Source organism: Cygnus atratus, chromosome 28, assembly GCF_013377495.2.
Source record: "Cygnus atratus isolate AKBS03 ecotype Queensland, Australia chromosome 28, CAtr_DNAZoo_HiC_assembly, whole genome shotgun sequence".
NCBI classification, from domain to species: domain Eukaryota; kingdom Metazoa; phylum Chordata; class Aves; order Anseriformes; family Anatidae; genus Cygnus; species Cygnus atratus.
This window is the reverse complement of record NC_066389.1, coordinates 1,577,150-1,782,301: the sequence shown is the minus strand read 5'-3', so window position 1 is coordinate 1,782,301 and position 205,152 is coordinate 1,577,150. Positions and strand designations below refer to the sequence as shown.

At 57.6% G+C, this 205,152-nt stretch overlaps 16 protein-coding genes and 1 long non-coding RNA gene across 21 annotated transcripts; 7 read left to right on the top strand and 10 right to left on the bottom strand.

Annotated features, from left to right (window-relative positions):
- PRPF3 (pre-mRNA processing factor 3) lies at window positions 1–12,656 on the top strand. Its single transcript, XM_035571139.1, has 16 exons — window positions 1–82; window positions 2,070–2,247; window positions 2,503–2,633; window positions 5,756–5,902; window positions 6,408–6,491; window positions 6,573–6,793; window positions 7,163–7,469; window positions 8,171–8,337; window positions 8,498–8,580; window positions 9,206–9,349; window positions 9,493–9,592; window positions 10,099–10,212; window positions 10,809–10,927; window positions 11,462–11,545; window positions 11,965–12,026; window positions 12,381–12,656. Exons 2-16 carry the CDS (start codon window positions 2,226–2,228, stop codon window positions 12,525–12,527), a joined length of 1,932 nt encoding a protein of 643 aa, XP_035427032.1. The 5' UTR covers window positions 1–82; window positions 2,070–2,225; the 3' UTR covers window positions 12,528–12,656.
- A 1,355-nt stretch (window positions 12,657–14,011) lies between these two features.
- RPRD2 (regulation of nuclear pre-mRNA domain containing 2) lies at window positions 14,012–28,756 on the top strand. The gene is given in 13 exon segments (XM_035571116.2): window positions 14,012–14,294; window positions 16,831–16,960; window positions 18,430–18,530; window positions 19,825–19,902; window positions 21,203–21,255; window positions 21,847–21,973; window positions 23,080–23,255; window positions 23,867–24,152; window positions 24,510–24,785; window positions 25,068–25,271; window positions 25,953–28,586; window positions 28,589–28,660; window positions 28,663–28,756. Coding segments are annotated over 13 exon segments (4,392 nt in total). The 5' UTR covers window positions 14,012–14,068; the 3' UTR covers window positions 28,692–28,756.
- A 4,273-nt stretch (window positions 28,757–33,029) lies between these two features.
- Window positions 33,030–39,185, top strand: TARS2 (threonyl-tRNA synthetase 2, mitochondrial). The gene is made up of 18 exons (XM_035571115.2): window positions 33,030–33,124; window positions 33,230–33,417; window positions 33,521–33,644; window positions 34,036–34,157; window positions 34,246–34,363; window positions 34,484–34,548; window positions 34,648–34,726; window positions 34,822–34,968; window positions 35,051–35,149; window positions 35,444–35,610; window positions 35,708–35,870; window positions 35,967–36,104; window positions 36,588–36,665; window positions 36,807–36,907; window positions 37,334–37,435; window positions 37,836–37,908; window positions 38,005–38,119; window positions 38,957–39,185. Exons 1-18 carry the CDS (start codon window positions 33,065–33,067, stop codon window positions 39,103–39,105), a joined length of 2,088 nt encoding a protein of 695 aa, XP_035427008.1. The 5' UTR covers window positions 33,030–33,064; the 3' UTR covers window positions 39,106–39,185.
- Window positions 39,186–40,383: 1,198 nt separating this feature from the next.
- Window positions 40,384–44,782, top strand: ECM1 (extracellular matrix protein 1). Its single transcript, XM_035571113.2, has 7 exons — window positions 40,384–40,525; window positions 41,345–41,413; window positions 41,941–42,281; window positions 42,399–42,749; window positions 43,679–43,899; window positions 44,391–44,478; window positions 44,582–44,782. Exons 1-7 carry the CDS (start codon window positions 40,480–40,482, stop codon window positions 44,741–44,743), a joined length of 1,278 nt encoding a protein of 425 aa, XP_035427006.1. The 5' UTR covers window positions 40,384–40,479; the 3' UTR covers window positions 44,744–44,782.
- A 3,468-nt stretch (window positions 44,783–48,250) lies between these two features.
- Window positions 48,251–53,084, bottom strand: MCL1 (MCL1 apoptosis regulator, BCL2 family member). Its single transcript, XM_035571112.1, has 3 exons — window positions 52,525–53,084; window positions 50,195–50,442; window positions 48,251–49,814 (listed from the first exon to the last, which is right to left on the bottom strand). The coding sequence occupies exons 1-3, from the start codon at window positions 53,060–53,062 to the stop codon at window positions 49,698–49,700; spliced, it is 903 nt and encodes a 300-aa protein (XP_035427005.1). The 5' UTR covers window positions 53,063–53,084; the 3' UTR covers window positions 48,251–49,697.
- A 3,236-nt stretch (window positions 53,085–56,320) lies between these two features.
- On the bottom strand, window positions 56,321–59,276 carry ENSA (endosulfine alpha). The gene is made up of 3 exons (XM_035571111.2): window positions 59,104–59,276; window positions 58,215–58,340; window positions 56,321–57,454 (listed from the first exon to the last, which is right to left on the bottom strand). Exons 1-3 carry the CDS (start codon window positions 59,158–59,160, stop codon window positions 57,284–57,286), a joined length of 354 nt encoding a protein of 117 aa, XP_035427004.1. The 5' UTR covers window positions 59,161–59,276; the 3' UTR covers window positions 56,321–57,283.
- A 1,061-nt stretch (window positions 59,277–60,337) lies between these two features.
- Window positions 60,338–65,293, bottom strand: GOLPH3L (golgi phosphoprotein 3 like). Its single transcript, XM_035571110.1, has 4 exons — window positions 64,551–65,293; window positions 61,827–61,958; window positions 61,548–61,662; window positions 60,338–61,316 (listed from the first exon to the last, which is right to left on the bottom strand). The coding sequence occupies exons 1-4, from the start codon at window positions 64,722–64,724 to the stop codon at window positions 60,889–60,891; spliced, it is 849 nt and encodes a 282-aa protein (XP_035427003.1). The 5' UTR covers window positions 64,725–65,293; the 3' UTR covers window positions 60,338–60,888.
- A 1,360-nt stretch (window positions 65,294–66,653) lies between these two features.
- On the bottom strand, window positions 66,654–79,395 carry HORMAD1 (HORMA domain containing 1). Of its 2 annotated transcripts, XM_035571109.2 has the most exons (14): window positions 79,348–79,395; window positions 78,850–78,994; window positions 78,480–78,543; window positions 76,684–76,720; window positions 76,279–76,299; window positions 76,161–76,187; window positions 75,465–75,532; window positions 74,054–74,205; window positions 73,205–73,458; window positions 72,100–72,163; window positions 68,941–69,017; window positions 68,091–68,174; window positions 67,443–67,544; window positions 66,654–66,887 (listed from the first exon to the last, which is right to left on the bottom strand). In XM_035571109.2, the coding sequence occupies exons 1-13, from the start codon at window positions 79,378–79,380 to the stop codon at window positions 67,473–67,475; spliced, it is 1,098 nt and encodes a 365-aa protein (XP_035427002.1). In that variant the 5' UTR covers window positions 79,381–79,395; the 3' UTR covers window positions 66,654–66,887; window positions 67,443–67,472. The 2 variants fall into 2 exon arrangements, with proteins under 2 accessions (XP_035427002.1, XP_035427001.1); XM_035571108.2 differs by having other exon boundaries at window positions 66,654–67,544.
- Window positions 79,396–86,934: 7,539 nt separating this feature from the next.
- Window positions 86,935–88,771, bottom strand: LOC118260686 (HCLS1-associated protein X-1-like). 3 transcript variants are annotated; one of them, XM_035571106.2, is made up of 8 exons: window positions 88,657–88,771; window positions 88,345–88,538; window positions 88,124–88,239; window positions 87,962–88,007; window positions 87,763–87,878; window positions 87,378–87,528; window positions 87,149–87,292; window positions 86,935–87,057 (listed from the first exon to the last, which is right to left on the bottom strand). In XM_035571106.2, exons 1-7 carry the CDS (start codon window positions 88,707–88,709, stop codon window positions 87,174–87,176), a joined length of 795 nt encoding a protein of 264 aa, XP_035426999.1. In that variant the 5' UTR covers window positions 88,710–88,771; the 3' UTR covers window positions 86,935–87,057; window positions 87,149–87,173. The 3 variants fall into 3 exon arrangements, with proteins under 3 accessions (XP_035426999.1, XP_035426998.1, XP_035427000.1); XM_035571105.2 differs by having other exon boundaries at window positions 88,124–88,538; XM_035571107.2 differs by lacking the exon at window positions 87,149–87,292.
- A 2,381-nt stretch (window positions 88,772–91,152) lies between these two features.
- Window positions 91,153–121,498, top strand: SMG5 (SMG5 nonsense mediated mRNA decay factor). The gene is made up of 22 exons (XM_035571104.2): window positions 91,153–91,346; window positions 97,901–97,999; window positions 98,625–98,748; window positions 99,416–99,572; window positions 102,399–102,488; window positions 103,810–103,899; window positions 104,817–104,895; window positions 105,450–105,575; window positions 106,032–106,100; window positions 107,801–108,009; window positions 108,153–108,290; window positions 109,394–110,095; window positions 111,619–111,788; window positions 112,078–112,153; window positions 112,833–113,008; window positions 113,990–114,148; window positions 114,377–114,436; window positions 114,748–114,907; window positions 115,289–115,379; window positions 115,976–116,050; window positions 116,385–116,523; window positions 116,900–121,498. Exons 1-22 carry the CDS (start codon window positions 91,270–91,272, stop codon window positions 116,981–116,983), a joined length of 3,150 nt encoding a protein of 1,049 aa, XP_035426997.1. The 5' UTR covers window positions 91,153–91,269; the 3' UTR covers window positions 116,984–121,498.
- On the top strand, window positions 92,825–94,082 carry LOC118260685 (uncharacterized). Its single transcript, XR_004782288.2, has 3 exons — window positions 92,825–92,974; window positions 93,040–93,192; window positions 93,956–94,082. It is a non-coding gene; the product is annotated as an uncharacterized LOC118260685 (long non-coding RNA).
- A 3,108-nt stretch (window positions 121,499–124,606) lies between the features above and the next one.
- On the bottom strand, window positions 124,607–125,711 carry BGLAP (bone gamma-carboxyglutamate protein). 2 transcript variants are annotated; one of them, XM_035571102.2, is made up of 4 exons: window positions 125,512–125,711; window positions 125,171–125,215; window positions 125,010–125,076; window positions 124,607–124,858 (listed from the first exon to the last, which is right to left on the bottom strand). In XM_035571102.2, exons 1-4 carry the CDS (start codon window positions 125,570–125,572, stop codon window positions 124,723–124,725), a joined length of 309 nt encoding a protein of 102 aa, XP_035426995.1. In that variant the 5' UTR covers window positions 125,573–125,711; the 3' UTR covers window positions 124,607–124,722. The 2 variants fall into 2 exon arrangements, with proteins under 2 accessions (XP_035426995.1, XP_035426994.1); XM_035571101.2 differs by having other exon boundaries at window positions 124,607–124,861; window positions 125,512–125,687.
- Window positions 125,712–126,612: 901 nt separating this feature from the next.
- Window positions 126,613–130,154, bottom strand: PMF1 (polyamine modulated factor 1). Its single transcript, XM_035571100.2, has 5 exons — window positions 129,974–130,154; window positions 129,760–129,865; window positions 129,390–129,490; window positions 128,428–128,623; window positions 126,613–128,036 (listed from the first exon to the last, which is right to left on the bottom strand). Exons 1-5 carry the CDS (start codon window positions 130,117–130,119, stop codon window positions 127,983–127,985), a joined length of 603 nt encoding a protein of 200 aa, XP_035426993.1. The 5' UTR covers window positions 130,120–130,154; the 3' UTR covers window positions 126,613–127,982.
- A 1,521-nt stretch (window positions 130,155–131,675) lies between these two features.
- On the bottom strand, window positions 131,676–141,731 carry SLC25A44 (solute carrier family 25 member 44). The gene is made up of 5 exons (XM_035571098.2): window positions 141,622–141,731; window positions 137,842–137,952; window positions 136,777–137,516; window positions 134,858–134,985; window positions 131,676–134,309 (listed from the first exon to the last, which is right to left on the bottom strand). The coding sequence occupies exons 3-5, from the start codon at window positions 137,396–137,398 to the stop codon at window positions 134,118–134,120; spliced, it is 942 nt and encodes a 313-aa protein (XP_035426991.1). The 5' UTR covers window positions 137,399–137,516; window positions 137,842–137,952; window positions 141,622–141,731; the 3' UTR covers window positions 131,676–134,117.
- SEMA4A (semaphorin 4A) lies at window positions 137,453–147,815 on the bottom strand. The gene is given in 18 exon segments (XM_035571148.2): window positions 137,453–137,516; window positions 138,646–138,754; window positions 139,210–139,277; window positions 142,991–143,594; window positions 143,675–143,787; window positions 143,873–144,036; window positions 144,270–144,385; window positions 144,488–144,677; window positions 144,797–144,947; window positions 145,031–145,200; window positions 145,278–145,340; window positions 145,342–145,409; window positions 145,532–145,648; window positions 145,751–145,859; window positions 146,158–146,256; window positions 146,361–146,423; window positions 146,552–146,712; window positions 147,722–147,815. Coding segments are annotated over 18 exon segments (2,523 nt in total).
- A 5,502-nt stretch (window positions 147,816–153,317) lies between these two features.
- Window positions 153,318–170,770, bottom strand: LMNA (lamin A/C). The gene is made up of 10 exons (XM_050715852.1): window positions 170,272–170,770; window positions 158,860–159,016; window positions 158,584–158,709; window positions 158,212–158,381; window positions 157,953–158,079; window positions 157,627–157,844; window positions 156,869–156,902; window positions 156,009–156,098; window positions 154,793–155,050; window positions 153,318–154,638 (listed from the first exon to the last, which is right to left on the bottom strand). The coding sequence occupies exons 1-10, from the start codon at window positions 170,619–170,621 to the stop codon at window positions 154,606–154,608; spliced, it is 1,563 nt and encodes a 520-aa protein (XP_050571809.1). The 5' UTR covers window positions 170,622–170,770; the 3' UTR covers window positions 153,318–154,605.
- Window positions 170,771–187,551: 16,781 nt separating this feature from the next.
- On the top strand, window positions 187,552–202,083 carry MEX3A (mex-3 RNA binding family member A). The gene is made up of 2 exons (XM_035571135.2): window positions 187,552–188,035; window positions 198,873–202,083. Exons 1-2 carry the CDS (start codon window positions 187,552–187,554, stop codon window positions 199,976–199,978), a joined length of 1,590 nt encoding a protein of 529 aa, XP_035427028.1. The 3' UTR covers window positions 199,979–202,083.
- Window positions 202,084–205,152: the final 3,069 nt, after the last annotated feature.

The window sequence follows — 205,152 nt, the reverse complement described above, 5'->3', positions numbered from 1 at the left end:
TTTCCGCTTCCGGCCCCGCCGTGCAGACGCCGTCAGGGCCGCCGCCGCCGCTCGGGGCCTGCCGGGGCCGAGCCCCGCCGCGGTGAGGGGGCCGCGGGGCGCCGGGAGGAGCCGGGGGGCGCCGGGAGGAGCCCGGGGGCGGCGGCGGGAAACCGGGCGGAGGGGCGGGGAGGGAGCGGGGACCGTTAGGCCCTGAGGGGCTGCGACGGGCCGGGGAGCGGCGGCGGGCGGGCGGCGCTGACGGGGCGGGTGCGGGCGGGAGGTGCGCGGGGAGGGAGGGCGGCGGGCAGCCGGAGGGTGAAACACGTTATATGTGAGCGAGAGGGGGGCACCCCTACGTAAATACCCACGTATGTGTGCGTTTGGGGGGTAGCCATATATAAAATAGCCAAATATATGGGCGGTTAGGGGACACCCGAGTGTAAATACCGCTTATGTGTACGTTTAGGGGCACCCGCACATAAATACACGGGTATATATACCTTTAGGGGCACCCCCTATGTAAATACCCTAGGTATATGGGCGTTGAGGGGGCGCCCATGTATAGACTACCCACGTATGTGGGCGTTTAGGGTGCACCTGTATGTAAATACACGCACATGCATACGTTTAGGGGACACCCGTGCATAAATACCTGTGCATATACACATTTAGGGGGCACCCCTACGTAAATACCCACGTATATGGACCTTAGGGGGCACCCATGTGTAAATACCCACGTATATGGGCATTTAGAGGGCACGCATATGTAAATACCCATATATAACGGCGTTTAGGGGGCCCCAATATATAAATACTCACGTGATACGGGCATTTAGGGGGCACCTGTCTGTAAATACCCACATATGTGCATGTTTAGGGGACAACCCGTACATAAATACGCGTGTATATATACATTTAGAGGGCACCCATATATAAATACCACATATATGGGTGTTTAAGGGGCACCCTATGTAAAATACCTGCATATATGGCCATTTAGGGGGCACCCATACACAGGTACATGGGTTTATGTACATTTAAGGGGCATCCCTACGTAAATAGACGTGCGTATATACGTTTAGAGGGCATCCCTACATAAATACCCACACGTACGGGCATTTAGGGGGCACCCACACATAAATACACGTGTATGTAGACGTGTTTATGGGGGCATCCATACGTAAATACAGGCGTATATGAGTATTTAGGGGGCACCCATCCACAAAGGACGTCTTATACGTGTATGTTCAGGGGCACCCACTTGTAAATATACGTTTAGGGGGCACCCGCGTGTAAATGCACACACGCCTGGAGCATTCCCTGCTTCAAAGGCTGGACTTCGAGACCAAACCTTGCGGCAGCGTTCCCTTGGGCTGCCGCTTGGTGTTATTTTGAATCTGTCCCCACGAAAGCCGCTGCGGGCAGCGCGCAGCTGCGAAGGTTTTCCCGTCTTCGCAGGGAGTTCCGAGCTCCCCAGGGAAAGCCTGGCCCCCTCGCTGCTGTCTCAGACCCGTGGGTTTACTTTTTCTGCCCGTTTTTTTCCCAGCCCCTCCGATGAGGAGCGCTTCGGTAGCGCTAACGCCCAGGATTTTAATTCTCCCTGAAACGACGGCCGCATTTCGAGCTTTGTCTGCTTTCCGTTCAGACAGAGCCACATCAGCATCGAGGCTCGGCGAGCCTGTGCTTTGGGGAGAGGAATGCCGAGGTCAAACACGTTCCCTTAAGAAGATTTTCTCTCGGTTCCAGAGAAAGGAGACTTGGGTTCCAAATCAGATTAGTGCCCGGCCGCGTAATTAAACATTATTGCTTCGGCATAGCGAACGTTAACGAGGCGAGAGCGGTTAATTGAGATTGCTGGATTGGCATCTGTGGGACTGCTGCGCCTGGGCACGAGCGACAGAAACCAAGGGCTCGTGTAAATTTCAGCTCGTGGCTTAAAAACAAGGGAGCAAAAGCGATCTCCGGGAGCTTTCACCAGCCGTCAGCTTTCTCTTTCACGAGAAAAGGCACCAAACCAAGGGTAAAATGATCCTTTTTTTTTTTTTTTTGTTATTAATCTGTGGTTTTCTTGCCTGCCTTCTCTGCAGGTGCGAGCAGAGTAACCTGGGCCGCCAGCCGCGATTGTCGCTCTCCAAAAGGGAGCTGGACGAGCTGAAGCCATGGATCGAGAAGACGGTGAAGCGAGTGCTGGGCTTCTCTGAGCCCACCGTGGTTACCGCAGCGCTCAACTGCGTGGGAAGGGCATGGACAAAAAGAAAGCGGCCGGTACGTCCCCCGCCCTGCCCCCGCAGCTGCCTGTAGGAACGCTCGGGCCCCCCCGGCAGACCGAGAACAGAGCAGGAGCCTGCACCTGCACATCCCAGAGGCTCCTGGAGCCCGGGGCGCTGCGCTGGTTGGGTCGAAGCCCCCTTTGACTCGGAGTTTTATGGCTTCGCAGACGTCTCTGTGAGCTCTCCGCTCTCCCGCTCAGGCCCTGCGCAGGGAATTCTGCCGTTCACGCAACTCCTCTTTCTTTTCCAGACCACCTCAAGCCTTTTCTCGACGACTCCACCCTGAGGTTTGTGGACAAGCTCTTTGAAGCGGTGGAAGAAGGCCGGAGCTCCAGGCACTCCAAATCCAACAGCGACCGGAATCGGAAGCGAGAGCTGAAGGTGAGCCGAGGCCTGGTTACTGATGGTTGGTTTTTCTGTTGGTTGGCGGCCGTGGAGGCAGCACTGGTACTCTGCCGCACTTCCCTCTTCCAGAGAGGTACATCTTACACCGCTTAAAGTTCAAGAGAAAAGCCCCTTCTCCGTGACGAAGTGTGTGAGCCTTTACCTTTCAGTTCTCTTTACCTCCTGGCGAGGGAGCGCAGCGCTCTCCTTGGTGGTGTCCGCGGTGGAAGCCTCAGCTTTTGGTTTCTTTAACAACCCCCACGAGGCTCGTGCAGCGAAGGGACTTAAATAACAGGGCTCCATCTCTCTCTTTCCTTTCGTGCTCGATGCTAGCACGTGTGGCAGCGCTGAGTCTTCGCCGCCCTGCAAGCCGGCAGCCTGGGCAGGGCGTCCCACCTCCAAATAACTTCCTCTTGCTCTTCCTCGCTCAAACGTGCTGCGTGTCGGTCTGTCAGCTCGTGCTGCCCGGCCCCGAGTGAGCGGGTCTTTCTGAGGTGGGTTTTCCTTCTCTTTTTTCCACCTGGAATCCACGGAGGGTGATTTTTGGCAACCTTTCCCCCGCCGCAGCACGAGGTGGGTTACAGCGGGGATTTCCTAGCCCGGCGGCGTTTCTCCCACCTAACGCTTGCCTGGGTGGTGGAAGTCTCGTGCATCCAAACCTGTTTTCGCCTCCTGGCTTCTCTTGAAGACTTCACTCGCCACCTTCTGGAAATGCATTTTTTCCGTCACTCGCGTACTGAGTTTAAAAGCGGCTGTTCCCTGCTGTTCCCTGCTCACAACGTAAGTTTCCTTTCGCTTTTTCCGAGGTTCCTATTTTATGGCGAGCTTGTGTTTCCCTGTAACCGTTCAGTCAGCGGCTAACCTCAGGTATCCAGAACGATCCTTCGCAGGTTTGGAGCCTTCGCTCCCTGTTTTCTTGGAGAAACTTGCTGCTTCTCCCACCCTCTGGCGGGGGTTTTAACGCCAGCCAGAGAAGGGCCTCCTCCAGTTAAGGAGGAGTATTTAAACAGGTTCCACCCTGCCCTTTCAGCGCAGCCCGAGGAGCAGCAGGGTTTTAAAACCCAGCCTAGTTTACTGCTCTGGGTTTGGGTGTCCCAGCGAACGACGGAGCTTGAAGGACTTGAGGCTTTTGCAGCGGTCTCGGTCGGAACAAGGGTGCCAGCAAGCATCTGTCGAGTATTTCCGTGCTGTGGTTCCTCTTGAATTCGGGTATTCGCCCGGCACACGTGCACGTTAGCTGCCACGGGGTCATTAGAAGGCGAGATTTTGGCCAGGATGTTCTCTCCGAGCTGTGCCCTTCAACACCCTCCCTTTTGCCCTCTTGGGGAGATGGCGGAGAGACAGGAACATCGCGAATCGCGGCGCTGCTCGGCAGCTCGTGGTCACGGGCCGCAGCTTTGTGGGGAGACTTTCACAGTCTCCGCGGCGCTGCTGGCTTGCGTGGATCCCCCCCGTTTCTTCAGAGCGTGAATTCAGACCCGCCTGGCTTCCAACTGTCTCGTCCTCTCGTCTCTCATCTTCCTCGTGGCACCGGCCGGCGCGCCTCAGGCCAGAGGGAGGGGAGGGCGCAGCAGCCTGGCGGCGCATCTCACGCTGGCAAACCGCAGCAGGGATGGGGCTGGGTGCGGGGAAGGCGCCGCTTCTCCAGGGAAACGTCTGCTCGGGTGTCTCACGTGGGTGGCGGTGCTCTCGGCGTCCAAGCTGACCCGAAAGCAGGTCCGGGGAGCAGCGTAGCAGCCCCGTCCTCATCTCTTGGCTACCGGAACGGAGCCGGGCACCCGGCCTGCCTCCTCGTCGGCCTCTGCCCCTGGAATTGCCTTTCTCGGAGGCCCTTCGTCGGGATCCAGACCTGGCCTCGCGCCGCCGCGAAGCGAGGTGGTGTAGTGAGGGGGTCAGATCGTGGGCGTGTGTGGAATGGCTGCCCCCCGCCACCGCTGCGGGTTTTAGGGTTGAATTCATACTCGTGTGCTTAGGTCCGTAGCGTCGAGCAGCGGATTAATTCGGAGTGCCGCTTGTCGTGTTAGCTGGCTCCAGCGTTCTGTCTGGTCTTCCTTCTCTCTCCTTGGTTAATTCCTGTGGGGTAGGTCATTGCTCGGGAAGTTTCAGGAACTAAAACGTAATGGTTTACACACTTTATACTATGGGCAAGTCCTTTCTCTTGAACTTGTAGGTTTTCCAAGAAGTACCTGTGTCTGGATGAGGATGTGTCCCTGTAGAATATGAGCCATTATAGTGAAGAAGGGATTTCAACTAACGCTTACAACCGGTGTGTATATTTTCATTTCAAATAACACCCTCACACACTCCAGTAACACGGTTGCATGGACAAATCCAGCTTACCGTGCGCAAAACCGGCACTGACAAAAGGAAATCCGTGGCCGCAAGCACACAAAGGGTGCTCGAAGGGCACCCTTCCCCGGTTCCCCCAGCGCAGAGCTCTGCGGAACGCGCGCTTTTCCTTTTGTTCCGTGCGACGGCCGCTTCACGCGAGTCCGTCCGTGTGGTCGCTGCTCCCCTCGCTCTCCGAGAAGAGGGAGAAGAGAGGCTCGGTTTGAGCGCAGCGTCTCTGGCTCCAGGCTGGAGTCTCGTGGGTTAGAAGCGTGAGGAAACGCTGCGGGTATCCCGCCCTGCCCTAGGACTGCGTTCTCCCTTTGGTGACAGCGTGGCGGGACAGCAGCCTCCTGTACCGACCCCTGCGAAGTTGGCTGAAGACACGGACACCGTTTCGGCCCGCTCAGGGTAGCTCGCGTGCAGGCTTCTTCCGTCTCGCTGGGGAGTTGAGCGAGACCTCGGATCCCAGTGCCAAAAATCCCTTCGCCACCTGAGAGAGCGGCGGTGCCTCTTACACGGGGGTATCCCCGTGTGGCCTGCTGTGCTTTAAGCTGCCGGGTGGATCATCGGCGATGCTTCTCTGGTGGGGAACCAGGGCACAGGCTTCGCGTGGGACTCACGGTTAGGTCAGGCTGTGAGTGCCGCCCTGGAAACTCTCAACCACGACGCGGTGCTGACCTTTCGGTGCTGGATTTCCTTCTCATGGTGCTTTCTCGTCCTAAAACTGGCCCTGAGGGGAGTTCGTAGCTTTTAACCAGTCTGCTCTTTCTTTCCTTTTGCTGCTTCAGGATGTGTTTGGTGATGACTCTGAGGTATCCAAGGAATCTTCTGGCGTCAAGAAGCGGCGCATCCCGCGGTTTGAGGAGGTTGAGGATGAGCCTGAGGTTATTCCAGGCCCGCCGTCGGAGAGCCCTGGGATGCTGACCAAGCTACAGGTCAGTCCAACTGCTCTGTGTGACGCCAGCTCTGCCCCCAGAACCAGCGCTGCCCATCTTGGAGATCTCGAATCCTGATACAGTTTAATGCTTTCTTTGTTATCTTGGTTGGTATCGCAAGCTGAGGAAGCAAACGGCGAGTTGCTTTTGCCTGTCCTTTGGTTGCTGCAGTTGCTGCCTGTGCTCTCTTCGCAGAGCTCACTGCCGCTTGTGCACGGGGCTAATGATAACGCGAAGTCTTCGAGTGGGGAAAGTTTGGATGTTCTCTTCGCACAAGCTGGAGTGAACGGGAAGGGGAAAGGGTCTTTGTAGGCAGTGCCGGCACTGTAAGATTCCTTTCCTAGAGCTGGAGGCCATCAGTTAAAGCAGTTTGATACGGCTCCGTTCTCGCTAAGCTGGTCTGCACGCGTTTGCGTCTGTCAGCGGGTGTAAAAAGGTGCTGGTGACCCCTTCGCTCCTTCCGATAGAGCGAAGAAAAATTCACCGTCCGATTTTCTTTCCACAGATCAAACAGATGATGGAGGCAGCCACTCGACAGATCGAAGAGAGGAAAAAGCAGCTGAGTTTCATCAGTCCTCCGACGCCACAGGTACCTGCTGGAAGTAACGCGTTGGCGTGACCTGGATGTGCCAGCGCAGCTCTGTAACAAAATTTATTTCTCTGTCAACAGCCAAAAATTTCTTCTTCATCCCAGTCGGAACGTCTCCCCATCGGCAACACGATCCAGCCCTCCCAGGCAGCGACGTTCATGAACGACGCCATCGAGAAGGCGAGGAAAGCCGCCGAGCTGCAGGCCCGAATTCAGGCCCAGCTGGCTTTGAAACCGGGGCTCATCGGCAACGCCAACATGGTGGGGCTGGCCAACCTGCACGCCATGGGGATCGCGCCTCCGTGAGTAGCCGCTGTTCTTCCGAGCTCCGTAACCCTGACGGTCGTAGTGCCGGTGGAGGGTCTGCCCCAAGGTTTCTTCAGTGCTCCGTCGGTTCCCAGCAGTGCTTTAATGGTTGCTGAAGGAACAAATCTGTTAGAGAGGCGAAACGGAGGTTGCTCCGTCCCAGGGCAACGCTCTCCCAACTTCTGCGCACCAGATTTGAGTCCTTTCTGGCCGTATAGATGAGTCTTAACAGTAGAAAGAAGCCTTTCGCAAAACTTTCACAAAGTATAGGCTGGTCTGGTGCTTGCTGTGGAAATGTGGCTCTCGCTTCCTTCGAATTACTGCTGTCGTCACGTTTTAATGTGGTGTCTCTGTCTCGCCATCAGGAAAGTGGAATTGAAGGATCAGACAAAGCCTACGCCACTGATCTTGGATGAGCAAGGCCGAACTGTTGATGCAACTGGTAAAGAGATTGAATTGACTCACCGCATGCCAACCCTAAAAGCAAACATCAGAGCTGTGAAGAGAGAGCAGTTCAAACAGCAGCTTAAAGAAAAGCCCTCGGAAGACATGGAGTCGAACACTTACTTTGACCCCCGGGTCTCCATAACCCCAGCCCAGCGTCAGAAACGCACCTTTAAGTTCCATGAAAAAGGCAAATTTGAGAAAATTGCCCAGAGGTTGCGAACGAAGGTATTTGGGGTCTTGCCATGCTAACTGACAGCACAGAAACGAGGGTTTGGTTTAGGAGGGGCGTTGACTCTCCTCTCCTGGGTTGTGAAAGGGAGCTCTGTTCACTTGAGTAAGAAGCTTTTGAGCAAAATCACCTGCAGCTTTTCTGTCAACGTCATTCCTGTTGAAAAGGTAGACATCCAAATAAGAACATGCTTAAAAAGCATTTTCGGATACCTCTCCTCACTTGGTGAAAGACAAAAATCTGGTGTTTTATTGAGTTTGTTTTTGACAAAAGACTGAAAATTTCCAAAGAGAATAGATCGTTTTCTGGCCAAGTCTTCTTTCTACAGAAGCGGTCACCTTAGAGGTGCAGATTTTAAAGGATCTTGGTAAACTGCCCGAGTTCCTGGGGAGAATGGGGAGAAGAGCTTAATTAGACAGAAAAGCCCAGGGACGTGCATCACAGGGATGATGATGTGCAACCCAGGGAGATGTTATTTTGGGATCGTTCCATGCTCCTATTAGGCTTGGTAATAAGACCAGTTTTTTGGCAAGTCTGTGAGCAGAAGCACTCCATCATCATCTTTTGTGTGGTTTCTTCTGTGGTCTACTTCAGCTTGCGTGCACCTGCTCTTTTATTGTTATTTTTTTAAGCATACCGTGCTTATAAATGAATGCTGAATGACCTTTATGTGCCACTTTCCTCTCCTTTTTCTCAGGCTCAACTAGAAAAGCTGCAGGCAGAGATATCTCAGGCTGCCCGAAAGACAGGGATACACACTTCTACCAAGTTGGCTCTTATTACCCCTAAAAAGGAGCTGAAGGAGGGGGAGATCCCAGAGATAGAGTGGTGGGACTCGTACATCATCCCGAACGGCCTTGACTTGTAAGTAATTGACGTGCCAGGCTTTGTTCTGCTGCAGGAGGAAACTTGGGGGAGGTTTGGGGGGGTAACGTGGCGGTCTCTTGAGCACTTGGGCACGTCAGGCTGGACGAATCTGCTTGAGCTACTGAATTTCAACGACGCCCAACTCTCTCCTCTCTAGAAAAGGCGGAACGTCTTCAAAGAGAGATGAGTACTTCGGAATCACAAACCTCGTGGAGCACCCAGCGCAGCTCAACCCACCAGGTACTGCCCTGTAGCAGCCTCTCAGATTTAGCCAGTTCTGGTCAATTTTGCTGTTAAGCTAGACAAAAAATACTCCAAAAGGTTGATGTTAGGTGGGGCGAACCAGCATGCAAGCTCTCAGTTGTAATACTGCTGGCCCGCGTGTGTCTTATCCCTGTAAGGAAAGAAGCCGTGTGAAGATAAATCTGAAAATTCTGTAAAAGTAGTCAAAATTGAGAGGGGAAAGTCTCCGTCTTGTTTTTTGGAAAGTTGTTATAAAACCTGTAGCGGTTACCAGTAGCTCGCATACCTTTTGGTAGCCTTCCCCTTGCTAGCTGGGTAGTGGTGCAGCTGCAAGATCTTCGTCTCTGGCAGGTCAGTTTTGACATCCTTGCTCTGAGGAAGGGACGTAAAACAATAACAGAGAATTTTACTTTTCCATATAAATGTGTGAATAGCAAAACTGTTTTCCTAGCTCAGTAGTCGGTGCAAACAACCTCTGCAATGCTACAGGCTGGTTTGTCAATGAAGTGTGGATATAACAGAGCATGTTACGAGTGTATCCCCCAGTAATGGATGCAGGTGATATTTTATGTTGCTTCTTCAAAGCAGATTCACGTTTATGTTGCCTTGTTTCTCTTCCCAGTGGACAGTGACACGCCGGTGACCCTGGGTGTTTATTTAACTAAGAAAGAGCAGAAGAAGTTACGGCGACAGACTCGGAGAGAAGCCCAGAAGGAGCTACAAGAGAAGGTCAGGCTGGGCCTGATGCCACCGCCAGAGCCCAAAGGTAAGGCTGCAGCAGGCAGGCTGCGTGCCAAGAGCCGGGCTAACGCAGGCCCTTAGCTCTTAAACCAGCAGCCTGGGCCAAGCACGAATGGCAGACTGGTCTGATGGGAACCTCTCACAGCTCCTCTCTCATTTTCCTCGCAGTAAGAATTTCAAACTTGATGCGAGTGCTGGGGACGGAAGCTGTTCAGGACCCAACAAAAGTTGAAGCTCATGTCAGAGCGCAGATGGCAAAGAGACAGAAGTAGGTGGCACGTTGTGCATTTTTGTCCTTTTTAGGTGGAATTAGTGGTGGTGCAGCATTCGTTCCTAGGGAATGAAATCCCTGAACAAAGAGCCGTGGGATTATGTGTGTGTGTTGCTCTTGCAGCCTGTTTCAGCTGTCCTGAATGAGCTTCCCAAAGCCCTGCGCAGGGAGAATGGTCTGAGTGATCAATTCTTGGCACTAAAGAGTGACTTTGTGCCCCGTATTAAATGAGTTTCCTACCATGATGATGATTGGCATCCCAGTTGTTACTAATGAATGTGTTTAGGGAAGTGACCGGGGGAGAATTGGACTGGTGACTGGATTGAAAAAGCCTGTGTCCTTTTAATTCAGGCAGGTTAAGGCAGAATCTGAGTGGAAGTTGAAGCTGTTTTGGGATCCGTGGAACATATCCTTTGTTTAGGAATTGAAGGGTCCGTTTTGATGCTGTAACAGGTATGTTGTAGGCTGCGTTTCTGCTTATCGCTGTGTCTCTTTGTACCCAGAGCTCACGAAGAAGCAAACGCTGCAAGAAAACTAACAGCAGAACAACGGAAAGCGAAGAAGATTAAAAAGCTCAAAGAAGATGTCTCACAGGGAGTTCACATAGCTGTGTACAGGTGAGTGCCGGGCTGCGTGCTCTTGATAGATGTTCGTGCACGTCTCTGTTTTGTAAATAAAGCTGAGAAACGCCCTATAGAAACGTGCTACTGAAGAGGAGTGTCCTTCAGGAGCAGTACTGTGTACCTGATCGGCAGATTTCCATTGAGCATTAAAGAATCTCAGTCTGTAACAGTTGGATGCTCTCCATTCACGCTGTCCCAAATAAATGTCAGCTAACCCTGTCCTTCCTTCATCCTGTTACAGCCGAGTAGTAAAAATGCATGTCAGGGTTGGAGAACTTCAGCTGGGATTGAAGTTTCTGATGAGGAGACTGTTTTACTGGGATATCAGAGGTAACTTGATCCGTTGCTGTTCAGAAATGTTAGGAAATTTTCAAGATCTAAATGCAGCTTGAATAGGAAAGGATAGACGCAGCCTCTCTGAGCAGTCTGATTACAAGCATATATGATTTGGAAGTGGAAGTAAAGCCCTACATCTCCGAGGAGCTGGAGGCAGGAAACATTGGACCCAGTTGAGGAAGGGTAGGGAGTGCTTGGACCGATGGTAATAGCTCTGTTTTTCCACAACCTGTTGTTCTTTATCCCGTTTTCAGGGTCCGAAACTTGAGCAATCCAGCAAAAAAATTCAAAATTGAGGCGAACGCTGGCCAGCTGTACTTAACAGGCGTGGTGGTTCTACACAAAGATGTCAACGTGGTCGTAGTAGAAGGAGGTGAGGGCTTGGGAGGCAGGCTTTTCGTCGCAGCGTGATGTTCGAAAGCTTGCCTCTAGCGACAATTACACCTGCATGTGAAAATAGCTGACTGAGGGTTATGGAAAAACGAGGAAGTAAGGAGGCACTTTGAAACTCCCTTAATTACTGTTATAATGGGGTTAGCGCTGACTGCAGAGAGCGCTGTAATCCAGTTAGAAAATCCAGTACATTCAATACATTTGATGCTGAAGGAAAAATGCACCTTAGATTTAGATCCTTGCATCCGCTCAGAGCAAGGAGGGCCCCGGCTCAAAGCCTGGTGCGTTTTCTCACAGTTTGCACAGTCCTAAGCATTTTTGCAAGGTGTTGAAGAGCCTGTTTGGTAGCAGGAAATCCTGAGACGGCCAAGAGCTAAGTGCTGTGCCAACGGCCTTGAGAAGGCCAGTGGGCACTGCTGTGTTTGTGGGGGCCGTTGGTTTCTGCTGCTTTTTAGAATCTCCTAAAAACTGAAGGTTAAGGAACGATGTGAATGTGATTCTGACTTTTCCCCAGGCCCGAAAGCACAGAAGAAATTCAAACGTCTTATGCTTCATCGAATAAAATGGGATGAGCAAACATCAAACACAAAGGGAGAGGGTAAGTTTAAAGGTCTGTGGGGAAGGGGGTGGCAGGAGATCATCTCGTAGCCATCGGGAGGAAAAGCTTTTCTGGAGTTTTGCTAAGGAGACCGGTTTTAACTGAAATGCAGCACTCTGTAACGAACACACCAGTGCTGGAGGGGGGAAAAAAAAATGTCGGGGTGTGCATTTGTGGAGAATATCTTGCAATTCCCGAGTGTTCCTGGTGTGTTGTATAGAAGCTGGGGGGGCGGATGGTCACTGGGAGCAGGCCTGGGGTACCAGGTAACCATCAGACTTTTGGGGTTTGACGAGGCAGACGCTCAAGACGGCAGCTGTAAATGCCGCCATCGTGCAGCAGAGGGGGGTGGAAGGGGCCGGTGAAGCAGCAGCGGGGGGTCTGCAGGACTAGAATTTGCTTTTTTTTTCTTTTTCCAGATGACGATGAGTCTGATGAGGAGTCTGTTAAGAAAACAAACAAATGCTCTCTGGTTTGGGAGGTGAGTAGCAGTTCTGTTCTAATCTGATTTCTTGGGGATTTGAGCGGGGCGGAAGCTAACCCTGTCTGAGAGAGCAGCTGAGGTTGAAACGATCAAATCGTTCTGCAGCTTTGTATCAAACGACAATCTACAGAAGTAAACAAAAACATCTACAGGTTCTTTCTGTATGCATTTCTTGAACTGTAGTAGAATTATGAGTATCTCCCCTGCAGTGTAACCTGTGCTCATGCAAGAAGCTTATCACTTGTTAACCTGGGAGAACATTTATTCCCAGGTTCCCCAAGGGGTTCGGAGCGTTATTTCAGTTACTTTCCCCCAAAGATGTATTGAGAAGTGTCCCGTTTCTCCTTCCAGGGCACAGCAAAGGATCGCAGCTTTGGCGAAATGAAATTTAAGCAGTGCCCCACTGAAAACATGGCACGGGAGCACTTTAAAAAACACGGCGCAGAGCACTACTGGGACCTGGCTCTGAGCGAGTCCGTGCTGGAATCCACAGACTGAGGGTGCTGCTGCCCCGGCACCCCTCTTTGTTTGAGAACAATACCTCGTGGGAACTTGGACAAACCCCTTCCTCCCCTCCGGTCTCCACAGTACAGCGCATACGATTAAAGAAATATTTTTTAAAACAAATCAGTTACATGTTTCCTGGATAAATTCAGCTCTTGGAGATTGCAGTGCAAACCTGCCGGGCGGTGGCACCCAGCAGCCACACCGGCTGCGCTTTAGTGTCTCTTACCTTCTCTGGAAAGAATTGTTTGGGGGTTAGAGGGGAGAAACAGTTTTCAAAGATGTCTTTAGTCCTTAGGGAACGAGCCTGCGGTCTCAGAGTGAGGTACGAGTGCCTCTGCACGGGGCTGGGAGGTGCGAGGGCACCGGGCAGGGTACGTGGTGCCATGGGGAGACGCGCGGCACAGCCCACGGGCTGAGGGCGCAGGGGAAGGAGCACTTGGCGTTTGTAAAGCAGAGTAGGAGACGGGGACTTAGCCCACATCCTATATTTCAATAATAAACTTGGTTTTTTTTAAAAGCTGAAGCTGTGGCAGTTGATGTGAATTTCTGGCAGGGCGGGGAGCAGCGGGGCTGGGGCTTTTTGCCCTGGTGTTTTAACCAAAGCCTGACCCTGTGAGGGACCTGAGGCGATTCAGCCCCCGGGGCTGGGGCTGGGCAATGCGTTGTGGAGACCGGTAAGGCTCCCGGTAGGGCACGGCTCCCCGGTAAGGCAAGGCTCCTCGGTAACCCGGTAAGGCACGGCTTCCTAGTAAAGCCCCCCGGTAAGGTAAAGCTTCCTAATAAGGCTCTCCGGTAAAGCTCCCCGGTAAGGCACGGCCCCCCGGTAAGACTCCCCGGTACGGCTTGGCTCCCCGGTAAGGCACGGCTCCCCGATAAAGCTCCCCGATAGATAAGGCTTGGCTTCCCGGTAGGGCTAGGCTCCCCGGTAAGGCTTCCCAGTAAGTCTCCGTTTCCCGGTAAGGCTCCCCGGTACGGCTCAAATCCCCGGTCCAGCTTCCCCCAGCGCCCTCCCCCCGCCCCCCTCCTCCCCTCCCGCCCCGGCGGCGGCCATTTTGTGCCGCGGGGCAGGCCGGGAGCCCCGCGTAGGAGGCGGGCGGGCAGGGGTGCGCAGAGCGCATGCGCAGCGCGTGAGGGGACGGAGCAGGGGGGCGGGGGGGGGGCGCCGTGTGAGGGAGCCTGGCACAAAATGGCGGCGGGGGGGCGGGCGCTGCGCTCGGGGGGGGCCGCGGCCGAGTGACCGGGTCCGCCGCCTCCTCACCGCATCCGCGGCCGGGGGGGCTGCGGGGGGCCGGGGCCGGGCCCCCTCCGGCCGCCGAACCCCTTCGTTGAGGCGGCTTCGTTATCCGCTGCCTCTCCCCGCCGCGTCGGTGCGGGCCCCGGCGGTGTTTTTGCCCCCTTTCCCCCCCCCTCCCCCTCCCCCCGGGGCCTGAGGGGGTAAAAGGGGCGGCTGCGGCCCCCCCCTCACGGCGGGCAGCGGCCGTTGAGGCTCCGCCGAGCGGCCGAGGCCCCGCCTGGGCGAGGAGGGCAGGAAGATGGCGGCGGGCGGCGGCGGCAGGGCCTCGTCGTCTTCCTCCTCCTCTTCCTCGGCCGCCTCCTCGTCGTCGTCGTCGGCCGGCGCCCTGGAGGCCTCGCTCGACAGAAAGCTGCAGGCGGTGACCAACACCATGGAGTCCATCCAGGGCCTCTCCTCCTGGTGCCTGGAGAACAAGCGGCACCACAGCACCATCGTCTACCACTGGATGAAGTGGCTGCGGCGCTGTGAGTGCGGCCCGGGGGCGGGGGACGCCCCTTCCCCTCCCTCTTTCCTCTCCTGGGGGCTCCCACCCTAAAAAAAATCCCGAGGGTTGGGGGTCCTGAGGGGATGGGGGGAGCCCTGGGGGTACCGGGGCCTCGCTGCGGGCTTGGCGTTCGTGTCCTTGGGCGGGCTCAAGGGGGTCCCCGTGCTGATGGGGGTCCCCAAATTGGCGGGGTCCCCAAGGTGCCGGGGTCCCCACGTGAACACGAACGCAGATCGGGGTCCCCAGCCCCATGTTCCAGCCCCGGCGGCTCGCCCCGTGGTCTCCTCGGGCCGGTCGGGGCGTGCAGGTGCGCCTGGGCAGGGGGCAGCTCGGCGGTGGCACCGCTTTGCCAAAGTCCAGGGCCTCCTGCGGGGCTCGGTCGCGTCCAGCTGGGGGAAGAAGGAGGAGGTCTTGGAGCCGTGGGGTCGTGCCCCAGGTTTCCGACCTAATCCAGGGAGCGAGCTGCAATCTGGCGTTCTCTGAGGCGTGATTGCCCAGAAATATTCCGGCATCGCGTAGCTCCTGGGTAAGCTTTCTGCTTAGAATCACGTATCTGTGCTTTTTTTTTTTTTTTTTTAAAAAAAAAAAAAGTGTTGTTGTACCTGCTGTACCTTGGGCCTCCGGAATCCTGCCCGCGCTCGCTTCGGTTGTTCCGGTGCGTTGTTTTGAGAGGTGCGTGGGGAGATGTGCTCAGCGCGGGGCTAAGGCATCGCCACCGTCCTGATCCCTGGGACGAGCAGTCTGCCAGAGGCATAAATAAGAAATAAAAGTGCTGGGGGTCAAAGCTCCCCTTTGGCAAACACCAGCAGCAGGCACGGCGCTGACCCGGGGGAGGGCAATGTTTTCCCAAGCCTAAATAAGGCTGAGTTCTCTCTCCCGCTTCGCCGCTGCGTGAATGTTTGGTGCGTTGAGGGAGCCGAGGCGAGCTTTGTAGGGACGTGGAGGTGATGGTACCGAGGGCTGAGCGCAGCTGAACAACCTCCAGCTCCTGCTCCGTGCTCGGGGACGTGCGGAGCGGCTTCTCCTCCTGCCACCGCGAGCCTTTTGGCTCCTCGTCCTGGGATCCCCGAGCATCTCGCCGTGGGTCAGGCTCAGCGTGACCCGGCTCCGAATTTCCTGCCTGCATCTCAGGGCAGGCTTTCGCTTGGCCTGGGCCCTCGCTTCCAGCGCTTGCCAGGCACAGCCCTGCTCTTTTTTCTTCTTCAGAGCTTCCATCGCGCTCGCTCGCGGCGTTGAGACCCTTCCCCAGACCCCATGGCCACGGTGTTCGTCTTTCCGCACCCGGCGACGTCCTTCTGCACAGCTTCTCCGCTCCAGAGAGCTTCCAAAGCCCCTTTTCTTCCTGACGCGGCCCCTTCCTCTCATTTGTACTCCTTTATTAGCCTTTATCTCGTCCCCAGGTTCATCAAAAGTCATTTAATTGCTCTCTTTTGGAGGCTGGTGCTCTGCTCCTGCTCTGCCAGCTCCTGGTCGCCGCCAAGCTGTTGGCTCCCCCCGACCCGTCGGGACCGACGTGGGCTTTTCTTTGTTATTCTTATTTTTTTTGTTTTATTTTCATACCGGCGACTTCAAGGCTGCCCTCGTGCAGCCGTGGCGGTGCTTGAGCTGCTCGGGTCCGTCTCCCCCCCGCCGTGGGCAGACCCCCTGAAGGCATTTCGGTTCTTTCGTGCGGCTTTTCTGTGACAGCAGCCACCAGCCCGCGCTGCTGGGCCTTGCTCGGGGGGTGGTTTCTTCCTCCTGGGGGGATTTTTGGTAGGAAAACGGAGCGCCGTGGGCAGGACGAAGAGGGGACGAAATGGGGGAAACGAAGCGTTCAGCCTGTGAGGCTGCGTGCCTCTTCGGGGGGCACGGATCCATCGTGGGTTGTCCCCCTTCCTGGGTTCAAATCCCCGCGTTGTGTCGTTCGGTGAAGAAGTTTCTTAGCACGTGGACCGGGCTCCCTGCGCTACGACAAAAGGTTGGGTGAAATAATTGACTTTGGAACTGAACGTGGGCAAGATAAAAGTGGCCTGGTAAAAGCCATGACTCCTGGGGACTGTTACAAGCCCTTGCAGCTCTAACAGAACGAAAGGGAAGGGGTTAAATGTGATTATTCTTAGAAAATCGTGCAATTCCAGAGCTTCAGGGGCCGTACGAGCCCCGCGCTCCAGCATTTGACCTCCTAGCGCTGGCTGCTGCCGCTCCTTCTGGTGCTGCCTTCCTCTTGTGGAGGGGATGGCATAGAAATTAGGTGGTTTTTTGTGTGTTTTTCTGTGTTCTTGCTGTGCCCGAGTCAGGACAGGGGCCTGATGTTACTGGGAACGGCATTTACTTCTGGGGAGACGTGGAAGTGACGGCGCTGGGAGCTGTCCCCTCTAGCTCCTGGCTTCTCCCGTTAGTTTGAGCTTGCTGCTAGGCAGCAATGCTGCAAAAATAAAAGCAGGCACTTAAATTATATTAAAAGTGCTGTGGACACGGCTGCTCTTACCTGGTGATGAATCTGAATTGTTGTTTGTTTGTTTTTTTTTTGTCTTTAGCTGCCTTTCCTCATCGATTGAACCTTTTTTACTTGGCCAATGATGTGATACAGAACTGCAAGAGAAAAAACGCGATCGTGTTCCGCGATACGTTTGCAGAAGTGCTCCCTGAAGCGGCTTCGTTAGTGAAGTAAGTAGCGGCGTGCTGGAAGGCTTGGTGTCTCCAAAAATGCGCTTTGTTTTTTTTTTTTTTAACTCTGTGCCTTTAACATCTCAAGCTCTAGAAACATCAGCAAAACGTCAAGGATTTTTTCCTGTTGGGTTCCTGAATTCGGCCTTTTAAAACCCCTCGTTTTCGAGGCGTTAGCTCGTGCAGTTGTGCTTGCAGACACCAGTCCCGCTTTCACGAGGCCACTCGGTGTGCTGAAAATGCTCCGGGGCTGCGGTGTGAAGCCCAGTGCTGTGCCACCGAGCGCTGTGCCCGTCCCGGGCTCTGCAAGGAGGGCGTGCGGCTGCCTTTTGGCCCCAGGGGGATCTCGTTCACCGTCAGGTTCTCACATATCTACATCTACAGGTTCTCAGAGTCAGTCTCTAGCCCAAATTTTGGGTTAGAAATGATTACGTGGGAGAAATCGCAGTGAACTTGCTGCGTCTGTCTGCCAGCGTTCGCGTATCGCGGGGACGTGATTTGGCCGCCCCTCGTTGCGAAGCCCCTCGAAGGCTTTTCTCACTCCCGTGAGCACCTCGGGGGCTCCAAGCCCAGGCGTTCCCGTCCTCTCTTCTTCCCGATCAGAGCTCGTTATTCCCCGCTCAGGTCCTCCAGGGCAGCTGCTTCTGGATCTTCGCAGGGTTCAGGCTTGTGCGCCGCTTCCTCGCGGTGCCCCTGGTAGCTGGCGAGCTGCTTGTTTGGCTCCGCGTCCTCACCCGAACTCCAGGAGAGCAGCCGGGGAGGGCGGCTGTTGGCAGGTGCTTTATTGTCACTTTTTTTCCTCGGAACAGGCCCTGGGCAAGGTGGCTGGGTTGTCAGGCAGCACGTCTCGTTCTTGGTCTTTGAAATGTCCCCCAGATGATGCTGCTTAACTCCCAAAGCTGAGTTTGCTAGGCGCAGAAAGGATCCGTGAGCGGAGATCAGTGGGCGAGCGTGTCTTCTGGAGGAAGTCCCCCACCACTGATAATCTATTGCGCAGTCACTTCTGGCTGAAGCAGCTGCTCTTCCCCGGGAAGAAACCCATCCTGCCTCCCACCCCTGAGCAACCACGTTTTTCCAGAGCATCCGTATAGAAAGCTGCTTTGGAAGAGTAACAAATTTATTTTTCCCCTGAAGAAAGGCTTTAGAGGAGCCTTATTGCTGCTCTTACTGCTCTGAAACCACCTAGTTTTACCCCAAAAGGCATTTCCGTGGCCCTGATCCGCTGCAATACTGGCGTGTTTGTGTGTCTAACTTCAAGCGGGTGGGCTGCAGCCGGGATTTCACTAGGACACCTTGCAGCAGCGTGTCTTCACCTGGATAGGCAACTTCCTGGTCTGAAGGGTCTTGGAAACTTCTGATTTTAACCTAGAATTACTTTACTCGTTTTAGAATCATGAGAAATTGGTCTGTGTGTGTGTGGAGAAAAAAAAAAAAACAACAAGAAAACCCAATCTGCTCTTCTCTTTCAGGGATCCGTCAGTTTCCAAATCTATAGAAAGAATCTTCAAAATCTGGGAGGACAGAAACGTGTACCCTGAGGAAACTATTTTGGCACTAAAAGAAGCTCTGAGTAAGTCATTTGCCCTTTATGGTTCTTAACTCACCGACACGCATGCAAGTTCGATAAGGTTAAAGAATATTTCTGATACCAGAGTGAAATGCATTTGTCGTGCGTATGTGCTCTTCCTGCACTTGCACGGAGCAAAAAGCGAAGGTAGTGAGGTGTGAGGGGCACCGAATTTGTCCGCTTCGTGCTTCTTGTACCTTCCTAAAGACGGCTCTGAATCCTTTAAGGGAAGCTGGAGTTGTTCCAGCTGAGAGTGAAGTCCGCATGGATGTGAAGTGGTCTTGGAAGTCCCGAGCGTTGTGCCCCGGGAGGGGCTGTGTCTCGGCCTCTTCCTGTGAGTGGAAGCGCTCTTACGCCTGAGCGGAGTCTCAGTTGTGATGGAGGGGTGAACAATGAAGGTGGCTTTGTTCCTTTCTACTCAGTTTTAGTAATAAGTTGTTCTTACTAATATTTGTCGTGTAGGAAACAGGCTGAGAGCAAAGCTGGAGGCTGAGGTGGCCCGTTTGTCGTCGAGTACTTATCGAAACACTCTGCTTAAAAACTGAAATCACTAATACTGGCTTGGAAGCATGTGTAGTCAGTTAAAACCAGCCATTAGCCAACGCAGTTAGCCGAAGCTAAGTATTTGAACTTCTCTTGAAGGAAATTAGACCCCGTTTGTGCCTTATTTGGTTACATCATTAACAGCCGAAGGAGCTGCAGGAAATCCTTGCCTGTGGTTTCGAAGGGCCAGTTGTAGTTGTTGCAGAGAGATCCGGCATCTTGGGCTCAGATTTTGGCACACGGAGAGTCTGTAGTTGAGCACTGCATGTTGAGAAGTGAAGTTTACGTACACCTTAGGAAGCCTGGAGCTGCTGTAACTTTAAATGTATTTCTGATCACTTGCAAACTAGGTATTATGTCTGTTTTTTCAGCTTGCATTACTTGACTGTCGAATGCTAATTTCCTAAAAGCCTGCCTAAAGAGCGGTTTAAAAAAAAAAAGGCGGTTTAGTTTTATTTTTAGATGCGTTGTGTTTTTTCTTTTATTTTGGTCGTTACTGTGATTTTTGAACTGTCGTAGTGCAAGGGCAAACAGAAACTTGATTTAAAAATGGAAGACCATCCCGCAGGTTGCTGTATCCCTGAGTAAACTTAGGTTCTCTTGGGCATCCAGCAGCTCACCGAAGGAAGTTGGTCTAGGTATTTTAAAACAAATTTCTGTTCACTCTTCTTACCATACAACCATATGGCACCAAAAACCAGATTCTTAAAGGAATCCCATAATGCCAGACTGCAAAAAATGAAATGTTTTCCAGGTACCACTTTCAAAACTCAGAAGCAGCTGAAAGAAACTCTGAACAAACAACCGAATAAGCCGTGGAAGAAATCTCAAAGTAAGGAAACAATGTGAACTCTCTGAACTAATATAAAAATTGCCTTCTTGAGGAACAGAAGAAAGGCTAGCCCTAAACGGGCAAAGTACCTGGACTAAAATACGAGCCAGCATGCACCTTCCAGGCTTGTAAAGCTCCTTACAGACTAATATGTAAAGTGCCAAGGAGTTGTTGCTAGAGAACCACTTTTTTAAAGGAATGAAGTATGGAGAAAAAAAAAAGTCTTGAGAGCAGAGAGTAGAGGAAAGATCGGGTGAAACCTCTTGGAAACTGGCGTTAGACTATGCAGAGATGGAGAGAAGACAGACAGAACCCTGCGCTTTGGCGGCAGGAAGGCATGGTGGACAGGACCTTCATGTTCAGGAACACATCTTCACCAGCAAACTAGATGATAGAATAAAAGCAACCTGGAAGCTGTCAGTGCAGCTAATGAACTTTTCCATCCAACATTCCCAGGAGTGCAGTCTAGCTGGAAATGCGTTTTTAATACACTAATCTCACTGTACACTAAAGCCCTCAATGCAAGATGATGGAACAGTAGGGGTAAGATGCAGCACACGCCTGCCGGTACCAGTGCTGCGAGCAGAAGGTTAACAAAAGAGCTTGGAAGCTTTTATTACTTGGCTAACATCACAAGCTGCTTTCCCCAACCAAAGTACATTCAGCATGGACGAAGGATGTAGCGTTTCACCTCATATCACACGTTTCTGCTCTTTTGTCCAGACACAAATGGATTTAGCATCTCCTGATGGTGGGATTCCATCCATCCCGTTAGGGAGATGTCAGAATAGGGGTGTAGGATTTTTTTTTTTAAGGTTGAGAGCTTGGTTAAGGCCCGTAAGTAGGAAAGAGAGACCACACCTGAAGGAAATAATGAGCTGTGTGGTAGCTCTCAGTCTGGCATTTAGGAAATAATAGTACCTCGTAGAGAGGTATAAGCTGTCATCTGATAAAACTCTTAGGTCAACCTTTGCAGGGACTTGTCTTCCCAACAGCAGAGCTGAAAAAGGTACGCACACTAAACTTGTGTAGCACATAAAAATGCGAAGTGCTAGTCTGATTTGTTGGCCACCATCACAGACAACCTAGCTGTACGCGACCGTGTCCGGTTTAGCTAACGGAAAGCCAGAGCACTGAGGGACATCCGCGTGGAGGGAAAGCTGCGGTGAATAACAGCAGCCTGCGAGTCTTCTGTTGAGTTGCGTTGGAATGCTTTTAATTAGAGCTGCGTTTTGTGACTTTTGATTAGCATCAACCTGTAATTGCTCGGTTTCTTTATCCTTTTTCTTTCTTCCAACAGCATCCACAAACCCAAAAGCTGCTTTGAAGTCCAAGATTGTTGCTGAATTCAGAGTAAGTCTGCAAGTGGAAATGTTCTGTTGCACTAACCTCTGTCCTTGGGCTGTCGCTTTTGTGTGGCTTACGTCCACCGGCAGCGTAAGCTTGATCAGAAGCTCTAGTATCCAGCGTCTTTTTTTACTGGCGATATTGGCTGCTAGGCATTTCAGTTGTGAGGCTTTTTAGGGCTAGTAGTGAAAAGTGCAGCTTGGGGTGGCGGAGGAGTTGGTGGCAATAAATTCTTCTAAAATACTCCCCCGAAGGAGCAAGGTATGTTGCTGAAATGCATGCTCCCTGGTGAATGTAATGATTTAAAAAAAAGTCCTGTCCCGATTCTTAATCATCACAGCTGAGCCAGGAGACTTGTGGAATTGCCAGCGCTGCCTAAACCTGTGTCAGCTGATCTGTTGGACTTCAGGTTCAAAATCCAGAGGTTCACCTAGTCTGTTTCTGCAGTAGCTTTAACTCAGGAATGAATTAAATTAATTGCAAAAGAAGCATTGTTTGTTGCTGAAGTAGATCTGCGGCGTTAGCTTTGCGAAGCAGGGGGGTTCTGTTCCGCAGAACGTGATGAGGATGCTTTTCTTGTTTGATTTTTTTTTTCAGCCCCAGTCTCTCATTGATGAATTGCTATTGTATAAGCGCTCGGAAGACCAGATCGAACTGAAAGAGAAGCAGCTTTCCACTATGCGAGTGGATGTGTGCAGCACTGAAACGCTGAAGTGCTTAAAAGGTAAAGACAGTGTCCAATGTATAAAAACTGATGTCATTGAAGGAGGCACGAGTACATGCTCCGAGATGTCGGAACTCGTACTTTCTGTTGAGCCTTAAACCAGAAATTGGACTCTGTGCAGTTCAGAGTCACTGAACAGGTGCCTAAAATATTTAATTTGGGCCCGTATGTAGAAACGAGCTGGTACAGAGCTCAAAGAAGGCAGAAGGGATGGAGCTTTACTTTGTACCATTAAAACACGCCTTCATACGCAGTTAAAGCATGCGTTCTTCTTAACGTATTCAGTGCACCTTAAAGAATTTCAGATTTAGTGTTTTAAGGTAAGACTTCATTGCTACGGTTTGAGAATGCCAACTGCGAGTCTGATAGCAAGCCGCGTGTATGAGAAGTAACTGAGCAGAGTGCTGGTAAATCACGTTAGCAGGAAATTTCATTGTCGAACTGCAGCCAGCCCAAGGTATGCTCCGTGACTGCAGTCTTTGAAAATTGTTGTTGGCAGTTGTAGTACCTCGTAGATGTTGTGAACCCTGATGATGCGATAACACTTCAGATGTTACGAACGCTTTGTGGTAATGAAGGAAGGACAGAACTCCGTTTTTTTGCCTCTTCCCAAACAAAAGGGGGCTCTCTGGTTAATTGCGAGAGTAAAATTTTACACTTCTGTCTTAATTGATCATTAACCACAAATGAATTGAAAAACAACAAAGACTGCTTGCAGCTTGGCCTCCTGCAGTGCCTTTCGTTGACTGATGATAGCCTGTTTCTCATGCGATCGAACTCCTCACGCACCAGAGGGATGATGTGTGTCACTTTACACTTCCAGGATACTGCAGTGGTTTCGATGCCGCGGTATCGCCCCACGCGCAGTGCGCAGCCTGTTCGGCGTGGTGCGTGAATGCTGCTCGCTGCCACGCTTTGCATGCACAGGGCAGGGCTTTGTCGCTGCTAATCGATGAGCGGAGCAGTTTGGGGAGCAAACGGTGGTGCGGTGCGCAGGGTCTCTTGTCTCAGCTCCCCAGTCGCTGCTGTTTAGGGGACGCTTCTGAGAGCTGATGTCCCCGTCTGGTGGACGACGGCTTATCTGCGCGATGTTGATCCCCTTCTAGACAAAACGGGAGGAAAGAAGTTCTCCAAGGAGTTTGAAGAAGCAAGTTCAAAGCTCGAAGAGTTTGTAAACGGCCTGGACAAGCAAGTGAAAAACGGCCCCTCGCTAACCGAAGCCCTCGAGAACGCTGGTATATTTTATGAAGCGCAGTACAAGGAAGTCAAAGTCGTAGCGAATGTAAGTGTGATTTTCCTCAGACTTCTTCGTGTGGACTGACGTTTGCCTGTGTTTTGCTGGGTATATTGGAGGCTGAAAAATGCATCCTCTCTCTGTTCGTGAGAAGGAGACGCTACCAAATTCCTGGGTCAGAAGCTGAGTTTGCAGAACCTTGCATGTTGCTGCAATTTTAGCGCCTCTGCATTTTTAAAAGGGGAGATAATTGCACTTAGTCTAACAGATCGTAAATTCTGGAAACCACACTAGGTGTGGTCAGTATGAGAACTAGGTGAACAAACGGAGAGAATTCAGTACAGCATTGTATAAACAGAACAAACAAACAACCCTCCCCCGAAAGAAAGAACAACAAAAACAGTAGCTGATTTCTTAGAAAGTGTTTTGTATGAAAATTGTTTTAAGTCACAGGAAACAGCTTTTATCTTCCCCTTCTTATGTGTTCCTTGCTCTGCAAGTCAAAGCTGAGATCCTACTGCAAGGTTCTCAGAGTAGGGTACAGATAATTGGAAATTGAGATGGTTTTCTAAGGATGTGTTCTACTTTTGTTATAGGAGTAATTGCGGTATGTTGTCTTCCCGTAAAAGAGACTCAGTTCAATGTTTGTTCCTTCTCAGGCTTACAAAACATTTGCTAACAGAGTGAGCAATCTAAAGAAAAAGCTAGATCAGCTGAAAGCAACGCTTCCTGATCCAGAGGAGTCTCCCGTCCCCTCCCCGAGTATGGACGCCCCATCTCCAACGGGCTCCGAGTCCCCCTTTCAGGGAATGGGGGAGGAGGACAGCTCACGTTCTCCAGCAGTTGGCAACCGCAAGGCGGTGTCTCCAGAGCCTGTGACAGATAATCGGGATGTGGAGGACATGGAACTCTCTGACGTGGAAGACGATACATCTAAAATTATTGGTATGTTCTGCGTGAGCAGCAGCGGGATCGCGCAGAAATTGTATCTGCACAAAATACCCTTTGCAAACCTCATTTGGGATGTAGAGCATGTGCAAAACCCTCGCTGGGCTGCGGATGGTGCACTTGAGTTGCAGTCTCCTGCACCAGTCCTCCAACCCCGGCAGGGAAGTTAGGAGCTGACTGTGATGATTCCCCTCTCCCAAACCACTCACCAGAATGCTTTTTAGATAACCTAAGGGAGTCAGACTCAAATTCCCTGCCCGGTGTTAAATGAAGATGGCATTGAAAAATCTCATACCCTAAGTAACCCTTAAAGGACAGAGAGATAATTCTGGGCTTGTTCTCCCCCTCCTGCAGTGGAAGAGAGGAAGGAGAAGCAGGCTGCTCCACCTTCAGCACCTGCGAAGACTGAAAATGCCCCTAAAGCGGCGCCGTCCACCGCTGCCGTCAGCACCACCTCGGTGACGGTGACGACACCCGCCCAGACTCCTCCGACTCCTCCGGCTCCCAAGGTGGTGAGCGCGGCGCCCGTCCCTCCATCGCCAGCGCTCGCGTTGCCTAACCTTGCTAACGTTGACCTGGCAAAGATCAGCTCCATTCTTAGCAGTTTAACTTCTGTAATGAAAAACACAGGTGAGTGCTGAAGTGCTCCTGGCGCAGGTGTTTGCTTTTGAAGAGCTCACAGTGGAGTTTTCCTTTGTAATCTTTTAAAGCTCAGTTGTCGCAAAATAAACATGAATGAGTTATTACGTAAAGATTGGCTCGGTCTCTCTGACACACGACTCTTGGCTCCGTGAGCCTCTCCTTGCTCACGCTCGCTGGAACTCTGCTGCGGTTGTATCTGTGGGAAACGTGAGCCAAAAAAGCTCTTGTTAACGAATCAACATAGGTGAGCGGTGTGTGCTTCCATCCTAGGTGTCAGCCCTGCGTCAAGACCTTCTCCAGGAACCCCGACGAGCCCAACAGCTCTTACTGGTGGCCTGAAGACGCCTGTCCTGGGGACTCCGTCTGCTCCTTCAAACCCGTTAGCAAATATTCTCTCCAAAGTGGAAATAACTCCTGAAAGCATTCTGTCTGCCCTCTCCAAAACCCAGACTCAGACTGCGCCAGCACTGCAAGGTACCGGAGTGGATTTTGAGTGAATGTCTAACGATGCGTTTGGCGTCGGCGCTGACACGTGCTGCTGTGCAGCCCCACAGCGAAAGTGAAGGGAGAAAAACTTAATTGAAACGGGTTACGTTTTTTGGCAAAGCGTAGATGACCTTCTCAGGTAACACAGGTGTTGTGGACCAGTGTTTTATTACCTTCCTGTACATCTTCATGTTTCTGACGTGACCTTTGGGCATTTTTCCCGGAGCACTTCACGGAAGAACGGTGAATGTGACGGGAGGGCAAATGAGGTCACCGTGGTTTCTTTGTGCTTCTGAGAGAGCTTTTCTAGCGGTTAGAGCAGAAAACTTCTCAAAGGCGCTCTTCGTGCTTCTGCGGCTCTGGTCAGCAGTGCAGCGCGTGCGCCTTTCCTACTTGGCAACAAAGCCAGGATGAGTTATTACTGAACTCACTCAGACGTATGTTGTAACTTATATTTATAGGTTAATCTGAGCCTCTGGCAAAAGTTTGTACCTCTGTGGGTACTAACATTAATATTAAATGCAGCGAAACCCAGCCATTTTCCTGGCTAAAACATGAAGTAGTTTTAAGGAACATCTGTAGTATAAATGCAGGAGTCTTTCCCTTGACAGCGGTTCAAGTTTTCTTGCCTCTTACCTGAGTATCTGAACGCAGTGTTCTTTTTTCCAGGTTTGTCATCCTTACTTCAGAGTGTTGCTGGAAATACCATTCAGTCGAGCGAAACCGCATCACAGAGCACTTCAGCATCACCAGCCAACACAACTGTACCTTGCGTGAAGGGAAGGAATATTCCTTCCAACACTCAGTCCTTTATATCCAAAACTTTTGGTTATTCTCCAAATTCGTCAACCTCTGAGGTTTCCTCGACTTCAGTTACTAAGGCTCCCATTGGACATGCCGCGGGGCTTTCAAGTTCTGGTTTTAAGCCGCCAACCAATTCCCTGGGGTTCTCCAGTTCCCACCCTCCCAGTCCTTCCTCCCTTTTACCGACAGACACCTCAATGAGTCAATCCTCTGAAATTTCAAAGGCGAAGCTGGAATCGGAACCCCCTTCTCCAAGCCTGGAGATGAAGATACACAATTTCCTGAAGGGAAATCCTGGCTTCAGCGGTCTGAACTTGAATATTCCGATTTTAAGCAGCTTAGGGTCCAACATCGCAACAGAAAGTCACTCGGCTGACTTTCAGCGTGGTCCTACCAGCACTTCCATGGACAATGTGGACGGAACGCCGGTGCGCGATGAGCGAAGTGGGACGCCCACCCAGGACGAGATGATGGATAAGCCAACGTCGAGCAACGTCGACACCATCTCCTTGCTGTCAAAAATCATGAGCCCTGGTTCCTCTACTCCCAGCAGCACGAGGTCGCCTCTTCAGAGCAGGGACGATGGCTATCCCCAGGAACTTTCCAATTCTGTGCACACCTACCGGCCCTTCAGCCTCGGCAGAGATTCTCCGGTCGGCATGTACAAGCAGCCTGCAGACAGCATGGAAATCCCCTCCTCTTTAATGGACTCCTCGCAGGAGAAGTTTTATCCGGACACGTCTTTTCAAGAAGATGAAGATTACCGTGACTTTGACTACTCCGGGCCCCCCCCATCTGCCATGTTAAACCTGGAGAAAAAGCCCGCAAAGTCGATTTTGAAGTCAAGTAAATTATCCGAAGCTGCGGAGTACCAGCCGGTCCTGTCCAGTTACGGTCAAAGATCGCAGGATTTTAGCGTGAAGTCGTCGTTCCCTCAGTCGATGAGGTCTATTCTCGATCAGAGCGAGAGCTGTGACCCGCTGTCGACATCTCCAGGGATGTACGGGAGCTACGGCCTGCGGGGAAACGACTCCACCTCGGATGGTTCCCCTTCGCCCAGTAAGAACGACGTTTTTTTCGCACCAGACTCCAACCACAACAACTTACCAAAATCCGTGGTGCACTCTGGCCTCTCGCAGAAGCAGTACCCGGACTCGCCCCACTCCATTCCCCACCGGTCGCTTTTCTCCTCCCAAAGCCCCGCGGGCAGACCACCCACGACGGGCGTGGACAAGTCGTTGGGATCTTCCATCTCCGCCACGTCGACGATGGAGTTCAAGAACATGCTCAAGAACGCGTCTCGTAAGCCCTCCGAGGAGAAGCATTTCGGCCAGATTTCTAAAAGCGGCTCGAGCGAAGGGGTTGGCTTGTCCAGCCACGGCCAGGCTGGAGCGCCCAAAGGCGAGCAGCAGCAGCAAGAGGAGCACTACCGCATAGAGACGAGGGTGTCGTCGTCCTGCTTGGATTTGCCCGACAGCACCGAGGAGAAGGGAGCCCCCATCGAAACGCTGGGCTACCACAACGCCTCGAGCAGGGGCATGTCCGGAGAGCCCATCCAGACCGTCGAGTCCATCCGAGTTCTGGGGAAAGGAAGCAGAGGACATGGGCGAGAGGCGAGCAGGTCAGGGTGGTTCGAGATAAGCAACACGGGGAGCGCGTTCGATAACGGGCCCTCGAGCGCCTCGGAGCTGCCCGGCATGGGCGGCTTTCAGGCGCAGTACAAGGAGCACGTGCCGCCGTTTCAGGAGAGCGTGAACAATTTCCGAACGAATAACTTCAGCCCTGCTTTCGACCACCACATGCCACCTCCCATCGCGCCTCCTCCCCTGGAGCACGGGACTCCTTTCCAGAGGGATCCGGTCGGTCCGCCCCCGGGGCCCCCGGCCGCTCCCCCCAAGGATCACGGCAGCCTCTTCCCGAGGGATCACTCAGTCCCCCCGCACATGCCGCCCGTGGATCACACTAACCCCTTCTCGAAAGAAACCTCCTCTCCGCTCTCGCTGCCCCACGGCGTGCCCCCGCCTCCTTCCGTGGAGCACACCGGGGTCCCCTTCCCCACTCCCCCGCCGCCCCCCGTCCCCGGGGAGCACGCCGGCGTCCCCTTCCCCGCGCAGCCGCCGCCGGCCGGGGAGCACGGCGGCGTGCCCTTCCCCGCGCCTCCCATCGCCGTGGAGCACGGCGGCGGCGCCTTCTCCAAGGAGCACGGTACCGTTCACCAAGGGACGATGAAAGAGCATTTTAACGTGCACGCGGGACCCAGGGAGGCGGCGGCCCAGCCCCAGCGGGACCACGCCGGCGGCGGCAGCGGCGCGCCCCTGGGCCGCGCGCGCGAAGGCGTGGGTCTGGGCTCCCTCTCCAGAGAGCAGCTGGGGCCGACCCGCAGCGTCACCCCCATCGGCCCCGCTCACAGAGACAGTGCGAACCGCGGCGGGATGATGGTCAGGAACCCGCGGGCAGACTTCAGGCCCAGGGAGCCCTTCATAAACAGAGACCCCTTTCACAGCCTGAAGAGGCCTCGGCCGCCTTTCGGGAGGGGATCCCCCTTCTTTGCACCAAAACGCCCGTTCTTCCCCCCAGGTACTGAAGCAGACGCCCATCTCTTGAGCGAAGGTATTCGGACGTTGTAGAGAGCAGGGGAGTAGCGCTTTCACTTGGTTTTCCTTTTTTTTTTTTTTTTTTTCCCCCCCTCTTTCTTTTCTCCCCCCTCCCCTCCTTAAGAGCCCCATAACACTTTCCTAAATTAAATGTTCTGTATTTTTTTGGTTGTTTATTTCCTAAGCCACCCAGTTGGTGCGAGACTAGAAAAATGTTTTAACGAAAAGAAGTATTGCTGTTGTAATAAAACTTCCAGTAGTAGTTTAAACAAAAAAAAAAAAAAAAGAGATGAAATGCGCGATGTTGGGATGTTATTTTAGCTGATTACCAAATTGCTTTGCCTCCCGAGCCCTCGGAGCCCGTGTCAGACCACAAGGAAAGGTTGGGGGCAGGAGCTCTGCTGCTGGTAGGGAAGAATAAAGGGTCCAAGCGCTTTCTGTGGTGATGGAAACACCAACCAACCCTTCCTGTGCCTTTCCTGGGGGCGAGTCACCTTCTCCGCCGACGCCTGCAGGGTCTGCGCGGGGCGTCCTCCCCCCGACTGCTTCTCTGGCTGGCAAAAAAAAAAAAAAAAAAAAACAGCAAGCCCCAGCTCCGTGGCTGCACGCGTACGGCGATCGCCCCAGGAACCTTGAACTTGGTCTGCTTTCAGGCAGCGGGCTCTGGCCTGCGCGCTCCCCAGCATCTCCTGCGCAGGTTTCGGCCCCCCCAAAAAAAAAAAAAAACAGGGAACTCTCCAGCGGCCGGCGGGGGCACGGAGCCGGGTCTGGCAGACCCGGCGTGGTCGCGGCCGTGCGTTCCCTACGCCCACCTGGTCGCAGCGTCCTCCGCACGGCGCGGCTCGCAGCAGCCCCCGCGCTCGCGGCCCCTTCCGTAGAGCTTAACCCCGTTCGGAAAAACCTGTCTCTTGTTTTTGTTTTTTGTCGTTGTGGGTTTTTTTTGTTGTTTTTTTGTTTTTTTTTTTCCCCCCCCTGGGAACACTGTTTGACTTTATATGTGTGTATATATAATCGCTTTTTAATTACATCTCTGACTGTTTGAAACTCACAGACTGTAAGACGAGAGAGAGAACCTGCATGCGGAGAAATGGGGACGATGCCTGGCTCCCTGCTCCCTGCGTGCTTTCCGTAGGGACGGCCCTGCTGCCGTGTGCGCAGGGGGCTTTTATATGAAGTTGGAATTTTACTTGATTTTTTTTTTTTTTTTTTTTTTAGTTGGTAGAATTCATTATATATATGTTTGATAAAGGTGTAGGGTTAAATATCTACATAAAAATTACAAAATGAGAAAATGGCAGAGCATTTCTTTGTTGCGTGTGCTCGGGCTGTGCTTTATTTAATACAGAGGGCGTGCGGCGCGGGTGCCCGCGAGGAAGCGGAGGCAGGCTGCGAGGTTTTGCCCCTCTCCCCGTGGCGGATGCTGGTTTCGGACGGGGCGCTGGGCCCGTTGGCGGCCCAACCGCGAAGCGCGGCGGGGAAGAAGCCAGCGAGGGGTGGAGAGGAGAGGAGCGCGGGGCTGCTCGCCCTTTCCCTGTGCCCCAAACCCTTCAACGCCCCGGCTCCGGCCACTGCAGGTCGGGTTTGGGTTCGGGTTCGGGGTCTGGCCTCAGAACCGCGGCCCCGGCTCGCACAGGAGCTGTCGCGGTGTCGCGAGGCGGCGTTCAGGCCCCGTTCCCCGGCGGCTCTTCCCGTCCCGCTGCGGGGCTGGCTCAAGCACGCGGGTGGCTCCGGCGCGGGGACAGAGCCAGCGCTAACTCCAACCACCTTTTCCCTCTAGATACGAGAATGTGAATGATTTTTCTGCTGCTCTTGCTTAAAGTGGTGATTTCCAAGTCCAGCTGTGTTCGGATGGGAGGTAAGGGGGGGCCGCTCGCCGGCTGGCGTCCTGGCACTCCGCGGTGGCTTTTGAGGTCAGTTGAAGTGAAAGGACTCGCGATAAGGGAACCCTTACCGTAAAGAAAAGGCAAAAAAAAAAAAAAAAAAAAAAAAAACATTTTAACAGTGGAAGCTGCGCGTTTTTCTGTTTGGAGGTTTTTCATTTTACTCTGTGCTGTTACTTTAAAATAGCGGCGGTAACGAAGGCACCACTGTACATATGTAAAAACCACCTGGTGATGTTGGGACATGAAGGCGTTTGTTTTTCCTCCCGTGTCTGTGATTTCAATCCCCTTAACCATGCTTTAACTTTTGTATTTCACCTGATACGGAAAACAAACGAAATAAACGTGTATTTTTTAAATAAAAGCATGAAGCGGTGTGTCTCATCATGGACATGGCTCACCGGCACGCCTGCGGGACCGAGAGGACGGACACACGGACACCCGCCAGGGAGCTCTTTGCCACCCCATAGTGCTGCCCACTGAGATTTGTGCAGGCTTGAGAGGCCTGTTGGATAATGTGAATAATGTACGTCGTTTGGTTTTTTTTTTTGGTGTTCTTTTTTGTTTGTTTTTTGTTTGTTTGTTTGTTTTTTAAACCCTGCGGAATAACCAAGTGTGCTCTGAGGCCGTGGGAGGGTGAGCTGCTCTTGTTCCCAAACCGCTGTAAATACCGGCTGCTTTTTTCTTTCCCTGTGCCTGTAAAGATGAATCGGGTGCGTGGGGTCGATATTCTCAAGTGTTGGTGTGGAGAGGGCAACGCGGGTGAGAGGAGGCGACGATGAAACCGCAGATCATTTTGAAAATGTGTATTAATACATTTAATAAAACACCAAGTTCGGCTGGTTTCATACTCTTCTTTAATGGGGCCTTCTGCTTGCCTGCGGGGGCTGCTGGGATGCTGGTGGCTGCTCCCAGGCCTCTGCTCTCCGCTGCTGCTCTTCCTCCTCCTCCTCCTCCTCCTGGGTTTCCCCTTCCCAGGAGCCGAGGGCACCGGGAGAGGATCGGAGCCTCACCGGACACCTCCGTGGAGCCAAACTGCTGCTGCACGTGCTGCTCTCCCCTCCGGAAAGGAGCAACGGCTTCTCCCTGCTCCGCCTCCCAGGGTTTTTCTTTCACACGGGACTTTAATTTTTGGCTCTTTGTGCTGTTTTGGCTGCTTTTTCCTTGTGTTTTGCTTTAATTGAATAAGGGCAAGGACCTGTTGGGGGCTGGCTGTGTTCCGGCACTGGGTATTTCCCTGCGGTGCCCCCACTTTCCCTACACCCCGTGGGCTGGAGACGAAGCATGGCCACGCTGAGGATGAGGGGAGTGAGCATCAACGTGGGCTTGTACCCCCAAATGGAGACTGCTGCTACGGCTTCTTCCCCACAGCACCCAAGAGCAGGATCCTTGGACCTCAGCCTACAGAAGAGTGAAGCCTTTGGACAAAGAAGGGGCTCCCAGACCCTATAACAAGAAGCCCCCAAAGGTTTTGGGGTCCCAGCATGGGGGTGCCAAGGCCAGGAGCTGGGACTGCTGCTGGGTGGGCTACGGGGGCCTGGGGGGCTTCTGGTGGCTGGATGGGATTTGGGCTGCAGGAGTGCAAAACGGCGGTGTTTTGGGGTCTGGAGAACTTGGGGCGTTTTGAGGGATCTGGCCACATGAATGTGAAATGACAGTAGTTGGTGGCTGGAGGATTCAGGGCGTTTCTGAGGTGGAGCTGGATGCAGGAGTGCAAAATGACAATGTTCTGGGCTGTGGAGAATTTGGGGCACTTTTGAGGTGGCAGCAGGAGTGCAAAATGGTGCCGTTGGGGGTCAGGAGAATTTGGGTGTTTTAAGGGGTCTGGCCACATGAGTGCAGAACGGCAGCATTTGGGGGTCTGGAGAATTTGGGGCGCTTTTGAGGTGGCCGCAAGAAGCATAAAATGGCATTGTGGGGTCTGGAGAATTCGGGGTGTTTTGACGGGGGGCTGGCCACGGGAGAGCTAAATGGCATCACTTTGGGGTCTGGAAAATTTGGGGCACTTCTGAGGTGGCTGCAGGAGCACAAAATGGCAGCGTTTAGGGGTCTGGAGAATTAGGGGTGTTTTGAGGGGTCTGGTCACATAATGGGAGCATTTTGGGGCCTGGAGAATTTGGGGCACTTTTGAGGCTGTAGGAGCGTAAAATTGTGATGTTCTGGGGGCTGGAAAACTCGGGGCACTCGAGGCAGCCGCAGGAGCACAAAACAGTGGCGTTTGAGGGGGGTCTGGTGAAATTTGGGGCGGTTTTGAGGTAGAGCTGGAGGCAGGGACGCAAAATGGCGGCGTTTTGGGGTCTGGCTCCTGCGGGCCTAAGGCCTTTGGGGACCCCCCCAAAAGGGGTCCAGCCCCCGGTCGCGACCGGGGTCGGGGCCTGAACCGGGGCCTAGGCCGGGGCCGGGGCCGGGGCCTGGGCTGGGAGCGGAGCCGGGGAACCTGAGCCCGCCCCGGGGAGGTCCCCGGCGTCCGCCCGCTGCCGGAAGGGGCGGCCCAGGCCCCGCCATGCCGCCAGCCCTCACCGGGGGGCGGCTGCTCCTGGGGGCAGCCCCTCGCCGTTACCGGGTGCGCCGAGCCCCCGGTCCCCGGGTTTCGGGGGTGCGGAGCGGGGGCTCCCCAATTGCCCTGACACCCCCCGCCACCCCCCCCCATCCCCATATCTCCCCGCAGCCCCACGTCGCCGAGCGGCTGCGACTTTTCCAACGGCTCCAAGCGGCCCGGGAGAGGAGGGCTGGGGGTGATGATGGTGGGGGGAGCCCCCCAGCGGGGACCCCCATCCGCATCGCCCTGCCCGGGGGGCGCTGCCTGCACGGCCGTGCCCTGCAGACCACCCCGCGGCAGGTGGCCGAGCAGTTGGGGTACGGCCAGGGGGGGTCCCCCCCGCTTCCCCCGTCCCGCTGCCGGGCTCCTTCCCCCTCCTTCCCCCCCCCAGCTCACGTTGTCCCCGCGTTGTCCCCGCAGGTCGGGCCTGGCCGCCTCGGTGCTGGTGGCCCGGGTGAACGGGGCCCTGCGGGACCTGGAGCAGCCCCTGGAGAACGACGCCGACCTGGAGCTGCTCGACTTCTCCGCGCCGGAGGGGCGGGCGGTGAGTGGGAGCTGGGACGTGGCCCCCCCACAATGTCCCCCAGTGCCCCCACGTCCCCTCTGTGCCGCCCCGATCCCCCCCATTGTCCCCCAGTGCCCTCACGCATCCCCCATTTCCCCCACCATGTCCCTCATGTCCGCCCCCATTGCTCCCCGTGCCCCCGCCCCACGATCCCACATTCCCCCGTATCCCTCACGACCTCCATGTCCCCTGTGCCCTCTGTGCTTCCCCCAATAACCCCCGTGCCCCCCACGCTCCCTTTGTCCCCCACATTCTCCATGCCCTTGGCGTTCCCCATGCTCTCCATCCTTCCCGTGTCCCCCACCACACACCCTGTGTCCCTCGTGCTTCCTGGGTCCTCCACATCTCCTGTGTCCCCTCATGTCCCCAGGCTTTCTGGCAGTCCAGCGCCTTTGTCTTGGGAGCAGTGCTGGAGCAGTTCTACGGAGCCACGCTCTGCAGCACCGTGGCCACTGAGGATGGCTTCTTCTGTGATGCCCACATGGGGGACAGGTACAGGGGCTTCGGGACATGGGGGCGATGGGGACGGTGCCCTGTAGGGTCCCTCGCTCACATCCCTAGTGCATCCCCGTGCCCGCAGGACGGTGCAGCGCAGCGAGCTGCCGGCGCTGGAGGACGCCTGCATGGCCTTTGCCCGTGCCCAGCATCGCTTCGAGCGCCTGGAGGCCACCCGCGAGCAGCTGGCGGAGCTCTTCAAGGTGAGGCCCCTGGGTGTCCCCTCCCCGAGCACATCCCGGTTGGAGTTGTTGGACACTGGAGGCTGGTGTCACCATGCTGGTGTCACCTCTGCCACCACCGCCTGCCTTGCTCCCCCTCAGCACAACAGCTTCCAGCTGCAGCGGATCGAGGAGGAGGTGACGTCCCCCACGGCCACTGTCTATAGGTGAGCGCGAGTGTCCCGGGTGACATCCGTGGGCTGCTTCGGGCAGGGCGGTGACATGTCCGTCTCCTGTGTCCGTTTGTCTGTCTGCCACCTTCACAGGTGCGGCCCACTGCTGCAGCTCTGCCCCGGCCCTCTCGTTGGGCACACGGGGCTGATCGGGGCCCTCCGTGTCCTGACGGTAGGCTCAGCAGGATGGAGGGCACGGGGCTGGTGGGGGACCCAGCCACCTGGGTTCCCCTGACGCCCCCCCTTTGCTCCCGTCTCTCCCCACAGAGTTCGGCCGCATTTTGGGGGGACCCTGCGGAGCGCCGGTCGCTGCAGCGCGTCGCTGCCGTCGCCTTCCCCAGCACCCAGGACCTGGAGGCCTGGCAGCAGGCGCAGGATGCGGCTGCTCTCCGCGACCACCGCCGCATCGGCCGGGTGAGCCCTGGCAAAGGGCAAGTTTTGGGGATCGGATGCCGGCGTCCCCCACGGTGACATTTTCCCTGCCCCGGCCCCGCAGGAGCAGGAGCTCTTCTTCTTCCACAAGCTCAGCCCCGGCAGCTGCTTCTTCCTGCCCCGCGGCGCCCACGTCTACAACGCCCTCGTCGACTTCATCAGGGTATGGCCACAAAGCCTCCCCCGAGGCCTCGGGCTGTCCCCTTACACCGGTGCCGTCACTGTCACCTCCTCTGGGAGCCACTGGGGACGGGGCTCTGCCTCTGCCCAGCGGCACCCTGACCCTATGAAACCCCAAATCACGGTTTTGTGGTGGACTCGGTAGTGTTAGGTGCACGTCTGGATGATCTCAGGGCTCTTTTCCAACCTAAATGATTCTGTGAACAACCTCGCCTTGCCGTGGGGGGACGTGCAGCTCCGCCAGGGCTGGGCTGACGTCCCCGCCACGTCCCCACAGAGCGAGTACCAGGCGAGGGGCTTCTGTGAGGTGGTGACCCCCAACGTCTTCAGCCCGCGCCTCTGGGAGCTCTCGGGGCACTGGCAGCACTACAGCGCCCACATGTTCTCCTTCACCGCCGGCACCGAGACCCTCTCGCTCAAACCCATGAACTGCCCGGCCCACTGGTGAGCCGAGCGCGCCGGGCTCAGCGCGGGGCGGCGGGATGGGGCTCAGCGGGGCTGACGCTGCATCTGTCTGTCTGTCCGTCCGTCCGTCCGCCAGCCTGATGTTCGCTCACCGGCCGCGGTCGTGGCGGGAGCTGCCGCTGCGCTTGGCCGACTTCGGGGTCCTGCACCGCAACGAGCCCCCCGGCTCCCTGACGGGGCTGACGCGGGTGCGGCGCTTCCAGCAGGACGATGCGCACATCTTCTGCACGCTGGAGCAGGTGGGTGCCCCCCGAGTCCCCCCACAGACTCGCTGTTCCCTCCCCCCCCCCCCCCCCCCCCCAAATATTTTCCTGCTCACAGCTCGCTCCCCCCAGCTGGAGGACGAGATCGGTGGCTGCCTGGACTTCGTGCGTTCGGTCTACGCCGTGCTGGGCTTCTCCTTCCGCCTGGCGCTGGCCACGCGCCCCGACGGCTTCCTGGGGGACGCCGCGACCTGGGACCGCGCAGAGCAGGTGGGGACAGGGGCCGCGTGCCACCAGGAGCTGGCCCAGCCGCTGTGTCCCCCCCTCCTGGCATTGCCGTCGCATCTCCTGCGACATCTCAGCCACCTCGTCCCCGAGCCCTGCGTGCTGCGTGCGTCACCTCCGTGTCCCAAACGCCTCCTGGCTCTGCCCCCGTGTTGTGTCCTGTCCGTTGTGTCCCCCTGTCCTGTGCATCGCGGCGGAGTTCTGCTGTCGCCTCCTCTGCGTCAGGTCCCCTGCGTCACCTCCAGCCCTGCCGCTGTGCCCCGTCCATCCCTGCACCGCGTCCCACGTGTCCTCCCTCTGCATCGCATCCCGGGCGTTGTGTCCCGGTCGTGTCCACAGCTTCACCGGTGCCCCCCGTCCCACCTTCGCCCCCCAGTCCTGTGTGTCACGTCCCGGCGTTCCCAGCGCCCACCCCACCCCCCCCCACCACGTCGTGCCCCTTCCCCACCTCCCCGTTTGCCCCCGCAGATCCTGGAGCGAAGCCTCCAGGATTTTGGGGAGCCCTGGGAGCTGAGTCCGGGTGACGGCGCCTTTTACGGCCCCAAGGTGAGCTTCGCATCGCATTGCAGGGGACGGGGGGGTCCCAAAGGAGCCCGTAGGACACGAAGGGGCCCTTTGGGACCGCCAAATTCTGCATGTGGGGGCGGAAAGAGCTTCACTTGCTGCCCCCCCCCCTGCTTTTTGCAGATCGATATCCGGATCCAGGATGCGCTGGGGCGGCATCACCAGTGCGGCACCATCCAGCTGGATTTCCAGATGCCCGAGAGGTTTGGGCTGGAGTACGCCAGGTGAGGGGGGGGGGCAGGATTGGGGATTTGGGGGGGGCAGGATTGGGGATTTGGGGGCGCAGGATTGGGGATTTGGGGGGGGATAGGGGTTGGGATTGTGGGGGATAAGGGTTGGGGATAAAGGTTGGGGATGTGTTTGGGAATGGGGACAGGATTGGGGACGGGGGGTCAGGGTGGTTTTGAGGGTGGAGGGGGCAGGATTGGGGATGGGGGTGCTCAGGGTTGGGCATGGGGGGGGGGGGCGGCTCAGGATTGGGGTGGGGATGATGGAACCGGGGCCGTCAGAGGGATCAGGACTGGGGCAGGGAGGGGATTGGGGCCGTTTGTGGGGTGGGGGAGCTCAGGGCTGGTGCTGCGCCGGGCACTCAGTGCCCGCCTGCAGCCCCCCCGGTGCTGTCCCCCCCCAATAACGCTGCGCCCCCGCAGTGCCGCCGGCGGGGCAGTGCGGCCGGTGATGATCCACCGCGCGGTGCTGGGCTCGGTCGAGCGCATGGTGGCCGTGCTGGCCGAGAGCTGCGGGGGCAAATGGTGAGGGGCCGAGGACCCCCAAAGTCCCGGGGCATCCCAACCCCCTTGGGCACCCCAAAACTTTAGGGGCACCCCCAAATCTCTGCGATACCCTAATCCCCGGGACACCCTAATCCACAGAGGCACCCTCAACCCCCTGGGACATCCCAACCCCCTTGGACACCCCCAAACCTTAGGAGCACCCCCAACCCCCTGGACCACCCCCGACCCTTGGGCCACCCCCATCCACCAGGGCACCCCTCGTCCCCGGGCCACCCCCCCCCAATCCCCAGGGGACCCCAAACCATCCCCAATTCCCGCAGCACCCCCTCTGCCGCCTCCCCCCCACCCCCCCCCCCCCCATCCCCACCAGCACCCCAATCCCGGGGGCCCCCCCTCACCCCCGTCTGCCCCCCCGCAGGCCGCTCTGGCTCTCCCCACTGCAGGCGATGGTGATCCCGCAGGCGCCCGACACCGAGGGCTATGCCCGCGAGGTGAGCACGTCCCCGCACGTGTCCCCCCCCGCCCCCCCCGGCCTTCCTGTGTCCCCCGGTGTCCCCCGGTGTCCCCGCTGACCCGGTGCCCGGCAGGTCCACGCTGCGCTGCGTCGGGACGGCGTGGCGGCCGACCTGGACGCCAACGCGGGCTCCACGTTGAGCAGGAAGATCCGCCGGGCGCAGCTCGCCCATTACAACTTCCAGCTGGGTAAGGGGGCGCAGGGATCCCCCCACCCCTGTTCTAACGGCACCCCTGGTGTCCCCCGTCCCCCCCCTCCGTCCCCCCCAGCCTCGCTCCGGGTACCCCCCCAGCGTGGGAGTGGCTGCGCTGAGTCAGTGGTTCCCGGCCGCCCGCCCGCCCCCGCATCCTCCACCCGACCTGGAAGCTGGGATTTGGGGATTTGCGGGATGGGAGGGCCAGGAAGCCGCGGGGACCCCCCCCCTCCCCCCCCCCCCCGGGATTCCTCCGGGAATCCTCCAGGATTCCCTACGGGGATCGAGGCGGGGGGAGGCACGCGTGCGCGGGGCTGCGGGCGCGCAGCCGGCGGAGGGCTCTGGGGGCTGACATGGGGGGCACGCACACGGGGGAGGGGGGGCCCCCACCCGTGGGTGGGCTTGGGGGTGGCAGCGGGGGGGTGCCCACGCGTGGGTGCGTGCACTCTGGGGGGGGGGGGTGCCCGCGGGTAGGTGCGCGAGCACGAGGAGGGGCCCCGTAAGCGTGCCCCGGGTGGGTGGGTGGGTGCGCACGGGGGCGCCCCCGGTGTGCAACGTGTTTTGGGGGGGGGGGGTTGGGGCAGGCACGGCGTGGGTGCGGGCGCGCACACGGGGCGTGGGCGCGCGCGGCCTGGGCGTGAGCGTGTGTGCGCACGGGGGCGTGGGTGTGCACAGCGCGGGCGTGTGTGCATGCCGCGCGGGGCCGCGCACCCCGCCGCCGCAGGGCGCCGGGGGCCGCCGTGCCCCGAAACCGACCCGTGCCCCGAAACCAACCTCTAATTCACCTCCCCCCCCCCAAATTTTTGTGTCCCCCCCCCCGCCCCTCGAACAGTGGTGGGCCGGCGGGAGCAGGCGCGCGGCACCGTCAACGTCCGCACGCGGGACAACCGGCGGCTGGGGGAGCGCGACCTGCGCCAGGTGCTGCAGCGGCTGCGGGAGCTGCGGGACGCCCGCGTCCCCAACGCCGAGGAGCAGTTCTGACCCCCCCCCCCCACACACACACACACCCCCCCGCCAAAAATCGAAAAAAAAAAAATAAAGTGCTGGAAAACGGTGCTGGGCTGGGTGCGTGCTGCGAGCTCAGACCTTCTCCGGACCCTCCCTGGTGCCACGAGCAGAGCCCGGTGTCCCGGGGTTGGGGGGGACGCCTGCGTCACCCCCCCCATTTGCACACTCGTGTCCCCCCCCCCCAGTTTGCACACCTGCGTCCCCCCCATCTGTAAACCTGCATCCCCTCCCTTTGCACGCCTGTGCCCCCCACCTGCACACCACCATCCTTTCCCCCCCCCACCCCTTCCCCAAGTCCCCCAAAGTCCCCCCCTCCCCACAAACCGCCCCCCCCCCCCCCAAACAACGTCTGGGTCCCCCCACCCTGACGCCTGTTGCCCCCCCCAACCCGGACGCCCGGCGTCGCCTGGGTTTTCCCCTACCCGGGGGGGGGCGAGGGGGGGGTTGCGCAAACCCGCGTCAGCCGGCACCCGTTGGGCAATCGCTGGGGGGGGGGGCCCCCACTGCCCCCGCGGGCACCGACCCAAAATTATGGGTGTCCCCCCCCCCCTCCTTGTCCCCCCCCGCCGCTGGGAGAGGGGCTCAGCACCCCAGCAGGGTGCAGCTGAGCTGGGGGAGCCCCTCTGCCCCCCAGCCATGTCCAAATGGGGGGGGGAATTTTGTGCCCCCCCCGTTCCTGGGGTTAAGGGACGTGACCGAGGTCGTGTCACCCTCGTGCCAACGCCTGCGCCCCGTGACCCAGGCGGGGTCACCTCCTTTGTCCCCAAGGGTTGTTTTTTTTGGGGGGGGACGGGGGTGAGGCCACCCCTGGGGGGGGGTGGGGGGGTCCTGCTGCAGGTGCCCCCCCCCCCCCCCCTCCATGTCCCAATCCCCGTGCCAGCGCCGGGGGGGGGGGTGACTCACCGGGCGGGGCATGCCCGAAACGGGGCAAAAACCGCAAAAATCCACCCCGCTTTCTCTCGCCGTGACGCAGGGGTCCGAAAGGCGAGGGGGGGGGGGGTGAGAATGGGGGGGGGGGGGGGATATTTGGGGCAACTGGCGGGGACGAGGGGGGGGCCACCGCGCTGTCCCCCAGTGCCACCAGTGCCACCGGTAAGTACCGGCCAGGCCGGTTGTGCCGGTGGCCCCCGGGGCCCGCGGGTTGACCCCACAAGGCCGCAGCCGGGCCCTGCCCAGGGGTGCAGGATGAGGCCGGGCACCCACAGCCCCCCGGGGGGGGGGGGGGGGCCCCCCCGGGCCCCCGCTGCGACGTCAGGGCCGTGACTCAGCCCGCGGGATGAGGCCCCGCGCCGCCCCGGCCCTACATAAGGCGGAGGAGCCGTCAGCGGCCCCACAGCGCCCGACGCCATGGCCGCCCTCGGCCTCCTCTTCCTCCTCCTCCTCGGCACCGCCGGTGAGTCCTGCGGCCACCGGGGCTGGGGGGACCCTCACGGTCACCCGGGAGGGGGCGGGGGGGGGGGGGGCCCTCCTCATGCCCGGGTCCCCTCCTGGTACCTGGGGCACTGCTGGGCCACCTGGGACCCTTCCCTGGCCACCTGGGACCCTTCCCTGGCCACCTGGGTCCCCTCCCAGCCTCCTGGTGTCCCCTCCTGGCCACCTGGGTCCCCTCACCAGCCACTTTCTGTCCCCAGTTTGGCCACCCCCCGGTCCCCTCCCAGCCTCCTTGTGTCCCCTCCTGGCCACCCAGGTCCCCGCTTGGCCACCTGGGGCCCTTCCCTGGCCACCTGGGACCCTTCCCTGGCCACCTGGGTCCCCTCCCAGCCTCCTGGTGTCCCCTCCTGGCCACCTGGGTCCCCTCACCAGCCACTTTCTGTCCCCAGTTTGGCCACCCCCCGGTCCCCTCCCAGCCTCCTTGTGTCCCCTCCTGGCCACCCAGGTCCCCGCTTGGCCACCTGGGGCCCTTCTCTGGCCACCTGGGGCCCTTCTCTGGCCACCTGGGGCCCCTCCCAGCCACCTGGGGCCTCTTGTAGCCGACTTCGGGTCCTCTCCCCAGCCCGTTTGTGTCCCTGCCCGGCCACCCAGGTCCCCTCCCTGGTGTTAGGGTCACTTCCCCTTTTCGTACCCAAGTCCCCAGGGGAGTGGCTCCTGCTTGCCCCCGCCCTACCCCCAGCTGTGGGATTTGGGGGGGGGGGGGGGGGGTGAGTTTGTGGGGTCTCTGCTGGGGGGGGGGGGTTTGCGAGGGCTGTGCTCACTGTCCCCGTGTCCCCAAAAGTGGCCGTGAAGCCCCGCCACCCTGTGGCACAGGAGCAGCTGAACCAGCAGCCCTATGACATCCAGCAGGGTGAGAGTGGGGACGGGGGCACTGGGAGGGGGGGGGACGGGGGGGGGGGGCCACATGGGGACACCCACCAAGGAGTGGGGATGGGGACAGGAGTGGGAAGGAGACGCGGGGGTGGGGGACACAGGAGGGGTTCCCAGCGATGGGGACATGGATGGGGGGGGGGGGGTTGTGACATGGGGACAGGGGGAGGACACAGGGATTGGAGGAGGCGGAGGGGACAAGGGGACAGCTGGGGATGGGGACAGGAGGGGACAGGAGGGGGCAGGATGACATGGGGCCAGGGATGCAGGGAGCACGCAGGGCCAGGGGAAAAAATGGGGGGGGGGGGGGGACGGACACAGGACGGGACATCTGGGAACACAGGGACACCCAGGACCGGGATTGGGGGGGGGGGGGGGGGTGTCACCCCCTTAGCACCGTGCCCCTCCATTTTGGGGAGGGTGATGCATGTGCGCAGCAGGACCACATGCCCACGCTCCCCCCCCCCCCCCCCCCCTCACCCCGTACCCCCCCCCCCGTCCCCCCAGTGATGCAGGAGGAGCAGGACATCGAGCTGCCCCGCGATGTCGTGGAGGCGGCCAAGAACCCCCCTCAGCCCCGGGCGCCTTCGTCCCCGGACTCCCCCGACGCCATCGACGCCTCCTCGTGGGGCAGCACCCTGGAGGGCTTCCCCCCGGCCTGGCCCCTGCCCGACGCCTTGGACCGCTACTGCCGCAGCCCCACCCTGATCCCCCGAGCCCCCCGGCCCTCGCTGCCCCCCGCCGCCTTCGCCCACCTCCGCAGGCAGGTGGACGCGCTCGACGCCTTCTGGCCTCGCCTCGACGGCTGCTGCCGCCGCCCGTCCCCGCTGCCCTGCGCCCGCCGCGCCGTGAGTCCGGACCACCCCCCCCCCCCAAACCCTCCTTGTCCCTACACAGCTCGGGGTGGGGACACGCGGCCTGACCCCGTCCCCTTTGTGTCCCCCCCCCCCCGCCCCCTCCGGCAGTGGACCGATGTCCTGGACGGCTTCTGCGATGACGAGTTTGGGGTGAAGACGCGCCAGTTCCACTGCTGCCGCCGGCACGGGGCCGCGCGGCGCCGCTGCTTCGCCGACGCCACCGCCGCGGCCACCGCCGCCACCCAGATCACCGAGGTGACCGTGTGGGACGTCTCCAGCGAGCCGTCCTTCCCCCCCGGCGAGCCCACGGCCACCAACATGGACAACATCTGCCGCCTGCGGGGGCTGCGGCCCGGCCCCCGCGGCCTCCCCGGGCCTCGCGCGCGCTTCCACACCCGCCTGGAGCGCGACTTCGGCCGCTGCTGCCACAACGCCAGCCTCGAGTGCGCCCACGCCGCCGTGAGTGTCGGGGGACGGGGGCGCGGGGCTCCTGGGGAGTGACGCGGGTGCCCTAGGGGGTGACATGGGTGTCCTGGGGGGGGGGTCTTGGTGTCCTGGGGGTGACGCGGGTGCCCTAGGGGGTGACATGGGTGTCCTGGGGGGTGTCTTGGTGCCCTAGGGGGTGACACAGGTGCCCTAGGGGGTGACATGGGTGTCCTGGGGGGGGTCTTGGTGTCCTGGGGGTGACGCGGGTGCCCTAGGGGGTGACATGGGTGTCCTGGGGGGGGGGTCTTGGTGTCCTGGGGGTGACATGGGTGTCCTGGGGGGGGGGGTCTTGGTGCACTAGGGGGTGACACAGGTGCCCTAGGGGGTGGCATGGGTGTCATTGGTGTCCCAAGGGGGTGTCATGGGTGTCCTAGGGAGTGACGTGGGTGTCCCCAGGGGTGGCACGGCTGTCTTGGGGGTAGCACAGGTGTCCGGGGGGGGGGGGGGGCTTAACATGGGTGTCTCAAGGGGTGTCCCAAGTGTCCTGGGGAGGTGGCACAGGTGTCCCAAGGGGTGACACACGCGTCTTAGGGGTGGCACCAAAGGCCGGGGGGAGGGGGGGGGGAACACAGATGTCCCGGGGGGGGTGCCACAGCTGTCTTGGGAGTGTCACAGGTGTCCCAAGGGGTGGCACTGGTGTCCCGGGGGGTGACACAGGTGTCCCGGGGGGGTGACGCATGTGTCTGGAGAAGACCCAAGGTGTCCCAAGGGGGGGGGGGTGACACTGGTGTCTTGATGGTGTTGGGGCGGGGGTGGGGGTGATGTGATGTTGTCCTGAGGGGGCACCGGGTGTCCCAGGAGGGTCCTGGGGTATCTGGGGAGGGGGACACGGAGGGCAGGGGGGGGGTGTTTGTGGTTGGGGTGGGGCCGGGCAAGGACGCGACTCCTCCATGGCCCCACAGTGGCAGAAGGGCCTGGATCGCTACTGCCGGGAGGAAGGGGTGGTGAAGACGGGCCAGCACCGCTGCTGCCAGCGGGGAGGGGGCCGTGCCCGCGGCCGCTGCTTCGCCGCCGCCGCCCCCCACCCTGCCTACGACCGCGAGCTGCACAACGTCAGCCTGGCCCGGCTGGGCCCCGCCATGCTCCGCACCCTCTGCGGCCCCATGCGGCTGCTCAGCAAGAAGTGGGTGATGGGGGGGGGGTGCACCCCATAACCCCGGGACCCCCTCCGACATCTCCCTGACCCTCCCCATAGCCCCGGGACCCCCTCCCCATAAGCCCTGGGACACCCTCCCCCATCTCTCTGTCCCCCCCTCCCCATCTCTCTGTCCCCCTCCCCTAAATGTCCCTGGGTCACCCCCCCCCCCCCATTTCCTCAGCCCCCCCCCCCCCAAAACTTCCCAGGGACCCCCCCCCACCCCCCCCCCATCTCCCTGCCTTCCCATTGCCCTCAGGACCCTCCCATGACCCCCCCCCCCCGCCCCCAACCCCCCCCCAACCCCCCATTCCCCATCCACTGGATGGACACCGGGGGGAGCCAGACACGGGACGCGGGAGCTCCCCCCCCCCCCCCCCCAGTCACTGGATGGGCACCGGGGGGGGGGGAGGGACGGACGGACAGACACAGGACACGGGAGCCCCCCCGCAGTCACTGACCCGTGCCCCCCTCCCCAGGCGTCCGGTACCGGAGCTGCTGGAGGCTGTGACCTCCGCGTGCTGCGCGTTGCCCCCCGAGGAGCAAAGCCCCTGTGCTGAGGAACAGGTGAGTATATTGGGGGGGGGGGGGGATATTCATGGTGTTAACCCCCCCCCCCCTCGCCTTGATGACCGTCCCCCTAATTAATCAATTAATTATTTCCCCGCAGCTTTCCCAAAGCATCGACGACATCTGCACCTCCTGGCGGGACCCCCGGGCCTGCTGCTTGCGGGGGGGCCCCGAGCGGCACCGCTGCTTCACCGAGCGCTACCTGGGGGGGGTCCCGCTGGCCGCCGCCGTGCCCCCCCCGGCCCCCGGCCACCCCCAGTAGGGGCCACCAGGCAATAAAGGACGCGAGGCCTCAACCTGCTCCCGGGGGGAGTCGTGTTTTGTTTGGGGGAACGGCGTGGCTGTTGGATTTGGGGGGGGGGATTTGGGGGAGTTTTGGGGTTGGGGGGGGTGTTTTGGGGTGTTTTTGGGGTTGGGGGGGGTGTTTTGGGGTGTTTTGGGGTGTGCCGGGCGTGTGCGTGTTTGCGGGGTGTCGCACCGGGGCTGGGTCCCGGCGTGTTTGTGGAGCGGGGTGCGCCCAGGCCCGCACCCACGCGTGTCCGGGGCGGGCCCGTGGGGCCCCCCCCCCCCCTCATGGCGCCGCCGACCCCAACTGGACCCCTCCCAGTCCTCCCAGTATCTCCAGTGCCGTCCTCCCAGTAGCCCCAGTACCTCTCCCAACCCCATCCCATGTGCATTGAGATCTCGGGGGGGGGGGCACAGGGGTGAGTGGCCCCAGTCCCACGGCTGCACCCATCCATTTACCTCCCACCCCCCAATTCCCCCCCCCATTTGACACCCCCCCCCCCATTTTACACCCCCATTCCCCCCCCCATTTTACCCCCCCCCCCTTTTCACACCCCCTTTCTGCCCCTCCCCCCGAAGGCTGCATGGGGTTTGGGGGGGATTTGGGGGATTTTGGGGGGGTTTAGGGGGATTTGGGGAGTTTTGGGGGGGGGTTGGGGGGGCTGAGGGCACTTTGGGGAGTTTCAACCCCCCCCAGGGCCAAAATCTGGCTTTGCAGAACACTGGAAAAGGTGTTCTAGGGCACCAGTGTTCCCAGTGCTCCCAGTGACCTACCAACCCCCCCCCTCCAGTGCCCCCCAGTGCCCTGCAGCCCCTCCCAGTGCTCCCAGTAGGCTGCCTGGAGCACAGCACCCTCTGCTGGAGGGAGCTGGGGGGCGTGGGGGGGTTGTCAGGGGGCTATCCTGCAGCCCCCCCATTGTGGCCCATGTGTCCCAGTATGGGACACCGGTATGGGACACCAGTACGGGACACCAGGATGGGACACCAGTAAGGGACACCAGGCTGGGATACCAGTACGGGACACCAGTACGGGACACCAGTATGGGATACCAGTACAGAACACCAGTACAGGACACCAGTACGGGAAACCAGTACGGGAAACCAGTACGGGATACCAGTACGGGACACCAGTACAGGACATGGGACACCAGTACGGGAAACCAGTACAGAACACCAGTACAGGACATGGGACACCAGTACGGGACACCCGTATGGGACACCAGTATGGGATACCAGTACGGGACACCAGTACAGGACGTGGGATACCAGTACAGGACACCAGTACGGGAAACCAGTATGGGACACCAGTACGGGACACCAGTACGGGACACCAGTACAGGACACCAGTACAGGACATGGGACACCAGTACGGGAAACCAGTACGGGAAACCAGTACGGGACATCAGTACGGGACACCAGTACGGGAAACCAGTACAGGACACCAGTACAGGACATGGGACACCAGTACGGGACACCAGTATGGGACACCAGTACGGGAAACCAGTACAGGACACCAGTACAGGACATGGGAAACCAGTACGGGACACCAGTACGGGACACCAGTACGGGACACCAGTACAGGACATGGGACACCAGTACGGGACACCAGTATGGGACACCAGTACGGGACACCAGTACGGGAAACCAGTACGGGACACCAGTACAGGACACCAGTACAGGACATGGGAAACCAGTACGGGAAACCAGTAAGGGACACCAGTACGGGACACCAGTACGGGACACCAGTACAGGACATGGGACACCAGTACGGGAAACCAGTTACGGGACACCAGTACGGGAAACCAGTACGGGACACCAGTACAGGACACCAGTACAGGACATGGGAAACCAGTACGGGAAACCAGTACGGGACACCAGTACGGGAAACCAGTACGGGACACCAGTACAGGACACCAGTACAGGACATGGGACACCAGTACGGGACACCAGTATGGGACACCAGTACGGGACACCAGTACAGGACATGGGACACCAGTACGGGAAACCAGTACGGGAAACCAGCACGGGACACCAGTACAGGACATGGGACACCAGTACGGGACACCAGTATGGGACACCAGTACGGGACACCAGTACAGGACATGGGAAACCAGTACGGGAAACCAGTACGGGAAACCAGCACGGGACACCAGTACAGGACATGGGACACCAGTACGGGACACCAGTATGGGACACCAGTACGGGACACCAGTACAGGACATGGGAAACCAGTACGGGACACCAGTACGGGACACCAGTACAGGACATGGGAAACCAGTACGGGACACCAGTACGGGACACCAGTACGGGACACCAGTACAGGACATGGGACACCAGTACGGGAAACCAGTACGGGACGTGGGGCACCAGCTGGGGACCCCAGTACGGACACGGGTTCCCCGAGCTGGGGAAGGGGCCGTGCCCCCCCCCCCGCCCCCCCCGCCCGGAGCCGCAGGGCCCCGCCCCCCGACGCCCCCCGTCACGTGACCCCTCCCCACGGAGCCCCGCGGTCTCGCGCGGGTTGGGGGGGGGGAGGGGAAGGGCGGCGGCGCCACGCGGGGGATGGGGAGGGGGGGAATGGGCGCGGGTTCCTGGAAGCGGTCACGTGAGCGCGCGCCATTGGCTGGCGCTGTTGCTGGGCGGGGCCGGGGCAGAAATAGCAAAGGCGGGCGGGAGGGGGGGCGTGGCCACGCCCCTTCCCGGAAGTGCCGCGTCTCCATGGCAACGGGGGGGAGGCCGCGGCCTAGCGGGGCCTGCACCGGGCCCGGAGCCTGCACAGGGCCGGGCCCCGCCGCCCCCCCGCGCCAACCGGGGCCCGTGAGCGGCTCCCGGGGCCTCAGGGCCCAGCTCCCGTGGGCGGCTCCCGCGGCCTCAGGGCCCTCCCCGTCCGCTCCCCTCCTCCCCCCCCCCCCCCGTCCGCTACTTCCGCGGGCGTTCGCGGAACGCGGCCCCGCTTCTCCGAAAAGCCGCGGGGCAGGGGAAGCTCCGCTCCCCCCCTCGGCTTCCAGGAAGGGAAGCACGGGGCCGAGGCCCCCCCACACGCAGCCCCAAAAGCCTGGCTGCAGCTGCAGGACCCCGCTGTGGGGTTTCCTCCCAGCCCCCGTCTTCCTCCTCCTCCTCCTCCTCCTCCCCTGGCTCCGCAGGAATTGAAACTGAGGTGGCAGCAGCCGCTGCTGTGGCCCCAGTCCGAGTCCAACGTGGCCAGAGCCGGGCGGCGGCAGCTCCTCCACCACCCCAGCAGCTCTCAGAGGCTGGCAGCAGCCGCTCGTGGACTTTCCCCACCTCCGAGGAACTTCCCGGCTGCGGAGGGCCCCGAGAAGCACAGGCAGGGCTCTGCAAGGTGGTTTTCCGTCAAGCACGGGGCTGCAGGGGATCCCCAGGGCAGCATCCACGCTCCCTTACACCGGGGGAGCGCTGAAGGCCCTGCTCTGCTCGCACATATCCCCATCTCAGCCCAGGAAACGGCAAGTTTCATGCCAGGGGATTGAAGTGAAGACATTTATTGACAAAACTAAGTGCTTGCTCAGCACACAAGCAGGCCTGGCGACCACTGCCCTCCAGCTCCCCGCTCACGTTTCCGTGGGGCACCGCTCAGGCCGCGGGGTCAAGCACCGTGGGCACCTTCTCTCCCCTCTCACTGCTCAGGAACCCGTTTCTGCGGGGCTGAGCTGCCCCAGGACCCAACCGATCCACGGTTGGAGCAGGCGGGGCTGGCCCTGGGGGAGGCGCCGGGTTTTGGATTCTGCTGCAGAACGCTTACATTCAAACACCAGCTTCGTTCGACTCGCTGCTTACGGGATCAAAATTAGAGGGGAGAGAAGGAAGTAACTGATACCAACTTCCCCAGTTCCCCCGTCTAGTAGAAGAACTAGAAAAACCAAAAAAAAAAAAAAGAGATAAAAATAAAAAAACAGGAACACCAACTGCTGCCAGCAAGCTGTGGGCACAACGCGCGCCCCCCAGGCCCCCAGCTCCTTGCTGCGCTCCCTGGCAATTTGGCTCGAGTGCATCTGTGAAGGGCTCACTCGGAGTCGAGGCCGAAGGCTTCGCCACAACCACGCTACTTCACGAGGGGTGAAGTACAGCGCGCCCGTAAGCAGCTCCGTCACGCTCAACCCCCCCGCCTTCGCATTGTTAGCTCTGTAAAAAAAAATATGTACATATCCTACAGCTTGGAAGTATTTACAGGTTCTTTACAGCTTTCTCCAGCCCGTGGTTCGGTTTTTTTGTTTTTTTTAAATACCCACAAGTGCACTCCCTATTTTTAAACTGCCTGTGTGGCGAGTCGCGGCGGCGCGGCGAGAGCAGTCAGACAAGGCCAGCCCGGCCGGGCTGCAGCTGCCTGCGGTTACCGCGCCGCGCCAGCCCCGGTCTGCCCGCCTGGCTGCTCTCTGCCACCTGGTTACAGCCCCCGAGGGCGGCGCGGGCACCCCGGGCTCTGCTCCTTCAGGAGACGGCGACGGGCTCGCACCACGCCCGGCACTCGAAGCTCCGACGGAGGAGCTGCTCTCGCCAGAAACGCCAGCTCTGAAGCGCCTGCTCCACACGCGGCCGCCGCGCCGAGCCCGGGAGGGCTTCAGTCCAGACGGGAGCCGCCGGCGCTCGCTGGCTCGCCGAGCGGATTGCTTCCCGCCGGGGTAAAACTGAAGCGGTCCCGCTCGGGCTTTCTGTCCTCGTGCTCTCAAACGAAGCAGATCATCAACCAACTCTTCCGCTTGCTGCTCCCAAAGCAATAATCCTCGTTGGTACCCTCAATCTGACTGGAACACGCCTTCCTTCGTAGGAAAGGATTGCTCAGGGGATGCCTAGGTATTCTTCTAGGGTCACTCGAGTCTGGCTTCATAAATACGCACAGGAGGAAGTGACCGGCTCGCCAGCTCCAAGCAGAGCCGGGCCACCCAGAGTTCCGCACCTCTGCAGCGTGCCGGGGCTCACCGGATCATGTAGGCCAAGCTCGCTCCCAGTCCTGCCACTCCTGCGAACGCCATCAGCACGTTCCTGATGCTGCCTTCTAAGTCTTCCACTCGGAAGAAGTCGACGAAGCCCTCCTACGGGGGAAAGAAGGGACGGTCACCTCCCTGCCAGCCACCCCTCTCCAGGGAACGGCTCTCCCGGAGCAAGGCCAGGAGCCAGCACGGCCGCGGGCGAGCTCGGGGCACCCCGCATGGCTTCGCTCTGGGGACACCGCCACCTCCTCCCGGGGCAGGGCGTGCTTTGGGGTCAGGGCTGCCACAAGCAACTAGGGAAAAGGCGCCGCTGCCGCCCCGGCGCTCTGGCTAGGTGTCTCAGCGGCGGTTTTAACTGGAATAGTGACTCATCTCGTGTTCCGCTGACACATGTGGCTGTCACCCAGCGGGTGACGGAAAGAGGAAAAGATCAAATTGTTCCAAAAAAGGCTCGCAAGGGCTCAGGACGGGCAGTGACTCACCCAGCCTCCCTGGCTCAGCAGCCACTCGCGCTTGGATGAGACGAGCGCGTCCGTGATGATCCTGGCCAAGGAGCCGATGCACTTCTCCTGCTTTATGCTTTTCAGGTGCTTGGCGACAAAGGCACCGAAGGAGATGAGCGTGACGACTCGCCCCCAGTTCGTCACTCCGTCGCTGAAAACGTGGGCCGCCACCTCACCCACGGACTGCAGGTCTTCCTCCTTCTTGATTTCCAGCTTGCGAAGCATTCCTGCAAGAGACGCTGGCTCAGAGACAGGCGCGCAGAGCAAAACCCCAGGCAAAAAAACCATATTCCAGCTCTTCCCCCCCCCCCCCCCCCCCGCCCCAACCTTGCGAGGGGCCCCGGTGAGCCGCCCCCCCGAGGCTTGGCACCAGCCCTGCCCCTTCGCCGCGGCGTGAAGGTGGGTGCAGTGACTGGAACAACAAAAATTCCCCGGCGTGACCTGCAGTGCCCCCTCATGAATAAGCAAACAAGCCCTTACGAAACCGAAAGGCACCGCTTGTTATTGCTCAAACCAACAGGAAGCCTTCCTGGAGCCAGTTCCTTTTCTGCACGCACGAAGGTAACGTCCCTACAGGAGCCTCGGTGGCCAGCTCCCCGTGACCCACACGCCCCTCCTGAGCGTGGTCTCCTCGCCAGCACCCCGCGAATTCGGCCGGGGCAGTTAAACCCCAAATCTTGCCCACCAGGGCGATGAGGGAAGGTGGGGGGGGACAGCTTGAAAACCCTTTGCATTTTTTAAAAAAAAAAAAAAAAAACAAAAAGCTGTAACATCCTGCTGCGGGAGGGGGGCGGCGTCTCACCGCAGGCTGGCTCAGGAGGCAGCGAGGGCATCGCCCTCCTGGGCCGGGCAGGGCCGTGCTCAGCACCAGCAGGAGCTCAGCACCAGCAGGAGCCCAGCCCCAGCTGGTGCTGGCGCAGGGGACTTGCTTCTGAGTTGCGTGAAACCAGCCCAAAACGGCCAAATCTCACCGCCCCCCCCTCCCCCCCCGAGGACTTGCATGAAACTGACCCCAAACCCTTGGTTCTCGCTGGTCTTATAAAAAAAAAGAGTCTCGCTGCTGAGTTCTGTGAAACCAGCCCAAAACGGTCGGTTCCTCCCCGCCCCCAAGGGCTCGCTTCTGAGTTACACAGAAGCGACCCAAAATGGGCAGTTCTCACTGGTCCCCGAGGACTCGCCTCTGAGTTCCACGGAACTGACCCAAAATGGGCAAATCTCACCCGTCCCTGAGAACTTGCCTCCGAGTCACCCACAAGTGACCCCAAATGGTCAGACCCCGCTGGTCCCCGAGGATTTACCGCTGAGTTACATCAAACGGGCCCCAAACGCTTGCTCCTTGCTGCTCTTAAAAAGTCTCGCTTCTGAGTTACGTGAAACCGGCCCAAAATGGTCGGTTCTTCCCCATCCAAGGGCTCGCTTCCGAGTTACGCAAAACTGACCCAAAACGGGCAGTTCCGAAGGGTCTCCAAGAACCCACATCCGAGTTACACGAAACCAGCCCCAAAGTGGTCAATTCTCCCCGGTCCCCAAGGGCTTGCCTCCGAATTCCACAAAACCAGCCCAAAATAACCCGATCTCCTCAGTCCCCGAGGACTTTTCTCGGGGTTAAGCAAAACCAGCCCCACGGGGTCGGTTCTTTCCGGTCCCCAAAGGGCTCGCTCCGAAAAAATCCACAAAAGCGACCCAAAGAGACCCGTCCTCACCGCTCCCCCCACAACTCTCGCCTCCAAGTTCCGGAGAAACCAGCCCAAAATTTCCACTTCTCGCCGCTCCCCGAAAACTCGCGTCCGAGTTCCGGGAAGCCGCTCCGAAATTCCGGGTCCTCCCCAGAAACTCGCCCCCGAATTCCAGGAAAACCACCCCAAAATCGCCCAACCCTCCCCGCTCCCCCAAGGACGAGGGGTTACCAAAAACCGGCCCCGACCCCCCCGCCGCCACCTGCTCACCCGGGGCCACCGGGGCTGGCGTTTTTGGGGCTATTTCGGGACCGCACCGGACCCGGGAAGATGGGGGGGGGGGGGGTTGGGATTTTTGGGGTGGGTTCCGGTAAAACCACCGGGCTCGGGGCCAAGAGCCCGGGCGGGCCCCGTTTAATCGGTAACCGGGTTATCAGCACGGCGCAGCCACGGCGAGGTTTGTTTTTTGTTGGTTTTCCCCCCCCCCCCCCCGCCCCAACCTCGGGCAAAGTTCGGGATCGTCTTCGGCCACCGGCTGCCGCTTTTAACCCGCTCGGCTCCGGTGGTGGGGGGGGGAAGCTCCCAGCCCCCGGTAGAGCCCCGGTAACCCCCCGTTAAGGCCCGGCAGCTCACCTTGGAAGGCCAGCTCGTGTTTCTCCATCACTCCGTCCCCGACCCTCCGCAGGGTTTCCAGCGCTTTCTCCATCACGCCGTCCCCCGCCCCCCCGGGCCTCCCCAAAAGACCCGGCAAAAACTTTTTCAAGCCCGGTTCCGTTTCCCCCGCCGCCTCCCGGAGGTACCGGAGGATGAGCTCTAACGAGTCCTGCCTCAGCTCGTCGGTCGGTAGCTCCGGGGGGGTGCCGGGCATCGACTCCCCGCCGGGTCCCCGCTCGGCTTCGGGTTCGCAACCGTCCAGCTCCTCCTCGGGGCTCCACAACGGCGGCGAGCGGGGAGCGGCGGCACCGAAGGGCGAGCGGGGAGGGGCCCCGGGGCCAAAAAGGAGCGAGCAGGGGGCACCCGGTACCGGCCCCGGGGCTGCGGCGGGGCCGGGGGGGGAAGAAGGGGGCGACGGGGCCGGGTCCCCCCCGGGCGAAGCCGGGCCCCCGGGCCCCCCTCCGCCGCCGCAGTAGAGGTTGAAGCCGATGAGGGCGTTGCGCTGCAGGGCGAACATGGCGGCGGGAGAGCCCCGGGGCGGCTTCGGGAGCGGGGCGGGCGGCCCTTTATATGGGCGCCGTGACGCCGCCGGGAGGGGGGAGGGGGGGGGGGGAGAGGCCGGGGCGGGGCACGGGGCGAGCCGGTTCCGCTTCCGGCCCGGCTCCGCCTCCCCCCGGGGCCGGGGCTGGATCCCGACCCCCTCCCCCTCCTCCTCCTCCTCCTCCTCCTCCTCCTCCTTCCCCCCCGTTCCCGGCGTTTATCCCGGGATCCGGCCCCCGCCCCCGCTCCCCGCCACGTCCTCAGCAGCGGGAGCCGGGCACCGGGGAGGGGGGGGGGGGGTTCCAGTCACCGGGTGCCGCCTTCCCCGCCCCGGGAGGTTTGGGCGACCCCAAATCCGCCCCGGGTTGTAGGAAAAGGGACGGGGAAGGCGCCACGGGGGTGCTGGCGCCGCCGGGCCCGGGCAGGAAAACGCCGTGGCCGCGCCGGTGTCCCCGGGACCTGCACGGCCCCGGTGTCCCCACGGCCCCAATATCCCACGGCCCCCTGCCCCCATCCGCGGTATCTCCGCATCCCCGGTGCCCCCCCCAGTCCCCAGTGCCCCCACCCCCAGTGCCCGCACGCCCCTGGTGTCCCCACACCCCTGATGTCCCCGTCCCCGGTGCCCCCACGTCCCCGTTACCCCCATCCCCGGTGCCCCCTCGTTCACATTATCCCCCATCCCTGTTATCCTCACTCCCCTCATGTCCCCGTCCCCGGTGCCCCCACGTCCCCATTAACCCCATTCCCGGTGCCCCCACATCCCCGGTGCCCCCATCCCCGGTGCCTGCATGTCCCTGGTGTCCCCACACCCTTGATGTCCCCATCCTCGGTGCCCCCTCACCCCTGTACCCCATCCCTGATGTCCACATCCCGTCACCCCCATCCCCGGTGCCCCCTTGTCTCCATTACCCCCATCCCCAGTGCCCCACGTCCCCATTATCCCCCATTCCTGGTGCCCCCACCCCCAGTACCCACACGCCCCCGGTGTCCCCACACCCCTGATATCCCCGTCCCCGGCGCCCCCTCGTCCCCGTTATCCCCCATCCCCAGCGCCCAACGTCCCCGTTATCCCCCATCCCTGTTATCCCCACTCCCCTCATGTCCCCATCCCCGGTGCCCCCAGATCCCCGTTATCCCCCATCCCCGGTACCCACACGTTCCTGGTGTCCCCAAACCCCTGATGTCCCCGAATACCCCAATCCCCAGTGCCCCCTTGTCCCTGTTACCCCCATCCCTGTTATCCCCACACCCCTCATGTCCCCATCCCCGGTGCCTCCACGTCCCTGTTATCCCCCATTCCTGGTGCCCCCCCATCCCCGGTGCCCCCATCCCCAGTGCCCGCACGTCCCCGGTGTCCCCACACCCTGATGCCCCCATCCTTGGTGCCCCCACGTCCCCATTACCCCCAACCCCAGTGCCCAATGTTCCCGTTATCCCCCATCCCCGGTGCCCCCACGTCCCCGGTGTCCCCATCCCAGGGCAAACCCAAGCAACTGAGGGGCTTTGGGGCTCAACTCCACCCCCCCCCCCCGGCCTCATCAGGATTTTGTGCCGAAACAGGGGCAGGACGCTGGAAATGGGGGCCAAAATTCGCCCCCCCCCCCCCATTGCGCGTCCCCCTTTGGGAGGTGGGGATGCTGCCCCGCAGGAGGGGCCGTGCCCCGCTGCCACCCCCGTCCAAAGGCCGCCGGCGTCCTCCCCGCGAAGGCGATGCCAGCCCCGGCCGCCCCGTCACCGCGACGTGACGAAAGCGGGACACCGGGCACGGGGCCGCTTTCCGGTTCCTTCGGGCAGCGGGGAAAGCGAACGGCCCCCCCCCCCCCCCCACCACGACCCCCCCCCCCCCTACCGAAAAGGGCCGTGGAAATCCCTGCCCGACCCCGCTGCAGGTGGCCGTGGGATGGGGGGGAAACTCCGGCCGTGGGGGGGGGGTTAAAACGTGGGGAGGAAATCCCGACAGAGCCCCTCAGGCGGGTTTTTCCTCCTCCAGGTTGGGCAGCGAGGACCCCAGGGAGCTGCCGGTGTGTTTTTTTTTTTTGGGAGGGGGGGGGGGGCCCCGAAGCGAAGGCCTCCGTCACCATCCCGAGCGTCACCGCCCGCTGGCGGGGACGGCGGAGGAGGAAGCTGCGGTTAGCGCAGGGCACGGCCTTGTCCCAAGCGCCCCGCCGCGCTTTTACCCCCGGACCCTAAAAGAACCGGGGACGACGCGCGTCCGGCCCCGCGCGCCCCCGGCCCCGTCACCGGCTCCCCTCCGTCCCCGCCAGCAGCGGGACCGGGCTGCGACCCCGGCGAGGCGAATCCCAGCCCCGCAACTCCCCCCCCCGCCCCCCCATTCCCGCGGCCCCCGGGGAACGCGGCCTTGTCGGCGAACGAATTCTTGGCAGCGGGAGCGATAACGGAGGCGAGCTCGGCTCGTCCCGGCAGCTCGGGGCAGCGCCCGGCACATATTTCCCCGGCGGTGCCAAGCTTCGCAGCGCAAACAAACCCCCCGCGCACCCTTGGCACCGGCCTGGGACAGCGCGTCCCCGCTCAAACGCCCGGCCCAGGCCCCTGCTTCGGGGTCGGGGGTCGTGAAACGGCCGATGCGGGGCCGGGGGGGGGGGGGAAAAGGGGGAGCGGGGGGCACCGGGGGGCACCGGGAACCCCCGGCGCACGGCCTGGAGACGGGGTTGGGGCTCCTCTGGAAGGCGGGAGGGGGAAACCTCTGCCGGTGCCCCCCCCTTCCTGGGGCTGCTCAGCCGAGAAACGTTGCGGTGCTGGGGCAGCTCGGCACAAGGGGACGGGTCCGGGTGTCCCCAGTGGCCCCCCGGCACCCTATGGGGGGGGGGGGGGGGGACACGGGGGTGCTTCAGCGCCCCCCCCCTCCCCCCCCAAAGGAGGGGGATGAATGACGGGCAAACGTTGCTCGGCCAACCTGCTGAAGCCCCCCAGGGTTTTCACCTGCCCCCCTCCGGCCCGCAGGAGCTCAGCTGCCTCAGCCCCTCCTGCCTCAAAGAAACCCCATCGGAGCCCCCCCCCCCGAAAAAAAAAGCCCCTGGGCACCCCGACAGAGGGACGTGACCCCGCTCCACGCCGCAGTCGCGTTCCGGAGCTGCTCTTGCTGCTTCTCCTCCTCTGTCGTCACGGTCGCTTCCTCCCCCCGTGGCGGCCCCGCATTGCATTTTTCCCCTCTCTTGCCTTTCCCCCCCCCCTTCCCCCTTGTTTTTATTTTAAAAGCACGGCGCGCTGGAGAAGAGGAGAGATGAAGATGTACAAAATTATATATATTTTTATATATACGATTCGTTATCTATTTACAACACAGCTGGGACAGGCAGCGGAGCACGAGGAGGCTGTGCAGCCGCGGCCCTGGCCGGGTCGCGCAGGGACCCCGGAGGGGAGCTGAGGACACGGCGCGCCCGGCCCCGCTCCACTCCTCGTCCCCACGGAGGGGAACGTCCCCACTACGCTCCTCGCCCGCCCCGCGGAGCGAAATCCCCTCGCGTGGGGTCTCTCCGAACCACCCGGCGGCAAACGTGAGCGTTGGGAGCAGCCCCGGCAGGGATCGCGGCGCCAGCGCTCGAAAGGCGCCCCAGGAAAGCCGTACCCCCGCGCGCGGCGCCGCCCGCTGCCTCCCTCCTGCGGTTTTCTCCTGTCCCCCTGGGAACCCCTAAAGCCAACGGCGTCCGCTCGCCCTCCCCTTGCTTCTGGAAGCCGGGAGGGGGGGGGACAGAACTCGGGGCGGGTTCAGCGCAGCCCTCGGGGCCCTTCCACTGAGCCCGCGCAAAGCCCCTCGACCGCGCGGAGCGGACGGCGCGCGCGCCGAGCAGGCGGCGTGCCCCGCGCCCTCGCTTTGTTTTTCAAGCCTGAAACAAAAAGGCAAGGGGGGGGGGGGGGGTGAAATAAATAAAAATAAATCCCCCCCCCCAAAAAAAAATCACCTCCGCAAGCAGGGATGGTTCCCAACAGGGGGAAAATGGAGGCAGCAAACCGGCATCGCTAAAAGGAACTGCCCGACCCCATCCGCCAAGCGTGTCCCGGGCTACCGACACCTCTTCTGGGCTTGGTGCGTGTCTGCCGTAAATACTCATAAGCTACGTGGATTCTGGTGCTCCCAGCCCTACGGTACAGTGAAGTTCAATCCGATCAACCGAAAGAAAAAAGGAAAACGAGGAGGAAAAACAAACAAAACAAACAAAAACCAGCCTGTGAGCGCAGGCTACCCGGCCAGCTTGCTGGTCACAAGCGAGGATTTTCGCTGCGGGAGGTCCTGCGGCGTGGGGATGTGGTCGCCCGTCACCAGGTTCTTGTCGGGCCCCGCGCTCGGCAGCTGCTTGTTCTTCATCTTCGCCTTGGCCATGTTGTAGTCGCCGGAGTCGAAGTATTTTTGCTGAAAAAGAGGGGGGGGGGGGGGGGGGCTTGGGTTACTTTGAAGAGGTTCGCGGCACTCGCAGCGGGGGACGGCCGAGACGCGCGCGTGGGGCCACGAGCGAGATTCTTTACGGCGCTGCCAGGGGTGGTACGCAAAAGCAGGCCGCAAGGGGAAAGGCGCAGCTGATCCAGCCCACTCCGGGCGGCGAACAGACGGCCCGCTGGCGCAAAGGCGGGATTTTCGCCCCAGGCAGCACAGCCTGGCCCGCGCCAGGGCTTCCGCTGGCGCCACGCAGGTGGCGGACAGGACCCCGCGGCCGACACCGAGCAGGGAAAAAAGCCTGCCTCGTGCCAAGCAATTAAGTAACCCTCTTTTTTTTTTTTTTTTTTTTTGCTCGCTTTAGGAACCGGCACCTGAACCCAACGTTCCCAGCGTCTGTGTCGGTGAGAGAGCAGGCGCAGAGGCCGCTCCGGCCGCGGGGAAGGCAGCGCCGAGCCAGCCCCAGCGCGGCGGCGAGGAGCCATCGTGCGTTCGGAGCTGGGGAGCTCCGAAGGGATTTGGGTTTCCTGCCCCAGCCTCTGCGAGGAGGAGAGCCAGCAGCAGCAACCCCAGCGGCTACAGCCGGCTCTCGGAGGAGGATTTAATTACTTTTCCAGGGAGCGCGGTGAGAGGTTTTATGCTGAGGTGCGGCCCTCTGACTCGCTGGCGTTCCCCGTGCCCTTTGCACCAGGGCAGAGCGTGGGGAAGGGAGAAGAGGTCGTGGCCGAGCAATAAATACCCCTTTCTGCAGCCTCTTCATCAGGAAGTCGGAGCCTCCGGGCTTCTGGCCCAGGTTGGGGTATTTCGCCTTCAGCTTCGCCTCTTCCGCTCTCTCAGGGATGACGATTTCCTTCTCTTGCGCATCCTGAAAAACGAGAGGGGACTGAAGGCGCTCCGGCCCCGCGGGGAAACAAAACGCACCCGCGACACCGCAACGGGATCTCCGCCGGGCTTCAAACGCTGCCGACTGCCGCTGCAAGAGCTTCTGCCCCCGAGCACGAGGCTGTTCCGAGCCACTTCTCGTGGCTGCTCCCCGCCAGCGGGGCTTGGTGCTGGCAGAGCCAGGTGGGGACCTGGCTCGGTGGCACCGCGGCGATGGGCTCGCGTGCTCTGAGCTCGGGCAGCAGAGCCCCACAGGCAGCGCCGGTGCAGGCGGGTCCCCCGGATAAGCCCGGGGCAGCTGTCACCGCTGCTGGCGGCATCCCCCCGGGGCACGGCTCGGGCCTTTTCGCCCCGCTGCCCCCTGCGGGGCCCGGGCACGTCCCGGGGGCTGCGGGGTCCAGCCGGGAGCCCTGCGAGGGGTCCTCCGGGCCCAGAGCTCGGCGAGGCCCCGGCCCCGGCCCCGGCCCCGGCCCCCGGCCCCCGGCCCCCGGCCCCCGGCCCCCGGCCCCCGGCCCCCGGCCCCGCACCCCCACTATCCCACAACCCCCCGCGCTCCCCTCCCCCACAAGCCACCTTTTCCCCGCCTCTCCCGGAAGTCCCGCCCCCCACGCCAGCCCCGCAGCCAATGAGAGGTCGGCGTTACTGAGAAGGAAAGCGGCAGCAAGCAATCAGCGAGCGGGGAGGTGAAGATTGACGCGCTGCCGAGCCAATAGGGAGCCCCGAGGGCTCGCCGCGGGGGTTCCCACCTGTTTCTCCTGCCCGGGTTCCTCCGTGCGGGTGCCGGTGCCGAGCGGGGCGGCCATGGCAGGGAGCGGCGACCCCGGTGGATCCGCGCTGCCTCCGCGCTGCCTCCGCGCCGCCCGGCCCCGCTCTCTGCTCCAAAATGGCCGCTGCCGCCCCCTGCCGCCTCGGCAGTCTGACGGACAGGCGGCCGTCCAATGAGAGCGGGGAGGAGGGCGCGCTGACATCATCGCCAACCAATCAGCGCCCGCGGGGGGCGGGGAGAAGGGCGGGGCTTAGCCGCCCCGGCTGGAGCTGCGGCGGGCCAATGGGAAGTGAGGCAGCGTGAGCGGGGATGGGGAGCCCCTCGGCTTGATTGACGCTGGAAAGAACCAATAGGCAGAAGGACTGAGGTCGGGGGCCCAATGAGCGGGCGGGAGGGGCGGGAATTAGGCTCGGCTGCAGGACCAGGCCCGGGCGCCTCCTGGCGGGCTGCAGCCGCCCCTTGGAGCCCTCAGAGCTCCCAGTGGCCCACGGCGTCCCCCAGTGCTCCCAGTACCCCCCAGTGCTCCCAGTACCCCCCAGTGTCCCCAAGCACCCCCAGTGGCCCCTCCCTGTGTCCTCAATGAGGCATCGTCCTGATGGCCCTGCGCTGGCCTCACGGCCCCGTAATGTCCCCGTGGCCCCGCCACAGCCTTGTGGCCCTGTAACGTCCCCACGGCCCTGCGCTGATCCCACGGCCCATAATTTTCTCATGTCCTGCAATGTCTCCATAGCCCCCAGATGTCCCCGTGTCCCAGTTTCCCATAGCACCATAATACCCGCGTGTCCCTGTATTGTCCCATGTTCCACAATGTCCCCACGTCCCAAAATGTCCCCATGTCCCACAATGGCCCCCATGTCCTACAACGTCCCCATGGCCCTGCACTGTCCCCACGGCCCATAATTTCCTCGGGTCCCACAACGTCTCCATAGCCCTGAAATGTCCCCATGGCCCTACCTTATCCCCACGTCCTACAGTGTCCCCACGCTGTCCCCATGGCCCCGTGCCATCCTCACGCCCCCACGTTGTGCTGCGGGCTCCTTGCCCACGCTCCCCACAGGCACCGGCACCGACCTGCTGCTTCCCTGCTGGCCCCAGGAAGGTGCCCACGAGGATCTGTGTCCCTGGGGACAGGTCTGGGCCTCACAGAGGAGCCCTGGGGCGCAGGAGCCCAGCCTGGGGTGCCCCCGTGCCACCGGCAGCACCGAGGACCTGCCTTCCACCACCAAACCCTTTTATTAGAAGGAGCAGCGGGAACCGCCGCGATGGCAAGCTATGGGTTTAAATACCCAGAAACACATTCCTATTCACTTTGGGGAGTCAAACTGGCAGAGGAGAAAGGAAAAATAATAATAACTAAAACAAACAAAAATCACAGTGAGCTCTTCCCCTTCCTAAAAAGAACTGCACGGCAGCACAGCCCGGAGGCTCGGGGCTGCCCCACAATCGCACGCAGGGGAAGGAGGAGAAAGGGGGGGGGCCTAGGCCATTCCTGAGGGGGGGTCTGACCCCCTTCCCATCGCGATTTGGCCGGTGGAGCGCTTCAGTGCTGCCACAGCAGGCATTCAGCGCTGCCGGTGGCCGTCACCTCCGCTCCCTGGAGGCACCGGCCTCTGTTTGCAGCGGCCCCGGGGCCTCATGCCCACCCCGAGCCCTGCGGGGAGAGCTGGGCCCTGCAGAGCAGAGCCTCCCGCTACCACCCCGTGCCAAGGGAGCCCGTGGCCTCATGCCGAGGCAGGCGAAGCTCCGCCGCCCACCCTGCGGGGCCTCAGGCCTTGTTGAAGGCTGCCAGGATGGCCCAGATCATCTCCGTGCCTCTGCCTTTGGCAGCTTCCACCTCTGGATCTGCGTCAAGGACCTCCTTGGTCCTGTTCATCGCCACCTCGTACCGGTCGTCCGCCAGGCTGCTGAAAGCGTTCTCCAGCACATCCGAGGAGTGGGCGAGCACCAGGAGAGCCAGAGTCCTGCGGTCCATGCGGTGCGGGTCACCCGCCCAGCGCTCGAGCACGCCTTCCTGCAGCCTCTTGAGCAAGCGTTGCTTCTCAGCGGCGTTGCTGACGGGGTGCGTGGTCATGTCGAAGAGGAGGAAGTTCTGCTTCTCCGTGGTGAGGATGCCTTTCTCCACCAGGTTCTTGGCGATGCGCTCGCGCACGTTCCGCAGCTGGTACTGCAGCTTGAAGGGGTTCCAGGTCTCCCCTGAGGAGAAGCAAACCGTGTTGGAGGCCGGGGTGGATGGAGCCTGGCTCAGCCCCAGGCTGCCCGGAGGAGCTGTGGGTGCCCCATCCCTGGGGGGGGCCAAGTCCAGGCTGGATGGGGCTGGGGGCAGGAACGAGGTGGGCTTTGAGCTCCCCACCAAGCCAAGCCAAGCCAACCCAACGCAAACCAACCCATGCCAGGACTCTGTGCCTCCTCTCTCGCTGGGCCTACCTGTGAGCAGCTCTATCCAGGTCTGCACCGTTTCTGCAGGCTCCGTGGCCTTGATGTGCCGCAGGGTCTCGTCCAGCAGGATGTCACCAGTTGGAGTGTCCGACTTCAGGTGCACCTGGGAGGCCAAAAGGACGAGGCGCCATCAGGCTGGGAGGCGGGCAGGCACTGAATCATGCCGCAAAGCCACCGCGGGGTGTGTGTATGTATGTGGGGGGGACGCACGGGATGGCCGGCACCCATGGCACCGCCTCACCCCTTCGGCCCCATCGCTGCCATCACCTTCCTGTCCAGCAGCCGCTTCTTCCTGGTGGTGAGGGGCTCCAGCTGGATGCGGCCCCGCAGTGCCAGCTCGACAAGGATGCCGCCGCGCAGGCCGGGGGAGATGCAGTCGTTCCAGAAGGAGGTGTAGCCCTGCGGGGAAGGGGACACGTGTGACGCTGGGGACAGGCGGCCGGAGCCCCACCGCAGTCCTCAGTGCCGTGTCCAGGGACCCCCACCCCCAATGTCCCCTCACAGAATGAAAGAATCACAGAATCATCAAGGGTGGAAAAGCCCTCCAGGATCATCTGGTCCAAACACCCGCCTACCACCAATGTCACCCACTGAACCGTGTCCCCAAGCACCACGTCCAACCTTTCCTTGAACACCCCCAGGGACGGTGACTCCACCACCTCCCTGGGCAACCCGTCCCAACGCCCGACCGCTCTTTCTGAGAAGAAATGCCTCCTCATTTCCAACCTGAACCTCCCCTGGTGCAACTTGAGGCCATTCCTTCTAGTCCTTTCATCATGGAAAGGGCCGCAATGGGCTGGGCAGTGCTCGAATCGGGCCAAACTCAACACATTTCACACCAGGCGCTCTTTTTGGAGCCCTGCCCTGAGAAACACGGGCTCCCAAGTCCGTATGGTGCTGGGCAGAGCACCGAGAAGGTGCAGGGGGCTGGAAAACATGGTCCTGGAGGGACTGCTGGTTGCATGGGGTTCTCAGTCTGGGAAGGGAAGGTCTGGAGGCAGGATGAGGTAAGCAGGCCCCAAGGCATCAAAACCAGCTGCAAAATGAAGGGAACGGCCTCTTCTCCGCCTCCACCGCATGGCAGACAGAGGCCGGGGCTGCAACTGCGACGGAAGAGATTCAGGATGGCCCCAGGACAAACTCACTGCGCCCGAAGGGTGGATGGGGCTGGGTGCTGGGCCCTGTTCCTGGCCCTCGCTCCCTTTCCTTGGTGCTTTTCTTTGAGAAAATGGCCAGGAAGGGGGGAAAGGGCAGCTCGAACAGCTGCTGGGAGACCACAGACAAAGCAACCCAAGAAGCCCTTCCCAAGGCAGGAAGGCCAAGAGCTTGCGGCCTCCTACGTAGAAGCTTTTATAGTCGATATGGGTAACCTCCTGTCCCCAGCGTGTCTGTTTGTACAGTGCATCTGGACACCGGGTTGTTCAGCTTGCTCAGCACAGAGTCATAAAATAAATTAAAACCTTTATTTGCTTTCTTCATTTCCTTGTAAGTGAAGACAAAGCAACCCTTCACACTTGCCCTGCTAAGACGTGCTGATTTCCTTCCATGGGCGATGCACTGTGGTTTGTTTTTTTTCGCACGTGCCCTTTAGGAACCAGTTCTCTGAAAAAGGGCACAGAGGTGACCGAAGGTTTCGGTTCATTGGGCTGGAAGGCACATTTTGCCCTGAAAATTTTAAGGGGGCTGAAATCAGAGAAGTTGAAAGCTCCTTGGCTAATATCAGCTCCTGAAATCGGACTGGTCACAAATGCTGGTGTGCATCCAGTGTCCCCTACATGGACAGACTGGTACTTATAATAATGAAATTGCATTGTGGGCTCATTGGGTTTGGCTAAAATTCTCTTTTTAATATATATTTTTTTAATTTTTCCCTGCTCATCAAACCATGAGGGTGGACCACGAGGTCTGCTGCCTGTGTCTTGCCTTCAGGTGGAGAAACACGGAAGGACAGGATGAAAAACAAACAAAGAAAGTGTGAGATAAGTCCTTCTCCTCTTATCTGTTGTGCTCTCCTAACTTCCTGGTGGCTGGAGGGCCATTCCCGGGAATACATAAACCGCACCAAGAATGCTTAACGTAGCCCAGGAAGGAAGGAAGCCGTGCCACGCTGCTCTCAAATATTTGCTCCCAAGTTATTTGTGTGATGCTCCCCGGACAGCCCTGCTCTCCTGTTACTCCCTGCTGAGCTTGGCAAGCCCTCAGCTACTGGCCAGCAGCCCCCTGCTGCATCCGTCCCTGCCAGAAAACCACGGCCAGAGCAGGGCTGGGGGCATAAGGCACCCGCCCAGCCTCATTCAAGGACCAGTGGGGCCCCTGGGGATGGAAGCACAGGCACCCTGCACCCCTCTGCACGTGTCGCTGCCTTCAGGAAGCGCCTCGGGCCCCTGCTGAGCCTCCCTTTGCCTCATTTTCCCCATTTTGGCTGAGGGAAGGAGCAGTAGCGCCGTGCCCCAGACCAGGAGACAGATCTAGATGCAGGCATTGACACGGAGGAAGCAGAAAGGTGCCGAACGGGGTCTTCCCCGCTGTGGGGCTGATAAGCAAGAGCCCCGATCGCCCCCGGCGCTGCTCGAGCAGGGAACGACGGCCCCCGGGGAGCTCATCCCGCTCCAGCCGCTTTCTGTCGCCTTGCCCTCTTCCCTCAAGACCTGCCCCTGCCGTTTCTCAAAGAGGGTTTTGGCAAAGAGCAAACGGCGCAAGGGCATCTCTGCGCTCCCGTCGGGGCTGCCACACGAGGTGAGGCCCCCGCTGCCCCACGCCCTCGGTGTTGGCAGCGAGCACAAGCGGGTGGCCGCAGCGCCGCGCCGCACAGCCCTGTTCCCCCCACAGGTCCCCGCAGCCTCTGCGGGCCGCCCTCGCCGCTCAGCCCGAGGGAGGTTTGAGCTCAGCGGGCAGAGGCTGCTGCGGAGGGACCCGAGGAAGCCACGAAGCCTCCCCCACGAGGCTGCGGGTTTCCCTTGAAGACCTTTTGGACCTGCAGCCTCACTTTACCTGCTTGTCCTTCAGTCCCAGGAGCAGCACCTCCTCCATCAGCGTCAGGCGGGTGCCTTTGGAGTCATCGTCCTCCGGGTCTCTCTCTGCAGCCGCCTCTTCCTCGTCGTCCAGCTTCTTGCCCGTGCTCCCACCCGCCTCGGTGCGGCGGCCCCGGTGCGTCAGCGTCGTCATCCCCACCCGCGGCCGGGCCGAGGACCACGCACGAGGGGGGCTGCGGCTGGGACCGGCCTCCAGAGGTGTCGGCGAGGCGATGGGAGGCTTCGCCCTTTCTCCCCGAGGGAATCACAGCTCGCCTGCCCGCCCTGCTTTGGCTGTACAAGAGTCACCGGCGGGGAGCGGCCGCCCGTCGCCCCGTGACGTGTTTGAAGCAGGCGGTTGTGCTTCCACGGAGGTGGCGAGACATCGGGACGGTGACCGAGCCTTCACGCCCCGGGGACCTCCGGCCTGGCGATGGGGTTACGAACCCGGTTCACGCCCGGGGACTGGTGGCAGCACCCCGGGGCAGCCCAGCTTCTTCTCGGGATTTATCCCGGTGGCCTCCGAGCCTCCCCTGGCCCCAAGAGCTGAGCCCGGAGCCTCGCTCGGAAGTCCGGAGAGCGGCCGGGGGCGAGGGTCGGGGCCGGGCAAGGAGTCGAGGGGCCGGGGCCGAGGACTGCGGGCTGCAGAGGGGTCCCCGGGCCGATGCGGGAAGCGAACCCGGGACAACGCTCCCCGGGCTCCGGTAAAGCCCAGCGGGGGGCCCGGCCCCGGGGAACGGGGGTTGAGCCCTGCCCGGAGCCGCCAATGAGCGCGGGGGGGGCGGCCCCGGACGGCCCCGGGGGGGGGCGGCGCCGGCTGCGGCCGGGGCAAGGCGTGTGAGGGGCGTGCTGCTTGTGCAAGGTGCGTGCAGGGTGTGCAAGGCACGCGGGGCTCGTGCAAGGAGTGTGCAAGGCATGTGCAGGGCGTGCAAGGGGCATGCTGCTTGTGCAAGGTGTGTGCAGGGCGTGCAAGGGGCATGGTGCTTGTGCAAGGCGTATGCAGGGCGTGCAAGGCATGTGCAGGGCGTGCAAGGAGGGATCAAGGGGCATACTGCTTGTGCAAGGTGCGTGCAGGGTACACAAGGCGCATGGCGCTCGTGCAAGGAGCGTGCAAGGCGCATGCTGCTTGTGCAGGGCATGTAAGACGTTAAGGCTTGTACAGGACGTGTGCAAGGCTTGTGCAGGGCGTGGAAGGTGTGCAAGACGTGTTGCACGCTGGGGCAAGGGGAAGGCTGTGCACGGGCACTGCGGTGAGCGCAGACACAGGAATCAACGCTGCCAGAGCCGAAAGGGGGCTACAGGAAAGCTGGGGGGAGACTCTTTGTCAGGGGGTGCAGCGCGGGGAGCAGGGTAACGGATTGAGGCAGAAGAGGGGAGGTTTGGGTCAGGTATCAGGAAGAAATCCTGCCCCAGGAGGGCGGCAAGGCCCTGGCGCAGGCTGCCCGGAGGAGCTGGGGGTGCCCAAGGCCAGGCTGGATGGGGCTGGGGAGAGGAACGAGGTGGGTTTTGAGGTCTCTGCCAACCCAACCCTTTCCCCGACTCTGCGGTCAAGAGTTGCAAAGGAAATCCTGTTAAATCAAACCGCAAAGCTGACGAAACCTGAGGCTACGCACTGGCAGCTTGTGCTAATTAAATCCTGCTCGCCCGGTTCAGCGTGGTGAAGAGAAAGAAGTGCGTGGCTGCGACCCACACCTTGCCCCACACCTCGCTGCACGGGTCACACGTAGGGCATGGGGCAGCACCGGGGGCTCTCAGCACCACGACCGGAGCTGGAGATCCCCTGTGGGGCTGCACCGTACCCGTGCCCCCGCTGCCCGACCAAGGAAAGTTCCACATCTGCGGGGTTTCGCCCCATTTGCTCTTTCCCCCCCAACGTTTTCTTAAGACCACGAAGTGCACTCCAACCAGAACGTGAAAGAAACACGCAGCCACAAATTGAATGCTGTTTTAATGGACAAATATGATAAAAAGATGTCAATTTAAATTCAAATATATCAAGAAATGTTCAGCTATCCACATCCGAACACAGGAGCTGTGCAACAGCTTCACTCCAATTCTTTTACACTACATGCAAAAATACCAATTAATTTTGGCAGAACAATTCAGCACCTTTTCCAATTCCTGCAATTAATCATTTTTGATACATGCAGGCTTCTCTTTCAAATCATCTCACACCATGAGAACAGATGCCTGACAGAGGTTCATACCATTTGTAAATACGTACGTACATCTGTACACAAATCCTGGTATTCTGGCATGAAGTATGTGGTTAAAGGTATGAAGAATGCTTGCTTATTGTTTGTCTGGTGCCTTTGGTCTGGAAAAAAATGAATCAAACATCCGTAACTGTTCTAGTTCTGCTTGCTTTGTAGTAAAAACAAGAATTGTAACACAGCTTAACAGCTTTCCTAAACCTGCTCCAGAAATTAAGAAACCTGCTCCAGAAATTAACCCCGAGACTCGAGGATTTTGGGCCCCAGAGGGCAGGTTCTGACCAAGGGGTTCCTCAGCTTTGAAATACAGCCCAGAAAATGTTACCAGTGAAATCTCTCCTTGCAGTTAACGAACGTACACAAGCGCCATCAGGATTTAAGCACGTTGTTAGCAGGGAGCCAAATCCCCCAAATCACCTTTGTTACAGTTTTTTTTTAATTTTTATTCCAGAGTTACATCAGTAGCCAGCCTCTATCTTTCCTGATGGGGATACAACCTCCTATAGAAAGGAACTTTGATTTATTCCACAGGGCTTCTTGGCAGATTTTTCCTTAGAATCCACAACATTTTGACTGCAAATAGAACAAGGTCCCTGAAAGAACATTTAAATGTTAACAATCGCATTAAACAACCAAATGGAAGTGGTGTGGAGAAGCACCCTGGAAGACAACAGCCGGGAGAGGGGTGTCTAAAACTGCTCCTTCGGCTCACTGATTTTTCTCCTTTTTGGCAGCACGTCTTGACTGGACGAGGGTTCAGTCTGCAGGGAGAAACCATGCACAGCATTACAGGTCATGGTGCTGCGTGGGCTGCTCCTCGCTGCCACCACGTCTAACGAGGGGAAAATCCACCCCGAACCCGGCTGCGCGAGGTGCTGAGCACTCGTGCTGCTCCCCACTGCACACTCAGAGGTTTTAACACCCGAAGCAACATCTGGGCACCGAAGTTTTTCCAGCACAACCCCGCCGGCGGCTGAGGAAAGAGCAGGGGATTTATTTACACTACAAGGGCAGTGCCCCCGCGTGCTCCAGCTTCAGGCAACGCGCCCCAAGCCCAGTTCCTGGAGCACCGTGCCACCTTCCGACCTCCATCTGGGCATTTCTCACTTGCACACCTATGACAAGGTGAGAATTCAGCCTCTAGCTCTGCAGCACCTCTGCTGGTTTAAAGCAACTGCCGCGTCTAAATTCTAGCATTGTTTCAGTTTTTTCAGCATGAATTGTAACAAAGGTTGGAGTTTTATTCACTGCTTGCAATAGAAAAAGTCTTAGAGAAGAACAGAAATAGAAGAAAACCTGATACTAACAGTGTAGGTTTGAAATATCTTCCCGCTTCTTGTCCTGCTCTCTGACATATTAAGTTCAGATGTCTTACTTGCCAAATGATCAACCTAAAATGAGAAAATAAATGTTTGCTTGTGACAGCAGTAAAAAAATACACATCAGAGGGTTCAGTGTGCAGAGAGATTTGGCTCTGCTCACCACAGCACTTTACCTGAAACTTAAATTCAGGAGTATTTGCAATGAAATCAACAGCACCACTTAGAGGCAGGGGTGTTAAACAGCCCTGGCAGATCAAAGCATCAGTTTTTTTACACAACTCAGTTTTTTTTACAACTCAGTTACCTGGGACTACCCTGCTTTAAGAAATCTTAGGGACCTGCATTTGAAGTAGTCCCCCACATTTAAATTATAATATTTCGCCTTTTTTTTTTTTTTCCCCAGGGAATATACTCTGAGTTTTAAGCCCGAGGAATAAGGCTGTATCTTAAGTTTTAATCAACATCTTAAAAACCAAGTTTTTATCTGCTGGAATTAGAAATTTCTGTTAGGCAGAGTGCTTAGTTACGGCAATTTATAAACATGGGAAATTGCTTTTCCATTTCTTGTAGCATCAGTCAGACCAGCTGTTTAGTTTGAAAACTGATCAGAGCACCAGCCTTTGGTTATTCATTCTGATTGCTGTAGAATATTAACCGTTTTTGTAAGACACTGGAAATTAAAATCTTAACGTGCTCTATTGCTGAAAATACTGTTATAAATAACCCTTCAGCAGATTACTGATTAATCACTTGAGTTAACTCAAAATATGGAGTTGAAAGAAGCTTCACAAAAGCTCGAGTAAAAGGTGAGGATGGCAGAGTGTGGTTTCCATACCTGGCGATTAGAAACGTACAGACTCCTGTTCTCTCCAGCCTTCGTAACTTCACCCCCTCCACGAGGGAAACTCGGGTCTATAAAAGTTGTTAAATAACAAAGCACACAGTCGACAATGCACTAACAGCCTCTTACCACTGCAACACTTTGACGCGACGAAAACGCGCGCTTTTATGTGATACAGACTCACACGTGCTCTTTGGAAGGATGGGCGCGATCCCCAAATTCTCAACGTACTGCTCAATGCTCATCTACATCACAACTTGCTTGTGAGGATAAAGCCTCACGGGTCGGTTTTGTACTTCTGGCACGCTTCTGCCCGTTCCAAACCACTGTCAGCAGGTGGCTGGTGCTTTGTAACCCAGCCACGTGCAGCTGAGGACCTCTGCCCGCAGCTCCAGGTCACAAAGACCAGGCAGGAGGAGGAAAGAATGAGCTCTGAGAGCTGGAGAGGTTTCTTTTTTGTTGCTTCTAATGCACTGTGGTTTTTCCTAAGATCCACGTATAAGCACAAACTGGTTAGAGGTGACAAACAGGTTCTTCAGACAGGGAAATGACTAACTGAAGTATTTCTGGATGACAACCGCATTTTTCTGATAGTCTCGCAGGTCCCATAAAAAAGCATTATACCAACCCTGTAAGACAAGCTATTCATCATACTTTTACGGTTGGTTTTTTTTTTTTTTTTTTGAATTCTTGTGAATTTCTAAAAGCACATAAAAGCTGGATAGCTTTCAGTGGGTACTGCAATTCTGCAGCCTACTTACATCAAGAGAAAAAGTGGTTTACATGTGCTCTTTCCCACGCACTTCCGTGATTATTTTTCAACAGCATGGGAATATTAAGCTGTTTTGGAGAAGTTGCACATTTCTGAAAAACAACTGTAATGCCACTATTTAAATACAGAGCCTGTGCAGTGTTGGACTTTGATACCCCAACACATTAAAAAAAAAATCTAGGCTCAATTTGCTTTGTCCAACTGCCTCTGCAAGCGCTCAGACACCACAACAGCCCCAACAAGTTGCTTTCTGTGACGGGGTTTGGAGGGCCAAAAGCCTTAGAACTAACATGGCTGCTGGTTTTAGTTACGTGGGGAGGAATGTCTGGCAGTTTTTAATGGAAAAAAAAGGTGTTATTGCAGTCTGCAGAACCAGAGTTAACACTTCAAAGCAGATATAACTTAAGGGAAATACATAAGGAGAACAAACAGGGCAAGCAGCAGCAATAATGGGTATTTCTTCTATGAGCACCATGCATTTATCTCCACAGCAGCCCTCGCATCTACAACAGGAAAACATTTTATCATGGCTTCTGATCCAAAGGCTTCCGTCACCCCCAATTTTGGTTGTAAAGTGCTTTTTTTAAAAAAAAAAAAAAAAAACTTGTCTTGAGCAGCCTGTTCTTTTGGCTATCCTGTTTTACGTGAGAGTATCAACATTCCGGAGCGTACTTGTCTACATTATCTCTGCTTAATCTTCTCTCCAAAAGGGCACTTCGTTCCTCTTTCATCCTTCCTTGCTGTGTTTGAAATAGTTGATGTACAGCAAGTGGGCGTCAGTATGGCCTGGGTGCCTCCTGGTAGCTTCAGAGATGAGGAGATCTGCAAGCAGTGGTTCACCCTAGGTGAGCCTAGGGGCTCAGACTTTGCTATCTAAGGGAATCCAAAGGGAAATCGTTTGCTACTTTTCCTCCTCGTTTCTCTGAAGTCTTAAGAGGGAAGCTTCTGCTGGGAGATGCCCAAGGACAGCGTTCGCTGTACCATGTTTTGAGCCAGAGACAGTCTGGGTTGGCATGAGGGACGCTGAGTAAGAAAGCCCGAGTGCTTCCAGGGAGCATGCCTGGTAGCGGCTGTGGTCAGGCTGATGCAGCCGGGGTGTTGTTTTATTGGCACTTCTGCGTTCGGAGCTTACAGCTGAGGACGTTTATATGACTCACGCAAGCAAGCGGCACAGACTATTTATAAAGGCTAAGAAATTCAACACCACCAGTGCTGTTCTTCAGCAGACAGGATCAGTAGGTACTTCCCAACGTGCTGCATTATCAGGAAGGATGTAACTGTTGATTGATGAAAAGGGAGAAGGAAGCTTCATCTTGTGGTGTTAGATTATCAGAGTAAGACTTCACTCGTATTTCCTGCAGAATTCTCAGTTGAACTGCTTATGGAAGTTGCACAAAACTTCAATAAAACACGTTAATGTCTTTGGTACCTTCTTGAGAAGTACTGCCTGGTAGGCTTCACCTTGGACTTTGCTTTTTGCTGCTGCTCACATTGCGTGCGTAGTTTTACATTGACAGAGAAACGTTAGGATTTTACTGGAGAAAACTCAGCTTTGCCAGAACTTGTACCCACTAAAACTAAACCAGTTTTAAAAAAAAATTAGCAATAACTTGCGATTAGCGAAGCACTTCGTGTAGCCAGTGTGAGAAAAGGGCCACTGTAAGCAGCCAGAAAAGCCACTGAAGTAGCCAATGGCACAGACACGATCACACAATGAACCATAAAACTTAGATAAGTTCCTGACTGTACCAGGAATAGCAAACCACAGCGATGAACCACTGTGAGAAGAACGTGCATTGTATGCAGAGGTAATTTCACATGGATATAATTCAGCCCACCACAAATTAAACCGTCCTGTGCACATGAGCCCTGATGGTCTTCATTCATTCACGATCACACAAACTGAAGCAGGTATGGACTGCAGAATCACACTACTGTCCTACCATGGTCAGAGCATAATGAGAAAGGTGGCTAGAAGTGGTATTTTGCCAAATTTGGACTCTAAAGTCTGTAATAACAGGCTCAAGAGCACCTGGGACTACTCCAGCAAGCGTTATCTTAACATTAAATACATTAGCAAAAACAAAGTAATAAAAAATCAAGCGGCAACAGATTTCTTCTAAATACATAACACGTTTGGTTTAGCTTATCTGATAAAAGAGAAGATCATGATTTCAGAGCAGAAAAACAGAAATGGCTGTTTCCTAACAAAGTGCTTCACAGAACAAATCCACAATAAAACAAAGGCATAGCAACGTGCAGGAGGAAAACACTGCAAATCTGAATACAGCAGCCTACATCAGAAAACTGAGTATTTCTTTGAGTAGCATCAGGAAAGAGGCACAAACTGAAGAGACTTGAAAAATAGATATAAATTTTACCTTGAGCTTCCAGAGTATTTACGTGATTATTATCTTCCACTTTATTATCTAACACGGGGTCTTCCTAGATTAAGGAAAAGGTCCGTTACTTACAGCAGGCATAAAGAAAAGTTTCTACTCACAAAAGCTTAGGAACAGATCCTATTAGATGGATTCTTGGTGAAACAAACTGCTTTAAAATAATCAAAGATGATATGGGACATACAGACTAGCTCAGCGTTAGTTATCAACGCAAGCATACATTTAATTCAATTACTGAAAAACCTGTCCAGGATATTAAAACCTTAACAGATGCTAGGAGAAAACCATCGGTGCACCAGCTGCTGCCTTTGTGTTGCTGGCGAAGCAGCGATGGAGCCGTGCAGAGAGGCAGGGGGCTGCCAAACTGCTGCTGGGGAGGCACTGGTAAGGAGGACGAGCCAGAAGCCCTGAAGCTCCGTTCTCACCTATGGCCAGTATGGATCAGCAGAGGATTTCTGCACCCAACAGCCCCTAAGTGTTCCCTGCCGCCTGCCTTGGCCAGCCCCAGAGCATCCAGGTCCAACGCTCAGCACCATCTCAGAGGCTCCAGCACCAGCAGGACGCGTGAGCCCGTCGGCACGTTCAGATTCGGCTCTGTGCTTTTCCCGAGAGAAATCCCAATCCAGATCCAAACTGAGCCACAGCATCCCCAGCTGGGTTTACCCCGTGGTCCAAGAGCAAATTCAGCCCCGGTCAGCACTGCCTGGCCGCAGTGGATCGCTTGGGATGGGCACGGGACAGCGCCAGGGAGGTTTTGGGGTGGCTGGAGCTGAGCAAGCAGCCAAGTGTACCCGCAGCACACCGCTGCTTCCTCCCTTGCTGCTCCTCTCCTGCCTCGGAGGGCTCCCAGCAGCTCAGGCATTGCGCTGACGCACTTGTTCCACACTGCTTTAATGACAGACTGCCAACTGGAGAAGTACACTTAGAAGTGTGCTGACTACCTGCTGTGACACTTCAGTGTATCTGGAAATACCACATCCCTTATTAATATTACCGTCACAGGCGCAGTAGGATTAACAGCCCCTTTCTAGAACATAAACCACAACACATTTCAAGAAGCTGCACAAAGCACGTGAGCTCTTACATCCACGTGCTGGCTTTCTTCTGGAACCTCTCTGTCCACTCTGAGCACCTGGAGGGGCAGATCAGTATCTCCTTGCTTCAGCATGCTCTCCTCGGCGTTTTCCATCCTCTGTTTGTCAGTTGTCACTTTAACTTTCAGCATGTGAAAAGGCGTCGGCACTTCACCCACGTTAAGGTGCATTGGCTCTCCCTCAAATATCATCCCCTCACATTCACCCTCCTTAAAACCAGGAGGCTGGTAATCAGGTGGTGTAACTGCAGGGAAGAACACACGAGGTGTTGCATTGTAATTAAACGTGCTCTTGTCAAATTAATCTCAGCTTGCGCAGCTAAAAGACTTTTCTTCTTTAAATACAAAGAGCTATTCAAGAAAATTGTCTTGGGGGAGGGAATAATCAATACTCCATTTCAACTCCATGAAGTTCTTCTTCCCCTACACAAAACTATTTGAAACAGTTATATATATGAAAGGAGATGAACTAGAAACTCCGATTTTTCACTTCATAGCAGTAATAGGCACTGAAAGCAGAAGCTAGTGTCAACCATTTAAACAGTTAAAATAGAACTAATCTGGCAAACATATCACATCCTAATATACCGAGGTGAACTCCATTTGTTTTAAAACCCCACTGAAATCCTTGCTCCAATGAAGTCAGTTGTAAGACTGTTCTCCTACAGAGAGATCAGATCTGTGCCCCTTGGATTTTAGAAACTGTCACAAGAAATAATTAAGCACGGGAAAATTTAACAAGTCCCAGCCACCACAAAGATTATACATGAAAATATTTCTTTGAATTGTTTTCAAACGTCTAAGCACAGTTGATAAATTAAGGTAACAGGAAAATACTACCTTCGTCGTAATAAAACAGCTTCATGGTCAGGCAGACATCGTTTGGTAACGGACCTAGGTTTTGCATCAGAACATAAATCTTGCGAATGAGGAGGATGCTCGCTTTCTTGGTGTCTGCACAGGTGATTGGGGAATCACTCCCTTTAGTCTTGCTAGAAATGGACAAAGCGTTCAGCTTTTTTATACAGACCCAATGGTTTCAGTATTATAGTACACAGACACGTTGGAGAAGTAGACACCCCATCGCTGAGATCACAAGGACTGCAGTTCCTACCACCAACCTAGGTGAGCTGCGTGCTCTCTGTCCCTTGTAAGATCAAATTCTGAGCCAGGAACGTCAGGGAAGCGTTGGGGTGCAGCAGTTGTGACCAACAGCTATATTTTATGTTACACAATGCTTAAAAACCACACAGATCTGAAAGAGAAGTTGGTACGTTTGAAAGCCCCAACCCTGCTAGGTCTCACACACTTGCAGTATTTCAGGGGCAGCAAGTAACACTCCTGACTTTGACAGGGAAGGTTACTGATGAGGAAAGATGCCTGAGGGACTCCTGGCATCCGGCTCTGCAACATCCAACTCTTGTTTGGGGCAGCTGCTTGTGGAACTCTACCTTACTGTCGCTAAAAACGGAGAGGTCTTGCTCTGCTGCCACTCCCCGCTCCCTCCTCCTCACAGCCACCTTCCCAGCTGCGTTCCCTGGAACTTGTTAACATCTTTACAAGAGCCTGCATCGTTTCCCAGAAATCCACCCCAGGTTAGAGAGGTGTCAGAGGACCCGAACAGCCAGCCTAAGGCAAGTAACCGCCAGTTATTTCACAAGGCAACAGCGGCCTTTTGGAGGCACACCCGAAACGGTCTCAGATGTGTCTCGCAACTCCGCAGACACTTCTCTTTCCCCGCAGGGTGGCAAGGAAGCGGGACTTATTTTCAAATCAGCCTAGTGCACGAAGCCAGCCTGCAGTGGCTGCCTCCCACCTCCTGCCACCCCGCGACTTTCAGAGGTACGTAACCAAACTCAGGCCAAAGGATTGCAGCACTGTAGCCCACTCCACCTTTTTTTTTTTTTTTTTTGATTTTAAAAAGTCATTTTATGCCAGAGAAAAACTGGAAGGAGTACGTTACGCAAGGAAAGAACTTGTCACATTTCGATATTTGTTTAGAACAAGCTACTTCCTTGTAGCTAAGAAACATCTTTTGACTGCACATTTAACAAATACCCTCATGATATGCTAAAAGAATTCACTGTATTTTAAAAATAGCCCAACTAATACGGACACATTGATAAAATTAGTCTTAAGATCCAGATTTAAAAGAGCAAAAGCCAACCAGAAAATCTGAAGTTCTTACACTCGGGTTGGTGCACGCAATGAACTTTAAAGCTACAGAGCAGAACAGTCCCGGTGACAGTACCTGCTGAAATTCAGGAGTGGCCCATTGTGGGTGTACTTGAATTTGAAGTGATAACATTCAGTAATTGTCTGCAAACAAACAGCAATTATTGAAGTTGTCAAGCAAACAGCTACTGCTGCTGCTTCTACTCAGTCACCTATTAACTTTGTATTTAAACAAAACGATGATAGCTCTTAGCTCCCAGCCTCACATACACCATAGGAATACTTTAACAGTTTTAATGCACACTATATGAATCAAATCAAACCAACAATCTAAAGTCCGTCCCCCGCCCCGGAACCACCACAATGAAATATTTTAAAAGAAACTTCAGCAGAAGTTTTTAGAATTAAATATTCCATCCAAATTTCAACCGCTATGAAACTATTCCACACACCCCACAGACAGGGGGACAGTGGTTAGTTATGGATTTTCCCCCACGAAGAGCCACAGGTTTGTTACACAGAGTTAGGACGATGGATTCTTTACAGACACTGAACTCTGCAACTGTACTCTGCACTGGCTTGAGAGTAACCTGACAGAAGATGCTCAAAGGCATTGCAGAGCAATTCTTATTTGCTCTGCTGATGTCTACATTCAGCATTTTAAGCTTTTTTTTAAATGAGAGAAAATTCAGTCCTACTGCTCGTATATAGGCATGCATCACTCTGCCTATACTATCATTAGTCATCAAGGAAATTATCCCAGCAGATTTACCTGAGGATCTTCCGGATGGGTGTAGACCTGGATTTTTAAAAGTAAAGACAGGAAACAGATTAAGAACCGTACATACATTTAAGCATGTAGAGTAGCGCCTTACTTTTGACGTACTTACCGCTAGGACGATCATTCTTAGCTGTTGGAAACATAATTAAAGCAAAAAAAAATTAGATACACTCTACAGCCTATTTCTGCTTACCAAGCTGTTTTGTTTCTTTAGCTCTCAAAACCAATTATGACCACTGTAGGCCTATTTGAAGAAATCAAGCTCTTCATATGCTTAGCTCATCTGTTTAAGAAAGAATTCACTTTACTGGCTTAAGAATATCCCGAAGTATCCCTGACTAAGTGTTTCTACACACAAAGAACACTATCCTGAGACATAGCTAACTATTATAGCATGCTAAAGCAGAGCTACCCTGTAACCAGAGAGTCCTATAACTACAGTGGCAGGTAGTGGAATTATATAAACGAACATTCCCATACACTTAAAGTAACCAAACGATACTAGAAGACTTACATATTTCTTCTGCAAGGCATCATAGCATCCTAACATCCTGCAAAAAATCAAATAAGATTGTCCATCTAGTCCTGATTAAAATATCCCCACAAAATTAAAGTCTTTGTATAGTCTTACTACTGCTGTAGCAAAAATAATGCTTATTCCATTGCCTTTTTTATTAGTAATAAAAATTTTCACTTACAAAGTAAAAATATAACCTATGAGGAAATAAAACAATGCAATTGTACGCTTCTTGTCAAACTTTATGTATGGATTCACAAATCAGTTTATGAACACTTCAGCTGAACATGGGCATCTCTGAAGCACAAAGGAGTTATTATTTAGCTGCTGGAATTTTATTTTCATGTAACATGCAAACAGTACACCAAAACTTATTGTAATTTCTCCTGCGGTTCTTTTGAATACGGTCAACGAGCAGGCATTATTTTTGGCGTGTCCACGATGCTGAGTTACAGAACGCTGCTCACCTGTAAGCGACGAAGTGCTTGCACAAGCCCTTGCCAGCATCCCCAGGCTGCTGTGCCACTGCCCTCGCACGCTGACGCTCGGTGTGCGAGGGCAGGGCGACTTGCTGGGTGCTGCCCAGTCCCCTCTGCCACAGAAGCTGAGAACAGGCCACGGGTTACAGGGAGGAGGCCGTTCCCATCTCTGAGTGACCCAGTCGCACCTCCAACCTCACAGCTCAGCATCTCCAACACCTCAAGGCAGCTGCTGCAAAGCCCCAGCTGCTGAACTGCTTTGTTTCTAAATGCTCGACCTCTCATTCTGGTTTAAGTGTGAAAACAACAAAGGCGGCTTTTAGAGAGGTCCTAAAAATAAGGATGTGTCCTCTCAACGTCCTGATGCAGCTTGAGCTTGACCACAACACGTTCTGTGCATGGACAGTGACTCCAGTTTGCTTCCTAAAGGGTTCGATGCAGCCTGCTGTGGGATTAAATCCTGTGCGCGAAGTTGCTGCATCCTTCCCTCTGTCCTACAGAACCGAGAGGACCTCGGGAGTCGCCCAAACACTTCTCCAAGGAAATCAAAACCACACCTGGAGGCGCCCAGTAGTGAAACAACTGCAGGCAACACCTCAGTAATCAGAGGCCATCCCAGCAGTGAAAAAGTTCGAGGTACTTAAGCCCATTCTCCACAACGGCTGTGAAGAAATCCATTTCCCCAGGCAGACAAGAAACACCCCAGGTGCCCTTTGCCTCATATACACCTTTCTAAACAGCGGGGAGGGCAGCCAGGAATGAACCCCGTTGTTAACGGAAAGGAAAACAATAAATACCTCTAGTCCCAACTGAATGTGTGAACGTGCAAGAGGACTACCACCGGCAGAGACAACTCTGGTTTGGAATAGGAAGGCCCACAGTACCACTTTCTTACACAAAGTTAGAGCCAGACCTTTAAACACAAGATGCAGAAGAGCAACAGGTGCAGTTTTCAGGGGAACGCTGCACCCCCTAGCCAGCTACAGAGGAATCGCCCGTTAGGTTTTTTGCATCCATCTGCATCTTGAGCGTTCTCCTGTACCCATGGAAACCAAACATAAAGCACACTCACTCTAAACAATGACTGGTGCTCTATTAAACACTGAGTTGTAAGCTTCCTAGAAGAGGAACTAAAGAAATCAATTACAGCTTTACCAAAACGCATGCATTTTTATTTTCGAAGTAAAAAACTGCTACTAAAAACACTGCCTGTGCAGTTGTTTACTTGCAGAAAGCGAAGTTTTCTTTATAGTTGCAAGCTAGAAAGGTATCTTTCTGAGCTCACACACCACGTAAGTGTTCTAGTTAACTTACCATTTCACCAGCTGAGTAGAGCCAGGACAGTTCTTGTCTTCCCTCAGGATTTTGACACACAGATCTCAAAACAACAACAACAACAAAAATTTTTAAGGACGAAATTATGACACGAAAAGTGAAGTTCATTCTCCAGAATTGTATGTTAAAAGTAGACTATCATTTACATTGCTTTAAATATTCTAATTCCTGAATCAGCATCAGCCCTATCTTTAATAAAACTCAGTAATTATATTAGCAAAGTTTCATTACAGTCGTGAGAAATAGCTACTGCCTTTAATTAAACGAACCGAGCGTCTTTAAAAACAGCAACTTAACAACCACCCTGTGCCACTGTATCACGCAAAGCAGCTTGCAAACAGCCTGTTACCGTCCAGGTATCTTGTCCCATAGGCACTTTCAGGAAAGATCCCTCTCAGATACGTGATGCAGGACACTGCCACTGCCAAGAGCCTCTTCACGAGCGTCAGGGATTGCTGTTCAGTGGTTATTTTATTAGGGAATACAACCGCACTCTGAAAGAGAAAAATAGCTTTCAACATCAAACGTCTAGACTGCAGCCTGTTCCGCTGCCTACCTACTCTTTTAATTGACAAGTATTTATAAAACTAAGCATTTTCTTAACACTTGGTGTTACTACGTTTTTAGGACATCGCTGATTTCTACCAAGCGTATGACCGCAAAGTTCAGACTTTTATTTTGCTATTTTGCTACCGAGCACCTTTATGCATAGTTAAATGTTGAATTAGTCCATAATTTTCAAACGCAGAAAGCTTACAAAGCACCTGGGTGCATTATTTCAGCTAATATTCACTACGTTTTTCTTTATTCAAATAGCACGCTGTGCTGAAACACGAGAAAATCGTACCGCACAGTTCTTCTGCTTCTGAGCAGTTGCCATTTTGCTGATTTTACTCTTCTGGCTGTTAAGAAAACACCTGCATTAATGCACACACAACCGCTGCTCAGGAGTGCATTAAGCCCATGCTGCAGCTATTTGGTTTTATCGATCCAGTAGCTGAATCTACAGGTGGTTCCTGGGCAATCTACCTCCATCAATAAACAAACAGTAATTTAAATGAAACAGTACAGGAGGCCTTATCTAGTGATTGGCAGCATTAGACACGGGATTTTCACTTGTAATGACGAAGGGAAAAGCTGCATGAGCTAAGAGCAGAGATGCACGTGCATGACCGAAACCCACCCCAACCACCACCTACCCCCGCGTGTCAACACAGACCTTCCCACCCCAATATAATTAAAATATTTTGGGCCTATCGGCATGATGTAGGACCCTTTGAAAGGGATGCTACGGCATGTTAACACCAGCCAAAGCCAAACCATTCAGCTTTTGGCCAACGCCCCCAGACTTCGGTTGTTTTCCTTCACCATTTAAATGAAAACACACAGAAACAGAACCTTCCGTAGCTCCTTTTTTTTTTTTTTTTTTCTGTTCAACCACTTTTTGACAACCTCATTCAGTGGTTTAAGCATATGGTACGAACACCCCAAACAAGCCTTCCACAGCCCTGTCTCTTGAAGTGAGACGCGCCTGTGACGAAGGACAGCAATCCCTTCCCTTTGCAGTCCAGAAAACACACCACGTTGAAAATACACCTCCAGAAAATACACCACCAGGTTGACAAGGCCGCCCACAAGAAGCAAAAGGGCCTGGCAGAGACTCGCCCACAGCGCCCGCCCTCAATCCGCCCCCCCCCCACCGCTCCTCAGAACGCAACGGGAGCGGCCCGCCCGCTCCCCTCCGCTTTTATAGCCCGCGAGGGCCGTGTGCAAAACGGGGCGGGGCTACGAGCTCTGCACGCGGCTCCGCGGGCCGTGCTCAGCCCCGCCTCTTCTCTCAGGCGGCAGAGGGGCCGTGCGCAAAGCTCTCAGAGGGCCCCAGTCCCCTCCCAGTCCCCTCCCAGTCCCCTCCCAGTCCCCTCCCAGTCCCCTTTTTTCAGAGCTCACAGTTTTGCTCCGAGTTTCCCCCTACCCGCCCCCAGTTCCAGGGTTTTCAGCGTACAAACTAAATATGTATTTAAGAAGAATTTTAATCCACGCTCAGCTGTTGGGATTGCCTTGCACAACCAGTGCTCTGCTGCTACCAGTACGCAGAAAGGCCAAAAACACAATTAAAAGCACTTGTTGGTTTTATAATTAATGGGAGGGTGTTTTCTGTGTAGGTATGGAGGCAATTGTTAGAAATACGCATCAGGGGAGGCTTATGTCTTGGGATTTTAAAAGCCGTGTGCTCACACATACCCACCTTGCAATGTCTTCTTTTGGAACCACAGAATTCAAGTCACGGAGATGGAAATGCATCCCTAGAAAAGGATCCGGATACCGCCGGTGTTACCTTCAAAAGGCCATCATCAGCTCCGCTACTGCTTGTGTTCTGCACTGGGCAATCGCCAGGCCTTGGTTAGGGACCCCTCAGCCATGCAGGTCGCTGTCAGTGCCCACAACAAATTGCTGCACCCCAGCCTGTCTCCACGGTGCTGCAGGGGATGAGGCTCTAAGTGGGCCTCTTCCTTCAGCTACAGTTATAAATGCCATAATGTCAGTTGCTCCTGGACCTGAAAAATCTTTTGAGAAGGATGCTGCTGTGAAAAATGTAGTGAGGGAAGCGGTGCTTGTCTATGGGAAACCCAGGGAAGTTCCCACCAAGGTCAGCTGTGAGGCTGGGTCTTTTTATTCAATCAAATTTGGGAATCATTTTGACTAAAGAAGATGCTGCAAGTGCTATGATCAAGCTGGTAGTGGACATCCCGATTTCATGGGTCAGGAAAGACCCTTGGACACTCATAAACTCCTTGGACAGTACGAGTCTGAAGACAGCAGGGACAAGGAGAGCAGGAGACCTTGGACTCGTTTTGGAGGAAAAGCCTTTGTGGATGACCTGAGATGGAAGAACAATTAGGGCAAACTGCCTCTGTTCTCATCTATGTCTAGAAAACACGCATTTCCAGATCTTACAGATAAATGTTGAGATGCAAAGACCTTTGCTCAGTAAATCGGATCTGACACCTGCGTCTTACTTTTCTCATATGACACTTGGTAACTTTTTGGAGAGTCAGCTTTCTAGAGAAACAGGAACTGAGGTGTAACAGGAGGAAAGTTCAGTTAGCTTTAAACTTAACCCATTTTGCTGTTCTGATTATTATTTCCTATGATGCTATGATTCTATAGCCACACAATATCTTCTCCAGCCATCTCCTTTCTCTTGAGAGTTTTCCAATCTCTTCCGTTTCATCACATCAATTGGATGTCATCGCTCTGGCTCAGTGTTGATTGGGGGCACCTCTAAGAGTATTAACTTTGCTTCAGGCTTGGTAAGGCAGCAAAGCTTCATCCCCGTGGCTTTGTTCCCAGCAGAAGAGGCAGCTTTGCAAGTGGTTTTACGGACCTGAGGCTGTATACCTATGACAGTTTAAAAATCAAACAAATGAAAAGCCCAGAGAAACCCTGTTAGACAGGAGAAGAAGGAAGCATCAAGTGCTTTGTTGTCTGTGCCCCGTTCCATTTCATGCTTGCAAAATATGTTTAGCCCGCAAAACGGTGCAATAAAACAAAATGCCTCTTCTCACCAAGATGTGAAACATGCACGTAAAAATGACACGGGTACCACGGCAAGCCTTTGCGTTTGGGCTAGGTTTTAGAGAGGAAGAACCTCTGAAGAACCTAGGGAGAAAAACCCCGGTGTGATGCCACAGCTGCCACCTCAAGGGGCATCTCTGTGACATCAGAGGCATCTGTGCTCACCCCTGGGTGAGCCTGCGGTCTGCAGAGCCCCAGAGATGGCGAGGAGGGCTCCCCGCAAGAGGCGCCCAGGGGCATCGCCAGGCCCCTTGCAGAGCGGGGCCGCCTGCAAGGCCGCAGGGGAGGCAGCGGGGCCGAGCCACGGGTACGAGTCGGGTTGTTCCCACCCTGGGCCGGGGTGGAACCGTGGGCACGGGGACCTGTGGACGCAGGGACACACGGACACAGACCGAGGCGGCCAGTGGAGCGGGGTCAGCCTTGGGCAGCTGATGGAGGGCGACGCTGAGGCTTTACTGGGAGGCAGTAGCCCCAGGTTTTGCCTCACGGGGGGGGGGGGGGGCAAAACCCCGAGTTTTGCCCCACAGGGGGGCCAAGCCCCAAGTTTTGCTGCATGGGGAGGCCAAGCCCTAGGCTGGGGCCGCTCCTGCCGTAGCACGGCCGTGCCTGGCTGAGCGGGGTGGCCGTGCGGACGGGGACCCCACCAGTGTCCTGTGGGAGGAGCCCATGGTAGGGGACTGTCCCTGCTCCCTGAACAGCCTGAGGCTATTGAGGGTAGATTTAGATTAGATGTAAGGAAGAACTTCTTTACTCAGAGGGTGGTGAGGCACTGGAACAGGTTGCCCAGGGAACCTGTGGAGAACCCTGAAAATCACCCAGCTCCGCTGCCCTTTCTTGCTGCAGCTGGGAGGCCCCTGGGAGGCTTCCCAAGCTCTGTCCTCTGGCACGGGGCTCTGTTGAGGCTGCTCCTGCCTGCTGTGGCTCCTGCGGACAGACAGGCTCCGTCTTTTTCCTCCCACAGGTGCCTCCACGTGCAGGTTGGGCTGCAGGAGGTGAGGCACTCTTTGGAGTTAGTTCCTGGCTCTGCCAGCCAAGAGCCTGCAAGGCAGCATGGCACGGCCACGGAAGCTGCAGGTAAGCTGGGCGCTGCTGCTTGCTCTGAAGTCCTCTGGGGTGAACCCACGGAGCTCCTCTGTGCTCAGGGAAATCGCTCCAGCAACATTTCCTCCGTGGCAGAAGAACCACAGGCTGCCCTGCTCTGGGGCACGCCTCTGGTGGGGATCCAGGGCAAGAGACCTGACTTTGCGCTCATTTCCTTGCCCAGGGACGGTCGTCAGCACTGCTCGCCATCTGGCAAGGGCCCTCGTGCTGCAGACCCTCCTCAAGACTTGCATCTTTGCTGCGTACGTACAACACGTTTCTGTTGTGGACCGGGGGAGAAATGGGATGGCTGCGGGCCAGAGGGTGGCAAGGGGAGGGCAGCGGGTACTGCCTGGCCAGCACACCATGGCTACTGCTGGCCAAAGCTCAGGCGCTGCCGTTTCCATTCTGTAGTTGTGTTTACTTCCCTGGGTTATTCCCACGCCCTTTCTGAAGGTACTCCTGGAGCCCTTCCTTTGGGGAAGATCTGCCTGTGGCGTTGGACAGTGTGGACAGAAGGAGTGTTTCTCTTGAGGGCTGCCCGCTCAGCTTTCTCTCCACAGCAGGCTTCCAAAACGGCTTCTTTTCAGACTGCAAATGGAAATCCACCCACAGAGGGGTTTGCCCAAGGCTTGGAACGTTAACAACAACAAGACTCCCTCCTTTTTAGGCAAAAGATGACCCTGCACAAGAAGGAGTTCTTGAAAATCTTCATCGTGGTCTCAGTGACCCTCGGTGAGTTTTCACGAGCAAACGTCTGGCAGCGGCCACGTTCCCCATGTCCTCCTTTCACCTGCTGCCACATGGCAGCAGGAGGAGACAACGTGACCACAGGGACCGTTCGCAGCCCCAGCAAAATAACCATCTCTCGGTGATGTGCACCGCAGCAGCTGGCGCAGTTTGCTGCGGGACCTCGCGGCTAGCCTGGAAAACGGGGGCAAGGAAAGCGGCCCAGGTGAGCGACTGCTGTGGGACAGGCAGCTCCTACAGGAGTGCTGCTGATGGGAGCTGGGTGAATCGCTGGCTGCTCTGGTTCCCGGTGGAGTGACCCGAGGAAGCGGCAGCTTTGCCGTGTCTTCTTGGGGAAGCCTGTGGGGAGCCCCAGCAGCTTCGGTTCTCTAACAGAGAGCTTTTCCTTTCCAGAGGCTGCTGGCAGAAATGGAGTCTCTGCGGTAAGAGATGTTTCCTGAGCGGGACTTGGTTTCGTGCAGTAGCCTCAGCTGACCTCTGGCTACTCGCACTCATTTTCATAGCATCCGGGGCTCACGTATGTCTTCTGGGTCTTTGCCTTTCGCTAAACCTGGTGATGAAGGGGAGCACTCACGCAGAGAAAGAAAGGAGAGCCAAGCACAGCCTCCTTGCTGGGCTCGGAAGCTCTCAGGAGGGGACAGGCTGCCCTCTGATGAGATCTACTGCTTTCCTGTTGGCCGCAGGAACTCCCTGGATTCCGTGGAGGTCCAAGCCAAGAGGATACAGCTCCTGCTGGAGCAGGTGGCTTCTCTGAGGGCAGAGCTCAGCAGCGTGACGAAGGTGATCCCGCACTTTGGGAAAGGAGGCCGGGATGAGCAGAACCCCAGGCGGCCGGAGCCTCGCTCCCGGCTGACCTGGCAAGCGTAGAGGGTGGAGAAAAGGGTGTGGGGCCTGGCCCGCGTCTGCGCTGTGGCTGCAGACACAGACACTGTTCCTCAGCCCTTCCTCCTCTTGCATCCCTCCAGGCAATGCTTGCCTTGAGCTTCTGACCCAGGCCTCTTTTTCCTCTGGAGCAACTGAGCCGCTGCTGCTGCGTTTGCTTCCTGTGACCGTTTCTGTCTTTCCCAGGAGGTTCAGGAGGTGAAATGGGCAGCGTCTGAGACGGCTTCGGAAGACGACGTTCAGCCGTCTGACCGGGCGCTGAAAAGCTCAGGTACAGCCACGTGCTATCACGGGGTCCAAGGCTGGGGCCGAGCAGCTTTCTCTGACTCCCTCCCTGCCCTCGAGCTCCTTGCGGGTGCCTTGGCACCGCCCCCGTGGGCATTTCCCTGCTGAGGCAGGGGGCTCCCTTCCTCCCCGCCGCGTTTGGCTCTGAATCCCGTGGCCGGGTCGCCCTTTGCTGTCTGCGCATGTCGTCCACGTGGGCGCTCGCTGCCTCCCAGCACCACCGGAGCTGCTTCCTGCGGCGCAGAGCAGCAGCCAGGTGGGTCCCGTACTTTCCCTGTGCAGCTGGGCACCTCCACCTGACGAGGACAGCGACGAGAGACGTGGGGCTGGCCAGCGGCACCAACAACACCGTGTAAGCACCGGGTTCTCCTAGCCTGTGGCCTCTTGCACCCTTACGCTCCTTTCTTCATTAAAGGTGCCACCGACGACCATGTCCAAGACCTGCGAATGCCAAGAGAGTTGGTCCTGCAGGCTTTTTTTTTTTTTTTTGCTTCTTCCGTGCCACAAATCCTTCTGATAACTATCTTGCAGGTTTCAGCCCTTCCTGTGAGGTTAGCAGATCTCCCCGCAGCCCGGTTGCGTTGCTCAAGCCCGCGGTGTTGATAAGGATCCTGAAACCAAAGGTCTAATGCAGGGCACCCTTCTTGCGCCCTAGAGGCCTCCCAGGGACGCTTCCTGCACTCTGCTGTCTTCTCGAGGCGTCACAGAGCTCCCCAGTGTACTCCAGGACACCACAGAGGCCTCCCAGGGGCCCACATTTTGTTCTAAAACCAGTTAGAGCCATTGGAACACGCTCCAGTGACCTCGTGGGTGCCCTGGAGTCCTTCCAGGCAGCACTACAGCCCTCCCGTGAATCTATAATCCACTCTAGAGTCCTCATGTGTCTACAAGGACCACCCAGTGCACTCGAGCTCTCCCTGAAACCCTTCCAGTGTCCTCTAGGATGCCGCAGAGGCCTCCCAGTGCTGCCTTCAAGCATCCTGGGGCACTGCAGTGCTCCCTAGGACCTTCTGGAGGCCTCGAAGGGCTCTGCAGCGTACCCTAGCACACCATGAAGACCTTGCTGGACTCTCCAGTGCTCTCTGCAGTCCCCTACAGGCATCCCAGTCCCCCCTGCTGTTCTCCAGTGCCCCGTACGTGCCTCCCAACACTCCCGGTGCAGTCTAGCATCCGATACAGGTCTCCCGGTGTGCCCTAGAATCCTCCCGGGGCACTTGAGAGCACTCTAGGTTGTCCTAGGAGCCTCCTCTTGCACCCTAGAGGCCTCCCGAGGACACTTCCTATAATCTGCTGGCCTCTTGCGGCCTCACAGGGCTTTCTAGTGTGCTCCAAGGCACCCTAGGGGCCACCCAGGGCCCTGCAGTTTGCTCTAAGAGCAGCCAGACACCTTGCAAGGCTCTCCAGGGACCTCGTAGGGACCAGAGCCCCGCATGGGGCCGCGGGCAGCAGCCGCGTCCCTGCTGCCACCCGTCCCTGCCTGTGGTGCCGGAGCCCCCCGAGGATCCCCCGGCGGCCACGTTAAGTCCGCGCTGCCCTGCGTCCCGGTGTGGGAGCTTTCCCCATGTGGAGAGCCGCTGCTTTCCTCCGCCGGGTCCCTTCCCAAAGCCACCGCCGCCGCAGGCAGCGCTAATGAAAAGGCCTTGGAAGGGCTCCCAGGGCCCTCGAGAAGGGCCCGGGGGAGGCGATGAAGCACGAGAGGGAGGCGGGCAGGGAGCAGCGCGGGCACGGGGCCAGGGCAGAGGAGCCCCGTGGGTGTCTGCGCCCGCAGGGCAGCCCCCGGAGCTGCAGTGGGACCCCCACCTCCAAATCTGGGGGGGGGTCCCGGCCCACCCCGTGCCCGAAGGAGCCTCGCATGCCACCGTTAGCATAAATAGACTTTATTGCTCTGTACACATATACACGCTCGCCCCCAAAAGGCGGCGGTGCCCCAGAAGGGGGGGCAGCCCCCAGCACAGCCGCTGCGTCCCAGCAGGACCTGACCCACCTGCAAGGAAAACGGGTGGGGAGAAGGGGCTGCGCCCGCCCCGGGCAGAGCCAGGCAGCCCCCCCGGCCCCCCCACACCCCTCTCACGTACGGGGGCGGCCAGCGGGAAGGCAGGGCTACCAGCCGGAGAACCAGCGACGGAAGAAGGTGCCCAGCACGGACGAGGGGTCGCTCAGGGTGGGAGCGCGGAGCTCGTCTTGCTGCGGCCACGTGCCTGCGAACTGCGCCAGCTCCCCTGGAGGGCAGGGGGGGGCTCGCTCGCAGGGCGCCGTCCCGCTCCCCTCACCCCTCCCGCGCCCCCCCCTCGGCGCCCCACTCACGGTCATCCATGTTGAGCACCTCCTCGCGGTAGTCCTTGCCCGTCCCGTCCTCCTTGGTGGTGGTGACGAAGGCCTGGTCGCCCCTCCGGAGGGTGACGGTCGTCTCGCGGCGCCCGTGGCTGTCCTGCACGGTGCGGCGCTCCTCCACCGCCTGCTCGGGGCACCCGCACGGTGGCACGGGGCACCCACAAAGTGTCACGGGGCACCCACGTGGTGTCACGGGGCACCCACGCCGTGGCACAGGGCACCCACGCCGTGGCACAGGGCACCCACACCATGGCACCGGGCACCCATAAGGTGTCATGGGGCACCCACACTGTGGCACGGGGCACCCACACGGTGGCACGGGGCACCCACGCCGTGGCACAGGGCAGAGCACACTCACCCCGTCAGGCAGCGTCACTTTGGTGACGGAGACGCTCTTGAAGTAGGAGCGGGGCTGGGGCTCGTCGGGCCTCAGGATGGTGCCCAGCCCCGCCGAGGACACCTGCGAGTCCAGATCTGCGGGGCGGCCGCGCGGTGAGCGCGGGGAAGGGGCGCCCGGCCCCGACCTCCCCCCCGCCAAAGGCGCCCCCCGCACCCACCTCGGTCCTCCCTGCGCTCCGGGGGGGCCGGGCGAGCGTCCTCCAGCTGCAAGGCAAAGCCAGCACCGGTCACCGGAGCCCGGTGCCGGGGCCCGGAGGGGGGAGGGGGGGGCTCTGCCACCCGAGGGCCCCCCCCGACAGGGCAGGGCCCCCTCCACGCACCCCCGGGAGGGGGCTCCAGGGCCGGGCCGGGTCTCGGGCGCCCTCGGGGCCGTCCGGGTGCTTCAGCATCGAGTCGCGCAGCGGCCGCCCGGGGCCGGGGTCGGGCAGGGGGGGCTCTGCGGGGCACAACCGGGGCGGGGGGGGGGGGGTGAGGCCGGGCATGGGGGCTCCGCCGAGCCCCCCCCCCCCACCCCCGAGCCCAGCCCCGGTCCCGTTCCCACCTATGGCCGGGGGGGGCCCGGCCCAGGCCCCCCCGAAGACGTCCAGGAGCTCGCCCGCGTCCCGGAGCAGCTCCTCCAGGGCGCCGCCGGGGCCGAAGCCGAAGCCATCGGGGGGCGGCGGCCGGGGGGGGCCCTCGGCGTCCTCGGCCCCGTCCTCGTCCCGCGGCGCTCCGCCGAACAGCGGCTCCCGGGAACTGCGGGGGGGGGGGGGGGGGGGGGCGCTGAGACCGGGAAGGGGAACGGGGGTCCCGGAGGGGGTTGCAGGGGACATCCGGGGGGGAGTTCGGGGGGGCCCCGGCCCCGTCCCGGTACCTGCGGCCCCCCGGGAGCCCGAAGAAGCCGCGGAAGGCGTCGTAAAAGCTCATCGGGCCCGGCCGCGAAGCGCCGCCTCCCGCAGCCGCGAAGCGGCACCGCCGCAAAGCGCCCCCGGAACCGGCACCGGGACCGGGAACGGGGCCGAGACACGGCCCGGGGCCTTCCCGCAGCCCCCCCGCCACGGCCCGGCCCGGCCCCGGCGCTTCTGGGGAGGGGACGGGAGCGGAGGGGGCCTGGGGCCTGCCGGGGGGCGCAGCCCCAGTAGCACACCAGTAACACCAGCAGTCCCAGTAGCACCAGTAACACCAGCAATCCCTGTAGCGCCAGCAGCCCCGGTAACACCAGTAGCCCCAATAACACCACACCAGTAACACCAGCAGCCCCAATCACGCCAGTAACAGCGGTAACACAGTGGCCACTCCAGCAACCCCAGTGGCCCCAGTAACATCAGTAACCCCAATAACACCACCACCAGCAGCCCCAGTAGCACACCAGTAACCCCAATAACACCACCACCAGCAGCCCCAGTAACACACCAGTAACCCCAGTAACACCACAGCGTGGCCCCTGAGGCAGAGGCAGGGGGCCCTCCCCAACTCCTGGGGATGGTCACAGAGAGCAGCGGGGCGGGGGTACGGAAATGAGGGAACTACAGGACGGCGTGGGGTTTTTGTTTTTATATACAAGACACATTTATCCATTAAATTTAGAACACGGTCCAAAAAAACCACTTCAACTAATTCATCTTACAATGCTGTTCATATCAATTACTGTTCTTATTCCTAATAATAAGGGGGGTTGCTGTAGGTGACTTGCAGCTTCCACTCCTTTGGATCCCAGACGTTCTGGGGCAGCAGGAGGTGCGGGGAGGGGGAGGAGGGAGAAAGGAGTAAAAACCAAAAAAGGTTTTTACTCAGTTGGTGCCCCAGCTGTAGCTGTTGTAGGCAGACTTGTTGGCCTGGGATTTCTGGGGGACGGAGCTGCCTTGGCTGCGCTGCCCGGAGCCGCTCTGCAGGGAAGGGGGGCAAGGAGGAGAAGCAGAGGGTTAGCACTGGGGTGCGGGCGCTGCCATGCCTGGGGTCCCAGCCCCAGGCAGCTCTGCAGGGTGATGCTGGCACTGCCTGGCCCCAGGCGCTGCGGGCTAGGGGTTGTTTGGAAGGAGAGAAGGTGCAGAGTCCTGTTGTGTGTGGGGTTGCTAAAGGCTTCCCAAGGGAGTCCAGGTGTACCCAAAGGCTTCCGTTGTTTGCACTTTTTGATGGGAGAAAGTGGCGCCATCCGTGTTGTCTAGGGTCCTACTTAGGGTTTGGCTCAGTGTTTCGGTTAGGGTTACATTTAGGGTTATTTGGAAAGACAGAAGGCACAGAGTCCTGTCGTGTGTGGGGTTGCCTAAAGGCTCCCCAAGGGAGTTCAGGTGTACCCAAAGGCTTCCATTGGGAGCACTTTTGGATGGGAGAAACTGATGCTGTATGTGACTTCTAGGGTCGTAATTAGGGTTAGTTTTTGGGTTACTGGGAGGCTTTCAGGGAGAGCTAGAGGGCTCTGGGTGGCCCTGGTTGACCTGCGGAGGATCTAGAGTGCAGCGGAGGACCACAGGAGGCTTCCAGTTTGCGTGTGTGTGCCCTAGAGCCCTGCGTGTCCTCCAGAGGCCTCCAGATTCCAGGAAGCATCCTTGTTTTGCCTCTAGGGTTCAAGAGGAGGCTCATAGAGCACCGCAGGGTGCCCTGGGAGGCTTCTAGGGCATCCTAGAGGAAACTGGGGGTCACTGGAAGCCTTTCTAGTCGAGCTAGAGGGCACTTGTTGTCCCTGGTAGACCTGCAGAGGATCTAGAGCGCAGCGGATGACCACAGGAGGCTCGCAGCGTGCGTGAGAGTGCACTCGAGAGCCCTTGCGGTTCCGCTGGAGGACAGCGGAAGAGAATTTATTCCAGGAAGAGAATTTATTATTTATTTATTATATTTATTTGTTATTTATTTATTATTATTATTTATTCCTTATTTTGCCTGCACGCTGCGTTAGGAAGCTCGGAGTGCACCCTAGAGCGCCCTGGGGGGCCTCTAGGGCGTGCTAGGCGACACCGGGGGGCACTCGGAGGCTGTCCAGGGGAAGCCAGCAGGCAGGCGGCCCAGCCCCACAGCTCCTGCCCGACCCACGGCGTGAGGCGGCCGCGGGGAAGCCCCCCCGGGGCCCCCGGGGAAAAGCAGCCGAAGGAACCGGCAGCCGGCGCCTCCCCGGCCCCGGTTCCCAGCGCCGTTTCCCCCACCCCCCCACCCCGGGCCGCTGGAATGACGCCGGCCCGGCCGCCATGTTGCCAGCCTTTAGTACTGGCACGGCCGCCATGTTGCCGGCCCCCAAGGAGCGGCGCGGCCGCCCCGTTGCCAGCACTAAGTACTGGCGCGGCGAGCGGCGGGCTCTCGCGGGGTGAGGCCGGCCCGGCCGCCGCCATGTTTGCCCTCCGCCGAGTTCTCGCGAGAGCGGGCGCGGGGCAGGGGGCAGCGGCGCAGCCATGGCGGCCGAGCGGGGCCGGGGGCGGCGGCGGCGGCGGCGCGGGAGGCGCTGAGGGGGCGGCGGGGGGCGGCGGGCGGCGCCGGGCCTCGCCCCCGCCGGGGAGCCATGAGCCAGGGCGGCGGGGCCGGCAGCGAGAGCGGCGAGCCCGAGGCCAAGGTGCTGCACACCAAGCGGCTGTACCGGTGAGGAGCCGGGGGGGGAACCGGAGGGGATCGGGGGGGTGAGGGGAGATCGGGGGGATCAGAGGGACCGGGGGGGATCCCCGGCACCGGGGGAGTGAGGGGGGATCAGAGGGACTGGGGGGGATCCCGGGGACCGGGGGGGTGAGGGGAGATCGGGGGATCGGGGGATCCCGGGGACCGGGGTGGATCCCGGGGATCAGGGGGACCTTGGGGGGATCGAGGAGACCGAGAGGGTTGAAGGGGACCGGGGGGGACCGGGGGGATCCCGGGGACCAGGGGCGTGAGGGGGGATAAGGGGGACCGGGGGGGGGATCGAGGAGACTGAGGGGGTTGAAGGGGACTGGGGGGGATCGGGGGGGATCCCAGGGATCGGGGGGGATCAAGGGGGCTGTGGGCGAGCAGGAGGATCGGGCGGAATCAAGGGGACCAGGAGGGCCCGCGGGGATGAGAAGGGTTGGGAGGAATCACGGGGGCTGGGGGGGATCGAGGGGACCGAGGGGGATCAGGGGTGTCGGGGGGGATCCCAGGGAGCGGGGGGGGGATGATGGGGACGGGATGAAATCGGGGGGACTGGGAGAAATGAAGGGGATCGGGGGATCAAGGAGAGCGGGGAGGGTTGGGGGGATCACGGGGACAAGGGGGGGGGATCAGGGGAAGGGGAGGGGAAAGGGGGAAACCGGGGAGACCAGGGGGAAAGAAAGGAGATGGGAGGGTACGAGGAAACTGGGGAGGATCGGGGGGAAGGGGCTGGGGGTGTGGGAAGGGCAAGGGAAAGGAGATTTTGGGGTCAGGGGAGGTCTGGGGGGGGCAGAGGAGGACGTGGGGGAGTTACGGGAGGGTTAGGGGCTGGCGGGAGGATGTGGGGGGTCTGGGGGATATTGGGGGGATGCTCAGGGAAGGGGGCGAAGGAGATGGCAGGATGTAGGGAAGGTTTGGGGGAACGGGGGAAGGGGACGGTGGAGTTTAGGGAAGATTGGGGTGAAGGAAATTTGAGGGGGGAGGTCTGGGGAAGGAGGTGGGGGAGGATCTCAGGAAAAAGAGTGGAAACAAAAGGAAAAAGGAGCTGCGGGAGAAGGAGCTGTGGGGGGATCCAGGCAAGGTTGGGGGGGAAAAGGCAGGGGGATCCAGGGAAAATGTGAGGGGGTAAGCAAGGGGGTCGGGCAAAGGGAGTGTGGGGGGGGCAGGGAAATGGGTCAGGACATGGGGGGTGGAGGAAGGAGTCGTGCAGGGTCCACAGGGACGGGGTAGGAGATGCGAGGATGCAGAAGGACATGGGTAAGACACCCAGGGAAAGGGGAGGCTGCGACTGGGGCGTGCGTGGCATCGGTGGCACACGGGGGAAAAACTGGAAGGCTTCTGGGGCCAGGGGCCGCTCCTGCTGGAAGGAGGGCAAGGCTGCGGCTGCTGCGAGCCCTCGTGACAGAAGCACTCCCTGGGACTCCGCTCCCGCTCGCGTCTCTGCGCTGCCTGGGTGGCGTCGAGGCAAAATTCTGGCGGCCTCGGTCTCCCCGGCCCAGCAGGGCTGAGGCACCGCGCCGAGGTGCTCCGCAGACGCCTCGTTTTGTGACCGCGTCCCACCCATTGCCCCCTTCCGTCTCCGTTTCTCCAGCAGTAAAGCAGGCTCGTAGGTGAGTCGAGGAGTGACAGCGTGCTCTCAGAGGTGAACGAGGTGGTGAAGGCAGATTTTTTTTAGGCACGGCCCGTTTGCTTTTCGTCTTGCCGACTTGCTCGGTGGCACCGGGCAGGTCCTTTCATCTCTCCGAGCCTCGTCACCCTCTTCTAAACTTGCCTCCCTCTGAGAAACCTGGCAAGATCCGTGACTGAAAACACAAAGCACAAATAGCAGGTTGGAGTAACTAAAAGTTGTTGCCTTGGCGTGCTTCGTACAGGTTCTTCGTGCTGTTCTTTGCCCTTTGAGGTTAGATTAGGTGGATTTCTTTCTCTTCTTGCGAGGTCAGTGGTAAAATGCCACGGCTTGGCTTAACCTGAGGTGTAGGCTCCGTTAGCGCGCCAGAAACACCTCCGGGGCTGCGGAGATCTGTGTCTGCTGCCAGACCGAGGCACCCCACCAGATCCCGGGGGTTTCTTTCCACATCTGCTGGAGGCTGAGCTAGCGCAGCACAGCGCCTCGCCTCCTGCCGCCTGCTGGGGCGAGCGGAGAGGGCTGGCGAGGACGCGCGTTGCCAAACGGAACGCGTTTTATTTAAACCTCCTTCGGCGTGCTTCAGGATGGGTTTTCCTCTGCGCTCGCAGCGGATGAGGGAGGTGCGTGGGCAATAATTGCCTGACGAGCGGCACCTCGCTGCCTTGCTGGAGCTCACGAGCGAGCATCCCTTGACCAGACGTGGGACTGGTCATCAAGGCAAGGAGGAGGTTGTTTTCTTTTTGCGGCAGAATTAGGGGGGGGATTTCGTCCGGCATTTTTGCAGCAGAACAAGAAAACTACAGCTCCTGGGGCTCTCTGTCTTCTTTTAGCTGGAAGTATTGTGGTTTCAGCGCGGGGTTTATAATATCTGCAGCAGCCACAAATTTTCTTGCTGCGTGGTCTATAGCTTTCCTAGCAAGATTTCTGCCTTAACCAATCCCTTGACAATTTTCCTCCGTTTCAGCCCGAGGTTCAGTTAGGTGAAGCGGTGTCTTACTCTCCTTCAAGAGGCACGTGGTGCTTTGCGCGGTGGCTGACTGCCTCTGGAAACTCTTGGCTGCCAGATTAAAGCGAGCTTTTGAATCCCAGACGTTGCTGAGTGTCACCCAGCTACAAACTGCGCTGGCACGGGCTGAGGTTTGTGTCCGCCTGCTGCGGGAGTCGAGCTCAGGTCCTTGCTGAGTGTCTCTGTTCTGTTCCGTTTGACTCTTCCCCGACCGATAATCCCTGAGTTTCACCTCAGAATGTGGCAACTGGATTACACTGGCTGCTGTTACAATGTACTTTCTTATTTTAAGGTGACCGGATATTTTTTTTACAGTGTTCTGGGCAGCTGCTAGCTCCAGTGTGGCTTTGCCCTCCTCTTCTCGCCCGCCAGCCTTGTTCTGGGTGGCATTATTTGTGCGCCGACACGTGCCAGGGTAAAGTGAACGGCCGCAGTTCCTCTCCCTGAGAAACGTCCTACTCCTCCGAGTCTGCGCCTCTTGGTGATGCATTAAATAAAGAAATAGAGGACAAATAACTCTCCCTGCCATGTCGCCCTGTCCCGGAGCGGTGGCGACGCATGGAAAGCGTCGGATCGGTTTCTGCCTGGCCGAAGAGGACTTGGCGTTGGACTGGCTCCGCTCTGCTTGGCGTGATGTGCTGCGCTCGGTTCTTTTAATAGCCTGCTCTCCGATTTACCACCTCTGCGGTTCCGGTGTGCTGCCTGGGAGCAAGGTTTAAACCCAGCAGGCACAAAACCGGTTCCTGAGACGAAATTTGGCCTCTTGACTGCCGCGTAGAACTCAGCCCGTGGTCTCAGCCGCCCGAAGCACAAATGCTAAATAGCGTTTTAATTAGAGCACAGTCTGCAGCGCCTATATTGGTGTCGCCTAACGTGTTCGAAGCGAGGCTGGCTCCGGTCCCTTTTTGTCCTCCCTGTGTCCCCTTTCCTTCCCGCTGGGTGTCTGATCCTTGCAAGTCACCGCTGGCCATCACAGACTCCGCTCCTGCCTCTGCCTCCTCCTGGAGCTTGTGCTAATAAGAAGAGCTTGGGGTCTGCCTTGTGCCCTGCAGGCACCTGCATCCTGCAAGGCAAACCTTGCTGCCCTGCGGTTTTTGAGCCACCAAGTTTTTAGGAACCCCCTAAAAAATAGCAAAAGGGACCGGTGTCTCCAAGTGGCCTGTGTCTGGCTGTTGTGGGAAATAAATGTGAGGCGGGCGCCCTCCCCTTGTGCTTGAGGGACCGGTGAGATACCCTTCAACGTCCCTGGAAGGAAACTTTTCTGTACTTCACGTCTGGCAGGCGTTTGAGAGCCCCGGTGCGTGTCAGTGGGCTTCTTTCCTTAACTGCTTGGTTGCGTTTCGTACCCAGCGGTTTCGTATCGTGCTGCCTGCTTGGTAGGCACCAGAAGCGGGGCTCTGGCAAATGTGTTCTGTGTCACTTCCCCAGCGTCCTCCTGCACAGTGTCAAGATGCGTTTCTGTCGCTGTTGGGCTCAAGAGGATCTTTTAACAGGGCTTTATGACACCTTTGTAGGTATTAAAAAAAAAAAAAAAAAAGGCTTGCCTTGGGGTGTCAGCTACTGAGCAGTGAGAGAACCTGGACCACGCACCCGTAAAGGAACCTGAATTTAATAAATGCCAGGAGAAGGGGCCAGTGTTGGGCCTTTGGGTACAGTTAACGTGCAGCCGTGGATTTGGACGCGTGGTTTCATGCCTGCACGTGTGACATTCCCCCCAAGGGCTGGCAGTGTCCTTGGGTGCAGGTGCCCGCTGCCTGCAGTCACCACGAAGTCGTTTCCCCCCCGGTGGCGTCGGTGACGTGTGAGCTTGGGTCCGACACCCAGCAGCTGCCAGTTCTGTGTATGGTGAAAGCATTTTTACAGCTGTTCTGAAGACGGAGGGACTGCCTATTTTGGGAATAGATCATAGATTTCCTCTGCTTCTCTCTGGGAATCAAATGAATCGGCAGTTCCCCTTTCTTCTGGTCACCCTTCTGCATAGGAAACAAATCAGTTCCCCGTGAACAGCGCCGATCGCTTCCTGCCGCGGTGATTGCTGCAGAAGGGCTTTGGGAGGGAGCGATGGGACGCGAAGCACAGGTTGCAGTCAGGATGTGTTTCTTGCCTGCTGCTTGGGGGAGGTGACTTTTGGGGAAGCGAGGGGTGTGTGGAGGTTTATTTTTGTTTTTTTTTTTTTCCCCCGTCGATGTGCCGTGAGCTCGGATGAATGCTTCATTGCTTCGTGTTGAGCGCCTTAACCTGCTAAAGAAAACGCGTTTTCCTTGCTTGCTTTTCTCGCTTCTGAGAGCATTGGGTTGTTAGGGCTTGCAGAGGATCTTCACGCCACGTGAGGAAGATGTTAGTGAGCAGCAGTGGCTGTGGGCATCCAGGTTAGTAGCAGACTTCTGGGTAACTTGTACTCTGTTCTCGGTTTTCTCCGTGGTTATTTAGGAAGAAGCTGGTTCCGCTCCGTGGTGTTTCGATCTCCCAAGTCGCCGTGTAAGACGGTCTTCCCTACATTCCTCTCCTTCTGTCAGGTTCTGCGGTTTACCGAAAGCAAATTTTTTTCCCAGTTATTCCTGGCTTCCCAAGGCATAGCATGAGATGGGACACGTCTCGTTGAGTTCCCAGATGTTTGGAAGTGGTTTTTTTTTGTTGTTGTTGTTGTTTTGTTTTTTTTTCCCTTTCGGTGCAGTGCGTTTGGGAGGGAGATCTGCCTTGCTGGTAAGGGGCTGCCGTCTGAAACTGTTACCTTAGAGTGATACCTGTGGTTTTCAAGGGAGTGCTGATGGTTTCAGTCTGTGCCTACGGTTTTGCACGCTCTTACTCGCAAATGCCATGCGAGTGCCCTGTCCGCAACACGCCACCCGCCTGGGAGAAGGACCAGCGGTTCCCCTGCGCTGTGAGCGTGGCCAGGGAGTTTGCTTTCTGCAGAGGATGGAGATTTCTCAGGGTGTGGGGGGAAACTGGCAGCAGCATCCACCCCTTCTGCCTTGCAGAGGTTGGCTCTGCACAGGCCGGTCTGACCGTGTGCTTGCAGCACGTCTTCGGCTTCTCGTTCCGTCAGCTCTGCGAGCGCAGCGGTAGAAGTGATGGAGGAATTGGAGCAAACAAGGAACAGTGGGAAGATGTGAGATGGAGGGAGAGAACAAGTACCCGGGGGGGTTGATAGCTAACGGCTGGCTTGGCTTGGAGGACACGTTTCTTAAAAGAGGAGCGTGTGGAGTGGAGTAACTTCAGGAGTCAGTTTATTGACCTCAAGCACAGGCTTAGGGATGCTCTCTCTTGGTAAAGGGGGGCTTAACGCGGCTGTTCGATTCTGCTTTAGCGACCTGGCCGTGAGATGTCGACGCGAGCGCTTTCTCTCAGCGCTAATGCTTCTGTGAGTCGCTGGTTTTATTTCCTTGTGGTGTCCTGGAATTGTAGGCTGATTTGTTCACAGCTTCAGACTGTTGGATGTTGATTTTACATGCGGTGGCATTCCTCCTCAAGGAGAAGTCTCAGGCAGCAACTCACAAAAGTGGTTTTTTTTTTTTTTTGCACAACTTGGATGCTTTGAGGTGGCTTGTTCTGTCTTTTAGCTGACATTCAGGGGAAAAAGTTGGTAAAAATTTCCTATTTTAGACTCTTTTGGCATCCCTCTCTTACCTGTCATCTAGAGATCTTTAAGACCTTTAATTAAGGAATCATAGTAATGAAGGTGAGGAAGTTTTGGCAAATAAGTTGCTTTCTCTTGTAGATCAGTTGGTAAGGAAGCAGGAATTGGTGGAAGTTTGACTCGCCCTATCAAAATAGCGATCGTTGGGAATTAATTCATTTTGTAACGAATTAAATGTGTGGTTCCATGCAGAGACTCCAGACCTTGCAAAATAACCTCAGATAACCCGCGCTGAAGCTCCTCTTTATGTATTTATTACCTTGCAGAGCAGTGGTGGAGGCTGTTCATCGACTGGATCTCATCCTTGGTAATAAGGCAGCGTATCAGGAAGTGTTCAAGCCAGAGAACATCAGCCTGAGGAACAAGTAAGTTGGGCAGGGCAATCATTTTTTGTATTTCTTTGGAAAAACCCACGTGAAGTAACGCGTGGACGTCTTGAATCAACGGTTTCACAGTGTATTCACTTTGTGGTGCACCCGCTGAGAACGGATTCCTCCAGGTTTTCGGAGCAGAGGCTAGATTTCGGGTATTTGAACAACACCTAGCCCCAGAGTCTGTGGCTGGAGGCTTTCCCAGGTGCCACTATAATACAAATAAGCTGTTGGCTGGTGCCTTCCTTGTAATTATCTTAAAAAAAAAAAAAAAAAAGTGTGATGTAGAAACTTTGTGTGTGTGTGTGTGTGATAAATCTTTTCTCAGGTTCAGAAGATACCTAGTGGGGTTGTCTTTTCTTCCTAGCCTGTGGTCATAGACAATTTTTTACATTACTGCAATTTAAGAAGTTACTGGTGGCCAGCTGAGCCCTGGTAACTGGTTAGGTGTAGGCTTTTCCAGGTGTTCTTGTGTGGGAGCAACACAAGCTGTGCCATCACCAGATAGCCTAGCTCATCCATCGTAATTAATTCAGATTTTCCTCGGTTTTGCTTGTGTAGTGGCAGCTGTATTCGAAGCTGCTGTGGCTAAACATGAATTCTTTGCTGTCTCTCTCAGGCTGCGAGAGCTGTGTGTGAAGCTGATGTTCTTGCATCCAGTGGATTATGGAAGAAAAGCAGAAGAACTGCTCTGGAGAAAAGTTTACTATGAAGTTATCCAGCTCATTAAAACAAATAAAAAGGTAAGTATCTGTTGCTCTGGCATGAGAAAGTCTCTGGCCAGGCAGTGGGTCAGACCAAGTTAAAAGCTTTATTTGCTTGGAGATGTTGTTATCTGAACACTGGGCAGTCCTGAATTTCAGTTGTGGAGCTGACATACACTTTTTGTCTAGCTGTGGGCTGGTAACTTCTAATGATCTGCTGAGAGGGCTGCCGTTGCAGAGTATATTCCAGCATCATTTACTTAATCTTTACTTTGTCTTCCCAACTTCACAAAACACATTTTCCATGTAGAATGAGTGCCAGTGATGGACTTACGAGGCTTTGTCAGTGCTGATTTTTTTTTCCCCCCTTAGAATTGATCACTGGAAAATACAAAATATTCACACTGTATTTTCTAATGCTGTGAACTGTCTCCTGGCGATCTGGTTGTCTGAATGTAATTAAGGCGTGTTCTAACCAGACACCTTGATTTTACTTTTATTCTTTGTTGCTCCAAGTGTTTCTCCTTCTTGGTGTTGACCCTTAGTAGATACTACTAGATAAAACACTGTTGAGCAAGGGGAGGTGCAGAACTGTGCAAAACCGACTAAAGCTGAGTTGCCCACTGTTTTGCTTCATATAACTTGGGTTCCAGCCTAAAATGTTACCTGGACTGCAGTAACATCTTTTCACCTCTCTTTCCTCCAGCACATTCACAGCCGTAGCACTCTGGAGTGTGCGTACCGGACTCACTTAGTCGCTGGCATAGGATTTTACCAGCACCTTCTCCTCTACATCCAGTCTCACTATCAGCTGGAGCTGCAGTGCTGTATCGACTGGACGCATGTCACGGACCCTCTAATAGGTTGGTGTTCAGTGTCTGGGGCTGTTGGGTAAGGCCTGGATCCCAGACAGGAGGCTTCCCCTCGTGCTAGTCCATCCTCGTTTCAGCACTCAAGGGGCTGTCTTTTATTTTTCTGATTAGATTGTTATCTGATTAGAACAGCCTGTCCTGTTCTCCCTGTTCTCTTTTCCGTAATGCTTTTTTTTAAAAAAAACAAACTAAACTGTGGAAGCTAGAAGGGTTTCTAATAGCAAGAAAATTCTGTTAGAAAATCCTTTAGTAAATGTTTGGTGATGGCAGATTTTTATGGAATCATAGAATCGTAGAATGGGTTGGAAAGGACCTTAAAGATCATCTCATTCCACGCCCCCTTCCACTAGACCAGGTTGCTCAAAGCCTCATCCCGCCTGGCCTTAAACACTTCCAGGGATGGGGCATCCACAGCTTCTCTGGGCAACCTGCTCCGGTGCCTCACCACCTTCAGAGTAAATCAGAGAATTTCTTCCAAACAATCTGGAGGCTTGGCAGAGTACTTCTGGCTGTACAGATTTAGAAGAGCTTAACGAAAGCGGACAAATGGGCCTCTGGGGGAACGGGTTCTTGAAATCAACACTTTTTTTATCAGAATGCCCTACTGACTAGATGTAAGACACTGTTCCTGCTCTTGGTGCCCCTCTATCTGTATTCCCTCTGTGTACTTCCTACTTGTACACGTCCCACGTGTAGCTTTGGAACTGCCATTGAATCTTGGGCTGAGAAGACGAGGAAGCTCCTATAGCACCGCAAGCTGGATGTTAGCTGCCTCAGCTAACCGCCTCTGTGCGTGCCCTTAGATGCAGGATAATTGGAAGTATTTTAGCTGTTAGGAGAGGAGAAGTAAGCGTTCACTATCTTGAAACAGCTCAAGGCTGTATGTGGATTCACATCCTGGATTATCTTGCAATACTTTGTTCATCTTTGCTCCTGGGTTGTGCTCAGTAACCTCAAGGTACCTGTTTCAGTCTTAGGTGAGTCCAGCTGAGAAATGGATCGTCTGAATTTTGGGGAACTGTATTAGCAAGGGTTTAATTGGCGTTTTTCAAGCTAGCAGCGGGGAGGACAACAGAAATCAGAGTTAGTACACCTTTAGCAATAGAACGTTTTAGTTGCTGGGATCCTATTCTTAGCTTCTGGGAGATGATTGTATCATGATCGGCTTTGAAATGTCAGTTGATAAGGCAGATGTCCCTGGCAACTGTTGATTTTAGAAATGTATCTCAGCACGGCAGAATTAATAAATTTTCAAAATGCACATTCTAGATCAGTTTATGCCCTGTGGTGTGATCGCATTTGAAAGGCTCCCCGTATTCAGGTTTCTTAATGTGTTTGGGCTCTAGAATTAAAATGATGCAGCAGACAAATATGTAACTTAATAATTAAGATGGAACCTTGCATATCCCGAAAAGATAGATGTGGAAGAATCCTGCGTGAACTACAAATTGGAGTGGTGACAACTTGATTGTTATATAAAGGGAAATGAGAAGATTAAAAGGAAAAAGGAAAGGGAGGATAGATCCAGTAGCGTGTTTGGCCGCAGCTTTCGAGGCCGTGTGGTGGTATTGTGTGACTCAGTGCCTGTCAGTAAGTGGGAACCATTCCTCACCGGTCACTTGAGCCTCCAGATATCGCTTCCACCCTTTTAAACCAAGCCAAGAGGAAAGCAACTCAGGCTGCAGATTGGACTGATCTTAAAATCTTCCTTTGGGATTCCTGTTTGAGGGATTTTTCTCCTCCAGAAGAGACCTTGGCAACAGGAAGACTGAACCTAGACTGCGTCCGTGACACTGGGCTTGCCCAGCGGCAGTAAATGAATTCTGGAGAGGAAGGGCAAACGCGGTACCTTTGCTTCCTGAGCTCCAGCTGAACCCACGGGCTGGGGAGAAGGTGCTGATGCGGAGATGGGAAACTGGCTTCCCAACTGCAGCCCCTCCCCGGGACTGAGCCACATTTCACAGCTTACATTAGGTCAGGTCAGCTGGCTGGAGCCTTCCCCTGTTGCTTTTGACACTTTCTACTGCTTGAAGTGTTTTTTGTTTGTTTGTTTGTTTTTTGTTTTTCCCTGGAGGCAAATTCTCCCTGCCTGCCTGTGGCTGCCCTGCCTGCAACACAGATTTGCTGTCCCGACTTCTCCTTATTTTTTTTTTTTTACTTCTTTTCCTCCTTTTTTTTTTTTTTTTTTGGCAATTCGAAATCCAAATCTCAGTCTTGATACAGAGTTCATTTCCACCTTCAATGTCAGGGAGGGTATGTCCGTGTTGTATGCTGTCGCCAGGTGCAGGCGTGCTCAGCCTTTGTCCTGGCTTCCAGGGATTTGCGCCAGCTCCTATCCAAAGGCCTCATTAGCCATGCTAACAAAATCAGCCTCCACAGGCCTTATTAGCTTATGCTCCGCGCTGTGTTAACACGATCACGTGCCTTGTAGACAGGAATTGGCCTTTGTCCTCTCATCTGAGTGCAGGCGTCGCCAGCTCTCTGTGGCATACCTTTAAGGCAAAGTCTGAGCGTCGGTCATTCCGGTGACTGCTCGCCACGCCGTGACACGCACTGCCCCTGATCAGCGGGGAGCTGCAGCGGGGAGGAGGCAAGCATCAGTGTCTACATGGCGTTTGTCACCTTTTTGACAGCGAGGATGAACCACTGCTTGTCTGTAAGGGGCCCCAGACGACAGCCTACGGTGTGGTCTGAACGTGTGATCTTGGTTTCCAGCCGGTGAAATGTTGGGGGTCTCAGGCAGGGGCGTGGGCTGCTCGTGTGTCTTTCCAGCTGCCTGTACCCAACGGTGTGTGTGACTTCATATTTCGCATGTAGGCTGCAAGAAACCCGTGTCTGCGTCGGAGAAGGAGATGGAGTGGGCACAGATGGCATGTCACAGATGTCTGGTTTATCTCGGAGATCTCGGTAAGAGCAGCAGCATCTTTCAGGGTACTCTTTAACACATTAAAGCTGGTGCCTGGGCAGCACTGAGTCCGTGACCGTAAGTCACCAGCCGTAGTTAGTAGCAGGTGCTGGTTTCTCTTGCACACGTTCATCAGTAAAGGGTGAAATCCCCGCTGATAACTGAACTCCTGCAGATTGCAGGAGCTTTTTGTGTGTGTGCCAGTAGATGAGAATTTTGCGTTTAGCAAACAGCTGCATCTCTGAATGCTGAGGAATGGAAGCCTTTGCTTTCAGTTATGTTGCTTGGATGGTGAAGGAAACTCAAAGCAGGCTGATTTCACAGTTGAGGCTGGCTTTAAGGTTGCCTTACAGAGCCACTGTTGTGAGAAGCGTGACTGAAAATCAGATTTGTTAAGCATTATTGTGAATCAGTCCGGAGTGATGGGCCACGGCAAAGCCCAAGGTTCTTGGTCGTTGTGTCTGGCTGTGTGTCAGCCTTTTTATAGCAGACCTGTCTGTCCCACAGTCACGACCTCCTGAAGTGTGTGGTAAGTGTGTCAACTTCTCGCTTGATGGTGAACGTGTGGGTGTGACAGCAGTGAGAAAACACGTAATGGTGTGAAAAACTGCTATTTGAAGTGTGTCATGGGTAAATGTGCTTGACACGCAGCAGCAGCCTTCAAGCTCTTGAAACCTGTTGTGCATTATCGTGCGTGAATCAGCTCAGGAATGCACTGCAAATAAATGTTTCGTGGGGGTGGTAAGAGTGACATACCTGGCTGGTGGGAGACAAACGTGCTCACCTCTTCACTGTGCTTTCCCCTAAGGTTTCCAAAATGCCTCCTTCTGTGTCTGTGATCCACCGCTGCCACCCAAATAAAATTCAGTCTAGCCACAGCCAAGTGTTGTGTGTTTTATTAGGTACGCTGTCTTGCTTTAGATTTCACACTGTGCTGTGGTAGAATATAGTCTGTTTGAGGTGCTGGGAAATGGAGTACGACACTGAGTTATTTCAAGGAGAAATGAATCGGCACTTAGCACGTGGAGGAGAATTTCTTTTTGCTTACATGCTACCACAAGCGTGGAGGGATGTTGCCTTCGCTTGAAATGGCAGGGATTGTAATGTGTGGGACAGCGTAGTTAAGTGTTTCAAAAAGGCCTGGGAAGCCCTGGACATTTCTGTGTTTTGCCAAGCTTGGCTCTTATTTGATGGATTTGTTGACTTGATCGGTACTTCTGGTTTTGGGGTGTTTTTATTTCACAGGGAAACTGCACCTCTGCAGAAGGGAAAAGAAGGTGCTGGCCTCTGATTTCTGATTTGCGGTGTGTGGTTTTCTTTCAGCTCGCTATCAGAACGAACTGGCAGGAGTGGACACAGAGTTGCTGGCTGAGCGGTTTTACTATCAAGCCCTTTCTGTTGCACCGCAAATTGGTGAGTGAGTTACCATAAATTTTGGTCATTAACATCACTTTTCCCTAACCTAAAAACAATGGTAGTGGTAGCGCCCTGTTCGGGTTTATAACCTGCTGCTGAGAGAGGAGTGCTTTTATTCTCTGGTTAAAATCACTTCCTTCTATGTGAAGCTCTCTCTTGCTGACAAGCCAAACAGAGGAGATAAAGCAAAGGTTGTCTTCCCACATGGCCTCAGCTTACTCGTCTGAGAAGGTCAAACTCCATGGATGTGGTAAAATTGTGTTTGGCTAAGAGAAGATCCAGCTGCCCACTGCCAGAAGCAGAGCGTTATTGCTCGTCTCTGTGCCTTGCCACTGCCACCTCTAACCCCCAATCTCATGTGTTCCTGTCTCTTTTTTAAAGGAACTACTTTACGAGAACACGCTGTGGCAAGAGTTGAGAGCCTGTCTTATCGCAAAAAGGATGTTGTTCCAAAAAGATATTTTCTCTGTGCTGTCTTTGCAGGATTCTTGCTGAGGTGTTTGTTCAGTCTGATCCCAAATACCAAAAACTGACCAACATTTATGTAGTGCAGTGAGGTGGGACAGAACTCTTAAATGCTGACAAGATGTTGTCTACGGCAAGAGGAATACAGTATAACGGAGTCAAGGCCTTGTCATTATTAATACAGAGGTGGAGAAGGAATTGTTTGCTCTGCTGACACAGCTAGCCAGCAGGAAGGTGCAGAGGATCCAAAAGCACCGTAAAGCCAAAAAAAAAAAAAAGGTGGCGAAAGAATCGAGTAGTCCAGTTCTTTGTACTGCAGCTTTTTAGCATTGTTTGTGCCACCTGTTTTCGCTCTCACATGAAATAGAGTGAGGAAGAAAGGCTCTGCTTTCCAGCAGAGCCACTGGAGGATTCTAAGTTAATTCCATTGCCCCTCTCTTTCATTACAGGCATGCCTTTTAATCAGCTGGGGACATTGGCTGGGAGCAAATACTACAATGTGGAAGCCACCTATTGCTATTTACGCTGGTGAGTGTCTGCGAGGATCTTGGCTTTCTGGGCAAAGAATATGTGCACTGTGGGTGCTGATGCCAGATTCTTTTCTCCTTTACTTTGGTCAGGTGGGTTCGTTTCACACTTGGGCAGGACTGGTAATAAAAGTGAGCCTTGGTCAGACCAAGCTGTCTTGCTGCCCGCTAAACAAACGCACACAAGGTGGTACTTGGAGGGCAGCGTTTCACCTGAGACCCTATGCCTGGGCTAGAGAGCCAGGTCTGAGGGGGGAGTGGAAGTGCTGAGTGAGGCACCCAGCACAGTGAGGTGGATGGAATTAAGGTATCTGAACATGGCCTTAAGGCACAAATTTTAAAAAGGCGTGTAAACGTTGCAGACAGAGCCGTGATGCAGCCTGGAGTGGGATTCACAGATCTCAGTGGGAGTTAAGTTCCTTAGCATGTTCAAACAAAAGCTGTACCTATCTTCGTGTTTAGATGCCTGAATAACTTTCTGGGGAAGTAAAGCCCTAGAACACGAGCAACCTTGTGGCAAAGTAACTCTCGATGTGTTTTGTTTCCGTATCTCAGTATCCAGTCTGAAGTGTCCTTTGAAGGTGCCTATGGGAACCTGAAGCGTCTGTACGACAAAGCAGCCAAAATGTATCACCAGCTGAAGAAATGTGAAACCAGGAAGTTGTCTCCAAGCAAGAAACGGTAGGAGGGCAAAGAAAAGGAGAGGGGGGCGGCCTGAGGGTTTGCAGTGACACCAATATCCTACTCTGGGTCAGGAGCAGTGTCTTTCTGGGAAATGGGAACTGGTAGGCCACCGATTTGAGGCAGCAAGTGTTGTCAGAGTTTTGGGAGCCCTAGTTTAGATCCCATTCTAGGTCACAGTCTTAGGGGAGAATATGAAGGCTCTCTAGGTATAGATGTTGAGGTGAGGTAATTCTCACTCTCCCCTGGAGCTGGTGGCTGTGCAGGAGTGTTGAGACATGGGTGAAAAGCAGAAATACGTAAACCAACCTTTTTTTCTGCAGTTTCCTCAGAATGTAGTTATCAATTGAGACCTGATTTACCTATTGGTAGAGCTCTGTTAGCCTTTTCCATCTCAGCGATGGATACCTGCAGGAGGGTACCTGCTTTACAGTGTTTTCTTCACAATCTTTTTAGGTGCAAAGACATTAAGAGGTTGCTGGTGAGCTTTATGTACCTGCAGAGCCTTTTGCAACCAAAGAGCAGGTAAGGTTATGACAGATTATGTCTTCCATTAATAATTCACGGTAGCAGGCATTCAGAAGGGGAAGAGGCTGTTCCCTGCAGGATAACGGTGCCTGTGCTGAGGCTTTTTGCCAAAAGGTCCAAGCTTTATGAAGTCTGTTTCTGCTGGGAGGTTTTCAGGTGATTCTAAGTTAACCTCTTGAAATAAAGCAGGTGTTTTAAAGGGCTAATACACAGACCGCAATTAAATTCATCATGGAATAGTGGAGTTTGGAAGAGACTTTCTAGAGGTTCAGTCTTTTCCCAAAAGTAGGGTCTGCTGTAAAGTTAGATTCAAAAGTGAAATTAGATGAGGTTGCTCTGGGCCTCAACCAGTTGAGTTTTGAGTGGCTCTGAGGACAGAGATTTCACAGCTCTCTGGTTCCCCTTCCAGTCTTTCACCACCTTTACTGTGGAGGGTTTTTTATTTTCCTTCACTGCAACTTGTGCCTGTTGCTTCCCTTCTTTTTGCTGTGCGCCATGGAGGAGAGTCCTCTGGCTCAGTCCCTTAAAACCACCTATTTGGCATCTGAAAACAAAGTTTATACCTCCCTGAGCCTTCCCTTCTTCAAGCTGAACAAACTCAGTTCTCTTTGTCTCTTCTCATACATCATGTGTGCTGCGTTACCCTTGCAGTCCTCTGCTGGACTATGTCCACTTTGTCAGTATCTTTATTTATTTTTTTTAAACTGGGGACCCCGAAACTAGAGGCAGTACTCCAGGTACCATTTCACGAGTGTCAAACAGAGAAGAACAATGATTTTGTTCAGTGTGCTGGCTATGCCCTTGCTGATGCAGTCCAGCATGGGGTTAGCATTCAAATATTGACTTATACCAGAGAAGAAATTCAAGGCTCATTTAATATCCACTTAATGAATATTTAGTGCATTAAAAAACAGGAAATCACTTTAATTTCCCGGTTATGTTGTCCCCTGAAAAGGATTTGCTAGATGTTTTGCAGACAGGTGTGGTTTTGTTGCTTTTTTTTTTGGTAAGGAGGAGACTCCTGTAGCCCATTATACTGAAAACCATGTGTGCTTCATTTGAAGTAGCTAATAGCTACAGAAGAATGTTCTTGCGGGGCTGTGAGTTAGAGCCAGGGCAGGAGGGAAAATAGAGTCCCTAACTTGTGTGCTGCGATGCCATCCTTTTAACTGAGCGGTGGATCTGAAACTTTTGCTGTCTTTAACATTGAAGTGCCCCGTTTCGTGATGGCTACTGCCTGAGCTCCCAGGGAAAAAGTCATCCGATGGTTATTGAGGTTAGATATAAAGTGGTTTTGAGATCTTTGAATTACAGGAGGTGTGCAGATAAGGACTGTGTTTGTTCCTGTGCTAGTCTGCAGGAGTGTCACTTTGGGCCTGGGACTCGACGCGTGAGTCCACCTGCTGGCCCCATCCCACCCCATATTTTTTCTGGTGACCCATCTCTTTGCAAGGACGTGCCCTAGTTATAGTTTATCTTTAATTTATCAGCTTTGGAGAGGAAAATGTAATCTGATTCATCCCGCTTGCTTCTCATACCTGTTGTTGACTGCGTTATGTTCCCTTTTGCTTTATCTTTCCTAGGGCAAAGGATCGCCGAACTGTAGCTTCTGCCAGTTTTGGTCAGTCTCCGCACAGTCATTGCCAGGAGTTTGGGTCTTGAATAATAATTCTTGTTAATTTTTTCTTCTTGTTAAGCTCTCTGGATTCTGAGCTGACATCACTCTGTCAGTCTGTACTGGAGGATTTCAATCTGTGCTTGTTCTACCTGCCTTCTCCTCCTAATCTGAGCTCAACCAGCGAAGATGAAGAAGAGTATGAGAGTGGCTACTCCTTCCTTCCCGATCTCCTGATCTTCCGCATGGTGATCATCTGCTTTATGAGTGTTCACAGCCTCAAGAGGGCAGGTAACCAGTGCCATTCAGCCATTCAGAAATCAAGTGGTATGATAACAGTCAGCAGTCCAATTAGTCAGAAGAAGTCTTAGTTGGCACTCATGTTTTGGGCTAGTGGTCAGTCTTCTCTGCCTCATTAAGCTGTCTTGTTGCAGGTTCAAAGCAGTACAGTGCAGCCATTGCTTTCACGCTGGCCCTCTTCTCTCACCTGATAAATCACGTCAATATTCGCCTGCAGGCAGAGCTAGAAGAAGGGGAAAATCCAGTCCCAGCCTTTCAGAATGATGGCACAGGTAAGAGCACGGAGATGGTACTAAGCTGGGTCTCCCCACTTGCATGTCGATAAAGGGGTGGCTTTTACTTTCCTTTCCTAAATCTCCTGGACATGGGTTTTGTAGCATCGTGCCTGAGTGGTGCTAGAAACATCTCGATCTTTGACTGCTGGGCTGCAATCCACAGAGACGGGTAATTTGTGGAGACAGTCTCCACTTAGATGCTCTCAGTGAGTAGCAGAATCATCATAGGATAGACGGGTTGCTTGCTTTCTTGAAAGGAGTTACGGTTTTGTGTCTTTTGGCAGCTTGTTCATCATCTATTTACCCCAGTCTGTGCTGCTTATGTTCTGTCCGCATTCACTGTTATTTACTGGACTCTTTTTCTCTTCCACTGAGGTGATCTCAGGTAAAACACCTGGGCAGAGCAGTTTGTGGGGGGGGCCGGCCCTACTCTTCACGCCTCATCTCTGTTCAGACAAAAGCAGGTCTTTAGTTGCTGGTGGAGCCTGTTGAGCAGAGAGTAAAACCACTTAATCTTTCCCCTCCAAAGAGTCAATTTGTACCATTTCACAGAATGCAAGACTAGAGTTTTCCTGGCCAAAAGCAACAGTGAACGACTCCTCCCCTGCCTGGGTTTTGAAGCTGGCAGGGTGACAAAGGGCTGCTGGAAAGGCTCGGAGCATGTTGGTCGAGGAAAGGGGTTAGGTCAACTCGGTCTGGTTCTGAGGTGGAGAGGCTGGTTTCATCAAGGTGACTGGCACACGCTCTTGCCCTGCTAGGCGGGTCACTTGGCTCTCAGACTTTAGAAAGCCGGGGCAAAGATTTAAGATTCAACTGTGTGTTCTATGCTGCTTTGGCAACGTTCAGCACTGAGGCTGCCTGATAACGGAGCAGCACAGCTTGGGCTGTAGGAATCCAGGCTCCTCAAGTCTTTCCGGCTGCCCTTTTAGAGTGTGAGTCATTCTCTCAGGGTTGTCATTACTTCTCTTTCTGGTGAAAGACAATAATAGAAGTGATGGCTGAAATTTGCGCTGCTGGTTCCCCTGGCTCAGGGCTGGCAAGCAGCTTGTGTGAGACATCGGTGCTTCTCTGACTTGTGGCCTCATTTTAAATGTCTGCAGATGACCAGGAGCCACGGGAGCCTTTGAACTCGATTGAGAAAGAAGCCGAAGCTGAGTTGGCCAATCATCAGCCCAAAGAGGAACAACGGAAGAATGACTGCAAGAAAAGCAAGAAATACTCTCGCCTCTCTTGTTTGCGTCGCCGTCGCCACCCCCAGAAGGTGGATGAGAGTGACCTGAGCGAGGGCTTTGACTCTGACTCCAGCCAGGGCTCTACAAAGGGCAGCGATGGCTCAGAAAGTGGCTCAGAGAAGAGTGACGAGGAAGCAGAAGCTGCTTTTGATGTGGAGACGGACTCTGACATGAACAGCCAAGAATCTCGGTCTGACTTGGAGGACATGGAAGATGATCCGGGTGAGGAGGGAAGCAGCCGAGGCAAAAGTGGGCCCAAAGAGGCCTTAAAAAACTGTGTAGATGGCAGTGGGCTTGGGGACTCTAAGATCCCAAGCATCTCTAAAACTGAGACCCCAGATTCAGCAGTGAATGGACCCGTTTCCCTGAGCACTAACGACGCGAGCATAGCCAGTAATCTCCAAGCGATGTCCACCCAGCTGTTTCAGACCAAACGCTGCTTTCGCTTGGCTCCCACTTTCAGCAACATCCTTCTGAAACCAAACAGCGAGCCAGCTGTCTTAAAGGATGGACTAGACAACAAGCCATGCGTCAATGGAGATCTGGAGAAACCCAGCTTGGCAGAGCAAGGTAAGGATTGGCGCGCTCGTTGAAAACCTGTGCTTCTGTGTAGAGGGCTGCAAGCTTGGAGCGGTCTGTTTGCTAAAATCCACCCCCTTCTATCCTGCAAGTTCTCCTTTGGCCAGGTTTGGGTGAGCAGATTGCCCATGTACCGTACAAGTCTGGGGCTGGGTGTTTCCTGGAGGAGCTTTACTCCTATTGCCTGGCGTCTAGGATCACATGCAGTTGAGCAAAGGAGACACCTGCAGCCAGCCAGCGTTAGCTGTTCTGCTCGGCAGGCAGAATAATAATTCCAGCCTGGTGCTGAGCACCTCTGATAGTACTGGGGATAATCCAGCAGGGATTAGAAGTCTGGATTATCTTCCTCTTTCCCACGTGAAATCTCTGTAATCAGATCCTTCCCAGTGTGGACGCAGTCGAGGAAGTTTTCCGTGAGCCATCACGTTACCGACTCCGCAAAGCTGTTGTAGTAGCTTGTCTGGAAGCCGTGTCCTAGGTGCATGCAAGAGGAGTTGAGGGCCACTTTCTGCGACCCTCTGAACGCTGCCACGCTGAATTCAGTGTTGAACCAAACTGCAGATGCACAGCAGGTGGAGCTGTAATTTCTCTATTACCATACCATTTATGCAACTGAGTAATGTTCTGGGAAAAAACAGCTTGGAAGGGAGGTCTGATGCACTACAGGGCGTTGTTTGTATTTCAGATAAAACCACATGGGCCTGTTCAGTCTTGTTTGTCATTGCTCCCTGCTTCCCTGGAGCAAGGAAACATTTCTGCATCATGCTGCCAGACTCAATGGGCCTGATTCAGGCTCTGCCTGGGTTAGGATTTGAAGGGGAAGTATTAGATCGTGTTAGCAGTTTGTGACTCCCAGCTTTGCTTTGTAGCCACTTGAAAGAGTTTGGGGGAAAGAAAGAAACAAAGGGGGTTTGGTCTGTTTAACATTTTCCTTTATATATTCAGTGGGCTGTGCAGAAGTTGCAGATCCAGAAATGTATCTGAATCGTGTGGCCGTGTTGCCTTTATAGATGTAGAAAGTGAGAGGATGAATTAATCCGTGTGCTTTTTGGCTTGGAGCTCCCCTTCCCTCAGCTGTGCTGTTTCAAAACTTGGGCTAGCTAATGGTTTTAACACTCTGTTGGGGGTGGTTTCTGAATAAATTGCTTCCTTCCTTTTTGATTCTGTGCATTTATTGGATGATAATTGCTGAGCTAATGGACAGAAGTGACCGTGCAATTAAAATAAGGGACTGTAGCAGAACACAGTTGATTCCACGCTTGCTGCTACCTTGACCTCAGGTCACTCGTGTAGCTGGCCTGCAGTTGTCATCAAGGGATGTTACTGTGCCCTGGGTGCTGGCTTTGAGATCCTCGGGTCTGTAGAATGACAAAATTGCAAAACGTATTCAATATTTAAGTTCCCATGGTCCCCTGGCTCATAAAATAACGAGCCATTATTTTATGGCCCATTATTTTATGATATGGGGGGGTTTAATGCCTGCCATCATCTTGTTTTTCCTTTTATTTTTCCAGATGATGTGTCCGACTCCGAGGAAAGCATTTCAAGTAACAAATCCTGCAGGAACGAACGATCCCTTCAGGAGAAGCTAGAGATCGTGACCAACGAGGGGCTGCTTCTCACTGTCAAGGTGTTCCTGGACTGGCTGAGGACAAACACAGACCTCATCATCATGTGTGCTCAGGTGGGAACTGGGCTCGGTGTTTGGTCCAAGGCTGCGTCTGTTCAGATCCCCTGGGCTGGGCTGGGCTGATAAGGGCATATTGAAACTGTTGGCCCAGTCTTGGACAGAAGGTGAGGTTCCATACCCCACCAGCTGAATTAAGATCATTGCGGCCTCAGGAAGCGTAGTGAAGTTTATGTTTTTAAAGCATTTTGAGGTCTGTGAAAGATAACGGGAAGCCCGCGTGGCCTGGTTATTGCATACATCTATCCTGACGTTTTCTGTGGCCTTTTGTGTTTTGTTCCTGCAGAGCTCTCAGAGCCTGTGGAACAGGCTGTCTGTGCTCCTGAACCTTCTGCCTTCTGCTGCAGACCTGCAGGAATCAGGTACGGGAGAAGGAAAGGGCAATGCAGTGTTTCAGCAAGCCTAGTCCTCGGTGATTTTTCCATGTTTCCAGTAGCAGTTTGCTTTAAGCCCAATGCAAAGTGACTTATTCCATGTGTTATTTTCTTATTTAAGCACCACTCCAGTTAAATACTGTCCTGTAGACTTCAGCTCCATTAATCCATTATATAGGGCTGACTGTAACCAAAACTCTCGCACCTGTGTGCATGAAGTCCTTGTGTGGCCAACCTGATAGGAATCGCCAAGACCGTAAGTAAGGGTCCGATTCCATCGTGGCAATCATGGAAATCAGTCTTCAACCTTTGGATGCTCACGATGTGCCCTGTACCTCAGCCTAAAAATCCACCTGGGTGTTAAGAAGCATAGTTTCGAGGGATGCTTGTCTTTTGGAAGGAATGGGAAAGCTGACCCTCCAAACTACAGCTTTTCTGAAGAGAGAAGAGTACCTCAGCAGGTTGTTTGGACCAGTTACTCTTCGTATTGTGGGTGGCCTTTTTGTTAAGCGTTCCTCCCCCAGCACATGTTCACAGTACATATGTAATTATAAACCTCCGCCCTTGTTCATTGCGCATTATGTGCCTTAGAGCATTTTTCCCTCTGTCTCTGCATCAGTTGTTTCAATCAGCATATATCGGTATGCTTTTCCTCCCTCCTTTCCAGGACTGGACCTTTGTAATGAAGTCAAGGACATGCTGAGCGGCGCTGAGCTGCCAGACCTGCACACCAACTTGCTGCTCCCAGAAGATGTGGCCCTGCGAAATCTGCCCCCTCTGAAAAATGCACACAAGAGGTTTAACTTTGAGCAGGACCGCCCAATTTTCTCAGCAGTGGAGGAGGTGAGTCAGGGTAAATCCTGAATCTTGGCATGAACTGCGTTTGCCTTTCTGGAAGCGCAGGTGAAGATCTAGTTCTTCTTATTACCAAAACAGACCCCAGAGTGATTCAAACCTCTGAGTCTGAGTTCATGTTATTATTGGTGGTTGCTGAAGTCATCTGTGTCCAAAAAACCAGCGTGCTTTCCCTTCCCTTCTCTGTCAGAATCATTATGAAAGGAAGCACAGTCACATGTCAGCATTGCTGCATGAAATCCCCTGACCTCTCTGTCTGGACAGAAGAGTTTTCTCTCTGCCCTGCCTTGGACAAAAGAGTCAGAGTTGCAGGATACATCCTGTGATCCTACTCAAGAAAATGCAGAAGTTAGTGAAATCTTACGTTTCGTGGCACTGTGTGCCCTCACAGAGCACTTCTGTCTGTTTTCCCAAATGTAAAGGACCAAGGTGATAATTTTGGGGTAGTGTAGCTGTCTTCAGAAAAAAAAAAAAAACAGAAAACAAAAAACTGTTCTTCTGTTTTGCATTGCTGGACTAGTCTGCTTCCTTCGCGGTGGGGAATATGCTAACATCGTAACCCCATGTTGTTAACTCACAGTCCAGCTGGGTGAGGTCTTGAATGTCATCTCAACCTGCTGGGGCAGCTGGAGCAAAGAACACCAACGTCACGTCCCATGTGAGCTCACCTTTTGCTGCCTTCTCCCAGCAGCGCAACAAAGAGTAGTGCCTGCCCCCAAAATAAGTGTAGAGGTTGTAGTTTCATTTGATTTCTTTTCCCAGCTTGAGCAGAGATTTCTGAGGGAAAGCCTGTGGATGTTTTCTGGAGCTCTCTTGAGCTGGGGAAACCCAGGCTGCAAACACCAAACGCTTCTCAGCTCTCTGGCCGACTGTAGACTTTCCTGCAGCCCTCTCCACATGTCTCTCTATTCAGCAGCACATTTTCATCAGAAATGTGTCCTTTGAGGGTTGTTTTCTGCTTCTTTGCAGTCTGTTGTTCGGATTTGCTGCATTCGGAGCTTTGGCCACTTCATTACCCGCTTGCAGGGCAGCATCCTGCAGTTCAACTCAGAGCTTGGGATCTTCATCAGCATAGCACAGTCAGAGCAAGACAACTTGCTGCACCAGGCCCAAGCCCAGTTTCACATGGTGAGTTGGCAGAGGCGGGCTAATTCTCTGTGCTTGGCACAATTTCCTATGTCGTTCCTATTAAATTGGAACTACAGTCACAGATTTGGGGTTGGAGTTGGAAGTTTTGCTCCTGTTACCCTCCAAAAGCTGCTCAGGTGTCCCCTTTTCACCCTGTTCCTGGAAGTGGATGCTTGTGTCAGTTTGTGTTTCCTGCTAATTGATTTGGAAGTTTGTTTTTGTAACTAGGCTGCAGAGGAAGCTCGTCGGAACAGGCTAATGAGAGATATGGCTCAGCTTCGACTGCAGGTAGGAGGTCTTTGGTTGCTGTCTAAACACTGGCAGAATGATGCCCCTGAAATGCCTGAAATTGGGAAGGGAGGTGGGAGATCTCCCTCTCTTTCTCCCGTTCCATGCAGAAGTAGGAAGTCTTCTCTGCAAAAGACAGACGTGATGGGTGGGACGGAACTGACCACTTCCAGCTCTCTGCTTCCTGCACAACTTCTCTGTGCTGGAAGGTTGGAAGGGCCGGATGGAGCACCGTGAGGGAAATCTTGCCTTCTTTGGTCGTTTGTTTCAGCGTAATGTAAAGCAAGTGTCTCTGCGCATGTGTTTTTCAGCTGGAGGTTTCTCAGCTGGAGGGAAGTCTCCAGCAGCCCAAAGCACAGTCAGCAATGTCTCCTTACCTCGTCCCGGACACCCAGGCCCTCTGCCAGCACCTGGCTGTTGTCAAGCAGTTGGCCACCAGCGGGAGGTTCATAATCATCATCCCTCGAATAGGTACGGGAGCTCTGCTTCGTGTCACGCAGCTGAGCCTGCCTGCCCCCCACTCCCTCATCGCTGGGAAGCAAGCACTGTGAGCCAAGGTGGCTGCTTCCCATCCTGCTGCTGCTGTCCTTTAGGACGGCTGCAGCAGCTGAAACACGGTTTCTGCGTGTCCCTTTTGGGGCTTGTTTTATGTGCGGCTCATGCTTGGGATCTAACATGGTGTATCAAAAAAAAAATAATAGAGGCCCTGTTCACCCTCCCCTTTGCATCCCGTCCCAGCAACTGCTGCTGTGGAGAGACAGTTCCGTGGGATGAGAAATTCCTGACGCATCTGGATTAGCTTGCAGAAGTATAGCTGTAAGCCAGATGTCTTCGTTTCTTTTTTTCTGTTAGTGATCGATGGCTTAGACTTCCTGAAAAAGGATAACGCAGGTGCTCGAGACAGCATCCGGTATCTGGAGGCAGAATTTAAAAAGGGAAACAGGTGAGAATGGGAGAGTGATGCGCTTTGCCCTTGGTTTTGTAACGGGGGTATTCTGGGATGGAAGAAAACATCAGAGGTGGGAGCAAGCTGTGCACCCCTTAGAGCAGAGTGAGGAGTGGGCCAAGGGAAAGCCAGGCCTCAGGAATGCACTTGGCAAGAGGGGAGGTGGTGAAGTAACAGATTTGGCAGCTGGTTCTCCAGATGGGCTTGTAGTTGCTGCTTGGCCATGAAATGTGGCTGCTTCTGAGGAGCGGAGTCGCAGCTCTTTGTCAGTACTGCCCGGGTTTGCTGCAGCAGGACAAACGACAGCACTTCTGCAAAGACAAACTGCACCTTCAAGGCCTGTGTCGGGGCCGGCAGCCTTCGAAACACTTGCGGGATTTGTGAAGTGCACGCAGCGACGGTGATGAGAGGGGGGAGGTGGTCTGAGGGGTTTCACAAGGGATTTCTGGAGCCATCCTTTAGGTGTTATTCTGGTTGATGAAAGGCAGCGTTGCCAAAGGTGCCTGGGGACCCCGATAGACCTGTTGTAGAGCATTGACTTCAGTCTGTGTGACAGTCTCCGTGTGAGCTCCGTGACTCTGATCTTTCCTTAGATACATTCGTTGCCAGAAAGATGTCGGGAAGAGCTTTGAGAGGCATAAATTGAAGAGACAAGATTTAGACGCCTGGTAAGATGACAGCATCTGGAGATGTCTGAGCCTGATTCCCAGCAGGCAGGTGGTTCTGGAGAGAAGTGTTAGCGCTGGGACCAGTCATACAGCTTGCTTGATTTGATGCTCTGTGCGGGTGACAGTCCAATTCCCCAGAGAGAGTGGTAGGGCGTCCATCTGTGCATCGTATGTAGCACCAAACGCTTCTGGCCCCAAGAAGGGTCTCAGAAAAGCCCTCAACAGGCAACAGAGAAACAGCCCTGCTTTCAGTGCATCATCCTGAGCATATTTGAAACTGCTTGCACAAACAAGTGGTCTCCCCTCTTTCTCTTTTCTTGCATCTGCGTGGCAGGAATCTCTATAAAATACTGGACAGCTGCAAACAGCTGACAGTGTCCCAAGGGAACGGAGAGGATGACACCACGGGAATGGTCACCATCATCACAGGCTTTCAGCTGGAAGACCCAAGCACGCTCTCGGCACCCATGCAGGTCAGTAACTCTGTGCTGAGCTCAGCCCTGCTGCTTCCTAGCAAGATTAAAATCTGGTTGGTTGGCAAGAGGTTTTTTTTTTTTTATGTTTTCTGCAGTGAGTAATAACAATCCTGGATTTCCCAAATTTAGTTGGAAGCTCTTGGTCCCTACACGTATTTCCTTGAAGGCCCCTCGATCCATCATGCTTTAGTGGTGCAAAGTAATCGTGGGGGAGGAGAGAGAAGTAATTTGTGTGTCTGTACAGGCCTTTAATGCCAGAGCAACTTTAGCATGAAGGAGAACTGGGCCTTTTAGCCATGACAAGCTGTGTCTGAGAACCTCCAGGTTGTGAAGGGCAAGAAATAAATAACCTGTTGTGTCTGTTTGCTTGCAGTCTGCCATCCAGGCAGCCACCAGTGCCAGCGTGGAAATAAAAAACGTTCTGGAGTTCTACAAGCAGTGGAAAGAGATGGGCTGATGTTCAGAAGGGCATCGGGTTGGTGTACCTTTCTCTCCCCCTCTCGGAACGTGCAGCGTCTGAACAAAGGAAACAAAAATCCAGGCGACACTTAGCCACGAAGCAGCAGCAGCAGCAACAACAATAACAAAAATACCGACAAAAAAGGAAAAAAAAAAAAAAAAAAAGGAAGAAAAAACCAAAACTCTGATTCGGCTCGCACACGGACACCCGCCACCTGCACCCCGACCAGACGGCTGTACATCTCTGACGGCGCCAACTGCTCTGAGAAGAGAGAGGCACCTCGGCACGGCCGAGGCAGAGCTCTGCCCTTCTCCCAGTCGGCAGGGATGGGCGAGAGACGGGCAGTCATTCATTTCCCCCTCCTTCCCCACCAAAGCTTGCTTGGTCATCTGAAATGGGCAGGCGGCTTCTGAAGCGTGGACTTGACTTCAACGAAACCAAACCAGCACAGCAGAAACGGAGCCCTCCTGGCTTGGCAAAGAAGATCCAAAGAGCGTTAAGCTTTTGCTTGGCAATCTGGTGACAGGAAAACATACTTTTTTTTCTTTTTTCCCCTTTGAATTAATTATTTTTCAAGGATTTTTTTTTTTCTTTTCACTTCTTAGTTTTATATATATAAATAATATTAAAAAAACAAAAGTGGAGTTCCTTTGGGGTTCTGGATACTCTTCCGATGTCAGAGAGAAAAGGAGACGATGCTATTTAAAAGGGGGGGGAAAAAAACTCTTAATATAATTTTTTTTTTTTGGAACAAGCATATTTATTTCCTTTCCCTGTCCCCATGGAGCGGGCTCAGTGCAAAGGGACGTTGGCCTGCGAGAAGAGCGCTGCGCGACGTGCGCCTGTGGGCTTGGTGCACATCCTTGCTTCCTGTACGAGCTGCACACTTCATGAGCAGTAAGAGATTGACCAGGCTGCTTGAGAGAGGTGAAAAGGACTCTTCCCCTGTCTTTTCCTCCTCTTCCCCCTTCCCCGGTCCCTCCCACTTCTTTGCTTCCAGCATTAGGCCTTGGAGAAAAGGAGTTGAGTCCAGCAGAGTTGCTGGAAGAGGAAGAACCACGCAGGATTTAAACCCCAATAAGGCTCAACCACTTGGTTTGAATGCAGAGGCTGAGATGGATCAAACCAGCAGACATCTCCAAAAGTCCCAATGCCTCGTTTTTTTTTTTTTTCTTTTTCTTTTTTTTTTTAAATCTTGCAGTGAGGCGTAAAAGAGGAAGTAGGATCTCAAAGCCATTCTCTATTCTGCTGGCTGCTCTGACACCGCTGCTGCTACGTCATGCTAGAGAGGGTGGCAGAACTTGAGTGGTCGTGTTCCCCCTCCTCACATCCCTCCAGGGCAGGCAGAGGCAGCGCAGCGCCCGCCGCTGCCCGGGACTGAGCTCACAAACTGTTCAGTGCTTTTAGCATCCCGCAAAGAAGGGAAGATGCTCCACGGGTGGGTGCTGGAAGATCGAATCCCCCGCGTGACCTGCGAGGGACCTTTCAGACCTCCATCCTGCCAGCATCTCGAGCAACCTGTGTTTGACGTCCCGTCACGTGCCGATGCCTGGAAATGAAGATACGGGTTGCTCCCAAGACAGCTGAGCAGTGGGGGACAGGCCGAAGGGCCTCTTTGCAGTTCATCTGTGTCGGCGTGATCAAGAACCAGCTGTCTCTGTCCACGTGAACTAACAGCAGCTATGCAAGTAAAAACCACTAGTCCTCTCTGTTTGGTTGTTTTTCACGTGGGCCAGCCAGAAGCTGCTACAAAAGGGGCATAATACGGAAAGACAAGTAACGTGCTCCAATCTGTGCAGACTTCCTCCCGTGATGCATGGTACTGGAGTGGCAGGATGCTCCTTGTTTTCAGGTAAAAAGCAAACAAAAAATAGCACAAGTCCCAGGTGATTCATTTGTATTGCAATTTCTGTTCCTTTGCAGCATGCAGCCTTGTAGCACGGCGGGGAGAGATGCCAAGCTTTAAGTTACGCCTGGAGCCGGCCCCCACAAGGGCCACACGCTTGAAGAAGTGATCTGAAAGGCGAGGGGAGAGTGGCAGCGCTTCCCTGCAGACTTTTCCTTTTGCAGCTTCTCCTGAAACCTGCGGGGCTTTTCTTGGCTAAAGCAAGGAAACAACAGAAGTCAAAGACTCTGGCTCTTCCTGGGCACGGTTAGAGATCTAAGGCGGGCTGTGAAGCTTGTTGCTCCTCCAGTGCTACCAATGTTTTTATTTGAAGCCGTTTCTTTGTCTAGCCCGTTATTTTTATTTGATGGGGATGGGAAAAGAAAAGAGAATCCCCCTGCGGGACTCGGCCTTCGGCGTAGGGGCCGGAGCGGCGTGGTGTGCTGGAGAGCAGAGTCACCCTCCCCTCTGTCGGCCTGGAGAGTGCTGCTCGGTTATGCTGAAACACACTCCTTGTTCACTAGGGGCCTGGCTCAGTGGGATGGCTGGCTGGTGGACTGTGCTTTTTTTTTTCCTGCCGCTGAAGAAAACCATCCGCCTCCTTGCTGCACATCAGGAGGGGCTGCAGTCTGCAACTCCCTGGTGGAGGGCTGCTCGAGCTGAAGCCTGGCTGTGGTTGCAGGCCCCAGGCCTAATTGTCATTCCCTTCTGGCCACCTAGTGCGAAGTGTGCTTGTGGGGTTCCGTCAGGGGCTGTCGCTCCTCTGAAAGCCAGAGAGCGAGGAGTTGGAGACGTTCTTCGGCTTTGCCCTGGGCCAGGTGCTCCCTTGGCTGGAGCTCGAGGCGGGGGGGGGGAAAAGAGCAATGCAAATAAAGCAGTACCCAAAAGGGAATGCCCCTCGTGCTGACGGCGAGAGCGTCTCGGTTCTTCCCGGAGCTGCTGGGGGGACAGGACCGGGGCTGGGAGCCAGGCGCTGCGGGGCCAGGCCGGCGTGCGGGGCCGGAGCTGTCCCTGAACAGGGGACGTGGGGGGCACGCTCCGGAGCAAGGGATGGGCTAACGCAGTCCCTCTGCCTCCTGATTCGGCTTGATGGCTTGTTTGGGCCGGACGCAGGAGGCAGTTTAAGAACAAAAGTAAATAAACTGGCCCTTTCTGTAACAAGACGGCGTCGCTGAGCTGCGCTGAGCCCTCTTAAGGGGCCCCACGGCAGGATCAGAGGGCTTTTTTCTGAAAGGCAGCGAGGCTGTCTCCTTGTTCTCCTCATCAACATCCCCTAGTGACTGCCCTGCTCTCCTGAGAGGTTGTTTTAATATAACCCCAGCGGGTTTTTTTTTTTTTCACCTGGAGAGGAGGAAAAGGCCCTAGCCCTTCACAGGGACATCTTAATAACTGCCCGGCGCCATCTTCCAGCGCGTGGTATCTCTGGGCCGAGGGGGAAGAGCGGGCGACCTAAAGAAGGCACCTGAAACATCCCTCTGCCACCCTGCTTCCTCCAGAACATGCAGCTGGGGTTGAGGACCTGGTGAATGCGTGGCCCCAGTCAGAGGGGGGTGAAACTGGAAAAGCAGGAGCCTTCTAGGACAGCAGAGCTGCAAAACAGCCTCAGGGAGGGTGGCAAGCTGCGTCCTGCAAGTGGTGCCACCTCGGCTTGGCTCAGCTTGACGTCTTTAAGGTCAGATTAAGGGGAGATGCTGAGCCCCGGTCCCCCCACTCCATGGTTTCCCCACAGCCTTCCTTGGGGTCTTGATGCCGGCCTGACAGAGCCGCAGCCTGACTCAGCTGGGCAGCGATCGAGCCTTGCAAAAGCCGGTTCTGGTCCACTGCTACTCCACATGGTGCTATTCCCGTCCCGGCTCCAAGCTTGCTAGGACTGGCTCCAAGCTAGCCCCCGTCACCCCCTCCATGCTGGGAAGCGGAGCAAAAAAAGAGGAAACAAAAAATATTTTGTGGGCTAAAAGCTTTGTTTTCACTGTGTTTCGCGTGTGTTTCTGGGCTTTGCTTTCCTTTCCTTTTCGTTCCCATCACGCTGAGCTCGCAGAAGGGGGGCCGGGGGAGAGCGCAGGTTCCTGGTGGCCGAGGCTGGCCGGGTCCCTGTGCCGCGGCGGGTGGACGCGATGGCCCCGGCGGCCGCTGGTCTTCTGCTCGGCGGTCTCACGGGCTGTGCCAAGCGCCTCTTCCACTTCCCATCCTTGCTCGCCTCAGCTTGACGCCACCTGCGATGCCGCAGATTTCGGGCTCGCATCGAAGATTTTTCCCTTCTGAACGTCCAGCAGAACTGCCCGGGGGGGGGGGGGCAGGAAATAGGGTGGGCAAAAATGGGGCGGCTGCAAGAATGGGAAAGGTGGGAGGGCTGGCGCGGGAGCCCCGCGCTGCGGGTCCTGCCTCTGCCTGCTGGCACCGAGAGCTGCTTGGTGCGAGGCAAGAGGCAAGCATCTCTCCTTCGAGCCTCCTTTTCGTAGCACAAATGAAACCCAGCCTGCGGATTTGTGCTCGGGGGGCTCTTGCTGGGGGACTGACGGCACGTCTGTCGGACCCAGCCGGGACGAGAAGCTCGGGGGCTCTCACGGCATGTGTCTGACTGTGATCCAAACACGTTGGCTAGCTTAATAAAATACAAGACGTTTGTACCCCTTGTTTTGTGGTGATTCCCAGCCCGTGTTTCTCCTCTAACTACGTGGCTTCAGAGGTGGGTACATTTTAATACACAAAGTGACTCTCAAACACACAGTTTTCTAACCAAGCTTTGTGCTTTTCAGAAGGGAACGACTGCCCAAAGCCTTGCCATCTCTACCCCCATTTGAATTTTTTGACCTGGTGGCATTACTTGGCTTGCTTTTGGTTTGTTAGGATGAAACGTAGGTGAGTTCCTTCTTTATCTCTAAAGCAGGGACGCTATTTCCTTTGTTCCTTTCACTTTTACCCACTGCTTCTGTCCTTCAGGATGACTTTGCCGTCTTGCTGGGGTGCCCGTAGGAGCATCCCCGACCCCAGCGACGTTGGCGCAGCAAAATAACTGCAGGGGTTTGCCGGGCGGTTTCTCAGCTTTGTTTTAAAAGCGGGCAGGGGGAGGCGTGTGTTTACAAAACGTGTAACTTGCAACTATAAATTTGAGGTGCCTTTAAAAAGCTTGATTCCAGGGGCGAAGCTGGTGAGGACACTTGTAGTCAGGCTCTGAGGGACTATGCCAGGCGGTGGTGGGGGGTGGTTTTTTAGGGGGAAGAAAAAGGGGGGGTGGGGGAGGTCTTCCAATCCCTGTATTCATTCACACCAAAGCTTCTTTATCTGCTAGCGGAAAGCATCAAGCCAGGCCCCGATGCAATTTGCTCTGACTCGGTGGTTCTTTGGAGGCTGCCAGCAGTGGGAAGGTCAGCAAGGGAGGTTGGGAAAAGGTGAACCTGGCCTTCAGCGCCCCGGGGGGAGAATAAGCTGTGGGTGACTTCTTCCTGCAGGGCGAGACGTGCGCTGCATCCCAACCCCGCTGCCCGTGGCTGCACAAAAGGGAGCCGTAGCTGCCAGCCCTGTCCCATCCAATGGGTCTGGAAGCGCCTCCTGCAGCCTGAGCAGGCTGTGCCGAGACGCTGCCTGGCGTTAATGGTGCTGGGGGAGGCCGTGGGTGTTGCTGCCTGCCCTGCTCACAACCCCTCTGCGCCTCTGTTTGCAGTCGGCGCAGGCCGCGCGTCGCTGCGAAGGGTGCCTGGCTGGCGTGGATCGGCCTCGCCCTGGAGTCGCCAACCGGAGGCTTTGCTCCTGGAAAACTGGCGCAGGGCAAAGCCTCGTGGCAGCGACCAAGAACTGGGATCCCCGTCACTGGGGTGCCAAGTCCTGGGGAAACCCCAGGGGGCTGGGAAGGCAGCAGGAGCCTCCCGGCCTCCAGCCCCCCTCGCCAGGATGCTCTGCTCCCTCTGCGCCTCTGCTGCCCACACGGAGGTTTGCCTTCCCCAACCCAAGCAGGTCCCCATCCTCCAGGGTTTGCTGTGCTTCGTGCAGGTGATTTCAGAGGGGCTTTCAGCACTGGGACCCGCAGCCACACACACACAGACACAGCGGGTGCCAGGATCCTTTGTGGGTGACGAGCCTCGCAGCACGAGCCCTGGCTTTTCGGGCTCAGCTCGTCCTGGGGCACCGTGGCGCCCAGTGCCCGTGGCTGAGCCAAAATCGTGAACTCACCAAGGGAAAGCAAACCACCAGGGACTGAGGCTGTGGCAGCATCGGCCTCGCTCGTGGCTCAGCCTCTCCCTCCTGAGCAGCGCCCATGGCGTGGACCAAGCCTGAGCTTCCAGCCCCTTCGTGCCGGTGGCGCCCGGTCAGATCAAGTGAGGGAAGCTTTCCTAAACTGGTTTTGTTTCCTCTGCCTCTCGCCATCACCCAGCTCTTTGTGGTGGCGCTCGTGGGACCCTGCAGGTGTTTGTCGCGTGGCCGATGGAGCCCAGCACCTTGCTCCATCGCCTGCCCTGGCTGAAGGGCTCGCCGGCACTTAAAAGCTGATGCCCGGAGCCACCCTGACCGCACGGCCTCACAGAGGCCCGGGCGCCCTCCACCCCAGGCTGAACACTGGGGGCAATGCCCCGGTGCACAGTACGGGGCCCGGCTTCTGGTGGAGGGTTTTTTTTGGGGGGGGGGGGTCACCTGCAGGCAGTGCGTTTGGCACAAAAGCTAAAAAAAAAAAAAAAAAAGCAGCCAGAGGCCCAGGAATGTGGCCAGGGAACCAGGAGGTGAGTGGCAGTGGCAGGGACGAGGGTCCCGGCTGAAAGATGGGGTAGGGGGGGACTCCGCAGGGAGGTTTGAGGAGGAGGTACTGCCTACCACCCCCGCAGCCCCGTGCCAGGGCGGTGGGAGGCGTCCCCAGATGCTTGGGGTTGTTTTGTTTTGTTTCCCTTTTTGTCCCCCCTCCCCCCCCCCCCTTTTTGAGCTGAGTTTGGGCCTGGGAGGGGTGAGACGAGGGTGGAAATTGGGACTTCTGGGTCCTCTGTGTGCTGCTGGCCTACTTTCCCAGGGCTGTGCCTCGGTTTCTCCTGCTGGGAAGCCCTCCCCCCAGTTCCAAGCGTGGTGTCCGACTGCACCAGGACCTCGTGGGGGGCTGCAGGGAGCCCATGGGGCTTTTCCGCCTCTTCAGTGTTCCAGTCCTAATCCTGCACCTACCAGGGATGTCCCCAGAGCTGGTAACTGGGGCCAGGAGCCCCCACAGGGTGGGAGCATGCCATGCCTCAGTTTCCACACCTTTTAAATACAGCCAATTGTACCCGGTGCCCCAGCCGAGCCAGGTGCTGTGGGTCAGGGGCCTGTGCCGTGGGACCCTGGAGCTGTGGCCAGGTCAGCGCTGGGGCTGCAGGAGATGAATTTGGGGAAGGGGAGGTGGGGTTGTGTATGCATGCACCCTGGATGAGCAGGAAGGGGGTAAAGCACCACGGCCGCGGCACCGTGCATGGGACCAGGGGCCCAATTACCCGCCCCCACCCCATCAAATCTGGCCTTAATGAAGTGCTGGTTCATTAAGAACTCACTGCCCTTGATAACTCCCATGCTTGGGATCAAGCAGCTTTAAGTTAAACTGAACTAACACTGGCGCGGGCGCCGAGCTGGTCATTGCCAGGGACGGGGCCGGATGCTGCTCAGCCCTGCAGGTGCTGGGAGAGGGAGGAAGAGGCGGGGAGCCCTCGGCCTCGCAGGGGGGACATGGAGGTGCCTCTGCTGCGGCTGCACACCCACCCACACCCCCAGACTAGGAAGGAGCCGGCTGCACCGTGTGTGCCTTTATTTCTTTCCACAATTAATGAAGAGGAGCATTAACGGAGGGTGGCCCGGGGCAGGTGGCACTGAGCATCGCGCCCACGGGACCGCGTCGCAGCGGGGGCTAAACGGGGCCGTAGAAGCGCCGGTATGCCTCCTGGAAGCCGATGTGGTCGGCCAGCTCATCGCAGTCGGGGTTCAGCTCGCACACCTCGCGCTTGGCCTCCAGTGGGTTCCAGGCGGGTGCAGCTCCGTAGACGCTGCTGGGGATGGATGGGGGCATGCAGGGAGTGTGGGGAGGGTCCCGACCTCACGGCGAGGCAAGAGGCACCCAGAGAAAGGACCTGCCAGCAGGACCCCGCCCAAAAAAAGGGATTTCATCGCATAGCCTGGATGGGGAACACGCGTTACCTGTCATAGATGTAATTCCTCTTGTGTCTCCTCGCCATCTCGGCGCTGGCACGTTTGGAGATAAAGGCTACGGGGACAGAGCAGGGGATGAGGGAGGGCCAGGTCCAGCCCCCGTCCCCATCCCCAGGGTGGCAGGGCCGCATCTGGCCACAGGCACTCACCTTCGGAGCTGGGCGACTCGTCGGCGCTGACGGAGCGCTCAGAGGCTGCAGGGGAAGGATTGAGGCAGTCAGTGCCGCAGGCGGGCACGGTTTGGCCCCACGCTGGCTGCGCCCTCGCCCTGCTCCCAGCCCAGTCCCTGCTCTGATCCCTCACCCGGACCCCCCCCCCCCCCCCCCCCAACCTAACAAAGGGATCCAGGGTCCTGATCCCTGTCCCAGCACTGCGCCATCCACCCTAAAGCTCAGGAAACCTCTCTCCGAGCCCCTCTGGTCCCCCCAGCTCGTGGCATAGGTCCCCTCCCCACAGCCTGGTGCCCGTCACTCCCTAAAATGCCCCATACCCCTGCGGCAGAGGCCGAGGGTCAGGAGGGCCAGCAGGACCAGCAGGACGAGGGCCTTCATGGTGCCTGTCCGTGCAGCACCGCGCTCGCTGCAGCCCCTGGTCCCCGTGCAGCTTTATAGGGCGCCACGACCGCTGTCAAGGAGGAGCCCCGCAGCCCCGCCAGGGCTATTTCCAGCGCATCCGCTGGGGCTGGGAGCTGCCGGCACAGGCGGCAATTGTGGTTTGGGGTGAACTCAGTTCCCCTGCGACCGGCCGGATCCCACAGGGAGGGAAACACGGCCCTGGGCCAGCAGAGAGCAGCCGGTGCACGCGGCCGGGCCCGCCTGGCAGCACCAAGCCTCTGGCCCCTAATGGGACGGGAGATGGGGCACCGGAGAGATTCCTTGCTGTGCTCCCCAGTCCCTGATGGGGCTGTCCCTCTCCTCACTGCTGGGCTCCCAGTGGGCTTGCAGACACGCTAGGAGCATTTCCTGACAAAATCCACAGGGGTTTCCCCTCGGCACACGTGGCCCACAGGGTAATTTTTGCCTGGGGACGGCGCGCGTTCCTTCAGCAGCAGCCGCTCGAGGTCAGCGCAGCCGTTCCCCACGCCAAGTCCCAGGAGGAGAAGGCCAGCAGACACCACTGGCCTCGCAGCTGTCCCATGCCACATCCTTCCCAGCACCTCTTAAAACCCCAAATCAGGGCTTTGTGAGAGCAAAGAGCGTACTGCTGGCATGGGTCAGGTACTGAGCAGCAGTGGAGGGGGTAGGAGAAGCTGGAGAAGGGAACTCTCAGGTTCCTCCCTCCCTTTACTCCTTCCTCCCAACTCCTCGACGTGAGTGGTGCTCAGGGCCTTCAGCCACCCCTGGCAGCTGGCTCCAGGCGACTCCAGGACTCCGAGCAGCGCGAGCTTCCACGAGCTGCCCAGGACATTCCTCCTTGGGATCCTGACCACTTCCCAGACTTTCAGATCCTACGAATCCAGCCCTGTCCTGAAAAGCGGAACCGGAGGCTTTGGGGTGGAGGAGGAGAGAATTCCTGAAGCCAGAGCCTTTGACAAACAAACCCATAAAACTATAGAGTACGTGGGCCAAGCAAGCACAGCAGGAGCCAAGACCGGGGGGGAAAAGCAACAGCCCCAATTTATTTAGATTATAATGCAGCAAGGCAAGGCTTGTTTATGACAAAAGGAAAATATGCCTAAGTCAGTCAATCACAGGCTGTAAGTGCCTCTAATTGAAAACAGAGGCTTGTGCTTGGTGGAAATTGCTACCTTTGTTCTCAGAATTCCTAGTTCAACACCACACCAGACAGCTTTCACCGATAGCTGAAGTGCAATGCAGGCCGGGGGATGACAGGTGACCGGACAGGTAGAGGACCTGCTGCCTTTGGCAGATCTGGCATCTGCTGGAAACGCTTGTGACTGATCCCTGCCAGGCCCACTAAGACTCCTCGTTACCTTCCCAGCCCGGACGAAGGACCTTCTCCTCACTTTGAAGAGCAGCCTCACTTGCAGGGTTTCAGTACGGCCCTTGCAGGCAGGCTCCAGTTAAGTGCCTGCTTCCATGGCTGGCAAATTTCAGAAGGGACAGTGAAGAACTGCTCTGGGGGGTATAACCAAACCCACCCACGGCTTACAGATGCAAAAAATCGACAAGGAGGTTTCTCAGGAAAATATTAAGTCCCTTTACACAAGCCCACAAAGCCACGGCAGGGCCACGCTAAGCCCTGCTCAGCTCCACATGAACAAGGGACAGGTCCCCGGGTCCTTTGCACTGTGGTTCTCAAGAAGTGCCCTCCACGTGTACTTTGCTCGTCTGCGGGTAGTGGAGCAGGGCTGGAAAATAGCTGGGAAAAAAAGAATATATGGCAATGAGGAGCCTGATGTGATAAGGCAGATGCTAACATCTTTTCACACGGCTCACGGGCAGACAGTTGAAGAAATGGGAACTGGACATGAACACCTACGAAAGCAAGGCACACGAGTCTGATGTGGGCTCCTCACTCCTGAGCGCGGCACAACCAGCCTCCGTGCTTTTTTTTTTTATGTATAAGGCACCGATTTTTCTCTAATATGCACCTAAAATGCCTTTGAGGTCTCCAATTTGGCTTTAGCATGCCAGAATCACACTTGTCATGGTGCTAAGAAAGCGTGTGAGATCTAAAGAAGTGTGTGAATGTACAGATGTGCTCTGGCTATCAGACCTGTGGGATTCGCCCTGTTGAACTGAGTGGGGGGATACACATTTGTCATCTGTTTCCAAACATCCTGACGCGCTTTCATAGTTCTTCACAAACTTTGACCAAATCGTGCAAGTCTGGCAACTTTCTGGTTCTCCTGCAAGTTTCTTTCAGGCGGACAAGATGAACTCAAGTTTGCATGGTTTGTACGTGCCACACGCGGTGTCCCACTTCCCGAGGCATCGTCAGTGCTTCAGAGATGAAGATAAAATTCCTATGTGAAAGGCGCAGAATCTCTCTGCCTCCTCACTGGGGCTCCTTGAAGGTCATGATGAGTTCTCGTTGCTCCTTACTAATTGCCTAGAAGGAAAACAACCACCACCAAATTCAGCACAGTGCTTTTCTCCACAGTTGCCAGTGTTCAGGACACAAAGCAGGCTGATGTAAAACAGAGCCTCACGTGCACCGCTGCCCCCAGCATGTACAGAATACAACCCACCGATTTTAAACATTTGCCCCCGAAACATCCTACTCAGCACACTCTGGGAGCGCTCAGGGAAAACCATCCAAGGCTTCCACTGAAAATTCTCAGGCCTCCCAGGCCAGTGTCAGCAGTACTTGGCTCCTGGTGAGGCCTTTCATGAGTGAAGGGCTTAAATATAGTGCAGCCGTTTGCTAGTCAAACCACAGAATAGCATTTCTCTCAGGCTGATGCCGCAAAGAAGAGGATTTTTAAATTATTAGTTTTTACCTGCCAGGCTTGTCTGCGAGTGTCTATCAGCTGCTGCAGCTTAGCAATCTGATCCCTCCCCGCGAGCACAGACTCTGCCAGCTTCCTGTTTTCTTCCTCCTTCTCCTTCAGAACTTTCTGCAGGTATGACTTGTGCTTCAGGAGGTAGGGCACCACGGCGCTGCGAATGTCTTCTTCTGGGATCCCACTGGGACGCCTGTGAATGACCAGGACGTGAAGCCACCAGAGGGCCTCGATTCCACACAGCAATTAGTCTCGCACACTGTAATCGGAAGTTGTGCTTTGCCAAAACGCATCAGCTCACCAACCCCAGCAATTTACCTTTAGCACTGCCCGAGCCTGGATGTGCAAAAGGGCAGATATAACGTGACTGTCTGATGTGCACCCGTGGCATAGCCCCTTGTGCGGCACGTGAGGAGAGGGAATCCTCCCCAAAACTCTGCAGTTAGCTGAGGTGTGGAGGCAGGAGATGTAATTAACTTCCCCAAACACAGAAACAAGGAATCATTATGATGCTTTTGATTAAAAGACCCAGTCTGCCCTTAGGGCAAACAAACAGCTCATGCAACTTCCAGTACCTGCAGAGCCCCTAAGCCACACGTTCCAACAAAAAGCATCGAAGTGAGCTCTTCTATTAGAACAGAGGCTAAAGGCTAAATCACCCTTCTGAATTATTCAGAATTCTTTTGAGTTTATCCCCATTCTGGTCCCACCAGCACTAACCTCTCTCCTTGCACAGAGAAAGCATAGCTACATGGCTTAGAGAAGCACAGACAGAATAGCTTTCATATCTTTAATAAACAATGACATTGCTGTTAAGGTCTGTGAGGTTTTGGAAGATCCCTTGCAGCACGAGACCTACAGAGCACATCAGCAGGCCCCAAACATCACACGGCGCTGCCTCTGGCTGTTGAAGTGCGCACATACGCCTCCCAAACCATCTTCCACCAAAAAGCCCTTACCATGCAGGCTCTTCCTGGTCCTTCGCCTCCTCCACGATCTTATCCAGCAAGTTAAAGAGCTCCTCCAGGTTCCCTTCTCTCTTCACCTCCTGGATCTCCTCCTGGCAGGGAAGGCACCACAGGGATTCAGCAGGACCCGAACCGAGCGGGCAGGGGCATCACCCTGCTCGTCTGCCCTTGCTTCTCCCCAGGGGAAGGCTACGGCTTTCCCTGGGGAAAATAAAGCCCGGCAGACTATCCGGGGGGGATATTTCTAACTGCTTTTTCTGATTTAAAAGCGCATTTGCCACCCTCAAAGCACCGCGCTGCGGGTTTTTACACCTGGGGCTTGGAGCTCGTGTCTGCCCAGGGAGCCCCTTCCCCTTTTCACCTTGATGGAAGCCTGCAGCTGGGATATAAACTGATCGTAAATGCTCCTGGTCATCTCGGGCTGCAGCCTGTAGAAGCGGTGGTAGCAGTTCGCGAACCTCTGGTAGCTGCAAAGCCAAAAAGGGACCGGCCGTCAACCAACGAGGCGATGGGGATGCGGACACACCGGGGGGGGGTGGGGGGCGCCTTCCTTTCCCCCCCCCCCACAGCCTCACCTCCCCGCCGCCACCAGCTTCTCCATGAAGGCGTCCACCACGGCTGCGAAGAGCTGCCCGCGGCCGAGCCCCCCGGGGCCGCCATCGCCGCCCGCCGCGGTCCCCTCAGCTCCGCCGCTTCCCGCCTCAGCCGCTGCCGCCGCCATTTTGCCGCCGCCACCGCCCCGGGGCCCCGCCGCCATCAGCGCGCATGCGGGAGGCGCCAACCCCGCCCCCCCCCCCCCCATCGGGACCCCCCCGCGGCTCCCCTCAGGGCCCGTAATGGGGGGGGGCTGGGGGGGACACGGGAGTGACACGGGGGGAGGAATGAGGGGACACGGGAGTGACTGGGGGACAGGGACACTGGGGGGACAGACGGGGAGTGATGGGGGGACACGGGGGGGGTGGTGGGGAGTGACTGGGGGGGCCACAAGAGTGATGGGGGGGACAGGGACACTGGGGGGGGACACAGGGGGGTGGTGGGGAGTGACTGGGGGAGGAATGGGGGGGGGACAGGGACACTGGGGGGACAGACGGGGAGTGATGGGGGGACACAGGGGGGTGGTGGGGAGTGACTGGGGGGACACGGGGGGAGGAATGGGGGGGGGGACACGAGAGTGATGGCAGGACAGGGACACTGGGGGGACACGGGGGGAGGAATGGGGGGGGGACACGAGAGTGATGGCAGGACAGGGACACTGGGGGGACACAGGGGTGGTGGGGAGTGACTGGGGGGACACGGGGGGAGGAATGGGGGGGGGACACGAGAGTGATGGCAGGACAGGGACACTGGGGGGACACGGGGGGAGGAATGGGGGGGGACACGAGAGTGATGGCAGGACAGGGACACTGGGGGGACACAGGGGTGGTGGGGAGTGACTGGGGGGACACGGGGGGAGGAATGGGGGGGGGGACACGAGAGTGATGGCAGGACAGGGACACTGGGGGGACACAGGGGTGGTGGGGAGTGACTGGGGGGACACGGGACAGGGAGGGACACGAGGAGTGCTTGGGGGAACGTGGGGAGGACACAGGCAGTGATGGGAGTACACGTGGAGGGACACGGGGGGAGTGACTGGGGGGCAGAGGGAGGGGGACACTGGGTGTGACTGGGAGGACGGGGAGCGATGGGGGGACAGAGGGGACACGGGGAGCGATGAGGACACGCGGGGGGGCACTGGGCAGACGCTGGGAGTGACTGGAGGGGACATGGGGAGTTGACGGGGGAGTGATGGGGAGACACGGGGGGTGACAGGGGCACACTGTTTATGACTGGGGCGGACATGGGGAAGGACTGGGCAGACAGAGGGGGGGCACTGGGGGAGTGGGGGACACAAGGAGTGACCGGGGTGACACAGGAGGACCAGGGGAGTGACTGGAAGGACATGGGAAGGGATTGAGGGGGACACAGGGGACAAGCGGAGTGACTGGGGGACTCGGGGAGGGGCACAGAGAGTGACTGGGGGGACATGGGGAATGACTGGGGGACACAGGGGGGACATGGAGAGTGATGGGGGGACGACCGGGGGACGCACGGGGGAATCCGCCCAGCGAGGTTCATCCTCTGAGCCCCGGGCACCCCAGTCCCGCAGCCAGACACCAGCAAGGCCCCCAGCTTTGGGAGCAGGCTGAGGCTCGGCCATCGAGCGCCCACCCCTGATCCCACCAGAGCAGCTTAAAGGAGGGAGCATAGGCCCAGCTCAGCACAGAACGAGAAGGAAAAGAACGAGATCACACACATTTTTACTCGTAAAGATACTCCACTGCTTGTAAGAGAGCCAGAGCTAGCAGCGTCTCACAACGGAGGGTCGGGACGTGGGTTTCACAGTGACCCACCCTTTCAGGTACTACCTGGGTGCTTCAGCCCGTGTTTTTTCTGGCTTGCTTGGCTTTGTGCATAGTCACTGCCAGCGTCTTCTCGGTCAGTCTCTGCTGGGGAGGTTCCTCCTAGTGCTACTTAGAAGGCAAAGCGTTAAAAATAAGGAAGCGTTGCTGTGGAGTGACAGGAACTGGCAGACTGCCTCGGCGAGCACACCGAGACCGACCTGCTTCAAGCTCAGGCATCGAGTTGAAGGTCTCAAAGTTTATTAGTTACCGAGAACTACTCTGGTTAAGAGAGAAATACTAAGCTCGAGCGCATCTGCCTACATTCGTGGTGTCTGCTGCTTCCCCTGACACACCAAAATTTACCCTGCTGGTAACCGGCAAAGGCTGATTATTGTTTTAATATTGGCATTACTGCTGCCGTTGCATGAGAACAGGACTACCACAAACTCACAACACTTCCTCGCAATCCTGCGATTCCACTGTTCCTATTCCTACAGCAGAATCAGCTGTTACAGAGCTGACTGCAAGGGAATTAAAGAACAAAAATGCAACAGAAGAGCAGCTTGCAGAACACGCTGCTTTAACAGCTCTGCCAGTGGCTGACGCATACATCACCTTGCTTAACGCTGCAGACAACAATTAGAAGTGGGATTAAAAGGTCTTTGATGACTCATCTGCAACCCAATTAAGGAGTGCTGCATCTTAGAGCCAGGTTCTGCCCTCGAACATAAAAGTCGCTCTCTGACTCCAGCAGTCCCTGTTCGTGCGTGTTCCACCTGTGGCAGCAGCTGCGGCGCCGTCTCTGCTGGCTGAGCTGCAGACGCCGGGATCGGGCAAGAGCCACGCTGAGCAGGTCCCTGACGAAGACACAGCCGAGAGCCCGGCAGCAGCTACGGTTCGGTGGGATCCGTCCCACAGCCAAGAATCCCTTGCTACGGCGGTGAGAGGAGCCGAGGCAGCAACGTACCGGTTAGCTGGAAGCATTTCTCTTCCCCTCTCAGACTTACAACTACCTGGGCTGAGCACTACGTGAGGGCTGGTATCGTAAGAGGCAAATCTCAAACGCTGAGACCAGCAGAGTGAAATCAAACAATCCCTTCCTTCCTCCTCCCCAAGCAGCAGCCTCTTGCTTCATTGTTCAGCTGCAAGTTTTTGACATGTAAGAAACACACCATAGCTTGAGAGTTTGATCCGGCAAGAGTGTGCAAAGAATCATCCTTGTCCTTCCCGAACAGGATAAGCAGGATTTAAGCTCACAATGTATTAGCAAACCATTACTTCTTATTCAATATGAACATGCCAGTCAGGTTTGAACTGGATCAAAAGCCAGTACAAGATTTCTCCTTCCCTACCTCCCATCCAGTCGTAGCTCAAGTCAAGCTCAGCTCTCGGCTTGGCTGCTGACAGCACAGCAATCTGACACTTCCAAACTCTGCGCTTGTTTTCGCTTAAACTAACTAAAGGTGGGAAGTGGCATCAGCCACCCTGAACATGCAGCATTGACACTCACATTGAACAAGGCCACAGAACAACCACTCAGTCCCCCAGAAATCAGAATAAGCTTCCCTGAAATAAAAAAAAAAAAAAAAAAAGAAAAATTAAATTAAATAACATTAAAAACATAGGTGTCAAAATCGCCATCAACTAATTACAAACAGCCAACTCGGCCCTTAACTTGCCTACCAGCGAGGCTTGCTGTTTGAAGGATGAGAGACAGGAAACATTTCCAAGAATATACAAAAAAAGGTATGTACAGATCTATTTAAAATGCAGGAAATAAGGTCTTAAGTGGTTCCAGGTTACTCTCTTCTCACACCTTCTAGCAATAAAAGTGTGTGAGTGGGGAAAGTTACTTGCCTAGTCTAGTTCTCCAGCTTCCCACAGTACAACTGCAGTCAGCACACAACCCACCAGAGGGCTCTGCTGCAGCCTGTTAGATTCCCCTGCTTGGAAGTTTGACAAAGATTAAAATAATTTAAGGAATAAACTGGCTTTTTGCTTCAACCAGTAAGTCTTTAATTTAAAAAAAAAAGGGAATCGAGAATTTGCCAGGGTTCATTCACACATCTGGCTGCTCTTGAATGAACTGTCACAGGCAAAGAGCACTGCCAAGGGTCACGTTTTTGGTGGTTTTGAGCAGAAAGAGCAGCAGAGCACTGAATTGCAATCAAATCTAAAGAGGCGAATCGCAGTTGCTCTTGCTTCTGCCTTGTACTGTGAAAACTCACTCCACGTTAGCTAGAGACAAAGGAGACAGCAACTGCCTCTCCTGAGCTTTCAACCGTGACGGTCCAAATCCGGAGGGTTCAAAAGAAGGTTTCTCTCCCACCATCTGCCTCTACCAGTGTCTTGAATCCACCAGCTCCGGGCGGAGGCTCAGCTTCTTCAGAGTTTCGTACCCCACCACGATGACGATGGTGGAGGGAGTGGCAGAGATGATGCGGGCAGAAAGACCTTTCGTCAGGCCCCAGGGACCTTCCTCTGCCATGAGCTGTTTGAAGGTAAGGACGATGGAGCTCTTGCCTTCCACCTGCAAAGCCAGAAGAGAGATTCACAGAGCTGCTAGATTTCATCCTGAGCTGCCCTGGGGCTCTGCTCCAACTGAAGACTCTGAATGCTATGGATCGGCTGGTCCAATAACCTTTATCTAGTGTCCAGAACTTCCACAGGGGGAACAACAAAAGCAGCAAGCCCTAAAGAGGCATCGGGAAGTGGGTTCCTTAGACCTGCCTCCTCCTTCCTTCTGTCTGCCCCTTCCTCGAAGGTGCTGGACCAACACGACAGCTCCAGTCTTGCTAAAACCAACTCTGCTGGAAGCGCCTCTCCTCTCCTGTAATACGCCACATTTGAAGGGGAGCCTTACTTGAACAACCGGGCAGCGAAGCCAGCCTTGCTACCTGAGCTGCCTCCTACTAATGCCGAGTGCAAATTAAGCAGGGAGATCGTAGCACAAAACAGCCCACGGACAGACAGAAGGGGAACAGCTTCCCTGAAGCCACAGAGATCAAAGAGAGCGAACCCCACCCCTGCGTCACGCTGCTGTTGCGGAGAGACATGCCGAGCAGGCAGAAATCTTACCTGAACCCGAGCTCTGATGACGTCCATGGGGTTGGTGAGCGTGGAAGCGGTGGCAGCCGCAAGCGGCCCCGAGATCGCTTGCAGGAGGAGGTGGGGACAGTCTTTAGGAGTCAAGCTAGAAAGCTGTTCTGAGAACAGGAGAGAGAATAAAGTTTCAGAGAAGCGGCTGCTTATCAGCTCCCTAACTACACGTGCTGATTTAGCCTGATTTACAGCGGGCAGAACTCCTGATTCACCACCTGTCACCTCTCCTCCCACAGCACATCTGCCTGGTGCTTTCTAAATCAACAGGAAAGTTGGCAAAGCGCAGGGAGCAAGCCTGTAAACATCCCAGGGGCTCAGCGTTCCATCAGCCTTTGATCGGCTCAAATGCAAGCTCTCAGACCTGCTGGGCAAAGCCTGTATGTCCCCAAAACAGGGCACGGAAACATCCCCCCCGCACCTTTAAAGGGCAGGGGGGAAGCCTTTAGACGAGACTATCAGAAGTTGCCTGCAGAGCTTCACAGATCCCCGAAGCAGTCACCACTACCCGGCACATCATCCAAGAAATATCAGCGTGACACCCTGCCGTGGGATCTCCACGAAGGAGAGTACCACACGCTGTTCATACCAGGAATTTCCCCAGTCTGCCTCGACTGGCTGGCAAACAGGATTTGAATCTCCTCCCTCTCACGCTTTTATTAGTTAAATTTGCATAGAAGAGAGTCCAGAAGTCCCGGCTGTTGGGTTTTGTTTTTTTTTTTTTTCGGATGGCTTGGTTGCTGTCCCTAGCTGGAAGAGAGGAGGAAGCTGCTCTATTTGTGACCCAGAACACCTGATCTGAATCGCAGCCAGCGGTGTACTTTGAGCCCTGAGGAAAGTTCAGTGACCGCTGCTGTTGGCGGCCAAGACCTGCACTCTGCCCAGGGACAGAGCGCTGGAAAAGCAGCTGAAGCAGGGACGTACCGACAGCCGACGCCTAGGTTTAGCATCACCTTGCTTTCCACTGTAGAAGACCGGGAAAGAGAGCAAATATCTGAGGCAAGCTGCATTCTTTCCCTACCAACACTCGATCGCTTGACCTTAGAAGTCCGCTTTTGAACCTTTTCCTCGTGAAAATCTTGCCACCTAGCACAGCGGATTTTGCTATTAAAAACCGCTGCCGGGGACGGGGAAAGCCTCACACGGTGAGATCTCAGCCTGCCGTTATCATCACTTTTAGGAAGATCGCTGCATGACAAATCCAAAGGATTACTGAGCACGGGGAACGCTACCTGGCCAGTTACCTTTAGTACTTGGGAACAGCCCAAGCATTACCAGAGCTGAGCTAGAGAGAGAAAACAGCGTTAAGGATATCACAAGATTTGTATCACGATGCTCGGTGCCAGTTTGAAACCTCAGGGAACCGGAGCATGATGTTAAACATAACCGCAGCTGACTGGCCTTTGTTTCTGCCTGTCATCGGTTTTGTTCCGGAATTTCAAGCCCTAGAAGTCTTTTTGCCATATACAAGACTCCTGAGTCCACGTGAACCGCAGCACAAACGACACTTGCACAGTGACTTCAAAACTCTGCCTGGTGCCAGACGACGGCCTTCCTCGCTTCCATGCGGAAAGCAAGAATTATTTGGGATTAGCAGAAGAGGTGAAAGCGGCCACACCAAGCCCCTCTCGCCCAGAGCCTTCTCGTTTTAAAGTCCTCTAGCACTCAGACCCCTATTCCTTTAACTGCGTTAAAACAGAGGCTGCTCCGCTAGGCTTCCGCCCGACATCTGCAGAATTCATTTCCATTAGATCCAGCCCTTTGTTCTCGCCAGCTTCTGCTCCCACCCCAAATCAAACAGAGAAAGCAAATCATGCTGGTCCCGCGGCTTCAGAGGCGCTCGAAGGGCCTTCTAGGTCTGCTGGGATAAGACACGCTCGAAGCCACCCGGCACTTACCAGCATAGAAGTGGTAGAAGGGCCACCAGACCGCGCTGTTGGGAATATAGGTGAGCAGAGAGGCCACGTAGCCCCTGTAGAAACCTCTAAAACCGTCAGCCTTGAAGATCTGCACAATGATGTCCTTGGTTTGGCCAAAGACCAGCATCCGCTTGCCGTCCTGGTTCTGCACCTTGAACCTGCCCATGCTTTCCCCTTTCCTCTGCATCATGAGGTGCTGGGAGATCACATCGATGGGCACCGTGATGCTCTGGGCCACCAGGGAGGCCGAGCCACCCGCCACCAGAGACTTCACGGCGTTGTTGTTGTTGTAGCGGGACACGTACTTCCGAGTGAGCTCGTACGTCGTCACGTAGCACTGTCCGGAGATCAGGGTGAAAGTGTTGACCAAAAAGCCACGGTAGAGCCCAGCCGTCCCTTCTGTCCGCAGGATTTTCACAAAGGCGTCGAAGGTCCCGTTGTAGAGGCTCTTGCCCTTCTGAACCTGCAGTCGCGTCCGGATGAGCGTGAAAGGGTAAACGCTCACCCGGATCATCATAGTCATGCAAATCCCAAAGACGTAGAATTTCCTTTTGTCCAGGTGCTCCCACTCGATGATGGGGATGTTGCGTTTGTCCTCCATGACTCCCTGGGGAGGGGCAGCACGGATGGCACGCCCCAGGTCTACCTCGGAAGCTCAGAATGGATCCAGGCCCAGCTCCTCTATCTCGAGCGCCTCTCGAGACCGGACGTGCCGGCACCTGAAAAAAACCAGAGACGCTTTCAGAAGACGACGACGAACTCGAGTGAGATTAAACAGCCTCCAACACCTAACTTCGCTGACGTTGGTGGAGTTCCCAGAGAGCCCGTGGATAAACCATTCCGCTGGGGTAACCCCAGGAAGCAGGACCGTAACGCGTGGCTGATGGCAGCACCTTCTGAAGGCACCACAGCGATTTGTCGCGCTAACAGCGGTCTGTGCACGTAACAGTTGTCACTCTGCTCCGGACCACCCCGTTGCGAAGCTGGCCAGGCTTCGGAAAGCAGTTCGGAGAGGAAGAGCGCTGCTCCAGCAGCGAGCGCTACCTTTTAATGAGCGCTCAGGGATATGGACTGGCGACCAAAGCGGCTTCTTCCCGGTCATCCCGGGTTTGTGATGCTCCTCGATGTCACGATGCCACTTGTGGGTTCCAGGCTCTGTAGAAAAACAAACAAAATAAAGCAACAACAGAAGTGACACGCTGTAAAGCCTCCACTTGCGTTCCCAGGTTCCCTGCACGAAGCATAAAATCAGACGCGGATTTCGGGGCATTTCCTAAAGCCGGAGGGTGACGCAAGGCAGCGAAGGGGGGGGAGGGGAGCGTCACGAAAGGAGGAGCAACAACGGGAGAACAAGGCACACGCCACGAGTTACGTAGAGCCTCCACGTCGACGACAAGACCCTGAAAAGAAAGGGCTGAAAAATCCCAGCCGAGGGATGTCTTTTCGCTCTTCAGTGTCCCAGGAGCTGAGGGACTGGGAGGGGAGCGCCGGGTTCAGCCTCCTCCAGCGGCCCCTGGGGCCCTGCCGCCGCGTCTCCGTCCCGCAGGCAGCACCGACACCCCCTTCCCCCGGACGAGGCTCGTGGCAGTTCCACCCCCTCTCCGCTTTGGCTGCAATTTGCTCTAATTTGACGCCCGACCAAGCAGGCTCGGAACAAGCCGACCTTCTTGTGGGGCCAGGCGCAGGCAGGCAAAAAAAAAAACACAAAAGAACTCCCTCAGAGGACCGAACCCGCACACAGCCGACGGCCACTGACCACAGTGGTCACTGACCACCTTTTTTTTTTTATTTTATTTCCAGGAATAACGAGCTGCTACGTTACTAGAAAGGGCCCGACTGCAGCCGCACCAGTTTAAGGACCGGGTTCTGGCGTCCGGAGGCCGCGTGCGGGCACAGGCGGGAACTTCGTGAGCGCCAGGAGGGAGCTCCGCTTGCGAGGGCGAAAACTGGGAGACGTCTGCCGAAACCGGAGACCCGGAAACGGGCTCGCTTTGAATCCGGACCCGGAATTCCAAATCAACACGAGACGCAGCCAGGGCCGTGCGCCGAGGCCGTTTCGCATCAGCAGAGGAACGCAGAAAGGCCTCAGCATCGACGCCTCCGGACCGCGGGCTTCGCGGAGAGAGCTCAGATCGTCAAGATCCGGTCAGAAACGCGAGAACCAACCGACCAGACGTTATTTACCTCTGGCACAGAGAGGAAATTACGATGGCGAAATTATGGGGGGGGGGGGGGGGGAGGCATTTGCTAGTAACGACCCGGTTCCGTGCCCGGCTGCCAACCAAATATTTACTTAGCGTCAGAAAACCGCGCTGCCACGGGGCCTGCTGATGGGCAGGGGCGTTAAAAATACCCCCGGGGCAGCTGGGTCCAGCCAGGAGAGTGGGGAAAATGCTCTTTTACCTACCTCACCGAGAGCTACAGGCCATCGCCAGTCAATCGGCTTGCCATATAACGCGTAACGAGACGCCACGGCTTGTCTAAACCAGAAACGGATCAAACGGATCGCCTTCACTCCAATTAAAGCCCCGGCGCTTCGTTAACGCGCAATTAGCCAGCAGAAAGCTTCCTGCGCAGGAGTTGTCTGCACAGAACCGAGAAAACCGTGATTTTGTTCCCGTCAGGAGCCCCGCTAGCGTCAGGCTTTCTTTAAAAACAATCCATTGAAAGCCTGGCCAACGCAGCTCTCCCTGGTGAAACCTTCGGGGTTTTGGCCGTCCTCCGAGTTCCTCCGCCACCCCGAAACCGAACCTCACAGAACAGAGCTCCCCGCGCGGAGGGCGCACCTGCTGGGAGAAGTCCTCAGGAGGAAAATAAACAAATAAAACCAAACCCACTGGGTTTCTTGTTCGTTCCACGTACGACCGTGCTTTGCGTTTGGACTTCAAGCCAGAACTTCCCCGGGGGAAATAACCGCACCTTCCCTGGGCACTTATTAATAACCGCTTTCATTCAGGATCTAAATTAGAGAGGTGATGTCACTCGAAGCCCAGAAAAGCACTAAATTCCTCCCGACGGGGAGACGAGGAGGGGAGGAACGCCTGGCATCGCCAGCGACGTCTCCGTTCGATCGCCACGGGCGGATCCTTGCTCCGCTCAGACGAGTTTCGCTCGCGGCGGCGCTCCCGTGGCAGCCGAAAAGTCGCGGCTTTCGGGTGAATTCGGGGAGGCCGAGAGAAAAGGAAGCGCTCCAAGTCTCCGAGGGGCTGACCCTTCGATCCGCCCTCCAAACCCCTTCCGCTCCACCCGGGGCTAAATTTGAGGCTCCGGCGAGGGAAAGACGGGGCCTTTGTGTGCCGCCAGCCCCGGCTGCCTCGCGCTCCGCATACTAATGCCTCCGCCAGGAGGCCTGGGAGCCGGCCAGGCGCGGCTGAGCCGCTGCCTCCTGCGACGTTCTGGAGGTTTTCTTCGCCCAGAAAAAGCGCGAGAGCGAACAAACCGACGCGAGCGTCCTGAAACATCGACCGCGTCGCTCTAGGGTGAAGCCGGCCGACGCGGGCAGCTCGTTTCTCAAAGCCTGAACGTTTCCCTCCTTAAATTCCATCCCAACCGCCCCCCCCCCCCTGCCCCGGGGCGGCCTCCCGAGCCCCCGGAGGTCTGCAGTTCCTCGGGGAAGCCAGCCGCCTCTTCGCAAGCGACGAGGCCGAGGTGCTCGGAGGCCGGCGCTTCCCGAGCGCGGGGCGCAGGAGCTGCGCGGGGCCACGCCGCCTTTTCGGGAGGCGAGGGGGGGGGGGGGGGGGGGGGGGCAGCCAAAAAATCCGAGGCGCTCCGAGAGGCAGCGACCGCGCGCGCACAGCTCGTGCCGCGGGACCCGCTCAAGGTCACGGCGCCGGTTGGCCCGTCCCAGGCGCGTCCCCCCCCCCCCCCCCCCACCCCGCGGCCTCCCATCCCCTCGCAGCCTCCATCCCGCCCGGCGAGGCCTCGACCTCCTCGCCCACACGCTCCTGCCCTGCTTTCCCCTGCCCCCCCCCCCCCCCAGCGAGGACCCCGCTGCTGCTCCCCTCGCCGCCTCCCCCAGGTGACTCCACCCCAGCCTCTCCCTGGGGCCTCCCCAGCCTCCTCCACGTCCCGAGCTCCCCTCCGAGCATCCCCGCACCCAGGCCCCCCTACAGCGTCCCCCCCTCCCCCCCCCAAGCCGGGTCCTGCGACTCAGAGACCCCAGCCCCCCCCCCCCACCCCCCCCCCAATCCCAGCCTCCAACCTCCCCCTAGCACCCCCGGCCTCCTCCCAGCCTCCAGCCCCTCCCAATCCCCCTCAGCCCCCAGCACCCCCCCAGCCTCCGGCCTCTTCCCCAACCCCTCCCCAACTCCCCCCAGCCTCCTTCTCAGCCTCCAGCCTCCCCCTAACCCCCAAAGCCTCCAGCCTCCCCCCAGCCTCCAGCCTTCCGCCTTCCCCCCAGCCCCCCTCCAACCCCTCCCCAACCTTCAGCCCCCCCCCCCCCCCCAGCCTCCCCCCCAAGCCTCCAGCCCCCTCCCCACCCTCGCTCAGCTCCCCCCAGCCTCCGGCCTCTTCCCCAGCCCCTCCCCAACTCCCCCCAGCCTCCTTCTCAGCCTCCACCTTACCCCCGACCCCCAAAGCCCCCAGCCTCCCCCCAGCCTCCTCCTGGCGCCTTCAGCCTTCCTCCCAGCCTCCCTCCAACCCCTCCCCAACCTTCAACCCTTCTCCAGCCTCCCCCTCAGCCTCCAGCCCCCCCTCTCGGCCTCCCCCCTCGGCCTCCAACCACTTCCCAACTCCCCTCGGCCTCCAGCCTCGCCCCCCCACCCCCCGACCCTTCACCCCCCCCACCCCCCACCCCCTCCAGAGCCTCCCCCCGGCCTCCCTCACCTCAGGCCGGTGGCCGGGACGCCCCCGCCCCGCCCGGCCCCGCCGCCGGCCGCTCCCGCCGCCCCATGGCCGCTTCCCCTCGGCTCCCGCCCGCCGGAAGTGAGCGGCGGCGGCGGCGGCAGCGCGTCGGGCCCCCGCGAGCCGCTCGAGCAATCAGCGCCCGCCCGCCGCCGCCATCTTGGGGAAGGGCTGAAGCCGCGCCGGAAGTGGGGCCCGCGTGCTTCCGGCCGCAAACCGACATGGCGGCCGCCTCCGCGCGCCCCCCCCCCGGGGAAGACGAGAGCCAGTGGAGCGCGCATGCGCAGAGGGACCTCGCCTTCAAGGGGCAGCGCCAAATAATTCCTCTTAAAGGGGCAGCGCCTCTTAAAGGGGCAGCGCCAAATAATTCCTCTTAAAGGGGCAGCGCCTCTTAAAGGGGCAGCACCAAATAATTCCTCTTAAAGGGGCAGCGCCAAATAATTCCTCTTAAAGGGGCAGCGCCAAATAATTCCTCTTAAAGGTGCAGCACCTCTTAAAGGGGCAGCGCCAAATAATTCCTCTTAAAGGGGCAGCGCCAAATAATTCCTCTTAAAGGTGCAGCATCTCTTAAAGGGGCAGCGCCAAATAATTCCTCTTAAAGGGACAGCACCAAATAATTCCTCTTAAAGGGGCAGTGCCCCACACCGACTCGCAGCGAGGCGTGCAAACGTCGCCCCCGCACCTCGCCCACCCCGCCTTGCACACGCGCGCACGCCCACCCCGCAGTCCCGAGCTGCTTTGGAGCCAGCCGAAGAAACTCGGTGCCTTTTGGTTTTTAATACAAAATAAAGCTGTACAAAGAGCAGGAGGATTTACAGCCGTTCCTTCCGCGGAGAAATAAGGCGAAACACAGCCGAGCGAGCGGCGGGGGGCAGCCCTCAGGGCAGCGGAAAAAAAATGGGGGGGGCCCCAGGGCGAGGCTGGGGGCGCCGTGGCTGTGGGGGGCCGGGACAACACCGCCACCCCCTCACAGCCACGTCCCCGGCCTGCCCCGTCCCCACGGCCGTGGCCTTGCTGCAGCCCCGTGCCCTGCCCTGTCCCCGGCCCCACATCCCGTCCTCACCCCTTCCCCGTCCCCGTGCCCCTCCCTTGCCCCCTCCCCACCTCCCTGCCAGCCCTGGCGCTCCCCCCGCCCGCCGTGATGGCCAAATGTTATCACATGTTAAAACAATTGTATTAAATTAAAACAAAACAAAACCAAAAAAAAAAAAAAACAACAACAAAAAAAACACTTCACATTCATACTCCCCCCTCCTTCCATGGCCCAGCGGGGGCTCAGCTCCCGCGGCCTCCCCCAGCCCCAGCGGGGCCGAAGCGGTGATGGCGGCGGGGGACCGGGCCCGTTCATCACGCTGTGTCCGGGAGCCGAGCGGTGTCGGTGCTGTCCCCTGGGCCGTTGTCCCCGTCCAGCTGCAGGCAGCAGGCGCGGGAGCCCCCTCGCTCCTCCTCACCGGCTGCGGGGGGCTCCCGGGCCCCCCCGTTGAGCGGCGCCTTCTCCCGGTGGCGGCCGGGGGGGCTGCGGGGCACGCTGCAGCCCTGCACCTTGCTCTTGGCCTTCAGCTGGTCGCAGTAGGCGGCGAGGGCCAGGCCGCCGGCGGCTGCCAGCGTCACGGCCAGCAGCACGGTGACGGTGACGAACTGGGGCCAGTAGGAGCGGGGGCTGCCGGGGGCGGCCGCGGTCCCCCAGGGCAGCCCCTCCTGGGCCAGTCCGTCTTGGGGGGCCGCCCCGCTGGGGTCCTGCAGCTGGTAGCGGGCCACGGGCCAGGTGTAGCCGTTCTCGGTGGCCTGGCAGGTGTAGGTGCCGGCGCTGCCGCGCTGCATGATGACCACCAGCGTGTGGTTGGGGAGCAGCGCCGAGCCCCCCCAGCCCCCCGGCTGCTGCCAGCTGTAGGTGGCCAGGGCCGAGTGGCGGGGGCACGCCAGGCGCACGACGGCGTTGAGCGGGGGGCTGAGACCTGCGGGAGAGAAGGCAGGTTGGCGTCCCCGCCGTCCCCCGCCCTCCCCGCCGTCCCCCCGTGCGCCCCCGTTACTCAACTCTCTACCGGCGGCCCCTCGTGCACGCCGTGGGTGTGCGGCATGGCCAGGCTCCTCCCGCGGTGGCACATGGCGGCTGGGCTCCCCACCTCGACATCCTGCAGCCACCCGCTCCTGTGGCCGGGAGAGCGGTGTCAGCGCCGCGGTCCTCCCCGTCCCCCCCCGTCCATCCCCCCGCTGCGTCCATCCCCCAGCTCACTTGTCCCCGCTGGCAGCCTGGGCAGGCTGGCAGGAGCTGCGGGCGATGTGCCAGGCGCAATAGGGGTCTCGTGCCAGCATGCACTCAGCACAGCTCCGGTGCTGGCTGCAGTTGGCCAGGGGCACTTGCAGGATGCCGCCGGAGTAGCCGATGTAGAGGATGCCCTGGGGAGGGAGCAGTGTGGGGCCTGAGCCATGGCTTGGCCGTGTCCCTGTCCTGTTCCCATCCCTGTCCCTGTTCCTATCCCCATCCCCATCCCTGTCCCCATTCCCAACCCCTCTCTGTCTCACCGTTCCCATCTCCATCCCTGTCCCATTCCCCATTCCCATCCCCATCCCTGTCCCCATCCTCCGTCCCTCTCCCTCTCCCCGTCCCCATCCGTGTCCCCATTCCCTACCTTCCCTGGGGCCAGCAGCAGGTTCTTCACCGGCTCCGGCGTGCTGAAGAGCTGGATGCTCTCCACGATGTGGGGGCCCGCAGGCAGCTCCACCGCCTTATGCAGGAAACCCTCCTCTGTCGAGGTACAGGGGGGGTCACCGTGGGGGCCGTCTCCAACCCCAAAAGCGGACTGGGGCAGCACAGGACGGGCGAGCGGGCTCCCGTGCACAAACCCACCGGTAGCCAGGAACATGACACGGTACACGGCCCCCGAGATGCCGTGGGTCTCGTCCACCGCGATGCGCGTGTACTTGACGTCCGTCTTCACCAGTAGCGGCTGCCCCTGGGTGGGGGCCACCTTGCCGTCCATCAGGAAATGGTCCTTCATGAAGGTCAGGGCTTTGTCTGAGGAGGGGCCCATGGAGCACTGTGGGGGGAGAAGAGTTGGTGCTGGCACGGGGAAACTGAGGCACGGCCACCAGCACGGGCACGCTGGGGTGAACTGGGGGCCAGGGAGGGTCTCGTCCCTGGGCAGGCGGCACTTACACTCCCGGGCCGGGGGCTCACGCTGGGGCCGCTGTAGACGGTCCAGCGGGAGCTCTCCTTGTTCAGCTCCTTGTACTTGCCCTCGAAGACCTTCTCCAGAGCCTCCTGGCTGTAGACGCAGACGGCCGCGCTGCCCGCCCTGCCCGCTTGCCTGTGGGGACAGCACGGTGCCCACTGTGCTGAGGACATGGGTCCCTGGCACCCCCACGGCACCCGCGGGTGCTGGGGACTTACCACTGCGAGGTGAAGACGGCGTAAAAGTCGGCGCCGCCGCCGCGGCGGGGCAGGGCGAAGGCGTGGTGGATGACGTTGAACGGGAAGCGGCCGGGCTGCGAGCACACCAGCTGCGCCTTCAGGAACGTCGTCCACTTCTTCTGCAGCACCTTGTCCCCCCCGACGTCGCTCTGTGGGAGCGGGGCGGGCACTCAGAGTTTGGGGGCGGGGGGTGCAGACGTCCCCGCTGCCCCCGTCCTCGTCCCACCTTGCAGACACGGGCCACCCGCGGCACCAGGAGCCGCTCGAAGAAGTCAAACTCGTCGGCAGTCTTCCTCGAAGAAGAAGTAGACCTTGTCATCGCTGGGGATGCTGACGGAAGCCACGAAGGCGGCATCGGCTGCGGGGCACGGCCAGGGGTGAGGTGCTGCAGCTGGGGGGGGGGGTGTCCCGCAGGCCCCCCCAGTGCTCTGGGGTGGGGGGGGACGGTGGGGACCCTGCAGGATCCAGGTCCCCACTCACCCGAGAGCCAGCGGAGGAAGGCGTCCGTCTTGAGCAGCGTGCGGCTGCCCAGCGAGCGGGAGATGATGGGCTCGTTGCCCTGGAAGTTGTTCATGGTGCCGGCGTAGAGCTCGCCATCTGCTCGGGGATGGGCACGGGGGTGAGCGGGCATGGGGGTGGCCCCCCCGGCCCCTCAACCCTCCCAGGGGACCAGCTGGGGGCTGCCAACCCCGTACTCACCCACCAGCAGGGCCGTGTAGGTGTGCTGAGGGTCGAAGGGGCACTGGCCCTTGCCGTCCAGGAAAGGTTGTCCTTTGCCGCTGGACACCAGCGTGAAGTTCTCCAGGTGCTGCGGGGAGGGGAGGAAAAACCCATTTTCAGAGTGAAAATGAACCCAAAGCCTGCAAAAATACGGCTGCAGGTGCTCTACGGACTGCGGAGGAGCTGCAGTGCTCCAAGAGCGGGGAAGCGGAGGCAGGAGGGGTGTCAGGACCAGGAACTGGGGTTCTGCCACCCACATCGGACCCAGCAGGGGCAAATCCTGCCAACAGTTTTGGCACCGACAGCGCAGGAATCACGGGGCTGTGCCACGGCAGCGGGGGGCACCCAGCATCCCCCTCCCCAGCCCCAGCCCCGGGGACACTCACGATGTAGGTGCACGCCGGGCTGAAGGCGTAGGTGCCACAGACGTAGAGGTGGGTCTGGTTCAGGGCCACGAGGACCCGGATGAAATTGAAGCACTCGGTCTGCACGGGGGAAAGAGCAGAAAGGGGGGGGCTGAGAGTCCCTCCAGTGCCAGCCCTAGCGTCCCCCCTGCCCCTCCCTGGGCCATCCCGCAGTGCTTTCTCACCTCCCGGCTCTTTTTCTTGAAAGCGCACTCCGAGGTTTTCTCAGCCGTGGGTCCCCACGTTATCTGGGGAGGGAATTGAGAGGGTCCAGAGCTGCCAAGCAGGCAGGGAGCCCAGCCACAGCTGCCCAGCCTGAGCAGGGAAACTGAGGCATGGCGGGGGGGGGGGGGCACCCCTTCACCCCGCCGCTCACCGAAGCTTTGGCATGGATGGTGCCCGGGGCGCCCACGGCCAGGGCCAGCACCCTGTCACGAGCCCCCACGTACAGCTCCTCCTCGCCCTCGCTCAGGAGGAAGATGTCGTAGTGGGAGACGTTGTCCTGGCTGAAGTGGGTCAGGGTCCTCCGGGGGTCCCCTGGCAGGGGTAGTGAGGGGTGAGGGGACGCCGAGGAGGTGCACGAACGCCCCAGCGCCGCCGCCGGTCCGGATGGATGCGGCGGCAGCAGCTTCTTCCCCGGCCCACGCTGTGCAGTGCCCACTTCCCTCTGCGGGTCCCCGCTTCCCCTCCTCGCTCCCATCCAGGCCCTGCAGCAGAAGCCGGCCTCACCACACCGCGAGGCCCCTACAGCCCGTGCCCTCGGAAGCTGCTTTGCTGCCCTGAAAGATTTGGGGTGGTTTTTCCCTGCAGGCTGCAGGGTTTCTGCCCCTGCTGCTGCGGGGCAGCGCCTGCGGGGCCAGCCTCGGGGTTGGTGGGGTGTCTGGGGGCTTCGCAATTCCCTGCGGTGTCCCCACGGGCAGCCGGGCTCCGCAGGCTGCTGTTTGCCGGAGAAACAGGGAAAAAGAAAAGGGAGATTTTACAATTCTCCAAATGGCTGCGTGGGGAAGGGGAAGTGGCAGCGCAGGCAGGACATGGCTGCGGGGTGCAGACCTCGGACACGCCGCCGGGCCGCAACTGTTCCAGACACCTCCAGAACCTGCCTGTGCCAAACCATCCGTACAGACACGGGCAGGGCACGAGGACCCTTCCGGACCCCTCGCCAGCTCCATCACGCCCCAGAGGCAGAAGCTGCCCTGGACGGGGTGGCCCTGAGCAGATCCCCGGCTGCCAGGTGGGTGCCAAAATCCCTCTGCCAGAGCTTGGGTGGCAGCCAGCCTCATCTCACGTGCCCCTGCTTCAGCCCTGTAGCCGTCTGCATCACCTGGCTGCCACCCCTCCCAGCCCCACGGCCATCGCCCCACTTCCCTGGCCCCACACAAGGCTAACGAGAAGTCTAACGAGCTGGGGACCAGCCACCGCCCATGGGTGCCCAACACCAGACGCTCCTCCCAGGGCACAGAGGCACTCCCAAGCCCATGCTCCCCGCTCCAAAGCCACCTTGTCCCCGTCCCCTCCACCGCTTTTCCTCTCTCCGTGCCCCACTCACCGCTGGGGAAGGCGACGCGGGGCAGGGGCTCAGCACAGAGCATGGCGGCTGGCACCACCACGCCGCAGAGCAGGCGGAGGGCGGCTGCGGGCATGGCGGGGGGCGGCAGGCTCGCGCCTCTCGGGGGCCCCGGCACCGTCCCTGTGGGAAGGGTGAGGGTTAGGGAGCTGCAGCAGGACTGCGTGTCCCCCCCCGAGGCGAGCGGAAACAAGCCAGAGCTCAGCGCGGGGGGGGGGGGGGGGGGGGGGGGCCGGGGCCCCAGCGCATCGAGCTGTGCATGGCCTCAGATGTGGGCGAGAGCTTCCCGCTGCCACCGCAGCGCAAACGGCGACGTCGCCGGGCCCCTTGCACCGCGAATCCCCAGCACGGGGGCGTCCGGATGCACCTGCCTTGGGCCCCGGAGAGCCCATCCCATCCCCGTGAGGGACCCCTCCATGCTGCTGGTGGCGGGAGAGGCCACAAAAATAGAGGGGAAAGCGCGCAGCCCCCCCCTCCCCACCCCTCGCAGCTCTTTTTGCAGCTCTTGCTGGAACGGGTAGAGCAATGCCTCAAGAGCCGTTCAGTCCCTAGGGCCCATCGCAGGCGTCCCCAGCGAGCGGCATTACCTCTCCGGCGGTGAGGACAGAGCCAGCTCACCTCTGTCCCCTGCAGCATTCGGTGCCCAGTGGGTGCCTGGCCCCAGGGGGCTGTGGCTGGGGGGCCCCCGCGGGCCCATGCCCAGCACCCAGCCACGGTCCGGCCGCGCTGCCAGGCTCCAAGCCCGGCTCGTGGCAGGGCTCGCTGCAGCCCAGCCCAGCCCAGCGTGGCCCCGCCAGGGCCTCTGGGAACCAGAAAGTCCTGCTGGAAGAGGACGAGCCTCAGCAGGTTGGGGATGCAGGCGCCTGCTCCCCGCCTCGCCTGCGCGTTCCCCCCAGGAGGGCAGCGAAGCCTAGTGGAGGGAGGCAGGATGGGAGCCGGGGTGCTTTCCACAACCACCTGGGGATGAAGTGGGGGGATACGGGGTGCCCGGACACACGGGCTCCCTTCCTGGCTGGGAAAGCCTTTAGGGTTCGAGCGAAGTGATGCCACATCGCCTGCCTGCCGGTGTGGGTCAGCACTGGGCCTGAGCTTCGTCCCGTGGAGCTGAGCATCACCCTGCAAACAGACTGTGGGGCCGAGCATCACGCCACGGGCAGCCCTGTGGGGCCGAGCATCACCCCACTAGCAGTCCGGCCGCCCCGCTGGCTCCGTTCTCCAACCCAGACTCCTCTAGGACAGCTGCGGGTCAGAAACCCACCAGATCCAGACACCCTCACCACCGCACCTGCACCTGGGGTGCCCCAGCACCCCGCTGCGGACAAGGTGAGGGGACAACCCCGGCCTCCTGTCCGCATCCCGTCACCACCGGGGCCTCCCTACCTGCCTCCCCTGGTGCCGCCATCCGCCCGCCGCGACACCGAGCCCCGGGCGGGCAGCGCTGTCCCCGCCACCTTGCTTGGCCGGGACAGAAAGCTCCTTGTGAGCACAGAAACTAGGTTACTCTGCCCCGGATTCTTGGCGTACGCTTGGCTGAGAAACGGGGGCTGCACAGAGCCTCGGACCGGCCACATTGTTCTGCCCTGGGCCGGAGCCACCGGGGCTTGGAGGAGGAGGAGGAGGATGGGTGGGAACGGGAGCAGCAGCTCCGGGGCAAGGCTGGAGGCTGGGGGGGGGGGCACAGCAGGGGCTGGGGAGCCCCCGCGGAGCCTCCCCGGTGAGGCTGCTGAAGCCTCACTGGGAGCCAAACCCTGGCCCAGCACCGTCTCTCCTCTGGATCTCCCAAACCAAAGCAGTTTCGGTACATACAGGGAGCTCTGTTACAGCCCCCCCTCCCCGCACACACACGTGGGAATTGGCACAGGGAAGCGGGAGCCCCCCCCAGGGCCTCTCGGCATCGGGGTGGTTCAATTTTTCCCTGGTGCCTTCAAGTTTACCCCGGCGGCCATGGCGCTGCGGGGACTCGGTGTCCCCTCCCACCCGCTCTCCACATTCACTGCACGCCGGGGAGCGTTGGAACACCCACGCGTCCTCCTCGCGAAACGAAGTTTAACTTTAACCTGTCCGTGGCCTTCATGCTCAGCCTGTGAGGCGAGGAGCGGCGGCGCCGGGCGAGCGCGAAGCCAGCGGATGTGCTGGCACCGGTCTCCTGCTGCTGAGGCTTTCCCCGTGCCTCAGTTTCCCCTAGCGCAGGGCAGGACGCGAGCGGCTGGCGGCGGTGCCCCCCCCCATGGGGGGAAGGACACGGTCCCCCTGTGCCACCTGCTCACGTCCTGGTGGCCAGGGGCGCGTTGGGGATGCTTCCTACACCCAGGGGCAGGGGCAGCCCGGAGCAGACCAGGGGTGCTCCGATTGCGTGTCCCCAAAACGGGGGGGAGATGGAAAATAGGGTGGCGGGAAGCAGGGAGGGTTACGGGAGGACACGGGAGAAATCCTAGGGGCGCTGGGGAGGGATGTGAGGGGGGGAAGGCAAAGGGAGGCAGCTGTGGTGGGCGTGCGGGATACTAGGAGGGATGTGGGGCGACACAAGGGGAGATGCTGGGCGGGGGGTGTGGTGGGATGCAGAGGGGAGAGGGGAGGAAGAAAGGGGGATGTGGCGGGGGCGGGCTGCAGGAATGCTCTGCTTGGCTTCAGGATCTCATCCCCTTTGTATAGCTGCACCGGAGATGTCTGGGGAGTCCCCAGAGCCCAGCCCCGCTATGGCGACTGCCCCCGGCCCCAGCAATCCCTCACGCGTCCCCCCCCCCCCCCCCCCCCAGCCTTCCCAACCAACCCCCCCCCCCGAAACCCCAAGGAGCCCCCGTCCCCATCCCGGTCCCAGCCACCTTGGTACCGACCTGTGGCAGCGCCCGCGGGCGGGCGGCCGGGGGGGCCGGGCGGGTGCAGCATCCCCGGTGGGGGCCGCCGGATCCCCGCTCACGTCTCCATGGCTACGGCTTACCTCGGCCGGCTGCGGCCGGCCTCACCCGCGCCCGCCGGGCCGGCGTGCACGGACACACGGACGGGCTCGACAGCCGGACGCGGCGCCGCAGGCCGCCCGCCCGCTCGTGTACGGGCGCTGCCACGCGCGGCCTAGCACCCGTGGAGGTCCAAGCACCCCCGTCCACATCCAGCCCTCTCTGCGGTGTACTCTTGTGCCCCCCATGCCCCCATATCGGCCCCCCACATCTCCCCAGCAGCCCCCTGTGATGCTCCGTGTCCACACCTGCACCCCGACGCCCCCATCTCTGCCCCCAACCCCATCCCGCCCCAGCCCTGGCTCCGGGCCCCCAAACTGGGGGGGCTGTGGGTGCAGGAGACCCCCGCACGCCTCTGAGGCTCCCGCTGCCCAGAGCACCTGGGTCTGGATCGCAGCACGTCCCGCTCCCCCTCCGTAAAACGTCCCTCAGGGAGGCAGCCCGGCCTGCTGCCGCTGGCGGATCCCACTTCCCCCCGTCCGCCTTCCCCCGTGGCCCAGCCACGTGGCATTGGGGTGCCCACCCCGTGGGATCCCCCTGCTGCTGCTTCCTCCCTCCGCAGCTGCCTGCCCTTTGGGACTTCTTCCCCAGCCTGTTGGGGGGCTGTGACCCTACAAAATGTTTTTTTTTAATGGCACATAACGGGGCTTTCAGCTGAGCCCTGCCCAGGCAATGCACCCAGGCTGCGCAGTGGAGGAATGGGGAAATTGCACAACGGGGCACGGGGCACCCCGGAAGCGTGCCACAACCCCGTGCCGATCTCCCCCCCACGGGCATTGAGCCAGGAGTGCACCCGCATGGCGATTCTGGCCCCATCCCACCCCAAACCGGGGGCATCTGCCCCCTTCCAGGGCTGGGGAGCGGACCTGGGGGTCCTGTCCCCTGCCCCCCCCCCTCCTCCTTTTCCACTGCCCTGCTTCCCACGGGGCTTGAGAGGTTGGAGCTTTTGCCTGGGTGCCGTAAGGAGCTTGTCTCTTCGTGCCTGCCCGCCCGCCGGCACCGGGGGCTTAGCCAAAGCCCGCGGGAGGCAGAGCTGCTCCAGCCCCTTGGGGTCGGGGTGGGGTCCCCCCAGCCCAGCCTGACTCTCCCCATGCTGCCCCCAATGTGCCCCAGCGATGGGCGGCAGCACCGCGGGGTGCGACCTTGGGGGTGGCAGCGTGCGCAAGCTCCCACCTTAACCCCCCACATAGGATTAGCGGGGAGGCCTGACCTTAATCCCCCTGGGCACGCAGGGGGCTGGACGGGGCTGGTGTGGGACTTGTGGGGCCCCAGGCACCCACTCAGACAGGCCCTGGGCGGGCAAACCCTGGTGGTTCTCAGGTATCGGGTCAGTCCTGGCTCTGTCCCCAGTTGGGTGCTTGGTCCAGGGCCCCCAGTACCTGAGGGCTCCCCCCCAGCACCCTTGTGCATGGTTCCCGTGGGGCTGTGCACGGTCCCCAGGGGTCAGGCACGGTTTCCACGGGCCACACGAGGTCCCCAGGGCTGCGCACGGGCACTGATGGTGACAAAGGGCACTGAGCAACTGCCAGCTCAGCCCTTCCCAGCGTGACTGAGACACGCTGTGCCAGGACTCTGGGGTCCCGCATGGGGTTTTGGGGGGCACCGGGACATCTCCCACTGCTCGCAGATGGAATCACGGCCAGGCTGGAGCATGAGATCCCTGCGGCGTGTCCGGCTTTGCCCCATATTCAACAGCGCAGAGCCTCGTGACTTTTGGGGCGCTGGGCTTGGGTGGGTTCCCACCTCGTGGCTAGACGCAGCACTGATGGGTGCAGAGGGGCCCTGTCACAACTCCTAGGCACCGCCAGGTTTGGGGTTCACCCACCCCAGGGGTGCAGTGTGGGTGTCCCCGAGCCACCAGCATGCAGGGTCCCCTGCTGACATGGGGCTCAGACATGTGGTGGTGCTGGCACCGGAGCCAACATGTGCCCAGCCGCCCCAAGAGCGGGGAGAGCACCTGATCCCGAGACCTCCACCGCAATCCCTCCTCCTGGGGGGATGTGTGTGTGTGTGTGGGGGGGGGGGGCGGAGATGCCTTGTGGGTCCCCACAAACCAGCACAGAGTTGCATGCACCAAAGCCACATCAGCTCCCCCTGTCCTCAGCCCCGCTCGCACCTGACTTTGGGGGTGATGGGACCCCAACACAGTCAGGAGGACCCATGCCCAAGCCCCTGGTGTGCACTGGCAGGGGGGTGGGTGTTTGTCCTCCAGGGTGGGCACGCCGGGCACCTACCTGGCTGTGCCTGCGCCCCGGCCGCCCGCCGGTGCTCGCTCACATCGCGGCTCCCCAGCGCCCGTGTCCAGCAAAGCCGATTACGCGCCGGCTTTGCGGCTCTCCCCTTTCCCCAGCGCCCCTCCCACCCGGCCATGGTGCCTGGCACGGCCCCCCCGGGTTGGGGGAGAGCAACCTGCAGCCCCCTCCGTCCCCATATCGGGGGAGCATCTGTCCCCAGAGTCCCTGGGGGAGGCAACCCCTGCTCCCTCAGCCTCTTGAACCATGTCCCCTCAATCCCCCGGCTCTTACTGGGAGGGCTCCTGGCTGCCCCCCGCTCACAGCATCACACCCCGGACACCCCCCCCCCCAGGTTCCTGACAGGGACAGCAATGACAACAGCACACAGGGTGGGAAGGATTCTGCTGTATTGATTTCAGAAGGCGATACAGGCACGGGTACAGAAGCTTTGCAAGCACAGGTCCGAACGCGGGGTGGCTCGTGCTGGGGGCCTGAATGTGCCCCAGGGCCACACTGGAGACAGAGGGGCCAGGGGCTTCCCCCCAGCGGGGCGACACGTGGAAATTTCTGCTGGTAGCTGGCTGGAGCCTTGCAGGGAGGGGAGCTGCCCATGCCAGACCCCGAAATCCCCCTCCCTCAAACAGCCATCCCGGCAAAACAGCCCAGCCCGAGCATCGTTGGCCTCATCCTGCCCTGGAACGGGCGCCCGAACTCCTACACTGGAGGAGAGCCAGGCTGGACACGGCAGGGCTGAAGCCCGTCAGGCATGGGGCCGGATCCAGCCCCCAGAGCGGGGTCCGCTGCCCCCTCAGCCGAATCCGCCAGGAGCGGGACGCAGCTCGGCCGTCCCCTGGGACTCACCTCGGAGCTGCGTTGGTGGCGGGGCTCCTGGCTAAGGCACAACTCGGCTGCTGAGAAACCCGCAGGGGGGAAGCGGTGCCTGGGGGTGCCACGCGTGGAGCCAGGGGGGGGCTGGGAAGGTGGCAATGCCCACGTGGCCACGGAGCGAGCCAGGACGCTGCCCACAAGCTGCTGGGAGCCCCCCTGAGATGTTGCAGTGGAGACATAACCAAAAAAAAAAAAAAAAAAAGGAAAGCATGGGGAAATTCGGATATGGATTTTAAAAAAAAAAGGGGGGGGGGATTACAAAGGCTCTGGGCTCTGCTGGAGCCAGCAGCCCTCCAAGGCACGTGCCCAGGAGTGTAGTGGGGGTCACTGCAGCAGCGCTGGTGTGGGTGGCCCAGCCTCTGCCCCAGCACCTCTGAGTTCTGGTCCAGCCACCGCGCAGCGGCACATACCCGGGCTGGCTTCGCTTGTCTTAGTCCTATATAAAAAGCTTTGGCAAAAAAGGTATCAGCTAGAGAGCTATTAAACTACAATCTCTTCCTGCATTGCTGTTCAGTAAACACTATTTGTTGATTTCTTTGGCTGAAGTTTTAAAAAAAGTTGTGAAGCTGAAAAGCTTTTTCTTTTTTATAGAAATAGATTTTTCTTTACAAAAAAAAGCATCTTTTAGCATTTTTAATATATATATATATATAAAATTCCTGCTATAGAAAACAAAAATTTCAACCTTGGTTTTGATATCTTCATTTTTTTTAAAGGAAAAAAAAAATCTTTTGCTTTGGGAATAAACTAGCTCGAGATGGCCAGGAAACACAGGAATGGTGCCGCAGAGTTACATGATGCTGCAGTTTTGCGGGGCCTGAGCCTGGGAGGAAGAGGAAAGAAGAAAAGAAACAAAACCACCACTGTTACCCTCTGCTTGCTGCGGCCGCGAAGGCAACGCAGGCGGCAGCATCCAAGTGGGACCTCCCGGATGCCACGATTGCCCACGGAGCCCTCGGCACCCGCTGCCTACTGACCTGCCGGCGGGGGCTGGAGCTGCCCAGGATGTAGGACCTGGTCACCAGGTTGTCCCCAAGGCTGCTGCCACCTCCAGAGCCGCCGACGCTGCGGTAGCTGCGGGTGACGGTCACGCTGGAGGAGGAGCCTGAGGACATGGTGCTGAGGCCAGCGTTCTGCGAGCCCGACTTGTCGGCCGGCTGACCGCAGCTGCTGCACACCACCGTGCGCGAGCGCAGGTTGTACTCGCCGGGGTCCCCAGAGTCACCGCAGCTGCCCTGGATGGGGAGGAACATGGAGAAAAGGGCCCTGAACACCCACCCAAGCGTCTTCTGCCTCAAGCATCCCACCCTGAGCATGGCAGCAGCACCAGTGTTTGGTGCTGGGCTCCCAGGTTTGCCTTCAAAGAGGGGCCATGCTCCTCCCAGCCTCCTGCACAGCGCTAAAAGACACTGAAATAATCCCCCCAAAATCCCAAATCACTGGGTCTGGCGCACGGCACAGGGTGGGCGCTGCCCCCGCCCCACTGCTGATCGCAGCCCCAGGATCTCCACTGTGCCGCAGGAGGCGTTTCCACCATGCTTGTCCTGTGCTCAGAGCATCCTCTTCCTCACTGCCTGGCACAGCCCTGGCTGATGGCTTTCCAAAGGGAAATTTGCTCTTGGAAAGGACTCGGGGCCTGGCAGACAGCAGCACCAGCCCAGGGGCACCTGGGTCCTGCATCCAGGGATAATTGATGCTGGGCTTGGCAGGGCTCTTCCAACCCAGAGCAATTCCCAGGCAGTGGATCTGGAAGCCTCCAGCAGTTTTTTTTTCGAGGAAGGACAGGGGCACCTCTGGATCTGGCCCAGAGCCCTCATGAAGTGGAGAGGATGGTGCAAGTGCCGCCGGGAGGCGTCATCCATCGGCCTCCCACAGCCTCATCCTTCATCCCCAGCCAGGCGGGACCAGCTTAGCCTCCCTGCCGGCTCCTCCCAGCTGCTCTGCAGCAGGCCGAGGTCCCTCTGGCTCGGAGGTGTCTTCCAGCAAGACCTGCAGAGCCTCTTTGGCAAACAGAAGTCTCCTCCAGGTGCCTGAGTTCTGCTAGCTTTTCCCGTGTGGTTGTTTCCAAAGCACCCTCCCACCTGCCTTCTGCTGCCGGGCCAGATTCTGCCTGGTTCTGAGCTGCCTCCCACCTAGACCAGGCCTGAGCCGGGCTGCCCCAACATCCCCATGACAGACGAGCGCGGCACTCACATGGTGGTGGCGGTGGCTGGTTTCATCATCCTCGTCGTCGTCTTCGTTGTTGATGATCACGGTGCGGACCAGCTTCCGCATGGCCACCTCCTAGAGCGGAGAGAATCATAGAAGCATTAGGGTTGGAAAAGCCCTCCAGGACCATCTGGTCCAACCACCCTCTACCACCAATGTCACCCACTAAACCATGTCCCCAAGCACCACATCCAACCTCTCCTTGAACACCCCCAGGGACGGTGACTCCACCACCTCCCTGGACAACCCGTCCCAACGCCCGACCGCTCTTTCTGAGAAGAAATGTCTCCTCATTTCCAACCCGAACCTCCCCTGGCACAACTTGAGGCCATTCCCTCTGGTCCTATCACTGGTTATCTGTGAGAAGAGGCGGACCTTCCAGCTCCCCACCACTTCCTTTCGGGTAGTTGTAGAGAGCAATAAGGTCTCCCTTTCTAAAGAGCTTGTAGCCGTCCATTGCAGCGCCCCAGTCATGGCAGTGGTCCCACCACATTTCAGGGACCATCATAGAATGACTCTGGTTGGAAGGGACCTCAAAGACAATCTAGTTCCAACCCCGCTGCCACAGGCAGGGATGTCACCCCCTGGATCAGGTTGCTCGGGGCCTCATCCAACGTGGCCTTGAACACCTCCAGGGATGGGGCATCCACAAGCACTCTGGGCACCCTGTTCCAGTGCCTCACCACCCTCCGGAAGAAGGGACGCGGCTAAGTCATAGTTTGCCTGCCGTGCAATGGCTTCCAGCTCCTCCTCTTTGTTGCCCACCCTGCGTGCCTTTGCCCCTAGCCTGCAGGATGCAGGGTCAGGATGGGGCCCGGCATTTGTCCCCCCCCCCGGACTCTCACCTCCCCGTTGGAGTTGATGAGGGCAGTGCGCAGGCTGTCCCCGCAGCCCCAGCTGCTCTGGTTTTTCCACACTACGTCGGTGGGGGGGCTGTGGGTCGCCCCAGCCCCCGAGGCCCAGATCTGGGGAGAAGAGCACAGAGAAAAAGAAGGTCTCAGGACCGCAGGGCACGGACCCTGGGGCCGTGGGTTGCCCCCCCTGAGGAGCCATCAGGAGCGACTCACCGTGACCGTCTGGCCAGCCTTCAAGGTGAACCTCGGGGGGAAGCGATAGGTGATGATGGGGTCGTCTCCATTCTGCCGCTTGATCTGCCAGTTCCCTATCGCCTGGTCCTGCGACAGCGAAAACAACAACCTTGAGACCCCGCCGCCTCCTCCCCACCGTGTTCCTGGTTCACCTTCTGCCCGGGGGCTGAGATAAAATGCTGGCGAAGCCCCAGGACCCTTCTGGAGATGAACCCACCTCGTTGGACTTGTTCTTCAGACGGACGAATCGGCCCTCCAGGTCCACCTCCTCCTACACCGATGCGGCCGCTTGTCCGGGCATGGTGGGAGAAGCTGGTCCGGCTCTCGCTGTCCTCCAGCTTCCTCTTCTTGGATGAACTCGAGCCGGAGAAGTGGATCCCATGTCCTTTGTGGGAGGACGGGCTGGGGGACAGCCTCAACCTGGGCAGGAAAAAGCGAGAAGGAGCCCATGAGGATGTGAGGGATGGGACCTGCGCAGCCCACCTGGGGCACCAGGGGCAGCGATTCCCACCCACCTCTCCTCCTCGCCCTCCAGCAGCTTGCGGTAGGCATTGATCTCCATGTCCAGAGCCAGCTTGATGTCCAGCAGCTCCTGGTACTCGTCCTGCTGCTGCATGCGTGCCCGCATCTCGGCCATCTCCCGGTCCTTGTCGGCGAGCAGGCGCCGGTTGGTCTCGCGCTCCCGGGACAGAGCTTCCTCCAGATCGTGCAGCTTTGCCTCCTTGGCAGACAGCTGAGCAGGGAGGGAAGGTCAGGGCAGCCACCACACCTGGGGCCGTCCACACGAGGGGACCAGCCCGGGGCGGGGGACGGCCGGGGGAGCCCCTCGGTCCCGACTCACCTGCTTCTGCAGGTGGCTGACTTCGGAGGAGAGGCTGTCAATGCGGATGCGGACTTGCTGCAGCTCTTCGTGGGCAGCACCCTGCGATGTTGCTGTTCCTCTCGGCAGATTGCTTGGCGTTCTCCAGCTGGACGGTGGCACAGGGAGGTTAGAGCCCCCGGTCCCCTCTATACGCCAGTGCCCCGTGAGGCGGAGGAAAAGACACGGAGCAGAACCTTAGCGTGGGGCAGGGTTGGAAGGGGGCACGGTCGCTGCTCACCTTCCACTGTAGGTCTTCTCCAGTTCTTCCTTGTACTGCTTGATCTGGTTCTCGTGCTGTCTCCGCAGGTCCTGCAGGGCCTCGGACAGCTTGCTCTCAAACTCCTGCTGCCGCCCGTTGTCGATCTCCACCAGCCGGGTCTCGTGGCGGCGTTTGGTCTCCCGCAGCTCCTGGGGATGGGTCAGGAGACACGGAGTCAGCTGGGGGTGGCACCAGCTTGGGGAGAGGGGATGGAGATTCAGCGTGCGGGGCTTGTCCCAAGCACGCTGCGTGGATCAGCCTTCTGCAGGGAGGCACCGGCAGGGAATTTGCTCTGTGGCACACCCCGCAGGGCAGCTCTGCCCGCTGCTGCAGCAGCACGCGGCTGCTCACCTCGCTGTAGATGTTCTTCTGGAACTCGAGCTCTTCCTTCAGCGTCTGCAGCCGGTTCTCGGCATCCACACGGCGCAGCATCTCATCCTGCAGCTGCTTCTTGGCCTCGTTACAGGCGCTTTCCAGCTGTGGAAGAGAGGGACTGTCACTGCCTGCTCCCGGGGCCAGCCTGGCTTGGCCTCCAGCGCCTCCCACCTCCACCCCGCAGTCCCAGCCCACGGGGGACGGCTGCAGGGGACCCTGAGGCAGGATGGGGACAGGGCTGCCACTGCTCACCTTGGCCACCTGTGCCCTCAGGTCCCGCACTTCGGACTCCAGGTTCCTCTTCTCGCTCAGGGCGGTGGAGAGCGCAGCCTCCTTGGAGTTGAGCAGAGCCTCCAGGTCCTTGAGGCGCGCCTGGGCGGACAGCAGGTCCCCTTCCTTCTTGGCGTTCCTGCAAGGCGCCAGGAAAAGCGTTGGCGAGGAGGGGACCACCCTGCAGCTGCGCCCCTCCGCTTGCCCCCCAGCATCACCGCAGGATTGGGGCCGGAGCGCGCCCTGCGCGCCCCCGCTAGGGGTCACTGCGGGCCCGGCTGAGCCGGCGGTGCCGGGGGGGGGGGGCACCACCCGCGTCCCCCCTCTTCTCCCCTTTATCCAAGCCCTCTGACAGCAAGGTCAAGGCCGGCTCTCGCAGGCACCAGGCGCATCGCTGCGGAGCCGGGGAACCTGAGCCGAGCAAAGCAAAAGGCAGCCCGGCGCTATTTTGGTCGGGTCTATAAAAAGAAAAGGTTCGAGGCTTTTGCTGCAGCATCGAGAGGGGAGGGCGTCGACACTGCCAAGTTTGCACCGTCGGCTCCTGACAGCGGAGCCCCCGCTGCCCACCAAGTGGGGTGCACGAGGGACGGAGCCGGCCGCGGTGGCCCCACGATGGGCGAGCAACGGCCACGTGCCGGCGAGCGCCACCGGACATTCCCGGGGCAGTGAGCGTGCACCCACGCCATTAGATCATGGGTAAAGTTAGACACGGCGCTGAGCCTGCCCCAGCTGCAGGATCTGGCCCGGGCAGGACGGGGATCACCAAGAGCCAGGCACTGAGGAGCCGTTCGCCTCCCTCCGCACCGGGGTGAACAGGGACCGGTGACCCCGACACCTCTCAGCCAAGGCAGATTTTCCTGCATTTCCTTCTGCTTCGCCAGCTGAGCACCGGGACGTTGTTTGGAGACCTTTACACCGCTTAAAGCCTTGGCCACACTCAAGCAGCCCCACAAGCCTGCCGCCCCCCGGCACCCCATTTTGTGGCCCAGTTTGCCAGGGCCGGCCGCCCAAGCGCTGTGCCGGAGGGTTCTGCCTGCGCACCACCACACTCCTTCCGTGCCAGTGACTCATAGGACAAAAATGCCATCTGGGAGCGGAGCCCGAGCCTCCGCGGCTGAGCACAAACACCCCTGGAGGCTGAGCTTTCCCAGCTGGCAGCAGCTCTCCCTTGCAGCCAGCGTGGCTGGCTCCCTGGCCACTGCTGGCACGGTTTAATCCCGCTTCCCCTGATCGAGTTAATCGCTGCTTAACTCCGGGGAGAGCTTTCCCTTCGCTTTTTGCATCTGGAGCTCTTTGCTCTTCCTTTGAGGCACCGATTCAGGCACTGCTTGGGCTGCTGGTGCAGGGCTGGGCATGTCCTGCAGCCTACAGCTCTTCAGGGGACACCACCGGCACCATCAATAATAGAAATAGGGAGGGGAAAACTGCTAAGTGTATGGTCTACACTCGCGTCTGCACAATGATTAACAGGTTTGCACTCTCGAGGGACCAGGAGGGCTGCAGGGCTCAGGGGAGGACCTGTTGATGCCTGGAGAGCCCCGAGCTAAATCCCAGAAGACCTGAGAACGAAACACTTGTCCTGAAAACCTCCCACCATCATCCTGGGTGAGGCTGGAGAAGAGTGGAGAGGGGAGCTTGGAGCCCAGTCTGGGCCATGAGGCTCTGGGGGACCTGAGCATCTCCCCAAAACTCCAGCACCTCTGGGTGAGGTCCCCCCTGTACCCAGCTCACTCCTGCTCCAGCCCAGCCAGGGTTTGGGGTTTCCCTTGCCCCACACAGCCCCGCATGGCCGCTGCCTCCCAACGGGTCCTGCTATTTCCCCTGCAGCCTCTCGGCTCCTGACAGCGGGCTAAAAATAAGAACGCTTATGGCAGCTGCGCCGCTCCCGCTTTCCTAAGCAAGGAGACAAGAGAGGATGGTCCTCCCATCCCCACGGAGGGTGCTGTCGGTCTCCCCATCCTGCCTGCAGGAGCCTGAAAGATCCCGAATTCTCCACCAGCCAGAAGGGAAGCGCGGGTGCACCCCGAAAGGGCTGAGCGACTGCAGCGGGGAGACCTGGGCTCCACATCCCTGCAGCACTCAGTCCCCCGTGCACGGAGAACCAAGCAAGTAAAAACAAGCATTTATCAAAGCCGAGGGCAGAAAGATGCAACGGAGGCACCAAATCCTCAAGAAACAAATGTCTCGAGAGAAAAGATGGAGGGAGAAGGGGCCTCAGGGCGTTTTTATTTTTAGCCTTTAAAAGCAGGAAGGAGGAAAAAAAAAAAAAAAAAAAAGAAAATTGCAGCTGAGCTGCCAGAAAATGCAAACATTAATGGAAAGTTGGATCTGCTCTGCCACTTAGTGCAGACACAGGGAAGAGCCTGCAGAGCTGACACGCCGGCCTCGGAGCGGGCCGTGGCTGAAGGGGCCCCAGGGTGCGTGGTCCCCGTGTGCAGGCACAGCTCCGCTGCTGCTCCCCCCAAATCCCGGCCCAACTGCTCAGCCCAGCGGCTCTGGGCTCCCCTCTGGAAAGGCCTGAGAGAGTTTGGAGCCGTCGGGGCTCACGGGAGGCAAACGGCTTTGGGCACGTGCGCCGGGCTGGCCGGTGAGCCAAAAACCCCGCTAAGTCCCACGTCGGGAAACACCCTTTGGTTTCCCCCGGCCCAGACAAATCACTGCAAGACAGTTTCAGAAGCGTGGGGCTGCTCCCACGGACCGAGCAGCTCCTGCTCAGCGCGCTGGAAGGGGCCCAGCACAGTGGGAGAAGCAGGCGTTCCCCCGCCTCCGAATCGCAGATGCCCCACCCCGGGGACAGAGCCAAGCCCCGGGGAGCTTGCGGGCTCGTGCTGGCTCCTGGTCTATCGATCTCCTGCACATCTGCAAATCCCTGGGGACTTCGGCTTCTCACCTCGCCGCACAGCCCTGCCGCGAGGCTGGGGGCACGCTGTGCCAGAAAAGGCTTACGCCGTACTGACGGGTTGGGAAACTGAGGCACGGGGCAGCACAGTGTGCCCAGGGAGCTTTGTGAAGGACCTGGTTAATGGGAGGACCCAGAAAACCCGCTCTGCCCCACTCTTGGGTTTGCTGCTGTGCACGGTGCTGCCTCTGGCATCGAGGATCTGTTCCCCATCCCAGGGATCTGTTCCCACCCCAGGGATCTGTCCCCATCCCAGGGATCCGTCCCCATCCCAGGGATTTGTCCCCATCCCAGGGATCTGTTCCCACCCCAGGGATCCGTCCCCATCCCAGGGATCTGCCCCCATCCCAGGGATCTGCCCCCACCCCGGGGATCTGCCCCCACCCCAGGGATCTGTCCCCACCCCAGGGATCTGCCCCACATCCCGGGGGACTGGCAGGGCCTGCGGGAGGAGAGGCGGGCTGGGTAAACCTCTGCGGTGGGGCAATGGGAATGTGGCAGAGCCGCTTCTCCCAGCTCCTGACTCATCGGCGCTCTGCGGGGCCTTCGCCAAATCACCAGGATAAACAGAGGCTGGTCTCCTAGCAGGGAACTGTAAATAGCCAGCGCAACGTATAGGGAGGACAACATCAGCGCACAGCCGGCATCCTGTTAGGCACCAAACCCGGTGCCAAACGGCAGCCAGGGGATCCCAGTGCTGGCCGTGTTCAAAGCTGCGTGGAAACGGCCCCCGCCCGCCGGCACCAGCAGTGCCAAAATCCCTTCCCGGGGCCAGGGCTTGGTGCCAGCCACGCTGCACAACCCTGGCACGCTCGTCCCCGTGGCCGAAGGGCTCGGCTGCACGTGGCCAGAGCAAACGGCTCTCACGTCTCATGAGAGCTGGGGTTCCCCGGCCCGTGATTGGGATCTGGTCCTTCCCTGCATCCCCCAAATGACCCCAACCACCGCTTCGCTGGGGACCAGAGGAGTGGGCTTCACAGGGATGCCAAGGCAGCTTGCCACTGGCACAGGGGGGGTGTCGTGGCCGTTTCAGGCTCCCAAAATCTTGGATCATTCCCGTCCCACCACAAGCCCCATCCCCAGGAGCCTTGCTGGGAGCCCTGGGCACACAAAGCCCTGCACAACGGGACCCGAGCCCGGCCAGGATCTGTGGACAGCAGCCACAAACGCTCCCCGTGGAGCCCGCAGGAGCTTTCTCCTTTCGCTGGAAGCACGAGGGACAGCAAACACCCCACGCCCACACCCCCCTCCCTGCAGCCTCGCCTCTCACAACAGGGGAAAAAGCAATTTGTGTTCATTCGCGCTCTGAGACCTCGACGCAGGTGGCCACAGCGGGGGCTGAAGGGTTTCTTCCCCCTCCCTTGCTACTTAAAAGGGGGGAAACAAGCTGGCAAAGCATCGAGCTCGCTGAAAAGCCCGGCGCAGCCCGTGCCGGCTGGGAGCCCCGGTGTCACTCGCTCCCTTTCCCGTCTGTCTGCGCCAGTGCCGATGACTCACCCCAGCCCTTGCCGGCGGCACGAAATGGAAATCCCAAGTCACCGAGCGACGGTGCTGTTTGGGCTGAGCCCCCCCCTAGTAACAGAAGGGCTCGTGGTTTTGGTGGCAGTGCTGGCTAGAAAAGGGGGGTTTTGCCGGTACCCCTGAATTGGGATGGGGCCAGGCCCCTCGCTGCCCACCCCGCACTATCGACAGCCACAGATGAGATTTGTGGGAGTGTAAATCCTATAAATCGCCTGCACGGAGGACAGGCAGGATTTATCCTCCGTGGCCACTCAACCCCGGTGCAGGGCTGGGAAAACGACTTCCAAATGGGTCTGCCGGTGGCTTGCCGCCTGCGAAGCTCCTTCCACTGCTGCTTTAACTGTTGCAGGGTGCAGTGAGCCGCAGGAGGCGGATGCGAGGAGATGCAAAGAGCTAGGAAAGAGCAAGCGAGCATCAGCTGCCAGAAGGCGGTGGTGCTGGGGAGCACGCACAGCCGTGCCAGAGCTGCTGGTGCTGCCAGCGGCCGCACTTTGTGCCGTCCGGAGACGTGCAAGCAAAGCGAGGACGGGATTTCCCTATCGATTCCTGGCTTTGCCACCAACCCCTGGGTTATCTGCAGCTCAGAAACCCAGCTGGGTAGGCTGGGGTTTCCAAAGGCAGGGCCGTTTCCTACGCCTGCAAAAACTTGTGGTTCTCATTGTAAAAACGGCAAAACCTTCAGAACCCTGAACTTCTTGACTCCTCTGAAAACTACAGTCAAACGCTGATCCCTTCCCAACTTGCCAGCCATGTCACACACATGGCGCTACCCCAAACACCACCCGAAAGGATGGAGACAAAGTGTATGTTCCCAGAGTTTCCTCTGGGGGGTTGATTACGAGGGTAGGGCTTATAAATGAAGTTAAAAAAAGGGAGCTGAGTCACTCCCGTTAAACACATCTTTGGGATTGGGAGCGCTGGGGGGGGTGGCAGCTGGCAACGTGGGGTAGCAGAGGAGCAGGAATGCAAATCCTGGCCCTGCGAACCGGGAACTGTGGCCACCACCAGGCAAATACCGTGGCTGCGCCCCACGGCCCAGCAAAGGGAGCAGGACCCCGGAGAGGGAAAGCAGGGAACGAGCTCGAGCTCTCCTCTCCAGCAGCTCACCCCGTTTTCCATAAATCTGGGTACACAAAATTTCCGGAGAGCAAAATTTGCTTCAAAAACAATGCAGGGGATTGTTGGATTCAGCTGCCACCCATCGCCCTGGGAACAAAAGGCTTTGCTATGCGGGCTCCCGGGGGCACAGATAAAGGCAGGCGAGGTGTTTACTCTGCCCCAAGGCCGACGGCGGGTTTACTTGGAGGCAGCGAGGCTGAGGCTGCACTGGAACTGCCTTGTTCGCCCACTTTGGCAGCTGAGTCACTGCCCCTGGCCACGCTGCCTCTGCTGGGGAGGGTCCGAATCTGGTGGCATTGGGAAAATGCAACCGGGTGCAGAGCCAGGCGGCAGCGAGGACAAGCACGGGTGCTTCGCTGCCATCTGTTAGTGGCAGAGCGCAGCAGATGCTCCCAGCACACCTCTGTGGCCGTGCCAGGCTGAAACCTGGCCGTGGTCAGTGCAAGAGCTGCTGCAAATCGCAGAGCGAGAGCCCCAGCCCAGCAGCTTTTTGCACGGGGGCAGAGGAGCCGAGGCTGGGTCGCACAAAGCGATGCCGCCCGCTAGTCGGGACACACGCTGCGGGTTTGCGTCTCTGCCCCTCAGCCGGGGATGCAGGACACAACCCAGCCTGCGAAAGCAAGGAGCCAACTCCCCAGCACTGCAGCCCCCGGCACAAAGACTCGGGTTTGCAAAAAAAAAAACACAAAACCCAAACCTCATTTCTCCTAGGGCTACAGGGAGACAGCTCGGGGAGCGAGCCCAGCGCGATGCCCTGCGGGGCCACGTCCCTGCACCCTACAGACCCCGCCGGCAGCGGGTGGGCCCCCCCGGCATGTGAGCTGCCGTGGCACCAGGAAGGAAGGAGCAGGCGAGCGTGGCTGATGGAGTGGCCGGGGCCTCCCGAAGAGGCAGAGGAGCCCAGCCCAGCTGCACCCTGCCTCAGCCCCGAGGCTCGTGGCTCAGCGTGACTCACAGCCCCGCTCCGTGCCTCCTCCTGCCTCCCAGCCCTGCGGAGGCCGGGGTTTAAACACCCACAGAGAGAGCCTGGGCTGTTATCTGGGTGGGTCAGAGCTAGGGCTTTTTAAGAGCATCACCAAAGTGCTGTTAAATAAATCCCCCAAAGTGGGGCTGATGTGCTCAGCCTCCATCCAAGCCTCGTCGGGGAGCCCCGGGGTGGGCACAGGACGAGGACACGGAGGTTGGAAGCAGGAGCCGGAGCAAGTGGCCGGGGTGGCCCCGCTGTCGGACGCACCCCCCCGGAGACCTGCTTGGGAGCTGCTCGTGGCCTTGATGAAAGAATTCGAAAGCTCTAGGAAAGCCCTTGTCCCAGCCCTGGCATTTCTTGGCACGGATATGGCACCATCACCTGTGGCGCCGCACCCCTGTAATTGAGCAGTGTGAAGTGAGGTTTCAGGCGCATGCCGCCCTCCCTGCCAACACCGTTGGGGGACTTTGTCCTGCCAACAATGGACTTTTCAGCTCCGAACCTCCGAGCGGTGCAAAGAACATCGTAGCCGGATAAGCTCAAAGACCCTGCCTCAGCACCCCATCGTCTCTGTCAACGAGGAAAGGAAACGGGTTCGCAATAAACCAACACGCAGTCTGGGTTTTGACTCAGCAGCACCCGGAACTGAGGAGCCTTGACCCCAGCTGGGTTTTGCGGTGTCTGTGGGGTGGGTTTGATGTACCTCAACCAACAACCTTCCACCCAAGCAGCCTCTCCCAAGTCCCCGCAGCCCCAGGGCGCACCGCAGAGCCTGCAGCTGCCACCGCGGCCCGGGGGGGAGCACAGGCACCCCCAGCAGTTGTTCAGCCTCACACTGAGGCCATTCAGCTCTCAGCTGGGAGGGGAGAGAAGCAGGGCAGGTGGGCAGCCAACCCATATCACGCTGGCCTTGGCTGCTCGGAAGCGTGCCGAACCGACGGGCTTAACGAAGGGCACAAACAGAGCGCAGGAAAGGGGGCTGCAGCCAGGGCTGGGGGCGATTCCCAGCTCCCAAACCCCCCGGGCTCCCTGGGGACCCTTCCCATGCCAGCCTTGGCTTTGGATGGGACCCTAGGGAGAGCTCCGGTGGCTTCCTCCTGTCCTGGTTGGCAGCAGCAGGGAAGGAAACTGCAGCTCCCAACGTGCCCAAATTTAAGTTAAAAAAAAAATAAAGGAGCTGGCAGGAGCCCGGCGGCCCCACCCCAACTCCCCTCGCGTGCCTCTGCTGAGCGCAGCTCCAGGAAAGGGCTCGCGCTGCCGCCAGGCTCTGAAATTTCGGCGTTAATGGGATCCAGAGAGCTGAAGTGACGTGTGCGAGGCTGAAAAACACTTGTGGCAGCAAGCACGGCCAGGGCGGGCTGGGACCCGCTGCGCGGGGTGGGCGCTTTCCCTGAGCGAGGAGCTGCGGCCCCGTGCCAGAACCAGCCCCATTCCTCTGCAATCGCTCCTCTTCGGCCCTCATTTCTGGGGCTGAGAAACGCTGAAGGCGACAGGATTTCCTCCCGTCCTGCTTATCCCTGTTAGAGCAACAGGCAGGGAGCAGGCAGGCGGCGATGGGAGCGGAGCTGCAAAACGAAAGTGCCGGGGCGATTTCCTCTGCCTGCTGACCGCGCAGAGAGCTGGGAGCGAAGGGGGACGGGTGCTTGTGTGGGTGAAAAATAACCCCCCGCGCTGCTGGGAACACAAGTAGCCACGGGCTAAAGCAAGCGTCAGCCTCGGAGCAGCGGGGGTTTTGCCACAGAGCCCCTTGGCCAGGCCGAGGAAAGGTGTGGGTGGGAAAAGAAACGAGCGCTGGGGACCTGGAGCCGAGGGGTCGGTGGCAAAGCGTGGGCAGAGGCACCCGGGAGGGGCTGGGGGCTTGGGGCAGCCCCAGCGCGGCGCCGCCGGCTCCCTGCAAGCATCGGGGCCGCACAAGCGGTTCTTTGTGTGCTCCAAAAGGGCAGGTCCCGCTGCCGGCTGCTCCCTGTGCCGGCTTCTGCGGGATCAGGGGAAGCAGCCCCCGAGCTGGAGGTTCCTCCCCACGCAAAACGTTCTGGGAGAAAGACGCGGCTGTGGGGCACGGGCAGCACCAGTTCACGGGTACATGGCTGCTTTCGATCTCCACCGGCCTCAGGGTTGCCAGGAAGAACCCGCTGTGGGCAAAATCCACCCCAGCGTCGAACAGGGCAAATTCCACCCGTACCACCTGCAGGGCTGGAACTGGGGGCGGCTGCAGGGGTGACCACAGCCCCTTCCAGCTCTGCCACCGGGGCATCGTTGCTCTGCCCTTAGCAAGCTTCCCCCCTCGCCAGCTTCAGAAGACAGGAGATTTGTGGTTTTTTTGTTTTTTTGTTTTTTTTTTTTTCCCTCATTAAGGCCCGGGATGAGATCTGGGCCCGTGGAGGAAGAGACGCTACCAAGGCACCGACTTAATCGGGTTAGGGGCTGCAATTCAGGAAGCCATCGCTCATCAGCCGCGCTCCTAACAAGGGCCTGGTTCCTGTTTCAGAGGGAGCTGTCTGCGGCACAGCCAGCCCTCGCCCGTGGGGCTCTGGAAACCTGCGGGCTCCTCTCCTGGGGCACCCAAGGGCTCTATCTGTACTCCCCCTGTGCTCCCCGATGGGGGCTTACAAACGGTCTGCACCCCACAAGCCAGGGGCTGATGGGCAGACCGTGCTCCAGAGGGACCCCATGCCCAACGAGACCCCCAGCAGCACAGGCTGGGGACACCGGTGACACCCCGAACACCGTGTTTTTGGCCCAATCCTGGCTCACCACATGGCTCTGGAAAAAACAATGGGAGTCTCCAGGCATTGCCAGCCCCCGTGAGTCACGGGCTGTCCTCGCCGCACCCTGCGCCTCGCACGCAGCACAGCCGGCCCCGTAGTGGGCCGGGAGCCGAGAGGGAAGCCCAGATGCTGGGGACACCGGTGTCACCAGACCCCACGGAACAGCCACTGGCACCCCCAACATCACCGAGCCCGCAGGACCCTTGGGTGCATCTCTGCATCCCTTTCTATTCGCACACCCAAGGGCGAGGGGGCTGCTCTCGCACCCTTGCCTCGTGTTCCCCCCCCCCCCCCCCCCCCGGCACGGAGCCCCCGCTGACTCAGCCACACCGGGCACCCTGCCCACGGCTCGGCTCGCCGCCCCCCCGGCCCTGCACAGCCCAGACAACCCCAAGCAAGGGCTGCGGCGGGGCTGTGGGCGCTGATAATGAGGACCGGGGCGCCTGCCCCGCTGGAGATACGCGACACGGTCCCGGTTAGGATGTGCCGGGTGCCACCGGCGGGGCAGGCGCCCCAGGGCTGACTCGCAGCCCCCCCGGGGGATTTTTTTTGGGGGGTATGGGGAGAGGCCCCGATGCAGCCAGCATGCAAGGGACAGCACCGGCTTCCCTGCACGGAGCTGTTCCCATCTCATCCGCTGTGACTCAGAGACGACACGTAACAGCGCCTTTCTCTCGGGAACCGCAACTGCAACCTGTCCTCCGAAAACCCAGCGAAACCCCAGAGCTGCTCACCAGGAACACCCCCACCCCCCCCCACCCTCGAGGGAGTGCTTTCCAGGTGCCTGGGGAGCACGGCCCCACTCAGGACAAAACCAAACATATTTTCGCTGTGCGGCCAGGCAGGCTGAGCACGCCACTCCCAGCCAGGCGGCGTGGGGACGGCTGCACGCCGGGCATTTTTTCCAGGCACAGCCCTCGAGAGATCGCAGCCAAGATAGTTCGGGGCTTGCATAAGGCAGCAGAAGCTTTTCCGACAGCTCAGCTCCACATCTCAGCAGCTCCCAGCCCACGGCCGTGCCCGCCCCACGCGATCCCAGACCCCAGGGACCCGGCAGGCAGGGAGCAGCCCGACGCAGGACGGGCGCAGCCGCCTTATCTGGGGACAGAGCCGCAGCAGCGCACGGGAAACTGAAAGCTAAATATAAAATGCTGCACAGTTTTCAGAGGCAGCTGTGGAAGGCTGCACAGTCACTCCCTTCCCAGTAGGTAGATTATTTATGGCATATTCTGAAGAAGTTAATTTTAGCCTCGTTAGCATATCGGGATCGAAATGAGGTGTCCAGTAAAAGAGGCAAAAGAGCAATCGGAGGAATAGGGATGTCGCCTGGCCGTCACCCAGCCCGAAACCCTGCCTTGGAGAGGAAAAGGACCCGTGGGGAGCCACGGCCCCAGTGCCTCTGGGTTTGGGTGCGGGGGCTGGCGGAGCCAGGGGGAAGCCAGGGGCTGGTCCCCATCTCCCGGGGGGATCCACGCTGGGTGCCTGCCACAGCCCCAAGGAGGGGAGAGCAGCAGCAACTGACAACAGCAGAAGGCAGGGGGCATTTTCCATGGCAGGGAAGGGAGAGACACAAACCCGACAGGAAAGTGGCCGGAAGGATTTGAGCCTTGAAGCAGACCTGGAGCGTGGCACCAGGCACGCGGGACGCAGGCGCTACCCCCCCCAGCAGGGGACCCCACCGAGCGGGGACAGCTCGGCACAGGGAGGGTTAAGGCAAACAAAACCGGAGCAGGTCCTTTAACCGGTGCCAAAGACAGCAGAGGAAAATAGGACGAGCAGGCGAGGTCTGTGGGCAGGACGGAGCCAGCTGGCTGGCACCGCTTCCCCGCTTGCGCAGGATCGCGCTTCGGAACAGCTCCAAGATGACGAAAGCCGAGGGGCTGCGAGCTCAGCACCCGACCAGCGTCGGACCAGCCCCGGCTCCCCACCACCCTCCAAGGGCATCCCGGCCACCCCGGGCGAAGATGGCGCTGCGAGACGGAGCGGGAATGCCGGGAGAAATTCCCCTCCTCTCCCGGCCCCCGCTCCAGCCAGGTCACGCGTTTCCCCTCTCCCTGCCCGTCCTGGATCTCCCCTGCTTCCCTCTCCGCTCCCCAACGGGCGCAACCCCGGGTGCTCACCGGGCTTTCAGCTCCTTGTGCTCCTCCTGGACTTTGCTGAGCTCCAGCTGCAGCCTCGCTCTCTCCTTCGCCACCGAATCCAAGGTCTTGCGGGCGTCCGCCAGCTCCGACTCGTAGGCGGCTTTGATGCCCGACACCTCGCGGCTCACCACCTCCTCCGACTCGGTGATGCGGAGCCGCAAGCCGGCATTCTCCAGCTCCAGCGAGCGCACCTTGTCGATGTAGACGGCCAGGCGGTCGTTGAGCTCCTGCAGGTCCTCCTTCTCCTGCAGGCGGGTGATGCGGGTGGGGGACAAGGGGGTCCCCGAAGCCCCGCTGCGGGTGCTCCTCTTCTGTGAAGGCGTCGCCATGGTGCCCGGCGTCGAGGCGAAGGACACGGCACAGGACACGGCACGGGACACGGCACGGGTCCCACGCGACCCACCCGGCTGTCTCGGCTACCCCTGGTCCTCCGGGTGACTTGCTTATATCCCAGCTGGGCTGTGCACCGCGAGGAGGGGCTGCGAGGAGGAGGAGGAGGAGGGTGGAGTTACCCGGGCTGGGGTGGAGACAGCCCGCTTGCGTCAGGCCACGGCTTCGCTTGGGAATGGCTGGAAAAGCATCCCTAGGAAAAGCAGCCCTGGGAGAGCAGCTCTGGGGTGGGCAACCCGCAGCAACCCCGTTGCGAGCCCCACACGTTCCCAGTGTACGGCAGCAGCTCCCCAAGAGCCCGGCTGGGCAGTGCCAGGCTCTTGTTGCACCCCGACAGCTGACGGGGGTCCTGGGGTGCTGCAGGGTCTTGGGGTACCCCTGCTGTGGGACCCCCGCGCAGCACCAGACACTCCAGCACCCCAAAAGTGGGCTCTGGAGACCCAAAAGCACGGGGGGGCCTAGGGCGCTGCTGGGCAACTCAAGTGCAAGGCAGCAGGTCACGCAGAACCCCGCTGCCTGGGGGAACCCCCGAGCCCTGGGGCATCAGGGAACCCCCCTGGAGAAGGGGGGAGCTTGGTGCTCCCCCAGTTTGCCCAGCACCATTTTGCCCAGTTTCCCCAGCACTAGCTGCACCCCTTTCCTAGCCCCCCCCCCAGCTGTAGCCACCCTCAGCTTTATCCTTTCTCCCAATTTCCCTGTGCTAGGGTTTTAATTTCCCCCAGATTTTGAGCACCAGCTGAGCCCAGTTCTCCCTCCATTCCCCCGTCTCAACCGTTCTCCCAGTATCCCCAGTTCCCGGACGCCCCAGCTGCCACCCAGGCTGGAGTGCGGCTCAGGCTGTCCCCCCCCCCCCGCTCAGGGCTGCGCCTTCTCCAGACTTTGTCCCTCCTGCAGGGGACGGGTGCCCTTCGTGCAGCAGCGGGATCGGGCTGGGGGGGCAACCTCTGCGCTCCCCCGAAAAGGAGCTGCGGCCGGCCCAGCCCATCCTGCCCGGCTCGCCGTCCAGCCCGATTCCCTTTCCAAACTCGCCGAAGTGCGGCGAAGCCCCGGGGAAGGCCGGGAATGACTCACGCAGCAACAGGAGCAACAGAGGAAAACAGGCGCACGCAGCCGCACGCCTGCGCGTGCTCGTTATGAATGATTAATCCGGCACTGATGAGTCACCGCCAGCGGCGACCGGGGAAGTTGGGGGGGGGGGGGTGTGGGGGAAGAACGGGATGGAAGGGGACGGCCGCAACGAAAATCCAGGGTCAAAATTTCAAAAATCAACAGCCACACATCGAGGACGCTGCCTCAGAACTTGGGGGGGGGGGGTGGGGGGGGGGTGGCGCTGGACGCAGCGCTGCTTGGGGTGGGAGCACCGCAGCCCCTTCCCTGTCCCTGGGAGGGTGTCAGGGCAGTGAAGGGCCCCGGGGGCTCTCCGTGCACCCAGCGGCACCCTTGGGTGCATGGTGCAGCGGGGGGGGGGGCTTTCCCCACACAGCCGCCCCCTTCTCCACGCACACGGGGAGGGGGGGGGAGCGAGGGCCACATGGGACCCAGCCCAGCGCCCCGTGGGACCTGGCACCGCTCTGAGGGGATGTGGCCACGGATGGGGACAGCCGTAGGGGGGGGGCCGGGGGGCTCACAGCCCCCCGCCGGGACGCCCGCGGCCTCGCTGCCGAAGGCGGGGTCTGGGTGCGGCGGCGGCCAAGCCGCGGGGCAGTGTGGGATGCAAGCAGCCACCGTCCGCTCCCCAGCTTTGTGCGATTTTAAAAAAAAGCAACCCCGGGGTCGGGAGGGCAGCCCTGTACCCCCACCCGCGGGGCTCCCCAGCTGGGGAGGGGGCGCCGGGGTCCGGAGCATCCCCTGGGATCAGGGCGGCAGGGTTAAAGGCGGCTCGTCCTCACGTGGGAAAGCGCAGCCGCGGGGAAGGCACGGAGGGATTGGCTTGGGCAAGAGCTGAAAAACACAGCCAAGGGTCACCGGCGCTGCCGTCCCCTTATTCTCGGCGTCCCACAGGGATCCCAGTCTGCTCCCCCGCTTCGCTGCCCCGGGGACGCGCTCAGGAGGGTTTTTGGGGTTGGGGCAGCAGGGTGGGCACCGGGGCAGGGTGCTGCTTGGGACGCGGCCGCACACTCGCAGACCTCCTCGGGGGGCTCCGGCTGCTTCGCATGCTTGCTCCACGCAGAGCCCCTTTGGGGCAAGGATGGGGCACCCCTGCAAATCCACTCCGGGCGCAGGTGTCCCCAAGCACAGAGCCGCACGGCCTGACCACCGCCGAGACGAGACATCCCCTAACAAGGGGGGACAGGCAGGGCTGCAGCCTCCCCGGTGACTCGGAAGGCAGGAGGCACTCACAGCCCTGCAATCTCAGCCCCGTTTCCGCCCCCAAAGCTCTCTGGCCTGCAAAAAGCGTCGCTGCTCCAAGGGCTGCACAGGGCACCCTGCACAAGACAGCGCGGGACGGCAGCGTGCCGTGGGGCCAGCCCTGCGGGCTGCCTCTCAGCTGCCTTTTCCCAAAGTTTTCCCTGCTGCTCTCCAGTTTTGGTGCTGTCTGAGGACGCTGGGACCCATTTCCCACACCCTGCAGGTTTTTTGCCACCTGCAACCCAGGACGGAGCCAAACGAACCCCGAGCTGCCTTCCAACTGCTCCGGCTGAGGCGCTCTCCGCACTCCCAGCCCCAGCTGTTCCCTTTCCAAGCAGGCACAAAACATCTCCAGGCGGGGATTTTCCCTTTCCAAGCCAACAGGACATTGTCACCCGCATCCCAACCACCCCATTACCAGCTCCCCAGCCCCCAGGTTTGTTCCCAGCACGGGGCTGGGATTGTGCAGGGTCCCCCCCTACATCCAGGGACCTGCCCGAGGCTAACGAGCGATGCGGTGCTGGGGACAGGAGGGGACCCGGCTCTCCCTGCCCCATGTCCCACCCCATCCCCTCGCACCATGCTCAGCGCTGACCTGCAAGGGCCCAGCTGCGGCGGGCTCCCCCCCAACAATCCACCCACATAAGGGGGTTTTGCGTGTGTGTACAGAGGAGTTTTAATTAGCTAATAATCTTTAATAGGGTTTAATTGCCTTGTTATAAAAGGTAATTACAGCAATACATCAATTAGAGCTGTAAAATTAATAGATTTACCAGCTCTATTTGTTGAGAGAGCCGAAACTTGCAGCGAGCAGTGGCCGGGGCAGCGCTGGCGGGTGCGCTCTGCCAGCGGCAGTGGCAGCAGCAGCGATGAGAGAGGCAAAGGAGCCATGGAGCCGCTCGAATCCTGCTCCTGCCCGCTCTGCGCAAGAGCCTGAGAGCTGCCGAGGCGTTACAGCAGAGCAGTCAGAGAGACAGATGTGCCGAGCAAGGGGTCAGGGCTCTGCAAGGGCAGGCTGAGGCTCACGGGGTCCCCATCGCTGCTGTGTCCCCCCGGGACAACGGGAAAAGTTCCCCCTGCTCTGCTTGGGATGGGAAAGGCTGCGCCTGCTTGGGCTGGGGCGCAGACGAGAGCACCGTGGCGACAGCCAAGAGGGTGCCCGTGTCTCCTGCGAGCCCTGTGCTTTGCTCTCAGAAGCAGAGTGGGCGAAAAGCATCCCAAAACCCAGGCTTTGAACCCCACCCCGCAAAGCAACAGGGACCCAAGGGCGCAGGGACCTATGGGTGCAAGAGCAGAGGCCCCCGAAGCAGCGGGGCGGGGGCTCTGTGCTCCCTGGTGCTTGCCAAACCCCAAATGCTGGGGCTGCCAAGCCGCGAGGATGCAGCAGCCCGATGGAAAAATGCATCTCATGGCTTCCCGCGAGGGCAGGGCTTTAAAGGAAAAGCTGCTTTGGTGGCGCATCACTCCGCTGCCCCCTGATCCGGCCGGTGCCCACCGAGTGTGCCGGGGATCACGGGGGGATGAAGGCTGCGCCCTGAGCTCCTCTGTCCCCTCCCAGCCTCACTGAGGGTCATTCCTGCAGAGCAGGATCAGACCATTTCCCATAAAGTCCACAGACCACACATGCATCCACCCTAAATATCCCATTTCACTGCAAGCAGCAAGTTTTGGAGTGAAAAAACCCTGAGCAAGCCACATTTTCTCCTCCCCGTGAGCCCCCCCCAGCGCCACTGGGCTGGGGTCACAAATATTTTAATGGACATTTTTTTCCTCTCTGCCTGCCCCAAGCAGCCAGCTTGGCGCGCACAGGAAAGGCAAGCACAATGAGCTGGCGGCAGCCCAGGCCGGTGTGGGGCAGTGGACGGAGGCACGCACACGCGTCCCAGCCCAGGACGTGCCCTGCTAAATGCCAGCTCGGGAAAGGCACCCGCACCCCAGGGACCCAGAGGGCTGAAAGGAGTTAAAATCCCCATGCACCTCACTCAGGCACCTGGGGCAACTGGGGGAACCTGGGTGATGCTCTGGATTAATCGCTGCTGCCCGTGCAGGGGGATCTGCTGCAGTGGGGGGACCAGAGGCTTTGCGAAAAAAAGAGGGGAATAGCTCCCGGTGGTTCCTGGCCACTTTCCCTATTATAAAAAGGTGCCATAAGAAAGCCTCAAGCAGCCACATCCCGCATGGCCAGGGCTGGGCCGTGGACTGTGGGGCTGTGGAGGTTTCCCCCCAGGCGAGAGGCACCAGCTCGCCCTCGCATGCGAGGCGGCGGAGCCCGGTGGGATGTGCAGCCTGCTGCGGCGGCAGCTCATCAACTATAAGAGGTGCCAGAGGGGATTTCTGCGCAGGATGGAGCTGGAGAGGATCAAGGACATCCGCAGGGCTCAGCCTGCCCCGTTTCTCCTATTTTCCATTTTGCCCACGGACATAGCCATGGGATATACACCTGGGACAAAACCCCCTTTTACTGGAGGCTGTGCGAGGCCAGGATGCCCTGCAGCAACAGAGCAGCCTCTGGGCATCGCTCACTCCCTTCTGCAGCCCTGGAGAGGGGCTGGTGACAGGGACAGGACCTGGTCCCAGCACTGTCAGCCCAGATCGCAGCAGCAGCAGCCCAGATGGGACGGGGCGGATGCACCCTGCGGTTCCCAGCAGCGTCCCCCCTGCAGCCCCTACCCAGAACGGGTACCCCTTCTCACACCCTGGCAGAAGGAAGCCCCAGCGCCCCCAGCTATCAGCAGCTCAAGGTCTTCCGAAGGCAGAGATGTTTCGCAAACTCCCTAAGTCCTCCAAAAACACCCTGCATCCCTTTCTCGAGCCGATTTGTCCTTCTGGCCACCCTGGTCTCCTGCAGCAACCAACTCCTCGGTCGTTGAAAAGTGCCAGACTTTGAGCTCATCAAACTACGCTGTTCGCCTCTTTCAGCTCTGAACCACAGCGAGACGGAAATCTCCGCTCTTGCTTTCCGTCCTCGTACAGCTGCAATCCCTGCAGCTGCAGAGGAAAGCTGAAAGTGGGACCGAGCAGAGCTGGAAAGCTCAGAGAGCAGCGCCCCAAGCCTGTGCTGGCTGCGAGGCGGCCGCTCTCCGGCGCGGTTCTGCCTCCTCTCCCTGCCAGCACTGCTGGGTTGTGGGCTGCTGGGATTCACCTCGCTGCTGCAAAAACAGCCTAAAAATAGTGCAGAGCGGAAGTGCTGGGGTAGTCCCGCAGATTAAAAGAGAAAAAGAAGCAGGCTTGGAGGCAGAAATGAAGGCAGGCGGTGGCACGAAGCAGTGGGAGGCAGCGGTCAGGGCACGGCGCGGTGCATCCCGGCGGGGTTTGGCACCTCCTTGCTCCAGCCCAGCCCCACAGCCTCTGTGCTCTGGGCAAAAAAAAAGTCTGTTCCTGGAGCAGAGCGAACAAATTTGCCCCGTGTCCTCTGCTGTCCTGAGGATGGGACCGGAGGAGCTGGCATTTGGGAACAACCGGGCAACCGTGCACGGGGCACCAGGAACCATCCCCTGTTTTCTTACATGCTTTCCTGAAGGGTTTTCGGCCGTAAAAGGCAGCAGAGGCTGGAAATGAAAAGATTGACATTGAAGGAAAAACGGGATGCAAAAGTGCCTCGGCTTGGGCCCGTCCCAAGCAGGGGAGGCCGAGCTGCCACATGGACCTTCCCGTCCTCACTGTTAATTAATGACAGGTTGTGGGGTGGCCCAGCTCGGTGCCAGCCTCTTTGTTTGCCTCTCGCCAACCGCCCCGTGGCTGCAGGCTGGGGTTTGCAGCCCTGTGGTTTCAGCCCCACGGAGGTGTTTTATTTTTTTGGGGGGAAACCCTGTGATGAGGTGCCCCTTCCAGTTGCCTCCACTTCTGCTTTTGCACTTCCACGGCCCCACGGACCTGCCGTGCCCACTCTGCAGCACTAATTAAGCAGCCCCATCAAGCAGCCCCTCCGCCCTGCAGTGAGCCCTGAAGTCCCTGAAGCTCATCTGTACCCACGGCACACCCAAACGGGTCCGTGCCTCAGTTTCCCCACTTGCCGGACTGGGGGAATGGTCTCCTCCCAGCCCTCTTCCCATCTCAGCCACCAGCTGGGGCCGTTCTCTGGATGCTGACACTTTCTTCGTTAGCGCACAGCCAAGCCCTGCTCCCACCCGAGGATGCCAGAAGCTCACGTACGGCGAAAAATCCACCAATTTGGACCGACTCAGCACCGCTCGCACCCTCCGGCACGGCGAGCGAGCAGCCGGGCGGCTCCGCGGCCCCTTCCCGGAGGCAGCAAGAGGCGTGTGCTGGGGGGCCTTGGGGGCAAGGACGGGGTTCAGCTCCGGGACCCGTCTCCCTCCCAGTCCCAATCCCCATCCACGTCTCCCATCCCCATCCCTGCGCAGCCGAGCGAGCGGCAGCACCACCTCGTGTCCGCCGGGCGAGGTGCGTGTGGGTGAGCCCCAACCCGGGCCAAAACCGCTGCCCCCCGGGGACCACGACCCACTGGGCGGGGGGGGGGGGGATTGGGGTTGGTGGGGGGCTGCCAGCACCACAGCCTCACCCAGGGGCCTCTGGACGAGGCTGGGACTCGTGGCGGAGCTGCCACGCGTGACATAGCCACCACTTGTCCCCAAGAAGTCCCCCGCCGGGAGCTTAGGGTGGCATGGGGACCCGCGGGGGTCCTGCCGCTCACGGTCCCGTGCTGCTGTGCCCCCCCAGGGCCTGGCACTGAAAGCACCCCTGCGGTTTTGTAGGCGCGGTGCCCGGGCTGCTCTTTGGGACAGCCTGGAAGAGAACGGTGCCAAGATCCTGTAACGGGCTGGCATCCTACGGAGGGATGCAAAGAGGACGGGGAGAGGGGACATCCCTCGTGGGGCACGTCCTGGATGCAGCATTTGTCCCCGGGGACCCAGTACGGTGGCCCTAGGGAGGGGAGCATCCCCTTTTTTCCACTTGACCCCACTCTGGGGGCTCCTCCGTGGGGAGGAACACCCGTGCCTGGCCACTCCTGCCTCTCCCACAGCACCTGGCTGATGGGGCCGTTTACTGCTCGGGGCCATTTGCCAAGCAAAGGGAGGAGAGAAGGGAAGGGAAGAAGCTCCCCCAGACAGCAGACAGTCCCGGTGAGCCGGCCAGGAGTGGGACACGCTGCCAACGGAGCTGCTGGCTGAAAGCAGGACTGGGAAACCAGCCGTAACCTCTGGGCAGAGCAAGTCCAGGACCAAACCCACACCACAGACCACCGGGGTCTCAGGGGTGCAAGCAACAGCTCCCGCATCCCGACCCCTCTGCAAGGAGTGTGCCGGGTGCGGAGCTGGGGGGTGTCCCTGAGCCCTGGCTGCCCCCCGCTGCCCTCCCGGCCCAGCCACGCGGCCCCGGCATCCTCCCCCAGCTCGAACCCCCCCCCAGCTCTCACCAGCACATCGCTGGCGCCGGGATCTCGTTGCTCCCGAGGCAGAGAGCCAAGCGATGCGGACGGGAATAGTTAGCGGGGCTGACAGCCGGGCCGAGCTGCAGGTGTTGGGCTGACAGCAGCACCTCCCTGCTGCCCAGGGAGGCGGCGGGGGCAGCGCCAAAGCTTCTCTGGTTTCCAGAAAGGAGATCTCCAGGGAGGCTGCCCTGGCCCGGGCACCAACTGGCGAGCGCCGCGGCGGGGACGGCGTGGCGGCGCGTCGCCCCTGCCCTGCCTGCCGCAGGAGAGTCACCCGGGGTTTGCTTTCGAGGAGACCCTGCAGCATCCGTCCTGCAGGCCCTGAAGCAAGACGACGGCTCCGGCACGGTCCAGGGAGCCCGCTGCAGTCTCCAGGCACCGGGATATAGGACGGGGCCCCACGTGTCCTGCGAGGCCGGGAGGGGCTCGGCCAGCTGAGCTCTTTTCCAAAGCACTGAATGGTGCCGCGTGCGAGGACTTACAGCTCCCTGTAATCGCCCACAAGGCAGGCTCCAGCCAAGGAGGGAAGAGCAGGGTGAAAACCCGGTCCCAGGGTCGCTGCCCCGAGCGTCACTCTGCCGTCCAACCCACTGCCCCCTCCCAAAGCACCTCGTTGCGGGGATGGGACAGCGCAAGCCACCTCCTCGCCCCGAGTTGCTGGAGCCAAGAGGTCAGGCCGTGGTGGGATGCAGTGAGGGTCTCGGGGTTTGCAAATCCGGAGCCGAGAGCTGCTCCTTGGCCACCCCAAAAAGGGCTCTGAGCACAAGGGAGAGGCAAGACCCCGGGGGCTGCCTCCTGTCCCCTTCACACAGCCCCACAGCCCCGGGCACCCACGGCTGAGGCGGTGCTGGCGTTTCGGGGTGTAGCCGAGCTGGGGTTTGCACCAGGTGGCCCTTTGCTGCTCGCAGAGAATCCAGCCCCTTGGCAGGCTCTGAAATGATCCCAAGCCCCCCTGCTTTGTTATTAAATCAAATCCATCTGGCCTCGACCGCGACGCTTGTTATTCGAGATCCCTCTCGAGCGGAGCTGGGATTAGCTGCCGGGCATGGGGGGATTCTCCCTCCCTCTCCCACCCGCTCCGGCCCCTCCTGCTTTTACTCTTTTGTGTTTCTCCACTTCTTGGAGGAGCAGGGGGAGGCGCAGGCTCTTAAGGCAGCTTTTGTGCAGCGCGGGGGTCCCCGCGGGACCATTATGCCACCGCGCTCCCGGCGGGTCCGGTCGGGACGTAACTGCCTGCACCTGCCCTGCCCGTGCATGGGGCAGGCCCTGGCCCCAGGGACACCCCAAAGGGCTGACCCGGGGCTTTGTCCCTGCCACCTGCTGTCCCCACTGCTGAATCCATGCAGCCTGAACCCCGGCAGTGCCAGGGCAGCTCTCTGCAGAGAGGCTCAGCAGGATTATCTCCCACCCGGCCCCAGGGAATGAGCCATCCCAGGAGGCAGGCACTGGGGTGAGCTGGAGCGGTGCAGGACGTGCTGCTGCTGGACAAGTGTTTTTAAGCGTGGCTGCTCGCCTGGGCCTTTCCTGCTGGTTTTCCTTAAGGCTGCAGCTTTCTGACTGCTGCTTAGGAGCGGCTGGGCCGAGCAGCCGCCTCTGGCCCTAACCTCCACCGAGGCGGCCGATTTCCGCTGCTCTCACAACCTAAACAGTGCCGGGGAAGTGCAGCTGCTGCCGGCACGACGCAGAGGCTGGGACACTTGGTATGGAGAGACTCGTGCCTTCCCGCTGCCATCCTGGGGCCAGTGGTGGCCATCGCCACCGGCCAGGGACGAGGTGACAGCATGTCTCTCCCCGGACTCCGCAGGGACCCCTCAACGGGGCAGGGATCCCCCCAGCACCAGGCTGCCAGCAAAATGCCAATTAGTGCAAGAGCTTGGGCATGGGCTGCTGCTTAACAAGACAGGGGGCTCAGGCATCCCCCCTGCCCTGCTGCGCTCGGCGGAAGTCCCACCTGAAACCCGAAATTAATGCACTAATTAGCAGCAGGTTCGTTCGCTCGTGGGTCACACACGCACGCACGGACCAATGCTACCGCACCAACTCTGCTCTCAAGAGGATCCTCAGCATTTTGGAGCGACGTCTGCATCCCACAGGAACTTTTTAATGGCGCAAGGGACCGCTCGGTGACAGTGGCGGTGCTGTCACCATCACTGGGGAGCCCCAGCTCCCCCCGGGGTGCTGCTAACCCGCTTCGGGGGCGGCCGGGAACACGTCCACTTGATGTGCCTGAAAAGCAGCATACATCTCCCCGTTGCTATGGGAACACTTCTTTTAAAGCAAATGAATAATAATAATTAACACGATCTATTAAATAATAGTAATAAAGGCGTTGGTAATGACTTGTAATTGGGAAAGCACCCTTAATGACAGAGGCTGGCTCCGCGATCCGGCGCAGGATCTCCCACCCCAAGGGGAGCCCGGGCTGGGGCGAGTGCCCTCCGCGGTCAGCCTGCAGTGGCAGGAGCTTAGCGGGATTCGGCGAGGATCAGACACTTATCTGGATAATGAGGATGTCTAGACTGATAAGAAGAAGGGTTAAATTGGCTCAGGGCCTGATTCTGCCTCACTGTGCAGCCTGCGGTGTGCTTGGGAGTCACCTGGGGGGCGAAATGTGGACGGGTCCTGCGTGCCCTGTCCTGTTCCTTGGCACCTGGGATGGACGCAGCCCTTTTTCCTCCCCTTTTTTTAAGCCCAGGAGGCAGGGGCAATGCCAGGAGCCTTAACCTTGGCAGGCAGAGGCAGGACAAACACTCTGACACCTTGACTGTGCTCTAAATTGCTTTTCTGCACTCTCATTTTTCTGTCTTAGGCATGCCCTCGCTATCCCCCCGCTCTCCGTGGAGCAAACCTGTGGGCACGGATTTGCATGACACTCAAAGGATGTGATATCTCCGCACCCTCCATCCCTCTGCCAAACTTGGCTAAGGCCAGTCAAGAGGTTCAGAGGGGGAGGACAGATGGACTAAAGCAGGGATCTGGTGGCCTCCCCAGGAGACCACCCCAAAACCCGCTGTGAGGTGCTTCTGAAAGGACCTGGGGCTGCTGAGAGCAAATAAAAGCAAAGAACCGATGGTGTCGCCTCTTGGTTAGTGCCAGGAACACCAAACCAAAGCTGCAGCCCCGAGGGCAGTGGACCCTCCCGGCTCGTCCCCACAGAGGCGTGTGGTGAATCTTACCACGAGACTAAAATTAATAGTGAGGGGAAGAGCTCCGGAGCACAGCGGGGTGATTGCAGCACCCCTGGGAAGGAGGCATCACATGCGGCGTGACACCCGCCTCGGCTCTGGCACGATGTGGAGAATAGTTTGGGTAAAGATTGGAGGGGAGGAAGAGAACGGTGCCCCTACATGAAACCAGAGTGACACCGCTTGTCTAGGGTGTCCGGAAAACCTGGGAGCGTGGGCTGTGCCATGCTGGCCCGATTGCTCACAGGCACAAAGAACTCTAGGATCAGGCATGCTGCTGCTGCCCGAGATTCATAAACTGCTTCGGTTACAGGTAAGTAACAAAAGTTTTTTTTTTTTTTCTTATACATCTATTTAACTTTGTGTGTTTGAGAGTGCTTTGTGAATAATTACTGTCGTTGCTTTCAAGCACAGTCAGTGGGGATGAGACACTGATCTCTTGCTGCATGCAAGGATACCAAATCCAACCTTCTGAGCTCTTTCTTGGCCTTGTTTAGGCCAAAAATGTGACTGCAGCCAGCCCCATCACCCTCATGAATGCTCCTGAAAGGCAAAGGGACTTCACTGGACCTAACCCCCTAGCAAAAACCTTCCCCATTTCCATTGAAAACCCCACATGGTTGGAAAAAGCATTAGACCCATATATACTCCAAGCCTCAAAGGTGGAAGACGCTACTGTGGACAGAGCTTGCTTGTAGCCCTGGAAATCAGATCTGCAGCCCTGGTCCCACCCCGATGGAAGCTGGTCGGGCTCCATGATTCGGGTCCCTGCCTTGAGGCTGGAACCACGGCACGTTGCCCCCCCGCAGGCACACTCGCTGCAGACATTTGCCACGGTGACGGGAGACGGGTAAGCCCCTCGGCCAGGGCTGATGTATTTCTGCACCAGATTTCCTGGCCAGAAATCCCTGCGCATGTGCCGCGCAGCTTGATGAGGGGCGTGCGATGGATGCATCCAACACAGCTTGGACATGCCGGCTTTGCCGGGCGCACGCACACCATCTGTCCGGCACACGGCGTGTGGGGCCGGCACATCCAGGACGCGTCCGACCACGGCGGCACCGGGCGCCTGGTAGGAGCGCCTGCGTTGAACCTGCCCCGCTGGCGTCACGGCGGTGCGATGCCCAAAGAGCCGACCTGCACGTGTCCTGCAGCTGCGCCAGGACTGCCGAGGCTGGCGGGGGTTCAGGAATGCTGGATAAATGGCTCGAAGCCTAGCATCCCACCTGGCAATATTTCTAAGAGTTAGGGGGGCGATGTGTCCAAGGAAGCGTACGGCGATCCTGACTTTCTGTAAAACGAAATTGGGAATTATCTGCTTGCAGAAGGTGGGGTTCCAATGGGAAGAAAAAATATTCCTTGACAAACACAAACCACATTTCTAAGCAGCAGGAATATGGGAGAGCGTGACCGTGACACTGAAAGACCCTCTAGGTCCCAAATCTAAAATCACTGAGATTTCCACTTGAAAGAATTTCAACAAACTTAGGGCATTTTTTCCAAAAACCTCGTGTCCAGAAGTCCAAAACCTCAACTCTTACAAGCACGACCAATCCTGCAAATCGCTCAGCACCAGCAGTCCCACCACCAGATTGTGCCCATAGCTTAGCGCTCCATCTGCAGCCAATATGCTGAGCTCTTAACAAAATTGAGGGTTTTTTTCAATCAGGTCTCCTGAGCCTGATCCCATGGACATGGACTCAACAAAACCAATGGACTTCAAGGAGCTTTGGAGCAGAGCTTTACAGTAATTTACTTATCTCACAGAAGAGCTTAATTAACAAATGTTTGCAAAGCACTTTAGGATCCCTGCATGGAGGGAGAAGAGAGCTTTTGCTATCGGGCCGGTCTAGAAAGCAAAAGGGTTTACGATCGGTACGTGGCACCCCGCAACCACCGCAGCTCCGGCACACGGGGAGGCGACGTCTCGGAGCTCTCGCGGCAAAGGTTACCAGCGCCGAATCTCTTCTAGCAGCTGCCATCCCACAAACACCTCTTTCCCCCAGCCGCAGGTATATTTGAGGAGAAAAGGGATGGAGGGCTGGGAAGGGGAAAAACTTTGTTTCTTTGCCATGCTCGCTCTTGGCGATGAGCGTCAGTCGCTGTTTTGCCTGTTTGCAGCCAACGGCAGCTTTATTCCTGCCTGCAACGGGGCTTTCTGCGACACGCTGTAATGCCCACACTCCCCCCCCGGCAGCTCTGGCATCAGCAGCAGTTGCACTTCGCAGTTTCTGGCTTTTTTTTTTTTTTGGACCATTTTGCAACCCATCGCCTAGGAAAGGCGCGAGGAGCACGACACCGCCACTGATCCCCACCCCTCTGCGTGGCAGAGCCTTCCTGGTTGTAGTTCATCCTTTCTTCCCTGACAGTCATTGAGGGATGTGGATTTTAAAACACTTGGACATACCAACTTTTGAACTAGAAACACCGCGCGGCTGCCAAAAGGAAGTAGGGAAGTTTGCAGAGTGGCTGTAACCGTGCACGGTCTATGCCCGCAGCAAAGCGCTCAAAGTGTGCAAGCTGGAGCCGGAAAATTACTTCTTACAACGATGCCAACATCCCAGCCTCTGACTGTCCTGTGATAGGAGCTCTTCCAGCTCATCGAGTCAGTTCTAGAGCACTAACTTTAACCCAAATTGCTACCAAAACCCAGCCACCCCAGAGGGCAGCAGCACCAGACGGGAGGTAAGATCATTCCTAAGCAGCTGATATCACCAGGAGGAGGATCAAAGCCTTGGTCGGAGCCCAGCTACGCCCCCAAAATATTGTATGAACCGAGCAGCGCAGCTATCAGGGACCCATCAGAATTAGTCATGGCCCATGGTGCCAATTCTCGCAATTTTGCTGTGAGCATTCATGTTTGTCTGAAATTCCCAGCTCCGTGAGTCATGTGGATATGTGCGAGTCTGAATTTTCATTTTTAAAAGCAAGTTTCTAGACCCTGTGGCTGTGCAGAGAAGTGAGGTGATGTAATTCAAGTGAAATCTGGAAGCCCTGGGAGAAGGTGAGCGAAAAGCGGCCCGTATTCTCCATTTTTATGGAGTCACACAACTTTTTAGCTAGTTTTATTATTTCTGGGCCTGTCGGAGAGCTCAGAGCTGGAGCTCTGCAGTTCTATCTTTGTTTTTTTTTTTTTTTTCCTTTCCCTTTATGACTTCAAGGGGCTTTCTCCTCCTGAAGGCTACAGGACAGAACCTAAAATGGAGGTTGGAAGCAAACCGGTGTCCCTCAAATGATGCGGTGCCCACAGGCCAGGCGCCGCCACCACCTTCATGAACGTGACCAAACTTTAATGAAAATCCAGCTGTAATATAATTTACAGGACAAAATATACGTTCCCAACAAGACAATGCAATGCACGGGTGTTTGTGCGCGTGGATGCACGTGTGAACGCACACCTGCATGCGCACAAAACGCTTCATATAAAAACCCATTCCCACTTTATGGACGTATTTGGGGTAAATGCTCACCCCTTGCACGCTCGCTTCCCAGGTCTGCATCTTGCACGCGCGCGTGTTTAGGCAGAGTCTCACACCCAACCTTGCCGCGGGTTGTTAGGCGTGCGAGTGAGCCGTACCTGGCAGCGGGTACGGGGACACCCGTGGCCACCAAACGCCCACCTCGACCCTCTCCGGGCCATGCGACGTGCACGGGGCACGCGGGGCCGAGCGTGGCCGCGCCAAACAAACGCTGCCATGCGTGCGCAGGATGAGCCCCTGTCCGGTGCCCATGTGGGACATTGCCCGCGAGCAGACGCCACCTCTCAGACGAAGGAACCCCTCCCCAAGCTGCCAGACCTCAGCAAGTCCCAGCACCGTGCAAAGGTTAAAATAAAATACGAGTAACTCAAGACGCTGCTCCACACTCGTGACTGAAAGGAGACGCGCGAAATGCAGCAGCACGAGGTGGGGTTTTTCTCTTCTTAGCTCTACTTTTTTGCTCTTTTTTTTTTTTTTTTGGAAGCTCGCAGCACGGATGCCAACACCTCCAGCCCCAAGGCTGCTTTGTCGCAGGTCCTGCAGCAGAGGGAACCTGCCCCGGCCCCTCCTGCGCTGTCCCAGCATCTGCCCGACTTCGCGCTGCGGCTCTGGGTGGCGAAAGGGAACAAAAGCAAAGCACCCATTCCCAAAGTGCCTGGGCAAAGTTGCCGGGAGAGCTATAGCAACACCTTACCGTCTGAGTCACTGGATGAGACATTTCCTTGTGCTGTGTGCCCCATCTGCTTAGTTCATCTGCAAGCTGAGATCTTCTGCTGTAGACCCAGAAAGAGAGACAGGGGGAAGAGAGAAACCTCGCAGCGAGGATCTGAGAGCCAGGGAGAGGAAAGCAGAGGGAGTACGGGGAAGGGGGAAGAAAATTCCTGCCTGGGTGACAAGGCACCAGTGCCACCACCCATCGCCCTGCTCCGTCCCCAGCCAGCGCCGCAGCCGTCGCCTCTGCCAGGGCTGCAGCGCGGTGTGGTGCAGGGGGGAGCCTCGCACCGCTCTGCATTGTCTCTCCCCAGTGTAAGCTCGTTGCAATCCCATTTCATGGGAGAGACATCTGGTTTGATTCAAGAAGAAAGGGGAAGAGGGGAGAAAGGCGCGCACAGACACACGCACACACACACACACACACACACAGGGCCCAGCCCCAGCCTGGCTGGCGGGGAGCTGAAAAGCTATTTTCAATGCTTCCCTGCGCTGAACCGCTCCTCATTTCAATGAGAAAAGGGAGAGGAGGAAGAAGGGCTGGCCCCTGGCTCTCCCCCAGCAGCCCCATTTGCCGGGGGGGGGTGGGGGGGCTTTGCTGGGGCTGGGGGGAGGCTTTGCTGGGGGCTGGGGGGAGGCTTTGCTGGGGTCTGGGGGGCTTTGCTGAGGTCTGGGGGGGGTGTGGGGGTTTGCTGGGGTCGGAGGGGGCTTTACTGGGGTCTGGGGGTTGGAGGCCAAGAGTGGAGGCTCTGGAGGCCGAGCCTCAGCGGTCCCCGATGTGCTCGTGCGGCAGCAAAGCCTCGGGGTACCGGAACCCCGCGCCACCCCCCCCACACACCTTTTCTGTGCCCTCGGATCCCCGCGATTTCCCCCCCCCCCCCCCAAAAAAAGAAAAAAAAAAAATCCCTCCAGGCTCCCAGCCCCACGCCGTGGCCCCCAGCACCCCCGTGGGTGCCGCTGGGTCGCTAAACCTCCCCCCCCCCACTTCCCCCCCAGGATGCGGCTCCCCTCGCCTCTCCCCCACGCCCCCCCGGTGGGTTCCCACGCCCCCCCCCCTCCACTCGGGACCCCCGCAGCCCCTTCCACGCGTGCCCCCGGGACTCCCCACGCCGTGTGCGCGTCCCCCACGGGGGCCACCGAGAACAACCCCCCCCACCTTTGCCCGCCCCCCTCCCCCCAAGCTGTTTCCCACCCCGGCCCCCAGCGGTTCCCACGCATCCCCCCTTCCCACCCGCGCCCCGTTCGCGGAGCTCCGCGGGGGGGTTGTGCGAGCAGGGATCGGGGACTACATCCCCCAGCAGGCCGTGGGCCGGGGCAGGCTCCCGCTGCGCCCAGCCGCCTTCAAACAAAAGAGTTTTTCCCCCCGCAACCCCCCCCCCCCCTCCGGCGGGGCTCCGCGCCCCCCGGCCCCTCCGAGCACCGGCGGCGGCTGGGAGCCGGGGGCGGAGGCGGCGGCGGGGGGACCCCGGCGGGCTTGGAAGTGCCTGGGCTCGGGTTACAGAGAGAAAGGGGCTTGGCCAGGCGGAGGGGAGGTGGGCGGAGGGTCCTTTTCTCTCTCTGTTTCTCTCCCTCTGCCTTTTTTTTTTTTTTTTTTTTTCCCCTCCCGAGCTCTTTGTGTGTCCCCCCCCCCACTCCCCTCCTCTCTCTCTCTCTCTCTCTCTCTCTCTCTCCCTCTCTCTCTCTCTCTCACACCCCCCCCACCCTCCCCAACCAACCACCACCACCCAACCCCCATCTCAAGTCTTTGTTAGCCATGCCTAGCCTGGTAGTACCAGGGATAATGGAAAGGAACGGGGGTTTCGGCGATTTAGGCTGTTTCGGTGGGAGCGGCAAAGACAGAGCGCTGCTGGAGGATGACCGGGCGCTGCAGCTCGCTTTGGACCAGCTCTGCCTGCTGGGGCTAGGCGAGCCTTCCTCCTCCTCCTCCTCGGCCGCCGTGGTGCTGGTGGAGGACAGCAACAACAACAACAATAACCCGCAGCAGCAGCAGCAGCAGCAGCAGCAGCAGCCCCCGCCGCCGCCACCGCCGCCGCCGCCGCAGCAGCCGCCGCCGCCGCCGCCTCCGCCGCCGCCCCCGGCCCCGAAGGGTCCCCCGGTTCCCAGCGCCGGGGCGGCGGAGCCCAAGTTGTGCGCCCTCTACAAGGAGGCCGAGCTGAGGCTCAAAAGCAGCTCCAACACCACCGAGTGCGTGCCGGTGCCCAGCTCCGAACACGTGGCTGAGATCGTGGGGAGGCAAGGTGAGCAAAGCCGGGGGGAGCCGGGACAGGACCCCCCCCCCCCCCCCCCCTTTATGGCCAGGACCCCCCGCCTTTATGGCCAGGACCACCCCCCCCTTTATGGCCAAGACCCCCCTTTTGGCCAAGGCCCACCCCCCTTTATGGCCGGGACTCCCCGACTTTTCGGCCAGGACGCCCCCACTTTTTGGCCAAGCCCCCCTTTTCTGGCCAGGACCCCCCTTTATGACCAGCACCCCCCGTTTCTGGCCAGGACCCTCCCGTTTCTGGCCGGGACCCCCCCCTTTTCGGCCAAGACCCCCCCCTTTTTAGCCAGGACCCCCCCTTTTTAGCCAGCACCCCCCTTTTTGGCCAGGACCCCCTTTTTAGCCAGGACTCCCCTTTTGTCGGGAGGCACCGTGCAACACCTCCTCCCCCCCCACCCCCTTTAGCACCGGGAGCGCCCCGCTTAAAAAGGGGGGGACCGTGAACTTCCCCCCTCCCCGCACCGCTTTTCCCCCTGCCATTGTCCGAACCGAGCCGAGCCGAGCCGGGCCAGCCCCGAAGGGGGGACAAAGGGGAAGGGGCGACCCGGGAGCACTCGGGCGCAGCGGGGAGCCGGGGCTGAGCCCCCCCCTTCCTCACCCCCGGTGGAGGGGTGATGGGGAGCGCGTGGGGATGCCCACGCGTGTCCGTGTCGCTGCGCCCTGAACCCCGAAAGGAAAAAGCCGGGCTAAAAGCGGCAAGGGGGGAGGCAGGGGGTCGTGGATGGAACGGGGAGGAAAAAATCCCCTTTGTTGGGCTCGGCGTGGAAGCGAGGGGGTGTGGTTGGGGAGGGTTTGCCGGGCCGGGCGGCAGCCCCCGGGCCTAGCGAGGCCCCCAGGAGAGGATTAAGGAAAGTTGAACTCGTCCTGGCACCAGGGGACAAGCGGGGACCCCGCCGTGGGACGCAGGACCCCGTCCCGAGTGGGGTGTCCCCGTCCCCCCTTGCCATCAGCCGCCAACCGCCCGGCCCCGCTCCGTGACAGTGATGCTTTTGTTCTCCTCGCGGCTCTGTTCGGAGCGAGGTGGAATGGAGGAGGGCTTTAAAAATTATATATATATATATATATACACACACACACACACCACACCCACTCTTAAGTCACCCCTCGCCCACCGCTCCGGCTCCGCGAGTGGGGGGCGCAGGGGGGTCGGCGCGGAGCCACTGCGGGGCTGAGGCTCGGGGCTGGCGAGAGAAGTTTGTGTCGCTTGCAGAGGGGGAAAAAAAAAATAATAATAGTGTGGCTAAGTGGGATTTTTCTCTCTCTCTCTCTCTCTAAGCAAGTAACTTGACGCTCTGGAAGTGTGACGGGCAGAGACTGCGGCTCCAAATCCAGATGCTTCCTCTTGGGTTGGGAATTGAAATTGCCTGAGCTGGGAGGATTTTTTTTTGCAGCCCCGCCGCTGGGGTGGCAGAGGGGAGCGGGGGGGGGACCCGGCGGCTGGGTGAGGCCGCTGCCGCCAGCCGGGGACCCGAGGGGCGCGAACGGGCTGATGGCCGCGCGTCGCTGGGCCGGAACGCGTTCCGGGAACAATGGGGCCTCCGGTGGCTCGGCTCGCCCGGGGACGAAGCCGGGGATGGCGGGGGCGTGGGGGCCGCCGTCCCCTCCCCGAGCCCTGTGTGGCGGCGGCGAGGTGTCCTGCTTTGGTTTTCCATCCCCGCCTCGTGCCAAGGGCTGGGGCAGGGGCGAGGGCACGGCCAAACCCCCTGGGCAGGGGGTTTTGGCAGCAGCCCTGCGCGGCGGGGGCACGGCCGTGGAGAATCAGGCCCCCTTTGTTCCCTAAAGTTGGGAGAGAGACGGGCTTTGGTGGGCGGCGTGGGGGGGAGACGCTGGGCGATGCGGGAGGTGCCCCCGCTGCTCCCCCCTGGGCCTCGCCGCTGCCCCGACCTCAGGTGCCAGGGTTTTTTTTTTGGGTTTGCTCGGCAGGCAGCGGTGTGTGCGGACATGGAGACCTGGGTTTCTTCCACCATTTTTCGTGTGCGTGAGGGTTTTCCCACATCTGGGAAGCGTTAGCAGCCAGAGCCCTGGCTGGGTCAGGCTGCGCCCCGCGACAGGGCTCGGCGGGCCAGATCCTGTGCTGCTGGAACCCAAGGGTGCTTCGGCAGAGCCCAGGCAGCTGCAGCTCTGCACCCCAGCAGCCATCCTGGACCCCGCTCGTTATTTTCAAAGGCCTTCAGCCGTGTCTCCCGGGTCTCGTTTTGTCGGGAGGCTGGGCTGTGCCGGCCGCCTCGCCGACGTAGCTGGGTGCGGACGCTGCAGGGACCTGGCGCCATCCCTGGGGGCCAAATCCTGTGCCCTGCCAGCCGCCTGGCTGGGGCTCAGCACCCCCGGTGATGCTGCAGATGGGGAGGTGTGAGCTGGCTCTCTGGGGAAGTGAGTGGTTTGAGGGTACTGGTGAATAGGGTGAGGAACATCTTGGAAAAGAGGAGGGGGAAAAAAAGTGTTATTAAAATAAAAATCGTTTTGGGGCTTTGATTGATAACAGGGTTGAGCTTTTTCTTTAACTTCGTATTTTTTGATCTGATGAGCCGCTCCATTCGTGATATTGTAAAATGTTTTCCACCTCTGAAAGTGTAACTTGCTGGCACGAGCGCACGTGAGTGGCCTGGACCTGGGCACAGGGTCCCTTGGTGTGCCTCTGGCAATGCGATTTCCACCTGCTCGAAGACTGCCCTGTGCTTTGCTGGAGCTGTGTGCAGGCACCTTGGTGTAAACGGGGCTCAGCCCCGGGTATTTTAGTTGGGATGGCCGTAAGTGTGACTTGCAAAGAGGTTTTGGTTGGGGGGGACCCTTCTTTGGCTGGGGGGTGCTGCAGGAGCTCGGCCTGAGCTTGCCAGCTCCGGCGTGCCCCAGGAGCGGCCGCCGTGCCCTTGCGGAGCCGATCACTGGCTGGAGACCTCGTCTGGGTTTGCGGCAGTGCTGGGTTTTGCACCGAATTCAAGCAGCGCTTCCTCGGTGGCACGAGCGCCTGCCGGGAAGCATGGGGGCTCTCATCGGGACAGCGTGGAGCCCCAAAAAGGGGCACTTTGGGGGAATTGGCCCACCGGGAGCCGCTCCTCCCAGGGCGGCCGGTGCCAGGGAGCAGGAGCAAAGGGGAGGACACCAGAAAGGGAAAGGTGAGGGGACAGGGATAAAAAAGTTCCCTTGACTGGCGTGGGACCACACTGCCCTGCCCGTGGTTGGCAGTAGCTCCCCTTCCCTGGCTGGCGGCGGAGCCGTGGCCTCCAGGTGTGCCCCCATTTTATCCACTAGGGCAAGGAGTGGGGACATATCGCGCAGGTGGCTGTGTGGCATGAGCGTGATGTAGGTTCTGGAGCCGTCGGGGTCTGCAGGGTGCTCCGGGGTGCTTGGTGGCACCCACATTTCACTTGCCACCTCCTGCTGTGGGCACCTTCCCTACAGCCCCCTCCCCGGGACCGTGCCTGTCATCGGAGCTGTGCAGGTCGATTTGCCAGGGTGTAAAGACAAAGCACCAAAGTGTCTTGGAGGTGATGGGGCAGAGGGGTTGCAAGAACCTTGTCCTTTGCAACCCAAGGGTGTGGTTGTAGCGGAGAGGGGAGCAATGCTGGGAAGGGCGGAGGATGTGCAAAGGTGTCATGCTTTGGCCTTTCAGACCGAGAACTTAAAAACAAGCAGAAATCCCCAGCCCCCAAGACATCCAGGTTCTTCCTAGAAATCAGCGGAGGTGTGGATCAGCGTGGCGAAGGCACAGCTCTCGCTTTGCTGCCAGGGTTAAATCTGCTCCCTCTGGCAAACTGGACCGTTGTCAACAGAGCCAGGGAGGAGGCTGCAGGACTCGAAGGGAAGCGCGTTTGAGGTTGGGTCCCGTTTCTTTGTGCACTTGGGGTGTGCAGGCGTGGGGAGAAGGTGCTGGGTGGGTTTGGCTTTCCGCTGGTCGGAGCACAGCGGGGCAAAGCCGCCCGCTCCTGGCGGGTACGTTCCCTCGGAGAGCATTGCACCTGGCGTTGGTGGCAGCACCCGTTGTCACCTGCACCCAGAGCCACCCTTTGGTGAAGCATCTCCCAGCCTGCTCTAACTAGCCCCGCTGTCAACAGGAATGAGATTACACGAGAGAGGAGCTTAACATAAATTGCTCTTTCTTGGCAAGGTGAAGTCAAATAACAAGAGGCCCCACTAACCCCAGGTGATTGGGCTCTTTGTGTAGCTCCAAACATGCTCCAACGCTTCCAGCATTTAAAAATAGTCCAAGGAAGCCTTTCCCATTGAGGAAGTCTGATGACTGCAGCTCCCCCACCCACCATGTGGAGGTGGATGTACAGCATCCGAGAGGCAGCGAGGGGGTCAGATCCTGGCGGCTGCTGGCTGCGTAAAGCTCGGGGCGAACGCCATCCATCCGGCCCGGCGGGGTCCCGGAGCAGCCCTCCGTTACGGCGCTCCAGCAGCCGGAGACGGGCCTCGCCGGGAGAGCGGGACTGCAGGCGGTGGCAGCCTGTTTCGAAAGTGTTAATGAGAATCCGTCTGAATTTACACCGGGGAAAAAGTGCGGAGCGGGATCTACTTTGCGCGGTTTGAACTGGAGGTGGGAGGAGAAAATGGGTCTGGGAGAGAGACAAAGGGAATTTTCCAGGGAGACGTGCGCGCTCCGCGCCCGAGATCCGGCTGCTGGATGCCCGCGCGAGCCCGGCCGGCCCCGAATCTAGGGCAGTGGGAGTGCGCTGCCCCCCCCCTGCGCTGCCCCCTCTGCGCTGCCTTTGTCTGGCAGCCCCCGACCCGCCGTGCCCCCCACGAGCCGTCCGGCGCCACGCGTGCCGCGGCGGGATCGTGGCATGCGGGGGCCGCGGACACACCCACCCCGGTGCGGCGTGGCGATGCCGAGACCTGGGGGGGCTTCAACACCGTTCCGCCCCCCCCGCTACACAACAAGGCGGTGATTGTCTGTGGCGGACGGGCTGGTGGGGTCTGCCGCTGCGGGGTCGCGTTGTTTTTTCCATGGTGCGTTTCACCTTTTTTTTTTTTTGTATGTCTTTTTTTCTTTTTTTTCTGTTTATAACACAACTTTGATCGCTACGTAAAATCACCACACCAAAATGAGGCAGTTGCTTATTTTCCTGGCATATTGGTTTCTCTTTTTTTTTTTCTCCCCTCCTTGTAAACACAACTTGCATCATCAGTGCAATAAAACCTCGATGTGAAGGGATTTAGTTGTTTGTTTGTGGTCCTTTTGTGCGCGCTGGTGTTTTTTGACACCACTTTCATCAGATTTTCAATGCAGCAAAATCTTACCCCACAGATATTCAGGACGGTGTATTTGTGATGTTCTTTGTGTGCTTGTCTTTTAACATGGCTTTCATCTTAAATGGGAAAAGAATGCCCCACCTTACCAGAGATATTGGATGGTTGCTGATTTTATGGTCCTTTAATTTTATGATGATGATAACAGAAAAAAAGACAAAGTCCTAATTTGCCCTTAGGCTCTTTAATACCACACCGGCAATGTCAAAATGTCCGAAGTTGGGTATTTACAGGTGTAACTTACGCCCGAGCAGCGTGAAGGAGCCTCAGTGTAAATGAGAAGAGGACTAAAAATCTTTTGTCTGTAGAGCTGGTCTCGTGTCTGACAAAAACAAGAAATTCAGGGACCCGGAGTGATTTCTGTGGTGTGTCTAAGAGCCGAGAAGATGACCTCGGGGCTGTCTGCTGTAGGTGAAGCCCGTGCAAGGGCTGCAGGAGGTGTGCCAGCTGATGCCAGGTCAGATCCTTCCAGGCTGCATCAGTGGCATCGTGCACCTGCTCAGGATCCGGCCTTCCAGCAGTGGCAATGGGAAGGGTGTCTGTGGGTTTAACCCTGAATTTACACTGGGGTAAAATTCCCGATGGTGGCCACGCCTGGGTTTTTCGTCACGCCGTCCTCCTGCTGGCATTTGCCCCGTGCAGGGGGCACGTGCAAGGTTTGGAGCTGCTCGAAGGCCTTTTGCCACCGCCAGAGCAGCGCACGGGAGCCGCGGTGTAAACCACGAGGTCCCACGGAACCACATTGGTTTCAGGCCGCTCCGAGTGAGGAGAGGTTTCGGATGAGTCCGTTCGCAAAGTAGACGGCGGTCAGGTTGGATGTATCCTACACCCTCGTTGCCTTGGCAAGGTGGCTCGAGCTCCTTAAGCCTTCCTTGTTAGTTTTGATGGATTTGTTTACCCCTAATGCAGGGGTAAACAGAGATCTGAATCACCCCCTGACTTGCCCCCGTCTCGAGTTTGGCAACGTCTAGACCAGATTTATTTATTTGTAGCCAGAGCTAGTGCTGTGTGGGCTCATTCCAGTTAGGTAACTGGTCTGGGTGCCGGAGGCTCAGCAGCCCTCTAGGGTTTGCTCCTGTAAGTTAACGCTTGTGGCTTGCTAGGGTAATTTGCAAACACATTTACTTTGAGTCAATTGGCAGTCAGTTAACCGAAGTTAAAAAGAAAAAGGGGTGGGGGGAGGAAATAATCATACGAGCCTCCTTCGCAAAATGCTTTGGGATCTGTGTTACGGGCAAAAAAAAAAAAAAAAAACAGAATAATAGAAGCTAGGTAGTGGAAACACAAGAAAGAGCTTAATTCTCTAATATAAAAATCTAACTGGCAGGAGTCTGCCAGGGATCAATTAGCTGATGTCTGCACACTGCCTTAAAGAGTAGAATGCTACAGCAAAGTTACACATTATTATAGTTCCTACAGGTCCTTTTCTCCTCTTAGTTTTACATTTTTAACACCACCTACTTAGCAGTTCTCTCCGCTTTTTAATAATCTACCAAGCAAAGCAGTTTGTTGCATGTTGTTTCCAAATTTCTGTTACGCACAAAGAAAGCCTTTCATTAAAAAAACACACAGGGCAAATTTCGTTTTTTAAAAAAAAAAAGCACACTAGACTGTGCTACTGATCTGACCAGGACATGAAGGGCCATATTCTGATCTTGGCACGCTCCGTCAGAAGCAGAGCGGTGTCAGAGAGCTCAGCCCCTATTTTGCGGTGTGCGGCAAGGTCGGGGTTGGGGCTGGGATAGGCAAGGAGCCGTGGCAGTGAGCGGCTACATCAGATTGCAGCGCAGCCTGATTTTAGCTGATGTAAATCAGTGCAGCCCTCCTGGAAGTTGGTGGAGTTATCTGGATTTGCGCTGCTTACGGCTTGGCCTGTTGTCTGCGCCAATTTAGAGCTGCAGGAGATCTGGGCCACTGAACCTGCTGGTCTTGATGGAGTTGGTCTCATTTCCTGTGGGGTTATTTTCTCCAGTTTTTAAGCGCAGGATCCCCCATCTGTCTGCCTCCGCAAAGCTGGCTTTCCTGTCTGCAGGCCTGCACAGAGACCCTCCCTCCTCCTCCCCCTGCTTCTCACACCATCGACTGCACCATGCGTCCTTTTGTCCGTTTCTCCATCTTCCCTCCCCTTGTCTTGCCGTTCTCTCTCCTCGCCCGTCTCCCGTTTGCCTCTTTGGGGTGTCTTCCCTTGGCCTCCACACCACTAATTCTCCTCCTTGCCCTGCAGGATCACAGCTTGCCTCTCCCCTCCATTTCCATCACCTTTCCTCCATCCCTGGCTCCCTCCCACCCTCTCCAGCTCATGTAACTCGCTGACGCTTGCCCTCATTCATGTGTATTCCTTGCCACTGTTCCCTTCCATCTGTCCCCAGCGTGGAGCCCCTGTCCTTTGTCACTGCTCTGCTTGCCTGACCCTCCATGTCACCTCCTCGATTGTTCCCTGTGATGCGGGGCTCGCATCCCTCTCCCCCCACACATGGGCATTGTCCCGTGCCTTAAGAAACGCCAACCCCGCGCCCAGCCCTGACGAACGCGTACCTACGGTCCCTGTTCAAGCGAGAGCCAGCCTCGCGGTCCTAGGAGGCAGGACGTGGGTCATGGGGGAATTCAGCAAACCCTGCCTCAGTCCTCAGTAGCGCACGGGACTCATCTCCAGCGTGGATGCTTGTTGCTAACACCCCCATTTCTTTCCATGTGACGCTTCGGTGATATCCCTGGGGAAATGGTGGCATCTTGGTTAATCTTCCTAAGATGGAATCTCCATCTTCGGAGCCAGAGTCACAGATGTGGAGCAGGCGTGCGTCTGCCCAGGACAGGCCAGGAGCAGCCCAGCCTGCCTTGGGGTTGTGGAGGATGCAGGTAACCCCATACAATTTTATCCTGCCCTCCATAGGCTCCCTGGGGGAGCCTTTATTCTCTTACTTTGTGTGCATGTTTTTATCCTACAGTTATGTCGTGCCTAGCACGGTCAGGTCCTGTTCTTTGACCGAGTTTCCCAAGTACTAATAACACACCGCTGTAGGTAGCCGTTGGTCCACATCAACTGTTTAAAAACTTTGCTAAGCAAAGCATTGCAGATATACTTCAGGGTGCAAGCTCCATGGGGAGCAATGTGTTGGCTACACAAGACTGGTAGGGGCTGGATTTGCTTTGGACTTTCAGGATTTGCCTGGCTCTTTCTGTGTCAGATCTTGCGTTTCCATTCCCCAGGAGCGTGAAATCAGTGGCTTAGAGATGTGTTTAATGCAGCAGCATCACCATGCTAATTGTTACAGGAAGTTTTGCGGTAACACAGAGCAAGAGACAGCTATTCTCACCATTTTACAAACCGGGGACCGAGGCTCAGCGAGCCGAAGTAACTCTGAGGAGTTAAAAGTTGCACTGGGAGTCTGCAGCAAAGTCAGGATTTGCCTGCACACGTCCTGTGTTTCTACACCCGTGGCAAAACCCTCTGACAAATGAGGTGGGGGGGGGGGTTCAAAGCTGTACCTGGAGGTTTCGTTGTTGGATGAGGCTGCACTCCAGTGCCCGCGTGTGTTGCGAGAGGGAGTGCGACCCGTCGGGCTGGCTGCCTCTGCTTCGTGCAGCTGTATCTATTGGTTGAACCGTGCGTGGCGCATGCCACCGCTGCAAGCTTGGAGAAATATTCCTGCCATCTGTAGCGGCACCAGGTTCTGTTTTTATCGCTGAAGGTGCAGGGTTCAATTCTTGCTAATGATAGGGGGTGGTGGGATCGTTATGTTCCTGCAAATACCCCAATGTCACAAGTCCGCATCTCGTGAGTCGAGCTGCAGATAAGTGGCAGCACTAAGTGAGTGGCATACCCAAACTCCCAGCTGGGAGAGATGTTGTTATTTATTAGGGTGTGTATAAATAATAATGTTCCAGCCTACCAGCTGAGGAATCTTAATTTCTTGGTCACAAAAGCATCGTTGGCAGGTCATTTTGTGTTAGAAGTGTGATGTCGGCATAGTGTGCTGTGGAAAGCTAGGGTGGTGTCAAATGGTCGCAGGAGAGAAGAGGTGGGCTCATTTTGGGGAGAGGAGGTTGCAGGGATGGGTGATTTCACGCAGTATCCTGATCTTTTTGCTCCATGAGCATTGAGCCAGATGTGTCCAGACACCTGCATGCTTGGGAAGCCAGGGCAGAATGCTCCCCTAACTCCATTTTCACTAGGAGGAATGCAGTACCCTGCAGAAGCACATTTTTTAGTTTTTCTTAGAGACCCAAGCTTGGAGCAAACGTCCTCCCACAGAGGAAGCCCCAGTCTGAATGGGAACTCGGTGCCAGGCTTTGAAAATGCCTTCAGGCACTGAGCGAGGCTTTTGGAGAGCAGGGTCAGAGGGGCAGCAGCGGGGAGGGCTTCCAGAAGTAGTTTAGAAAACTGTGCCACATCTGTAAAAATATTTAGTGGCTCGATGGCATCCTAGTGTCATCTAGGAACCTGGAGTCGCATTGCTGCCTCTAAACCCCATTCTGAAAAAAAGATTTGGAAGCCAAAGCACACTGAAAAGTCTCTTGCCTTTTTTGGAAGAGCAGAAAGACATTTTCTGAGCTGTCGGGAGCAGAGGGAATAGGCTTGGTGGGCTCCGGGGCGTGGGTGTTGGCATCACAAGTGGATGGCATGGGAAGTGATCTTGGGAAAGGGTCCGAGCGCCTGGGCCGCTGCGATGGGGAGGCGTGCGGCACTGGTGTTCGATGCCCCAAAGCAGGGGCCAGGAGCAGAAGGCAGCACTTGGTGGGGAGCAGGGCTGCACGCACCATGGCAGGGCTCTGCCTCGGTGCAGGAGGGCAGCCATGCCCTGTTCTGTGCTTTTTTAGCCCCAAAGCGAAAGGTAGCATCCCGCCAGCCCCCAGCAGTGCTGACAGTGGGGGTGCCACAATGTCTGAGGTGGGAGCCTGAAGTGCTGCATCTCTGCCACTTCCCCCAGGCTTGTCCTGCAAGAACAGAGTCTGGCTTGCACCACAGATTCACACCAAAAGCCCCACACTAGGACAGAAGTCTCCATGCAGAGAGGAATCCTGCCCCTGTACCGAGAGGCACGCTGAATAGTGGCAAGGGGCAACTGGGGCAGCCATCTTCTCTGAGGGGCAACATGGTGGGGCCCAGGTCTTGGCAAGGATGGGCTTCCTCACAGAGACCGCTGGCCCATGGGGAGGGCTCAAGCTCTCCCTGGTTCCTGGGGGTGGGAAATTTCTGAGGGGTGTTTTCTGAAGGATGGCTGATTTCTGAGGGGAAGCATCTGAGGGTGATTGCATGGTGAGGGGCAGCGCACAAAATGGCAGCACCCTCCTGGGCATGGCAGAAGAGGGGGCTCCTGGAGGGGGAGACACTCCTGCTATGCCTTTCTCTGGGGGCAGTGAGGGGGAACCTTTGGCATTTTGTCTGTCCCTGTTAAGGGAGTAAAGGTCTTTCCCTCGTGTTTTGCCCCTGCGCAGTGGCTGCTGCACGGTGCACAGCCTGCTGGAAACAAGGTGGCTTGTCCTGGTTTCCTGAGAAGAAGGGAGGGTGGTGAGAGGGGCGTCCTTTCTAACCTCCCTGCCTTGTTTTCCTTCTCTTCCCCAAGGCTGCAAGATCAAAGCCCTGCGGGCAAAGACCAACACCTACATCAAGACGCCGGTGAGAGGCGAGGAGCCGGTCTTCATGGTGACAGGGCGGCGGGAGGATGTGGCCATGGCTCGGCGGGAGATCATCTCCGCAGCCGAGCACTTCTCCATGATCAGGGCCTCCCGCAACAAAGCCGGCACCACCTTCGGCAGCGCTCCCACCTTGCCAGGGCAAGTCACCATCCGGGTGCGCGTGCCCTACCGCGTGGTGGGCTTGGTGGTGGGCCCCAAGGGCGCCACCATTAAGCGGATCCAGCAGCAGACCAACACCTACATCATCACGCCCAGTCGGGACCGGGACCCCGTCTTTGAAATCACAGGTGCGCCGGGCAACGTGGAGCGTGCTCGGGAGGAGATCGAGACCCACATCGCGGTGAGGACGGGCAAGATCCTGGAGTACAACAATGAGAATGACTTCCTCTCCAGCAGCCCTGATTCCGGCATGGAGAACCGCTACTCGGAAGCCTGGCGGGTCCATACGCCGGCACCGGGCTGCAAACCCCTCTCCACCTTTCGGCAGAACAGCCTGGGTTGCATTGGCGACTGCTCCGTTGACCCCGTCTACGAGACACCCCGGCTGAATGACCAAAACGATTTCAATTATGGTTACCTCTTCCCCAACTACGGCGTGAACAAGCAAGATCTGTATTACGGGGTGCCGGAGTCAGGTGCCCCAATGTGGGCTGGGCAGGAGAACACCAACCCTGTCTCGGTGCTCTTCTCGAAACAGCAGCGTTCCAGCAGCACTGGTGCCATCCACCCAAATTCACATCGCTCCCCATCCTCCTCCATCCAAGAGCCCAATCTCTCTGGTCTCCCCAGGCGGTCCCAAGGAGAGCCGCTCCAAGGGTTTTCCAAGCTGGGGACGACTGCCGCTGCCCGGACGTCTGTCTCCAGCAGCCGCGAGTGCATGGTGTGTTTCGAAAGCGAAGTTACGGCAGCGCTGGTGCCATGCGGCCACAACCTCTTCTGCATGGAGTGTGCCGTGAGGATCTGCGAGAGGACTGATCCGGAGTGCCCGGTTTGCCACGCTGCAGCCACTCAGGCCATTAGAATATTTTCCTAAAGAGACAGAGCAGGGCATTGGGGTGGGGTGGGGGGTAGGAAGGGAGCATGGGGGGGTCCAGGAAAGAAAAGTGATGATAATAATAATAATAATAATAATAATAATGACATCTGAAGAACAAACGAATGAAAGAATAAATTAATTTAAAGAAGAAGAAGAAGAAAAAAAGAAATTATTTTACAAGCAATGTATGTTATTTTTTAAAAAAAAGTGAATAATAAAATTAAAATGAATAGCAAAGCCAGAAATTTTGAAGGGCGAACGATGCTCCAGCCTGCGATGTCTTTTTTAAAACAAGTACTCTGAACGCACACTCGGATCTCGCAAGCAAAGCGGTTTAGTTCAGTTTTTTTTGGTGGTGAGATTGGGACTTCTCTGCATTGACCAAGCCAGGCCATCTCGATCGGACGGGGAAGGGAGCAGGGATGTGGGGAGGGCCCTGCCAGCCTTTCTTCTCCAGCCATGTTCAATCTTCATCTTGGTCTGAAGCCCCTACTCTCCTCCCCCCCCAGGGATGACAGCCCAACTGGGAGCTCAGAAAGAAACAAATAGAAAGAAAGGAAAACGGATGTCGGGGATTTAAAAAAATAAAAAAGACACCATCAACCTCTGGGAACCTGTTAGAACGAGGGCACAACTGTATTACCTCAAAGATTTAAACAAAAAACCACAGCAGCTAAAGAACTTTTATTGTTTTCCTTTTTTTCTAAAAAAAACAAAAACAAAAAAGCCACAAAAAAAAAGAAAATAAAAAAAAGACGAAGAAGAAATAAAACTGACGCCGGTGAAGCTGAAGAAGGTTTGGAAGAACCTATTTGAATCACACTGGGCGATTAGCATTTATTTTATTATTCTGAGCCACCATGGAGTTTGGAACTTTGTTCTTTTTTCCTTATCCGAGCAGGGATTTGTTCATCAGACGAATCAGGAGTCACTAACAGGGTATTTCAAAAGCAGTCCTGAGTTCCCATCCTTGGGGGGAGTGTATTGACTTCCGCGTTTCTGTAGTTCACTCTTCATCCTTTTTTCCAAGTGATGCCAGCTGCAGCTACATGCAACACGCAAGCGCACGTGCACACATGCACACACACACACACTTGTAACATTGTGCTTTTCTTTTCTTAAAAAGTATATATATCACACCAAAACCTAAGAAAGACGATCATGCAATACAGGCAATGAGCCCATATGAAACCAACATGCATCCCAACAGAAAGCAAAAAAGAACCCCGAGTTTATATATATAATTTTGTTGTCGTCGTTTTTAAACTGGACCAAAACTTTTGTTACCCAAAACCGAGTGGGGGGAAAAAAAAAGAAGAAAAAGTATTTCTTTATGGACCAAAACCTCTTCAGCTGTCCTTTACCTGGATCTTCCTGAGGTTGGCCACTTTTATATATTATATTTTTTTTCAGAACGAAACAAAAAAAAAAAAAAGAATTGCCTTGTTGAACATCCTTTAATCATTTCAAGACTCCTGGTTTTGTTAAATCAGATACTTTCTAAACCATTGGGAACTGGGAGAGGACGGGCTTCGAATCTGGCTTCTGTGCCAATGCACACAAGATGCAAGCCAGCATCTTAACATCATCAGGTTTGTTCAACCAGTCTGTGGATGCCAAAATGCCGTGATGGTAAAGATGTGTGTTGGATTAACCTATCAAGTACCAGTATACCTATCTATAAATATATGTGTGTATATATATATATATAGGCACTTAACTCATCAAGCACCTATATATATATATGTATATATAAATTATATATAGAGTTTTTCTCCCACCACCACCGCTTCCCCATTTCCTGCCCCTCGACTTCTGCTCACAGATCCTGGACCCTGATTTAGAACTGAACCAGCAAGTTTCACAACTTGGCAGAGACAGTTCTACAGCAAAAAAAAAAAATAATGATAATACCAATAAAAATCGCCTGAGATTTTTTTTCCCTTCAGTTACAGGAGACTTTATTTTCATCGTAATAATGTTCCTGGGAACATCCCCTCTTCTGCTCGGTTTGCTGCCGCTTGCTGCCGGTGCCGGGGCAGGCTGCTCCGGTGCTCTGCATCGATAAAGGTCTGCTTTCAATCTCCAGATACTGGGTGGAGGGGCGTGAAATGATGTACCTCCACCGTTTGTGCATCGACGGTAAAATATTACGTAGGGGGCGAGATGGAGGGGTGGACGCTGTTCCTAGGTTCTGTAATGGATGCTGATGTTTCGGAAAAAGAAAAAGAGATATAAAAAAAATAAGAAAAAAAAATACTAATGCTGTGCTAAAGGGACACTGTCAGGTCGAATGTGTACTCGCCTCCTCCCCAAAGCTTTAAGAAACCTTCGGCTGCCTGGTTCTCCGTGTCCTGCGGCGCGCGTAGCCGCTGGCGCCCGGAGCGGGTCGGGACGTGAGTGTGTGCCCAGGGGAGGCGCTGCCTTGGCCCCATGGCCAGCCACGTCCTTCCTAAACTAGCCTGGTTCTTGTTCAAAGTCTGGCTTTGGTCTGGTCCCAGTAGAAGAAGGGTAAGGGAGAGAGGGGGGGGAGCATTTCTGCGCGCCGGGCAGTAACCTCTCCCCGCCCCGCACGCCACCGCCTCCGCTCGTCTGTGCCCCGGGGTTGCGTTGGAGCCGTTCTCCCCCCAAAATCCTCCCGATGGTGGCAAGAGAGTGGTTGGGGCAAGAGCTGGGGGAAGGGGGGGGCTCCAACCGCCATTCTCGGGGCGGGGGGGGCGTTCGGAAATGTTCGTGTCGGTACCGGAGGGGCTTGAGCTGGAAACGCAATGGCAAAGTGCTTCCCCGGCTGAGTCCCCCGGGGCCGATCTGTTAGTTGAGTGACTAGTCGTTCTTGGCTGAGTGAAGTCTGTTCGTGGTAATGTGAGCAAGTTTTTGGTCAATGTCTTTCTTTGATGCCAGGTTGTGAAGAGGTTGGGGGGGGGGGGAGCGGGGAGGGGGGAAGGAGACACCCGTGTGGGGGCCTGGGGCGGGGGGGACCTGTGCTAGCACTGACCCTAGGGATTTGGGGGGGTGAGGGGAGGATAAGGGGGGCCCTCGTCCGCTCCTTTTATCTCTTCCCCTTCCCCTAGCAAGCGAAAAGCGATGTAAAAGCCTCCTGCATGCTGAAAATGTTAGAGAAAAAAAAAAAAAACTTTCTTTTTAGAAAAAACAAAAAAAAAAGGAAAAAAAAAGTTAGAAAACAAAAAAAGGAATTAATGACCCAAACAAACATCCATGCTTGCTGATCGGAACCAGGGGCCGGCTGTCCATCTGTCCAGGCAGCGGCAGTCTGCCCCTCTCTGCAGACGAGGTTCCTACTCAAGTCTCCAAGTTGGCCTTTAATAAAATCTTCAGTTCCAATAACCTTTATATATATATATATATACATATATATATACATATACATATATATTAAAAGAAAGCTTGATGTAGCAGTTCTAGTTTAAAATGAATAGAAGTATTTCGGCCCCCGTTTTATTTTGATTTCGATTTCTCCTTTTCCCCTGCTTTTCCACCCTACACCCCCTCCCCCCCCCCAACTCCGTATTTTGATGTAGCAACTTTGGAAGAAAAAACCAGGCGCTGTAAACGCACCGAGAGCTACCTCTGGCCCACGAGGGGCTGCAGGGGGCTCGGGTGGTGGGGGAACCGTGGCCCCGCCGCCCCCCAGCCCCTCGGGGGCACCCGGAGAGGCTCAGACCCGGGGCCTGTCCTAGGGGGAAGCCCGGTTGCGGGGCTTAAAACAACAAATTTGCGTAACTTTTTTTTTTTTTTCTCTCTTTTTAAATATATGTATATATATAAAAAAATCTTTAAAAAAAAATAAAAACAAAAAACAAGAAAAAATGCCCATGACCTTAACTATTTGCTCTGACTTGTATCTTCCTTGATAGGTGACTAAAAAAAAAAAAAAAAAAAAAGGCTTGTTGGTCCAATTCACCAGCAATAACATCCGCTAAAAGCAGAGCCCTCCGGATGGGGGGGGGTCGTGGTCCTGGCTTTGGGGGGCTCCCTCGTCCCCGCCATGTCCCATCCTGCCAGGGGGGCCCAGCCACCCCCGGGTGTGTTTTGGGGGCGCAGGGCAGTGGGACGGAGAGCAGGGCGCCGAGCACCCGGGGGGCTCGGAGTGCTGCTGCGGGCGCAGGGTGCCGGGCGCAGGCAGGATCAGGCCCGGGGGGAGGCTGTTGGGCGCTTGCTGAAATGGGGGCTGTGCTGAATACAGGGTTCGTCCGGCTAATTTATCGGGCTTCCCGGTGCTGGGGACGCAGCCAGGGAGGGGACGGACACGTCCCAGCCGGGCTCTGCGAGGGGACGCCCCGAGGAGAGGCGATGAGGTGGAGCGGGTGGTGGAACGTGAGAAAGGGAACCGGAGGGATGAGATAATATCGTGCCGTGATGTCATCCTCATCGACATAAATTATGTAGAGAATAGTGTGTATTATAATGCATAACAGAAAACGAAACAAAAAAAAAAAAGAGAGAGAACCAAAATTGGATTTATATTTAATGAGGAGATACTATAAAAATATCTTGTCCTAGCTCCCATTTGCAAAAGTATTTTTCAGCTGGAGGGATATCTATTATTTTTTTCTCTTTTCTTTCTTTCTTAAAAAAAAAAAAAATCTCCATACATACAAAGGCTCAGACTGTTACTATTGTGAACCTCTTAAATCAAAATGCTCCAACCTGTTTATTTGGTATTTGAAGGGTTTATTTTGATGCATTTGCTGGTGTTTTTTAAAGAGAGAGAGAGGAGGGAAAAAAAGATTAAGATTTTAAAATTAGAACATTTCTTTATAATTTAATATTCTATTTTAATAAATGCATTTATTACATGTAAATGTAGCAAGGAACTGGGCTAATAAAAATACTTTTTATTAGGTAATTTATTATAAGAAAAAAGGATATTTTATTTTATGATAAAGTGATCCTTAAAAGTTTAGAAGGTTTAGAATATATGTAGGTTAAAAAATACATTTGTATCCAGAGTATTGCTTAAAAAGTGTTTTTAATATATGTTTCCTTTTTCGTGTGTGCGTGTGTGTATGTAAAAGGTGATAGTTATGGTGCAGATAGCCCTTTCCAGGAATAAGAAATTAACACAGTTGGATGTATTTAAAAATGAAAAAAAAAAATGAAAAAAAAAAAGAAATTACAAACCGGAGAAGTGAAATAGACAAAACCACTAC

Bases quoted from the DNA above. Each gene is read 5' to 3' on its own strand.
- PRPF3 (XM_035571139.1), top strand. From the start codon at position 2,226: ATGGACAAAAAGAAAGCGGCCG. The intron at 5,903-6,407 runs GTCAGTCCAACT...TTCTTTCCACAG, and splicing joins GGATGCTGACCAAGCTACAG to ATCAAACAGATGATGGAGGC. The intron at 9,350-9,492 runs GTAAGGCTGCAG...TTTTCCTCGCAG, and splicing joins GCCACCGCCAGAGCCCAAAG to TAAGAATTTCAAACTTGATG.
- TARS2 (XM_035571115.2), top strand. From the start codon at position 33,065: ATGCCGCCAGCCCTCACCGGGGGGCGGCTGCTCCTGGGGGCAGCCCCT. The intron at 33,418-33,520 runs GTACGGCCAGGG...TTGTCCCCGCAG, and splicing joins CAGGTGGCCGAGCAGTTGGG to GTCGGGCCTGGCCGCCTCGG. The intron at 34,727-34,821 runs GTAGGCTCAGCA...CTCTCCCCACAG, and splicing joins GGGCCCTCCGTGTCCTGACG to AGTTCGGCCGCATTTTGGGG.
- ECM1 (XM_035571113.2), top strand. From the start codon at position 40,480: ATGGCCGCCCTCGGCCTCCTCTTCCTCCTCCTCCTCGGCACCGCCG. The intron at 42,750-43,678 runs GTGAGTGTCGGG...ATGGCCCCACAG, and splicing joins TCGAGTGCGCCCACGCCGCC to TGGCAGAAGGGCCTGGATCG. The intron at 44,479-44,581 runs GTGAGTATATTG...ATTTCCCCGCAG, and splicing joins GCCCCTGTGCTGAGGAACAG to CTTTCCCAAAGCATCGACGA.
- MCL1 (XM_035571112.1), bottom strand. From the start codon at position 53,062: ATGTTCGCCCTGCAGCGCAACGCCCTCATCGGCTTCAACCTCTACTGC. The intron at 50,443-52,524 runs GTGAGCTGCCGG...CGTCTCTTGCAG, and splicing joins ACACGAGCTGGCCTTCCAAG to GAATGCTTCGCAAGCTGGAA. The intron at 49,815-50,194 runs GTGAGTCACTGC...TTTCCCCCGTAG, and splicing joins TGCTGAGCCAGGGAGGCTGG to GAGGGCTTCGTCGACTTCTT.
- ENSA (XM_035571111.2), bottom strand. From the start codon at position 59,160: ATGGCCGCCCCGCTCGGCACCGGCACCCGCACGGAGGAACCCGGGCAG. The intron at 58,341-59,103 runs GTGGGAACCCCC...CTCGTTTTTCAG, and splicing joins AACCCGGGCAGGAGAAACAG to GATGCGCAAGAGAAGGAAAT. The intron at 57,455-58,214 runs GTATTTATTGCT...CCTCTTTTTCAG, and splicing joins TGAAGAGGCTGCAGAAAGGG to CAAAAATACTTCGACTCCGG.
- GOLPH3L (XM_035571110.1), bottom strand. From the start codon at position 64,724: ATGACGACGCTGACGCACCGGGGCCGCCGCACCGAGGCGGGTGGGAGC. The intron at 61,959-64,550 runs GTAAAGTGAGGC...CCTTCCCCGCAG, and splicing joins TGGGACTGAAGGACAAGCAG to GGCTACACCTCCTTCTGGAA. The intron at 61,663-61,826 runs GTGATGGCAGCG...TTGGCCTCCCAG, and splicing joins AGCGGCTGCTGGACAGGAAG to GTGCACCTGAAGTCGGACAC.
- HORMAD1 (XM_035571108.2), bottom strand. From the start codon at position 79,380: ATGGCAACTGCTCAGAAGCAGAAGAACTGTGCG. The intron at 74,206-75,464 runs GTACTGTCACCG...GTCCATTTCTAG, and splicing joins CCACTCCTGAATTTCAGCAG to CAAGACTAAAGGGAGTGATT. The intron at 73,459-74,053 runs GTAGTATTTTCC...TCTTCCCTGCAG, and splicing joins GCTGTTTTATTACGACGAAG to TTACACCACCTGATTACCAG.
- LOC118260686 (XM_035571105.2), bottom strand. From the start codon at position 88,709: ATGAGCTTTTACGACGCCTTCCGCGGCTTCTTCGGGCTCCCGGGGGGC. The intron at 88,539-88,656 runs GTACCGGGACGG...CCCCCCCCGCAG, and splicing joins GGGCTCCCGGGGGGCCGCAG to TTCCCGGGAGCCGCTGTTCG. The intron at 87,293-87,377 runs GTGAGTGGGGCG...CCTGCCCTCCAG, and splicing joins GGTGCTCAACATGGATGACC to GGGAGCTGGCGCAGTTCGCA.
- SMG5 (XM_035571104.2), top strand. From the start codon at position 91,270: ATGAGCCAGGGCGGCGGGGCCGGCAGCGAGAGCGGCGAGCCCGAGGCC. The intron at 98,749-99,415 runs GTAAGTATCTGT...TCTTTCCTCCAG, and splicing joins TCATTAAAACAAATAAAAAG to CACATTCACAGCCGTAGCAC. The intron at 104,896-105,449 runs GTGAGTGTCTGC...TCCGTATCTCAG, and splicing joins ACCTATTGCTATTTACGCTG to TATCCAGTCTGAAGTGTCCT.
- BGLAP (XM_035571101.2), bottom strand. From the start codon at position 125,572: ATGAAGGCCCTCGTCCTGCTGGTCCTGCTGGCCCTCCTGACCCTCGGC. The intron at 125,077-125,170 runs GTGAGTGCCTGT...CTGTCCCCGTAG, and splicing joins CGAGTCGCCCAGCTCCGAAG to CCTTTATCTCCAAACGTGCC. The intron at 124,862-125,009 runs GTAACGCGTGTT...ATCCATCCCCAG, and splicing joins AGGAATTACATCTATGACAG to CAGCGTCTACGGAGCTGCAC.
- PMF1 (XM_035571100.2), bottom strand. From the start codon at position 130,119: ATGGCGGCGGCAGCGGCTGAGGCGGGAAGCGGCGGAGCTGAGGGGACC. The intron at 128,624-129,389 runs GTAAGGGCTTTT...GGTCATTCACAG, and splicing joins GACCAGGAAGAGCCTGCATG to GCGTCCCAGTGGGATCCCAG. The intron at 128,037-128,427 runs GTAAAAACTAAT...TTTTCCTTCTAG, and splicing joins CTCGCAGACAAGCCTGGCAG to GCAATTAGTAAGGAGCAACG.
- SLC25A44 (XM_035571098.2), bottom strand. From the start codon at position 137,398: ATGGAGGACAAACGCAACATCCCCATCATCGAGTGGGAGCACCTGGAC. The intron at 134,986-136,776 runs GTAAGTGCCGGG...TCCTGTTCTCAG, and splicing joins CTTCTACCACTTCTATGCTG to AACAGCTTTCTAGCTTGACT. The intron at 134,310-134,857 runs GTAAGATTTCTG...CTGGCTTTGCAG, and splicing joins TCATCAGAGCTCGGGTTCAG to GTGGAAGGCAAGAGCTCCAT.
- LMNA (XM_050715852.1), bottom strand. From the start codon at position 170,621: ATGGCGACGCCTTCACAGAAGAGGAGCACCCGCAGCGGGGCTTCGGGG. The intron at 156,099-156,868 runs GTGAGAGTCCGG...TCTCCGCTCTAG, and splicing joins TCATCAACTCCAACGGGGAG to GAGGTGGCCATGCGGAAGCT. The intron at 154,639-154,792 runs GTCAGTAGGCAG...TCTTCCTCCCAG, and splicing joins GCTCCAGCCCCCGCCGGCAG to GCTCAGGCCCCGCAAAACTG.
- MEX3A (XM_035571135.2), top strand. From the start codon at position 187,552: ATGCCTAGCCTGGTAGTACCAGGGATAATGGAAAGGAACGGGGGTTTC. The intron at 188,036-198,872 runs GTGAGCAAAGCC...CTCTTCCCCAAG, and splicing joins TGAGATCGTGGGGAGGCAAG to GCTGCAAGATCAAAGCCCTG.